This window comes from Drosophila sechellia, chromosome X, assembly GCF_004382195.2.
Source record: "Drosophila sechellia strain sech25 chromosome X, ASM438219v1, whole genome shotgun sequence".
Classification (NCBI taxonomy): Eukaryota; Metazoa; Arthropoda; class Insecta; order Diptera; family Drosophilidae; genus Drosophila; species Drosophila sechellia.
The window spans coordinates 19,215,167-19,456,657 of NC_045954.1; the positions used below are offsets into that span (position 1 = coordinate 19,215,167).

General features: G+C 44.8%; 37 protein-coding genes, 2 long non-coding RNA genes and 3 pseudogenes across 53 annotated transcripts; 18 read left to right on the plus strand and 24 right to left on the minus strand.

Annotated features, from left to right (window-relative positions):
* Positions 1–32,387: 32,387 nt before the first annotated feature.
* On the minus strand, positions 32,388–33,243 carry LOC116802073 (NADH-cytochrome b5 reductase-like). The gene is made up of 2 exons (XM_032725139.1): positions 33,239–33,243; positions 32,388–33,089 (listed from the first exon to the last, which is right to left on the minus strand). Exons 1-2 carry the CDS (start codon positions 33,241–33,243, stop codon positions 32,438–32,440), a joined length of 657 nt encoding a protein of 218 aa, XP_032581030.1. The 3' UTR covers positions 32,388–32,437.
* A 377-nt stretch (positions 33,244–33,620) lies between these two features.
* Positions 33,621–34,600, plus strand: LOC116802074 (annotated as a pseudogene).
* A 140-nt stretch (positions 34,601–34,740) lies between these two features.
* On the plus strand, positions 34,741–35,782 carry LOC116802171 (glutamic acid-rich protein-like). Its single transcript, XM_032725612.1, is given in 2 exon segments — positions 34,741–35,538; positions 35,541–35,782. Coding segments are annotated over 2 exon segments (864 nt in total). The 5' UTR covers positions 34,741–34,763; the 3' UTR covers positions 35,630–35,782.
* Positions 35,783–37,432: 1,650 nt separating this feature from the next.
* LOC6614943 (NADH-cytochrome b5 reductase-like) lies at positions 37,433–38,209 on the minus strand. The gene is given in 3 exon segments (XM_032725141.1): positions 37,433–37,547; positions 37,549–38,055; positions 38,205–38,209. Coding segments are annotated over 3 exon segments (627 nt in total).
* A 389-nt stretch (positions 38,210–38,598) lies between these two features.
* LOC6614944 (erythrocyte band 7 integral membrane protein) lies at positions 38,599–39,528 on the plus strand. Its single transcript, XM_032725613.1, has 3 exons — positions 38,599–39,104; positions 39,188–39,353; positions 39,421–39,528. Exons 1-3 carry the CDS (start codon positions 38,614–38,616, stop codon positions 39,517–39,519), a joined length of 756 nt encoding a protein of 251 aa, XP_032581504.1. The 5' UTR covers positions 38,599–38,613; the 3' UTR covers positions 39,520–39,528.
* A 201-nt stretch (positions 39,529–39,729) lies between these two features.
* Positions 39,730–40,509, plus strand: LOC6614945. The gene is made up of 2 exons (XM_002039326.2): positions 39,730–40,052; positions 40,374–40,509. Exons 1-2 carry the CDS (start codon positions 39,730–39,732, stop codon positions 40,507–40,509), a joined length of 459 nt encoding a protein of 152 aa, XP_002039362.2.
* A 3,480-nt stretch (positions 40,510–43,989) lies between these two features.
* Positions 43,990–44,816, minus strand: LOC116802075 (annotated as a pseudogene).
* A 377-nt stretch (positions 44,817–45,193) lies between these two features.
* On the plus strand, positions 45,194–46,046 carry LOC116802076 (annotated as a pseudogene).
* A 146-nt stretch (positions 46,047–46,192) lies between these two features.
* LOC6621756 (cilia- and flagella-associated protein 251) lies at positions 46,193–49,891 on the plus strand. Its single transcript, XM_032725142.1, has 2 exons — positions 46,193–46,666; positions 49,858–49,891. The coding sequence occupies exons 1-2, from the start codon at positions 46,257–46,259 to the stop codon at positions 49,889–49,891; spliced, it is 444 nt and encodes a 147-aa protein (XP_032581033.1). The 5' UTR covers positions 46,193–46,256.
* Positions 49,892–49,985: 94 nt separating this feature from the next.
* LOC6614946 lies at positions 49,986–50,694 on the minus strand. The gene is made up of 2 exons (XM_002039327.2): positions 50,608–50,694; positions 49,986–50,542 (listed from the first exon to the last, which is right to left on the minus strand). Exon 2 carries the CDS (start codon positions 50,498–50,500, stop codon positions 50,102–50,104), a length of 399 nt encoding a protein of 132 aa, XP_002039363.1. The 5' UTR covers positions 50,501–50,542; positions 50,608–50,694; the 3' UTR covers positions 49,986–50,101.
* Positions 50,695–53,031: 2,337 nt separating this feature from the next.
* On the minus strand, positions 53,032–54,825 carry LOC6614948 (glycoprotein-N-acetylgalactosamine 3-beta-galactosyltransferase 1). Its single transcript, XM_002039329.2, has 4 exons — positions 54,281–54,825; positions 53,902–54,010; positions 53,555–53,836; positions 53,032–53,409 (listed from the first exon to the last, which is right to left on the minus strand). The coding sequence occupies exons 1-4, from the start codon at positions 54,823–54,825 to the stop codon at positions 53,224–53,226; spliced, it is 1,122 nt and encodes a 373-aa protein (XP_002039365.1). The 3' UTR covers positions 53,032–53,223.
* Positions 54,826–62,879: 8,054 nt separating this feature from the next.
* On the minus strand, positions 62,880–63,427 carry LOC116802172. Its single transcript, XM_032725617.1, is given in 2 exon segments — positions 62,880–63,282; positions 63,284–63,427. Coding segments are annotated over 2 exon segments (405 nt in total). The 5' UTR covers positions 63,349–63,427; the 3' UTR covers positions 62,880–62,942.
* A 183-nt stretch (positions 63,428–63,610) lies between these two features.
* LOC6614950 (rho GTPase-activating protein 15) lies at positions 63,611–87,534 on the minus strand. Of its 3 annotated transcripts, none has more exons than XM_032725615.1 (6): positions 73,613–75,529; positions 71,404–72,585; positions 66,514–66,688; positions 65,071–65,098; positions 64,513–65,004; positions 63,611–64,279 (listed from the first exon to the last, which is right to left on the minus strand). In XM_032725615.1, exons 1-6 carry the CDS (start codon positions 75,527–75,529, stop codon positions 64,096–64,098), a joined length of 3,978 nt encoding a protein of 1,325 aa, XP_032581506.1. In that variant the 3' UTR covers positions 63,611–64,095. The 3 variants fall into 3 exon arrangements, with proteins under 3 accessions (XP_032581506.1, XP_002039367.2, XP_032581507.1); XM_002039331.2 differs by lacking the exons at positions 71,404–72,585; positions 73,613–75,529 and adding exons at positions 84,645–85,368; positions 87,316–87,534 and having other exon boundaries at positions 64,096–64,279; XM_032725616.1 differs by lacking the exons at positions 71,404–72,585; positions 73,613–75,529 and adding exons at positions 84,645–85,368; positions 85,679–85,799 and having other exon boundaries at positions 64,096–64,279.
* A 1,649-nt stretch (positions 87,535–89,183) lies between these two features.
* On the minus strand, positions 89,184–95,620 carry LOC6614954 (innexin inx5). Its single transcript, XM_032725618.1, has 3 exons — positions 95,295–95,620; positions 90,273–91,707; positions 89,184–89,924 (listed from the first exon to the last, which is right to left on the minus strand). Exons 2-3 carry the CDS (start codon positions 91,005–91,007, stop codon positions 89,400–89,402), a joined length of 1,260 nt encoding a protein of 419 aa, XP_032581509.1. The 5' UTR covers positions 91,008–91,707; positions 95,295–95,620; the 3' UTR covers positions 89,184–89,399.
* Positions 95,621–97,653: 2,033 nt separating this feature from the next.
* On the minus strand, positions 97,654–100,497 carry LOC6614955 (uncharacterized protein F54F2.9). The gene is made up of 3 exons (XM_002039336.2): positions 99,713–100,497; positions 98,698–98,905; positions 97,654–98,620 (listed from the first exon to the last, which is right to left on the minus strand). The coding sequence occupies exons 1-3, from the start codon at positions 100,387–100,389 to the stop codon at positions 97,940–97,942; spliced, it is 1,566 nt and encodes a 521-aa protein (XP_002039372.1). The 5' UTR covers positions 100,390–100,497; the 3' UTR covers positions 97,654–97,939.
* A 438-nt stretch (positions 100,498–100,935) lies between these two features.
* LOC6614956 (chitinase 3) lies at positions 100,936–102,756 on the plus strand. The gene has a single exon (XM_032725619.1). It carries the CDS (start codon positions 101,019–101,021, stop codon positions 101,928–101,930), a length of 912 nt encoding a protein of 303 aa, XP_032581510.1. The 5' UTR covers positions 100,936–101,018; the 3' UTR covers positions 101,931–102,756.
* Positions 102,757–104,270: 1,514 nt separating this feature from the next.
* On the plus strand, positions 104,271–107,972 carry LOC6614957 (band 7 protein AGAP004871). Of its 2 annotated transcripts, none has more exons than XM_002039338.2 (4): positions 104,271–104,451; positions 106,345–106,861; positions 106,931–107,096; positions 107,179–107,972. In XM_002039338.2, exons 1-4 carry the CDS (start codon positions 104,271–104,273, stop codon positions 107,404–107,406), a joined length of 1,092 nt encoding a protein of 363 aa, XP_002039374.1. In that variant the 3' UTR covers positions 107,407–107,972. The 2 variants fall into 2 exon arrangements, with proteins under 2 accessions (XP_002039374.1, XP_032581511.1); XM_032725620.1 differs by lacking the exon at positions 104,271–104,451 and adding an exon at positions 105,160–105,994 and having other exon boundaries at positions 107,179–107,406.
* Positions 107,973–108,613: 641 nt separating this feature from the next.
* Positions 108,614–110,468, plus strand: LOC6614958 (band 7 protein CG42540). Its single transcript, XM_032725623.1, is given in 4 exon segments — positions 108,614–108,871; positions 109,693–109,998; positions 110,001–110,101; positions 110,169–110,468. Coding segments are annotated over 4 exon segments (780 nt in total). The 5' UTR covers positions 108,614–108,702; the 3' UTR covers positions 110,373–110,468.
* A 70-nt stretch (positions 110,469–110,538) lies between these two features.
* Positions 110,539–111,577, plus strand: LOC6621434 (glutamic acid-rich protein). Its single transcript, XM_032725621.1, is given in 3 exon segments — positions 110,539–110,815; positions 110,926–111,328; positions 111,331–111,577. Coding segments are annotated over 3 exon segments (753 nt in total). The 5' UTR covers positions 110,539–110,554; the 3' UTR covers positions 111,420–111,577.
* A 1,602-nt stretch (positions 111,578–113,179) lies between these two features.
* LOC6614960 (NADH-cytochrome b5 reductase-like) lies at positions 113,180–114,213 on the minus strand. Its single transcript, XM_002039341.2, has one exon. It carries the CDS (start codon positions 114,181–114,183, stop codon positions 113,230–113,232), a length of 954 nt encoding a protein of 317 aa, XP_002039377.2. The 5' UTR covers positions 114,184–114,213; the 3' UTR covers positions 113,180–113,229.
* A 66-nt stretch (positions 114,214–114,279) lies between these two features.
* Positions 114,280–116,752, plus strand: LOC6614961 (transmembrane protein 185B). Of its 2 annotated transcripts, XR_004362694.1 has the most exons (5): positions 114,280–114,611; positions 114,690–114,760; positions 115,176–115,750; positions 115,811–116,330; positions 116,387–116,752. XR_004362694.1 is itself a non-coding variant. In XM_002039342.2 (4 exons), the coding sequence occupies exons 1-4, from the start codon at positions 114,574–114,576 to the stop codon at positions 116,201–116,203; spliced, it is 1,077 nt and encodes a 358-aa protein (XP_002039378.1). In that variant the 5' UTR covers positions 114,280–114,573; the 3' UTR covers positions 116,204–116,752. The 2 variants fall into 2 exon arrangements, 1 of the variants encoding a protein (XP_002039378.1); XM_002039342.2 differs by having other exon boundaries at positions 115,811–116,752.
* A 33-nt stretch (positions 116,753–116,785) lies between these two features.
* LOC6614962 (post-GPI attachment to proteins factor 2-like) lies at positions 116,786–122,706 on the minus strand. Of its 4 annotated transcripts, XM_032726636.1 has the most exons (6): positions 121,863–121,927; positions 120,625–120,682; positions 120,097–120,288; positions 119,156–119,420; positions 118,882–119,100; positions 116,786–118,795 (listed from the first exon to the last, which is right to left on the minus strand). In XM_032726636.1, exons 1-6 carry the CDS (start codon positions 121,910–121,912, stop codon positions 118,635–118,637), a joined length of 945 nt encoding a protein of 314 aa, XP_032582527.1. In that variant the 5' UTR covers positions 121,913–121,927; the 3' UTR covers positions 116,786–118,634. The 4 variants fall into 4 exon arrangements, with proteins under 4 accessions (XP_032582527.1, XP_032582525.1, XP_032582526.1 ...); XM_032726634.1 differs by lacking the exons at positions 120,625–120,682; positions 121,863–121,927 and adding an exon at positions 122,362–122,706; XM_032726635.1 differs by lacking the exons at positions 120,625–120,682; positions 121,863–121,927 and adding an exon at positions 122,063–122,351.
* Positions 122,707–123,039: 333 nt separating this feature from the next.
* LOC6614964 lies at positions 123,040–129,355 on the minus strand. The gene is made up of 6 exons (XM_032726633.1): positions 129,235–129,355; positions 126,019–128,993; positions 124,979–125,854; positions 124,727–124,906; positions 124,464–124,665; positions 123,040–124,394 (listed from the first exon to the last, which is right to left on the minus strand). The coding sequence occupies exons 2-6, from the start codon at positions 128,958–128,960 to the stop codon at positions 123,780–123,782; spliced, it is 4,815 nt and encodes a 1,604-aa protein (XP_032582524.1). The 5' UTR covers positions 128,961–128,993; positions 129,235–129,355; the 3' UTR covers positions 123,040–123,779.
* A 487-nt stretch (positions 129,356–129,842) lies between these two features.
* Positions 129,843–132,726, minus strand: LOC6614965. The gene is made up of 5 exons (XM_002039346.2): positions 132,286–132,726; positions 131,922–132,231; positions 130,736–131,463; positions 130,315–130,663; positions 129,843–130,244 (listed from the first exon to the last, which is right to left on the minus strand). Exons 1-5 carry the CDS (start codon positions 132,439–132,441, stop codon positions 129,937–129,939), a joined length of 1,851 nt encoding a protein of 616 aa, XP_002039382.2. The 5' UTR covers positions 132,442–132,726; the 3' UTR covers positions 129,843–129,936.
* A 1,455-nt stretch (positions 132,727–134,181) lies between these two features.
* LOC6614966 (flocculation protein FLO11) lies at positions 134,182–135,792 on the plus strand. The gene is made up of 2 exons (XM_032725481.1): positions 134,182–134,333; positions 134,404–135,792. The coding sequence occupies exons 1-2, from the start codon at positions 134,220–134,222 to the stop codon at positions 135,652–135,654; spliced, it is 1,365 nt and encodes a 454-aa protein (XP_032581372.1). The 5' UTR covers positions 134,182–134,219; the 3' UTR covers positions 135,655–135,792.
* Positions 135,793–136,449: 657 nt separating this feature from the next.
* LOC6614967 (mucin-13) lies at positions 136,450–137,384 on the plus strand. Its single transcript, XM_002039348.2, has one exon. It carries the CDS (start codon positions 136,499–136,501, stop codon positions 137,282–137,284), a length of 786 nt encoding a protein of 261 aa, XP_002039384.1. The 5' UTR covers positions 136,450–136,498; the 3' UTR covers positions 137,285–137,384.
* Positions 137,385–140,746: 3,362 nt separating this feature from the next.
* LOC6614969 (chromatin modification-related protein eaf-1) lies at positions 140,747–155,666 on the plus strand. Of its 3 annotated transcripts, none has more exons than XM_032725287.1 (4): positions 140,747–141,154; positions 152,053–154,636; positions 154,783–154,916; positions 155,096–155,666. In XM_032725287.1, the coding sequence occupies exons 1-4, from the start codon at positions 141,116–141,118 to the stop codon at positions 155,180–155,182; spliced, it is 2,844 nt and encodes a 947-aa protein (XP_032581178.1). In that variant the 5' UTR covers positions 140,747–141,115; the 3' UTR covers positions 155,183–155,666. The 3 variants fall into 3 exon arrangements, with proteins under 3 accessions (XP_032581178.1, XP_032581179.1, XP_002039386.1); XM_032725288.1 differs by having other exon boundaries at positions 154,786–154,916; XM_002039350.2 differs by having other exon boundaries at positions 154,783–155,167.
* A 171-nt stretch (positions 155,667–155,837) lies between these two features.
* LOC6614970 lies at positions 155,838–161,629 on the minus strand. 2 transcript variants are annotated; one of them, XM_002039351.2, is made up of 5 exons: positions 161,081–161,629; positions 158,104–158,268; positions 157,752–158,022; positions 156,307–157,542; positions 155,838–156,123 (listed from the first exon to the last, which is right to left on the minus strand). In XM_002039351.2, the coding sequence occupies exons 2-5, from the start codon at positions 158,260–158,262 to the stop codon at positions 155,987–155,989; spliced, it is 1,803 nt and encodes a 600-aa protein (XP_002039387.1). In that variant the 5' UTR covers positions 158,263–158,268; positions 161,081–161,629; the 3' UTR covers positions 155,838–155,986. The 2 variants fall into 2 exon arrangements, with proteins under 2 accessions (XP_002039387.1, XP_032581180.1); XM_032725289.1 differs by lacking the exon at positions 161,081–161,629 and having other exon boundaries at positions 158,100–158,181.
* A 1,674-nt stretch (positions 161,630–163,303) lies between these two features.
* Positions 163,304–164,551, plus strand: LOC6614971 (protein-lysine N-methyltransferase EFM3). The gene is made up of 3 exons (XM_032725558.1): positions 163,304–163,478; positions 163,541–164,321; positions 164,383–164,551. The coding sequence occupies exons 1-3, from the start codon at positions 163,407–163,409 to the stop codon at positions 164,487–164,489; spliced, it is 960 nt and encodes a 319-aa protein (XP_032581449.1). The 5' UTR covers positions 163,304–163,406; the 3' UTR covers positions 164,490–164,551.
* A 274-nt stretch (positions 164,552–164,825) lies between these two features.
* On the minus strand, positions 164,826–167,124 carry LOC6614972. Its single transcript, XM_002039353.2, has 3 exons — positions 166,922–167,124; positions 166,605–166,862; positions 164,826–166,079 (listed from the first exon to the last, which is right to left on the minus strand). The coding sequence occupies exons 1-3, from the start codon at positions 166,980–166,982 to the stop codon at positions 164,956–164,958; spliced, it is 1,443 nt and encodes a 480-aa protein (XP_002039389.2). The 5' UTR covers positions 166,983–167,124; the 3' UTR covers positions 164,826–164,955.
* A 1,325-nt stretch (positions 167,125–168,449) lies between these two features.
* Positions 168,450–171,862, plus strand: LOC6614973 (heparan sulfate glucosamine 3-O-sulfotransferase 6). Of its 2 annotated transcripts, none has more exons than XM_032724869.1 (4): positions 168,450–169,155; positions 169,522–169,988; positions 170,548–171,068; positions 171,264–171,862. In XM_032724869.1, the coding sequence occupies exons 1-3, from the start codon at positions 168,973–168,975 to the stop codon at positions 171,053–171,055; spliced, it is 1,158 nt and encodes a 385-aa protein (XP_032580760.1). In that variant the 5' UTR covers positions 168,450–168,972; the 3' UTR covers positions 171,056–171,068; positions 171,264–171,862. The 2 variants fall into 2 exon arrangements, with proteins under 2 accessions (XP_032580760.1, XP_002039390.1); XM_002039354.2 differs by having other exon boundaries at positions 168,469–169,155; positions 171,267–171,862.
* A 62-nt stretch (positions 171,863–171,924) lies between these two features.
* On the minus strand, positions 171,925–181,048 carry LOC6614975 (rapamycin-insensitive companion of mTOR). Its single transcript, XM_032724868.1, has 12 exons — positions 180,782–181,048; positions 179,206–179,416; positions 178,597–179,142; positions 178,013–178,166; positions 177,091–177,954; positions 176,853–177,029; positions 176,581–176,789; positions 175,627–176,415; positions 175,389–175,513; positions 174,406–175,324; positions 173,614–174,334; positions 171,925–173,556 (listed from the first exon to the last, which is right to left on the minus strand). Exons 1-12 carry the CDS (start codon positions 180,843–180,845, stop codon positions 172,516–172,518), a joined length of 5,820 nt encoding a protein of 1,939 aa, XP_032580759.1. The 5' UTR covers positions 180,846–181,048; the 3' UTR covers positions 171,925–172,515.
* Positions 181,049–181,594: 546 nt separating this feature from the next.
* On the plus strand, positions 181,595–192,847 carry LOC6614976 (protein vav). Of its 3 annotated transcripts, XM_032724189.1 has the most exons (11): positions 181,595–182,358; positions 182,868–183,049; positions 183,552–183,626; positions 184,307–184,930; positions 188,906–189,014; positions 189,133–189,300; positions 189,369–190,192; positions 190,260–190,637; positions 190,703–190,855; positions 190,916–191,087; positions 191,150–192,847. In XM_032724189.1, the coding sequence occupies exons 1-11, from the start codon at positions 182,104–182,106 to the stop codon at positions 191,207–191,209; spliced, it is 3,000 nt and encodes a 999-aa protein (XP_032580080.1). In that variant the 5' UTR covers positions 181,595–182,103; the 3' UTR covers positions 191,210–192,847. The 3 variants fall into 3 exon arrangements, with proteins under 3 accessions (XP_032580080.1, XP_002039393.2, XP_032580079.1); XM_002039357.2 differs by lacking the exon at positions 184,307–184,930 and having other exon boundaries at positions 181,600–182,358; positions 191,150–192,183; XM_032724188.1 differs by lacking the exons at positions 181,595–182,358; positions 182,868–183,049; positions 183,552–183,626 and having other exon boundaries at positions 184,445–184,928; positions 191,150–192,183.
* Positions 183,043–183,634, minus strand: LOC116801953. Its single transcript, XR_004362329.1, has 3 exons — positions 183,544–183,634; positions 183,297–183,391; positions 183,043–183,192 (listed from the first exon to the last, which is right to left on the minus strand). It is a non-coding gene; the product is annotated as an uncharacterized LOC116801953 (long non-coding RNA).
* LOC6614977 lies at positions 186,244–188,531 on the minus strand. Its single transcript, XM_002039358.2, has 4 exons — positions 188,324–188,531; positions 188,142–188,235; positions 186,924–187,667; positions 186,244–186,861 (listed from the first exon to the last, which is right to left on the minus strand). Exons 1-4 carry the CDS (start codon positions 188,361–188,363, stop codon positions 186,588–186,590), a joined length of 1,152 nt encoding a protein of 383 aa, XP_002039394.1. The 5' UTR covers positions 188,364–188,531; the 3' UTR covers positions 186,244–186,587.
* Positions 192,848–193,225: 378 nt separating the features above from the next.
* On the minus strand, positions 193,226–194,467 carry LOC6614978. The gene has a single exon (XM_002039359.2). It carries the CDS (start codon positions 194,380–194,382, stop codon positions 193,330–193,332), a length of 1,053 nt encoding a protein of 350 aa, XP_002039395.1. The 5' UTR covers positions 194,383–194,467; the 3' UTR covers positions 193,226–193,329.
* Positions 194,468–194,556: 89 nt separating this feature from the next.
* Positions 194,557–196,570, minus strand: LOC6614979 (receptor-binding cancer antigen expressed on SiSo cells). The gene is made up of 3 exons (XM_002039360.2): positions 196,139–196,570; positions 194,945–195,073; positions 194,557–194,884 (listed from the first exon to the last, which is right to left on the minus strand). Exons 1-3 carry the CDS (start codon positions 196,484–196,486, stop codon positions 194,702–194,704), a joined length of 660 nt encoding a protein of 219 aa, XP_002039396.1. The 5' UTR covers positions 196,487–196,570; the 3' UTR covers positions 194,557–194,701.
* A 227-nt stretch (positions 196,571–196,797) lies between these two features.
* On the minus strand, positions 196,798–200,290 carry LOC6614980 (monocarboxylate transporter 7). The gene is made up of 5 exons (XM_002039361.2): positions 200,174–200,290; positions 198,921–199,934; positions 197,445–197,589; positions 197,256–197,376; positions 196,798–197,192 (listed from the first exon to the last, which is right to left on the minus strand). Exons 1-5 carry the CDS (start codon positions 200,255–200,257, stop codon positions 196,931–196,933), a joined length of 1,626 nt encoding a protein of 541 aa, XP_002039397.2. The 5' UTR covers positions 200,258–200,290; the 3' UTR covers positions 196,798–196,930.
* Positions 200,291–201,105: 815 nt separating this feature from the next.
* Positions 201,106–217,287, minus strand: LOC6614981. Its single transcript, XM_002039362.2, has 4 exons — positions 216,275–217,287; positions 203,184–204,636; positions 202,838–203,029; positions 201,106–202,773 (listed from the first exon to the last, which is right to left on the minus strand). Exons 1-4 carry the CDS (start codon positions 216,353–216,355, stop codon positions 202,580–202,582), a joined length of 1,920 nt encoding a protein of 639 aa, XP_002039398.1. The 5' UTR covers positions 216,356–217,287; the 3' UTR covers positions 201,106–202,579.
* Positions 217,288–220,377: 3,090 nt separating this feature from the next.
* On the minus strand, positions 220,378–226,702 carry LOC6614982 (monocarboxylate transporter 7). 2 transcript variants are annotated; one of them, XM_032725426.1, is made up of 5 exons: positions 226,663–226,702; positions 222,714–223,173; positions 222,492–222,618; positions 220,856–222,148; positions 220,378–220,777 (listed from the first exon to the last, which is right to left on the minus strand). In XM_032725426.1, exons 2-5 carry the CDS (start codon positions 223,002–223,004, stop codon positions 220,635–220,637), a joined length of 1,854 nt encoding a protein of 617 aa, XP_032581317.1. In that variant the 5' UTR covers positions 223,005–223,173; positions 226,663–226,702; the 3' UTR covers positions 220,378–220,634. The 2 variants fall into 2 exon arrangements, with proteins under 2 accessions (XP_032581317.1, XP_032581318.1); XM_032725427.1 differs by lacking the exon at positions 226,663–226,702 and adding an exon at positions 224,382–224,478.
* Positions 226,703–229,380: 2,678 nt separating this feature from the next.
* LOC6614983 lies at positions 229,381–240,783 on the minus strand. The gene is made up of 5 exons (XM_002039364.2): positions 240,361–240,783; positions 232,283–232,464; positions 232,075–232,201; positions 230,475–232,007; positions 229,381–230,412 (listed from the first exon to the last, which is right to left on the minus strand). The coding sequence occupies exons 2-5, from the start codon at positions 232,445–232,447 to the stop codon at positions 230,273–230,275; spliced, it is 1,965 nt and encodes a 654-aa protein (XP_002039400.2). The 5' UTR covers positions 232,448–232,464; positions 240,361–240,783; the 3' UTR covers positions 229,381–230,272.
* LOC116802067 lies at positions 234,425–235,340 on the plus strand. Its single transcript, XR_004362460.1, has 2 exons — positions 234,425–234,704; positions 234,863–235,340. It is a non-coding gene; the product is annotated as an uncharacterized LOC116802067 (long non-coding RNA).
* Positions 240,784–241,491: the final 708 nt, after the last annotated feature.

Consider the following 241,491-nt stretch of genomic DNA (forward strand, 5'->3'; position numbering starts at 1 on the left):
GGAAGTGAAGACAACTCATAACTAAATAACCCATATCGATATCAAGTAGAATGCACTTCCAGTACAATCCCTTCCGTGCAAGGATAATGGGTATCCCCGGGATCGCCAGGTGAGTCCCGTCCACCTGCTTACACATTATGCTGTGCCACTCTGTTTCTGCGAAGGCGGAGCGATAATCCAGGAGCATCTGTAGCCAGGTAACCATCCCCATCAAGCGGGAGGATCTCCTTCCCCGGCAGAAGGTCGTTTGGGGGGAGGTGGTGCTGCTTGCCGCTGGCCAAAAGCTTAATCCTAGTGCAGGAATAGCGTTACGCAGCCAGAGTTGCCACAGTTGCCGCAGTTCTTTTTGCTTCTGGTCGGGCTTGTTGTTTGGCTTTGTTTTATTTTGTCTTTCCTAAGCTGCCGCATTGTTGTTGCTGCTGTTTAGTTAACTCAATAAACGCAAGTGGCCAAGTGGACGATGGGCGTTGGTGGGGGTTGGGGAGTGGAAAATAATCTTTTGCAAACCATCCTACAACCCGCCCCCACCCCTTGCCACTGGAAAAGTGCTGACATTTGCGGCAAATTTCCTCATGCTCATTTACTTGTTTACGTTATTTCTCATCGTCGCTGGACTGCTTGTTGTGTTTGTTGTAGCCGGTTGTTGCTTTTGCCCGGTTGTTGTTGTTGTTGCTGCTGTTGCCGTTGACAATTACACAAAAAACTGTTAGCATTTACCACAAACATACGGCCACAGTCAGCAGCAACAACAACCACAATAACGATGGCCGACCAAGGTTTGAATAGATGGAAATCACCAAAGATGCGGAGAACTCCATTCACACTGAGAGAAATTCGCCAACAGCAAGTCCACACGATTATGATTATTTTACATAATGTAAAGTGAACCCTGTGCAACATAGCGTTAGGTACAATTATAGAGTATTTTCAAATACCTTTTTACTTTATAGCACTAAACTAAGTGCACAGAAACGTATTTTATAAAAGCCTGCATCGTGAATTTTTATATATATACATATATAAATATATAAATATATATTTTTTTAATTTTTTTATTTTAATATATTTACTCAATATTCTAAGTAGGTTTTACTATTTATTTATTATAATATTTAAAAAGAACAGCAGATATATGTACTATATCTCTACTTAATCAAATATACTTAATTTATATAGCTCCCACATACAAATCATACAAATTACTACGAATATTGCTTCAAGTTAGTTTTGTTTTGCCAACTTGACTCAGTATTATATGCTTGAAATTAAAGTCATTAATTACTTACATGATGCAATATTGTTTCTCTCAGTGCAGCGACTATGGCAGGCGACAGTTTCATGTCAACAGAAACAGGAACAGCAACTGTTCGCTCGGTCACGAAGAGAAAATGGCCAGTAGTCAGCACTTTTTGGCCATAAAAGCTGAGCTCCAAATTGTGCGGGGGTGAGCCCCATAACCTACCATGCCCCATTCCCCGTCCCCGACGAAGGCCGCCTATCCATTAAAACGTTAAAAGCTTCTTGAGAACGCGTAAAAACTATTTGGCTATCTGGCTCTACCACTTTCCATGCCTCCAGCTACTACGACCACCGATTCCCAAACCCACGATTTGGTCCTCCGATCCGGTCTGCTCTTCTTCCTCCTCCTGCTCTTGTTCTTGGACTGCGTAACATCATTAAAACTTGAATAATCAGCTATCCGTCTCTTTCGCCGGCAAAGAGGAGGAACAACAACAAAGTAATTCACTTTTCAGTTCGCAATTCGGTGCGATTTTTCGGGGAAAGGGGCTAGTTTTATTTGGTTTGTGTCTGGGCCAAGGAAACAAGTCGGGAATTGGGTTAGGAAACGCGGAGGGGTGGAGAAGACTCACAGGGGGGTCCATGGATGTACCCCGCACAATTGAATATTAAAGCAACATCCGAATGCCAATGGGAAAAACTTGGAAAATAAACAGCGCTGTTAAAAATTTAAATAGCATAAATTGCTGTTTCACTTTTTCCATTATTCGCTCCGAATGAATAAAATGGAATTCGCATTTGAAGCAATTGTTAAACAAATGGAAAAGAAAAATAATTAAATAGGAGTGCGAGTCCATTAAAATGTTGTGAAAATATTGTATATTTTAAGGGAGCATTTTTGATGGCAAACCAAAAATGCGGGATTTTTTTAAATTCAAGTTTAGAATATGTTTGAACATGCTGCCAGCCAGAGTTGTTTAATATTCCGAATATTCCGTATTCAACGAAACCCAACGAAAAATTCAATAATCGAATAATTACCAGTAGTGAGTGAACCTAAAACTTAAATAACATAACCAAATTCGATTGTGAATATTCATCAATGCAAATAGCAGAGTTGCCCCCATCCAAACATTCAAATAGCCGAGAGTATCCGAGCAAGAAGCACCAAATAAGGCTAAAGCACACTTTTCACCAAATTTCCGATCGAATGCATTTGAATGTCCGACAAGCGGGGACCGCAAAAAGCGTAATGTGGGCGGCAATGAATATTCATGGCATTGAAAATGAAATTTAAAAAACAATAATCGCGGGTGCCGCCCCCTCGTTTTGCCGCCCATCGATTGGCCATCGATAAAGATTTGTGCCCCTTTCGGGACGGAAATGATTGCCGAATGGCAAGTAAACAAAATAATTTATCATTTTGCCGGAAGTCCTTGCCTGCAGATGTCTAAAGGGAAATGCGCCTGCCGGGCCCACAGCGCCGTGGAAAACCCCCAAAAAAAGAACCCAGAGACCCAAAAAATAAGAGTAAGCAAGGGAAGCCAAACTTTGGCGCAAACAAAATTAACGGTAATAACTTGGACTTGGCCAAGCGAGAAAAACCCCCGAAAAAAAAAACAGCGAGCAAAATGTTCCGCTGCATTTGCATGTGTGTGTGTGTGAAGCAGGGTTGCCACGTTCTGCGTTGAGCAAATAACCATAATGAAGTTTGCAAAGTTTTTTGACACATGCAACACCCCAGGAAGCCGAAGAAAAATATATGGAAAAAACATGGGGGAGGGGCTCAATGCACAGGAAACAAAAACTTACATTCTGTGGTGTTTATAGCATTTGAGTTTCATTCGAAATATCAGTTTTCTTTTAGACACTGTTATTAACAATTTGATAAGTTTTTTCATTTACCCCTCACGTTAAAGTATTCAAGGGCTTTTGGATCTGGAAAAACATAGTAGCTTAGTACATAAAGGCGATTTAAAGTCCACAGGCAGCGCATGCTGTGAAGTTATTTTTCCAGTGTAGTCGCATGTCCTGCAGGTCCTCGGCCTTTTGCCTCCTTGCTTTTTGGCCACGGCCAAAAGTGTTTTGCGCGACTAGCAAATATTTGCAAAGTGGCAAACAGAACTTGGACCAAGGACTGCCGATTCAGGACGCGGGATGGGAGCTTTCGGCACCCTGCTGAGCTCAACGATTTGCCAGGGCGACTCCGCTCCATCCTGCGAAAGGTCCTTGTTTTTTACTCCAGCAAAATATTATTTTTATTAATGCTCGTCTGGACTTTGCTCTCGCCTGCGAAGACGATGAGGACAATGATGATGGCGTCGTCATCTGGGGTGAAAATGTGTTTTATATTTGTCAAATAAACGCAGCCGATGCCGAAGACAAAAAAAACACAGAAAAAAGTGAAAGAGCGAAAAGTATTGGGTGCAGAGTTTTCCGTTCGTTATTCCGCTTTTTCGTATGGTTTTTCCCCCTGGTTTTTCTCGGGACGTCGCCACAGGAAGCGGAAATCGTGCGTGTAATTGAACGGACATTGAACGAAACTTTCGGCGCAAGGTTGCGACGCCTTGGAAATTCGGGGTCGCAGGGCGATGGATGCAGGACGAAGGACTCGGCGGGGGAGGGTGCCCATTTGCGGTCAATTTTACGGGCGCTGTAAAAACAAAACAGCATCGAAGAGCATCGGCAAATGGCCAGCGAATACAAATAAATATTGAGATAGGCGAATACATTTTGTATTTTTCTGCTGCCCATATTTTTTACGACCCATGGGATTTCCGGGGGCGGAGGTCCTTCCAAGTGGTTTTAGTGCCCTGCAGCTGGGTCCTTGAGCGGCCGCCATATCGCAACTTTGCAGATCGTTTCGGGCCAATCGACGGCGGCCCATATAAAACAACATTTTCGCAATCTACTATATACCTAGCATCATCTTGAAGGAATTGTGCCACGAATCAAACCCAAGTATCCCATTGAAGTGATACCAAATGGTGTCCAAAAGTAACCACTATTGGTTAAGTATGACATATTCATTTCGAACGATGGAGTCACATTGATACTGCCCCCTTTTGATCACCTTTTTAATTGAAAACAAGTAAGCTTTAATCGTTTGCCCTTAATTCTTAAGACAACCGATATGTTTAACATTTGCAGCGACTAATGTAATGACATCAAAACTAGTGCTTTCCAAAAGTATGAAACAATGTTGCTTAAGTACAACGATTTCCTTTCACAAGTCGAAGCAACTATATAATTTAAGTGAACATTAAATCATGTTGTATCTATCATTAAGCCACTCAGAAACAGGCGGACTTTAAGTCAATTTCCATTTTTACTACTGCCTAATCCGTTTTGTAGGCCAAGTAAAATTCGGAGAAATTTCCGAGCAATAGTTGACGCAATTTCCATAATGCCCGCCACTCCGAAATTCGTGGGCAGAACGGCTGAAGCCAGTCGTCGCTGCAATCCGTCAGTTGTTTTTCGCCGTGGGCGGCACTGCTCAATTAACAAAATGACAGCGGCAGTGGGGAGTGGGGGCGTGGCAGGGAGGCGCCTCCGGGGGCCTTTAACTTAGGGAACCGGCAAACGGCACGGCAAATGTCAGAAGTGTTTTCTAATTTGCGCAACACTCGAAATGAGTGAAAGAGGCGGGGCGGGGGAGATGACAACAAAGGCAACAAATAAAGCCAAAATGTATTTAACAAAGTGACAAAAAATTCGGGGAAATCCGCACCCCCCCTGACCACTCTAGCCAGCACGAAATGTTCAGCTTCTAAGCTTGGCGACTGTACAAAAATGTTTAATTTATCAAATGTCAACGCCTAAAAGACGGCAACATTTGTCGTCGTCAATGACAATGATGATGGCGATGGCGATGACGATGACTACGGCCCCCCATCTGCCACCCAAAGCGGGGAAGCCTCCCCGACTTGCGGCAATGTTGTTTTGAAAAATGAGCGCGGAGGTCCCCATACGGCATTATTTATTGCAGACATCTTCGCAAAAGTCGAGCGCCATACATTTGTATAATGAATTTGACAAGTGAACTGTCCCGACAGATGGGTTTTCCATAATTGCGGTTAAGAGAATGGTCGAGAGGAGGGGAAACGGCTAAGGAAATGGCCAAGCTCCTCAACGAAATTGGGGTTACCACTTAGAAGAAGGTGGCCAATAGTGACGAATGCATCTGCAATTAACCTTTGTACTTGTAGTACTTATAAAGGAATGGGTGATTTATGGTTACAGCTGGCCAAAAGAATAGCAACAATTCGAATTTTCATATTTTCATACATATTTCTACTTATTAAAACATTTAAATGTACAATTTAAGAGCGACCCACAAACACACGTAACAAAGCGCCCCTTTTGCCCCCTTTTCGCATCGAATAAATTGGAATTCCCATAAGTTTAGAGTCCTCGGCTTCATTGATTCCAATTGCTTTATGGAGGAGGCGATATAGATATGGATATGCAATTTTCGTGGGGCAGTTCGGGAATTATAAATGGTCAGCGAGGCACTCAGCGACGACCGCTTAATGCCCAGCTGGGTATCATAAATAGTGCAAATATCGCCGTCTCCATTTCCCAGCTGGATTGCAAGTGCCCCGCAGCCACGCCCCCTCAGCAACCCTGCCCTTTTGGCATCCGTGACCCCCCAGAAACCCTCTCGAAAAACCCAACTCCTCTTGTCCAGCACTTATTCGAGCAATTAAGCGGCCCTTTCAAAACAAATTGAAATGCAAACGCGCAGCAAATTGACTGACTCCCAGTTCCCAATCAAATGAACGTGGCTAACACACACATACCTGAGCACACACACACAAGAACACTCGCACACAGGTAATTCAGGTGGCTAACAATTGGGAAAAGCCGGCCGTTCGAATAAATGTCCGAAAAATGATGCACTTGCTGATTGCTTAAAGCCAATGCAATTGCCACTCGCCGCTGCACAGTGGAAAACAAATCTAAAATCAAAATCGATATGAGTGGAAAAATAGAAGCAAGGCCAACCAGGCATTCATAGTAATGGTTTCAAGAACATAAACTGATTTTTATTGGAATGGAATTCATGGTTGAAACTGAGTTTGATTTTTGCTTGTTCAATTTGTCATTTAATATTGTAGGAGGAACATTTCCTGATGAGATGATGTTGTGACTTTTCTTCCAGTGGGCCTCATTACGGAGCCCCATTTATGGGCCCAGAGAGACAGGGAGACGGACGATGGCCAAATGGAGGCCAGGCCAGCAGAATAAATCGGATTAATAATTAGAAGCAAACAAAGACAGCACAACCACTGGAGTTTGCTTAGGCGGAGCGCCACTAAATTAAAAATGTCCCTGGGGCAATTCATCTTGGCCAAGTCGGAAAATACTCAAGCAAAAAAAGAAAAAAGCCCCACTGAAAAACAAAAAAGAGAGTCCCCAACAGGCGATGATCAATGCCCCATTGTTGGTAGATGGCTACGAAAGTTAGACCGGACCTGGCCTTAACCCATTAGGCACTGGTTTTATGCCATCTATTTTTGGGTCACTCTAATACAAATACTAGAATCTATAAGATTGATTTTAATTGTTATACACATAGCAATTAGAATGAATCTTATAGATTCTAACATGCGTTTAAATACAGTTAGGTAGGCCAATGAAATATAGAAAGATGTTCACAATAATAAATAAATTATGACAGTAAGCTTATGAATATATTTATAAAAATATTTATTAATAAATATGGTTAATATATCGGATTTTATCTTTATTACGTTTACTCTATGCATCTATATACATTTTATCTTTTTAAAATGTTGTATTTTTCAAACTTGCCACTGGCCATAAATGGGTTAGCCGATGGGGCATTGTGGAGCCCAGAGAAGGAGCGAGTCTGGTAAATAAATCCTTGAGCATATTAAAACCCCAAAAGCCTCGAAATGAGTTGGTATGCAGGGGGAAGTGCGGGAAAAGCGAAAATCATTCGCCATTCTTTGCTTTGTACGGCACGCAGCTGGTAAGGCTCAAACGAATCAAAGCCTTCGTGAATGGTCTTAGGACAACATTAAATATGACAGTGGCTGTGCCAGCGGAAAATGGGCGGTAATCGGGTGGGAAAATGGGGGCGGGGCAGTGCAAACGAATTTATATTGGAACATGTTGGCCGGCGAACATGTTGCATGCCGCGAGCTAAAATCGAACATGAAGATGGAAAACGAGGCATTTCCTTCTGACAAACACGAAATTTGGCCGATTGAAAAATCGAAACGAAGAGCTTAGCATTTTTAAATTCTTTGATCGCTCAGGCGAGGCCAAAGTACTGAGTCTTTGCCTTTATTGGTTTCAGCTTTCAGAGCAAGTTTTCTTCAATAAACTTGAACAAAATAAACATTTTCCTTCGACTTCCTGGCTTTTCCGGAAAATATTTCAATTAAAATGGAATTTCCATGCATATTCCTGTATTTCTTTTAGAAACGAAAAGGTTAGTTTCGTAGATTCGTTTTTGCAACAAGCTTTATTAAAATAATATTTTTATTTGGTAACTGTGGCTTTTGAAACTGAAATTGGCTTATGAACACACATCTCCATGCTTATGCCCGTACTTTATTAAATATGTAAGCTCTCATTTGAAAGTGAACATTGGCCTTTATTGATCTAGCAGTTCCATAAGCCAACATTACACAAGAGACTAATATGTGGACGAAAAAGCAATGAAATGCTTAAGACTAGGCCCACATATGTATGTATGTGTACATATGTTTGACAAATGCCTCATTGCTCAACGCAAACTTGTGCGGAATTATGCAGCCCCGACTGTGAGCCTGAATCCACTTTGGATTCACGGACTAATCAGATTCAGTAATGTCTATTTGCCTGTGGAAGACCCACATACAATAGTTCCCTCGGAGCGGCCTGATGAGCCGGCCAACAATCTGATTACCTTATAAGCTGGGCCAACGCTATCGACTCCTGTTTGCTGGGCAAAGAAACTGGATTTTCCTGCAGGACTTGTGGCGCTGGCAGGATTGACATACGCATACGCATTCACATTCAGATGCGGATTCGGATTCGGCAAATGGAAACTGGGAGCGTTTGCTGTTCTGCGGTCCATGTCGAGTGTCAGGGCCACGTTTGTACTGCCGGATGCGACAATATAAATTGTAATTAATAAATCAAAACAGCAGCAGCAGCAGGCAGCCAGTGATGATACTCGCACAGCCAGGCCAAATACAAATATGCCACTTTATAGCCGGCAATCAAAGTCAACAAAACGGCGAGCGAGACAGATATCACAGTTGGACAGAGATGGAGCGACAAAGTTTGCGTTGGCCAACAGTTTGGCCCAATAGAAATTATGGCATGGCCGAACTTTTGGTTTATTTTCCAACCAAGGCATACCGCTCACTTTGTGTTTCCCTATTCCGCAACTAAATGAAATCGCTTTAAAATTTGGCTAAAACCCCTTGGGCCAACACATATTCCAGAGCATCAGTTCACACAGGCAGAACATAAGTACATATCATCAAATTTATATTCCCACAAATCATTAGATTAGTTAGCATAAGTATATTCGATTGGAATTGAATCGTAGTTCAATTGCATCACTGAAATAATTAACACCTTAATGCAGCTCGATGGCAGTGCACGCAGCTGCACTTATTTTGCCAACAATTGTCGTTGTTATCACTCATTTCTCGCTGTGCACATATGCACATTTACGGTATCTGCGTGACATGCAGTCAAAGTTTTCCTTTGCTCCCTCATTAACGCCCCCAAAGTTTTTCCAGCTGCCAGCGCGTGGGAGTGGCGCAAATCAAACGGAAATTAAAAGCAAACTCAGCAAACCGCTTGACACGCCCCCTCACCTCACCACGACTTAACCCACCCCACGTAACCCCACATCCCAGCAAGGACCCATCCCCAGAAAACGCATCCAGGGCTAAGCTGTCTGAGCATAACGCATCATTACGTTGACAAAAATGGGCAACCGGCACCCGACAAAAGGCAGAATAAAAGTACACAAGGGATGATGTCAGTGGCTGAGGTGGGTGGTGAAAAGCGGGCGGAAAAGTGGGCGGGAGGACATCAGAATTTGAATTTCCATGCAGGCAAGGAAAAGCGAAAGGAAGCGACACGAGCGAAGCAGCCAAAATTGCTAAATGCCGGCATAAAAATGCCATGCACATCTGATCTGTCGTTTTGAATATTTTCATGGGAAAGACAATATTAAGGGATGCTGTTTGCTATTCCCATTCATAAGGAAGAAAAGATTTTACCATCTTCTAGAATTTACAAACATTATCCACGAAACCCAACAGAGACTTGACTTACTAGGTTGGAACATATTGGCCAACAGAAGTTATATAAAGAGCTAAGAAAAATGAAAGTGATCTAAGAGATAGATGACTTGGATCCGATTAATTTTAATTACTTTTTACTGATAAGTGAAATAATATACTCGCTATAAATATACTCGCTATAAATATATAATATAAGTTAAATATTTTATAACCTGAGCATTTAATTATTCCATGGTCAATACTGACAGCAAAATAAGATTATTTTCGATCTGCAATTAAGATTTAGACGTATGTATGCACACGACTGGTACTCATCACTGGCTCAGGGATAAAGGACACGGACGTGGCCAGGAGTGCCAACGAGGACGAGGAGTGGCTGAGCTGGTCATGAGCCAAATGCGCTGCCAGACATAGGGCGTCTATGGCAACAAAGGAACTTGCCAGCCAAAGTCGCCTGCTGGGCCCCAGGACGACGAGGATGCCTATGCCACGAAGGACATGAAGGCACCTAGTTGGTAGCTGAAATTACGGAATATTAGTTGCTCCACTTGGCCTCTCGCCTGCCACTGCCACTGATGTGAAGCGTTTAGAAACCTCGCCCCGAGGCGAGAGCTTCCAGAAAGATTTCATGGCATCCACAACACGAAGGTGATGGCAGGGCACAAACGGGTGTCCTTATAGAGGTATTCAGATATGTAAGTTCTTTCCACTTAGCTTATAACTAAAGTTATCACAAAAAAAAGAATAGAATAGATTAAAGATATTTTAAAGCGACCATATACCATCATTACAGTTTCAGAACTCTGCCTGGGTTGGTAGATCATTTGACAGTCGTCCCTGCTGGCTCTCGAGGATATCCATTCTGTCTGCTCTGTGTTTTTTTAGTCCTATGTAAGCTCCTTCTTGCAGCTTGTTTTTCTTACGACAAGCGACGATGTTGACGATGACGACCATTTTGCTGCTCTGCCTTGTGAGTTTTTATCACTTGTCCTTCTTTTCGTCCTGCGCCCTTTTTGCAAACAGAGAAAAACAAGCAATTTGTCTGCATTTTTAGGTGCACAAGTTATTCGCTTTATAATTCGCATCATATAATGCAAATAGTGTGGATTAGTTCCATAAAAATAAGCTTACAATCAATTGAATTGATTTTGTCATTTTTACGGTATCGCCAGTATTGGAAAACTTGTTATTTTAATTCACCCATTCTTTTCTCCCTGTGTATTTGCCCCTCCTTAGCTGGCCCAATGTTATGTAGTTAATGTGGCGTTCTAAAACGCAGTAGCTGCCCTGCCTTCTATTCCGGCCATAATATATGTAAACACTCAACCGCACACACACACACCCCCAACTTGGACGCACACACTCGCACTCGCACTTACACTCGCACTTACACTCACACCGACAGGCAGGAAGCGCACATCGCATATTTGTATAGCATACTTTTTTGCGTAGTTTGTCGTTGTTTTCGCATTTGTTTGCCAAAAAAGTGGCTGTCGTCTGCGAAACTTGTGGATTGAGGGCTTGTTGGGGGTGTGTAGTATGTGTTAGCAACTTCATTTATTCGCTGTCTGTTCGAGAGTGTGTTGCTGTGTGTGCATGTGTGTGTGTTTGGGCTCCAACAAGTTCCTGCCTAGTTGGCAGACTAATGTAAATGTTTGTCTTCCGCACAGCGACGCTTTCGAATCTCGAATCCGAAGAATTGCCGCTGCTGCAGGACTCTTCGCCCACCATCGCTCGCCCCAACCAACCATCCACTCACCACTTTCATTCCATTCGCGATTGGCCACAGAGAAAAAAAGCCTCTTGCATATAAGTTGATCAATTTTTAAGAGAACAGTAGTCGGCATCACCACAGATACATAGTTGTAGCAGCAAAAATAAGTTATCAACATAAGTCGCTTAACTAAATATTATCTTTTTGTACACTTCAGTGTCCCATGCTGTTCCAGACTTAAAGTTCCGAGGTCCTTTAACCGTTGGGGGTGCTTAAAAAAATATTTCAACCACAAAGCACGTGCATATATTTCGCAGACTTTCGCCACCCCCTCCCCGATTTCAGTTGCTGCTTTTGACAGTTTTGTGTACTGTCAATTTAAGGCAGCGGTGTGTGTGTGAGCGTTTGAGTGTGTGTGTGGCTTCTTATATTGTTCCCACCCCTTGACCCTCCGACCTCTGTCCGCCTGGAAAAACACCACCCCCTGTCTGCCAATATGGCCTGTGTACCGGCTTTAAAAACATCTTCAATTTTTCTTGGTTCCATTTTTTCACATTGCTTTTTTGCGCTCGAGAGTCGGCTGCAATGGTGGGCAAAGGGGCGGCGACGGGAGGGTGTGCGTCCGAGAAAGGGGGCGTGGGCTTTGGGCCACGCCAGAAACTTGTATTTGACAGACCCTTGTCTTCATATGTGCCACAACTATCGTCGTTGCTCGGTTGTTGGTTGTTCAGTTGTTTGGTTGTCCTGCTTCAGCCCCACCCCCCATCCACCGCAAGTCCCACTCCTTGATTCCCATGCACTGGAAAACAACAAAGGAGCTGGCATTTCTAGTCAGGTGAATAAATCTATTTTGGCATATGTCATTAATATAAGCAGTTTACATTTGTAATAGAAACTTTCACATGATTCTGTAATTACAAATAACCAGGTAATCAGAATTAATACCTCATATTTCAAGGGTATATCGATTATGTTACCGAACGCATCTAAGCAAATCAGATCGAATGGTATGTTGTAATGGAATTATGTAATATTTCTTTCAGTGCAGCTTCTTTTTAGCTGCTGCTCGTTATTACACTCAGTTGTATAAAAATACATACATATATATTTATATATATATATATCATTATATGCGCCTTCGTACCCCGCATAAATTGTCGCTGCGGGTTGGATGTGCAGGACATAAAGACGATGTGCCCCGCCCTCCGAGCCGCCGCCCCTTTCGGTGTCATCACATTTGCACTGCATGATTGATCGTTTACGAATAAGCAGAGTTTTCCTTCGCCGCCTACTTAGCAGCTCAGAGTACAAAAAGGACGAAGGACCTCTATGCACTCCCAAACAACCCACCACACCACCTCCCCACCTAGGATCCTGACAGGCGGGGGCTGTGAAAATGATATCTGGCTAATTTAAACAGGATAAGGGATTGGGACTCAATGGAGTTGGCAGGAGTTTTGAAAGCCACTTGCTGGGACGTCAAAAAAGGACCTAATTGGACGAGACTCATGTAGTCTAACTGTGAATTATGAATGCATGCGAAAGGTACATATCTATAATGGCATATCACAGTTTTTACATCTCATTATTTGGTGGAATAAGCAGCAACTGATGTTTCAATTTGTCCCCCAGCCACTCCACTCCGGGCCCGGAAATCCCCGGAGAAGAATTAAAACTTTCAGCCCCAGCCGAGTGACTCAGAGAAAAACTTTGGTTACATCGGATGTCTTCATCTACATCCGCAGGATACGCACACAGCGAGGGGTGTGAAGAAGAATGTCGGGCTTAAAATAATTAAATTGTCAGTGGCAACGGGCGCAGAGATGCGGGCAGGAGGGCTGACGAGGACCAACACTCATTAGATGTCTATGAGGGAACTGGAACCCTTTGCTCCCCCGACTCACACACACACTCGCACGCACACACACATGTGGAATGGCGCCATCAAAATAAATGCCTGTCATTAAACAAATTGTCGCAATAAATCTGCGCATTTCAAAGTCAGTGGAAAGTAAAAGCCAAAGGAACTGAAACAAAGAGCCCCGAAAGGAAAGCATTTCTTTATTCATTTTCTGTTTTCTTTTTTTTGGGTGGTAAACCGTGGATATGAAGGAGTTCTTAAGTGGATGTGGGGTTGTGCGATCATTAGCGCTACTCAAAGTCATCCGTAATCCGGATGGAGCAGCAAATATGTGCCCGTCCCTTCCTCTGGCGCCGCAAAATTCACCCCATTGAGAGCAGAGAAAAACCTTTTTTTGCGGCCGGCGCTGTTAAGGCAATTTTCTAATCACAATAAATAAACAAAAGTCAATCAGACAGCAAAAGCAATTAGAAAATGGTAGCCAAGTTAATTAAGCGCCATAAAAACGACATTTTCCCCCACTCGCCTTTCTCTTTCCCGGCATTTTGCCCGGTTGTCCTTAAGTAGAATGTTGTCTCAATCTCAACAGATAGAAATCAACGTTGGCCGGGGCATATAAAAAAGAGGACAGAGCCGAGCATAAATTAAAATACATAAAGGAAAGGCTAAAAAACAAGGCCATCGTGAAAAGCGAAGGGGAGGGGCCGGGAAAAGCAGGAAAAGCGGGAAAAGCCCCAAAGCAAACCAAGGCAAATACATCAACCGAGCTGAGAAAGTAGAAGAGCAAGAAGAAGCCGAGCCAGATAAGATGACATTACAATAAAAAAGGAGAACTGGAAAAATACAGCAGAATTTTCCTCCGAGTTGGTAGAGAGAAAAAATGTAATAGCTTTCGGCCTAGATATACCCTGTAAAGTTCGTAGTTACCTCTTAAATGCGTGTAGATTAGTTGGAAGTTGTAAAACTCATATATAAAAGTAATAAAGCTTTTAACAGTAAGCTATTCAAACTGTAAAAGTGATAAAGCATACAAATACGATATAATCTACCATATGGTTTATTCCTAAAATAATGGAAACAGAACAATATCATTAATTATTGAGTTATAACATGAATTCAAGTGGACATGACACAATATGCGATATTATGCGGATTAACCAAAATAAGTCAGTTTACCTAACAATCTTGGAATATTTCAAGCCACACGTTGATAAAGGATTCTTGCTACAATTATAGGGATCCATATATCCACTTTACATGCAATTTGTTGGCTATAAAGAGCAGTTTCTTTAATCTCTGCCTGCCGCATGGCCAACTTCTCGAACTGTAGGGTACAAAAGTAAGTTGCCAGGACATGAAGCAAAACCAACAAGGACAACAAGGACAACGAGCAGCGACAACTCTCAAGGCAGTCTGACCATCATTGGAGCTCGGTGGGCAGCGAGGGGGGTTGAGAGGGGGCTGCCGGCAAGTTGGCAACAAATTTATGAGCAAATTAATTGAGATTGGAAACGCTGGGAGGAAAAGCCACGAAAAAAACGGAGAAGAAAACAAAAACAACGGCGCAGAGACAACGGGCAGGAAAAGGACACGGCTACGCAATGTCATCCGACATTTTTCCCCGCCTGCGTGTGTGTGAGTGTGTGTGTGCGATGGCTTGTTAGTGTGCGGTCGGTGGGTGTTTCTAACTTAATTGAGAGACAAGTCAATAAACAGGAAGCGAGTGCCGGGCTAAAAGTCAAAGCAGCCAAACGGCAGGAGGGAAAAGCACGGCGAGCGGAAAAGAAATGAAAACAAGAGGAAGAACCGGAAGTGGAGGTCGACGGAATGCCCTGCATATCTGTGTATGTATGTGTGTGTGTGTATGTGCGGCAGAATGCTTTATAGTAGAAACATGTGTCCTTGGCGAAAAACAAGTATTGTGATTGGCTTTTCATCTTGAAAATCAGAAATAAAAGATTATAGGACTCTACTTCATATATTTTGCATTTTACACAAGTACAATATATTCAATTATTATTTTATAATTTCACATACATATGAGTAAAATGGATTTTACTATTTCAACACTTATATTTTCTAGTTTTTCCTTATATACATTCAGTTCTGCATCACAATGGCAGCCACTGCATTGCAGGTCATTCGAAGTTCCCTTTGATCTGTTCGATTTTCTAGTTTCATCTCTTGAGGGGGCTATTATCTGCCCGCCCCAATCCACTCCCCTTCCACCCCCTTCCGCCGTCCTTTTCCCTTGCCGTCCATTGCGCATTTTGAGTCGCATCGCGATGTCCGCATAAAAAATAACACTAACACAGAGGGACACATAGAAAGGGGGGCCATGAACAAATAAAGCCATAAATCTTTGCCACTCGCGAAACGGAATCTGCGGGTGGGGGAGGGGTGTAGTAGGGGAATCTGTGAATGGGGTTGGTTGGTGGGGAGCACTTGGTCAGATCGCTGCTGCAAACAAAACAAATCTCGTTGTCTACACACCGGGAGCCAGTGTCATGCATGACAATGTTTGCCGCTCAGCTAGTCCAAATGCCCCCTCCACACCCCCTTCCACCCCCCTCCTTTTGGTGGAGCCACTGACCCACTGCCACCCACCGCCGCAGAGCCCGCCCACCAATCTTTCCGCTCGAGTCCTGCATCTTGGCCTTCGTCTTCGAGTTGCGCTGCTACTGCTGCCTGCACTGCGGGAAACAAATGGCCACTTTACATATTTTTCCAATCATTATTTATAGCTTGTCTCCCTCTCGCATCTTACGTTCTTGGTGTAAGTTTTGTTTTCATTTTTCCACAAGGTTATGTAAAATAGTTTTTGAGTAAGGCTTTATGATTTTAAAGGCTGGCTCTTTGGGAACCTACACACATATATTTTTGACTTTAATCTCAAGTTTCTTCCTAAGTCACAGGTTTTAGTTTTCTAGGACTAATAGTTCCTATGTAGATATTTTTATCTTTCTTAAAATATTTTATAAAATTTCCCTGTTATCTTTGCCGACCTTTAATTTGTTTTTCCACTCAACCCGAAGTTCTCCAAATAATAATCATGAATTTTTTTTCAGTGCCCCTTCTTTGGTCTGTTGCAATTTGTGGTGTCGCTTGTTGTTTGCCTGCCGCCTCCACTTGATCCATTATCCTTTCAGCCAGGATATGGGCGAAGGGCTGGCGAGGGAGGGGGCGGGCAACTCTTGTTCTGTTCTGTTGTTGTCATTAAAATTCAAGGCATACAAAGTCATTAAATTATACGCGACATCTTTTGTATAGATGCGTTCGGGTTGGTGTGTCTGTGTGTGTGTGTTTTGTGGGAGTTGGTAGGGGGGGGGATGGGTGGTTGCAAAAGTGTTAGGATGGGGCATGGCGTCGGGAAATGGCAGTGAGCTGATTTCGCAACGACGGCATCGTGATGCGATTAAGCAATCAACCAAATTGTCAGCCCGACACCAAACTTGAAAGGAAATTACACGTTCCACGGCGGCGAGGGGCGTTGGGGGGCTGGAAAATGAGGGGGCGGCGGTGGAAAATAAGTGGGCGGGGATGGGCATGGGTGCTACGTGGCAGAGATAGAAGATATTAGCAGAGATATATGGAAGCCAAGGCACTCATTGCTTAAGTAAGCAAACAACAAAGTCAACTTAACCGCAGAGCGAAAGAGAAGGACGGTATCAGCAAGAAAGAGAGGTCAACAATGGGGAAAGGAGAGGGATATATATCAGAGTAGAGACGGTGAGCGGGCCAGCTAATAAAAGTAATTACAAATCTCCTGTAATGATCGTAAAAATGCCATCTATGTTGCAGCTACTATATGTTTTTGTTAATATCTAAGTTTATGAGTGCTAACTAAAGAAATATTTAAAAATTAACTGAAAATTTTATGATGGGTACAAGGCCATTTCCCCAATATTGGAAACTAACTGCAAACTCCCGCCGCAACGCGTGGTACATCCCACATAAACCCATCAAAAGTGTCGGCGAAGAAGTCGCAATTGCTTTGGCCAACTGAAACTAACAAAAACCAGCAAGCTGCCAATTTGCGTATGTAATGTGGAGACACATTGGCGTGGGAAAAGGGGGCCAAGGGCTAGATGCCGGCGGCTGCGAGGCGAGGTGATGTCTCAAATTCATGGCCAAAAGCCGGAGACGAGAGGAAAGCCATACACATGACATTGCCGCCGCTGGAGCGCTTGGGGAAAACTCCACTTTGGCCGGGAGAATTCCAGCAGGACGAAGCGGAAACCCGGGAAAGCGTGAGAAAAACAACAATTTGGCGTAAGACGAGAGCGAAAGAGATGGCGGTACAGGGAGTGCGACGGAGACGCAGCTGTGCGAAAGGGAGATGTGTTTTGGCTACACTTGGAGAAATTCATAGATACAAATTGTTTTGCAATTCACACTAAAGAAGTAGAATCTAACCATTTAAGCATTTACACTTAGTATTTCTTTATTATCTAAAAACTGTAATTTAAAGGACTGGCATATCAATTAGCGCTAGAGTATGTTTAAGTTAAACAAGCTCTCAATCTTTTGGTTAACATGGATAATTTCCTCATTACTTTTTTACCAATTCAATTGAATAGTCAAAATGCACTGCCAGTTTTCTCTCAGTGTGGCTAGAAGTGACTGCGCCACACGCCAAGACAAATTATGCTGTTGATAAGCGCGACAATGGCGGAAGCGCAGACACAACTAAACCGGAGTCACGGGGTGCGGGAGGGGTAAGGGATGGGGATGGAGATGGTGATGGGGCAGGGAGTGTGTGCAGTGGGAGTGGCTGGGCGGGGGCGGGAACGGAGACTTTGTAACTGACGCTGACACGCGCGCAAGTGGCTGTCCCTCTCCCCCCGTCGCCGACCATGTCTCTTGTCTCTTTTGTTGCGAGCCAACGACCCGGCATCGCATTGAGATTACTCATAAAAGGTTATTTAACCCATTAGAAAAATCGTCTAGAAAGTGCGCGCAAACAACCCCATTTTATGGGTTTTCCGATAAACCCCTCTTAAAAACTTGATCACTTCCGATACTCAACTTTCATTCAGCTCCAACAAAAGCTCATGGAAATGAGCTAGGCTTATACCCAATCAGTTTCTATTTAGTGGGGAATTCGATTCTATTTGGAATTGCGCTTGGAATATTTTAAGCATTGTAATTAATATGAAAATTAATGTAAACTCTAGTACAGATTCGATATTTGGATCAATCTTACTTTATTCGAGCTTTCTGTTGAAGTTCCCGCCATCGAATGCCGCGTGTAGCGTATTCTTATTTTCTTATGCTCTGTATGATATATATAGATATATACATATATCTTATTGCTTAATGCTAGCTTATAAGTAACACCTAGATATAAATGTTATTTTTATATCTACCGTAAACTATGCTACTACATGGCGAGTCTTCTGGGGGCGCAGCTAAATTCTTTTGACATTTCTAAACATAGTTACATACATATATTTCACATTTGACTAAAGGTTCGGTCGGCTTTTCTACATTTAAGTAATTGCATTTCATAATTTTCTTTAAAAATTGATCAATCTTTTAATTGATTCGTTATCAATGCTAAAGATTTCTCTAATGGTTTCTTTATAACTGGGCGTAACTGCAGCATACAATTTTTGACTAATTGCGGAATCCTTTGTTATGCTGCCTGTTTCGATAATCGTTTTAGTAGTTGCACTAACCGATTCACTAACTGTTTCACTGACTGTTGCACTAACTGTTTCACTGACCTTTTCACTAACTGTTTTACTAACTATTACACTAACTGTTTCAGTAACTGGTTTACTATCAATAGAACTGACTGTTTCACTCTTTGCTTTTCTATCTCTTTTACTATCTAATAGTTTAACCGTGACCCTTCCCAAAGCATCTGGATTCAGTTTCAACTGGCACGCTTCCATTAAATCTCGTCCGAGAACTACATTGGTGGCTCTGGCGCCATTGACTGCCACCTTGGAGACGCAGCTACATCCATTTCCTCCACTGATCCGTTGTAAAGGTATAAAGATCAGGGCACAAAAATGAAAAACAGACCATGAGATGATCAAAAATGCATAAACAAACCTAATTAAAAGTCTGGAAGTTAGTTTAAAATGGCCAGTACACTGGCAGAATCAGCTGATGCTCTTTTCACATTTTTCCAATTTAACTAGTGGCAAAAAAATAAATTTTTATTATGTTAATTTAATTAAATTGCAAAAGCTGATAAATTTACAGTGGCGCCATCTATCGTAATTTCTGGTAAGAAACATTAAGGACTAATCCATTTGACCTGTACTGTGTTAATTTTCCGACTTTAAATGTTTTTTTGGTCAAGAAAGTGTAATTTCCCGCAGTGAGCCGTTAGCAGCTTTTGGCCATCTCTGATCTGGTGCTAAGGGAGGAGAAGGAGGAGCCGGGCGAAAAAGGGACGGCCACTCGCTCGACCGACATAAATCATCGAGCCAAATAAATCACAGCAAAACGAGGGGGAAATGGCCGAGGACGGTGGGAAATAGAAATAGAAAATCTTTGGCGCAACTTTGAAGATCTAAAAAATTATTAATAATGCAGGAGACGCCTTCTCGAGGGGCCGCTTGGACTTGGAATCCGAAATCTGGGACGCGGGACTAGCGACAATCAAATATTAAGGTTTGGGTCCATTTTCATTTTGGGTCGCCAAAACTGAAAGTCGATTAAAGTGAGCAAAGAAAGGAGACTCATTTTACGCACAATATGAATAATTTGACTTAAAAAATTGTAGATTCAATTTAAATTAAATGGTAGCAGACCAAAATACTAAATGACATATAATAAAAAGTATTATTATAATATTACGCATACGCAGTGTTGCCACTCATTGCATTTTAATTGTATTTATGGCTTATTAATTGTTGCAAATACTTTTTTAATACTTCTTTTAAAAACAAACAAATCAAGAAAGTTGTCACATTTATTGATACACCCGAAATAATCGATATCAAGTCGGGACATTTAAATTGCCAGCAAGGACTCTCTGCGAACTCCACCTCATATATCATCCCATTGTGGGGCAGGCTTGACCAAAGATAACGGCCCCACTCCCCCCAATTTCGCTCCACCCTTCATCGCAACTACGCCACCCCTTAACCCTCGCCAAATAGAAAAGACTTCAGAAGGACAGCGGCAATGAGGGCAGCGATAAGACGACAACGCGGACGCCCAGCGAACCGCGGAAAACTCTGGGCTCTTCCGGGGCCCTTTTAAACTTGCCCATCTCTGTGGGAGTGGGGGCAGTGGAAGAGGGCGTCCTGCCAGTGAAACATGCAAATGAATCCCATCGTGCCTGCTCCGCGGGACGGCTTAAAGGCGAGCACTTTTTCAAGGACTGGCCGCGGCGACTTTCTGTTGTGCTAAATTTATGCAACAGGCTTTTGGCCCATTTGTAAAATATGCGCTGTCATAAACCAGCGGGCGAGAGCTACAGCTTGGAGTTGTCCTGCGAGTCCTGCGAGTACTGCGAGTCCTCGAAGCCCAAGGCCCAAAGCTCCACCAATTCGCAACATTATTGGGCCTGGCCTGGCCTAGCCTGGCTGGGCACTGTCTGAATCGGTTTTCCCGCTGCACGTACAGGCATATAATTTTTGCCAAATCAGAATATTTATGCGTCTAGCCGCACACAACACACAGCCAGTGGCGGCAGGGGGCAATTCGGGGAGGGGGGCCTGGAGATTCACTGAGCTCGACGAGGGGACATAAAAAAATTACAGCACGCTTGAAAAAACGCGACAAAAACACGCAATGTATATGACTTTTATACAAAGCTTTCGCTACAGACTCCCGGCCCATTTACTCTCCCCGTGAAAAAAACCCTTTTCAGTTGCAGTGCTACACTGAGACAAAATAATTGCGATAGTATGTTTCCCCGCATTTACAGATGCCATCCTATTTGGGAGGGTTCTTTACAATAATTCAAAGTAAAATAAAATCGAGGAATAATAAAAATAGTATTATCTTATTTATATTTCACACATTTTAACTATAATTAAATAAAAATAATATTTAAATAATTATTTAATAATAAAAATAAAAGGAAAGTATCATATAAATTCGATATTTAATAATATATTTGTATCTTTTCAATACAGTTTTGAATGATTTTGCGCCTTAATTGTATTTCTTTTTAAAATAACATTAGTTCTTATGCATATTTGGTTTAAACTTAACCAACTTAGTCATATCTTTTTCTCTCAGTGCAGGATCCACAGCCAGGACATGGCCGGTCGATGGCGTTGGCTGCTGGTGCTCATTGAAACGCATTTGCAGTGCAGCCGGTGCAAGTGCGTTCACCGACACACTCACACACACACACACACCAGTCCACTCAGGCACACACCAGCTTACTCACACACACACACGTCCACTCACATTACGCACACAACTGCACGCGACTGGGAAGTAAAGTGTACTGGAGGCGGATGTATCGATTATTCGATTATTTCTGACCTCCCCTTCAAAAGCAAAAACAAAAACACAAGGCCTGGCGAAAAAGTTGGAAAACTGAAAGGATGTTGCATATAAAAATATCACGTATACGCCACGGGTTCTTAATGCTTAGGAATTTAATCCAATGTTCAACTTTCAAACTGTTGAGAAGGTCAATTGCTTGCAGAGAATACAATAATACATAAATGAAAGGAATAATATAAAAAATTTATAAGAATACGATAATAGTCAATGGTGAAATTTTCGTTAATTTTTCTTAAGCTTGACTAACACTAATATTATGAGTTATACATAAGTATAGTGATTCCACGATCTAACTACATACTACATAGTGGTACGAACATTTCAAAGATATTATATATTAATATATTAATAATGATGACCATTGTTATTTGTTGATAGGAGGCCTTTATTCTTATTGGGTTTCGGTTTTGATTTATGTATTACTGTATAAGAAAAAAAGGTCACGACCAAGTCCACATGCAAACATATTTTTATGCCGCACAAATGTTATTAAATTAAATCACGTTTTAAGACCATTTCTGTATGTATGTATTTATATATGTATATATTGCAGCGATATTTATTTCGCAGCGGGTCAACCCACCGAGGGGGCGTGGCTGATGGTGGGATGGGAAAAAAGACAAAAACCAATTGCTTTCGCAGTTTTTTGTCGCCTGCCGCCAGTGAGTTCGTTCAATAAACAAAATAAAGAAACATGCTCAGGGGTTTGGTGTGTAAGTGGGCGGTAGGGGGCGGGACGGAGTCAGTGGGGCGTGGCGGTTGTTCAACGAGTGGCAACAATTTTGTTGCATTCAGCTGGCGTTGCTGCTGTTATTGTTGCCTGCAAACGTTTTTGGGACTTTTTGGTTTTTGTGGCCAATTTGAAGAGTCGCGCCGAACCGGAAGGCGTACAGCCGAGCCGCAGGGCGTGGCATGGTCAGCCGAGAGACACACACACCGGCGCACAACTAACCAACCAACACACACACACACACACACTGACACTCAAGCGGAGACAACCGTGTGCGAATCCATGTGGCAATTTTTGCGGTTGCGAAAAGTTGAAAACTTTCCACGGCTCCAGTTAATGGCGGCACCCCAGAAAACCCCGCTGCCTCCACCCATGCCACCGATTTCCATTGCCTCGCACACAATATTTTAGTTTTCGAAAATATTTTCAGCACTCTAAAATAGCCGCAGCTGAGGTCGATTTTACTTAACTAACCATAAAGTACAAGAATACTATACTTTCATTAACATTTGTTAAATTGGCAGGCCAGTAACATATTGAAATATTAATATTCAAATTAAAAAATAAAAAAGTTAAGGTAACAGCTCCCTTATTTTAAGTATTAACGCAAGAACACATTTAAATTTGCAATAGTAGTACACGAAAACTATACGAGTATTAGTTTAGGAACATTACGCATACGCAGTGTTGCACACATGATGTATTTATTTATTCCGTTAAAAAACGCAAATAAATTTCTCAAGTTTCAATAAAAACCAAAAACTCAATGCTTGGATAAGGTAACTTGCATTTCATAATTAAAATAATATATTACTTAATACATATTATTTTCAGAAAGTAAAAGTGTTTTTCTTCAGCAGCAGAACTTATTAAAAGCACATTTAAAATTGTGGCAAGCTGCAACTTAAAATTTTGGTATATTTCACGTGCATTTTTTGCAGCTTTCTAGTTTTTATATCCCATCGAGGAAACTCATGGCACCCAGACCTTTTCACTTTTTGTTTTCATCCCGTCAATTTCTCCTTTTTGGACTCTGCCGCTCCGGTTATTGTTTGCAGTGGCCGGCGAGAGTTTTTGATTTATATTTAATTCAATTTTTATTGTGCTTAAAAAATGGATAAAATATTGCACGGCATTCACAGGCGACGGATTCAGGGGTCAAGGGTTGCCTTGTTGGCCCATTCATAAATTGGCAGTCGCCTGGCTGCGTTTGACAGCAGCCAATGCAAATTGCGGTTAGAGTGGGTGGTTGCCTGCCAGGGGGATGGGTGCAGCACTGTCCAAGTGGAAGGGGGCTAGTGGGTGGGGAACCCAAGTGTGGGGTGCTGCTGGCTACGTGTCGCCGTTGGCCGCAAGATGTTGACAATGACAATGAACGTGGCACGAAGCCGTTGGGCCAAGTCACACATGGTCAACACAAGTGCAGTCGACGCGCTAGATTTGGTTAGGATCTGGGAAAGTTGGCAGTCGGGAGCCGGAAAGTGGGAAATGGGGCAGAGGAGAAGCATCTTTGTACGTGGCAGCCAACTGTAGAGGTTGTGGGTGTGTGGGTCAAACGACGCGAGCGTGACACGACAAATCGTGATAAACGAGATTAGTTATAGAGCAAACCAAGCAAACTGTCTCATAGTCATGCTGCTTTTCCCACTTTCCACCACTTTCCACCGCTTTCCACAAACTTGAGCAACAGCTGCGTGTGTCAAGCCGAAAAGTGTGCAATGAAAATTGTGTGAAAGTTGTGCAGACAAAGTGGAGTTGGAAAATCGGCACAGAGATGACAAAATTATAACTGAAATTTATGCAAAAAAGCTGTAATATTTGCAATTATATTCGGGTATTTAAAAAATGTATTTGAATTGTACATGAATTGTAACGCCAACTTTAATTGTAATATGAAAGTAACACATGATTTAGATGTAGTGACCTATGCACTTAATTGTGGTATATAATTACTCATTTAATTCTAAATATTATTTTTTATTGCAAAAATGTGTATATATTTCACGATATCATCGCAATAAGTCACGTCCTCATTGGAATTTGATTACAATTAGTTTTTATTTCAATGCTTCTTTGTTTGAAATCACCTTTGCCCTCGTCACGTGCCCATCTCTTTTACAATTTCCTCGTCGAATCTATGTTTGTGGGAACACAGCTGTGGCCATTTGAATAGCATTTAAAATATTAAAGTTATGCATTTGAATAGAGCGGCACATGCCGAAAGATACACTTGACTTTAATAATTGGCATTCGTTTAGATAGCAGCTTTTTCAGTAGTATCTTATAATACCCCACTTTAATATATATTATATTTAATTATTAATATATATACATATTTAATATGTATTTGATGTATGATAAGCAAGATAAGATATCCACAAATATCCATAAAATTCCTATTAATGTGACCCCCGTTGTTTAGATTTCTAAGTATAATATTCCTTTTTTTTGTTTGCATAAGCTGTCGAGCGGCTCTTCCATTCATTACGTAATGTGGCGAGGGTTTTATATCTTGGCCCGGCGACTGACAAAAGGGGCGGGTCGGAGCGGTGGTGGGGGCGTGGCACGGCCAAAGGGGACGGCATACCGCAAAATGGCAGCGGCGCCATGGCATTTAAGTCACGTAGCCATGTTGAGTAATGCGACACGTTGCTATTGATGGCCCGTTGACGATGAAGTGCAAGCTGGAAAATAGAAATAGAAATGGCAACAGCACAAGTGGGCGGCATGTGGGTGGTGCTCGGTGTTGGGTGTCCTTCATCACCCACTCCACACCAGCACCCACCCTCCTCCCCCACCGGCGGTTGCCATTGTGACCGGCTGAGGGCAAAAGCCAAGTGGCAGCCACGTTTGCTTGGATTTTGGCCGCATTGATTAGCCGTGGAGCCAGGCGCTAAAAAATGCTGGAGCCAGCTCAAAGTTTGCATATTTATTATGCACTCAAAGCTCAAACATTGCGGCAGCGCGACTCAAAGAACGGCCAAAGAACCACAGAAGGAAAGTGAAAAGCGCCGGGAAAACTTTGGTGGTGCATCGGTGGAAAGTGATGCAGCTACTGCGGTGGCTGTCAACTGCTAAGAGAACGTAGAACCACCTGGCTGTGCATCAATAACTCGACTCTTTTTATGGCCTACGCAGCGAAACAATGCAGCTGGAAAAGCCAGTGTGACACACGTGGAAAAACTTACTACGTGGGAAATGGAAATTCGAAGTCATTTCATCCACGTTGATATAAAACATATATTTTAAGAAAACACAACTAGAAACTTAAACTAGAAAGTTCTTTTCATGACTTAAACATAAACCGAAATGCCAGTCTTATTTCGCTGAGTGTGGCGATGCACCTGGATTGAGTCCTCTAATCTTCAGCTGCCAGGAGTCGAACTTAACAAGGAAACAGTGCCGGCCATAAGTGGATGGCTCTGGCACTGGGGGCATCCTTTAAAAGCCAGTTGACTTCATAATCGCAACCGTGCAATATGGCTACATTTCAAAAGAGATTTTCCAGACATGCTGAGGGGTTTTCATGTGGCTACATGGAACACAGACAGAAAAGTATTATTTTTGAGCCGAGTCTAGGTTGAACTTTGCTTTAAACTAGGGTACTTTGCCATTACTCATTAAATATTTCTAAGTAAATTGGAAAAAAAAATCTATATAATTTTCAATATAACAATATAAAATATCTTTTTTTTTCAAAACTACATACTTACTTGGGTAAATTCTTGTTTACTTTGTGACTTAGACTTTTGTATGCTTTTTGTTTTTGCTAGAGTGTGAATAAAATTTGCAAAGCTTGAATGCGAAACCATGGAAGTTCCGTAATTGGAGACACCAGTTGGATCCATTCCGTACTTATCAGCATCATCCCAGGCTTCAGGAGCTCCCGGTCCACTCCAGAAATCGGAGTGACTTTGGAGGGCAGTCAAGTGGATGATGATGGCCCCACTGTAGTCTACCTTCCGCCCATTCAGCCGATGTGTTTAATTAAATGCTGTGACAGACAAAAGAGGGAAATTAAAGAGTGGCTTTTCCGTTGTTTCGGGTGTCCAATGGACAACCCGTCGCCGTGTCCTTTGTGACCGGGCAACTTAAAGCGGGGAAAAACAATAATTGAGCGAGATGTCATGGCAGCCGCTGGCCACTTTGTAGACACGTAAAAATCTTATCACAAACAAAAGACTTACCGCACCGCCAGCCCCCCACTGCCATTTGCAACGACAGAGGGGCAGCGGGTGGTTCCCGGTTCCTGGTCCCCAAAAGACCCCTCCCCCCTTGCCACCTAAAGCCACCAAGTCCCCACCCCTTCACCATGGCAGCGATAAGCCGTGCACGTTGTCGTCATTCCGCTCGCATTTGTCGTCATCAAGAGAAACACAGAAGCCGAAACCAGAGACACAAATGCAGAGCAAACCAGAAAATGGCAACTGAGGAGTACCGACTACTCAATTCCCAATAATATTCCAATAAAGTAATGGATCCTTCGCAAGGGAAAGGATTTCCATACTTAAATACAATAACTTTGTGTGTCAGCAAGCATGCAGCAAAGTTGTGTAAGTCAAAGATGGAGAAAATTGACGTTAAATATATTTTAGAATACTTATTTTAAAACTTAGTTCCTCTTTAGGCATCTTATTTGTTAACTATTGTTCGCCTCTTGCCATCGAAGACTTCACAGGATTAGGCCATCGATTGGAGCTGCGCTCCCAACATCGATCCCTATTTCCTGCAGGGTACTGAAAAGGGGGACCCCATTCCCCATGAAAACCAGCGGAAGTGGAAGTGCTAGCAGGCGGCTCACGTACGGCATATAAATAACATTTCGATTTGGCTGTGTGACAAGCCCGAGCCCCAAATGACGCAGAATTATGCCAACTTCAAGCCGAAGATTGGAATTAAATAAATAAAGAAGAGCTAGTTGGGTAAAGAGTTTACAACTCGGGCTTGCATCCCAGTGCGCGATAAATAGAAGTGAGCGAGGGTGTGGAAAAACGAAGTTGCTAAATGAGCCCACAAAAGGTTCACTTAATGGAAAATGTCATCCGAGTCGGAGGAATTGTCCGGATGCCCAAATAGAATAAACAGAACAAGGCAAATGAATTGCGAATGCCAATCGCAAAATTGAACAGGACACAAAAGGCGGAGCCAAGGAGTCCTTATTTCACTCCCTCTGTTTGGAATAGAATATACTCTATATATATATATATATATACATATATACTTCTGGCAGAGTACTCAATTATCAGTCATAGTTTGTCAAATTGACAAATTGCACAAGATGGAGCACTCTGCCCATCGAAACGGAATGAAATAAAATCGGACTGAAGGCATTAAAAGAATGGAAGCCAAAGGCAAACAATTTACTTTCCAGTGGGAAGCGAGCAGTTTTAGATATCTCGGTATCTGCTTTATTTATCATAAGGCTCGGATTTATTTTACAAGCTGCACATAAATGCTGCCATTAATTTTGCGGCTCTAATGTTTTATTTCATTCATTCATTTGGCGCAGCACAGAAAGCATATTTCCTCTAGCACTGCCAACTCCATGTCTCCTTCTTGAGAAGGACTTCAGCCAGGCGAATACCTTTGAGCTTGAAGAGTCCTTTGTCGGACTGCTCGGGAACCCTTTTGCCGTCTGCATCGCCCTAAAAAAGGCAACTTAAGCTTCAATTTCGACTCTATTAGGTCGCATAGTGTGTGTGCTCTTTTGCTGCTGAAATCGGCTTGCATGCCAATGGGGAGCATGGAGAAGGGTCTCCGTTCTCCCTATGGCATCCCCTTTTACCTTGACTGCAACTCTGGGACAGGACACGGGCATCTGCACAGTGAGAAATTGTTCGGACTTAGAGATTATGTGACAGGTGTCTAAGAGTATGCAGCAATCTATTTCAATGTCAATTTTATGGCAGTTATCTAGTATCTATTATCTATCTCTATGAAATAGTGCCTTTGGTAATCTGGCTAGCTTGAGATCCTTGCTCGCTTAGAACTGGTCAGCGTTTGTTTCAGTGCATCCTCTTGTAAGCTACTTGAAGGAAATGTGTTGCATAGTTTAAGGCTGCCGCACACAAAGAGCAGAAGCAGGAACAGCAACTGAAACTGAGGCAAAAACAGCAGCCAGAGCAGCGGGACTGACTATCAACTATCGTCGAGGAAATTACTTTCAACATTTCGAATGCCGTCTCCGGGAAAGCGCCCCCCCCCCCTGTCCAATGCCCACGCAGCCACGTCCTCTTCGTCTTCAAGACAGCACAAAGTGTGTATTTATATTTAAGAAAAATGTAAAAGAAATAAAATAAGAAGTGAGCAGCCGGCGTGGAAGTGGGAGGACGAATGAAAAACAGGAAAATTATTTGATTTTTATGCATTTCACTTAAGCAACAAAAAGGCCACCAGAGACGAAGGATGGAGCACAGCAGGATGGCTGGGTGGCGGGAAAATCGGAGAGAGACAGAGGGAGAGAGAGATGGGAGGAAGGACATGCATGCATTATAGATGAACTTGCCGGCAACGAAATAAAGCAAATAAATGCAATCAGGAATAATAATTTCAGGCCAAGACAGCCGGGGATAACTTGATTTCCACCACCCCATCGCCATTTTCCGCCCGCAAACGCATAAACAACAATTTCACAGGGCCTGAAGGTTCTGGATAAAGTCATGCACTTGGCTCGTAAATAAAGCCAAAAGCCTATCTTCAAGGCCCTGCCCACAACGGGCTCAAAGTCGACCGGAAGAGCTGGGAAATCGGGCTGGAATCGGGGAAAATCGGGCAAAAACAGAGGGGCCAAGTCAACGCCCAGCCAGTTTTTCACTTGGAAAAACTTAATTATGCATGGTTAACACGAAAACTCAATAAATTTTCAAATAAATTCACATGGGCCGAGCCGAAAGAAGAGAAATCGAAAAAAGTCCGCCTGGCCTTTTGGTCTATGTAAATTTTATTTGCCAAAGGATTTTTCACCAAGTTTCCTGGCTCTGTTGCATTTAGATTTATTCGCAACGTGTGTGCTATGTAAAACCTATTAGGAGCCACTCCAGACCACAGTCCATTCCCCGCCAGCCCACTCCATCCACTCCATCCACTTCAGCCGCACAACCCACTCCACCCACTCAACTGTTGCGCAAGCAAGGACTCGAATCCCAGGACTCGGCACTCGGCAGAGAGTCCCGGCACCTTCGCAAACTAATCGCCTGTTGAAAATGCGCCGCACTGTGCGAGTTAGAATTTATTGAGTTCTCATATTGAGCAATGCTATAAAAATAATGAAGCCAGGACCGAAAGGTAGGTGGCCAGGATGCCGGGATGCCAGAATTCAGAGGAGGTCCTGCTAACTGCTCTACACACGGGCGCAGGATCAAGCCAGATAAGATTGCAGAAACTTCAGAGCTCAGGTGAGCAACTCAGGTGTCAACTTAGATGAGAAAAATGTATTTCATTGCGAAAATATCTAAATACTTTTTACTGCAGCAAGAGCTAAAAATATATCGATATGAGACACAGGATTTAAGTGAATTGAACTATATTTCAACAGAATAATTTATTTGGAAAAATGCTTAAGTCTGAACTTATTGCAATTAACCTATAAATCATTCTATGTTTTGTTAAAGCTGAACAATATGAGCATATGTATGTATATGTACATATATATATATTAATTTTGACAAACTGAGATCCTACACCGAAACTCCCGATCCTCAACCGTAGGGGCCACGTTTTGTCGTCGACAGTTGGCTTAGTTGGAAGCCAAAAGCCCACGCAGCTTAGTGTGTCCTGCGAAGGACAACCACCCAGGGGGGTGGTGAAGCTGAAAGGGGGCTGAAAGCAGGACGGGTGGGGCTCTACGACTGCTGTGAATACTTGGGCAGAAGTGGCAGGAGCAGCGGCAAAAAGTGAAATGAAGCCGAAAGGCAAATAGAGCATAAATTACGCAAATCCAACACGACACTTTACAGCGTCGACTGCGGCAGAGGCAGCATCCTGTCTGTGTGTGGGTGTTGGTGAGCACATGTGTGGGTCTGTGCATCAGTGTGTGTGTGTGGCAACAACTACAACAAGAACTGCAACAATAATAACAGTAACAGCAACAGGAAGAGCAACAAATAAGTTAAGTCAAAGTCGAAAAAGCAAACAAACATTGCACACGACGGAGATGGCAGCACTTACACACACACACACCGAAAGACACCCATTGCAGTTTTCTCACTTCCGCACACTGAAAAGTACACTGGCAGAAAAATAACTAATTAATGCATTACTAGGAACTTTATCTTCTGAGGCTAACAAACATTTACGTTGTTCTTGGATCTGAACTATTATTTATGATGTTCGGTACATCAGTCTGCAAAAATGTAAATATAATTGTTGATGGCTTTTCCATCACCTCCCCTTGATTTCTCTCAGTGCAGAGTGCAACTCGCACTGGGCAGGAGTGTGGCATGCAATCAGGCGCCAAATGCTCATGTGTCTCATTGTCAGCATGTTGCATGTGCAGCAGGGGGCTGGCGGCGGTGGCGGGGGGACTGGAGACGAGTAGCCGGTTAAAATAAAGTAAAATGAACAGCAGCAGCAAAAATGTTAAAGCAAGTAAATAAACATTGTACGCCATTATCAGGCACTGTCAGCAGCAACAGCAGCAACAGTGGCAACAATCAACAGCACCAGGCAACATAATTTGCAGTTGCAACTGAGAACTTTTCAATGGTTTGAAGCTGAAAAAGCTGACAGGACCTCCTGCCCCCCAGCAGAAAGAAATAAATGGGGGAAAACCAGAAGCAGCAGTGCATGGCAGGCACAGTGGGGATAGCTATTGCCTACTTTTGGGAGGCATCAAATGGTCAGTAGAGTCAAAAGAGGATTTCTTAAAATCAAATACCATTTCGACCTGAATTGATACTGAGCTTATTGGATTTTAATCAAATGAATCTAGATTTCACTCCGTAACACTTCATTCTTTTTAGACGCATTAGCGTCTTTTTAGTACGCATTAGCCTTTGCTTTATTGCCTTCGAAACTCAAAACTATCGTAGCATTTTTAAAAAGATTTCCGTGTTCATTTCTTTGGCTGCGGATGTTTTCATTTTTTATTTTTTACTTCAGCATACTTCTTCCACTGTCCGAGTAAAAGTCCATTGCCTGGCATAAAGCCCGGATATGCCGGCGAACTCGATACTGCTCTTGTATGTGTGTGTGGGCCTGAAAATGTGTGTCTGCATGCCTGTATGCAGCTGCATGGTTGAACAGTCAATGGCGGTGTAGCTGAAAAGGCCGGAAGTGCAGTCGAGCAACAACGATTGCATGCATGTACATACATACATGTGTGTGTGTGCGTGTCCCAGCTCGTTTGCGAGTGTGTGTGGGTGTAGGTGCGAATGCAAGTGTGTGGGTAGCGTTTGTGTACGTGTGAGTCGGCTAAACAAAAGTGGCACAACAAGCTGAACTTGTGAGCAGAATGGGAGTGCTGAAAAAACGAAAAGAAAAGGCAACACAAGTTGACATAGAAATTGTACAAACTGAAAATGATTTGTGTGCCCCTTTGCCACACACACACACACTCGAAAGTGCAGGCATATGTATATTTGCACAACGGTGGGTCGATTTATAGGAAAAATCAAAAAAAAAAAAATAATAAACCAAGCCCGACTATCAGATACCCTTTACTCAGCTATTGTGAATGCGAACGCGAAATTTCATCAAAACTGCGTGGCAGTTAACATAGAATAACATAATTATTAAAAAATAGCCATCAATTTTTGAAATATGTGAGCCTGGTAGTTTTGTGCGGTTTGTGGGCGTTAGAGTGGGCGTGACAACATGGGTCAACAAACTTGCGCTGCGTGTTTGTCATAGAATCTGTATGCTGAATCTCAGAGTTCTAACTTTTATAGTTCCAGACGGACATGGTCAGATCGACTCGGCTATTGATCCAGATCAAGAATATATATACTTTATACGATCGGAAACGCTTCCTTTTGCCTGTTACATATTTTACAACGAATCTAGTTTACCCTTTTACTCTACGAGTAGCGGGTATAAAAAATATAAAACTCTCGGTAAAACTTGTACGATCACAAATTCATAAACAATATCAAATATTTATAAGCATCTACAGTTTCTCCCGGCAATTACAACATATAAATGTTTGCCGGATCTACGTCCAATGATTGTGTTCCTATTTGGGCGATGATCTTTTGAAAACTTGAATCTCCAGCCACGATGAGGACGCGCTGTCCGGGAATCGCGGGATTGAGGTGGGTTGCTAGTTCGGCGGCATCTAATCGGGACACCTTTGCCGTCTCCTTGTAGCGTAGATTGTCCCGGAGCTGAGGGCACTGCTGGGCACAGTGGCCCGCCTCCTGGCAAGCGGAGGAGTCACACTGCTGATGCGGCAGGTGGAGGCAGCTCCTGTAGTTCCAGAACTGGGCGAACTCAAGCATCTCCTCGCGAAAGTAGACATGCTGCAGGTCACGAGCGCACACCAAATGCCACAGGCGACTCATATCTTCCTCGTTGTCCAGCACCTGCCGAACCAGCGGCAGAGTGGGTGCAATAGCAACTCCCTGGGCGATAATATAGATGCACTTGGCCGGCTGTGGATCGTGTACGTATTGCCCGATGGGACCACGGAATTCCAGCAGATCGTCGGGCTGTACAGCTTGCAGGTGCCGAGACATTGGTCCCTCCGGCTGCAGCTTCACCAGGATGCGGAACTCTTTGGCCACAAAGTCGCTCCAATACGGCGAATACGGACGCAGCAGGCAGCCGACGCGCGGAGTTCTAAAAATTCGAAACTTAAGTTCTAAAAATACAAACATAATGAATGAATCTGTCGCTTTATCAGACTAGATAGTCGTTTCAAGTCGTTTTCACTTACCGTACTAGCAATTAGATTGCCATCGTAATCTCATATAATCGTCAATTCCTACGACATTCTAGTTGTATTAGCGCATATATATCACATCAGTCTATATAAGTTGCATTTGCCATTCGAATCGATGTTTTAATCGTAGGAATTTCTATTGACCTCCAAGATAAGGGGCTGATTGGTGTTTATCCGGAGCCTTTTTTGTTTGAGGCCTTGAGGCCCCATCATTTGTGTGGTGGCTGTTGTTTTTCACAGCTTTCTCTTTTTCAAGTTGTCACATAGTCCATCATCTGTTTTAGTTAATGATGAAAAAGAAGGTACTTAGAGATACTAGGGTTTCTTCTTGGCCATCGAATTGGAGTGGCCTTATCCACGTTTTTCTTTCGCCTGAAATGTCCAGTTTGTAGATGAATATTTCATATTTATATTCCTAACATCTCTTTGCAGCGGAGAACGAGCCCAAGGGCTGCATGGAGTGGGTGGTCACCCTGTTCTCCGTGCTGATCTTCATCATCACATCGCCCATCGCCATCTTCATATGCTTCAAGGTGGTGGCGGAGTACGAGCGGGCGATCATCTTCCGGCTGGGCAGACTGAGCGTCGGAGCTCGTGGTCCCGGCATGTTCTTCATCCTGCCGTGCATCGATGAGTACCGCAAGGTGGACCTGCGCACGGTTACCTTCAATGTGCCGCAGCAGGAGATGCTGACGAAGGATTCCGTGACGGTCACCGTGGACGCGGTGGTCTACTATCGCATCAGTGATCCCCTTTACGCGGTCATCCAGGTCGAGGACTACAGCATGTCCACCCGCCTCCTGGCGGCCACCACGCTCCGAAACATCGTCGGCACTCGCAACCTGTCCGAGCTGCTAACCAAGCGCGAATCCCTGGCCCACAACATGCAGGCCACCTTAGACGAGGCCACCGAGCCCTGGGGGGTCATGGTGGAGCGCGTTGAGATGTAAGTAGCCTGACATTTGCCATCCCAGATCAGATCAGTATTTCTTCACATGTGTACGTTGTATGCTCTTCATCCGCTGGCAGCAAGGACGTCTCCCTGCCCGTATCCATGCAGCGCGCCATGGCCGCCGAGGCGGAGGCCGCTCGTGATGCTCGTGCCAAGGTGATTGCCGCCGAGGGTGACAAAAAGTCCGCCACAGCGCTCAAGGAGGCCTCCGACGTCATCTCCGCCAGTCCATCGGCCTTGCAGGTGGGTGTTGTCCTAGAAAAATCAACCGTTGAGCACTGATTACCATTCGAATTCCCTGTCACCACAGCTGCGCTACTTGCAAACCCTGAGCAGCATCTCCGCCGAGAAGAACTCCACCATCATCTTCCCTCTGCCCATGGAGCTGCTGACTCCGTACCGCCACTAAAACTTAAGCAATCGCCGGAGAAGTCCGATAACTTAGTTTTAGACTAATGATTTGAATCTATGGCGCTGCCAGAGTTTGAAAATATTAATGTCTTATTTTTTTAATAAACGTAATCCACACGAGTTGGCAGCACCTGCCGCCATTTTACATTTTACGATTGCACGTGAATTTTTTTGGCTTACTTTTTCTAAAAAACTTTATTGCTAAACGATGTCGGAGAAAGAAAACATCCTCAACAACACCGCAGGTGGTTCCCCCGCGGAAGAGGACAAGCAGGAGGAGAAAGAGCAGGAGAAGGAAAAGCAGGAAGAGCCGGCAAAGAAAAAATCTGAGGAGGCCGGTTCTTCACCGCCACCAAAGCGCATGCGAGTCGACGATCCGGCCTGCGGAGAGCTGGTTCGGCTGCTCGTCGAGTTGGATGTACAACAGGCAGAGCTGGAATTCAGCGCTAGTGGCTGCGACTCAGGGAATCTTGGTGGCGCTGGCGGCAACAATTCCAATAAGACCCAACTGGAGTCCCAAGAGTTGGATGTACAACAGGCAGAGCTGGAATTGAGCGCTAGTGGCTGCGACTCAGGGAATCTTGGTGGCGCTGGCGGCAGCAATTCCAATAAGACCCAACTGGAGTCCCAAGAGAAAGAGCAGGATCAGGAAAAGCAGGAGGAGGATGAAAAAGAGCAGGAGCGGGAAGAGCAGAAGGATGAAGAGCAGCAGGAGGACGAGATGGAGGAGGAAGAGCAGGAGGAGGAAGAGGAGGAGGATGAAGAGCAGGAAGAAGAAGAGGAGGAGGATGAAGAGCAGGAAGAAGAAGAGCACGACGAGGATGACCAGGAGGAGGGAGAGCCGACAAAGAAAAAACCCGAGGAGGCCGGTTCGACGCCGTCACCAAAGCACATGGGTGCCGCCTAGGAATGGTCGGTTGGTCCGCTGTACAGCTACATGTTTGGTGACACGGTTTACTTCATCGTCACCTGGAAGGGATCCCAGTTGGGGAAGCCGTGCCTGTTGAGCAGATCAAACATGTGCACGACAAGCTACTCATTGACTTCATTACGAGCTTGAAGCTACAGGACTAAAAAACTCCGAAGCCCAAAAATTTATAAAATAACTAGAGCGATCTCCCAGCCATCATTAAAATACTTTGAATCAGATCACAATATATAACTCAGATTACTTCTTTTTTTTTGTATTTGTCTTGTAACACAAAGCTTGCTTCAAAATAAAACTGAATTCGCTGGTATACAGTTTCTTATTGTTTGTAAGTAATTTAAATTATTTTATATTAATTCGTCATGGGGGAAACAATCAAAAAGCTCTTCACCAATTAGGGCCCAGGATCAGGCACCGAATATATTGAATATAAACTAGCCAGTGAAATGTTAAGGCACGGACACATTTGTTTCTCGAAATCAAGGTACAGGGTATGCACTAGTCCGCACCACACTTGCGCCTTCTTAGTTTGGTGTTCAGATTACTACAACTGGGAATGGGGTGATTCCTGAAAATATCATCCACTTGGGATGACTTGAATGGGTCACTAATAGTCAAATGGAATCATAACCATGTCATGGACAAAAGAGCTCAAATAGGATGTTGACAATGTTCCTTTCGATACAAACCACCCAGAATCCAGTGACCAGACGGTCAATTGTATTAATTACTGCGGAAACCTACGATCCAGTCGGCTTTTTAAAGGCAATTTAATCCGCATCGATACTTTTGGTATCAAAGTAAATGGAACAAAGTAAATGATTGGCCGACAGCGACATGGCTTCAAGATCCAAGTATTCGGTCATTAGAGGTACCTGGATGGCCAAAACCATAGATATTTATTCGGTAGCGACAAGTACAGATTCCCTGTAACTTGCCAATTAATAGTAGCTAGCAGAACCTTAAGTGCTTGAGCGAATTTCATCTTAGAACAAATTGTTTAAAGTAGTTGGAGTTATTCGGATTACTTATGCTGGAAAAGAAGAAGTGAACTGGGCCTCGTTTATAGAAGCACCCAATAATCCCTTTCCAGTACACTCAGATACTTAGTTGGAAGTATATAAAACAAGTATAACTTACAGATAACAACAAGAGAGAATGCTTAAGTCGAGTTCCCCGACTATCAGATACCCTTTACTCAGCTATTGTGAATGCGAACGCGAAACTTCATCATTTTCCTGGGATATCGATCGATATTGGGGAATAAAATAAGAAAAATTTAAGAATTGTTCAAAAGTGTGTGCTTTTTCTTTTTTTTTTCAGTTATTTATTTTAAATTTATTAATTGGAATTAAACAAGCTTACTGCTACCTATGTGGCAGCTTTTCCAGATTTTACATAAAATTTCAAAGCAAGGGCATACCAATATATACATACATTACTTTACAAAAAGTGTGGGCGTGGTAGTTTTAGGCGTTTTTTTTGGTGAAAGGATGGGCGTGGTCACAGCGTTTTTGGTATACAGATACTGTAAATTCGCAAGACAAACAATAAAACGAAGAAAAATCTAAACAATTTTCAAAAGTGTGGTCGTGACAGTTTTGTGCGGTTTGTGGGCGTTAGAGTGGGCGTGACAACATGGGTCAACAAACTTGCGCTGCGTGTTTGTCATAGAATCTGTATGCTGAATCTCAGAGTTCTAACTTTTATAGTTCCAGACGGACATGGTCAGATCGACTCGGCTATTGATCCAGATCAAGAATATATATACTTTATACGATCGGAAACGCTTCCTTTTGCCTGTTACATATTTTACAACGAATCTAGTTTACCCTTTTACTCTACGAGTAGCGGGTATAAAAAATATAAAACTCTCGGTAAAACTTGTACGATCACAAATTCATAAACAATATCAAATATTTATAAGCATCTACAGTTTCTCCCGGAAATTACAACATATAAATGTTTGCCGGATCTACGTCCAATGATTGTGTTCCTATTTGAGCGATGATCTTTTGAAAACTTGAATCTCCAGCCACGATGAGGACGCGCTGTCCGGGAATCGGCATCTAATCGGGACACCTTTGCCGTCTCCTTGTTGCGCAGATTGTCCCGGAGCTGAGGGCACTGCTGGGCACAGTGGCGCGCCTCCTGGCAAGCGGAGGAGTCACACTGCTGATGCGGCAGGTGGAGGCAGCTCCTGTAGTTCCAGAACTGGGCGAACTCAAGCATCTCCTCGCGAAAGTAGACATGCTGCAGGTCACGAGCGCACACCAAATGCCACAGGCGACTCATATCTTCCTCGTTGTCCAGCACCTGCCGAACCAGCGGCAGAGTGGGTGCAATAGCAACTCCCTGGGCGATAATATAGATGCACTTGGCCGGCTGTGGATCGTGTACGTATTGCCCGATGGGACCACGGAATTCCAGCAGATCGTCGGGCTGCACAGCTTGCAGGTGCCGAGACATTGGTCCCTCCGGCTGCAGCTTCACCAGGATGCGGAACTCTTTGGCCACAAAGTCGCTCCAATACGGCGAATACGGACGCAGCAGGCAGCCGACGCGCGGAGTTCTAAAAATTCGAAACTTAAGTTCTAAAAATACAAACATAATGAATGAATCTGTCGCTTTATCAGACTAGATAGTCGTTTCAAGTCGTTTTCACTTACCGTACTAGCAATTAGATTGCCATCGTAATCTCATATAATCGTCAATTCCTACGACATTCTAGTTGTATTAGCGCATATATATCACATCAGTCTATATAAGTTGCATTTGCCATTCGAATCGATGTTTTAATCGTAGGAATTTCTATTGACCTCCAAGATAAGGGGCTGATTGGTGTTTATCCGGAGCCTTTTTTGTTTGAGGCCTTGAGGCCCCATCATTTGTGTGGTGGCTGTTGTTTTTCACAGCTTTCTCTTTTTCAAGTTGTCACATAGTCCATCATCTGTTTTAGTTAATGATGAAAAAGAAGGTACTTAGAGATACTAGGGTTTCTTCTTGGCCATCGAATTGGAGTGGCCTTATCCACGTTTTTCTTTCGCCTGAAATGTCCAGTTTGTAGATGAATATTTCATATTTATATTCCTAACATCTCTTTGCAGCGGAGAACGAGCCCAAGGGCTGCATGGAGTGGGTGGTCACCATGTTCTCCGTGCTGATCTTCATCATCACATCGCCCATCGCCATCTTCATATGCTTCAAGGTGGTGGCGGAGTACGAGCGGGCGATCATCTTCCGGCTGGGCAGACTGAGCGTCGGAGCTCGTGGTCCCGGCATGTTCTTCATCCTGCCGTGCATCGATGAGTACCGCAAGGTGGACCTGCGCACGGTTACCTTCAATTTGCCGCAGCAGGAGATGCTGACGAAGGATTCCGTGACGGTCACCGTGGACGCGGTGGTCTACTATCGCATCAGTGATCCCCTTTACGCGGTCATCCAGGTCGAGGACTACAGCATGTCCACCCGCCTCCTGGCGGCCACCACGCTCCGAAACATCGTCGGCACTCGCAACCTGTCCGAGCTGCTAACCAAGCGCGAATCCCTGGCCCACAACATGCAGGCCACCTTAGACGAGGCCACCGAGCCCTGGGGGGTCATGGTGGAGCGCGTTGAGATGTAAGTAGCCTGACATTTGCCATCCCAGATCAGATCAGTATTTCTTCACATGTGTACGTTGTATGCTCTTCATCCGCTGGCAGCAAGGACGTCTCCCTGCCCGTATCCATGCAGCGCGCCATGGCCGCCGAGGCGGAGGCCGCTCGTGATGCTCGTGCCAAGGTGATTGCCGCCGAGGGTGAGAAAAAGTCCGCCACAGCGCTCAAGGAGGCCTCCGACGTCATCTCCGCCAGTCCATCGGCCTTGCAGGTGGGTGTTGTCCTAGAAAAATCAACCGTTGAGCACTGATTACCATTCGAATTCCCTGTCACCACAGCTGCGCTACTTGCAAACCCTGAGCAGCATCTCCGCCGAGAAGAACTCCACCATCATCTTCCCTCTGCCCATGGAGCTGCTGACTCCGTACCGTCACTAAAACTTAAGCAATCGCCGGAGAAGTCCGATAACTTAGTTTTAGACTAATGATTTGAATCTATGGCGCTGCCAGAGTTTGAAAATATTAATGTCTTATTTTTTTAATAAACGTAATCCACACGAGTTGGCAGCACCTGCCGCCATTTTACATTTTACGATTGCACGTGAATTTTTTTGGCTTACTTTTTCTAGAAAACTTTATTGCTAAACGATGTCGGAGAAAGAAAACATTCTCAACAACACCGCAGGTGGTTCCCCCGCGGAAGAGGACAAGCAGGAGGAGAAAGAGCAGGAGAAGGAAAAGCAGGAAAAGCCGGCAAAGAAAAAATCTGAGGAGGCCGGTTCTTCACCGCCACCAAAGCGCATGCGAGTCGACGATCCGGACTGCGGAGAGCTGGTTCGGCTGCTCGTCGAGTTGGATGTACAACAGGCAGAGCTGGAATTGAGCGCTAGTGGCTGCGACTCAGGGAATCTTGGTGGCGCTGGCGGCAGCAATTCCAATAAGACCCAACTGGAGTCCCAAGAGAAAGAGCAGTATCAGGAAAAGCAGGAGGAGGATGAAAAAGAGCAGGAGCGGGAAGAGCAGAAGGATGAAGAGCAGCAGGAGGACGAGATGGAGGAGGAAGAGCAGGAGGAGGAAGAGGAGGAGGATGAAGAGCAGGAAGAAGAAGAGGAGGAGGATGAAGAGCAGGAAGAAGAAGAGGAGGAGGATGAAGAGCAGGAAGAAGAAGAGCACGACGAGGATGACCAGGAGGAGGGAGAGCCGACAAAGAAAAAACCCGAGGAGGCCGGTTCGACGCCGTCACCAAAGCACATGGGTGCCGCCTAGGAATGCTCGGTTGGTCCGCTGTACAGCTACATGTTTGGTGACACGGTTTACTTCATCGTCACCTGGAAGGGATCCCAGTTGGGGAAGCCGTGCCTGTTGATCAAACATGTGCACGACAAGCTACTCATTGACTTCATTACGAGCTTGAAGCTACAGGACTAAAAAACTCCGAAGCCCAAAAATTTATAAAATAACTAGAGCGATCTCCCAGCCATCATTAAAATACTTTAAATCAGATCACAATATATAACTCAGATTACTTCTTTTTTTTTGTATTTGTCTTGTAACACAAAGCTTGCTTCAAAATAAAACTGAATTCGCTGGTATACAGTTCCTTATTGTTTGTAAGTAATTTAAATTATTTTATATTAATTCGTCATGGGGGAAACAATCAAAAAGCTCTTCACCAATTAGGGCCCAGGATCAGGCACCGAATATATTGAATATAAACAAGCCAGTGAAATGTTAAGGCACGGACACATTTGTTTCTCGAAATCAAGGTACAGGGTATGCACTAGTCCGCACCACACTTGCGCCTTCTTAGTTTGGTGTTCAGATTACTACAACTGGGAATGGGGTGATTCCTGAAAATATCATCCACTTGGGATGACTTGAATGGGTCACTAATAGTCAAATGGAATCATAACCATGTCATGGACAAAAGAGCTCAAATAGGATGTTGACAATGTTCCTTTCGATACAAACCACCCAGAATCCAGTGACCAGACGGTCAATTGTATTAATTACTGCGGAAACCTACGATCCAGTCGGCTTTTTAAAGGCAATTTAATCCGCATCGATACTTTTGGTATCAAAGTAAATGGAACAAAGTAAATGATTGGCCGACAGCGACATGGCTTCAAGATCCAAGTATTCGGTCATTAGAGGTACCTGGATGGCCAAAACCATAGATATTTATTCGGTAGCGACAAGTACAGATTCCCTGTAACTTGCCAATTAATAGTAGCTAGCAGAACCTTAAGTGCTTGAGCGAATTTCATCTTAGAACAAATTGTTTAAAGTAGTTGGAGTTATTCGGATTACTTATGCTGGAAAAGAAGAAGTGAACTGGGCCTCGTTTATAGAAGCACCCAATAATCCCTTTCCAGTACACTCAGATACTTAGTTGGAAGTATATAAAACAAGTATAACTTACAGATAACAACAAGAGAGAATGCTTAAGTCGAGTTCCCCGACTATCAGATACCCTTTACTCAGCTATTGTGAATGCGAACGCGAAACTTCATCATTTTCCTGGGATATCGATCGATATTGGGGAATAAAATAAGAAAAATTTAAGAATTGTTCAAAAGTGTGTGCTTTTTCTTTTTTTTTCAGTTATTTATTTTTAAATTTATTAATTGGAATTAAACAAGCTTACTGCTACCTATGTGGCAGCTTTTCCAGATTTTACATAAAATTTCAAAGCATAGGCATACCAATATACAGAGGTGGTCAAAAGTATTTTCACAACGCACAATATTTGCAAACTTCAACTTCTTTTTGTTATATTTCTTCTTGTTGTTGTCCGATTTGCCTGAAATAGTTCTTATCGCTTAGCTTGATCTATGCAGAAGGTAGTCGAAAAGAAATACGAAAGATAACGGTTCATAGCACAAAGCTTAAAGCAAAAGAAAATATGCATGCAAGTTGTCAATAGTATTTTCACATGTTTATTGCGCTTCAAAAGTATTTTCACTCAACTTAATTTAGTAAATTTCAGCTTAACATCTAATTTCAACATAAGAATTTCTTTATTTTATATAAATACAATACTAATATTTTGTAACACCACCTTTGGCATCAATAACTGCTTGAAGTCTTTTTGGTATTGACCTTACCAAAGTTTGTGCAAATTCTAATGTCAATTTGGACCAAATCTTCGCTATTTCAATGATGGCTCCCTCTCGTTTTCTATTTTTATCAATAGTTCGTTGGTTTTTAATAAAAGCCCAAACGTTTTCAATGATATTAAGGTCTGGGCTTTGGGGGGGCCACGGAAGAGCCGCCTGATTAAGGTCGTTTAAAAATTTTGTTGGTATCCTACCCTTATGGCATGGAGCATTGTCCTGCTGAAGAATCCATTCAGTAGTTGGAAAAAGTCTATTTCCGACGTAAAAGCATGGTTGTTTAAGATAAGAAGGTATCTGTTCTGATTTAAAGTTCCTTCTATCGGTACCAAGTCTCCGAATCCATAATAGGAAAGACACCCCCAAAACATGACTGTGCCCCCACCAAATCTATTGGTTGGCTGGGCTGCCAAATGCTTTTGATTATTTTTCAAATGCATAAAATGCTTGCTTTATGACCCCTGGTACTGAAATGCAGACTCATCAGTCCATAAAATATTAAACCAAAAGTCAAGAGGCTTCTTAACATATTCCAACGCAAATCGAAGACGTTTTGTTTTGTTGGTTGGTGTGATCTCAATCGTTTTGCGAACAACGTATGTCTTAAAATCAGCTTCTTTTAGCCTGCGACGAATTGTAGAACTACTAACTTGTTTGCCAATTGTATTTTTTGATTCTAAGGCAATTTTTACCGGACTGGCACTAGGATTCTTCGCCACAACTCCAAGTATTTGCCTGCATTGCCTTTGGTCCAGCACAGGTTTTCGGCCTGTTCTTTTTTTATTTTTTAATGTGCCAACTGTATCAAACTTTTTTATTAAGTAGTAGACAGTTCTACGCGAAATTTGATATATTTCAGCTATTTTGGCCGCAGGTGTACCGGCTTTAAACCTAGCAACAATACCAGCCCGGGCCTCAACTGTTAACTCTTTTGTTTTGGGCATTTTATTTAATAACTGTAATAGGAAAATGATTAAATCTAATTTTTATTCAATAATTTAAATGTATTTAAGCAAACAAACCGGCACTTGTCACTCTAAACCAATCACTGAAGAAGAAATTGCGTTGTGAAAATAATTGTGATGCGACGAAACCGTGTGCAAATACTTCTGACAACTGATAAAGATCTCTTCATTTGCCTCTTCCTTGCGCATAGGAACAGTTATTTTTTCAATTCTTCTTTCATCTGACTCTGCATAGGTTTGAATTTGCAAAAGCAAAAGTTTTTTTGCATTTCACCTCCCCCCACTTGCTGCACAAGCAACTGTTTGTGACCCATGCACAAAAATGCACTTTGTGAAAATAATTTTGACCATGACTGTATACATACATTACTTTACAAAAAGTGTGGGCGTGGTAGTTTTAGGCGTTTTTTTTGGTGAAAGGATGGGCGTGGTCACAGCGTTTTTGGTATACAGATACTGTAAATTCGCAAGACAAACAATAAAACGAAGAAAAATCTAAACAATTTTCAAAAGTGTGGTCGTGACAGTTTTGTGCGGTTTGTGGGCGTTAGAGTGGGCGTGACAACATGGGTCAACAAACTTGCGCTGCGTGTTTGTCATAGAATCTGTATGCTGAATCTCAGAGTTCTAACTTTTATAGTTCCAGACGGACATGGTCAGATCGACTCGGCTATTGATCCAGATCAAGAATATATATACTTTATACGATCGGAAACGCTTCCTTTTGCCTGTTACATATTTTACAACGAATCTAGTTTACCCTTTTACTCTACGAGTAGCGGGTATAAAAAATATAAAACTCTCGGTAAAACTTGTACGATCACAAATTCATAAACAATATCAAATATTTATAAGCATCTACAGTTTCTCCCGGCAATTACAACATATAAATGTTTGCCGGATCTACGTCCAATGATTGTGTTCCTATTTGAGCGATGATCTTTTGAAAACTTGAATCTCCAGCCACGATGAGGACGCGCTGTCCGGGAATCGGCATCTAATCGGGACACCTTTGCCGTCTCCTTGTAGCGTAGATTGTCCCGGAGCTGAGGGCACTGCTGGGCACAGTGGCCCGCCTCCTGGCAAGCGGAGGAGTCACACTGCTGATGCGGCAGGTGGAGGCAGCTCCTGTAGTTCCAGAACTGGGCGAACTCAAGCATCTCCTCGCGAAAGTAGACATGCTGCAGGTCACGAGCGCACACCAAATGCCACAGGCGACTCATATCTTCCTCGTTGTCCAGCACCTGCCGAACCAGCGGCAGAGTGGGTGCAATAGCAACTCCCTGGGCGATAATATAGATGCACTTGGCCGGCTGTGGATCGTGTACGTATTGCCCGATGGGACCACGGAATTCCAGCAGATCGTCGGGCTGCACAGCTTGCAGGTGCCGAGACATTGGTCCCTCCGGCTGCAGCTTCACCAGGATGCGGAACTCTTTGGCCACAAAGTCGCTCCAATACGGCGAATACGGACGCAGCAGGCAGCCGACGCGCGGAGTTCTAAAAATTCGAAACTTAAGTTCTAAAAATACAAACATAATGAATGAATCTGTCGCTTTATCAGACTAGATAGTCGTTTCAAGTCGTTTTCACTTACCGTACTAGCAATTAGATTGCCATCGTAATCTCATATAATCGTCAATTCCTACGACATTCTAGTTGTATTAGCGCATATATATCACATCAGTCTATATAAGTTGCATTTGCCATTCGAATCGATGTTTTAATCGTAGGAATTTCTATTGACCTCCAAGATAAGGGGCTGATTGGTGTTTATCCGGAGCCTTTTTTGTTTGAGGCCTTGAGGCCCCATCATTTGTGTGGTGGCTGTTGTTTTTCACAGCTTTCTCTTTTTCAAGTTGTCACATAGTCCATCATCTGTTTTAGTTAATGATGAAAAAGACGGTACTTAGAGATACTAGGGTTTCTTCTTGGCCATCGAATTGGAGTGGCCTTATCCACGTTTTTCTTTCGCCTGAAATGTCCAGTTTGTAGATGAATATTTCATATTTATATTCCTAACATCTCTTTGCAGCGGAGAACGAGCCCAAGGGCTGCATGGAGTGGGTGGTCACCCTGTTCTCCGTGCTGATCTTCATCATCACATCGCCCATCGCCATCTTCATATGCTTCAAGGTGGTGGCGGAGTACGAGCGGGCGATCATCTTCCGGCTGGGCAGACTGAGCGGCGGAGCTCGTGGTCCCGGCATGTTCTTCATCCTGCCGTGCATCGATGAGTACCGCAAGGTGGACCTGCGCACGGTTACCTTCAATGTGCCGCAGCAGGAGATGCTGACGAAGGATTCCGTGACGGTCACCGTGGACGCGGTGGTCTACTATCGCATCAGTGATCCCCTTTACGCGGTCATCCAGGTCGAGGACTACAGCATGTCCACCCGCCTCCTGGCGGCCACCACGCTCCGAAACATCGTCGGCACTCGCAACCTGTCCGAGCTGCTAACCAAGCGCGAATCCCTGGCCCACAACATGCAGGCCACCTTAGACGAGGCCACCGAGCCCTGGGGGGTCATGGTGGAGCGCGTTGAGATGTAAGTAGCCTGACATTTGCCATCCCAGATCAGATCAGTATTTCTTCACATGTGTACGTTGTATGCTCTTCATCCGCTGGCAGCAAGGACGTCTCCCTGCCCGTTTCCATGCAGCGCGCCATGGCCGCCGAGGCGGAGGCCGCTCGTGATGCTCGTGCCAAGGTGATTGCCGCTTGTTGTCCTAGAAAAATCAACCGTTGAGCACTGATTACCATTCGAATTCCCTGTCACCACAGCTGCGCTACTTGCAAACCCTGAGCAGCATCTCCGCCGAGAAGAACTCCACCATCATCTTCCCTCTGCCCATGGAGCTGCTGACTCCGTACCGCCACTAAAACTTAAGCAATCGCCGGAGAAGTCCGATAACTTAGTTTTAGACTAATGATTTGAATCTATGGCGCTGCCAGAGTTTGAAAATATTAATGTCTTATTTTTTTAATAAACGTAATCCACACGAGTTGGCAGCACCTGCCGCCATTTTACATTTTACGATTGCACGTGAATTTTTTTGGCTTACTTTTTCTAGAAAACTTTATTGCTAAACGATGTCGGAGAAAGAAAACATTCTCAACAACACCGCAGGTGGTTCCCCCGCGGAAGAGGACAAGCAGGAGGAGAAAGAGCAGGAGAAGGAAAAGCAGGAAAAGCCGGCAAAGAAAAAATCTGAGGAGGCCGGTTCTTCACCGCCACCAAAGCGCATGCGAGTCGACGATCCGGCCTGCGGAGAGCTGGTTCGGCTGCTCGTCGAGTTGGATGTACAACAGGCAGAGCTGGAATTGAGCGCTAGTGGCTGCGACTCAGGGAATCTTGGTGGCGCTGGCGGCAGCAATTCCAATAAGACCCAACTGGAGTCCCAAGAGAAAGAGCAGGATCAGGAAAAGCAGGAGGAGGATGAAAAAGAGCAGGAGCGGGAAGAACAGAAGGATGAAGAGCAGCAGGAGGACGAGATGGAGGAGGAAGAGCAGGAGGAGGAAGAGGAGGAGGATGAAGAGCAGGAAGAAGAAGAGGAGGATGAAGAGCAGGAAGAAGAAGAGGAGGAGGATGAAGAGCAGGAAGAAGAAGAGCACGACGAGGATGACCAGGAGGAGGGAGAGCCGACAAAGAAAAAACCCGAGCAGGCCGGTTCGACGCCGTCACCAAAGCACATGGGTGCCGCCTAGGAATGCTCGGTTGGTCCGCTGTACAGCTACATGTTTGGTGACACGGTTTACTTCATCGTCACCTGGAAGGGATCCCAGTTGGGGAAGCCGTGCCTGTTGAGCAGATCAAACATGTGCACGACAAGCTACTCATTGACTTCATTACGAGCTTGAAGCTACAGGACTAAAAAACTCCGAAGCCCAAAAATTTATAAAATAACTAGAGCGATCTCCCAGCCATCATTAAAATACTTTGAATCAGATCACAATATATAACTCAGATTACTTCTTTTTTTTTGTATTTGTCTTGTAACACAAAGCTTGCTTCAAAATAAAACTGAATTCGCTGGTATACAGTTTCTTATTGTTTGTAAGTAATTTAAATTATTTTATATTAATTCGTCATGGGGGAAACAATCAAAAAGCTCTTCACCAATTAGGGCCCAGGATCAGGCACCGAATATATTGAATATAAACTAGCCAGTGAAATGTTAAGGCATTAACATTTGTTTCTCGAAATCAATGTACAGGGTATGCACTAGTCCGCACCACACTTGCGCCTTCTTAGTTTGGTGTTCAGATTACTACAACTGGGAATGGGGTGATTCCTGAAAATATCATCCACTTGGGATGACTTGAATGGGTCACTAATAGTCAAATGGAATCATAACCATGTCATGGACAAAAGAGCTCAAATAGGATGTTGACAATGTTCCTTTCGATACAAACCACCCAGAATCCAGTGACCAGACGGTCAATTGTATTAATTACTGCGGAAACCTACGATCCAGTCGGCTTTTTAAAGGCAATTTAATCCGCATCGATACTTTTGGTATCAAAGTAAATGGAACAAAGTAAATGATTGGCCGACAGCGACATGGCTTCAAGATCCAAGTATTCGGTCATTAGAGGTACCTGGATGGCCAAAACCATAGATATTTATTCGGTAGCGACAAGTACAGATTCCCTGTAACTTGCCAATTAATAGTAGCTAGCAGAACCTTAAGTGCTTGAGCGAATTTCATCTTAGAACAAATTGTTTAAAGTAGTTGGAGTTATTCGGATTACTTATGCTGGAAAAGAAGAAGTGAACTGGGCCTCGTTTATAGAAGCACCCAATAATCCCTTTCCAGTACACTCAGATACTTAGTTGGAAGTATATAAAACAAGTATAACTTACAGATAACAACAAGAGAGAATGCTTAAGTCGAGTTCCCCGACTATCAGATACCCTTTACTCAGCTATTGTGAATGCGAACGCGAAACTTCATCATTTTCCTGGGATATCGATCGATATTGGGGAATAAAATAAGAAAAATTTAAGAATTGTTCAAAAGTGTGTGCTTTTTCTTTTTTTTTCAGTTATTTATTTTTAAATTTATTAATTGGAATTAAACAAGCTTACTGCTACCTATGTGGCAGCTTTTCCAGATTTTACATAAAATTTCAAAGCAAGGGCATACCAATATATACATACATTACTTTACAAAAAGTGTGGGCGTGGTAGTTTTAGGCGTTTTTTTTGGTGAAAGGATGGGCGTGGTCACAGCGTTTTTGGTATACAGATACTGTAAATTCGCAAGACAAACAATAAAACGAAGAAAAATCTAAACAATTTTCAAAAGTGTGGTCGTGACAGTTTTGTGCGGTTTGTGGGCGTTAGAGTGGGCGTGACAACGTGGTTTAACAAAGTTGCGCTGCGTCTTTGGCTCTAGAATCTGTATGCTGAATCTCAGCCTTCTAGCTTTTATAGTTCCCAAGATCTCGACGTTCATAGGAAGAGCCGGACATGTCCAAATCGATGCTGATCAAAAATATATAGCTTCCTTCTGCCTGTTACATACGTTTCAACGAAGCTAGCATACCCTTTTACTATACGAGTAATGGGTATAACAGGAGAGAAGGAAGGACATACATATAATAAATAACAAATGGACTCCTTTTAGCAACGTTCGACTCTTCAGTACGAAAATTCTAAGCCTGAAATGGTTAACTACTTAAGGATATTATTTTTTAAGTATAACTCTATAAATCTACTTTCATTTTGGAAACTAATTTGTAATTTTTAGGTACTTCCCCATTGAACACATCCGATTGATTCGAACCTTAAACCATAAACCTAGTGGGTAGCCAAAATGCGTCCGATTTCAAAGTTAAACCGCTGTGCTCCGGTCCCCAGCCACTGTGTGGGAAGTGGAGGTGGTGGATGCCGCAGGTCCAGGACCCGATCCTGCCAACCAATGAGCCACAAGCGAGACAGACAGCCTGCCGCAGGGCAGCCAGGGGGCGTGGCAGGTGGACAGGCATCGGCGAGGGGAGTCGGGGAATAGGAGGCGTTGGCAGACAGTTGAAATTGCAAATTATGCTTATGGGAGGAACAGGGTGCGAAGGGTAGGAGACGGAGGAGCCACTGAATCGGCGGCGGGGAGTCCACTGTCTGCGCTCTAATTATGCAAACTACCTGCTGTTACTCAATTAATCTTGATTACGTTTGTGTTATCCAAATACAATTATTTTGGTATTAATTACAGTGGCCAGGAGCCACCAACCACCAGCCACTGGGCGAAATGGCAAGACCAGGCGGAGGACCACTTTTACGAGCGGAAATTGTCTGGGTCGCCGGGTGAAGCAATGTGGAGCACCGCCCATCGCCAGATTGCCTTGCAAAATGCACACCGCGCATTACGGCAAGTGTTTTGGTCCAATTTTTGTCGGCATTTTAGGGAAAATTCGCATTTCCATTCTGATTTCCATCCTGATTCCACTGCCATTCGTATGCGATTCGCATTTGACGCGGCTTTTCCAAGAAGCACAAAATGTCGGGCGGTAGGTGGTCTAATTTCCTAATTAGCCCGGGGAACTAACTATTGGAATGCCAGTGTTTCACCCAAATTTTTTGGGGTGAGCCGCAGGGAGCGATGGCCTTAATTACCTGCCTGCGAGAATGAGACTTACGTGCACTGAAGTGGACTTATGGGATAAGCCAATGAAAAATTCCACTGAACAGAAGTGGCTCCTCAGACGGCTCCTCCAGCAGTTAATAAATTTAAAAGCATCAGCTTTAGACCAAATTTGAGCCCAGGATACCCCAAATACGATCAAAACTAGCTGAATCTCCAAGTAATATAGTATGAATATAGTGATGAACCTCGTTCTATAGAACAAGGCGAGTGTTTGCATGTTTTATTTATACAGGTGCAAAGGGAGTAGCCAATCCTATATTCAGCAGTTAAATTTACATAGTAGCTTTCTTATTCGTGATGGTTGAGAATAGATTCGGAGTACAGGTGTGCACGATGCGCCGCGAGGCCCATGATCACTCTCCTCACATCTCTGCGCTTCAACTTGGGTGCCCTACGGGATGGGATCATGGTGGACACTACCCCGAGTTTCTTCTTCTTCAGGAGAGGTTTTGGTATCTCCAGCATCATGATCATTTTTTCCAACAATTTTTCCAACTGTACGTTGATGACCTCCACGATCTGTGCCGCAGAGTCCCTCCTCTCCTCTAGGGTTAGAGATTCGGGATCATTGGGCGCTTTGGGCGCTTTGGGTACCACTGCCGCAGGTGGTGGATCTTCCTTCGAAACAGATTGGCCCTCGAGGCCCTTTTCCTCTCCGGCAATGTCGGCTTCATTCGGGGTAGCCATTTTAGAAAGTGTGTCCGACTGAGTCTTCCCTTTAGGCGTTTCCTTAGTATTCAATATACCCAGCAGATTGGTAGGAAAAAATGTAAATTAATTTTGCAATAGCTCACTTAATACGTGTAGAAGGAGTCAGGTCTTGTTCGGTGAGAGCTTGATGATAAAGTGAAAATCATTCAACGAACAGCTGATTAACTGGATCTAAAAGTCTGGGCATACTTAGATACCAAATAATGTGCCCGCTTGTGTAAAAAAATTCGAATAGGACCTGAGCTTTTGCAAAAAACACTTGATTGAACTCAATACCATGCTAAAATAATTTCAAAAATTAAAAGCATTCTTTTATTAATAATATTCTTTAAGATCATTTTTAATTCCAATATTAATTCCAATAAAAAAAGAATGATTAACATTCGAAATCCCTGTCACCACAGCTGCGCTACTTGCAAGCCCTGAGCAGCATCTCCGCCGAGAAGAACTCCACCATCATCTTCCCTCTGCCCATGGAGCTGCTGACTCCGTACCGCCACTAGAACTTAAGCAATCGCCGGAGAAGTCCGATAACTTAGTTTTAGACTAATGATTTGAATCTAAGGCGCTGCCAGAGTTTGAAAATATTAATGTCTTATCTTTTTAATAAACGTAATCCACACGAGTTGGCAGCAACTGCCGCCATTTTACATTTTACGATTGCACGTGAATTTTTTTGGCTTACTTTTTCTAGAAAACTTTATTGCTAAACGATGTCGGAGAAAGAAAACATCCTCAACAACACCGCAGGTGGTTCCCCCGCGGAAGAGGACAAGCAGGAGGAGAAAGAGCAGGAGAAGGAAAAGCAGGAAGAGCCGGCAAAGAAAAAATCTGAGGAGGCCGGTTCTTCACCGCCACCAAAGCGCATGCGAGTCGACGATCCGGCCTGCGGAGAGCTGGTTCGGCTGCTCGTCGAGTTGGATGTACAACAGGCAGAGCTGGAATTGAGCGCTAGTGGCTGCGACTCAGGGAATCTTGGTGGCGCTGGCGGCAGCAATTCCAATAAGACCCAACTGGAGTCCCAAGAGAAAGAGCAGGATCAGGAAAAGCAGGAGGAGGATGAAAAAGAACAGGAGCGGGACGAGCAGAAGGATGAAGAGCAGCAGGAGGACGAGATGGAGGAGGAAGAGCAGGAGGAGGAAGAGGAGGAGGATGAAGAGCAGGAAGAAGAAGAGGAGGAGGATGAAGAGCAGGAAGAAGAAGAGGAGGAGGATGAAGAGCAGGAAGAAGAAGAGCACGACGAGGATGACCAGGAGGAGGGAGAGCCGACAAAGAAAAAACCCGAGGAGGCCGGTTCGACGCCGTCACCAAAGCACATGGGTGCCGCCTAGGAATGCTCGGTTGGTCCGCTGTACAGCTACATGTTTGGTGACACGGTTTACTTCATCGTCACCTGGAAGGGATCCCAGTTGGGGAAGCCGTGCCTGTTGAGCTGATCAAACATGTGCACGACAAGCTACTCATTGACTTCATTACGAGCTTGAAGCTACAGGACTAAAAAACTCCGAAGCCCAAAAATTTATAAAATAACTAGAGCGATCTCCCAGCCATCATTAAAATACTTTGAATCAGATCACAATATATAACTCAGATTACTTCTTTTTTTTTGTATTTGTCTTGTAACACAAAGCTTGCTTCAAAATAAAAACTGAATTCGCTGGTATACAGTATATTTCTTATTGTTTGTAAGTAATTTAAAATATTTTATATTAATTAGTCATGGGGGAAACAATCAAAAAGCTCTTCACCAATTAGGGCCCAGGATCAGGCACCGAATATATTGAATATAAACTAGCCAACTGAGCTTTTGCAAAAAACACTTGATTGAACTCAATACCATGCTAAAATAATTTCAAAAATTACAAGCATTCTTTTATTAATAATATTCTTTATGATCATTTTTAATTCCAATAAAAAAAGTTAAGCCATTCGATCTTGCGAATCGAGTGTTTTATGTAATAGTATCCATATATTTAGTGTCATCAGTAGTAAAATCACTCTTATGATCAGTTGTCTTAAAATAAAAATAGATACTATACCAATATCAAATATGTACTGGCGTTTCGTTTTATAGATCTAGTGCTGCACAATGCCATTAAAAAGTGTTACCAGGGCTTGAAAAAAGTTGCGGTAAGTTAAGCCACTTAACGCCACGTTGCCATTGTTGATAGTTGAAAACTGTACAAGAAGTACAGTCATTTAATAGTCATTTAGAGAATAATGTTATATTATGGCATTGTCAGAGTTCAATGCATTAAGCTGGCAACTCTAATTTGTACCATTCAACAGATCAGAGATTGCAGTCAATTCGTAAGTACCCTTACAATTTGAATAGTGCAGACATACCATTATAGTTGCGACCAATTCGGTTTTATAGATATGCAATTTTTTGAAATCCTCATTGGAAATCAAGAGTAAAGGTCCACCCAGTAGCCCTCCATTGTCCTTTTGATGCCTTCGTGTGGCCCGTCTGCCACGAGCTGCTCAATAATAAATACATGAATGGATAAACTAGGACGTGGATCGGGCAAGGACGAGGAGTCGCAACAGGACAGCATCTGGCAGCCTTGGCACGTTCGCCTTGTGCCCATAATATATTAAATATACGATAAGCACGCAAAAAAAAAAGGATGGAAAAGATGGGGATATGGACTTGAGATTGCTGCTGCTGGACTGGCAGAAGGGCTGGCGGCTCCTGCCTAGGACACCGGATTGTCGCTCTCGGGGATGACCAGCTCCTCCTCCCGGATCTTCTTGGGCAGCCGTTCCGCCACCTGCGCCCTTCCGGAGCGCTGGAACTGGTAGTTGAAGTAGTCATACACGTACAGCTGCTTGCTGTTCACATAGTGGAAGGCCACCGGGTACTCCGACAGGCAGTCCATGCACTGCAAGGATACGGAGATAGTTTCAAGATGATTACCGTCGACTAGATATGAGTGCTTGGCAAAATAAGACGTTGTCTTTGTGACACTTGAGTTTATTTAGCTGGATACATACATATATTAACTTGCTAAATGCATCCAAACTCACCGATCTCGGATTGTAGTAGGCGTACTTGTACAACCAGAAGTCCATGCCGACGTTGCCCGAGAGAAGGGCTGAATAAGGAGATACGGGATAGAAGCGGTTGCGCAGCTGCTCGTCCCTGGAATCACCCGCCTTCACGCCCAGATTGAAAAGGCACTTGCCCATCTCGACGTCCTCGGCGTGATCGTCCTCCTGGCGGCACTTGGTGGTGTCGTTAAGGCCCTCGGCGAAGATCCTAAGAGCCTCGCGGCTTAGCACGTAGCCACTGCCGCCGGACATGTATGACTATTGAATCGGATTCATATTCACTGGGCTTGTAATGTAATCCGAACCGCAGAAGTTAGCCTCACCTCGTTCTTCTGGTGAGTGCCGACCATCTTGTAATTAAACCCAAAATAAATAGGTGTCTCCGGAGAATACGGGTAGAGCATGTAGCGCAGATTTTCCAAAAAGAGGTAGCTATTGATAGGAGCACATTGAAAGTTCAGTCAAGCAATGCTATCTTTTCTTTATCGGTTCCTAATTATTCTTGATTTAACTTCTGGCTGTGGCCATAATTTTGAGATACCATCAGTAGTACTACCACTACAAACGTAAAACAGAATGATAAAAATGTGCATACATATGTATGAACGTCTGTGGTGACGGGAACAAGCATCCATCCATTTATCAATTCGTGGAATAAAATGGCACTCTTTCCCAATTTTAGAATCGGAAGCTTTTACATACGTGTCGTCGTCCGCCTTTATGAACCAATCCGCCTCGTGGCGCATCTGCTCGTGGATGTGGACAAAGGCCTCTTTGGTCTTGCCCCACAGCACCTCGTATCGGTCCGGCTTGGTCAGCACAACGGTGGGCAGCTCGTCGTCCGGCTCTGAGGTCATGAAGTAGATCTTGTTGCAGCGCTTGCCCCAGGTTCGCAAAACGTGAATGGCCCGGGTCTTGTGGTATTTGGGTGTGGTGAGCACCCAGCACAGGACTCTCACCTCCCGATGCATCTTCTCGGCCAGAGTTTCGTTGCGCAGCCCAGACTCCATGTAGTCAATGGAGCTAGTGCCTCTGGGCAGTGGCAGTGTGCCGGCGGTGAGCACCATTACATCCCAGTAGGCATACAGCCCGATCACCGTGGTGCTCACCAGCAGGATCAGCAGGACCAGGCGATCGGTGGATATGCGCTGGGCGGAGCGGTACTGGCCGTTCGCCAATCCGTTGGAACTGGAATGGAAGCCCGTATAAGTCGACGGGTTCTCCAGTGTGATATATTCCCCGGCCATTGAAACTCTGACTTGCGGCGTCGTGAGCACTGTCTATACCAATCGAAAATGGTCTTATCGCCGGGAAACTGCGGCCCAGATTAGACAAGGTGGCCACCAGAACCTATACCTAGACGAGCAGGTGCGCTCCATTAGTCTTATCACTAGGCTGACAGAGCGGGGAGCAAGATGCACAGAACAGGGCTATAGTGAGTGAGTGGAAGTTACACCAAAACTCTAGAAATAGAAAGGCAATTCACTAATTGCTATGGTTTCTGTACATGATTGGAAATCTTTCTTTTAAAAAACATATGCTTGTAGATATAAACTCTAAACAATTAATGTTATTAATTGCAGGTATTTCATGGTCTACAAACATAAATGTTATATACATAGGCATATACCCTTTAGAGAATCCTCTAGAGAAATTAGATTGCCATTCCCTTGAGTAACAGTTGGCTGCTTAGAGAGCTACCAAAAAACCTTAAAAACTTTAAAGACAGCGTTTCCGTTAGTGGTCCCAACTAATTGCTCGCCAGCTTAATGTAAAATAGCTTGGATTGTACCAAGAAAATTGTTTAAATTTCGCTCAGCATAGTTCATTAATCAAAACACTTTGGACAAACAAACACAGAGCAACAAGCACCTCGAAAGTAAAAATATAGAAATAATAAAAAAGGTTGTTCCGAGGGGTTGGGGTGGGTGAGCGCAAAACCCGAAAACAGTTGAAGTTGAGAGAATCTTTCAATTAATCATGAGCGACATGTGGTCGTCGCTGGACGCTTTGCAGTGGCGGTGCCAGGGGGAGGGGCTAAGGGGTGGGCGTGGCACGCTGGCAAGGACCGCCAGCAGCGCGGGAAAAATAATATAGCGCATACGCCCTGTGGGGCACTCCAGCACTCCGGCACTCGGATGCTCGCGTGCAAACAAATGGCTGCCATAATAGCGACGAGGTGGCATCCTGGTCGCATCCTGGACGCATCCTACACCCCGTGTCCCAATCCGCCTGTGCTGGCAAACAAATTCCCATTAATAAAATAAAATGCAGCCAGCGGCGGCGAGGAGTAGCGGCTAAGAATGAAAACTATTTGGCATTGTGGGCGTGTGACCCCGCTGCGATTTGCCAGCCACCAGCGAGCAGAAACCAGCTAGCGTTTCCCATTGCCCATTGCCCATTGCCCATTGCCCATTGCCCAAACAAATACAAATTTTTCCAATAAAAGCGGCGGCTTTGCTCGCGCATTTTTTCTCTTCGAATGTCAAAATTAGTTTTGGCCAGGGCAAACAGTTCAGCATGAAATGCAAATAGGAGTGGGTGCCAAGTGGGCCTGATAAATGCCTTTGACCTTTCCGATGACGTGACCCACATGGTGCCACCGACCAGGGGCGGTGGTCAGGGGTGGGAACTCCATTACTTCGCCGGTACAACTTACTTTAAATGTATGTAGGAACCACTTAACGCGTTCTCCCATTGTTTAATGTTGGTTCAACTATTTTGGCCCTCCAACTTCGGTGGCAATTCAATTTAAAGGACAAAGGAAGCTGAATCCAGTCTCCTGACCTATCCCTTTTCCCATTTCCTCCGCCCTTTCAATCCCTTCTTTTCGGCCGACACTGGACTCACAATCAACAGTTCCTTTCCATCTGGTTCCCGCAGCCTCAATACAATAAAAACCCAGCCAACCAGGCAGTCCTGCGATGGTCGGTCGGTCGGTCGGTTGGTTGGTCAACTGCAAACTGGGCAAATCACAAAAATAAACCAAAGTCAAATGTATAACTGCAGATTTTTTGTAATAATGTTAGCTTTTGGATTTTACAAGCGCGCCAAGGCAAACGCCATTTGTCTCGCTGCCTGAATGTACTTCTCCCCGTCTCATTCGCTCCTTTCCATCTCTTTCTTTCGTTACTTTTTTTTTTGCTCGTTCTGTATGTAAATATGAGTGTGTGCTTGAGCAGCATTGTTTGCCATGGAGATGACCGCGTGAAAAGATTCATCTGGGATAAATTGAAGTGTTCAGACAACTGAAATAGCACGTTTTTGAAAAACACTGCATACTTTTAGGCGCATAGGTTATGTTTGACCATAAACTATGTTTATTAAGAAAAATGAATGATAATGATAGATGAGATGCATACATAGATATTTTGTGAAATCAATCTAAAATTTTATAAAATCCAGATCGCTCGTTCTCTCTCACTCCCACCACCACTACCAATGCATGTGTCTGCGCCACACTCACACACACACACGCAGTGAGACATCAAACGTGCAAACATTTGCCATATTTTTGTAATCAAAGTAAACAATCCACTTAACCCAAACATGCAAAACGACTGGCAGCTGGCTATCCACCCGTCCCGCTCGGAACCTCTACCCATCTCACTTCCGCCACTGGGAAACGTCTTTCGCAATTTCGATTCGATTTTTTTTTTGTGGGTTTGGAGGCCAACGACACCAGTGCTGCACTCCACCCACTTAACCCACTCAACTGGGTGGCTCTGCGAACCACACTCATATTTTGTACTATTTTGGTACTTAACTGAATAAAGAAGAACTAATAAGCACTATTATTATTCATATTGTTTGCTGGAATTTAATAAATCCTTTTGCCATCTGTGCAAGTAGTTTTTAAGTAAATATTACCACTTTAGACAGTAATGGATATGGTGGATATGGTAAATTCTTATTGCATAGCCTAATATATATATTAGTTCCTGGAAACATATTTTCTCATAGAGAACGAATGAAATATATTATAAATACCATTCTATATTGGGTATATTATAATTTTTAAGATGATTTTTTCGCGTGCATCCACTGCTCGTTCATATATCGCTGTCGGCATCCGTTTGTTGCTATTGTCACTACTGAATTCCAGCAGATTTTTGGCCCCACATTCCACTGGGATGGAGCGAGGAGCAGCCGACTCCTGGACACGTGATGCCTTTCGATGTCTTGGCTCGTTTTTTATGCAAACAGCATTTGAATTTGAAATGAAAACGCTGACGGGCGCCGCCAATGCCAATGCACATGGAACTGGGACTCCGGATCCGTTGGCCGGGACTTGGGACCTGGGACCTGGGACCTGCGAACTCCTCCTCCTCCTTCCTGCTGTTGAAGTCCTTCGCTGCAGGGGGGAGGCCAATGCCATTGCATACTTGTGAGCGCCGTGCGGTTCCTTTTAGCTCACTGATATGACAACGGTCCACCCAAAACACACGTAAGGAAGTAGGGTGGCTCATTTTATGAGGCAGATTTGAAATACGCTTTGCATAGCTAAACATTGCACATCCATCAGGCAGTGTCTAAAAGTATGCAGCATGCATATTTCATAAGCATATGATAAGGATTAGATCTAAATGGCCAAATAGAACACCTTTTTAATTGATTTTACATATATTTTCTGTCCGTTTTTGTGCGCTTCTTTGAATTGCCTGAATTGCGAGCAATCGAGCCACCCTTCCTTCCGTGGGCGCATTGTGTCCATTGGCATTTTGTTGGCAAACACAAGAGTCATGGCCGGGGTGGATGGGGTTCCAAGGGGGTTGGGCCAATAGTTTTTACTGCACACACAAACACAAAACGCAATGACAAAAAAGGGCATAAAAAGCAGCGCCGCCAACTTTGTTATTACATTTTTATACCGGCCACACCCACACACACTCACACATGTGCAAACCGTTTTTATTGGCATAAAGAAGCAAGTGGAACACCTGTTCCAAGCTCCACCGACATCACGCTGTCGCGGATTCATTTGCATTTGCATTATTTCCCTGTTTGCTCGGCAACCCTTTCGCCCATTTTTCTCTATTTTCCCCCACTTTCCACCCGCCTGCGGACCAGACTTTTATTATTTTTTGTTAGTTTTGCTGCATTACAAAATGTGTTGACATGTTATGATTTCGATTTTAATTTCAGCAGCTGCAGGCGGAACAAAAAGGACACTCTGGCTGCGGATGTTGGAGCGTCGAGCATTCACCAAAGTCAAGAATCAGAACTGGAGCCGGAGCACAGCTGGGATTTGGAGCACATTGGAGTTCGGTCCAAACGGGAAGAACATTGCTAAACTGGCAATGTGTTAACGAAAGTTCAGGATTAACCCATGGAATGGCAGGTATGGCTTACCATATTCTTATAATGGCGTTCCATTCCCTTTCCGGTTTGCACATTAAGTGCCATCATTTTGTTATTATCTCAACGACAGCCATCAATTTCAGCGGCACTTTCGCTCGCCTCGTTAAATTGCGTTAGCAGAGCTTAGGATATTATGATTACCCATCGAAGGGCTCCGAGCTCGTCATTATCGGTAACAAGTACTCAAACAGATCGATTACCGGATCCCCCGTTCGATGTTTGCTCCACAGGCAAAAGGACACGGTAAACAACTTAACGCAAGGATATGCCAGCTGCATAGGAGTCTCGATTACTTATATATGTTATTACTACTATTATTTTGCAGATGCCCCGAGTTCAGTTTGCCTGAAAAGCCACTTGGCAGTTCACTTAGCGTATTGATTTCATTCCATGTATATTCAGCTCTCGACGTCCTTAGACATTAATTACGAAAGGGATTACCTATCAAATGCATTATCCTTTGGCCAGTAGCCCTGCACTTTTGAATCTGAATCTGAAGATGATAAGCTCGACTATTTAATCCTTGTTGTAATTTTTGTGTGACTCCTGGCCGAATTTGTTTACTGCTCCGCTCATCATTGTTGTTCAAGCCATCTCCTTCAGATCCCGCTTGGTGGTGAGTCATCTTTCAGCTGATCCCTCTGTCATTTGTCAGCTGTTTGCCTTGGCTTTTAATTAAATATGTTGCCAGGATTTCAGCCACATCCTCGGGAGCTGGCTCACAAGTGTCTGAAGACTGTGACAGGACATGGACATAGTTGGGCCTCCTCCGCTCCACGCTCGCCACCGGACGGCACAAAAGTTGTCACTCGGGTGTCAGCCGGGGAGGATAAATAAATAAGCTGTAGGCCAGCGCGTTAGGCAAGTTGTGCTGTTATCCTTGCGGCTCCTGCCACTGCCACAGCTCCTATACTCCACATATTTATGCCTTTGCCATTGTCCTGTTGTTGTCACGCGAGCCGGGTGCGCATTTCCAATAATAATCTCTTGTCCCGGGCATAAATGTCGCATTAAAATGTCACGCACTTGTGGCTTAATCACGCCAAAGGATAACGGCATGCCCACTGGCCCTAGACAACACTGAAAAAAAAACAAATTGTTTACAAATATTTCTATTTCTTTCTTTAGAAAGACGTCTGTTAGACATCTAAAGTTGCCCACCAAACTGTCTAGGATATCAGCATTAGTCCGGTAAAGTTTGCTATAAAAAACATATGATCGCATGATTCCGTCACTGAATTAAGGATAATAAGGATATTTTCTTGAATGCCAAGGATGTCGATTTTATTATTTGAAAACTCTAGTATTTAGTAAAGGGTAAGTAAGAGCACCATGGATATTTTCTCAAATTAAGCTAAAATGCAATAGTTGCCTATTTCGCTGTTGCCTTTTCAGCTGCTTTTCAAAACATCCTTCAACATTATCCAACACTTTTTCTTCAGGTGCAGGACCTTAGGACGAAATGTGGAACACCAGAGGAGCGCTCTGACAACAGCACTTGAGTAGTGCGCGTCTCCCCGCGCCACCAATCTCCTCCTCGTCGGCCCGCTGCTGTTATCTCAGCTTGGACTTGGTCCAAGGACACTGGATCCGCAGGACTCCGGACTGGCAGACGGAGTCGTTTGGTTTGAGCACTGCGGTTCGTAGGCATTACTTGTTTGCGGTTTTTATTATATCATGCTCGTGTCAAACGGGCTCAGCATTGTCACATCCTTAGCCGCCGCTGACGATGATGATGCTGCTGCTCTGCCAGCTCAGCGTCCTGTCATTCCAGCTCTCACCCATTGCCGCCACCCCCATCCACATCCACATCGGCTCCGCCCGCTCTTCAATGCCCAATCTCCAATCCCCATCTAAGTCGCACGGCTCGCTCTTGTCCTTCATCTCAAGCTGCCAGTTATTACATATTGCCAGCGTCTTAATGTCGGGATTCTCGGACGGGGACTTCAAGCAGCATTTTCTGGTGATGGGGCAGTTGGAGCCGGGCAGCTCCACCCGAGTGCTGCGCCCAAACTCGCCAACAGGTGGCGGGCCTCGCTCAAGTGGCTGTGTGGAAAGCGATGGGCTTGGGGATGCCGAAAATGCAGAGCGAGAGATGAGATGTCCTTTGGGCTCTGGCATACCATTCGAATGCTCTTTTAATCTATGCACTTCCTTGCATCAAAGTACTTTGAAAATAGCTGATCGTAAATCGCATTTAAATGAATTTAAATTAGCCTAGTATCTTTCCGGCCCACTAAGGCTTTCGAAAATTAGTTTCAAGCAAAGCTAATATTTAGATACGAAATAAAATGAGTCATTAGAAAAGCTGCCTATGAATCCAAGTTGTCAACTGTAGTTGCAGCTGGCGAGTCCTTTGATTTAGCCAGAAGAATTAAGAATTCTTTTAAAATCGGAAGGATTTCTCGAGAGTATTGCAGCTTCGTTTTTGGCCAGGCCAGGAGATGTGAGTCACTTAGGCTGGTTGCAATTGGCAGCAGTGGGCAACATTTTATAAGTTAAGGCACGTTCCAGTGGTTAGGTCCACTCAACGGCCTGGTCTGGCCAGGACCGCAGGACGAGAGGGTCCTGTGGTCAGGAGTGAACTGCAGTCGACTGTCGCCGCAATGAGAACGCAAAGTTTATTTGCTGAGCCCGGGCTAAAAAAAGGCCAACCATGACCATGACCATAACCGAACCGAATCCGAATCCCAGTCCGAATCCGCACCCCGCTTTCTCTTCGGCGCTGCAAGTCAGGAATTGAATTATGGAGAGAAGAGAATGCAAAGGACGCTTTCTGCGGGCTAATTCGATTAGACAGCTACAAATGCTGATTCAATTTGCATTGTCAATTAAATCGCTATCCTGGTTGCACTGGCACCCATAATTGCATTACAGCATATTTGCCTGTCATCAACATGTTTTGCCCACAAATTTTCCACTGACTTCAGCACTTTGCGCAACGCCCCCTTTTTCCTTTTCCGGCTGGTCAAAATAACTCCTAATTTGGGTGGGCCGTTGCTTATTGCCAACTTATAAGCAGTATAACCAGTAACCAGTAACTCGGCGGCTTTCTTGATGATTGGCTAGCAAAAAGTTTTTGTGGCAGCCGCAATGTCGCCCAAGGAGTTCGTGTGCCATGTCCTGCGTCCTGCGTCTTTCGTCCTCAGTCCTTCGTCCTCAGTCCTTCGTCCTGTGTACTATGTACTGTGTCCTTTGCACTCGACTGCGCTGAGTCGAGTTAATGAAAGGCCAAGTCAAATGCCTCACTGATTGCATTGACATCCTTCTGGCCCTTTTTGGCCCTTTTGGCCCTCTTGGCCCAAAATGTATTTGGCCAAACTTTACGTATGATTTGCTGGGAAAATTGAAATTTGCCCTGCATCCTGTGGGCTCGACTGGGATTCATTATAACGTCCACACATCCGCCCCATCGAGTCGGTTCTGCAGTTCACAGTCTGCGATTTGCATTTCAATTATGTTCAAATTGCATCTTCTATATCTGCCATTTCAAATATTATTCAAGCAGAGGGTAAATTTTGTGTTTGGCTTCCCCAGTCCATCCATATATGTATGTACATATGTACATGCATACATATACATATTTGGTCAGCAAACTTAAATTTTCTGATATTTATTTTGCCACGTTTCTTGCGCATTTTCTGAAAATAAAGACTCTGATTGACTTATTATTGCATTATTTCCACCAGTTCAACGTTACTTCGGATAAAACAAATCAATAAAAAGCAGCCGAGTTTGAAACAATGAATGTCTGCTATTTTGCTCTAATACAATTATTAATCAGTGTATACAGTGTATATAATGAAAATCACACTTATACTAAGCACAATCGTGTGAAATTGCCATCGCAGGGCGTTTGATCTGATTAGGAAACTCGACAATAAACTGTGATGAATCCCATTGTGTCTGTTATGTGTGTATGTATGTTTTAGTGTATATATACTTTATTTTTATTTTTATTAATTATTTATTAATTTTTATTATAATTTTATTAATTGGTAAATTACGAGGCGATAGTTCCGCTCTGCTTGCCCTTAAAATAACACTGGAGAATCAGGTATGGATAGTCGCACGTGTCCAGATTGGTGACGTCATCGAACTGCCGCTTGCACTGGGACAAAATCACAAGGTCCTCTTCAGATCCTCACTTTCCCACCTTCTGCAGATCGATTTTGCCATCGTCGCCGAAATAATCCTGGATCAGACACCTGCTGTAGCACTTAACGGCCACTGGAACCTCCGCAACGGGAGTGGATGGAGCCACTGCCTCCACTTGGGCACTGGTCAGGTTGTGGTGCTTCAAGCAACCCTCTGCGTTAACGTGGCCAGCTGACTGCCACTGGAACAACAATGCTGCACACAACCTTCATGGCGTAAATCTGTCTCCCAACTAACAATGACCGCATCATCACCGCTCTATATAACCCATCGATATTCTAATTCAGCTAAAAAGTAGACAGGAGACGCCACACACCAACAAATAAAGTATATAATTTCAATTTTAAGCGCAGTTCTCGATTATGAGGTACACATGTCGTATACGCGATATCTGCATTGCAATGGCCAATAGTAAATTACCAACATGGTTTTCTCAATATTTATTAAGATAGAAAACATACAATTTTTGGCTTTCATACTCAAAGCACCTCTAAAGTTAAAAACAAAAAAACATATGTGTAGCCTATCTACTGTATTGGACTTTATTCGTATATTTTATATGGTTCATTAATATAGGTATAAAGACAAATTATATTCACGCTGTGCAGTTTGCAGCGAATATCACATCTTATATACGATGTAAAAAAAATAATATTTCGTCATGTTGTTAGGTTGGCCGCAGGCAGTGCTCACTGTACCGCCACAATGTATATCGTTTTGCGTTTTTTTGTTTTGTTTTCTTGCGGTTCCCCCAATTATCTTTAGTATAAACTTAGTCTACTGTCTTTTTGGTAAGTATTTTCGTGATGGGCTCGTCGATGCGAGTTCCCATTTCCAATGAATAAATAAAGTAATTAGACAACAAACAAAAAAAAGTATTCTTATGTTAAACATAGGGTGAGAGGGGTGATGTTTGAGGCACTTGTATATCGATGCTGCTCGATCTTGTGATGTGCGGAGAAGGGGGCGTGGCAGCGGAGGGCGGGTAGCCTGCATCTCTAGCAAACTAGACGCTCATTGTCCGGATGAAAGATGCGATCATAGTTCTCGATCAGCACCTGGGCCAGCATGTTCATGCGTCTGATGTTCAGCCTTATCTGATTGGCACTCAGCAGACAAGGACCCCAAACGATGGCCAAATTGGTGGACGGCATGCGATTCGAAGCGCTGGCAGCGGCAACTCTGAAAAGCATAAATAAACATTAGTTACAATCACTATTACAATATATGCAAACACCACAGAAAGAGGGGATAAACCAAATTACTTGCTACGTGATTCATATCAGCGTACATTGTTTCTGCTTACATGTTATTCATGTATTTAAGATCACTGCTCCTAGTAGTGATCGAATCGTTGGAACTCTCTTTCTCTGGCTGTTTTTCAACGTAACACTGAGTTGTATATGCCCACTAACCTGGTCAAGTGCCTTATGAGGAAGCGCAGCGTGGAGCGATTCGGCTCCGGCATGTCGTCAAAGGCCAAGCTCATCCGCTCGATGATGGCGTCGTCGTTGAGGCTCTTGTCCAGGCGCTCGTAGGCCTCCTGTGTGATGAGCGGAGAGGTGAGCTCCCGGAAGAACTGCTTGTGCAGACTGGTCAGCGTGTGGATGTCGTCCGTCTTCAGCCAGCGGGGATCGTACACGTGGGTCAGCTTCTTGCGCAGCTCGTCCACCAGAACCTTGTTGCCCGATGCGCGGTACAGTCCGTCCTGCTCGATGCACTCCGGCTGTTCGATGTAGGTGCAAACGTCGACCACAAAGCGTGGAACATTCGGATGATCGGTCATGTTGAGCTCCAGTGCGCTGAGCTCAGCGGCGAAGAGCGGATACTTCTGCTCGTCCAGGTACAAACTGTTCACCTGGCCTCGCCGTGAACGCGACTTCTTCTCGCTCTTCGGGGAACGGTTGCTGAAAGTGTGCGAATCTATCAGATACATTCTTCTATGATATATTTGGCTGGACTTCAATACTTACATGCGAAACACATTGCTGTTGACGGCGACTGCATTGATTTCGTCATCACGCACCCAAACATGGAAGAAGAAATTATTAAAAATTATTGCTCGACTTTCGACTGAATTATGAGGTTACATTGCGACAAGCGCCTGTCGAGGACGAGGGAATTCTTCGACATTCCGCTGCGGAAGGCGATCAGGAATCGAGCCACTCCCGACTGAGAGACAACTGCGAAATGCGTATGACTTCGCTTGCCCGAGCAAAATATCTCAGTTACTCAAGCATTCCTCGCCTTACGGAGATCATGATTCATTGACGACTCATTTGCATTATCCGAATACAGCAGCAGCCCAGCCAAAGCTATGCAAAATTCCCGCGTCCGGCAAAAATTGAAACCCGCTTTCATTAACGAAAATCCCCCCGAGAGAGACTCTACTATTCGTCTTCGCAATGAATGGGAACTCGATGTCCGTAGATACATAGATACCCCTACATAGAAGTCAGACCGACGCTGTGTGGGCCGCAACGACCTTAAAAGGCCAGCCCGCGTCGAGCTCGAGCCTCAAATGCACTTGAAAAAATGAAGTGAAGTGATATATAAATATCGAGATTTAGCATAACTAGCTGTATCGGTAAGGATCTGGTAAATTACAATGTTTGATCATTGATTGCCTTATCCGTATAATTAAATGATATTCCATTAAAGAAATATGCTATTTTCTTAGTGCAACAAATGAAATATGGAAAATATCTCATTGAGAGCAAAATCAAATTACTAGTACTCAGTACTAAAGATAATAAAACATCACATCGTTAAGTCAAAGAATGCTGCAATCGTAGCTTAAAGATATTTTTCAAAGCGCATTTGTTTGAGTGCACAGCTAATGGGTTTTCCAATCGCGTTGGTGGCTTCTACTTGGAATCGGAGCTCCAAGAGCAGCTCCATCTTCGCAGACAGTGGGGCGCCCTCTTCTAACCGGTTGGCACTGAATTCCCCCGAAGGAAAGTCATCGATGGCACAAGAAGTGGTAGACACTTTCGGATGCTGACTAAAGGCTGTCAAGCGGACATAAATTATTGCAACTTCTTGCATCACCAACGAAACAAACTAATTATTTGAAAATGGTGAATGCAAATGCCTGTTACATATATATCTACAATTTAGATCCTCTTTCAGCCATAGTTATACCCCATATATGATTTCCTCCTGCCAAATTGTATATATATTTACCGGCGATCTCGCCACTTATATACAAATAATAATCAAACACAGGTTAGTTTCAATTTCAATTCATCAAAACTGGTGCCTTAGGTACGTGTCTACGGTAATTTTCAATAATTAACACAATGTGCATCATATTACAACGGGCAACCGATTAATGATTCGACTTGAATATTGCAAAAGCCCATTCCTTTTCTTTTCATAGCCCATTTGAAAAATCCCAGACTGAATGTACTTACACTTCATTCGCATGCGATTCTTGATGGACTTCTTGTCATCCTCGCCGGGCAGATCGAGCAGGTTGCCAATGGAGACGCTCTTGTAGCGCTGGAGACTCGTGGTCTGCTGCGTCTGCTGCACCTCATTGTCCTCCTGGATCTGCTGCGCCCGCAGAATGTCAGTCACTGGCACAATCTGGAAAATGGCAAATGGGGACCCACCAGAGGGGCGTCAGAGTCACGCAGTGCATAAATATTCAAGTTCGGTTCGGGAAAGTCGGTGGTGGGGGAGGAAGAGGGGCTATCTAGTCCAGAAGCTCTGAGAGCGTACAATTGAGATACACAATCCGACAATCCAAGTAACGTCTGCAAATTAATTGCAGCTTTTCGTGCCGTTGTCGATGTTTATTCCCTTGCCATTTTTTTTCTTTTCGCTTTAATACCTCTTATTTGAGCTGCAAGGGGGCGTTATGTTTAGGCAAAGAATTAATCTTAATCTTAATCACAGAAACTAAAACAATTATTAAGTTCCAACTTAAATAAAACAAATTGTGCATACAAAACTGATAAAAACACAATACCTTCTGGTTGTTTTTTTAATAAGTTATTATATTGATTTTACGAGGTATTTGGCAGTCGACACCTGGCCAGAAATTGGTGTTTTCTTGTTCATACCGTAACTGCCATTAGTTCGGGTCAAGTTCTTTCTGTTTAGTGGGTTTCTTTTCGGTTCCACCCAGCGCTCACCGTTGTTTGCCTTCGCTTGGGATTCAATCTGCCCTCCATGTCTTATCGCTGTCTCTAGCTCTCTCTCTCTCACTCTCTCTGCTTATACACTGCACACCCACTACAGCTATGCGCTATCTCTTTCCCCGTGGACAGTGGAGCGGGCGGAAAGCGGAACACAAACACCGATACAGAAAGCAATTCCGATAAGAAATTGATTTCGACTTGTAAGAAATCGCGCAACGCGCCACTGAAAATAAATGCAAGCGTCCAAGATAACGGCTAATCGAACAGTGCCGCTCCAAGGTGCCGCTGCCAATGCATTTATCGCCTTCGCCACGCCCAACCGGCCAGCCGCCCACGGCCCCCAGTCCGCCCACCAGCACCCACGGATCGGCTGCCACCCCCCTGCGGCCACCCAACCGATCTGTTGTTTACGGCAGCATAAACAATTTCCTCAGGTTATCGGCGACATATGTATGAATGTAAAAAACAATTCATGAAGCAGGGGGAGTTATTCTAAAACCCATATGGCATACATACATACATACATCAGTTCTAGCGGGCAAACTATTCGATGCAATTCAGAATGTATCTGTATCTTCAAAAATCATAGATAAACTATAGCCACTAGCTCAAAAGTAGCCCAAATATCTTTTAAAATATCGTATCTTTCAGAATAATTCCTCATTTATATATATTTTTAATCAATTTCTAACAGATTTGCCTTTTAAAACGATTAAGACTATCTCAGAAATAATTCCAGTGGGGAATCCCCCGAACTTAGACTGTCACCTGGAGTTTTCCGGAAATGCTCATGGCTCCACATTTGGTTGGCTTCCCAAAGAGCTTCACAAATCTAAGAGAATTCCTTCTTAATTCTTAATTCTTAAGTTTAATGTAACTTATTAAAGACATAGTCAGTGTAATTATGTGTTAACCCAGCAGTAAGATAAACAATACATATCTTATCCACAATGGAAAACCATATAACATGTTTTGGGCTATTGTTTTGATAGTAATATTGATAGATAACCTTTAGCACCGAAATCTTTTGAACCACATCAGATTTCGATGATGACAATGTACTCTTTCCATCTTTTTGGTTTCGAAAACCCCGATCTATTGCCGGAAAAACCATTTAGATATTGATTTGGCCGCATTACATGTGTACAGTTCCTCCAAGTTGAGTTTGTTTTGTCTGCTTTTTTTTTTAATATCAACAAATAAATCAATTAATATCAATTAAATAAACAGAACCTAAAATTCCTCTTCAAAATCGATCGAATAAATATCGGATATTCGAATATTCAGATATTCGCGTTCAGTTCAAACCCAATTAGCTATTGATAATTCCGGCAATTGAGATTCGAGCCGCGGCATTCGAACTGATTAGACTCAATTTGTTTTGGCTAATTTGCTTTCTGTTTTCGTCTATAGTATTTTAAATTATTTTTGCGAGCGTAAACAAAAGCGCAAATATGGCGTAGTTTCGGTGTTTTTTTCTTTTTTTGCCGCTGCTGCCTTACACAAAATGGAAATTTATGTGCGCCCAAACAGTACGTACATAACTATAAAGCCCGAAAAAAAAATAGGAAGGTAAGGCGATTTAATTGATACGACCTCGAATAATACTAGTATTGCTGGTGGTACATGTGTTTGCATTGCTTTATTTTTGGCTTATTCGCGCGCCCGCATATACAGTATCTGTGTCCATATCTAAATACATATGTATCGCCCCATTCGCCACATGATTCACTGAAAAAAGCCACGCCAAGCCGAAAAAAACTGAAATAAAACCCGATACGAACCGCGGGAAATAAACAAATGATACGAGAGCCAAACAAAGTCGACTCAGGCTAAGTTGACCTTTTTGTTTTGGTCGATTTTTTGTGGTTTTTTGGGGCTTTCAGTTTGGATTTCAAGAAGAGGAGCTGCCTTGAAGCCCCAGGCCCCTCCTTTCCCAACAGCTCCAATACCAAATCTTTGGACTGCGTGGGCAATCCACTCATAGAAATCTTTGAGTTCGGCTCATCTCTGAAGATCTCTGAAGACCCATTGAGATCGTGTTTCCCAAGTGAGCCTATTTCCAGAGTGTTGACAAACTAAATAAATTTACTTTGCCACTTCAGTTTGACACAACATATGAGGCCACTTGAAGAGTCGCTTCTTTTGCAGTTCGAGAAACAATAGAATTCGCTGGGGATGTTATGTACAAAGATACCGAATTAAACAAACATCCAGTTAAATGCCATCGAAATGAGGGGGATAAAATAGCTTCCAGCGAATTTAATCTTTTGCATATGCCCACGTAAGCATATCCGTACACATATCGCCCAGTCTTATTTATGGAACACTCAAGTTCCGTTATGATTTTTACAGTCGCAGCGATAAAATTTGGTGGCCCAGTCGAGAAGGTTCAGTTTCCGAGAAGGAACACAGAGGAAAAGCATTCAAGGCGGTTTTACACAACGACGAAGAGTTACAAACATATTTGACTAATGATTAACCAATTAAGTGTTGATAAATGCCATGAACACAGCTTCGAGGCAGGAAATTACACATAAGAAAAGGCAAATAAAACCATAAAAAAGCGAAAAAAACACGACACAAAAATGCCCCATAAAATGTGCAAATTGAACATTCATTGCAATGAATATTTGTATAATGTGGCAAACAAGTTCACTCATTTCGCACACTCAAATCATTTTATCATTCATATTACATTTTGGGTATTAAATGAAAGCAATTTATAGATTTAAAGGGTATACGAAATTCAACGAAAGTTCTATTCTCAAGCGGGAAACCGGTTTGCCAAAGTTTATAACAAAAATCAAAAAATTAACTTTGGACACATACTAGCAAATAACGATACACATACAAATGTACATATGTATGTACATATATTACCGCAGAATATATGCATGCCAAAAAACAAAAAGAGGAAAATAAATACGGCAAAATAAATAAATAATTGTCGTTCGCGAAATGTGAATCAACATGTTGGGGCCCTCGCGTCCAGGGGCGGGGTATCAAAGGGGTCGAAAGGGGGCCGAAAAGGGGGGATGAACTCTCCCTGTGAATTTCTATGGAATTTCACATGCAGCGGCAAGTGCAGCAAACTGAAAACAACAAACGTGAGAGGCAAATAAATAAAAATACATTATGCAGAAAGCAGCACACGTCCCTATCTACAGATGTATGTACAAATGTACACATACTATGTATTTACTATACATATGTACACACCTACAGACGTATGCGTTATAAACAAATTGCAATCAAAAGCCAAGTTTGAGAAACCAAAAGATACACTTTCGGTCGACTCAAAGATGCCCTAGACAAAAGAAGTTGCGACACAAAAAAAGTAGACAAAAATGTATCTTGAAAAAATGTATCTTTATCTTTGTAGCACAAATTACTTATATACACTTGGCTATGAATTGAAAAAGTCAAATCAAATCATGCTAATTTGTTAATGCAACAAAAGTTCAGTCGCAATATGCGATTGATTCGTGACCAGAGTTATATATGAATCGAATCAGTAACAAAGCATATTAGTATCTTTCCCAAAGCGACTTATAGTCATGACCTCCCAGTGCGAACAGGGTACTTTAGCACAACTTTTGGCTCCCCAAACGGAAGGTTGGGTAACTTTTTTAGCCCTCGGAGAAGGGGTTCGCCGACTACAGATCAGGCGAAACAATCGCATGAGCCGTGGATACGGAGATACCTAGATACTAAGCTACAGATACATTTGCGGACTTTAATTGATGTGACAAGTAACAAGTGGCGAAACAATGGCCAACCGAAGACGAAGATACCGAGAGAACGTACATGGCAAATTGCAAGTGACAGTGGTACACTCGGAAAACCAACTAAAGTCATTAGCTTGTCTAAAATAATATGAACAATGAAATCAATCTTTCTCATTCTCTTAATTAAGCTTAATGAAATATAAGTCACGACTTTAAGCTCGATTCAACGTTGATACGAAATGACTTTCCCACTATTTATAGATTATTTAAAGATCGTTGGGCGGAAATTCCAAAATCTGGATTGGATGTATGAATAATACGTAGACTAAGATTTAAATTCTGTTGTCTGTAAGCTGATGGCAATGGAATAAACGGATTACTATATGCTTTTCATTTCATCTATTGAGACTTTTCCCCACCCACTCACCATGTCCTCCTCGTCCTCGCAGCAGTGTACATCCTGCAGCGTATCCCGCCACGCCAGCACGGAGTCCGTGAGCAGCAGCCTCGCCTTGGAGCGGACGCGCAGCTTGCGTCCCGCCCGCGGAGCCACGCCCCTCTTGCCGGCCACCGCCCCCGCGGCGAGCAAGGCCCGCTCCCACTCCTCCTTCAAGGGCTTCGGAATGGCCGGCGTGGGGTTGTGCTGGTGGGGATCCGAATCCTCCGCCTCGCAACTGCAGCCACTGTCATCGCTGCGTGGTGCCACACTCGTGGTGTTCGAGATGGCCACCTGGGCGGGTGGCGGTGGTGCCGGTCGGCGGATGCGGGTCATGAACTGCTGGTGGACCAGCGAACGATGGTAGTCGTAGAATATAGCGCTGTACTTCTTCGGATCTTTTTGGCTGTAGAAAATGCAAATGTTCCTCAGGATCGGATGCACCAGAGGCACGATCTCCGCCAGCTTCGTAGGCGCCACGGCAGGTGGCTGCTGATCCGCTGGCACATCCTTTGGCGTATCCTTTGGCTGCCCGGTGACGCTGCTGCCAGTGCTGCTGATGGAGCCCAAGGTCGCTGTGCTGTTCGTCACCGTACTGCCCAGGCTTAGCGTTTCATCCACCTCCTCCTTGCTCTCTCGCGAGTACATGAACTCCTTGTCCGTCTCCCACGCTCCGTGGTCCATGGAGGCGGTGGGCGAGGGCAGGGGCGTCGGCATCATCATTTTGGAACGCTTGGTCAGCGTCGATGTGGACAACTTGTGGCGCACTCCCGCAGCAAAGACCGCCGCCGCCTGGAGAGCCATCACATCCGCATCAGCATCGGATGGCAGGGACTCGTCGTATTCCCCCAGATCCTCCTCCTCGTCATCCACGACGTCGTCTTCCTCGTCCTCGTCCTCCTCATCGTCGCCCTCGACGGGAAGGACTTCAATTATCTCCTGATCGACGGGTTCCATTGTCTTGAACTGCCAAATGGGTTGGTAAATAGACTCCTCCTCCTGCTCCTCTAGGCTGGCATTCTCTGCGGCAAAGGAGTTGCCTCTCAGGTTATCCTTTTCCCCTCCGTTCGGCTTCGCCTGCTCCTCTTCAGCTTGGCGGGGATTGCTCAAAGATGTGTTGGGATTTCGAACGGGTACTTTTGGCGCCGGTCGTCGAACTTTAATAACGCAATTCTAAAAGTTGAGGTGGAAACATACTATATTGTCAAAACGAAAATAATATCCTGTTTCGACTGCCTTGTTTCACTAACTTCAATAATTGACGTACAGTGGGATATCGTTTTGATTTCATTTCGTTTCAATTATAATAAAAACATTTAAAGACACCCAAGCTTTGAATTTAGGGTTACTTCTCACGGGAAAAAAATTGTAAACTGATAAACTTAGTTAATTAGTTATGTAATTACGTAAAATAACAAAAGCGGAGACGGATTTCCCGACCAGCTTTTAATGGAAATTATCATTAATATGTCGCCTGCGAAAGCAATAAATTACTCCATTAATAAGTTCACAATATTGAACTTTTTATGCCGTTGTGATGGCAACTTTAATGTTTTTTACACAAATTTTGCAATCAGTAAAAAAATATTCAAAAAAATAGAGTGAAAAAATGACGTTAATTAAACGCTGATTATTTTATAGTTATCTTGTGTTTTCATTGCAAACTTGTTTCATTACTGCACATTTTTTGCATTGTTCAATGGTTGTTTTTAATTAGATAAGTTTGTTTATTTATTTTTTTCGTTTCGCTCGCCAATCGAATGTTGGCATCCCTTTCGCACCGTGAACCGTTAGTCAATTTTGAACTGCAGTGAAACGTAACAAAAGCAAGTACACAGAGAGAAAAGTATAATTGCATCACAAAATTAACGTATTGCTCTCAAACTGAAAAAAAAGTTTGGACCAATATTAATCGATATTGATTTATGTTAAACTGACTTGACGGGTCGCATTTGGTAATTATAAATTTTATTTTTATTTATGTGCACTATTTGTATTACTTTGATTTACGAACCAATTATAGTTAATAAAAATTAATTTCTGAAATTCAACCGTGTCAATTTCACATCATTGATCGATTTTTCAATAATAATTTTTTCTAGAGGCACTCGTACCGCCCCAACCTTTTCTCTCTGTGTATTTTAATTTTGCCTTTGATTGATGCGGCTTTTGTTTTTGCTTTTTATTAATGAGTGTTGACCTGTGTGATTGGCTGCTGTTGTTGTTGTTGCTGTTGTTCATTGACATTGCAATTGGCGTTGCTATCGTTATTGTTGTTGTTGTTGTTAATGCCGCTTTCAGTGTCAACTGTGTGATGGTTGTTGTTGTTGTTGCTGCTGCAGTTGATGTTGTTGTTGTTGCTGGTTGTTGAGGGGCGCTCTGCCTCGCCATTTGGCTTAGGCGCTGCCATCAAAGCACCGCTGTTGTTGTTGTTGCTGTTGTTACTGTTATTATTATTGTTTTTCTTGGTGTTGTTACTGCTGGTGGAGCACTCGCCCCCGCGCACACCCTCTTCACTGACTACCGCTGTCCCTCTTCGCTTCGTAGTTCGATTCGCGCGACGTCGCGACGCAGCAGCTGCACACACGTCTACGCTCTCTGAAATCGCTGGCGAAACTGAAACCGAAGCCGAGGCCAGCGAACGATCGTTGCTGTCGGCGGAGGAGATGGCGAAGAGAGGCAGGCGCCGTCGCCAATCCCCCACAACGCCAACAACTGAGTCACGCGCTCTCCTTCGCCGATAACCGTTGATCGGTGGTTGTTGTCGCTGTTGTTGTTGCTGGTGCCACAGCCACAAGCTGAACGATTTGTCATAGGCGGTGAGAAAGCCACGCACACACACGTGCAAGCCGGCCGAAAGAGCGAGGCTCTGCATCAAGCGCAAGAGAGATACAGAGACTTGGGGCTGAATTGCGATTGCCACGACTGCGACGTTCTCTTCGATTGCGGCCACCTGTTGCGGTTGCACTGCCTCTTTCTCTTCGCCCAGTGCGCTCAGATAGTCATTCACAAAGTTGGCCGTGATGGCGCAGCGTCTTTGCTCTCTATCCGGCTCCACGTTCTGCGCTCTCTTCAGCTGAAGCTTTCGCTTAAAGTCCTTGACCAACTTCGCCTGCTCGTCCGCACACTTTGCACTCTCCTCCGTGCTTCTCCGCAGTGTCACCGTGCTCTCCTCGGCGGAGGATGAAGGATCGCGCGCTGGCACGCTCTTTGGCTGCTGCCACGGCCCCTCGTCGTAGTGGTGCACCTGCCTCCTCAGGGAGGTCATCCACTGGCAGATGCTCTCGTTGAGATACAATGATGAGGATCCTGATGCATCCGCTGTGCTTTCGTCCTGCAGCAGGCGAATGCGAGAGACGCGCGGCTTCTTGCGCACTCTCTTGTGGCTCTGGCTCTCTTCGCCTGGCTCTCTTACGCGGCCGTAGATGTGCTGATCGCTTTGGCTGCCCTTCAATTGCTGCTGCTCCAGCTTCAGTTCGCAAATGCGCTGGAGGTCGAAGGTCTCCTGGGTGCGGAACACCTCGTCCACGTTGTGGATGATTTCCAGGGAGCCAGCGCTGCCACTGCCATTCGTGGGAGTCCTCGGGAATATCCTGCGCTGCAGCGACGACGAACGGTTCAGCTGCTTAAGAGAGCCGAAGAGACGGGTCAAGGTCGCCGCACTGGACTTGGAGTAGCCCAAGAGCGACCGCGACTTGACCTTGGTGGGTGGCGTCGGCGGTGTGGGTGGTGTGGGCGAAGCGGGCGCTTTGCCAGGCGTCTCTGACCTTTGACACCGGCACCGCTCGTTGTCGCTGTAAATGCCGCGGCACAAATCGCAGATGTTCTCATAGATGTTGCTGCTCTCGCCGGAAATCGGCGAAAGTGGCGGTGGCGGTGTACTCACCACGCCCCCGCTCACGATGCACTGGCAGAAATGGCAGTAGCGTCCTTGGGCGGCAAACACGCCGTAGCCGCAACCCCGACAAAGATTCTCGTAGATCGCCTCGCGCGGAAAATACTTGCGCAGCTCCGCGTTCAGTTGACCTTTGGGGGTGGAGGTCAGGCCCGGCAGATTCTCGTAGATGTGCGCCTCCATGCCGACGTTATCGTTGATGTCCTTCGCCTGCTGTGGCATCTCTCTTCTGTATTTCCTCTTCTGCCTCCCTACTTTCTCTTATCGCCGCTGCGTCACATCGTAATTCATTATTAAGTGAGAAAATAATCGGCGCGCGGAGCAACCGGAGAGATAGTGAGTGAGAGCACTGTCATCGAGAGAGTTTCATGCACCGCAAAAGAAATGTCGCGAAAGTCTTTCATTTACATAAATTCGATTTGGAAATGCTCAAATGGCTCTTCTTAAATTTCTCACTCGCGTGAATTGAATAACTTGTAATCTTCGATTACTCATTATTATTTGTACAAGAGCATTCCAAAAACGAACTTAGTTCTCGCAGTGTAAACACTGAGAAAAGTCAATGGGCTTGAACTCTTTAAGTGAAGCCACTACCCCCATTTTGTTTTGTTTCTGTCTCTTTCCCTCCCGCTTCCGACTGCAATCGGAGATATTCATTATCTCAGCCAAAGTCGCTGCACTCTGCACTCAGTTTTCCTCCAAACCATCGGATTTGCTTTTAAAATACTATTCTTTGACTTTTTTTAAAACTGGGATTTTAAGAATGGATTTTTCTAATTCAATTGCATACAGCTTCTAAAAAGTGAGTAATAATATGACCCTGTTGTCATGGTTTTCTTTACCATTTCTTCTAATATTTACATAGATAAGCTTTTTTAATAAAATATTATTGAAACCCAATGCTGTATTCAAAATATGTATAACTAGACCCAATATCTCTGCATATTTCACGCCCAAAAAGATCGAACGCACTTATCACCAATCACTTTGGAGCTCTAAAATTAATAATTTCTTTGCCCTAAATCAATTAATGCTTAAATGCAATTAATGTTTAAAGTAAAATACCTCCAAATGCATTCCATCTGCCTAGAATTAAACAGTTCTGCTTTTGGGCTTTGTTTTTCGTTGATATACGGAGATGAGTCACTAAAACAGGTTGGCGGCCAGTCGAGAATTGTGTAACGATCGTCGACTTCCTCACCTACGCCTCACAGGTGCCGCCAGGTAGATGGAATGTGGAACATGGTGTGTGGAATATGGAATGTGCTCGGTCCACACTGGCAAAAAATACTAGCAACTGAGTTTGGGAATTTCAAATATAATATATTTCAAATATAAATTCCACAATTCCTTCTTTCTCAAAAACCAAAACCATTTCTGCAAATTTTCATTTTACATTTATTATTATATTCTATCTTCTTGGTCACCTTTTCTTCGAGTGCACAGTTATCCCGAACGGAAGGCGAGAGTGAGCCTAATGGAGTTAAGGTGCCAAGAAACGAGGCTTCGTGCATTAATCTCTTGATCGGCGTAAGTGGGGAAATCATGTTTATCTCGATGCTACATCTTGAAATCTTCGTCGGGGGCTTCGTATTATTCGTAATTCTTTGATCTAGGATCGCCGCCATTAATCATAATCGGCTTGGGGCGCAAAGGGGGGAAACCGGTTGGGTTTAGGTGCTTAAAACATGTTTCGCATTCTCCACCACCACCAATTGTTACAGCGTCATTTAAATAAAACCGATTCAATTCCAGTCGAGAGAAGCCTACCAAACATATTTCAAAATACAACAGATTTGGATCGTTAGGTAACACAAATGTTGGTAGCTAAAAGCGTTTTCACGGTGTTAATCATACTTTGCTCTAGAATCAGGGTCAATGGTCAATGGTCAAGGGTAGCCTATTTTGCCTGCACAAAACCGATCTTATTAATTTTCAATTCTTCAAAATCGTGATTAGTTATCCCTTAAAAGATCATTTTACAGAACATTCTATAAGTTATGTATTAATTGCATCTCTCTAATATGGCAAATATTTAACCTAATTTATTAAGTTATTAGGAAACTTGCAGCCCTAAATATGTATTGTTTTAACTAGTAAAGTATTATGTTTTTTTTGGGTTTGGTACCCCGCTCAATTATTTCGCTTCTATAGTTTAGTGCAACACACAAATTATACACAAATCGATTTATTTAAATAGAAAATCTTGATTTTAACAGCACTGATTTATAATTATTTGCATGATATATTAACAACCCACGAACTAATTTAACAAAGAGCAGTGCACTTAATTTTTGCAAACTATTTGAATTTTAATAGCAATCGAAAGGCATGTAGAATTCTTCATAACTTATAGCATATCTGGGTTATCACTAATATATGTAATTGTTGTGGTTTCTTTAGGAGCATTTCTCTCAACTAATTGGTTTTCTACAATATTAACTGCATGATTCTTAAATTGAATCCATAGGGTCTGAAGGTTCTGAAACATTGTTATCAATAAATAAATGAATAAACTAATTAGAAGCCAGACATCACTGAACTTCCTGTTTTGAAGTGCTCATTTTGGAAATTTTGAAAGTATATATTTCAAATCCTTCTTAAAATTTCATTAATAAAATGTCTTTATGTACTGATACGAATCACCAAAATGCAGCAATAGCATAGAAAAAAAAACTGATACCGAATTCATATACTTCTTTAAAATGCTCATCCAGAAAATCAGTTTCGTTATAAATATCTATAAAAAAAGCTGTAGCACATTGATACTCAACCAATTGAATATTATATTTTTTTAAATGATTATGATATAAATTTGTTCAACCCAATTAACTAACTTTAACTAGTAACTTCAAACACTGGCAAAATATACAGTTTATAGTTTGATTCCTCAAATACAAAAAAAACCGCAAAACTTTGGTTTTCCGGGCGCCTTAGTGATGGACTTGCATACTTTTGGGCATTCGATCGAGACCTTCTTGACCCCGTCAATAAAACCTGTCCAAATTGTGCAGCCCCAAGGGGACAACCATGCAATCAGCGTGGATTGTGGGTAATCCGCGGATTTGCCTATGCCGCTGATTCATCGCCGTTCATTTTCAGATGGCGACAAGTGAATGAATGACGATGAATTGCATACAATGTACTGTAATTCACAAGAAACACATGAGCACACACACCCATACATATATGGGCGAAAAGAAAGAACAAATAAAACCGTTTTCTCGCAGCGCTTATCTCACTTTCTCTCCAATTTCCCCAAATGCTCTGTTTTATTTATTTTATTTTTTTGACAAGATCTGTGCGTAAAACTATTGTAGATCGATCGAGGCACTTGGGCTTCAAACCCGAAACTCGAGCACCAAAACAAAAAGCACCGATTTTGGCCAGCACTGATAAGCCGAGCTTTAAATGGGAGCATTACGAAATTGGGCTTGAGGTGGGGCTCTCCATCAAATCGGGAGCTGAAGGCGCGACGCGTTCGCGAATTTAACAGAATATCAACTGAAATTGAACTCAAGATGCCGCCGAGAATTTTCTTGGGTGGCGGTCCGCCTCGTAAGCGATTGACGTCGCAGTCGCCGTCGCAGTCGCAGTCGACGTCGACGCCACGAGTCGGTGGCGGTGGCTATGGCTATGGCGATGCCGACCTCCGGTCACCCAGGGAACTCGAGCACACCACACTAGTCAGCAAAAGTGGGCACCAACCCCAAAGAACGCACCAAAATTGGGTTGCTTTCGATGAAAAAGCAAGTTGGTAATTATAAGCGGGAATCAATTAAATCAATTAAATATAATACATATATTACAGGATATATCAGTATTTTCAAAAACTATAAAAAAAAGTTGGCAAAATAAATGAAATAATTTAGATGCTAACTATGTTTGCCATCATCACTAAGTTTCTTTACAATATAATTTTTTTAAATAAATTAAGATTCAAAAGAAATTCTTGCTTTGTCTCATATATTTTTTATAGTTATTTATTTTTATAGGCAAACTCGATGGATCAAACAATCCCATTATGAGCTGTGTTTCGATGAATCAACCGGCTGTTGAAGCTCATCATCATCGGGTAAAGTATGACTCATGCCAACCGAGCTTGAAACTATCCTTCGTCCCAATTCCATGCTGACCAGTGTGGGCCAGAGATCAGTGATGGGGAGCCAAAAGCCCAGAACAGAACAGAGCAGAGCAGAGCAGAACAAACCTAAAACTGAACTGAAACCGAACCACATGTGTGTAATGGAACATGGGCAACATGTGTGGCTCTGTCTGGCTGTGCGCCACCACATGCACGAGTGTGCGTGTGTGTGTGCGATTGTGTGTGCAAGGGTTGGGGGTGGCATGGGCCGATGAGGGGGTGGGGGTAAGGGTGGGGCGTGGCAGCGACAAAAGACGCTTTTTATACTCAACGCCCGTTGCCTAATTAAGCATATAGAGTGCGGTCCGTGGAGAGTTGGGAGTTTGTTTTCAGTTCGGCTGGGTTGGGAGGTAGGGGTAGGGGGTGCGAAAAAAATGAGGGTGGGGGTTGGGGTCGGTTCTGGGACCGCGGAGGGGGCGGGGCTGGGAGGGCGGATCGAGCTGGGTAAGTAACCATGATGAATGCTAAACACTGTTCAAGTTATGCACAACAGTTGCGTAAACCGATTACGATATGCATATATGTACTTTTGCTCAACACTTTATTGCAAGCAATTTCGATATGAAAATGAGAACTGCACTTTGAGCACGAACCCAGCCTAGAGAAATACGATCCTAAGATCCGTAAGCTCTCTTATTGAATTTTGAAACCAATCCAAATAATCCTGTTCCATGGATTTAAGATCCATATAGTACTCGACCGATATTACTGGGCAAATATCGGAATCCATATAAAACAGAACCGGGAGCCAATAGAGAAAAGAAAAGATGAGGATGCATCTTCGGGGAAAAACAACAATTCCGGGGGAGAGACTTTAAAAACGCGAATGAGAGTGAGACTGGGAATGGAAATGAAAATAAAAATGAAATAAAAATGAAAATGAAAATGAGCAGAGGCCGGCGAAGAATCGCATTGCAGGCGATGTTCAGCAATATGGTCGCTTGATCTTTGAACTAAATTAATTAAGCACAATGAACACAATTGTTGTTGTTGGCTTCGCTGCCGACGGCATCAAATGTATCCACCAGATACGAACGAATACAAATACCAATACAGATGCGGATACACAACAACAAATACGCACACACACCGAAATAAAGAAATGCATTCAGGCTGTGACCAACATTGCAATCAACTGTTTGCTATCGACTACCCTACATTCATATGTACATACAGTACATATGCAGGGATATACCCATAAATCATAGGGTTTTCTAGGGTTGACTTTGAGTAGATTCTATTTTAAAGATTTAATATCCATCTTAAAGCACGCCAGTACATGTATTATAAGTTTTAAGTGCATAAATTGAAACTCAAATATATTTAATATATTTATTTGCACTTGGCTAATAAATTATGAAATCGGGTTTAACATCTTATAACTCGGAGAAGGGCATTTATCATTCGCAGTGCTGTGTAAATTAATTCCTGAAGAACATATTTCTCATGTTTTCGCTTTTAGTTTCCGTCTTTTTTTGTTCCCCGACTCATATTTGGTTTGGCTTTTCTGCGGGTCTTCCTCGGCCGCCTTCTTTTCCCGAAAAAAAAACACGAAGAATTAAAAGGGGTGGCCCACGGCTCATGGCCCGTGGATGATGGTTGATGGCTGATGGCCCTGTCCAAGACCCGTCCGTGTCCCAACCAAATCCACAGCCCCATCCCCACATCCACATCCACATCCCTGACCAGAACCAGACTCGCGTCTTTGGCAGCATTATGTTTCTGTCGGTAATGAGTTGGCAGCGACTGCCACTCAGTGTTGTCGAGATGCGACAGTAAAAACCGATGGATTTGAGTAAATATAATATTATATTAAATTATTATTAATTTTAAGCCTCAAATTGCGAAAAGATTCTATAAAATGGAATCTAAACTTAAAAGTGTGGTATAACCTAAATGTATAATTATTTCTAAAAGTGTGGATAAATAAGTCGGTACGACAGTTCAAAATTGTGTAGGATACACCTTTTTTTTAAGTATTTCCATAATTTTGAATATTTTCAGTTGGTTTCTGAAAATGCAGAAAACTTCATTCTCATATAATTTGCATAAGATTGAAAAATGCCATTTGCTGACTAGCAATTAAATAGTTGGAGTGGCAACTCTATTTCTGCGTTGAATGCTGCATGTGGTTGTATTGGTGTTTACTCCCCCTCCCCAAGCCATTCATCCCCTTCCCCCTTCCCCCTTCACCCCTTCTCCTCTGAGTTCTCTTTATGATTATTATTGTTGGACGGCGGTCTTCTCCTTTTTTAATGAATTTTATTAAGCGCGACAGCAGCAACAGATAGATCGAGTTGAAAAGAGTGTGGGGAGTGGCTGTGTGTGAGTGTGTGTGTGTGTTGGGTGACCGAAGCCAGCAGCTTTTGTCAACGCCTCAAGTTAAAGTATAGAGCTGCTGGTAAAATAATACAAAAAACTGACTTAATTGGTATTTCTTATTGACCATCGCCTGTGACTTATTCGATGTTTTATATCATTCAAGCATGAAATCTAATCCGTTGAATTAGTCAATAATTGATAAAAGGGAAAAACAATTTGCGTGAAATGGTGTGGAGTATGCGATAAAAGTGCACTACATTTGTAAGTGTTTTACGCCTCTTAATTAATAGCATTTAAACGATTGTTAGACACATTAATGAGAAAAGTGTGAACTAGAGAGGGCCTGTTAAATATTATGAAATTGGTTTTCTTTTTAAAACGCAATAAACCTTATATACACAGAACCTTGTAAATTTTAAGAAATAGTTGCATTACTGTGTAAACTATTCCCGATTTTAACCATATTTCCTATAATTTGCTGGGTAAAAGAATTAAACTGAAAGATATCAGTTTTCGAAACGTGTATCTATGTATTTTGCAATCATTCGTGTTATTATCAAGAATAAGTAATCAAAACTTAATAGAGTATATGTAAATGAATATTTTTTCATACATAATTTTGTTTTTTCTACTTATAAGTTACACCAATTAGGGAGTGAGCCCGCTTCTGTATAGCTCATCTCCAGACTTTCCTATCAGTAACATGATGTCGAAGGGCCCCCGAAACTTGACTCATAGAACAATTTGAGATAAAAGCTGTGAGATACAAATTGTGAGAATTCAATGACACATGCGATGGGGCAGGCAGGAAGATAACGGAAGCTGAAATTGGAATTGGAATTGGAATCAGAATACGTAAACGAGTACGAATCCGAATTGAAATGAGAATGTCAGCTCAAGTGTCAATCAGACGACGACAATTCTACTTGGCGCGCTGCATTAACAAAGAAAAAATAAAATTAAAAGAGAAATTTCGAGGCAGAAGTGCGGGGCAAATCAGAGCGAGAAAATGAAATGCATAAATAAAGCCAAATGGAAATAATGCACGCAGAGTATCTATGTGACCGACTGGGTACGTGTATTTGTGCCCGTTGACTGATGACAAAATTGTTGCACTCGTCAGTCGACGAACCAAGTGATAAACCTCTGCACAGCAAAAAACAAAAGGCATTCAGGTGCTAAAGCATTACAATTTCACATAGAAAATTTCGTTACATAAGATGCATTCGGTGTGTGAAAGTATGCAGCAATATATTTCTAAGCCGAAAGATAGATTCCTTCTAGCTGTAGATACTCCTTTTTTTATTAATTTATGAAATTTTTAATGTGCTAAAGATATGGCATGTATTTTCTCCCAGTGCATGATGTCCTTTATGTTCCCTCATTCGCATCAGAGAAATTCGTTTGCCAATTGCTTGCTAATGAGACCCAGCTTATAATGGTTATATTCTATTTTTCCTGGTTTCATTTCTTCCCCCATTTCGCAATGCAAAAATCGCTGGGAAAACGCGCCCGAATCTCTGCCAAGTCGCGCGCAACACGCATGCGCAGCTGCACTCGCAATTAGTCGCTAAGTTGAGCGAGCGGCACAATGGAAATGAAAACGAAAACGAAGACGAAGATGGACTCGAAGATGATAAAGCAGGCGAAGGCGAACGGCAAAACACGCAACGGAAAACGAAACAGACAAAAGCTCGAAATAAGACCATGCGCAATGCATTTTGCCATTGCATCAGTGGGAGAACCGCATGGGTTAAGGGGTTTTGGGGGGTTAAGACGCTTTTCGGATGGCACAATGTGCCATTGCAATCGCCATCCCAAACGATATTCACACAAGCCCATGTTACTAACAGTGATTTATGGTAGTTATCAAATAATGTATAAATTCATTTTGTAAAATTATGTGAAAATGTGCACTGGGTGTTTGCCCGGAAACAGTTTTCCTTCAGCAACAAAATCGTTTATATATTTTATCCCATGAAAATGGGTCACTAAACTTGCCCATGTCGACTACAAAGTAATCACCAAGGTTAAGGTTACGAAATATGTACATATGTCCATATCTTTATCGCATTCTTCGCACAAACGGAAATTTAAAAACTGATGTACATATGTATGTACATGATGTGTTTTTGATATAAATGAACTTGCTTGTATGCCCATGACAAGTATGATTTATTGGGTAATTGACCAATGGTTTTTATGGATTTCACAGTTGTTCACGTGGGTCATTTTGGTTTAATGATACAGTTTCAAGCAAGGTTCACATTAATATGAAAACCCGTGTATTAAAACAAATTGGTTATCAAAATGAGTTGATCTTCAAGCTAAGCGATCTGAAGGACGCCGAGATGCGCCAGTGGAAAATGGCTTTTCACTTTCGGACCCAACGGAACTCTTTCGGAACCCGTTCCGGTCTCACTTTCACTGGGAATGCAAATTTCATTCCGAACCCTCCAATGAATGACTGCTAACGGACCGTAAACGGGTTTAAATCGGCGGCCCAGTGAAATTCATGGGCCAGGGAAATCCTATGGATCACCGATAAATAAAGCTGATACGGCTTATCAGTCGAAGATCAGTAGTTGCAGCTTTTCGAGGAATTCGGAGTCTCGGCTCCATTAGGGCCTGCCCATTCACATGTTTTTAGCATTTTTGGATCTCTCTAAGGCATATAAATGCATTACGAAAATCATCATACATCATACATCATAGAGGCTTAGAAGTTAAAGATTCATTCAAACTAGGATGGACTTTCTTTGCTGATTCCCCTTTGATGGATGTCTTGACGGATGGGTCTGGTTAATGCCATTTGAAAGGCGGTTGCTAATCCCCACAAATTGATGCATGTTTCTAGGTGATAGCACTTACCCTCAAGGCGTTCTGATGGCGATGGTTGGAGGTCAGATCCAGCATGGAACTGGCCCTTAGCTTCTGGTTTTGATCCGCACAGGCAGCTGGAACCGGCACTGCTGGAACTGCTGGCCGTAGGTCAACATTTGCCGGCACTTCGGGAGTCAGTGCTTGACCTTTTGCCGACTCATGGCCATGATACGGATCTGGGTTTCCACACTCGCTGCAGGATATATTCTCCGCCGATCGCGCCGATCTGCTGGCCAGTGGCGACGAGGATGCGGTGGATGATCCCGCCGATGCGGACGCAGTTCTGCACGTGGAGATTGTGGGCGATGTCGACGTCCATGTGGCTGTGGGTGGTGTTATGCTGGTGAGCGTGACTGTTAGTCGGCCGATTCCCTCGTTGTTGTTCTCGATGGTGTTGTTGTTGTAGCTGATGATGTTGTTTTTGTTGTTGCTGCTACTGTTCGTATTACTCGAGTTTTTGGCATTGGCGTAGAACACCTGGGATATGCTGCGAAATATGGTGCGATAGCCCCTTTTGTTCTCCGCATCGCCGGCCATGATCACACTGTGCAAAAAAACTTAAAAAAAAAGAAACAGATATCACACACTCCAAATCTGCACGATTCTGCTCTTTCCTAATTCTTCACTCTTTCACTTTACACTCATTGGTTTATGGTTGCGTTTTGTTAACTCTTTTGTTTTTATGGCTTTTCTGTTGTGTGGGAGGGATTCACTGAAAAGAAATTGGGTTGGTTGTGGGCGTCACGTTTTTGGGTTTGTGCAAATTAGGTTTTTTTTTTTTAATTTTTAGTGGAACAAATCGTTTATAGGTAAGTCTCGTCACAGTTTATTTCCTATTCATGTAGGCTCCAATTGTTTCTCGAAAGATTGCACTTTTTTGCTCAGTGCACTTAAACGAAACGTGAAAACGTCGGAAGAAAGCCAACGCATCCACTTCTTATCACTTTTCTGCGAGCGGCAGCATTTCTGGGGCCACACAAATCAATAATTAATCGTAACACCCTGGGAAATATCATAATTACACGAGGCCAGTGCAAATGGACATTTGAATGGCATGGAATGGGGACTAGACCATGGCGACCATTCGTATCGAAAACTGACAATTGAAGCACGGGAGACGCGTTCGGGCAGCGGCGGCCAACTAAATCGCTTCGCAGCGTTACCGCCTTCAAGCGCCACCGTTACCTTACCGCCAACGCCGACGCCGACTGCGACGGCGACCGAAGCAGCAGCGGCTGTTGGCGTAATCGTTTTTCTTGCCGCTTTGTCTGTTGCTTCTTTTTGCAGACTTCGTTGGTCTTTTTCGGTTTTTGTTTTGTTTATGGGGCTCTTCTAGGCGCACAGTGGTTGTGAATCCATTTTATGGCCGAAAAGGCTGAGTACAGTGGAGCTCATGACTGGTGTACAAAACAATTAGATAGAGCGATTAATCGTATGAGCAGCCAAAGAGAAACTAAAGCTTTTTACGTCCATATATGGTCCTTCGGGCCGGATTAAAAAAAAATCACCATTTGTAGGCAATTAATTCCTTTCATTTTTTTGTACAGTTCTTGATGTTTTTATGCTAATTATACTATCGAACACGTTATTTATATTTATGGTAATTAATTTTCCCCACATACCACGCATTTCGTATGAAACTAGTTTTAGGTAAGCTATTAAAGGTTATAGAAATTGTAATTTATTGATTTGTCCCCGAACATGTTTTCAAAACATCAGAACCCCTGACTTAGCAGTGGAATATGGATTTTTCCAGCGACCACTGTGCCTTTTTTTATATTTATTTACGCCGCATCGAGAGCTTTCTTCGCCTAGTCCGCATGCAAATCGAAAAACAACAATGTGCAGCATTTTGTATAGATCGAAAACCCGAATCCAGATGCCACATGGAGAACAATAGTGACACAAATTGGACAACAAAACAACAACAAAATAAAAAATGTACAGAAATGGGGGCTTATCAATCACAACTTTCACCGAAAATAGCCATTCGGAAACAAATAAGGCAATAATCCGCGGCCAGATGAAGCAATTCCACTGTGCGCTTAAATGTTTTACACACTTGTCGCGGAGTGTTTATCACTGCCCACCGTTGTGTTGTTGCTTTTATTGCCATGGTTGTTTTCGCTGTCGCTTATCACGCGCTAAAATTTGTGTGTGCGGTGTGTGTGTGTGTGTGTCGCACAACACGCACAGTTGCAGTCAAAATAATAGTGTTGAGCACTTCGAGCAGTGATAATGCAACTGCTCTGGTTTTCTTCTGCTTAGCAGCTCTGATTAAAGTGAAATAAAGATAGTGTTTGTATATACTATGTAATTCTTAATACCACATATTAAATCGCAAATATTTGGCTATCAGATAATTCATGCACTTAACAAGTACGCGATAAGTTATTTTGAAAATCGCAACGTGCGAAAAAATATTTAATTAGCTTGAACTCTTCTTTCTATTATTATTTGGAAACCTATTGAGGCAGAGCAATATTTCAAGAATTGATATTAATATGACTTGGAAGTTACAGTTAGTTAATATGTATTTTATCAGCGTTACAACTTTTCTCAGATATTTTTTGGGAAATCCCAAAACTCTACCCACTGTGGCAACTGTTTGCTCTTGATTTTGTATCTCAGCAGAGCCAATTACGAGTGCGTTACTCACTGGCCAGCAGCAGGTGCATTGGCGATTCCAATAGCTGGCCACTGATAGCCGACTATTGATATGGATGCAGTGCCGAAGATGCAACAGCAAGCGCAGATGCAATCGTCACGTACGCGGCTCAATTAAATGCATCGCCTCACATTAAAACCAACTCAAAATCAGCTCAGAATCAACAGCAAATCAACGAAACCGAGTGGGCAAATCGAAAGGGACGGCGGTTGACAGGCGACTAAAAGCCAAATCACCGAGCACAAACTACGGAGCGACTGACTAACTGTGGCCAAGTGGCACACTGACAGCCCAGAAACACGGCAACTGCAAATAAACAAAAAATCAGAAACCAAAAACCGAAAAAACCGAAAACCGAAAACCAAAAACCGAAAAGCCAAAGCAAAACAACAGCGGCGCAAAACAATACCGAATGTGCTATAGATATGGAAATAAAATACATATAGTACATAGATGTAACCAAAAGCTGAAGAAACCGAAACACCGGCCGCACCTCTGCCGCAGTCGACGTCGGCGTCAGCTGAGGCAGCGGCAGCGGCAGAGGCGTCGACAGCCCACGCAAACGTCAAACGGAAAGGGAGAGACCGCACAAAAAGAGGCGGAGAATCGGGGGGAGCGTTAGGAAGCGGAGCACCGACGTCTTGATGCCCTCTAATATACTGGGAACATGCTATGGGTTATACTATGGTCATACTACCCTTTGCCACCGTATTCGAAAATATATCCTATGTTTTCGGCATCCTTATGAACCCATTTGTTCAAAATACCCGAAATATTTTTAGTTACCTATTAATAATTTAAAAAATGATATTATTGTCTTAATAGATTTTAATTAATTTTATAATAAAATTTATAAAATAATCTCTATATAGCTATATCTATTATATACTCAAGTGATTTTTCTGACTTATCTTAAGGTTTCTTCTTTCTGAAAACTCTTCTGTAAATTTCCTTCCTTAAGAACTTATCAACATGTTACGTCACATTTACAAAAGTAACCAACGTGTTGACACAAATATTAACAAAAATTGCTAATTAAGTCAAATATTTATCAGTCTTTCATTGTCTGCACCAATTCAAAATTCATATGCAGTCGCAATCACCATCTTTATCAGTTTCGAGCGCTAGAAATTGATAGGGAATCTTGTGCGATAATGAGGAGTGTCTCATTCAAACTATGTTAGGATCGTCATTTTCTTTACTAATGCAGCAAAAGAATCAGTTCTGCAGAATTCTTTTATCAGCTGGTGAGTCACGGCAAGCGGGTTCTCCAGCTGATATGCCCCACGTGAGTGCGGGGCATATTAAACGCCACACGAATGGCTTTTGAATAATATTTACATTCATTCAGCTGAACGAGTGCCAGTGTGAGTGCGAGTGAGTAAGTTGCGTGGCGTGGCGAAGGCGGCCAAATGCGAGCGAGTTGCGTTGTTAATGTGCGCAAAACAATGCTGAAACCACGACGATCGAGGGAATCTGGGGGCTTGGAGCTTGGAGCTTGGGGATCGTCCCAGCAAAATATAAATGACGAAATTATGGCAGCAACTAGTTATAAACAATGCACATTAAATGCCAGCAACAAAGATAGCAAAAGTAGAAGCGGCGGCTCATCACAAAGTTAATTCGTATATAGAAGCAAACTTAAAATGCCAGAAGAGTATTGCTTAAGATTTCAAATAACATAGTATTAGAACTATATAAAAGTATGCAAAATATGTGTTTTACGATATATTATGATAGTACTCATTGTATACATTTAACCATTTAAAAAAATATAAATGAGCTGAAGCCGAAAATGCACGGGTTTCTCCCTTCCGCCAAGCATATTTGCGTATTTTACAATATTTTACAAAATAGCGTGACTTAAAATAGATTTTTACTCGCTTATTGTCTTAAAACATAGAAGTACAGAATTTTTAAAGGAATTGAGAGGAATTATATGTAATATACAGATTTAGGCATGTGATAAGGGCACGAATTAACGAACGACGGCAACGTCAATTGGTAGTGGGCAGTCGGAGGACGAGGCGAACTGGGGATCCTAATCCTTTCCGTGGTCCTGGTCACTAGCTATCCTAGACGGGACTCTCCAGGGTGCTGCCCGATTCGGAGGTGCGCAGCTCGCAAAGTTCCTGCATTAGGTCCCGGAAGAGCATGGGATTCACGTTGACGCTGACCTTCATCATCAGGAACCAGTCGCCGATGGTCAGGTCACGCAGGGCACGCTTCACATGCCGCTTGGTCATGAAACGCAGCTGGCTGCGTATCATCTGCTCTCGGAGATACCTGCTGCAGATCATGGCCAGCCGGCACAGAAGGTTCAAGCCGGACATCAGGGCCATGAGCAGGAACCACGCCCACAGGAAGACGAAGATCTTCTCGTTCAGGATGTTCAGCGGCAGGATGCACAGGTTGTCCATCACGTTCGCCGTGCCGCTCCCCCCGAACTTGAGCACCTCGCACTTGGCGATCTTGGGAAAGACGCTCGAGGACACGCGGTTCCAGCGATCCCAGTCGTAGAACGGAATGGTGGCCAGCGCGCGCAGGTACTTCGACCAGAATCCGTTCAGGAACACTTCCAGCACGATTATGTTCACCACCTGCGGATTGGATGCCATAAGTTGGATTAAAATTGTGGCAAAAATAGTAACCATATCTTGTGATATATTAGTTTTTCGATAACAAAAAACTACCATACAAAATCCAAAAGTTTAGATGTCCTATAGACTATTATGCTTTATAAGAAAGTCCTAATGTTAGTCATTATGTATATTTTAAGAAAACCCACGGAAAGTGTTCATAAAAGTTTAAAGTCATATATGTTATAAGATTCTGTAAGTTTTTTCCTCGTCATATTCCCTAACTTAAAAAAAAAAACATCAAAATTGAAGTTCCCGCTGAACTCCATTGGTGTATTTGACTCAAACTTGACCGCAAACCCTACTCACACTGATGAGGAAATTGAGGACCTCGCAGAAGACGTACTTGGCCATGTAACAGAAGTGCATGTCCTCGTAGTCGGTGGTGAAGTACTTGACCAGCATGCGTAGCCGGGTGTTGTAGGTCTCCTCCGAGAGGAGCGCCTCGCCGACCTCCGAGCAGAGCTGCTTCAGCCGCCGGCCCTCCCACACCTTCCACAGGCATGAGGGGAAGTAGAAGATGAACGACTGGAAGAGCAGCAGGATGATGACCCACTGGTAGTAGCGCAGGTACTGCCGCTCCGTCTGGCCACGGACCTCGGGGCCCACTCCCTCGGCTATCGACAGGGACCGCGCGTAGGCCTCGTTGTACTCGCCAATCCTGCGCAGATTCGATGTGAAGTGGGTTCTGGAGCGGACTCTCGACGATGACTGCGGTGCGTTGGTTGTGGCGGATGAGAAGAAGGCAGAGTTAGGGGAGACTTGCTGGCTTGAGGAAACCAGCGCCTGCTCCTGATCGCCGAAGGTGTCCTGCTTGAGGATGTAGGTGCCCATGGTCCAGCAGTAGGACTGTATGTACTCGATGTTCTTCTCCTCGCTGATGCACTGGATCGGATCCCCGAAGTACTGGCGCGCGGACAGGAGAAGCGAGCAGGTGAGCAGGATGACCACGGTGCACCTGGAGTGGATGGTGAAGACGGAGTCGTAGATGCGTATTGACTTGAACTGGAGATACTTGGAGAGCGGCTTCACCGCCGAAAACATTTCTTCTGCCTCCGGGAAGAGTTCCTCGAGGACAGCTTCCAACTCTCACCGCTCCGCTTCTCTTCGCCTCGCGGTGCTACCTGTTTATGTTCCCGTTCCCGTTCCTCTTCCCGATTCCGATCCTCCTGTGTCCTGGTTTTCGTCCGGGTTTTAGCCCTATCTATGCTGCCCCTCGGATAACTTCGATCTTCGATCTTCGATGGATGACAATGAATGCAATCGAATTGCCGACCGAGGATGCTAGCCAGTTCACAGATCAGATCGTCGCTTGGTTTTACATATTTTTTTGTCCGTGCCGTCATTATTACCTACTTGTTTTTTTCCCCATTTCTCTCTGGAACTTGGCAGTATGTCAGTTGGGTCCTGTCACTGCCGACCAGTGTTGTACATTCGATTGAATATTCGATTACCCAAATTATTTTACAGCCCAAAGGCTGCAAAGTCCATTGCCGACTTTCGGGCATTTCCTACTTAAACACAAGAACCCAATAGCTTTGCTCACATTGCTGGTTTATTTAAGCGTTTGTTGTTAGCCGTAAGATTATGACAGATTTCTAGCTATAATTCTCATGATTCAGCACTTCAGCCTTGGCTCTCTAGGTCAGCTGGTCAGCTCATCGAATTCGGGGTAAAAGGGGGGCCAAAGTCATCCAATTGTCGCCAGTCAGTCCAAGTTCAGGAATCCAATTATCGAGGGTATCTGCAATTAGGCAAGGTGCACGCAGCTAATTACCATAAATCAAATAAACTTGTAAAGTCCGCTGACGATGACCTTCAAGGTCCAAGAAATATGTATCACCTTCTTCTTTCTGAAGTTACAAGCGACAAAAAGAGCAAACACAATGAACCCATCTAATATAAATCGTGCATGAAATAATAAGCAGCGACATTCGAAATGGGTCTGGGTGATAATAATTTATGTTATATATTATATGCAGTGAGGAAAAGATGGGACTTAGCTCATTATATTGATAAATATATGATATATATTACATATTACATATTTTGAAACCTATGTGCATAGTGATGAAAAGTAGATTCCTCTATGGAAAATACCCTTAAATATTTATTATCGTATACAACACTACGAGTGTGTTCGTTTTTGGAAATCCCAAACCAAAAAACAAATCGGCAAAAGTGATAAAGAGCTAGTGGAGCAATTGCCAAAGTTAATTGTCATATTTAAATATAATTTACATATTTAGCTGACAAGACACCAAGTTCACTGAACTTGCTGTTCCGGTAGCATTAATATAATTACAAACCAAATCCAATGTTAAGGTTTCTGAAAACGTGCCTACTTTTGTGCCTTCTCCAAATATGAATCAATCAAATTTTTAAATTAACTACATCTGAGTTTAACAGGCATTATAAAAATCAATAATCAGGAAGAAAATTTAAACTTGAAGAGCATTTAACTCAGCTGAACAATATTGTATTTTCCCGAATTTAACTTCGAACAAGAACCCAATTATCTCGAATTCGAAAACGGCAAATTGAATTTGGTATAGAATATCATCACTTCCTGGCACTTTGGAAATCGCATTCAAACAACTCGCGTCAAGCGCCATTGTCAAAGTATCTAAATACTTGAGCAATCAGATACTTTGGCACCTCCGCCTGCAATCCGAATCGTTGAGCTTCGGCACAGCAGAAGATGGAAAAAAAACCATAAACTGGTGTTCCCTGAACTTGACCTCCAATGGCATTCGAAACCAACAGAACAACTTGTTTGTGGAGGGGATGGCGAAGGGGTCTCGTCACGATCCACCGATCGAGCTCCAAAGCGCCAAATTGAGCGTTAAGAGCTTCTCGTTCGGCTGCCATTTGTAACTTCAATACTTTATTGTTATTAATTTATTTGGGCGCGATGAGTGGGCATTTTTTTTTTGTTGTCCGAATTTGAAATTCAAAATGAAATATGCGGAAGTTCTGGCAGATGTGTGGTTTGGTTCTTTGTTCTGCTCGCTGCTTGGCGTATTAAGTGGATTTAATATTTTTTTTACAAGAAAGAATTACGTAGATGGTAGGTACTTGACTACGTAGGAAAATCACCAATTAATTTAATGTTCTTTTTATAGCAATTTCATAGTTTTGTGATGAAATCACAGGTATAAATGTACTCATATGCTTGATCACTACATTTTAGATAGTTTCTATGATAGTAAGAAGTTGAGATAGCATCTGACGCCAAGTTCGCTTCTGACTACTGTTTTTGATTATATTTCTGATTCGTTTTCGGAACTCCAGTACCCACTCCCTTGGACATCGGCGTTCCGCAACGCTGAGCGCAGTAACAATTAAGATACTGGAGCGCAAAGGCACAGATACTTACGTCGAGATACTCGTGCTGGCACTCGAGTGCCAAAAGAGCTGGCTAGAAAAATCGACTGTCATCATATTCCTGAGCCAGCCAGTTGGCTAGGTAGCATTATGGCTATAGATACACTTAACTGGGCAGCAGTCGCCACAAGCGCAGTTCGTGTATCTGTATCTCTTGGTCGCAAAAACAATTGTTTATTATTTACGAGCATGGAAGGAGGCGTTCCGCGCAGGCCCATATCTCAATGTCCCCTTCTGCATATGGCCAGAATTAATTTCGTGGGCCTGGTCAAGTCGTTTAGGTAGATGCACTGCGACCAAAGTCGTGCACATCATACGAAGAAAGCCATAAGTATCGCAAACAAATGCTAAAGGTTTTATAGCATATACTATTATTTTAGTATTTAATTGAATTAAGCCCTTAGTCGCAAGTGAACGCAAGTATTTTTCTCAGTGTTCGGCTGGATTGCAACATTTGCCAGGTGTTTTTGTCCACAATTGGCGGAAGGAAAGTGAAAGATCTCGGATACTTTATTAGATCGCCGACATAATCAGAGATCAGCTTACCCCAATTAACCTCAAGAAGTAGTAGTTCAATTTGTTAGCTCTTTAGTTGTTTATTATTGTTATGACTTTTTTGGGGCTTCATTCACAAAACAGTGCAGCCTCCTTCATTTGCTGATCGCTAATGGAGCTAAGCGTCTGAATAAAAAAACTAATTTAGATGACAGATGCTGCTAATTGCCAGAACACTTCTTTTTAATAATCAATTTCGTTGTTCTGTTTTCGTGTGATCTTGGACTATTTGTTTAAGGTTGGGGCACCTTTTCCAAAGCCAAAACGCAGTTCAAAAGTTTCTCTCAAGGTTTAGGTTTGGTTTTTGGGGAATAGAGCGGTGAACTCACCTTGACTAACCTTTCATTCACGAAATGCATTCGCAGTTCACTCACTCCAGTCGATTCAAATTCCCTCGTATTTGGATTTATAATTATGTACATACGAGTATACCTGGCCAATTAGCAAACGAGTGGCGATGTTGTAACCACAAATTAATGGGAAACACTGGGAGGCCCAATAAAATAGGCCCTTTGCCAACTGGTTTGGCAGCGGATTCTACTTCCGCGCCACCAAAATGGATTTCCTAGCTAACCATTCGCTATTCAAAACGAATTATATTGTCTTCGGCTCCAAAGCCTTGACCGTGCCCCACAAGCTCGGCTTTTTTTGGAAATAACTAACCTCTCAGCGAATTAGCAATCCCACAGATCAATGCTAACTTCATCTATTCGGATGCTCTGCATGTGGTGATTAGCAAATTTCCGCTAAACTATAAGCACCAGCTGTGTGGGGAATGAATAGACCATGGAGTACCTCTTTTTAAAATGTTGTATACTTTTTTAAAATCTAAAATAAAGTACAATAATAGTACTAAGTAAAGTAAGTAAAGTACATACAAAAATAAAAAAAAAACAAAAATGCTAACTTGAATGTGGCTGTATTAAATCAATTATTTTTGATAAATTATTAACAACAAATATTTCTCTACGGAAATGGTATATATTCAATGAATATTCACTCCACTCGTTACTTTTAGTGCTCATATACCCTAGAATGTTTGGTTTACATAGCAACAAACTTCATAACTTGAATGTGGCTGTATTAAATCAATTATTTTTGATAAATTATTAACAACAAATATTTCTCTACAGAAATGGTATATATTCAATGAATATTCACTCCACTCGTTACTTTTAGTGCTCATATACCCTAGAATGTTTGGTTTACATAGCAACAAAAGGAGAAATAGTTTTGTAAACAGACGCATTTATCACTTGAATCCTAGCCTAATCCATATGGATTACACTCTCCATAATGTACACTCTAGAACACAGATGACCGTATTTCCAGAACCAATTGCTTACTGCTAATTGCTAGCTTTGATTCACAATCTCGTCGAGCGCTCACCTTGGTGATAATATCATCCTCCGGCTGCTCTTGGGGCGGTGCCATGGCTGCTCCTCCTCGGAAGGGGGACTCTTCAGATGGCTAGTTACAAACGATTATGATCTGCACCAACAGCCCATAGATTGTCATTTCTCTTCTGGGTGAAAAACTCGCGAACTCAAACAACAAAAAAAAGATGTTTTATATGGGGATTAAAACAAAAAAAAGTGATGTTGTTTCTAGGTCCGCGCTTGATCTAACAAGTAAGTTGAATGCTAGCTAAGTGGCAATCAGTGAACCGCCTCGTCTGACACTCCGTTTTCGACTGAGTGAGTTCGACTCACCATATCGATATAGTCGCCAGGTTTTTAAAGTCGGCAAACCGAGAAACGCGAGCAAAACGCGCGGCTTATGGCCAAAAACTGGTTATTATCGTTCTGGGTTCTGGGCTCTGGGTTCTCATCTCTGGTCTACAGTCTCTATTCTGCTCGGGGTCTGGTCTTCGGGTTTTCCCTCGTTCGCAGAAGAATCTGAATGCGAGTCCGAGACATGATCAGAATTGGACCCACCTGTGGGTACGTGACGTCAGGTGAACTTGCCGCTTGAACTTAAAGTTGAAGGCCAAGCTGCGTCAGCTGGGAAATGGCGATTGCCGCCAAATGGAAAATGCAAAATGCAAAATGCGAAATGGAAATTCAATGGAAATGAAGTGCTCAAATGGCAGCTGCAGTCAGCCACTGGCATTGGACATAATAAGTAGAGATACGTAGATACGAACGTACGCACATGCACATGCAACCGAGCTGAGCTGCGACTAAAATCGCCCTTGAAACGCTGACAAACCGCTCGAAATGGTTTTTCACTTTTATTGTTTTTTCTCGCTGCACTTTGGCGAGCGTATTAGTTAGTTTGAATTGCAACGGGGAGCAGTTGGTCGTCGGTCTGGTTATGCCATAAAAACAAATTTTTATACATATGACCTATCAAAGTAATCGCAATGGAGAGCCAATAAAAAACTGGAAACCAACGAATTTCCAGTAGCATCAGTTCAAAAGGATTAATTAAAAAGTAACTCCAAGTATAACTCAATGAAAGTAATTAAAACAACCCTTAATTAACCGTGGAAAATTAAAAAAATATTTTGTAATTGTTAAGAAATAAGATATATCCATATTTATTTGATGTTTATTTAGATATTTATTATATCTCTATGCAAGCCACATGAAAATATAATTACAACATTATTATATACATATATGTTGTCTATTAATTCTATTTTTCTACTTTATGTACATTCAAACACTTATCCAAAGAAAGATAAGATTTATATTGTAAGCTAATTATTTTCAATAAATCTAAAAAAGAGCATTTGTATTGTGTGAAAAATTCGTGTTATTAGTTATATCCTGAGACTTAAATCAAACTTTTAAGGGGCCTCCTGAAAGTTCCTTCGTCCACAAAGCAAAGAGCATTCAGCTCGAAGTTCGATTCGCAATGGGTTTCCAGTTGTCATCCAAGCGACTTTAACCAGCTGTGGTGGACAGTTTGACGAGCTCTGCTGCGCCTACACTTGAGTGCGGAGCTCTAGAGCTTGGATTCTTGGGCTTCGAGTCTTGGATCTTGGTAGTGGGTCTGGTTGTCGCAGTCTGGTGACTCTAGTGCACGAGAGTTTTAAGTTCAATGCAAACTCGATGGGTGACCAAGTTGGCAGGAGGCAGCGCATCGAGTTGGCCATAAGCAACCCAACCGGACCGGCCAACCAAAAGCGAGGAGTTGCCGGCGTTCAGAGTCACAGTCATAGTCCAATAATCATCAAATGTAAGCCGAGCGCAATTAAAAGCCAAACGTTCCAAGGTTATCCACACACACAGCCCCACAATAATCCGCCTGCCAGCCACATTAATAATGAATTGGTATCTTTGATTAGTCGCGGACTGGGGCTAAGACTCCCAAAAATCGGCAAGAACCGCCGAAAGTGCTTAACTTAATTTTGATGAATAATAAATCTGAAAGGGAAACTCCTCTTTCATGGCTGACAGGTTCCAGCCAACTGGGAATTATAATTGGTTAGTGCTTGACTTTGATGGCTTTAAAGCCGCAATTGACATAAAAGATAAGTTTGCAAATGACGGCTTAAAAAGGCAATAATAATAATTAAATATTCGCGTTTGTGTACATAATAATTTGATTTAATATTGTATGTATGTCTTTAATGCTTTTATGATTTATGTATATGTAGTGATTATGCTGCCGCACCTACTAACTTTGTCAACTTCTGATAGTTTTGATTATTATTTTATTAGTTACTAACCTCGAAGTCCCACCTATCTATCATCGATGGCTTTATCCCTGCAAGAACCCATCAAAAACTCTCTCCCTATTCACTTCCTTTCACATTTCGTTTACTTAGCAAAGGAATTAATCGACATTTAGATGTTTACAATATAGAATTATGTACAAAACATAAGATAAGCGCTATACATGGTGATGGAAACCGAAGGAAAGGAAGGGGCAGGGGATCGGGCCGCGGATTAGGATTGGCAAGGTCTAAAATGCTATGCCAGAGAGTCTTTAATGCAAAGTATAAAAAAATTCAATTACATCTAGGTTTGAGCCACGCGAGGAGCTGCCGCAGCAGGAGGACAGAGCGGGAGCCGGGTTTCCGACTAACTGATCTCGTACTGATATGCATCGTCCGAGTCCTCGCCGCTGGATAAGTCCCGCTTACGGCGCCGCTGCTCCCGCTTGCTGAGCTTCTTGGCGGCTGGCGCCACTTCCGGTTCTGGCGGCGCAAGGGGCTCCTCTCCGGGGAGCTCTTCCTCGATGGCGGCCGCATCCTCGTCCGGCTCGTTGGCCTCCTCCTCGGCACGCTTTTGCGTCTTGACCAGCTCGCAGAGATACTTGTAGCGCACCAGGCACTCTTCCTTGGTCTTCTCCGGCACACTGTTGGCGATCTTCTGCCAACGGTCTCCGCCGGCCGTCTTCCGGTACTTCACTATCGCCGCCTCCAGGGCGCGCTGCTGCTCTTGCGTCCAGTTGGTCTCCGGAATGAGCATGCTCTTCTCGGCTGAAGCGCCTGCATTTGCGGCTGCCTTCTTTACTTTTTCCTTACGCTGCGCCTGCTGGGACTCCTGGACGAGAGCCTCGGCCACGCTGTCGGTTTGGCCGGGAATGCGGTAGCCGTTCTCCTTCATCTTGGCCGCCATGAAGGTCACCTCCTGAACGCTGCGGTTCATCGACTCGGCGATAGTGTTCCAGCGGCTGCCAGCTCCGCCCGGATACTTCTTCACCAAGCGAATCAGTTCGGTAAGATCCTCGTCAGTCCAGAAGCCGCCGCTCACTGTGCTCTAAAAGTAAAAGCATGCAGTTAGTTGGGTTTCTAATATACTAGGGAACAGGGAACTCTATAGGGCCGGCTTTATACCTTCTGGGAAGCTGGACGAACTGCATCGTCATCGGTCAATTCACGAGTCTGAATCTGCGAATAGCCGCGCAATTCTTCCTCGGTCTTCTCTGGAGCCTTGCTGTTCTGCTTGCGCTTGCGCAGATTCTCCTTGTGCTCCTTGCGCAGGCGCGCCTGCTCCTCGGCCTCCCGCTCCAGTTGCTCCTGACGACGGGCGGCCTCCAGCTCCCTGTGGTTGCAAAGAGGATGAATCAATTAGTTTCTTACTACAGCAAAGGTTTTGGGTACACTTCCCACACGATTTTTGTTAGCTTGTTAGCTCTCTACGCTAATCGAATTTGAGTACCTTATCTGTGGTCATATCAAGATACAGAATGCTCAGTTTCATTTGATTATCTTGCGACACAAAGACTGACAGTATTCCTTCTTCGGAACCTATCAAATGGTGCCAGTCATCCTAAGGTGCACTCATGAGCACCTTTTTTGGAAAGCATAAAATGTGTTTGCATGGTGAAATATCGTTTTGTTCCTTTGTTTATTAATTGAATTGCCTATATATTTAGGAGAATTTTTCTAGCTTGTGAATATGAAATGCTAACTAAAGGCTATGGCCAAAATCTCAACTTAAATAAGAAACTACTCAACTTTTAATACTAAATGATATCACTCTGCATGCAATGAACTTACAGAAACCACAGCGAAAGAACGATAAGAGTGGCAATGTAAGTAGTCAAAATCTGATGCAATACAAAACTAGAATTAGATTCTGTTTTTACCCTATATACTAAGATATTGAAGACTAAAGTAAGAGAGGTCCGTCAAACTCCTAGCACAAGGTCGTCTTAAATACATCGCAAAATATATACTTATACTTTCCCTGCCTGGACCTTTCGATATAGAAGCTTAATGAAATAACAAAATCGTACAACCCGAAGATAACTACAATGGAATAAGACTAATTGTAAAACACGCATGCATGTTTTGGCCCTATAATAACGCAAAAACGTAAGGTAACCAGTAGAACCCTGCCACTTACTGCCTGCGCTTCTCCAGGGCCAGTTCCTTCAGTTCGTTGGCCTTGCTGAATCCGTTCTTGATGGTGCGCGGCAGGTTCCACAGGGCCAAGGGGATCTGGATGGGCAGGGTGTTCAGGAGCGAGGGCATCGGTATCTCGCTAAGGATTACGTCCATGTCGATGTTCTTGTTCTTCTTCTGCAGCTTCTTCAGCTTGGTGCCAAAGACCTGTTCGGCGGTGTACTTCTTTTCGAGGTATGCCGCCCAGGCGAATAGATACTGGCCCACGGTGGTAATCAGGAACAAGATGAAGGCGCCCTCGTAGAGCCCGATCTTGCGCATACGTCGGTAATAGTAGAGGGCAGACTTCCAGTTGGGCATGCCCTCCTTCAGCACCCGGTCGTACTTCTCTCGGCGCGACGGATCCTTGAGAACCTCGTAGATGGAAACGAGATTGCGGAACTGGATGTTGGCATCCTCGGCCGGATTCTTGTCCGGATGCAGGACAATGGACAGGGTGCGGAAGGCGCGCTTCACCTCGGCGCCCGTTGCCGTTTGGTTGATGCCCATGAACTCGTAGAAGTTGCGGTTTACCTCCTCGACCAAGTCAAAGATCTCCAGTTCCTCCGAGTGCCAGGCGCTGGCGCCAGTGGCGCAGAGCAGCAGGAGGCCGGCCAGCGTCAGGTCCAGTCGCATCATCGTCGTGGTCCGAGTTCCGAATCCAGGTCAGGTCCAAATCGGAGTAAAATCCAAATTTAATGCGCCAGACCCACGCACGCACCACAAATACACACACACGCAAGCAAACACGGATGGGCTCAGCTGGAAAGTGGCAACGTCAGCAGCCGTCACACCAGCGTTGCCACCACTCGGTAAGGTTTGTGTACCCATCTGGGTATCTATCTAGATATTTGCAAAATTTGTCATTTTTTTACGAATTTCTGATATTTTGCGAATATAATTTACTTTACCAATTCTATAACTAGATAAATGTAAACTATATATATTTTTTTTTTGGCTCAATAATTAATAATTATTTGTTTTCAAATAGTTTATGTAATATATCTAACAATCTAACTAACGAGAAACTGATTTCGGCTCTTTTTTCATAACATTTGTCAAGTGCTTCCTAAAAAACATTAATATAAATTCTCTTTCTGTACCCAATTTTGTTTTCACTAGATACACGTTTTTCACCTGTTTCTAGCCAAAACGCACAACACTGTCGACGGTTATCGATAAACTCTCTATGGTGCATCACTTGTGCAACTAAATGAATATAAGCGACGCGACGTTTCACTCTTATAAGAATAAGAAATCAGACGACAATGAAGCTGCTCCATGTGCTGTGGCTGCTGGGCATCCTGGTCCTGGTCTCGGGCCAGCAGAAGCCGACAGCTAACTCCGCCACCAAGGACGCCCCAGTGGTGGCCAATGCGACGAACGTGCTGCAGGCCAAAGTTATTGCAGGATCGAAATTGGAATCTGGATCTCCGGGAGCTGCCAGCCAGCTGGTGCCGGGTAAGGGTGCAGCTGTGTTTCAACACGACAAGAACTTGAATAAAACGGCCACAGCAGAAAATGCAGGCAAAGCCAAAAATCTAACAAACACCGATACAAGAGTGCCCACCATGCCTTTGGTCACTTCCAAGCCGGCTGTGGAGCAAAAGGCGGCCAAGGAGGCGACCAGTACGACCTCCACTACAACTTCTTCCACCACGACCACCACCACGGCGAAGCCAGCTGCAGGATCAGCCATAGTCACCGAGGGCCAGTCCATGAAGGATGTCACCAAGCCGAACAACTCGTCCACCAACGGTGGGGCAATATCCCCGACCAACAGCACCCACACCGCCACAGCCACCACCAAAGCTGTCAATTCAACCATCATCGCAACCACGCCAAAGCCGATGAAGCCCCCGCTAGTCTTCAGCACCGATATACACCAGGAGGGGGAGGATATGGTGGAGCTGGAGAAGGGTCAGGATAAGCCAGGTACAAAGGGCGCTCCCACCCAGCCATTGGCCACGCCCCCAGAGCCATTGGTGCAGGGTCTTACTGGAAGTAATCTTGCCGATCACGGGGAGAACGGGTATGTGGTACCCATTGTTACCGTGCTGCTGACCGTTCCTCTGGCCATCGGCGTGGTGACCATCATGTACCGCCGCTTCCGCGACATGTGGAGCACCAGGCACTACCGTCGCATGGACTTCCTGGTGGACGGCATGTACAACGACTGACGAAGGCGCGGACGACAGGCTGGCGGCAAGGGCGGCCACTTCTCCGGGTGCTCCAACGCCTCCTCCGGCGCACTCGGATGATTATTAGTTGTTTAAGTTATACACGACTGGACGTGCTTGCATTCAATGCAAGGTCTCCGGATCGAAAGCAGAGTGAGAGAAGCGGAGAGCAGAGGAGGCGGCAGGAGGACGAAACAAAACTATGATATTGCTCAGTCAATTAGAAGAGGAGGAGAAAGGGATTCGCTTTGCAGCGTGGCTAGGATACCCTTCCGAGCGGCCAAATTGAATTTAAAACCAACTGATTTTCAACACTAAATTCGAGTGGACTCTTAAGTTTAAGCATTTGGATTATTGTCAAGCATTTGTTAGCAATCAAATTGATACCGACACTTTTATGTACCCATATATACATATATCTACTTAGGCTGCTGTACATCGAAGGCTGCGACCAATCGCATCGAACTCTCCACCATCAACATCAGCATCAGCATCAGTGCAATTAGCAACCACTCATTGCATCCACAATCTAGCCGTAATGTGCCTTACGAACCAGCTCTATATACACCTTTACACATGATATTCTCCATCGCCGAGGCTTCGAGGTGATTTATTCGCATTTACTTTACGCAACCAAGCAGCAGCACTCACTCAAAAAAATCAGCAGAAACCAAAAACACAATCAATCGGCCTGAAACAAGCAAGATTATTGCACACCATGTGTATATACATAAATATGAATATATATATATATACATATTTCTTATTGTTATCAATATAACAACTACAATAAAGCAACACGGCTAAAAAATGATATACTTGGAAATGGAGTTTATTTATTAAGAGCCGCGGGCACTACTTGTGCCTCTATGATATCATTTTTCCTTTTCAAAAGAAAACTAATAGTTTATTCTGTAAAATGCAAACAACCGCAGTCTTGAAAGTCACGTTAACTATAATAATAATTCGTTAAAATGATAGCAACCAATTAAAAGGAAATTAGATAAAAACAGATATTTATGTGATATTTTTAAGAACTAATAATACAGGGATGTGATTAAAATCTTTAGTATATATCTTAGTAGTTAGGAGCATAGAATCCAAATTTAATTTCTGCCTTTATAATTTTTGTCCAAACTCATTTTGGTAGTGTAAATCATGATTTATGCTTGCCAGCCCCGTGTATTCAAATCTCTTGCACTAAATCTTCCGGTTAACCCATTAATGTCTTCATTTATGCTTTATGGATGGGAACACGCAATCGCCTCCGTTCCACTGGCCAGATTCCCCTGGAGATTCGAGGGCACCAATTGTTGTGCGTCCGGAGCTGTGACCTTTGGTGATAATAGATCACCAGCGCCTGTTCCTCGCGTCTTGATTTAGACAAATGGGAGACGAGGAGCCTCCGTGCAGCCACCCACCTCCACATGGGCAACGCACAACGAAGTTACGAAATAATGGAAGACGAGCGAGGAGCTGCCGAATGCTCTCGATGAAGTGGTTTATAAATGATCTCCATCTGCGAAGTTGTTCGTGGCTCGTTTCAATAATTTAAACAAAAAGAACTAAACTGCCAACAAAACGATCCAGTCCGCGTGCGTTAGTGTATGCCGGAAAATTCGGAAAAGCGGGAAAATCGTTCGGCCACGAGAATGTGTGAAATGAGCCGAACGATTGCCGCTGCCAGTGTTTTCACCTCTGTCTAGGATACAGTTTATGATACCCAATAAAATGTGGGATCCAGCGGGTATAATGAATTTATGAAACATTCGTTTACTATTTGGTAATATATCAAAGATTTGAGAAGTTTTAGCTGCAATTAATTAAAAATTTATACACGTTAGGAAATTATTCATATTAAACTTTCAAATAATCTATTGATCACATAATAAATAGTTAATCAATGAACTTTCATTCTATATATAATAATTAGTGTGCCATTGTGAATTGAATGTTCTTGTTAAAACAAATTTAGGAATATAGATTATTTTTGTTATACGATTTTGGTATTTTCGGAAACTTAAAAGAGAATTGTTCCATTTCGAAGTTCAATATTTTGGGATTCTCTTTTACGTATCTTTGCATAAAATATACAAATCCAAATTAAAGTTAATTTGTATATGGTATCTGCTAGTCGGGACACCGATTGGTATTTGGAATAGTTTGATACTTCCTGTCTTTGCCTCTGCGTTTGGCTTTGTGTTCGTTCTTGGCGTGCTCATTTTGAAACGTGCGCTGGACGCGTGCAGTTCTCCAGTTCGACCAGTTTCCGTCCGATATCCGTGGAGTGGAAATCGATTCCCTCCGATCCAATCCGATCCGAGAACGTGTCCTGCCGCAATGCATCCTGCCTCGCCGCATCAGCACCGCGCCCGCCTGCACGTCGGCTCGCCAGGATCGGGTGGCATACAGGCCTCCTCCTCCACGGAGACCTTCCCGCTCACTCCGCAGCACCAGTCCTCGCAGCATGCGGTCCACATCCCGCCGCCCCCCTCCCTGCCCTACCAGGGACTCAAGACCTGTAAGCATGGCGAAGAAGTGTTAAGAACCTAACCCCATGTGGGACATTCCATTTAACATTGATCGGATTAACTTCTTAAAAATCATTCACATTTTGTGTTGCGCCTTGTTAAAAACGAACTAAAAGTGATATAGCCAAATAAACAATGGTATAATTAATGTTCATCCAAAAACCAAAAACAAAAAGCGAGGTATTCGGAAAATATACAAAACTTGAGCACTTTTATTCGAAAGTTTTTATGACCTTAATCAAGATACGCATAAGAAAAACCATTTACGTAACGATTTACTTTAAATAAACAGACTAGTTATTATTTTTTTTTTTAATTATTATTTATTAAGTGAAGAATCCGTAGATCATAATATTGTATCTTAACATCACAGGATGGAGAAATATTCTTAGGAATTAACAAACACTATATTAAAATAAGTGAAGTACGAGACTAGTTATTGAATTAAGTTTAATTGTTTCAATAGCAGTATTATAAACAAAAGCACAAGCATTTTATTAATTTTACTACTAGGTAACTTTTAATGATATATGAACTATATCTATCTGCTGAAAGGCTGAATGAAGCGATTATGAGAATCTTACTATTGATTACTTTAATTCATTCATTCAATTAACATTCTAATGCCAAAACATTTGGGCCAAACAATGAAGTACTTGTAGCCTGATTAAAAAGCGAATGAAATAATGATCGCAGATGGCCAAGACTTCCTTGATATTTGGACCGGATTTCCAGATGCATATAGCCAAATAATTCGCTCGGCGATTTGTTTAGCCCATAAAAATACACGCACATTGACTGCCAGATACAAATAGTTTTTCACATTTTCCCACCGCACACATGACCTCACCCACCCCACAGAACCCTAGTGCTCCCGAATAATTCATAATGCATAGTTCATAAATCGGCCAAATGTGCGATTAATGCGATTGCGATACGAAACCATAATCAAGGCGCGAGGTGAGTCAGTGAATCACCAGTGAATCGAAGTGAATCGTTGAATCGTATCCATCGACCGATCGATCGATCGATCGTCGCGACCACCTATGAAGTATGCAATATAAACTGTGCGCCGACATATGAAAATAAATAGAGATGATCGGTGCGGACCGGTACGGATGAGCGGCACGGATCGGATCGGATCGAACGGTCGAAACTCGAGAGATAAACAGAGCGGCGGCATGGGCAACAGCCAGGCACGGGCGTAAACATGGCCAGTTGTGGAGATGTGGAAATCAGAGATCATATTCAATGTCTGGTCCATAGCCATAAACAAAAATGCCCAGCCATGTACATAGTTAGTCGAGCATAAAAAGCCAAGACAGCCCGTTGCTGGGTATTTATGGAACTCCTGGCATTCGTACTAGATCAAAAGCAATTTGTACAAGTTAATTGCCCCAAAAACAAAAACAAAAAAAAACAGAACCAACCGTGGAATATGCTGGCGCAATCGAAACAATCAGGCCGATCACCGAAGCCACTTTTCATTGTAAACAAACAAACAGCGGCCATTTCGAAAGGATCATAAAATAGGTAATTGGAAAGCACATTATTGGGTCAGTCACTGCTCGCCTTTCCGTGGGAAGATCCCAACGATTTGCCAAACCCAACTGCAACTTTTTTAGTTTGGCCAGCAGTTGTAAAGATACATATGTAGTTTTCATCTGGAAATACACAACACTACGCGCATTCTTCAGAAAGTTAATAATATTTATATATATATATATATGGTATGTAGTATTAAATATTACAATGTTGGGAGAGCTGAATGTCCTAAGCAGAAGTTTCAAAACAATCATACCAGCTAATCATCATACTAACCAATCAATGCTCCATGATGATGTCGAATCTATGTCGAATTACTTTTTTTTTAAATCTTGCAGCTGAAAACGATGACATGGGCTGCGTGGAGATCCTGGCCACAGTGGTGTCCGTGCTGATCATGGTGCTGACCTTCCCCATCTCGGTGTTCATCTGCTTCAAGGTGGTCTCCGAGTACGAGCGAGCGGTGATCTTTCGGATGGGGCGTCTGCGCAGCGGCGGAGCCCGTGGTCCCGGGGTCTTCTTTGTGCTGCCCTGCGTGGACGACTACTATCCGGTGGATCTGCGCACCGTCTCCTTTGACGTGCCGCCGCAGGAGGTGCTCTCCAAGGATTCGGTCACTGTGACGGTGGACGCGGTGGTCTACTACCGCATCAGCGATCCCCTGAAGGCGGTCATCCAGGTGTACAATTACAGCCATTCGACGAGTCTCCTGGCGGCCACCACGCTGCGCAATGTGCTCGGCACCAGGAATCTCTCCGAGCTGCTGACCGAACGCGAGACCATCTCGCACACCATGCAAATGTCCCTGGACGAGGCCACCGATCCCTGGGGCGTTAAGGTGGAGCGCGTGGAGATGTGAGTAGCCCCACTGCCAGAAGTCATGACATCATGACATGATCCTCTCTATCCATGATCCGCTTGCAGCAAGGACGTATCCTTGCCAACTGCCCTCCAGCGGGCGATGGCCGCCGAGGCGGAGGCAGCGAGGGAGGCGCGGGCCAAGGTCATTGCCGCCGAGGGCGAGATGAAATCGTCGAGGGCTCTCCGCGAGGCCTCCGAGATCATCTCGGCCAGTCCATCCGCCCTGCAGGTGAGCCTCCATCAGAATCCATCCATCGGACATTTGGAACTGGCCCAAATGGTTTCATTTGTTCCTTCTCTTCTCCACTTAGTTGCGATACCTGCAAACACTGAGCAGCATTTCAACCGAGAAGAACTCGACCATCATCTTCCCGCTGCCCATGGAGCTGCTCACGCCCTTCCTGAACACCCACGCACACTCGCAGCAGCTGCAACTGCAACACCAGCAGCAGCTCCAACAGCAGCAGCATCAGCAACAACAACTTCCAGCAGCCCCTGGCACGCCACTCCATCGGCACCAGCACCAACACCACCAGTGACGCTCGATGTCGGTGCTGCAACCATATCTGGAGGCACTGCATCGCTGCGAGCTGCAGCGGCAGCAGAAGCAACAGCGGAGCGGAGCGGCTGCAGCGGGAGCGGCGGATGACGATGACGACATCGTGGGTTTCTTGCTCTAGTGGAACGGCGGCAGCAGCGACAGAAAGCGGAACTGGCTGGAAAACCCCGGAAAATGAGTCACCAAAGAACTCGAATGGCATTGGGCTGCTTTAAAGCCATCGAACCAATGAAAGTGCCATGGCATTCTCAAGATTCTGTAGAGATTCTAACTTGGTTTGGACTTTAAAAATGATTTTTTTTTAGAATTTATTCTAATTTGTCGAATTAAGTATGCAATATTATCTGAGGCTTTTCCAAGCATCATGCCTCGAAATATTTGTTGTTTTTCTTGTCGTTCTTTCTTCATTCACAGTCGTTTTAAGTAGAGACGTTATATTTAAAATAACCCATAATTTTGTGTTGTATCTTAAGAATTGATAATAATAGTTATCTACACACCTGGGTAAAAGCTAACCATTTAAATAAACCGAATGATTGAAACACACATTTTTTTCACTTCTGACCCTTTTTTGAAACACCAAAATTTACATTTATATGTAAATTTATGTATGTACATAAATACTTGCTCTTCGCTTATCTAAACAACTCAGATTTGCATGCCACTTCAGCGAGTGTGGCAGATAAGCTCTTCGGCGCTAATGTGACACAGACCAGAGTTGAGTCACCAACGGGTGGCTCCAAGCCATGTCTGGAGTAGCCTACCCCCGTGACCCCAAAGCGGAGCTGCGCCTCTGTGCTCTCCAGCTGAGATAGCTGGACGCTCTTGGGCCTGATGTGGAATAATCTGGAAGTACGCCTCCAGTTGTCAATTCTTTCGGCGCAGTGCAGTGCAGTGAGTCATCCGGGGTGACCCATGGCTCTCGACTTACAGAGCGGCTCTTGGTGCTTCCCCGGGCGTAGATACACTGAACGAAAACTTGTTTGTTGTAGAGGATGTACAACTAGAGATCGCCTCTTTCAGGCGGCTGAGGTGGTTTGTGGTTTGCAGCGCTTCTTTTCTCTCACTGTGCCCTCGCATTTGAGCCGCTCGGCAGCTCAGCGGAGCGATAATGCCAATGCGATACTTCGTATCTGGGAGAACAGTGCGCTCTTATCACGTGAGAACGCTTTTGGGCATTCAGTTTGGCCTTAGCGACGCTGGCCGCTGGCGACAGTTTCGCGTCCATAGCTGACCGGAGAGCAACGAACGGAGGCCAGCCAGCACAGAACCAGCAATGGAGCCGCACCAGGATTCGCCCGTGTACGCCAACTACGAGGATATGCGCAACTCCGGCCCGACCAGCTCCACGGCCTACATGGTCAACATGGGCTCCGCCGGCTTGGCGCCCGAGCCGGCTCTTCGAGTGCCCGGCACCACTCAGCAGTACCGTGGATTCAAAACTTGTAAGCGGGCGGAATCGGCGTAACCTTAGATACATACTATAGATGCAGCAAGATGATGACCCATCCTTTCTGAAAATGCAAATATTAGGAGAATTATTATTATTAAAGAATTACGTTGTCGCAACGATTTAAACTTTACTTACTGTCAAGCGCTAATCACTTGGGATCGATTGAGATACGAGTTCTTGGAATTGCTGGTTTAGATAAGATTGCAACAGCATTTTGATCGCGTGAGAAGTTTGTTTTTGGCTTAAAAAATTCTATAATATTTCAGACATGCAAAACCGATTGATTCTGTTATTAGTATTTACTAGATAGGAGTTCTAAAAATACGAAACTTACGTTCTAAAAATACAAACATAATGAATGAAAATAATGAATCTGTCGCTTTATCAGACTAGATAGCCGTATTTCCATATAATCGTCAATTCCTACGACATTCTAGTTGTATTAGCGCATATATATCACATCAGTCTATATAAGTTGCATTTGCCATTCGAATCGATGTTTTAATCGTAGGAATTTCTATTGACCTCCAAGATAAGGGGCTGATTGGTGTTTATCCGGAGCCTTTTTTGTTTGAGGCCTTGAGGCCCCATCATTTGTGTGGTGGCTGTTGTTTTTCACAGCTTTCTCTTTTTCAAGTTGTCACATAGTCCATCATCTGTTTTAGTTAATGATGAAAAAGAAGGTACTTAGAGATACTAGGGTTTCTTCTTGGCCATCGAATTGGAGTGGCCTTATCCACGTTTTTCTTTCGCCTGAAATGTCCAGTTTGTAGATGAATATTTCATATTTATATTCCTAACATCTCTTTGCAGCGGAGAACGAGCCCAAGGGCTGCATGGAGTGGGTGGTCACCCTGTTCTCCGTGCTGATCTTCATCATCACATCGCCCATCGCCATCTTCATATGCTTCAAGGTGGTGGCGGAGTACGAGCGGGCGATCATCTTCCGGCTGGGCAGACTGAGCGGCGGAGCTCGTGGTCCCGGCATGTTCTTCATCCTGCCGTGCATCGATGAGTACCGCAAGGTGGACCTGCGCACGGTTACCTTCAATGTGCCGCAGAAGGAGATGCTGACGAAGGATTCCGTGACGGTCACCGTGGACGCGGTGGTCTACTATCGCATCCCCTTTACGCGGTCATCCAGGTCGAGGACTACAGCATGTCCGCCACAGCGCTCAAGGAGGCCTCCGACGTCATCTCCGCCAGTCCATCGGCCTTGCAGGTGGGTGTTGTCCTAGAAAAATCAACCGTTGAGCACTGATTACCATTCGAATTCCCTGTCACCACAGCTGCGCTACTTGCAAACCCTGAGCAGTATCTCCGCCGAGAAGAACTCCACCATCATCTTCCCTCTGCCCATGGAGCTGCTGACTCCGTACCTGGCCAAGTACGCCCACTTGATGGGACCGCCACCAGAACTTAAGCAATCGCCGGAGAAGTCCGATAACTTAGTTTTAGACGCACATGCCGCTTGGCCAAAGACCAACCTATGATTTGAATCTAAGGACTGCCAGAGTTTGAAAATATAATGTCTTATTGCTTTTTAATAAACGTAATCCACACGAGTTGGCAGCACCTGCTATAGGAAACTTGTCATTTCGGCTGTCATTTTCATTTTACGATTGCACGTGAATTTATTTGGCTTACTTTTTCAAGAGAACTTTATTGCTAAACGATGTCGGAGAAAGAACACAGCCTCAACAACACCGCAGGTGGTTACCCCGCGGAAGAGGACAAGCAGGAGGAGAAAGAGCAGGAGAAGGAAAAGCAGGAAGAGCCGGCAAAGAAAAAATCTGAGGAGGCCGGTTCTTCACCGCCACCAAAGCGCATGCGAGTCGACGATCCGGCCTGCGGAGAGCTGGTTCGGCTGCTCGTCGAGTTGGATGTACAACAGGCAGAGCTGGAATTCAGCGCTAGTGGCTGCGACTCAGGGAATCTTGGTGGCGCTGGCGGCAACAATTCCAATAAGACCCAACTGGAGTCCCAGAGTTGGATGTACAACAGGCAGAGCTGGAATTGAGCGCTAGTGGCTGCGACTCAGGGAATCTTGGTGGCGCTGGCGGCAGCAATTCCAATAAGACCCAACTGGAGTCCCAAGAGAAAGAGCAGGATCAGGAAAAGCAGGAGGAGGATGAAAAAGAGCAGGAGCAGGAAGAGCAGAAGGATGAAGAGCAGCAGGAGGACGAGATGGAGGAGGAAGAGCAGGAGGAGGAAGAGGAGGAGGATGAAGAGCAGGAAGAAGAAGAGGAGGAGGATGAAGAGCAGGAAGAAGAAGAGCACGACGAGGATGACCAGGAGGAGGGAGAGCCGACAAAGAAAAAACCCGAGGAGGCCGGTTCGACGCCGTCACCAAAGCACATGGGTGCCGCCTAGGAATGCTCGGTTGGTCCGCTGTACAGCTACATGTTTGGTGACACGGTTTACTTCATCGTCACCTGGAAGGGATCCCAGTTGGGGAAGCCGTGCCTGTTGAGCTGATCAAACATGTGCACGACAAGCTACTCATTGACTTCATTACGAGCTTGAAGCTACAGGACTAAAAAACTCCGAAGCCCAAAAATTTATAAAATAACTAGAGCGATCTCCCAGCCATCATTAAAATACTTTGAATCAGATCACAATATATAACCCAGATTACTTCTTTTTTTTTGTATTTGTCTTGTAACACAAAGCTTGCTTCAAAATAAAACTGAATTCGCTGGTATACAGTTTCTTATTGTTTGTAAGTAATTTAAATTATTTTATATTAATTCGTCATGGGGGAAACAATCAAAAAGCTCTTCACCAATTAGGGCCCAGGATCAGGCACCGAATATATTGAATATAAACAAGCCAGTGAAATGTTAAGGCACGGACACATTTGTTTCTCGAAATCAAGGTACAGGGTATGCACTAGTCCGCACCACACTTGCGCCTTCTTAGTTTGGTGTTCAGATTACTACAACTGGGAATGGGGTGATTCCTGAAAATATCATCCACTTGGGATGACTTGAATGAGATTGGGTCACTAATAGTCAAATGGAATCATAACCATGTCATGGACAAAGGAGGTCAAATAAGATGTTGACAATGTTCCTTTCGATACAAACCACCCAGAATCCAGTGACCAGACGGTCAATTGTATTAATTACTGCGGAAACCTACGATCCAGTCGGCTTTTTAAAGGCAATTTAATCCGCATCGATACTTTTGGTATCAAAGTAAATGGAACAAAGTAAATGATTGGCCGACAGCGACATGGCTTCAAGATCCAAGTATTCGGTCATTAGAGGTACCTGGATGGCCAAAACCATAGATATTTATTCGGTAGCGACAAGTACAGATTCCCTGTAACTTGCCAATTAATAGTAGCTAGCAGAACCTTAAGTGCTTGAGCGAATTTCATCTTAGAACAAATTGTTTAAAGTAGTTGGAGTTATTCGGATTACTTATGCTGGAAAAGAAGAAGTGAACTGGGCCTCGTTTATAGAAGCACCCAATAATCCCTTTCCAGTACACTCAGATACTTAGTTGGAAGTATATAAAACAAGTATAACTTACAGATAACAACAAGAGAGAATGCTTAAGTCGAGTTCCCCGACTATCAGATACCCTTTACTCAGCTATTGTGAATGCGAACGCGAAACTTCATCATTTTCCTGGGATATCGATCGATATTGGGGAATAAAATAAGAAAAATTTAAGAATTGTTCAAAAGTGTGTGCTTTTTCTTTTTTTTTCAGTTATTTATTTTTAAATTTATTAATTGGAATTAAACAAGCTTACTGCTACCTATGTGGCAGCTTTTCCAGATTTTACATAAAATTTCAAAGCATAGGCATACCAATATATACATACATTACTTTACAAAAAGTGTGGGCGTGGTAGTTTTAGGCGTTTTTTTTGGTGAAAGGATGGGCGTGGTCACAGCGTTTTTGGTATACAGATACTGTAAATTCGCAAGACAAACAATAAAACGAAGAAAAATCTAAACAATTTTCAAAAGTGTGGTCGTGACAGTTTTGTGCGGTTTGTGGGCGTTAGAGTGGGCGTGACAACATGGGTCAACAAACTTGCGCTGCGTGTTTGTCTATAAATTCTGTATGCTGAATCTCAGAGTTCTAACTTTTATAGTTCCAGACGGACATGGTCAGATCGACTCGGCTTTTGATCCAGATCAAGAATATATATACTTTATACGATCGGAAACGCTTCCTTTTGCCTGTTACATATTTTACAACGAATCTAGTTTACCCTTTTACTCTACGAGTAGCGGGTATAAAAACTATAAAACTCTCGGTAAAACTTGTACGATCACAAATTCATAAACAATATCAAATATTTATAAGCATCTACAGTTTCTCCCGGCAATTACAACATATAAATGTTTGCCGGATCTACGTCCAATGATTGTGTTCCTATTTGGGCGATGATCTTTTGAAAACTTGAATCTCCAGCCACGATGAGGACGCGCTGTCCGGGAATCGCGGGATTGAGGTGGGTGGCCAGTTCGGCGGCATCTAATCGGGACACCTTTGCCGTCTCCTTGTAGCGTAGATTGTCCCGGAGCTGAGGGCACTGCTGGGCACAGTGGCCCGCCTCCTGACAAGCGGAGGAGTCACACTGCTGATGCGGCAGGTAGAGGCAGCTCCTGTAGTTCCAGAACTGGGCGAACTCAAGCATCTCCTCGCGAAAGTAGACATGCTGCAGGTCACGAGCGCACACCAAATGCCACAGGCGACTCATATCCTCCTCGTTGTCCAGCACCTGCCGAACCAGCGGCAGAGTGGGTGCAATAGCAACTCCCTGGGCGATAATATAGATGCACTTGGCCGGCTGTGGATCGTGTACGTATTGCCCGATGGGACCACGGAATTCCAGCAGATCGTCGGGCTGTACAGCTTGCAGGTGCCGAGACATTGGTCCCTCCGGCTGCAGCTTCACCAGGATGCGGAACTCTTTGGCCACAAAGTCGCTCCAATACGGCGAATACGGACGCAGCAGGCAGCCGACGCGGAGCATCACATGGTGGCCGGGCGGGATGTCAAGCACCGTGTCCCCCGGTCTCTCGCCATCCTCCTCGTCTGCTGCGTGAGCAAAGTGCAAGAGCAGCAGCTGTCCATTGGGTCCGGACCCCAGCTCTTCCCGCCCCAACAGGCGGAACTTCGTGTAGCTCAGGATCACGTTCCGCTTGCCCGCCAGCAGGACGCGGTTGCTTGGCCGTGGCTTGTTGTCGAGGATGCAATTGGTGCAGCCATTGCCGCAGCAGTCTGAATCCTGGAGCGGTTCCTCGTTTTCCTTCAAATCTTCCAAAAAAGATAACATTTCCTGTGCCTATCGAAGCTATCGATACCAGGCTAGCGTAGTCCGAAATCTGGCGACTTTTAGCCAGACATCTGTCTAGTCGTTGTCAGACCAATCGCCAGAGCAGGCAGGAGTTATCGTTATCGAATCTCGGGACAGAAATGCCAGTCAAAAAAGTGTGTAAATAAAACAAAGAACAGAATATCTGCTGGGAAAGGGGTGAAAGATCGGCACCAGGCGTAGAGTACTAACTGCCCCCCCACTCCATCATAACACACAGCCTCGTTCGGGCGAAGATCGCTGCCAGGAGCGGACGCAGTGCGGCGGGTGCCCACGAGCAACTAGTGTCCAGGTACCAAGTGTCCAGTGTCGCGCTCGCCATTGACACAGCTCTATGGTGTCCCCAGCAACATGAATCTGGAATCTTTGTTCCGCGACTTCAATCCCTGGTGAGAAGCCTCCGACTGCGGACACCCAGATCGCATTGGTTCCCAATCGAAAACATAATCGACCATGTTCTCTTTTAGCAAGTTCATCGTACACTGCAGCCTGTTCATCTTTGTCACGCTCTTCGCCTTGCGCCTGGACAACTTCATAGGTGGGTACTTTTCTGTGACAGTTCTGGAATACACAACGTCACCCAGAATTAAAATAGCACGGGGATGCAAGAAAATACAATCATACCACAACCATATACGACCCATAGACAAATATGTGGACGCTGCACCATTGCTTCTTCTAGAGAAAGAGCAACCAATTAGAATAGTCCAGATTTATATTATAGAAGGGTTACCAAGCAGATCTGAGATTGGACAAAGCAATGTAACAGAAATCGTCTGACCATAGAGGGTTATCCAAATTTGGTACCTTAACGAGGATATCAGTTCTCCCGCTATTTTAATAACTAATCTAAGCTAAATATTTTGATTTTTAATTACTGAGCTAGATTTGTTGTAGGGCATTAACCCTATTATTGGCCTAGTAGCCTCGTCTAATCGAATACCTTATCCCAGATTGGCCCTACTGGGCAATTTTCACACCGCTGTGGATATGGAAATGCACCGCCATCCTGGGCGCAATCGTGGGAGCCATTGTGTGGTGTCGGTATCCGCATTATCGGCTCGAGGGCGATGCCTACACCCAGTTCAAAGCGATGCTCATCTCGCTGGCCCTGCACCTGATCCTGCTGATGTTTGAGCTGCTGGCCTGCGATAAGCTGACCTCGGACCGTCACTTGTGGGTGCTGGTCTTCATTCCGCTGATCTTCGGTTCGGTGGTGAGTGTGGGCGCCTGTGTGTGGGCCGTCAAGCACGATCGCTCCTTCGAGCTGGAGCTCTTCCTGGCGGTCAACGCGCTTCAGTTTGTCTCACTGCCGCTAAAGCTGGATCGCTTTGTCTACTGGAACTGGGACGTAGTGTTTGTGCCCATGTGGATCGTCATATGCCTGAGCCTGGTCAGCGTATTGTACAACATCATTTTCTGTGGCATCATGATGCGTACGCCGGAGGTCTCGCTGCAGCAGAAGAAGGCGGCATTAAACGCAGCGGTGGGCAACATCTGCACGGTGCTCCCACTGCTCTGCTTTCAGGTGAGACCTCATCTAGTCCCTTCAAAAAATAGTGCATGGCTAACCCATCTATTCCGCCAGGTGGTCATCTGCGACAAGCTGGACGGCGAGCTAAAGTTCCCGTACATCGTGGTCTTTTCACCGCTGCTCGTCTCTATTCTGGCGCTAATAGTTCTCAGCTCCTCGGCAAAGGGCGGCAACATGTGGTGGTTCGGCATCCGCAAGTCTTTCAGCCAGTTCCTGTTGTCCGCGATGCCGTTCCTGCAGGAGTACGGCAACATCAGCTACCACCCGGAAACCCACAGCAATGCCGCACAGTCCATGCCGCTGGACGCAGCGTCCTCCTCGACGAGCACGGCGGCCAGCGAGCAGCTGCACGAGTTCCACAAGCACGACAAAAAGAGCAAGAAGGGGGCCAAAAATGACATTCTCAAGCCGGTGGTTCCGTTCGTCAGCATCGATCTGCCGGACTAGATATAGATGGCCACTACAGCACAGTACAGGAGCAACAGCAACATCAACAATAAATCGCAAGAACCGCGTAGACTTAAGGACAGCCTCTTTGCACGCGCACACGGAGATGCCGCACACCTTTGTCCAGGTTAGGCATTGTTAAGCATACCCATACCCACTTACACACTCACGCATCGGTCGTAGCTTTTAGACTCGTACTGAATTTTAATTGTAAGCCAAATGCTAACACCGCCCACGAATCACGTCCAATCAACCAAGCAAGCACATCGCCCCCACCTGCTCCCTTCCACGCATCCGCCTGCATATGATAGCACATACAAACATACAGGACCTGACCACACGCTTTTGTCCAGACCCGAATCGGACTCCACCTTGACCACAAATCGGACATCGCCGCATTCGGAATTTTGACTCGTGTGCTAGTATTATATGTAACATCTCTCACACTTCGAGAAGCCCCACTTATGTGTAATGCCCTACTATAAAGTGTAAATAATTAACAGAGTACGTGAAAACGAGAAATATACTTAAGTGCTTCCACAATGAAAACTTACTCTCTCCTGAAATGGTTCGAGATTCGTGTGAGTTGTATTAATCTTTATTCAAATTAGGAAGCTACAAAGTTTACATATGTATTTCATAGTTAAGTTTTGCATTTCATTTTTAATTAATTCTCTTACGTTGTGTCGCCTAAAAAGTTATGCAAAGGTAAAAAGTGACCATCCATCTGCCGGATCAAATAATTGAAGATTAGCCGATGAGCAGTATATATAAAGCGCATATATATATGAATAATAGTACGCAACCGGATCGGATCAGATCGGATGCGACTGGAAGTACTATCCTTGGGGGCGTGGGAAAGAGAGAGAGGCACATAATCGGAAATGGGAAATCGAAACGGAGCGGGACAGAGCTATAAGTATAGATATAGTTAATGTGGGATAAACGCAGGCCGTGTAAGCATTAACAATAATTCAAATTCAATATATATATATTCTGATCGATCGCGAGGTGCAACTGGCAACTCAACTATTGCATAACATATCGCATGAGTGGGCGTGAGCTAGCTCGAGTTGTTAATCTGTATAACTTTTTTTAGTGAGTATCCGTTGGTATTTGGTTTTTGTGTGAGAATTAACAATTGTTTCATTGGTTTAGCTATACGGGGTAATTATCTAAAAGGTCGATCTCCCGCAAATACAATGCTCAATCGCAATCATAACTAAGGGTAGCAATCGTACGTACTACTTATCGAATAAAACCTTCCGCCTGACTCTGCTGTGTACATATGGCACAAAGTTGGCCAAGTAGCGATATCAATTTGAACTCTTCTCGATTTACACTAAGTACTCTTGTATAGAGGAAAAAAAAAACACCTACGCATCTCCTTTGCTGCAAAATATATTGATCCTAATCTGGTTTGCAAATTGGTTACCTATGGGCCTCTAGTTTTCACCGGATTGCTCCGTCCTTCGAATTTCATTTCACTATTAAAGTTGGCTAAGAACAATTGTTTACTTGGCTACATTTACTTATGCCACCGACCTTCTGACCCCGTGAGCACCAGAAGCCGCACCTCCACACCCATTCGGATTACTCGATCCGATCCACGATCAGTGACGGATTCTAAAACTATGTGCATGAGTAGCTATCAACTATCCGGGAAATACCATTTGCCATCACTGCGCGGATGGAATCTGTGGAGGTCCCCTGGTTCGTTGCCCGCAGTAAAGTCGCACACTTAATGTCTATTGTCTGATTACCGTCTATTAGAATCGTGTCCTTGTTCTTTTGGATGGGGGCCAATAGGGCCTGTCCCAAGGAGGCTATTTCCCGCTGCTCGTTATCATCTTGTATAAACGATATGTACTAAGTGGTAAGTAATGCGACTTCTATTTATTTTACTTTACTTTACTGCCTAACAAATGAAACTACTCGCCCCTGGCTGGCTCCTAGCATTCGATTCGAAATTGACATGAGATCTGGCGAGCTGCGATCCATTTGGTTTGGTTTTGGTTTCGGTTTTGGTTTTGTTTTGGGTGCACTTAATCCCTAGGTAACTTATTTCACGTATTTAGAATGTGTACATAGAACGGTATGCCCTCTAATCTGGCAAAATTCTTTACATACTTGTTGTTAAATTCAATAGCTATATTAATCATGGAACTATGGAACATTTTGGTTTCGTATCGTATTGCGTTCCTTATCTCTGGATTTTGGTTTGGTTTCGCTTTCGGCTTAGATTGATAAGTGTAAGTGTAAAGAGAATCGAAGAAATAGAAGAAGGCTAAGTTTGCTATGGTTGATCGGCATGGAAGCGCTTAGTTTTAAAGTTGAAGAAGTTCGTTAATTGTACGTTTCGCACGGGAATCGCACGCACTGTTCACTGGAGGAGATGTGGCGCGCTGGGAGCATCTAGTCCGTGTCGAATCTAGTCCAGCTTCGGCCGGCTGCTCAAATACTGGGCGAGATTCTCGCGGGGTCCCTGCACGATCATCATGAACTGCGAGGGGAAGTCCCAGATGATGGTGAAGTGGAACAGCATGTTGGCGATGGCGATCAAGTACTCGAAGAACGCGAACCAACTGAATGCTGTCAAGAGAAGTGGGAGTAGAGAGAGGGAGATTCATTATCTGTATCGGGGGGATAAACGTGACATTAAGAGATTTGAAACCCACCCAAGTCGTGACAGTAGAAGCGATGTTTGGCAAAGAACACCAGCAGGCCGACGGTGCTCAGGATGGAGACGGCGAAGAGGATCTTCTTCCACTTGATGGAGAGGAGCTGCTTTTCGCTCAGCGCCTGTCCGGCATTGAGGATGCTGTTCAGCTTGATGGTGGCCAGCATGTAGCACAGCGAGCAGACCATGAACGTGATGAATATGCGCTCGTGAACGGCTGGAAGAGGGATACTCAGATCAGATGTGCGGTAAGGGGTCTGGGCAGGACCTACGGTAGTTCTCGCGATTCGATATATAGGTGACGCCGCCCAGGGACGCGATCTCGATGCAGTTGAGCACCAGGATCAGCGTGATGAGCAGGCTCGTCTGAGGCACCTGGGCGGGACTGATCCGACGCAGCTGCGAGCGGTAGTAGTTCTTGTAGACGAAGGCGATGGGGATTCGCGGTCCGATGTGGAGCGCGATGCTGAAGCGCCAGAAGTAGCGCTGCGGACTGACGCCGGTAATTGCACTTATCGAGGGTATAATGTTGTAGACCTGGTAACGAATGCCATAATTACTGAATGTGATTAATATGCAGACTGAAGGTATGGTTTGAGATACTCTTGAATACGAACGGGTTCCCCTTGAAGTGAATACTCTCAATTACTTGCAAGGAAAATGAATCATGGCCACTGATAATCGAAATATATATTAATAACACAAAAAAATCATATACAAATTTATTTGCGTTAACGCATTGCAGTGAAATCTAATGATAAATAATAATCAAACATAAAATGTACTAAATATGTGCATTTGAACAATGAACATATCCTTTTCACAGCAAACGATGCCAGATATAGCCAACTGGGAATATATTTCACTGGTGAAATTTCTTGTTATTAAAATAAAATATACAAATATTCAAACCATTTCTTGAATGATTCACAATTCAGAGTACATCTGCCACAAACAAACATTCATCCAATGACCGCTGGGGAAAATAAAAACCGCCATGCGTGGAGCGATGTCAGCGAATCGTTTGGAAAAGCGGATTTGCGTGTCTCCAATCTCGGCGGGATTCCCGCGGGGATGACAGTGATTTGTTGGCCACGGGACTAACTGGATTTGGAGCAGTTAGACGCGCCGCGCCCTGCCCAAAGCATTCATCACCATCACCATCACCCTGTCCACTGAATACCCTTGGATCCCCCGGAGCCCATTTACTCACGCGGCAATGTGTCTCGTGGACATCGTCGTACTGGAAGACGTAGGCGGTCACGAAGCACGTGAAGAGCGTCACCAGCGGCAGCAGGGCGGTCACCACGCACAGCTCATGGAAGCTAGCCAAGTAGTGGATGGCCACCTGCTCCTCCTGCGGCTCCCTCGCGTCCGCCTGCTTGGAGCTAATCGTTGTGTTGATCTGCAAGGAGTTGCAAGGAGTGGGGGCCATTAGGATCGAGCAGAGTACAAGCAAAACCACTGCGCACTATACTTGGGATATGCGAAATGCCACATAATAACACGTGATGGGAGTATTTGGATAATGTATCTTTTGGCTATTAATTAAGTAAATTCATAAATATTGAATTGATAGTTAAAATCGATTCTTCCATTCTTTGAGTTATTACTTATTGGTTTTTTGAGTTATCATTGAAACTAAGTATTTTGCTTATGTGACTTCGTTCCAGCCCAGGACCACAGTGGTTTCGCCTCTTAAATGGAGGAGTGTAGGATGGAATGGGATGGCAGCCCTTACCTGGCCATAGTTGGTGGTCGAGTGTTCGGTTTGGTTAATGCACAACAACGATAAAGCGCTAAAAAATAAAGGTAAAAATAGAAATGAAAACCAAACAGAAGGCGTGTGAATAAATCAATAAACAAAAGACGAACGATGTGGCGCAGCGAATTAAGGCGGAAACTATGCGATCCGGCTGAATAGCGAATGCGGTTCGCCTGGCATCCCGAACTGGAGGAGCCGGAGTTATAAATAAACAAGTCCTTGAGTTCTTGGGCAGACATGGGTAGCGCGGGGGGCAGGAGATGAATGATAACCTGGGGGGGTGGCAAGGACACTCTCTCCCTCTCTCTCTCTCTCTTCCTCTCTTTATCGCTCTCTGGCGCTGCGAAGCAGCAAAGTATTAAGGACCAAAAATAGACGAGCCTCGCCTGACGTAACCATTATTACCAACGGCAGCTGGCCAAAATTAATTAGCTCAAGTTAATGGGAAATTGGCCGGGCGTCAGAAATGAAATTAAATATGTGCTGCGATTGAATCGGGACACCGGAAGCGAGCAGCTCGAGCTCGCCAAGGAACTGGGCCAAAGGTGGGTGGATGGCTGGCTGGGTGGTTGGCTCCGCAAGGACATGGCGAAATCGAATAAATGATTAAAACGAGAAGCAAACAAACAAGCGCCGCTGTGTAAATACACGCATTTCGAAAATAAGGGAGAAAAACTAAATAAATACGAAAACGTGTAGCAGAAGTGCACGGAGAATATTTTTCATCAGCTCAATATTTTCCAAACTTGCAACACTTAGCTGGAACTTGGTTCATAAATCAAGTATCTGCATTTCAAAAAGATTCATCCGTTGTTTCATGCAGTTAGCGATACATTTAGAGGGATTTTTAAAATATTAATAATTCTATTCCTATATTCTATATATTTATTGCTAATCCAATAAACTTTGGGGTTTCGGCAAGTTATCCATTTTTTGAACACTCTATTCCTGTTAGTGGTACAAAATCATGCTTAAAATGGATTTTCGACTTTAAAGAGAGGGTTGTGGCTTCGAAAGGAATATTATTAGCTTGATTACCAAATCAAACCTTACAGAATAACTAGTGCAGTAAAAATATGAACTTGTGATTTTTTAAAATCCTTTTTTTTTTTTTTTTTTAAAGGGAACTAATTCTATTTATTATGGTTTCAAAAGGAATCGTTCAGTAATTCCTCTGTACATAACCTAATGTGTGATAAAGATAAATGAGATACCATTTTAAAATCCACTGATTCTGCGTGTTTAAATTTATGGTTTTTAGCATTTCAGCATTTTGGCGATTTCTGGACCAATTCGAAAATATTTTCGGTGTGAAAAGTGTGCTGGGAGGGGGGGGGGGGGCATGCGCGCTGGCTGCGGAAAATTACAACAAACGAGACGAGGAGGAGCATGGAAAATAAAACGTCGCACTCACACACACATATACACACGGACGGACGCACACACACACACCCGCACGGTTGTTGTGCGCGTTTACAACGCTTTTTGCAGAGCAGCGCGGCGAAATGGGTGATAGTGGAGGAGGAGAAGTAGGAGGAGGGTTGGGGGTGTCACTAAGCGTGCGCTGGCTCCGCTTAAAGTTATATAATTTTTGGGCAGGCCAAACAAACCGTAAATACACACACTGGCTCGCACGAACACTTAAAAAAAAACAAAAGAACAAGAAGGGAAAAGCAACAAATTTGGGCAACTTCATGGAAAAACGCCTCTCACCGCTGCTGGGTCGCTGGATCCTCCGGAGCAGCTGTTCCCGCCACCTCCCCCGCCGTCGCCACCGCACCTGGACACCAGGTCCGTCGCCCCCATCCCGCTATCTGCTGCGGATGACGTCGCCGCTCCGGTGCTCTGCTGCATTCGGTGCTCGGTTGTCGTCGTTGACGCTGGCGATGGTTTTGGCTGTGGCGTTGCTGCTGCTGCTTCTCGTGCTCGTGCTCCTGTCGATGGTGCTATTTGGCATAATTTGCATGCCCCAATCGCTGCCGTCGCCCAGTTGTGACCGCGCGCGCGCCTCTCTCGCAACTGCTGCTCCTCCGCGGTCCGTGTTCCCAGTGGCTGCTTTCCTGCGCGGTCTGGTCCCACTGGCCAGCTGGGGTGGCAAGTCCACGCTGGCCATATACCGTTAGCTTTCGTTTTTACCATTATGCTTTGTGTGACAGGGTCACACTGCACGCTCGACCATAGCGGGCATCTGCACATCTGTTTCGAAATTAGCCATACAAGACGGAAAAAGCTAAGCAACCAAGTCGTTGAAACAAGAGTTTGCCGGCCGTTTAAACTCATTTATTTTCGGTTTTTGCGAGATTTGAATGAACAACTTAAATTGTCACACCTTTGGCCCCTTTTGCATCCTTCTCCCTGTGGAAGGATTTAAAGCATCATAGAATTAGCATATATTTTTTGTTTAATATATATTTGTTTAGTTCGCTCTGCAAAAATAAATTATATTACATTATGTACCTTTCCCTTTCGTTATGAAAGGCTTACTACTTCCGAAGGGTTAGAGAAAATCTTTACAAAAACAAAACATACAATTAACCCATATTTACCTATAAACAGTAGTATTTGCTTGAATAAGCTACATTTTTAAATATACTGAATTAAGATTGATTCCTTATCAATATTATCTAATTTATAGGAATATAGCGACATTTTCTAAAAAAAAGAGCGATAGTATGTAATTCCAAAAATGAAGTGGAGTATTAGCATGATTTTCAATTATCGACGGCCCTGACTAAACGATATGAAACAGAAAAGACAATGTAAAAAATATTAAATCGAGTAATTCCTAGTTTAGTGTTAGGTTTAGAATAGTACATTACATTACATTAGTACATATTCTTAGCTTGCTCTATTCTAAATATTAATTATAAACTCAAAGATATTCGGCGATTAATACATCCTTATTCGCAGCGCTTTTACTTGGTGACATTTTATTGAAGAAATAGATTCTCTGTTACAATCAGATATGAGAACAAGTTAATGCACCAGCAGGGGTCTCAGCCATCTCGATTCTATCTAATAAACGAGTTCGTTAGATGGCTAAGTACTTGTTGCGAATTCATGCTTGGAGTGTGTACGTAAAATTTTTTAAAAATAACTAAAGAATTGTTCTTAGCTGTGTGATTGGTGGCCTACTGCCACAACTCTCCGCCGGCGATTTCCAAAGCCATCTTCTTGCGGAAGTAAGGCATTTCCGCCTGAGAGAAGGTAATCGGAACATTACGCGTTATATACTCGGCGAACATGCAGCTGAAGACTCCGCAATCGCTGCTATTTCCTTGACGTGGTATATTCTGTGCGTGCTCGACAACGAAACCGGTGATATTCAACGGCTTATGGCGCTTGTCTAGTGACTCTGCTTGCAAATAGTGTACTAGAGCATCAAGCACCGGTTGGTTTGGCCTTCCCATTGAGTCATAATAGTGTATTGTCTTTTTCGGCAAGTTTATGATGGCCATGCACCAGTGGACGTTGCCACAGTGCACTGGCACTGGAATTATGTCCTTGCTGAACAAGTCCACTTTGCGAGTCCAGCGCTTAACGCCTGAATACCCAGCTTGCAGGAGACGGGGCATGAAGAATGTGTTCATGGCGTAAACGGCGGGAAGTTCGCCAGCTCGCTTCTCCGAGCGTTCTGTCAGCATGGACATGTAAAAGTTGATGATCGCGTCGTTAAGCCATTCCCCATCAGCAAACGTGAACGTGTCGTCGGTAGTTATTTGTAGGTTATATTTGAAAATTACGTTCTGAAATAAGATTTTAAAGCGCAAGCATTAAATGGGTACGAGGACACATCAATATATTCGTTTGCCTACCTTCGTAATGGGAGAAGTTGTCAGTTCGCGAAAGCGAACGTACTGCTCCTGTGTTAGCGGAATGAGCTTGGTCTCATTCTTCTCATCTGGCTGGTCCAGTGGCCCGATTTCAAAAAAGGGCCGGTGTGGGGTACCAGACCGGAACATGATTTCCCGTAGTTTCTTTTCATAAGCAATCCGTTCATCTGTGCTGACATTAGCTCTGAAATTGAAAAAAAAAGGCTCCTGGAACTGGGCATAATTATAGCGTTACAAATATTTACTGTTTTTCGGCTATGTCCAGCAGATGCATGGATGCCCCTTGTCGGCGAATCGCTCGTGCTTTGAAATTTTCCTCAAAGTCATCCCGTAGGAACACACAGTTGGCAAAACGCTGTTGCAATGAGCCTATTTTGGTGAGTCTGGTTGGTGGTTGAGGTTTTGGTTGAGGTTGAGGTGTCTCACTATTGGGTGATAAAATCAGAATTTTGCATTATTGCTAATGACTCACGTTTGGATATAAAGCATTAATTTACATTTTCATGGTTACGTTGGTTTCATTGGTTTTGTTGGTTTCGTTGGCTTCCTTGGCTTCCTTGACCTCCGAGCTATCTTTAACCAACTTTGGCTCAGAGTCAGAAGAAGTAGAGCAAATTGAACAAGTGCTGCAGGAAGATCCGCTGCTGGAAGTAGTGGACGAGTGGCTGGCAGAGCTATTGCTAGCGTTTCGCTTTGGCTGTTGTGGTGTTGGAGCCCTGTTCTCGTCCTGGCGGCTGATCAATTTGGCGTACTCCGTTAGCTCACGGTTCGCATGTCCATGTGACGGCGGATGCGAATTCCTTATATTTGATTGGTTGTCATGCAGTAAGTAATAACCGCTCCCGGTTGCCGACTGAGCTTTAGCCCGCTGAAACGTCGGCGGGGTACCCGGTTTGACGCAGCGACTGCCCATGGAATTACTTTGGGCTGCGGTACGGATAAGATCGGTATACTGCTCTTGATTCTTGCGCTTCATCTCGTGCAGCAGAATGCTTCCCTGCACCCGAGCCGATGCGCTGCGCACCGAATGGCTGGAGTGCCCATTTACGCGCGACTCGGCGATGCCATTCTGGCCTAGACGCACCGCATCCGAGTAAGTCATGGGCCTGGATGATGGCCCGGCGTTAGCAAATCTCTGTGACGACTCCTCATCGTCAAATGGGGTGGGTATGTAGGGGGCTTCATTGCGCACCCGGTGCTGCGTGTATACCGGCGGATTAAATATTGACAGCCGCTTTGAGCTCTGTGGCTTATCCCGCTCGGCCATGGAGTTGTTGGGAATCAGGTCCTCGGCCGTCTCGTTCGTTATCAAGCGGGGAAAGCTGTTGTCCACACGGCGGTACTTGACTAGACGAGGATTCTCTTCTTGGTTACTGAAAGTAGAGAAAAATCATTAGTGGAATTCTCTACATACGAGTAGCAATGATTATGTCTAAAATTTGTGATATCAAATTGTCAAATTTAATTCTTTCTCCTAAGCGCGCAGGTTTAGTTAGATTTAGAAAAAAAATAACAAAATGAGACTTTTAATGCTTACCGTCTTTTCTGCGATAAATAACTATTTTCCGGTTGGCGGCCGGCACCACGACCTTTTCCGTTTTGAGCCTGGAATCCCGTTCCGGTCTCCCTGGAGTCAGTTTCGCTTTCTCTTGAAGTATACCAACCGGATAACATACCACGGATCTTTTTCAATATTTCTAAGCCCATCGAAATTTCTTTTTGGAACTCGGTATCCTTCGTGGGGCGTTGGGGGCGTGGTCTTAATTCCTTAGTTTGCTCAAGAATCTCTCTCAGAATGATGATGCACTGATCGGAGGCCCGGCCGTGTATAGCTTCGGTTAGAACCTTATGGCTCACATCGGCCAGCTTCTTGCGCAGAAGGTAAAGTGACAGCCGGTGGTTTGCGGCTTCGGGTTGCTCTGGATCGGCCACCAGACTATCAGAGATCTCTCGAATTAGTTGGAAGGTATTGCGAATACAAATGGTGTTCAGGTTGAATGACTCTATCGGCTCTCCATGCTCAAGTGAAACGGAGTCTGATATATCTTCTGGAGTAGGTCCTGGTTGAGCTTCAGCGTGCGGTAATGGTGTCGCACCCTCAACAACAAAGTTCTGATGCTGGCGGCCTGGGTAAATATTCAGTTCTCCGTCCCGTTGGAATTCGTTTACCTCGTTTGCTGGTTGGACCTCAAAACTGTTGTTCTCCTGCGGAGGCGCAGTTTGTATAGTTTGTATATACTGGACCTTAGAATAAACCTGGTTAGAGTGGATGTTGAATTCCTGCTGAATTATCTGCCTATTTTCGATATGATCAGATAGTTGCTGACCTTTCTGCTGGTATTCAGAAAAGGGCTGCAACTTCTTCTTTTTGACCTTAGATTCGAACTGGTGGCTTTGCTTCTGGATCTCTGGCACACTCAGCTGATCTTGCTGCTGGAGCTTGAATGGAAATTGTTGGTTCCCCTTCCGAAACTGAGATGCCAGCTTTTGTTTGTCCCCTTCGAATTCAGATGCAAGCTGTGCACTTTGCTCTTGGATCTCTGGAAAATTCAGGTAATGTTGCTCTTCTTGTTGGTCTTCAGCTGTTATCTGCTGGTTTTGCTCCGGGATGTATTTTGCGAGCTGTAGTTTTTGGGCGTGCTCCTGGATGTCAGTTACAAATTGAACATTTTCTCTCGAAAGCTCGTGAATTTCGGTTACAGTCTGCACTTCTTGGTCTTGATTATCAGATGCGAACTGCGCATTTTCCTGGATTTCTATAACTACGGTCGGCTGATCTGCTTTCTGTGCATCAGACGTTAACCGGAAACTTTCCTCCTGGATCTCGGTTACATTTTGATGATTTTGTTTGTGAGTGTCAGTAACAATCTGCAGATCTCGCTTCTCGATTTCAGAATCGAACTGGAGACCTTCCTTTTGGAGCTCGGCTGTTTGTTGATTGTGCTCGGGGATATCAGGAGCAAGGTGGAGAATTTTCTCCGAGAATTCGTTGGCAATCTGTTGTTTTTTCTCCTCGGTTTCAGGTATAGTGTGCAGATGCTGCTCCAGATTATTAGATGCCAGTTTCAAATCTTCAATATCTTCATCATCGATCTCGATTACGAACTGAGGACTTTGTTGTATTTTCTCGTGGATTTCAGATATAGTGTACAGATGTTGCTCCTGATCACCAGATGCAAACTTTAAATCTTCATCATCTTCATCATCGATCTCGATTACGCACTGAGGACTTTGTACGTGTATATCAGTAACAACAGGAGATGCAAGCTTCGTAACTTCGGTTACGATATTATCCTGGTCTTGTTCCTGAATCTCAGCAGGATTTGGGAGATTTTCCCATTGGATTTCGGAGACAATCGGGTAATCCTCCTGGATCTCGGTTATAGTTTGATGATTTTGTTCCTCAGTTACAAACTGTCGATTTTGCTCTTGAATATCAGATGAGATCTCGAAAATTTTCACCTGGATTTCGGGGGCAGTCTGGTGTACTTCCTCCTGGATCTTTGTTACAGATTGGTGATTTTGCTCCTGGATCCCTATTACATCCTGAGGACTCTGTACCTGTATATCAGTAATGACAGGAGATGCAAGCTGAAGACATTTCTCTGGGATCTCGGTTAATGTCTGTTGGTTTTGATCCTGAGCTTCAGTTACAATCGGATGGTTTCGTTCCGGGGTGCCATTTTCAAGTTTCTGGTCTTGCTCCTGGATATTATTGATTTGTATTTCGGGGACAATCTGGTTGGTTTGCTCCTGGCTCTCAGTTATAATCTGAGGATTGTGCTCCACGATATGTAATACAATCGGTTGATTATCCTCAGGTGCCTGATAGTATACATGGAATCCCGATCCTATGTTTTCTTGATATAGAACTGGCTCATTGTTGTACTGCTGGATATAATATATGACCTGCTGGTTTTGGTCAAGGTCGATCAGTGCATCAACTAAACGGTTGATGCTCGGTGTTCGTACCTCCTTGGGCGAGGGAAATGGCAGTCTTAGCGGCGAATCTATCAATGGACAGTTTTGCAGCTCATGGAGTTGGTGTATTGGCGATCCAGATGGAGAGTAACGCTGATTCGGAACTGGGACACACCGCGGCAGCAGCGGCGAGTAGTTCTGGTTCGGGAACGTAAATCGTGAATCCCCTGGTGGCGAGGAGTACGCATTGGTGTTCAATGTCTCGAAAGTCGGTTCAGTTGGCAATAAGTGCGATGTCGCGAGGCCTTGATTCTCCGCCCACAGGAGTTGTGCCGCTGCGGCGTTGGGTGCTGCTTCTTCCGATCTACTCGGCGCAACTGGCGAGTTTTCCCAACTTGGAATCTCAATCACGTTCGGATGAGCTTTTGGCGACGGCGAAAATCGCTGTCCTACTGCCGAACCGACTACTCGGACTGCCGATACATTGCTCCCGATTTGGAGTGCGTATTCGTGTGCGGAATTAGTGGACAAATCGGTGTCCTCGGGAGGTAGCGACATGCGTATGTTCGCTACAGCTCTCACAACGTTTAGCTGCAATCAAATTGAAATTTAATCAGAAACTGCTTTTCCACACGCGTTTGCTTCCAAGAATCGCAAGAAGAAGAAGCAAAAAGGAAAACGAACCGGCAAAGAGCAAGCCCGATTTTGCGCATTTTTCGCTGTTTTTCGCCGTCTTTGCTTGTTGCCGCTTCCGCGGCCGCCGGAAAATGCCGACGCTGCTATTGCACCGCACTGATTGCCCCACCACAAGCTCATTGCAACAAACACTTACCGCTTGGCCCGTTTTTAATAATTTACACTTCTAACTGTCACTTGAGAAAAATTTGCAACTCGGCTCTATGAAAATTGTAGAAAGAAAGAAAATTTCAGAGTTTCTTTGGCCTACTGGTGCCTTAGTATGACCGTACAAGGGATTGCTCTATAGTACCAAGCTAATCGATATCGATATCTGCCAACAGTGTTGGTAAAGGCAGCCAAATCGTAGCAGGCCGCTTTTGTCACGCAGTGAATGTAATTACCTACGAATATCTGAAGAAGTAACGGCAATTGGTTTTACTGTAAAAATACGAAAATTCCGGAGAAAAAGGAACATTTTTCGACAATATTTTCTTGATTTTCTTACACACCGAATTGTGTAAGAACATACAATTTTTTTTAGTGTGCGATAGATATCTAAAAAAAATTAAATCAAGTTATTTTAATCGAAAAAAAAACGCTTTACAATAAAGGCTTCTGTAAAAAGATCATTAGGGATATTTTATAGGCCAGCATTCCATTCTTTTTTCGAATTGATAGTACTTTTATCGATAGCTTATTAGATTTAAGTTTAAATTTATGTTGCTTGCTTATAGTTTATATATTTATTTATTAATATCACTGCACAAATACAACAACAACGTCAGCCACAGCAGCAGGACACACACACACACACACGATGCCTTGTTGTGTGAAAGTGCGCGAATTCTTCAGTCCCTCAATCCTTTCTCTGGCAGCAGAAGAAGAGAAAGTTCCAAAGCAGCGTGGTAGCTCCGTAGAGCGCGCCAGCCAGTCCCACGGTGGCCTGGAAGGAGTACCGCTCCACCACCCAGTGGGCCAGCGCGCCCCAGAGAAGAACCAGCAGGCCGTTGGTGAAGTGCACCGGACGGCGGATGGCCGTCCAGTTGGCCCGCGTCATGCCCATCTGGAAGACCAGCTCCTGCAGAAAGGCGGTCACCACCTGGCCGAATCCCAGCAGCACGGCGGACACACTGAGCAGCAGCTTGGAGTTGGAGAAGCTGATGACTGGGGGCGAAACAAAAGAAGGATCTATTGATGGCCAGGGAAAGCTTGAAATGCGTATCACATGACTCACAAATCAGCGCGAGGCACTTGCAGGTGCTGCCCAGCGTGTGCCACTGGAGCTTCCGCTTATAGAGGCTCGTGCCGAAGCGGGGAGTCATCAGCGAGAAGCACATCCATGGGAAGGCCAGCAGCGAGAAGAGGAACGGGATCTCGGCGTTCTTCAGCGCATGGTGGCTGACCGCCAGTCCGGGCAGCACCGTCAGGCACATCACGTAGCTGAAGATGTCCGCCGAGAGGAGCAGCGTGGTGGCATACAGCTGCGGCACCAGCAGCGCCTGCTGCAGCGGCATGGCGATCTTGTCCAGCAGATTCCACCACAGGTGCGTGGTCACCGCACGCGACATCCGCCGGATGCGACGCTGAAAATGAGGAGCATACGGAAAGGTTTCAGATCCGGTCACCATATTGCACAAAGCCTGCGGACTACTCACCAGGTTGGCATAGTCGGGAGGTAGGGGTGAGGAGCTACCTGTACCAGTTCCAGTTCCCGTTCCCGTGCCCACAGGATGCTGGGGCGTCAGTGGATAGAGACGTCCATTGGACAGGGACTTGTGCGACATCTGCGAGGCGGACATGGCGTAATTGTCGATGGTCGCATTACTCGACCGCATCATGGACACCGTCTCGTCCTCCTCGGGTATGATCTCCATGATCTCGACCCCATTGGGATTCACATACGTCACGTACGCCTCATCGGTGGCCAGCATGTAGTTGCTGTGCGTGTCCACCACCACAGCGGCGGCGACGGCACCACTGGGCGTGGCCATTTCGGTGGTGGCCGGATTCCGCCAGGAGAGCGTGTCCAATCCGTCCAGCTGGTCAGCCACCAAGTTGGCCGCCAGTGCGGCTCGCAGCGGCAGTGCAGCAAATCCCGTCTCCGCCTTGATCACCGATATCCGCTTCGTGGTGAAGGCATCCTCGCGATGCTTGGTAATGATCAGGCTCAGCGGAATGAGGTTCACCAGCAGGGCGGACATCAGCACGATGGACTGGGCGGTGCCGTACAGGGTGCGCAGGCTGGTGAACACGAACGAGAGGAACAGCTGGCAGAAGGCCTCGCCGCACAGGTGGATCGTCTTGCGGACGTACTTGTCCTCCCGCGGACGCACTGCCTCCAGGATGACGTGCGTCTTCCACAGGTACAAGCTGGAACCGATACCTTGGACGAGGGGATAGAATGTAAGTGTTTAATTTTGCGATTTTCCGATTTCAAAATCGAACTTAACTTTAACTTAAGTTTAACATCATTGAATCTTTAACAGGGTGTGCTAATCTTGCGGCATAAAACTATGAAATTATTGAATTCCTTATATTTGTATACATAAACAAAATCGGACTGATAAGGCGAGCAGTGTAATAATGACGCCCACCAATATACATACGTGATAGATACGTGATATATTGGGTATACGATAAGCGAATTATTATCACAGCGAAGCTGTCGTTTTATTTTAATAAGTTTGAAAAATATCCAAAACTTTCTCTTAAAAGTGCACACACAACTATGTTTATAAGCACAACTGTACGAAAGGCTTCCCGCCTTTTTGGACTTGAGATTGCGGATGACAGATGATTAGGCAAAACTGGTTACGGATGTCTGAATCCCAGGTAACTTACCTGCAAAGAATCCGTAGAAGACAATAGCCACCACCTGTGTGGTGGTGGTGACCACGATCCAGGCGGAGGAGAACAGGATCCCGCTGACCATCAGCGATACGCAGGCGATGAGCGTGGCCAGGAGGAAGACCCGTCGGTACTGGGTCGTCTCCCTCGATCTGCCACTGTACTCTGTGTCCAAGTGCTCCATGATCGAGCGGCAGAGCTCGCCGGTGGCCTGGTAAACGATCGCCGGCCAGATCCTCAACACCAGATCCTTGTCGGACTCCACCACGTTCCCGTACAGATAGGCGGGAGTGGCCAGGAAAGCCTAGATCTCAACGGAGTTAGAGAGACATAATGATGGCATATACCATGTATTTACGTGTATGGCGAAGCCGCAGAGCATGTACTTCTGCTGGATGTGCTTCTTGACCACCCTGCGTCTCTGGATTCCGGCGGTGGCTCTGGCGGTGGGTCGTCGCACTGGACCGGAGGCAGCCACGCCCACGCCCGCCCCGCCGATCGCTGAGGTTGCCATCTAGCTGGCTGTACCAATGTGCGGCTACGCGGACTCTGCTCGATGTGGACTAGATGGACGACTAGATGGCTAACTCGGGGAGCTTGATCCGTATCCGTTCGCTGGGCGCTTGGAATTTTTGTGTGCGCTCCGTCTAGCCGCTGGCATTCATCATTCACCAAACCCCAAAAACCGTTTAGATAATGGGCGCTAGCACACACATATGGAGCACACACGAGCGGTACGGACCAGTACCAGTACCAGTGCCCATACCCGGAGAATCGGAGAACCGGAGAGGCAGGCTGATAACATCGGGCCTCGTATCACGACGATATACCAGATATACCACAGAGATATCTCTGTCCACACACTGCACAAGTGTATCTGCGCAGCTGCGTATCTACGTATCCGTGTATCCATAAAGCCGTGTATCCGTGAGATTAACGTCAGATATGTAAAACGTTTGCCTGCAATTCAGTCAGCGCGCAGCGGCATCAGCGCCGGATTATGTATATGGCCGCCAGTTGGAGCAGATAAATGGGTACTGGGCTGGACATACATAGACAGACACCTGGTGGGTGGTGGTCACCCAGAACGGCTAACAAGCTCACCAGGCTTCCAATTGACCCCATATCGCTTACGAATCGTGCTTTTTATGGAATATACATATATAACTCCAACGTAGATATGCGCCTATCGGTTCCAAAATATCCACTAGATGGCGCTAGATAGGTGACCCAAAACTGCATACTATATATATATTCCACTGTTCATCACGTATTATATTAATCGTTTATATTCCTCCATACTAATTACCTTCGCGCATATTTGGATTTGCCAATCCAAAGATTCCATCTTTCATATTATGATGGGCAAATCTTGGTACTTCGGCTTGTTGTTTAAGAGCAAAATGACTCAGAAGGGGGATATGGATAAATATAGATAAGGTGTCAGCATGCGATTAAGTTGTACATCACGGAGTTTCTTTGGGTGCTAGCTCATAATGACGACAAAGTTCCAGTTTCTTTAAATAGAGACCAGTACTTCAGGCAATAATATGTATGTACAAACCATGTTTCGTTCATTTTTATCAATGGAAATAGTCCTGTAAAGATAACTTTTACAGTGGATCATAAGTTATGATAATCATTTAAGCCTGCAATTTTATACTGCGCTTATTTTGTAAACAATAAAAGAAAAGCTACCAAATAATTTGAGTTATAAACGATTATGAACTCAGACTCCAAATGATCCTTCTTAACGAAAAACCTGTTAAGCTGCGCAGCAATCGAATGTCACCATGGTTCGCAGATTTGGGATGCGTCACTACCATTGCTATGGTTCTGCTCCGGGAAAGATCGGCAGCAAAAAACAGTAGCGGCGAAGGGAGGAAGACCGGACAAACGACCGGAAGACTGGTTTAGCTGCCATGACGCCCACTTGACCTCCCCCCAGATTTAAACGACTTATCTTTACACACTTCCGTTTCAGATCCGCGGGGGCATGTGGTGCGGGTTTACAACTGTATTTTGCAACCCCAAGAACCCTCCGGCGACGTCAGAGCGGGGTGAAAAACAGCCAGATATTTTATTTGCACCATATACCAAACGTATCTGGCTGCCTGTCTATCTGCCAGATACAGATACGGACACCGGCACAGTTAACGGGGAGGTGCGAGGTGCTAAGCCCGATAAGGCCCGCCACCACAGCATCCCCGACGGATCGGCCAGCTATATAATCGCCCGTATTCTCGGCTAGCAGCTCACACAACGATCGACCGACGTTAGCCACTGGCAACGATGACAACGACCACATCACCTAGAGAAACCACACAGACCACGTTTACGGTTCGCAAGATGACGGGCCGGCGAATGTCTAAGCTATCCACAGTCCTGCTGTTCTGCGCCGCCTTGGTAAGTTTCACCGGAGGACCCGAGTTAGGCCGAGGATTAGGCCGATACCTGACCATTTGCTAACTTGCAGCTGCTGACCAAGTCCTGCGGCATCCTGGCGCTCAGCGGCGACGGCTTGCCCCAATCCCAGGATGTGGGCCAGGCGGAGCTCTGGAGCGACGCCACCACCACCATCATTTCGCCCAGCGAGGAGAGCAGCGGATCCGGTGGCTGGGAACTGACCACGGAGGCGGACACCAGCATACCGAGTGAGGAAACTACTGCTGGCAATGAGGAAACCACCGTTTCCGAAGAAGAGACCTCCACGGACGCCTCTGAAGATGTAGAGACCACCACTGCTGCGCCGGAAACTTCACCAGCTGACCAGGAGAGCTCTTCCGCTCCCGAGGAGACCACTTCCGTTCCCGAAGAGACCACATCCGCTCCCGAGGAGAGCTCTTCCGCTCCCGAGGAGAGCTCTTCCGCTCCCGAGGCCACCTCTTCTGCACCCGAGACCACTGCCGCTCCTGAAGATACCTCCTCCGCTCCTGACCAGACATCATCTGCTCCCGAGGAAAGCTCTGCTGCTCCCGAGGAAACCTCATCCGCACCCGAGCAGACATCTTCCGCTCCCGAAGAAACACCTTCCGCTCCTGCAGAGCCAGAGAGTTCTAGCTCTTCCTCTTCAGCCAGTCCTTCCACGCCGGCAGGTACCACCATTGCACCCACCCCCCCCACTTTCAAATGCCAAACGGCAGGACTGTTTCCGCACATCAGTGGCGATTGCAGCCGTTACCACAACTGCCTGTTGAATCCTGTGCTGCGACAGCTGCAGGACATCGAGCTCACGTGCCCGGAACTGACCGTCTTCTCGCCGAGCCTGGGCAGATGCGTGAGGGACTTGGCCGAGTGCCAGGCGGAGAGCTTCCCGTGCCTGTCCGTGGGCAGATTTGCCGGACTCGATGAGACCTACTACTACAGCTGCGTGGCCAGTTTGCAGGGCGGCTTCCACAAGTTCATTGTGCGCTGCTCCAGTGGCCAGAGGTTCGAGCCCCTGATCGGAGGTTGCTGGCGCTACGACTGGACGCAGATCGTGCCCGGACAGGAGGCGACCGAGATCAGCGACCTGGCTGCCATCAAGCGGGAGCTGAAGCTGTACAAGGCCGAGGCCAAGCTGCGCCTCAAGGCCCAGAAGGAGCAAGAGAAGCTGGCCAAGAAGCAGCAGAAGTTGGAGGAGAAGGCCGCCAAGAAGGCCGCCAAGGAGCAGGCCAAGCAGCAGGCGAAGGCCGAGAAGGACAAGGCCAAGGGCGAGTCCATCGAGAGCGTTGAGTCCGCGGAGTAACTGCCTCCAAATTGCGAGCTCCACGCTCCTTTTCTTCAGATAAGCCCTTCCATCTATGTTGGTCCCTTGCTCTAGTCTAGCGAAATTATCTTTCCTTATTTTTTTTTGCTTTGTGGCGTAAATAAATATTTAAAAATATGCGTTTGTTGTTAAAATTTGTTTATTGTTATTATTATATAGAAAAGCTTAACCATCTTATAAGGTTAAAGTGTGAAATCTTTTAAGATTTGTGTAGTTATGATAACCTTTTTCTCCAGAGAGTTAGTAACTTAGTCTAACTTTCTTTATCTCAACTAAGCAAATTAATGGTTTTGTTTTTCAGAAGCTTAAGCTTTTTATAAGTAGAGAGGAAACGTGGTAAGGTGAAAATATTCCAGCCTACCGTTATATGTATGTATATGCAAGATGTTTAAATACATTTCTAAAATACACAGTAGCAAATAAGGAAATAATTGTTTATATAACAAGAACTAGTCGCTGTGTAAATCTTAGGAAGTTACTATTTAGTTTTAGGGGATTTCCACACTTTATTTATGGACTAAAAGCGTTTGAAAGGAGCTCAAACATGGCAATTTCCACTACGGAAGAGATACGTCTCCTCGAGGGCAAGGAGATATGACCGGGCTGACATTTATAATGATCCCTTATCTGAAGCTTAGTCACCGGGCCAGACTTTCGGCCACCACTATCGACATGCCCACGAATTCTGTCTTTATCAGCTAATCGTTGGCCATCTAGAAGATTGCCACCGCCGCTCTTTGGCCCCGGCTATAAAAGAGCCGGGCCGATTGTCCGGCCAGTTAGTCCGTCGAACCAAGTGCCGAAAAGCGAAACCCCAAACGAAATGTTCAAGCTAACGATGCTGATGGGCCTGGCCCTCATGCTGGCCCCTTCAGCGATCCAGGCCAAGTCCCTGTGCCGCAGCAGCGGCTACTTCGCCCTAGTGGAAAACACACCCGACTTCTATGCCTGCCAGTCCACCGCCTACGGTGGCTACTCCATGCGCTTCCTGCGCTGCCCCGCTGGTCTGGTCTTCAGCTCCTCGATGGCCCAGTGCGTCCAGTCCATTGATGCTTTCGAGGCTCGTGATGGCAGCAACATCGAGAACCCCACCATTCCGCCGAGCAACCTGGATGAGAGCACCACCGAGAAACCAGCCACTGAGGCACCTGGCACCACTGAGAAACCAGAAACTGAGGCACCTGAAACCACTGAGAAACCAGTTACGGAGGCTCCTGGAACCACTGAAAAGCCCGCCACCGATGCTCCCGGCTCCACGCAAAAACCAACCACGGATGCACCTGGAACCACAGAGAATCCAGAAACTACTGATGCTCCCACTACCGACGAGCCGTCGACCGCTGAGACCAGTACCGATGAGCCCAACACCGAGACCACTGCAAGCGGCGACGAGACGACCACCAGCGACGGCGGGGTAACCACCCCCGAGGACAATGTGTGCGCCACCACCGGACTGTTCCCGACGGGCAGCTGCACGCAGTTCATCGTCTGCAGCTACGCCGACGGGGACGAGCTGAAGGCCTACACGAAGAAGTGTCCCGGCGAGATGCAGTTCGATCCCTTCAACAGCGTTTGCTCCGCGTATTACGACTGCACCGCAAGAAACTAAGTTTGGGATGCCAGAGGGAATCGAGAATGGACGACGGTGTGTCCATTGAGTCGGCTGCAAACGAAGCGGAGTAATAAAAGCAGTCCAAACCCAAATTTAATCGAGCTCTAGCTTTTATTTACTTCATAACTTTACTGTTTTGTTCCTCACGAGTGATTACCTTTTTTTCTTTTTTTTTTATTGAAGTGAATAAATTCTAGTTTAATTATTATTAATTTATTGGAAATCATATCTGGCATCTTGATGGGTTGTCAAGTGGTGGCGAGTGACGCCAATTTCGAGTTCAATTCCATTCGCATTATCCATCGGGGCGATAAGAAGGCATCCTATTGGGCCTCCACTATCTAATCGCCAGTCATTAATCATTCCAGCTTGACCAATTCTCGAGTGACAAATTAGCCTCGCAGAGATGTCGCCAAATCGATTTCGTGATCACAAGTCACAAATCACAAATCGCAAATCAAGTGTCGAACTTCAAGTCACACCATCCATCAAGGAAATACTTCTTACATTTCGGCCAAGTGAGTTGTTTTCGTTTTTGGGGCATCATCCATTGAACTTCAGCATGGCAATTTTCGTGAAAATTATCTAATCTCTGCTTCTTTCATTCATCTTTCTCAGAAGACTCTCTTCGCCGACTGGCATTTGTAGATTTAATGCAGGGATTTACCAGTGAGCCGAGTCTAGTCTTTTCTGAAATGAAATTGAGTAACTTTTGTAAAATTTAGCCATTCCATAATTTTTTATTTTAGCTCTCATAATTGAAACTGTAGCGACTGTAGCTCGGTCAGTGGTTTCTTTGGCTTCTGGTCAGTGGGTGGTGGTCCGGCGAATGGCCAATAAACTTCCGCATGGTGGAGCACGGGTCAAGAGCTGATGATGAGAGCTGCAGGGGATTGGGATCTGCAATGAATGCGATAAATGCGCAGGTTACCGCCGCAAAACCGATGGACGCAGATTTTCAAATGAGTGAAAGTCTCTCCACCGGGCGCCATCGCAATCGCCGTGGCATTGGAGCTCGGATCGTTCCGCTGCCCGGAGCAGTTGCATAAAAAGTGGCGGATAGACGTGGAGCATCGGCGACGCCGCTTGGTTGGACAATTGCGCATGCGCGTAGCTCGTTAAAATGCCTTCTTTCGGCGGCGACAATTAAAGCGGGCCAGAGTTTGGCCAAATTTGCTGGCCGGAGGCAGTAGTCCGGGCACGTACGACTGCGGCCACTCCCCGCCGTGATCCTCGGCCCTAGCCTCAACCTCATGCTCATCCCCATCCAAATACCCAACCGCCTTCCACCAAATCGCAATCATAAAACCCTGGATACGTGCATAGTGCCATTTGGCACACAAGCTGTTGCCATTTGGCCCTAAACGATCGTAGGCAATTGGATAGTTAACTGAGTTTGCGAACACGGAAAGAAAAGCTGATGCTTCACATAACGTTAGCGAACACTACTTTATAGGCTTCCAAGAATATGTAGATAAATATTGCGCTTTTAAGCCTCATCTTCAACAAACTACTGCTTAGATATTTGCCTTAATGGTGAATAATAAACTTGGGAACTCTGGCGAGAATTTAGAAAAGCATACACAGAACTAGCAAATTATAGCTAGTGTATCATGGGTCACCTTGTGTTCGACTCGATGGTGAATAGTGAAATGAATAGGCTCCTAAAGATATTTAGCTTATAAGCTTGTAAATATTATATGCGAAATCGCAGCTGTTTTCCTTGCCTCTCGGTTCGCTTTGCGCAATTGAACACCGCAAATATTGACTAGCTGCACTCTTACTTTTCGCAGTGTAGATAGGGGTATTGTATCGGGGTCACCACCAAGTATCTGTTACCCATCCTGCATCTCGAACAGTGGAACGCTCTTGTTGACCACTTTCATTTGTGCAAACTCGAGGAACAATCGTCGCACCGCCGACAAACATTTGCGTGCGAACATTTGTGTTTCGTTTTTTTTTTTTTTGCTGACGATTTGGGGTTTTGGGTGGGGACACCCGAGATAAATGGCCAGATACAATTGTATCTTTATTTGAATGCCAGCGCAGACGCGTACTCGTTATGTCATTTGCACATTTACACGTTTTATGCGTTTTTTTTTTTGTCGGTGCTATTATATCTCTTATCTCATTTTGGCCAGCGTCTCTGCCAGTCAAGATCAACATTTAAATGTTGTACAATTATGCGAGCTTCTCTGGACCGCAGGCCCATTAAGATTATGTGTGGCAGCAGCTTCCTAGTCAAAGCCCATCCAAAGCCGAGCTGCAGTTGAGTAACTGTCATGAGCGTAATCATGATTTGGAAATTAAGAAAATTGTCAACTCTCAAGCGAATGTAAGCGATGTAAGCGACTGGTCATTTCTACCAATCCATCGATCTGCTAATGTTGCAAAACCCTCCGTAATTGAGGAAATCTTCGGAAAACTTTCCAGATGAGGTGGGAACATGGAATTGACACACTTAAGGTAGCCGTTTGAGCAATCAGATTGGCTGGCCAGGTGTCATAATCATCAGTAAGTAACATGCCAATTTTAGGGTATTCAGTTACTAAAAAGCCCTGCTCCTTGACTTTCATGGTTCAAGTGCAGCTTGTGTGTTTCTAAAATTGAATATGAAAAAAAGGGGTCACCGACTGAATATGCCCATTATTAAACTCATTTGACGTAACTGAAACTTTTAGAGACTCGAGCTATGATGCGAAAGCACATTTGGCCCTATTTTCATTTCCTTGAACCTTGGTTGTTTTGTTTTATTAAAGCTTATTTCAAATTTCTGGTACCGAGTTTTTCTATTTTCGTAAATTCTTAACGTAATTTAATTTTGAATTTAATTTTTAACATATAATATATACATTATATTGTAGTAACACACTTAGTAACACTGTTAAATAACTATTTTCCAACTCTGAAATACTTTGACAGAAGTTTAAATGTTACTTCCTACTTAATATTCTATGAAATATTCGATTTTCCAATCAATGGAATTTATATTTGCAGTTTGACACAAGAAAACCATGGACTTATCTACAAATTAAAAAACTCAAATGATCCCAGATATTTTGGGGCTATGATAATTGCAATCTATTGCAGACTTTTGTTCGCATTTTGTTGCAAGAAAGCCGTGCCCCCAAGCCCGCGATGAATGCCCGAGCCGCGTTCCATTGGGCACAGACCCAGAGCTCAGATGGTGACCCCACTGCCTCCAGTCGGCGAAGTGCCTCCTCTGCTGTCCGTCGTTGTCACAGATATTTGCAACATTTTGCATGTGCCGCTCACGTACGCTCCGCGCAGTCGCAGTCGCAGTATGTCTACGTCACGATCCCGCTCTCTCCCGCCAAATCTCGTTCGAATCTCTCTTTCCGGAGCGCGCTCTCTCTTCTCTCTCTCTCTCTCTCTCAGTTGGCAGTGGTTGGCCTTACCTGCCGCATTTTCCACGGCCAGCGCTCAGTTAGTGGGCGCCTGCGCGCATGTGCAGTTCGAGTTTTCAGTTACAAGATACTCAGATAGTCAGATACTCTGCGTTCGTTCGTCGGCGGTGTTTTTGAATCGAGATCCAGTCGGCGATATTAAATATATACATATACATGCGTACAGCATCCCTGGCGATTCGGTGATAAAAGTGAAATTTGAGTGCCCAAAAAGTTGCCAAAATCACAATCAAATTTTTTGTTTCGTTTTTGTTCGAGTGCCGAGTGTTTAGTTAACCAATCTCAAGCGAAATTCAAAGGAATTTCAGGTAGCCAGCGGGTTTACCTGATCTCGCCGGGGATCACATCGAGATCAATCGCCGGAGAGGAGTTCGACCTTCAGCGAGTAGGAGATTGATCTATGTTCCACATGTTCCCGAGAAATCAACTGTCAGTAATGGTAAGTGCAACCGGCGAGAATCGAGAATACAGAATGCTAAGTAAGCCGGCGTGAAAATTACCAAGAACTCTTCACATGGAACCGTGCAGAATCGGGTTTACGATCGTCGAATTAGAAGAAGAAGAAGAAAGAGAAAGAGAAGAAGAAGAAGAAGGGGTCTCGTAGGTCAGGATTTTAGCGAGGGAACCAGAGCGATTCTCGCTCCCCGGTGACTTTTAGGGTTTTTATGACCACTTAAGAGATGGAGATTGTGCGATATTTGGGCTATAGAATATCTAGAATATCACTTTCGATGGGAGAGAGAAGACAATGGAAAGGGAAATCAGCCTAGAAATTTCTGGGAACATCTATAAACCCCACCTAGTTTATTCATTTGATTCGGCGTTGTTGCTTTACAGTTTAATGTGAATATAAAGAACTTCTATTGTTTAAATCGCTTGAAATCTTTCGAGAGAGCATTTCACTAAGATATTGCTTATAGATGTAGGGTTCAAACACCCATAGGATTTTAATGAGTTCAGAATTGAGAGATTTTAGTGACTAGTTTGTTAGGAAATTGAGTTCTGACTAAAATGGAGCATAAATAAATGGAATATACTTTGCTTATTTCAGTATATGATTCTACTTTATGAAAACTACAAATAATTCTCGTTAAACTTAGTTTAACAATGCAGAAGTAATGGGTGCTTTATTACCTCAGAAACTGGGCCAGCTTCTTGTTTGAGATACTTCAACGATTTCCATAACAACATCCAAGTTTTGGTAATAAACACATATGTATATTACTTATTTCAATAATCATAGAATGAGATAATATACACATTAGTATCCATTAGTCAATGAGCATTATGAATTCAATTGTCGGGTTAAAGGCTGCAAATTGATCAATGATTGCAACAAAGTAGCCAATTAATCAATCTGCTCGCTTTTGAACTTCGGCCAGATCATGGAGTTGAGTTGCCAAATTGATCGTGCTGCCGGTGCTCCAATAAAATCCCGACTCATTGCGCGCTGCCCTTTCCCATGGCCCCCAGATCAGATCAGATCGAATCAGTTCGAATTGGGTATCTTTTAGCGCCCGGGGTGATCCATGATCATTACGCACCTTATCGTCCGACGATCTGATGGATCGCGGGAACTCTGAAATGCCGATCACGGATGGCAAATCGGTTGCGCAAGAGCCAGAAAATAGTATGTCTAAGTGTATGTATTACACACATCCAATTGGGTGGCTCAGTTCAGTTAACTCAGTTCGGTACAGGTAACACGCGTAACAGGTGCGTCGAGTGCATTTCAATTGTAATTGTGGTGTTCGCATTGTAATTGAAATCGAAAATCGAAAGAGAGTGTTTCGCTTTTGTCTTTCGTTATATGTTTTCTGTATTTTTTTGGACGGCAGGGGAAACCACGCGAGATGCATGACGAATATGGGTATTATTGCCATATATCTATGTAGTTAGGGTACTGAGCACTTGCGTATGCCACGTAATTGTAACACAGCCCCGAATTTCTGTGCAGAAATGGTATTGTCTTTAGGCACCCAAATATATCATAGCACTGGCCATCACCAAAACGCATTGTACATACCAAAAAGGCCGTGGCAATTCCCATTGTGTAATTGTTGAATTGCACTTTATGAGGCGGCACACACGCTTTATTCCTGGATTTATGTCTCTTTGGATATTTTGCATTTTTTTTTGTTTTTTGGGCCCTTTATCGCTGTGCTCTGTGCCGTGCATCGTAAAAACCAATAGGCAATCACCAGCCATGGAGTTGGTGTGATCACCGGACCACTTGAACCACTTGGACCACTTGAAACACTTGGACCACTGGAGGGTTAAGGTGTCAATGACTGGTTAAAGCGCTTGCTGTCCATTACATAATCGCCTGCGATGATGGCACCTTAATTCACCGAAGCCAACTGTCAACGCTTTAAGTAGATCGAAAAGGCAACAGTTAGCGGGGCGTGAAAAACTAATTCACATAATTGCTGAATTCACGGCAAGTGCATATCTCGCCCTCAAGGAGGGCCAATAAAAAACACATTCGTAAAACACCTCAATTTGCACTCAACAAACCTCTAATTTACCGGCTGTCGTGTTAAGTACAGGGTATTGTTGCACGGTTGCATCTCGATTAATTGTGCGTCGATTTTATGTTTGAAGTGCCATTGAAATGAAGTATGGATCTTCAAATATGAAATGTACATAAGTCCCAGTATTCAAGCTAACAAAATGGCATCCTTATTATTATATGTATCCATTTTGGTGTGAAGGACATTTATTAGATAGATCATCTTTTGCCATTTGGAAATATACTTCTATGTATGTTGTTGCTTACGATTTCTACGATTTTATATAACTCACCACTTTGTTAGTCATTTCAGATCATTCCGTTTATCGTTAGAAGTTATATATTTCAATCACATCGCATTGAAGAGTTTGCTTTCCTTTTTCCGCCCAGTCAGTTTAGCATTTTAGCAACTCACTCGCTTCCGTTTCGATTTGGGAAAGTACATATCTTGGTCTTTCTGGGCGGAAGACAATAGAAATTGAAACCTTTCTATGCAAATCGTAATAAATCAGAAATCTACGTTTCCCAAAGACAGATTTCCGATCCCACACCGCCCGCTTAATTGTATAATAGATGGACAAACGAGAGCAGTTATGAGAAATGCACATATATATATATATATATATGTATATGCGAGATACATGATTAGCAGATTACGCATACGCCGTGTGTTACATGCGCAGCACAGTGGGCCAATTAAGGCAATGGCTGGCAATTAACGAGCCGAACCAAACAATAAAATAACTGGCGCGACCATCGCTTTTGCAGCCACACTTAATTATAATTAAAATATCATATCTGTGTGTTTTGTGGGGCAGGGGAAAATCTGGAAACTAAAATCTGAAATCCCAAAGTTAATAAAAGAGGAATACACATAGCTACAGTTTTAAACAATCAGTTGCAATTTCACTTCAATCTTCGCAGCCCACAAAGAGTGGGCCAGATTATTTATGTGACACGGTCTCAGCCTCCAACTTTCATAATTGGAAGCTGTCGGTTTGTTATATTACCATTTGGGCTTTTCTTTCCCACAGCAGTTGGCATGTCCAGATTTTCCCCTTGGCGGCCCATTTGCAGAACTTGCATAACGAGAAGCGAGAAAAGCTAGTGGGAGAAAACGCACGCCTAAAGTAATAATAGTACTAAGTATGAAACACGACCTCTTTTTGCCCCCCATCTCCAACTACCAACAACTTCAAACTCCAACTGACCAACGTAACTTAATTGGCGTCACTTAGGCCGGCGAACGATCTTAATTACCGCATGGATCAAGAAAATGCAGGTGTGTGCGTGTGTGTGTGGGGGGGAGGGGGGGGGGGGTGATGTTGGACAGGTGCTCGACTTTTTATGACCTTACCCCGCCCCTCCCCGCACTCCACACTAACCCTTTCTAAAGAAAAGAAAATAAAGAGCAAAGAAAAGCCAGCGCTCAACACGCAGCTGAAAAACAAAGGAAAATGCCTAGAAACAAAAGTGAACTTCAAGTCTACGACAACAATGAGAGCAACAACAACCACTTTTACTTTTGTTTTCTTTCGAGCTAGTTGTTTTTTACAAGTTTATGCCGCCGACTTCTTTCTTATTTGGGATTTTCAACAGCCAAGTTCAACGTTGCACAGTGGGACGATTTCCATGAAAATCTCTTTCAACAAATATTAAAAAAAATATATGTATTCACTGAACTCTTATTGAATTTGCTTGCAATTAATCTTCAAGTTTGCATTCCACAAATATAGCTGAAATGGGAGTTCTTTTAATAAGAATAATAAGAATTTTAATGTTATAACACAATAAGCCATTTGGAAAACAATTATTTTTAAAGCTCAGCATTTAAGATCAAATCAAGCCGGCCGTTTAGATGAATATTTATAATATTTGATTAATTTTTTAAAAGGTTTCCAAAATGATAGGAAAAACAAATACTTTTGTTCATTTTTTCATATTGCATAAAACCACTTTTGGTTTATTTCCAACTTATTTATTTTTCATTAAATGCATTTATTTAGTAAGTTAAATTGACTTAAATATAGAACAAGCTATGTGTACTTAAACATAAGTACAAGCCATGTTGATTTGAAATATCTGACTTAAATGTTAACTATACTTGCCCCACTGTGCCTCAGTAACCCACAAGGCAGGTCGCCGGAATAACGGCCATCTCCACTCGGGGTATCCCCCGCTCTCCGCCGGAACCGTGCAAAAAGTAAAGCAAACGACTAGCCGGTCGAGCGGGCGGTCCACAAAATTGGGGGGCAGACCGGGGGCAGACCGGACCGGTTCTATGGGATGGGGAAAAAAGGTTTCCAGGCGGAGTCAAGCTCACGTTGTCACACGACAATTACACGCAAGTGTTGAGAGTGAAGCGGCAAGCCCCCTTTCCCCCTCTCCACCCCTCCCACGGACCGACCGAAACTTGGAGCGCGTGTGAAAAGCGCATAATTTTTGGACGCGGACAAATTTTCACTTTTTTCCCGAGCATCTCGCCAGCGATTCAAGCTTTTCTCTGCTCTGCTCCGCTCTTCTTGCTCCGTCCGCTTTTCTTATTGTTTGAAATGATCACACCGCCTCGGAGGAGCTCCAGCCCCACATTGGTGGAGTAGCTCGGGTTGGGGCCAAGCCTGTGGGTGAGTGGAGCGACAATGGAAAGAGGGAGCAATAAAGTCCACAATGCGCCGATTATGTTAGCAATCTTGGGAATTGGTATTGTTGCCATTATTTTATTATTACTATTATGCCCGGCTCCCTATGGCTCCCTATGGCTTTTTGCTCCATTTTATCATGGATCCAAATATGTGGGGGCTGTATGTATGTATGTATGTGTGTGTGTGTGTGTGGCTTTTTAAGGTAACTATATCACCGGCACCTTTGGACAATTATGGTTTCGCCTTGCCTTCATTTTCTACCGCTATGCTGCTTGATTTGAGATTTGATTGGATAATTGATGAGTAATTTGTCATCTATCTTTCATCATTCGCACTTTTTACAGTGCGTACTGTTCTCAAATAAAAAACATTGTTAAGGAGTACGTATAACTTACTTAACTTAATTATAATTATTATTATCCCACATGATGTGGTACATATTATTAAGCATTTAAGTTAGCCTTAAATGCTGAGCCCTTGTATATTTTAAATTATTTTGTAGAAACATATCCCAGCCCACAAATTTCTCTTTCATCCTTCCTTGTCTTGCTCACATACCTATATGTACATACATATGTATCTTTATCTATCCTATAGCCGTGGGACATTGTGCGTAACCCAGGGAGCAGAAAGTCAGAAAGCGGTAATCGATCCCAACAGACGAGCAAGACACCACAATCGACATCGCCTGCGGTCTTCCGGGACTCGAGATCGGGATTTGGATTGGGACTGGGATTGGCTAGACCCATAGATATAAGTATAGTATTATGCAAAGTGGGTTGCATTGCACTGCGATCGATTGTTCGATTGATCGCACAACAGCCAGCATGACAGCCAGATGGCAAACAATGCACTAATTTGTTTATAATGACTGGCGAATGTGGAGCCATCGGGTTACGCGACAAATGCTGAGTGGAAACTTGTTAATTGCTCGCGTGCTGTCACAATTGCGATTCCGCATTGCGTCGAATATATATATACATATATGTAGAGGGGTATATGAACGTACATCATCATTATGATCATCAGCGCAGTTGCGCATTGCTCGTCGCACAATTATGTACCATATGTACCATATGCAAGTAGTCACCAGCCATGACAGACATTTCGAAAATGTTTGTGGCATTTTTGGTCTTCAGATCAGCCACTTCCACATCCCAAAATCCAACCCGATCAGCAACTCCAGCTGAAACTGAGCGTGGCGGGCAGAGCTAATCAAATTAGCCAGCTCCATGGATTGTCCACATTCGAGTGAATCTCTGAGGTCGTGACAAGGCCAATGGCCACTTGGACACTTGGCCACTTTGTTTTCCGTCTAGGTGAGATTTATTTTTCGGCAGCGAATCTGCGTGTGCAATTTTCACGTCACCCGGGATAGAGTCATCATACTTTTCGCCGAATTAATGAATGCCTGCAAAATGTGATTAGCGTGATTTACTGCAGGAAATTTACTTGGAAAAATACTTGGTATTAAGCCATGACAATCGAGAATCTTCTTCAACTTCTGCCAAGCTTTTTTAACCAATAGGCAAATCGGGCTATTGAAAGAATCATGAATTTCATTAAATAAGTAATTAGTCCATTGGATATAAGTAATAAATATGAATTAATGTTAATAAGTTTAAATTTATACTCCAAAGTGCTCAACCGATTTTCATATTATAGAGGTACAACTAAGTTCGTAATACCGCATCCATATCAATTTCCTGCCCAGCGTCAACAAAAACGAATCAGGCTATTTAATATATATAACTTCGCATTATTCGCCGGCCATCGGAGATAGCATTCGTATAATATTCGACAGACACCTGTCGGCCAATGAAATTGCGCACAGACTAAAGGCGAGATAAATCGATCATCGATAAAAGTCACTTCGAAAGTATGCGTAAATATAATTTGAGTTGTAAGTGGCCCACGGTGGAAGACCATAAAGGCCTGAGGTCGATAACGAATATTGGTGAAATTAATTATTGATTGTCACTCGTCATTTCACTCGCTTGGCTTCATTCGCCTCAGTTGTCCCACATTCGGCGAACGGCGATCATTTTGCATGCATTTTGTGCCGTCTCATTTGGAAAAAGTGTTGTCGCCAAGAAGCGGGGAGATCTCAGGCCCCACCTGTCGCCGGTCCAAGCGACACCAACCACAACAGACGTTTCCGCCACGAAGACCCATGCCCATATGATGAGTGGGCCAACGTAAATACGGAAAACGTTTCTCAATTGCCTGGAAAAGCAAAGAAAGACGGCTGCCACTGATCAGCAAAACGAAGCGAAAGTGATGGCCCCACGTTGGGCGCCATTTGCTGGTTCAGATAGTCCCACGTTGGGCGCCACCTAATGGACCAGATAAATGGATCGATAGGAGGCCAAGGCGTTGCCTGCGGAGCAGGGTGTCACGATCCGGCCGATTGGGAAAACAATAGAATTGCAGTGTGCAATCACTGCATTTGGATCTGTCTCAAGACATGTCGCACATGACAGTCAACGTGTGTCAGCTGCTACCACCACTTTATGTCAAGCCAGCAGCAAACGTCAAATGGAATGACCGCGTGTAAAACTAAGTAGCAGTTACGAAACTGTTAATGTATATATTGGAAAATTGTGCGTCTTAAATAGGCCCACCAAATTGTACATATATACAGTAAATAAGAACTAAGTTTTTGGTATGATCAAAGAATTTGTACATAACACTTGGTTTGTTGTTTGTTAAGAACTTGAAATCGCTGCTATTTAAAGCAAGTTAAGCCTTCCAAAAATAGAACTCGACTATCAAGTACCTCTTACTCAGATAGTGGGAGTGCGAGAAAGATTTTCGAAATGCAACCTTCTAGCTTTTATAGTTTCCGTGATTTTGAATAGTGGTGTTTCTGGGTAGGAATATATGTATATACTATAATATATATTACATACTTTTCTACACATGTAGCATACCCTTTTACTCTAAGAGTAACGAGTATAACCAGCTTTCTTTTAAGCTTAATGGTCAGCCAACTTAAAGAGTGTACAATTTGGATTATTACCCAGATTAATCATCAAATTTAAAGACATTCCTTGCCTGGGTTTTCCGGGATGGGCACATCCATTGCTTGGAAGCCCAATAAATTTGAATGGACATATTCATGGGGTCATTTCTGGGGGCATAGCTGCCATCTTCGTGGCCGCATCCATAACCATCTGCATTTCCATTGCCACGTCCGCCGGCGGTTGACGACTTTGAGGCCCATAAAATGGCATTTGTTGTTGCCATTACTTTGTTTTATTTTATTTTATATATTTTTTTTTTTTTTTGTTGTTTCTGTCCGCATGGGTTTTCTTTTCCTTTTTGCAACAATATTTTTCAACGGCGCATGCGATATGAGTATATTTTCATAATTAATTTCTTTGCCTTTTGTTGTGCGAAGTGAAATATTGCTGCCAGCACTCATGGAGCACTCCTACCACTGTTGTTGTTGTTTGTTGTTGTGGCATTTTTCCTTTAGCCTCAAATCCCCCCGCTGCCAAGTTTTATCGACAATTTCACTTTTGCGCAGCCGCAGAGGAGCGAAGATGCAGCTGAAAAGCGGGAGGTCGCCTGGTATGTCGGTCGGTTGGTCGGTTGGTCGGTGTTTCGGTCTCTCATATGCGATGACGATGGGATGCCAACAATTGCGGTTTGGTTATTTGCCTCCAAAAAGATTCCCAAGCACATTGTCGGATCGCGTGCAGTAGACCCCCCTTTTTTTCTGGGCCCCCATTTGTCAAACCCTATGGGCTCCATGGGCCCGAGTTTCCCATTTTTGCCATTTTCAAGTGCAAAGCCAAGGTTGCATGCGCCCATACAGATCCTCTCCAGCGGGAGTTGCAGAAGTTGCTTGTATTATCGACACGAAACGAGTTTTTGGGCCCTCATGCCGCCGATTCCCAGACCCAGAGCAGCGCGAGTTCCGAGAGTCGCAGTCAGACCAGATCCAGACCCAGACTCCTCCGATTGAGGCGCCTCACTTGGCGAAAAGAGTGCCGAAAAATCCGGCCCATGGATGCTAATTATATGCAAGCTTTGTTTATTTAGAGCTTTGTTTTGGAATTCCATCTTAAGATGGCATCAACTTGGCTTATAAGTACTCACCGACAAATCATCAGTTATTATTTCTAATAAACCCCTTTCTTCATTAAGTTCTATTATATATTTAATAATTTATATCCGAATAAATACATTTTTATGCAATTATTTTCTGAGTGTAGGAGCTGACTCCTCCATCTGTCAGCTGCTCGGTTGTTTGCCAACAGTTGCAGAATTTCACTTTCTTTTCAAATTGCGGCGACCTCGATTTATTGCCAACCCAGCGACATCGCCATGTGGACGCGGTGGATTCCAGCGGAGTGGGATGGCGATGGCTATGGAGATGGGGACTCGGATTGAGTGGCAGTGGCTTTGGTGGCATTAGTGGCCCCCGCGGATCTGCTTTTGTTTTGATGCCCGCACCGTCGGCGGGCATAATTGAATTACGTTGAGCCGAGCTAAGTCGCAGCTTCTGCTGCTCCATGGGCTCTACGTGGAAGTGTATCCCAAATAGGAGACGAGGCTGAATAAACACATAAAATAAAATCATAATAATTAAGGGAAAGTGAACGCCCATTGTTAGCTCTCTGCTGTCTCCGTTTTTGGCTGCTTATTGATAACTCACATTAATGAGAGCTAATTTTCACATAATTAGCTGTGTTGCCTGGCTCACTGGGTACTGGGAAACTGGGTTGGAGGTCCAAGGGTTGCTTGGGATTGGATTGTATTAAATGGGGATTGGGCCAAATGGGGGATTCCACTGATCACTTCTGGAGACAAACTCTCTTTTGAATTTATTTCTGCCCAAAATCCAACTTCTATCTAATAAAATTCATGACGAATTATGGTTTCTAATGTAGAAAGTCTAGTATCATTGGAATAAAATGGTAAGCCCCTAGTTCCCACACTCATAAATTGCTCATGACTGATTATCCGATCGCTTTCCAACGTTTCCCAGCTAACTGTTGACCTTGGAGCGACCTTGTGAGGGGGTGGCCTACGCTGCGCATCAATCGCAGCGGATCGGATGCAGTGCAGCCAGCCGGCAATAAATCAGCGGATGAAAATGATGGCCATAAATAATGGCAAATTGTCGTTTAGAGATGCACATGAGTGGGGAGGAAGTCATCAGCGGTCGAGTGTGTGTGAAAAGGAAGTTGAGGGGAATTGGCCAGTAGCTGGTTGGCCAATTGTCTTGGCTAATTATCAATTTTGGACAACTGACCACCGACCCAGCCCCAATTGACCAGCCCGACCCACCAGGAGAAAGTTGCGTCCACACATTGGTGATTGCCTTAAAGAAAATGGCTTTCTTCTAACTATTACTTAACTATTTATTTAGCATTTCGAAACGAAGGTTCTTTCGTGTGTGTAAACAACCTTAAAGGAGTTTTCACTCCACCACGCCACCTGATAATTGATAATTGAGTCTATATCTCCCCTCTAAGTGGTTTATAACTTGGTCAACTTGTTTGTGCTACCAAGAAGTACTAGGTTAATCAGTTCGTGGAAGTCTTTCCATTCAAATGCCGCTATCGTCGTCCAAATAATAATTTTTTATTGTTGTCAAAGTCTTGGCTTGGTTATAACGATGGCATCGTATTACCATTCTTAAGATATGTCGCAGAAACCCTTCCAAAATGTTCACTTGGTTTTCAAAAGCCTTCTTTCGAAGTAACTAATTTTAAAAGTATACTATTGTGAAATTCCCTTTTAAAACTTTCAGTAATATGGTTGAAAAGTTTGAAGAATATTTTCCAGAGAGAAAACACTTTCAACTTGGAAAATCAAGTAATCAAGTTGTGTTTCAACATAATTACTGTGTTTTATAAATCTATCATCTTAGTTCGTTTTTTTACTTGGTAACAAATATCTGAATTGAATGCTTAAATTTTTTCAATTAAATTGGGTTATTTATTCCGTGGGATTTCTTGATTTGCCATGTGTCAACTGCAAGTCCATGGAAACGGAACCGGATCAGCTGCTTGGCGCAGTGGCACATCTTTCATCTCTGTCCGCAACCGGATCGCCTGCTCTCTATAAATTTGGATCGTTGGCGTCTGGCTGGGATTTATGAGATGGAAAGTGAAATTTGGCATTCAATTGAACTCACCCTGTTTCTCCCGCTCTTCATTTTTGCAGGCTCTCCAACGGCAATCGGCGTCTCTGGGTCTGCTCACCTTGATGGTGGCCTCCTCGCTGGCGGCAGCCACAGCGCAGGCCTCGGTAAGATCGGGCAGATCCCCACTGCCCGCCCAACCGGCGGATCACCTGGTGCCGCCACCACTGCCCGTTCCCCAGAGACTATCGCACGCCGGGGCGGGTTCTCCAGCGCCTCCTCCATCCCCTGCACCCATTGCCGTTCCCGAAGCCGGCTTCATGACCCGCGTGGCCAGGTGGTTCGGCTTGGGCGGCGGCCAGTCGTCCAAGGATCAGCAGCTGAGTGCCACCAATTCGTTGAGCTATGCCTATCCGAAGCCAGTTTCCGGCTTCGACGCGGGTGGCAAGCCGTGCAGCCTGTGCAACAAGTATCCTTGGGTGCCCATGGTGGGCCAGCAGCAGCAGCAGCCGAATCCCCAGCAGCTGAACAACCAGCTGCAACAGCATCACCATCATGCGCAACAGCTGCAAGTGCAGCAGCAACAACTGCAGCACATCCCGCAGCAGCAGCAGCAACCTCAGCACATACCACAACAGCATATTCCGCAGCAGCAGCAGCAGCAGCAACCCGTGCCGCAGCAACACGCAACATGGCAGCTGCAGCAGCCACTGGCTCAGGCCTCGCAGCAACGTCAGCGGGCGGTGCAATTCCGTCCCAGCGCCGGACAGAGCGTCTTCCTGCCCCTGGCGGTGCCACTGCCTCCGCTGTACAATGCCCAGCCATTCCGGCCTGTGGTGCCACCGCTGGTCAAGGAGAACGTAGTGGCCCAGTCGGAAGTGAGACCCGTGCCGGTTTCCCTGCCCCTACCAACTCCTGCTCCGCCAGCCAGCACCTCCAGCTTCGAGATCGTGCAGAGCCACCAGGTGACGGACTTTGTGACGTCCGTGGAATACCCAGCCACGTTCGTGCAGTCCCATACCATCGATCTCGGCTCAAGCGGATCTGCGGCCAGCCAAAGACCAAGTCATGAGTTGGCCCTGGAGCAGGAACTGCAGGCGGATATCAGTACGGTGCGCTACCAGTTGGAGGATCTGAGCAGTGGTCAGGTGCATCAGCATTTGCCAGCCTCGCAGTTGCTAACGGAGATCGGGCATTTTGCTGAGACCACTACGCAGCCACCGCCGGCGGATAACTATCCAGCGGCCTCGTCGCAACAGCAACTGGAGCAGGAGCAAGAGCAGGAGCAGGAGCAGGAGCAATCCTTCTACTATGCGGAGCAGTTTCAGGATGAAGCCAGCACACTGTTATATAGCACCACCACGGAGCTGCCCACCACCACAGCACCACCACCGCCACCACCGGCGCCGGTTATTGAGCTGAATAACCATCTGGCTGCAGTGCATCACTCGCACCGCCAGGGAATCGGCAGGGGCAGGGAAACACCAAAGCGTCTGCTGGACTCGCCCATCAACCACGCCCCCTTGGCTGGCGCCGAAGGACGACCCTTCACCCGCGATCCAGCCGATCTCAATTTCCGAGTAAGCCAGGTGTACACGCCCACGCAGCCACCAACGCCCACGTCCACGTACGGTGCGATCGATGCCAGTGGACAGTTTGCTGGCATGTCTCCACCGAGTCCGCAGCAGGTGATCATACCCTACACCACCAAGCAGCGACCACGCCCCTTCGAGAGCTGGACGCCCTTGAAACAGCAGCCTCCACATCAACTACACCCTCAGCCGAATCACCATCACAATCACCACAACCACCAAAGCAACGACCTTGAGGAGGAGCCACACGAGCAGCAGGAGTCCAAGCTGGCTACAGCCACCGTGACGGCGCCACTAAATTCGCGACGCACCACCAAATACCTGACCAAGATCCTGGCCACCAATCTGAGGGAGTTGCTCAAGCGGGAGAGGGAAACGAAGCGGCTGCCTGGTCAGGGATTGGGTGTGGACATCTCCCGGCTGCAGAAGAACATCGATGGCTGGACGGAGCAGGAGTACAACTCGCTGTCGCATCGTCCCAGCACACCCACGATTCGAGGAAGATCCAAGCACATACCGTCCGAGTACCTGACCACCACTACCACAACTCCAGCGCCGTTATCGCAGCGCCAGTCGAAAACCACTCGGGGCGAGGGATTCGAGCTGGGTGGCGCTCCACCCACTGATGCCGGGGATCTGTCCACTTCCATCAACAATCTGGAGCAACTGCATCTGCTCGGCGAACGGGGCTCGAAGGGCTTCCAGCCCATCGAAGACAACCGCCTGCATTTCGACTACTACGATGCCCAGCAGCGACCAAGATCCACGTCGGCCATGAACACCATCAGTCCGCCCAGCACCACAACCACCACCAATGTACCGCCCATCACAACGACAACGGTGGTGACACCGCTCTACGTGCGCAGCACTCCGGCGCCCAAAGAGCTGTGGAAACAGGCCCAGGTGGCCATCCTGCCGCAGACCAACGAGAAGGTGTACGTGGTTACGCCACAGCCACGGCATCAGGAGCACCACCCGGCGGAGCATCGGGATCGGAATGTGGCCTCCGCCTCGGCGCCCAGGCCCGTTTACCAAACGCCAGCGCCGCGGTTTCCACGGATGCGACCAACTCCAGGTGAGGGTGGGGAGATTAAGGAGCTAAGAGAGTCTTACTTAACCATATAGAGTATTTGTGATCGCGGGACATATGCTTCTATTAATAGTTACTACATTTTGTTTTATTAGCCAATCAAAACTAACTACTCATTGTCCATTGTCCAGCAGGCGAAGTGAAGTCGGCCACGCCCACCAGCTCGTCGCAGCTGCGCAACTATACGCCGGACATCTTCGGGCTGATGGGACTGTCCGCCTATGTGCCCGCAGAGCCCGTGGAGATAATCGACGGAAACTCCAAAGTAAATCGCAACTCACCTCGTCTAGACATGTAATCGAGCTTCTCTCTTGTCTTCACCACACACTGAACACCATTCACCCACATTGATCCACCCACCAAATTGCACCAACACACACCACGCACAACCCATCAACCAACACGCACCACCACCCACCACCCACCATACATCGCACACCGCAGGTCAACACGATAGTGACAGCAGCGCCGACGGCGGCGGCACTTCAGCGACCCACAGCGAGGCCCACGATGTCGCCCTCGCCCAGATAGAGGTCGAAGCAAGGTCAAGGCGACCGGACCATCCTGTTGTAATATATTTCACCCCAGCCGCCCCGCCAGGCCCCCCGATCGCAAAGTGGAGCAAGGATTCGACCTAGATATAGAGCAAAGTCCTTGGAAGCGCTACGATGAGAGGAGATCCTGGATCAAAGTTAGAGTATTTTCGCATTTGGTAGCTTTATGAACACATGAGGAGGATCAGAGAACCAAAGGAGTGGAGCTGCCCGTAGTATATATATATTCGAAAAAGGATTTGTATTCACAATTCGCTTTTTTTTGTTTTTTTTTTTCTGTGTAACACCTCTGTGTTTTTTTCGTCCTGGCTCTTCCTTCGCTAGTTGTAGTTCTATGTATAAATACCTATTATATCTATTTCAATCTATCCGAAGAGTGGGTTGTCAGGCGGTTTGACAACGTTATAATCGATGTGCAACCAAAATATAGCAAATATGAACAAACAAACGATCGAATAAAATTAAACCGAGCAAAGTCATTTCAATGTACCTACTCTACCTTGTAAGTATGATTGAATAATACAAATAAATTATCATCGGATTTTTAATATATAAAGCAGCACGAATGGATTGCAAATGATGTAGTTTGTTGGCTGATTTTCAAAGCATCCCAAAAGTATACTTTTCGAAACTGAAGTTTGGCACATTTCTACGAATGTCGACTGCAAAAATGATCAGGCACATTTATTATACAAAACGTTTCCTTAAGGCTAGCAAAAAAAAAGAAGTTCTCCCTACGCTACAATGTCTTTGAGTTGGGTTCAGCCTTCCGAGGAGCTCCTCAGCTGTTCACCAGGCGCTGTTTGCGGCGATGCCGCCGGATGAGGGCCTCCAAGGACCAGGATGCCGCCGCCACAAAGGACATCATATTGAGACAGTGCAGGGTAACCGAATAGTCGTAACGGTCGCGCACCAAGCCTGAAAACAAATGGAACATTAACATAACTTCATTTGCATCCATGGATAAGATATTTAGTTATATTATCATATTCATTTAGATATAAAAATGTAACCTGTGGTATGTTCATAACCTACGACAGTATCATTTTTACATCCACATTGAATAGCAAAGGTAATGTATCAACTGCTATAGGCACTCACCGACAAATGGACCACCGATCAGGGTGAACAGTCCCGAGATCAGCAGCTGCAGGCCCGAGGCGCCTGGCAGGCGGTTCAGAGGCACATAGCCGGGTATGATCAGTGGCCAGAAGATGGTACGCACGCCCTTGCAGAGACCGATCCACACGAAGCAGCCAAGGATCAGGCTGTAGGAACGCGTGCAGGCCACCACTGTGCGGCCGAGTGCGATGCCCACCACGCCGATGAGGAAGAATACCCGGTTGTCCCACGGAATCTTCTCTGTGAGGAAGGGTACCAAGAAGCGCATGGTGATGTCCAGTCCCGCCAGCAGCGACATGGCCAGCGTTATCTGTGGAGTATCGAAGCCAAAGTCCACCAGGATGAAGGGCGTCAGTATGGAGAAGTTGAGCTCCCCAAAGTTGATGATGGTCAGTCCGGCCACCAGATTGACGAAGGTGAAGTCGCGCAGCAGGTCCAGATCGAAGAAGGTTACCACCTTGGCCAGAAAGCTCATCTGCGGATCGTGCAGTGGAGCTGCCTCCATTCCCGCCTCCTCAGCCTCGGCTTCCTTCTCCTTTCGGTTATTGTTGTGCTCCTCCCGCTTGGCCGCACACTGGCAACACAGCTTGACCTCCAGGTTGGACTCCACCCGCTCCCTGCGAAAGTTATTGGGCCGCAGGAACTCATCGCTCTCGTGGTTCTGCTCCTCGCTAATGGGACAATGCAGTCGCTGTGTCTGCTCCAGATCCTTGGAGCTCGAGATGGTGCGGAAGCGAAGGCGGCCCGAGGTCAGCGATAGCCGGGATCCATACCAGCCATCGTTGGCGCGCGAGAGCATCGGTGTGCCGGGCTCACAGATCTCGTAGCCCGGTCGCTGGGCATCGTCGTCCTGGCACAAATACTGACTGGAGAATATGCCGCCCGGCTCGCGTTTCTGCTGCCACGTGCAGTGGGCACACAGCGACTCCGCCTGCTGCTCCTGATCCGCCAGCTGCTCCTCCGGTGGCTTCACGTGGTACCGAACCGGCTGATAGATCAGGGCGCAAACGAACGAGTGCAGCGAGATGGCGGCGAAGAGCAGCGTGGTCCCCTGCACCCCGTATATGGTCAGCAAAAAGGTGACCAGGTGCGGCAGGAAGATCGGTCCCAGACCCGTTATGGTCCACGAAAACCCGGCCGCCCGACGCCGCTTCTTCTGGAAGTACGTGTTGATCGCCAGCGAGGAGGCCGACACACTAATGCCCATGCCAAAGCCTGTGGATTAAGGGAAAAGCTTTAATTGAGCAATGAATCTATACTAAACATTCAACGGGGATTGTTCAAAAGTTAGTAGACAAGCTAACAAAATTGATTTCAAAACAAAAATCTCCAATAAAGTATATAGCGACCTTAACTTTGTAATTCATTAATTATAATGCCAAAGGATAGTTTTGAATGACATCTTGAGATGCCTCTGTACTCACCAAACAACAGGGCGTAGGCCACCATGTAGCTGAGAAAGGTTTCACAGAAGGCGGTCAGTATGAGGCTCCCGGAGATAAGCAGAGATCCGGCCATGGCCACCTGCCGAAAGGTGAACCTCCGGAACATCGGTCCATTGAGCAGACCCGTGCAGGCCGATACGGCCGGATTTGCGTTGATGATGGCTGTAATCTGGGAACTGGACATGCCCAGATCGGACAGGCGCTCCCTGAACAGAAAGCCAAACTGTTGCAGGCAGGGGTAAATGGAGAGCTGTAAAGGAAGTCTATTAGAGGGCTTCCGAGTGGGAGGATTTCAATAGGAAATGGATGAAATTGGCTTGGTTTTACCTACATTGGAAACGCCAGCGGCGACGCAAACGATCCACGCCCATCCCGCGTCGGGCGCCACAAAGTCGTCGCCCAGATCGCTCTTGTCGTGCCTGTTATAGTACCGTGCACGGGGGATCCTGGGCAGCGGTCGGGTTGTGTCCTGGTAGACCTTCTTCTCCATGGCCAACTGAAAGCGAGGCAGTGGGGAATATTGTATTAAAAGGCATGCCCGTAACCCTGAAAACAAGTGCGAATAGGGAAGTGATATGGGGAAAATTTCATTGAAGGCAATGGCAGCTGGCTGAGTTCGTAAATGATTTACGGCAATTACTTGGCGCAATGCGTTAACGATCACTTGTTACAATTAACCGCATACGGGTTATAAAGATGCCTTCCCAGACGCCGCTAGCAGGCAGATCGGTGGCACAGTGTTGTTGCCATCTGCTCAGAACCCGGGTTCACGATTGGCTACCAAGAAACCAGAATCCCAAATCTGACACTCGAAATCTCCGGTTTTCCAGCGCCTCCTCACCCTCTTCCTCTCCGCCAGCGGCAGCTTTCCTTATCAGCGGCGTCATGTGACAGATTTCCACCCAGAGACCCAGACCAAAACCAAAGTAAGCGCGCAAATTGTGAATCATGTTTATGTCCTCTATGCACACAAAAAGATGCTAGATATGATGGATGCTCTTATGAGGAATGTAATATCTATGAAATATGCAGTCGATAACTTCGATTAAAAGATACAATTTATGTCAGATAGAAGCAAGTGTAACAATGGCTCATTTTGCATCATCCAAACGTATTTGAATATTAAGCATTTCTTTGGAAATTTTTTTGTGTGTGATGATTGAGCGTAGCGATTCCCCTGTCCAAGGTCAATGGTGTCTGGTCCGTAAGAAGTCCACTTATCAGTAGTTCGATGCTGTATTCCGTAGTGCTCCAGATTCGATCTACGTTTGGGGTTTTGTCGCGGGTTTCCAGCTTCAATTCAGATTCTAGATGGCTTCGAGTGTCTGCGGATTCGGTGCAAGCCACATGACTGATGGTGAAATGGGAAATGGAGTACAGTGGAATGAATGAAACAACTGAAATGGTAGATGATGGGATTAAGCCACTGTTCAAAGAAGTTCCTTACTAAAGCAATGGTTCCTTACTAAAGCAATGGCAAATAGAATGCTATAATTGACTAATGATTTAGTTTTACGAGATGCGAGAAAACGTGATAACAAACCCACTGATAGCGTCTGAGGTCAAATCAACCAGTTCGATTGGAGCTCTACTCTTCAAAACTAACCACAAATGGCTTGCAGTCAACTAGGGGGACGAGTTGATTTGCGAGCAAGTGTGATAAAAGCCCACTGATAGTGACTAAGTTCGATTAATAGAGCTTTCCAAAACTAACGAAGTTGATGGAAGATTCGATTGGCAGGTATCCAAAACAAAAACTATTCCACTGAGAACTGACTTGCGTGAGAATCGCTTCAATTAATCCAATTAGCATGCAAACTATTGAGAAAACAATCAAGAATGTCACACTATATAGTAAGTAATATCAGTGCATAATTGGGCGGCTGAACCCACACGTTTTAATAATCTACAAACAGTAGTATAAATCTATATAGTTTTTAGACTTTCGATAATTATAGCACAGCTGACCTAAAATGTTTGCACCTACGTTACAAAGTTACAGAAATATGACATTTGCACGTCGCTCGTAACTCATTTGACAATTTGTCATAACTAAGTCACGGATACACAAATCGTATATCGCATTGAAACAACATGTTTCCCATTCTCGCGTTGTTTCAGTAAACTTTAATTTTATTTCAAACCTGTATGAAATAGTTTTTGCTTTTTGGAAAGCTTTGCAAGAACGAGGCAAGTGAACTTTCGTAACATTATAAAATAGTATAACTTTTGTCTATACTTTTTACCCAACAATGTTTTGGGTAAACATCCATGTACATCCATTGCCAATAAGCCCGGAGCCGCTAAGCACTTCATTAACTGAAGTTGATGGAAAACAATGGGCCCAGGCCGAGATACAGATACAGATACAGATAGAGATAAGCAAAGCCCAGTGACTATGGATCCATCGATAAGGTGATAAGATTGCGTGGTTACATGTGGCTCTGGAGTGGAAGCCACATATTTGGCTACCAGCTGTGCCCCCAGATAGCCAATGATTCGATTCCGATGGGTTATTGACACTTTCCCGCCTTCGACTAGTTTTGGCATGCACTGAGCACAAAGTCGTGGAGTTCTGAACTTAAATCGAATTTAAAATTTCATTTAAATCGAATGAATATCACTCGACTTAGAACACTGAACACAGTTCACCCATTGAGATCTTTTCATTTCAAATGCAGTTTTGAGAAACATTGGAATTTGTTTTCAGAAATTCAGTACTTTATACGTGTATCTTATGCTTGCAAATAAAAGTAACTTACATATCAGATATATGTATGTCTAATGTACTTAATGTTTTTCACAATGCAAATTGCATTTTTTAGATTTTTTGTTTAATAATCAGAGTCTACAGATCAATACTATGTACAATGTATCAAAAGCTGATAATGTGGCTTTATTTTTATTCAAAGAATTTAATTAATTTGAGAAAAATTGTTAACATTTACTGTGTAAACCAAAAGTTATAGAGAAATTAACAAAATTGGTCGGGATCTTATCTATACGACGAGTATCTTTCAAATCGCTGTGTTCTCATTAAGACATAAATTAAGAGTTTAGCTTGCGGTTTTTTGACTGGCTTACAGAATACTTTTGGCCACTTTTCGCCCTTATGTCACTCAACTCAAACGAGGGCTATAATAATCTGAAAACCAATCAGGTGTTTTGAACATCTGCTGATTAGCAGGGCAAAAACAAAGCCGATTCCCAAAGACGTCGGATGAACTCGTGCGAGGTGTGTGACGGGAACGTGTCGCACCCATCATATCCCATCCCGATTCCAATCCGATGCGATTCCGCCCACCTACCTGTGCTCCGTACGTAGTATTCTAGTATTTGGTATTCCCAGTGGGATCCGCGTATAGTATCTCCTTGGCAAGTACGCCAATTGGCAGCACAGCGCTTCCTGCGCCAGTGGTTTATGGCTTTTATTTTGGGTGCTGGTGCTGCTGATGCTATTTATTTTTATACACCACGAGATGCACTCACTCAGAGCGGACCAACCGACCAGCCGAGTGACTGAATGACTGCAAGACCGACTGAATGGCCTGCATCTAATTGAGAGGCACTATGTGGACTACGACTGAAGTTCAAGGTTGTAGCATTGATGGTTGCCACAGAGGGCTCAAGGTTTGCCACTCCTTGGATCACTGCGAGTGCGCGTTGGAGCTCTATTCCCAAAAATGCCACAAATTCCACGATGCCCCCGATATGATCCCGAAACCAAAACCGAAACCGAAACGAAAACCAAGCTAAAATCTCATTTGACGAGGGCTCGACGTAATCGCGGCACTTCCATCGCCGCCAGCTGCGGAAATCAACTAAACCGAATCTGAACGGAACCCAATTGCTATGGGCATGAGCCGAGAAAGCGCCGATGGGAAGATCGGATCGACTAACGCCAATCGATCGGCGCTACGTCCACGTAATAGCAGTGCCCACCGCTGTTGGCTAACAGCGCTGTTCGGGTTTCGACCATCCATTGAACCATGTACATATGTATCTGTCCATCCATCTACTCATAGTAGTTCTTCCTTGGATCCGTCATCTAATAGCTACTGGCGGCTCCAAGCTATCCATCCCAAATTTCGGTTATATGCTGCGGATTTATTTCCGGTGGGGAGAACCCAAATGCCCAAAAGTGTGCAACGATATTGCCAGCCTTATCCATAAACACAATCCCATTTGATTTATTGAAAACATTTGGAGCTAATTTATGGCCAAATTATGACTGGGATTACTATAATTTGCTAATTTGAATTTTATCTACCCAGTTTATAGTATAGAATAGCTCATGATTGATGGTCCACTTGAGAAGAAAGAGTTCTCTATACGAAATATTTTGGATGTAATGTATGCATTGCTTAACTAAGTGTAATATATTTTATTTTATTATAATATTTTTTGTTGTAATATTTTAATTTGATTTTCTATTAACATGATATAGTTAAGTATTAAGTAAGTGCAAGGATATATAACTAAGTTTTTTGTAATAAAATCTTAAATAAAGGGAATCGTAAAAAAATCACCTGTCAACAACTCAAAAACTGGTGATATACATTTTTATTCAACTAAGAAAATGCAAAATCTAAAACATAAATCACGCCTTGTGAAAATATTCGAGGTGGACAAAATGTATTTAAAAGGAAATCTCTAGATTCAGGTGCTCAGAAAATGTAGCTATTTATAGCTGTTTTCTCGCTAAGCTAGCGGGCTTTTCCAAATTTTGTTGTTAAACAAAAAATATATTATATTTAAAGTTTTCCAAGCAACGTTTTGGTGCGGGAGAAAAACAAACAGACAAAAACTCTCATTTTGAAATTCTTGTTTTGAAAATATATTTTTAACGGAGGTTTAACAAGACTTATTTATTTTTGTCAGTATCAGTCATAACGCAACTGACCCATCAGCCCCAATTTTTTGTACTTTCACCGGAACCATAAAATTTTCAAAGTTTTATTCTTTAAAACTTTGCGTTACCTTTCGATTGGTGTATCACTTCTTATGGGCCAACTACAGCAGATTTTCATTTCATGTGTATTTAAATTAGTCGCCTTCGCACACTTTCCTGGTGCGCTTCGGCACTACGTGGATACCTAGATTCGCATGTAAAAGACAGAAGGATGCGTTTCCGACTTTATAACGTATATATATTCTTGATCAGGGCCAATAGCCGAGTCGATCTGCTAGTCCGAGTCCTGTCAGTCTGTCCGTGTTTCCACATGAACGTCGAGATCTCAGGATCTATAAAAGCTAGAAGGCATACAAAATCTTCCCCAAAATCTATGATATGCCATAAAAATTATTGAATTCCCCGAATGAATTTCCCCTTGCTGAGTATCTGATAGTCGCGGAAGTCGACTTTAACATTCCCTATTGTTCTGTTATTAAGCTAAGATATTTATTATAGAGTATTTGGTTTGCCGTATCAATATTATTCGTAATAGCATAGCTACATTATTAGGTACGCGCCAGAGTTGGGAATACCCCATTTGTTTTTCCGGCAGAGGGTGTATTTGGTAATTGGTCACACTGCTCCAAGTGCCGGGTACGATTCACGTTGTCAATTCGTTCGTTTGGAAGTGGGTTTTCATATCGAAGTGGCCGAGGAACTCGGAACTTGGAGCGCGGAAAATGTCCACAAAGTACGGCAAGCTGCAGCAGCAGTTCCTCTGCTGCTATCCGGTGAACAAGATGGCCTGGTCGGTGAGTAATCCATGTGATACATGACCCGGCCACCTGTTGAATCGGCTTGGTGTCCATTGCAGTCGGTCAAGCTGCCCCTCAACTGGGAGGATCAGCAGGAGCTGTTAGCGGCCACCTGTGGCCACCCGATGAACCAGTGCTATGCTGTGCGCCGCAGCTACCTGGAGGCCTTCCTCAAGCACCTGATGCACCTGCTCGGCGATCAGGAAGATCTGCACGACGATTTATACAGCAGCTTCTGCGGTCCGATGGCGGAGAACAAAGCGAGCACAGGGTCATCCACGTACGCCTACAAGCACTATCTCCTCGAACCGGGCGCCCACATCACGCTCCGTGAGTCCACCAGCTTCGTGGCCGAGGGCACAACGGGATTGTGCACCTGGGAAGCGGCTCTGGCCCTCGGTGATTACCTCCTGCAGCACCGCGACCTGGTGCGTGGCAAGAACATAGTGGAGCTGGGAGCCGGTGCCGGTCTCCTGGGAATCATGTTGAAACTACCGGCCCTGCAGTTGCAAGTGGGCCAGGTTCTGCTGACCGATGGCAGTGAGCCCTGCGTCCAGCTGATGCGCGAGAATATCAGCCTGAATTTCCCAGACACGCCCAAAGAGCAAATCCCCCAGGCGGAGCAGCTAAACTGGGCTGCGGTCAGCAAGTTCCCCTGGGATTCGTATGCTAAAACGGATCTTCTGATGGCCGCCGATGTGATCTACGATGATTCCCAGTTCGACGCACTGCTGGGTGCCATGGACTATTTGTACTCCCGACGAGGAGGTGGCCTGGAAACCCTGCTGGCCAGCACAGTGCGAAATGTGGACACGCTGCACAAGTTCATGACCCAGCTGGGTGAGTCAAGTCACGTCTCCAAAAAGAGAACGCCCCCATAAATACGCATGTCTTCCTCCAGGTGACAGTGGCTACAAGGTGACTCCATGTGCCAACGTATCGGCCTGTGCCAGCCACTTTTGTCGCGATCACACCGCCGCCGTCCAGATTATCTCCATAAGACGCTAGTTTTAGTCCTAAAATAAACCGACACCGCGTAAACAAACACCCACTATCTGGAACCCACTTAACACCTTGATTGTACCTCTACTGGGATTGTTTGGAAAATTGGAAAAGTATTTACAGCTCTTTCTTGATCATAGACATGCAACTGCAGAACCTTTTAGGCGGATCATATGAAAATGTGTATATCAGAAGTTTTGTATTTAATTTCCAAAGAATCTGACTTAAGCTGTAACGGGCCCAGACCTATATAGTTTATAGTTTATATAGTGCCATATATCAACCAGTGGAAATTGATAGCTTCTTCAACTCAGACTCCTATTCCTGTTTCTACACCAATCGTATGTGGATGAAGACTGAGAAGTCTGTTTATTTTCGATTCATTAAATACTGAGTATTTGTGATAAGATAAGAAAGTGTGTGTACAGCTCGGGGGCGTCGATACCCGAGCGACCTAAGCTCAAATTCGGGCTTACTGGTTGATGGTGGGAATGGTGCCGTCGTTCAGCCAACGGACGTTGAGCTGCTCGATCTGGTGCTTCATAAAGATGATGCCGTACACCTCGTACTGGATCTCCAGCAGCTGGGCGCGATGCGTCCGGGGCACCTTCATGCCCACCACGAGTGCCAGCAGCGAGGTGATGATGAGAAAGACGAACCCCTGGGCCATCAGAGTGCTCGAGTCGGTGGCATAGAAGTAGGAGTTCTTCGCATCCGCCACAAAGTAGAAGTACACGATGCTGGTGCAGATCAACTTGAGCACATAGGAGATGCATATGATGCATTCAGTGAAGCGCAGGTGGGTGACCTCCAGCAGGAGGATCTGCTGCTGCGAGTACGACAGGCCAAAGAGCACGAGGAGCAGCCAGAGCGACCACCTGGAGTCCGTTAAGCTGCAGAGGATCATGGCCAGCAGAGTGAAGAAGATGAGGGCCACCTGCGAGCTCACATAGGTGACCTTTACCGACAGGAACCACTGGCAGATGAGGGCCAGCAGGCTGCCCGCAAAGATCACCCAGAACATGCCGTCGATGTCGGAGAACTCTGTCAGCCGGATAGCCGGATTCAGGGCAAACCAGTAGACGAAGTACACGAACAGGGCGAACTGCACGGCCTCCGTGAAGAGGAGCAGCAGCATCATGTTCCACTGCTGGTTCTTGGTCACGTAGAAGAACTGCAGCCGCTTGATGACCTCCGATCGCTGCTCGAAGATGCTGCCATTCGAGTTGGCGATCCGCAGGTCGTTGTCCATGCTGTTCACCAGGTCGACGGTGCCCAGAAAGTGGAGCACCTTCTGGCCCACCAGAATGGCCAGCACGACGGCCGCCACACTCAAGTAGGTGCCGGCGAAGTTTACATAGATGCCATCGATCAGTTGCTCCGTGGTCACCGTCTGTCCGGCCAGCTCCTTTACATTCCGGCTGTAGGAGGACACGATCAGGCTGACGGCGGACGCCACGCCCAGCAGGTAGCAGCTGCAGCTGCCCGAGAGGAACAGCGACCTGCTGCCCTTGGAGCTGATCGTGTGCAGAAAGCTATAGCCGGCCACGAAGGTCATGCTGTGCGCCAAGTACGATATATAGGCTCCAACGTGGTCTGCAGTGAGAATAGTAGTGGGATTAAGGAATTAGAAAAACTCTCTGAAATCATACATTCGATTTAAGAATTTCGATCTTAAAATCTAGACAAGATGGAATCATGCTAAACATACTCAGATCGAGATCGAACCATTCTCAGATTGCAAATGACTCTCCCATTTTTGTAACCTCCCCCTTATGACCCTCTTTCAGAATCTTAAGCCCGAAACTGCTTTCGTCTAAAAATTGAGATTGTTTTCTTCTCGGAATCAAGAAACTTTCTTCTCCTGAGAATGATTGATGCCACTGAATACGCTGAGCACAACTGATCTCGGTTTTTTCGTTCTCAATTTTTAGCATGTTCTCACTTTGAAAAAACTAATTTTTGAAATGCATCATATCGAAGAAAGGGTTTCTTGATTGGGAGATAAATTCAAGTATTGTTAACTGAAACCTCTTTTAAAACTTATATGTAGAACGTGACCGATTATGGCATATAGAAACAGATTGATTTATTGATTAATAGCCCTTAGAAATGACTCACCAAATCCATCGGCAAAGTAGAAGCAGCTGCCTATGAGATTAAAGACCCCGGCTGCCAGGAGTAGCCATGGCTGCCAGTAGACGATGCACTTCTTCACGAACTTGACCGTCAGCATGGCCAGGGCAGTGACCACCGCCCAGCAGGCGCCCAGGATCAGGGGTCCATAGTAAATGAGTCCAGCGTTGAGGTTCCGCTCCGCAACAAAGGCGCAGATCGTATAGCCGAAGATCATGCCGCAGGGCAGGAAGCACAGGCAGACTGGAATTGAACGAGGCGTAATCTCTGGACACGGATCTTCCTTGGCTGGGGTGACTCACCCACATAGCTGGGCGCATATTTGAAGAACTTCAGCACCAGTTTGCCCCACACATTCGTCATTTTTGCGGTAGATTAGCGTTAGTTAGTCCAGCAGCAGGGATAGGAAGGTTCGCCTATCGAAGGAGCTTAGAGCATTGTAGTGAGCAGCTGGAGTGGAGGTGATGCCCACGATGCGACGCCGGACAAATGGCAAATGGGCCGGTGGAAGTCCGGCGGAGAATTCGACTGCGACGAAGGCGGCGCAGATAAGGCGATAAGATAAACCAAGCTGAAACGACCAGGTGCATGTGTGTGGTGGCCATGGATACACGGGCGGAAAAGTTGAGGATTTGGGATTATCTAGCCATTTCAGCTCGGGCTCATGAATTATGATAGCCAAAAAGAAATCCGATTAGGATGCGCATCTTGTGTAGAAATTCGTTGGTTATAGACCAAGGTTTTTTGTGTACCTAAATGTATCTTTTTTTGAGCAAGTATCTATCTAAGGCATTATTCGAAGTACTATAAATGCAAGCATTTTCACATTTTGTGTAAATATCTTTACCCCAGTTTCCTGACCCTTTTTTCGCCAGTGTATCCCAAAGTGAGTGACTAATGCCGCAATGGAGTAAGCCACTTGGACAGATAAACAGATGTCCACCGGTTGATAAGCCCCTTGGCAGTTGGCCCAACTGAGGGCCCCTACTATTTACCACGCAAATGTACAATTTTTGGCCTTTCGCATGCATAAGAAAACGATGTGGCAAAGGCCATTGGGCCATTCCAACGATAGGGCTTAAAACTAATCTGAAATGGCTAATGGTGATAGGTGTACGGGGCAATAGAACGTCCGGCGATAATGCTTGGGAAATTGATTTCAATTCAATATTAAATGCCAGCAAGTACCTTATCAGGCGCAAGTGGGGTGGTGGGTGGGTGGGTGGTTGGTTGCCAAAGTGGGTGGGGGTGGAGTTCTTGGTTAGTTTGTTTACCTTTGAGCGGAAAATTGATTGCAGCCGAGAGCAAAAAAGAGAGAGAGTTGGCAGTAAGAAAATAAAAGACCATGCGAAAAGATTATGGTCGAATACATTTTAAGATGGCATTCCCAGCCTACTTAACAAACTATACTTAATTTTTAGAAATATTAAAAATAACTAATTCTAAATGCTTAAATATCTCTTATCGATTGTGTTTTTAGAGTATTCATGTTATCATGTCATACATGACATGTATTTGTTATGAAGTTAGAAATTAACATTTTGTATAACAAATCAAACAAATAATAATATAAATATAACTTTATCAGACTTTGAAATTAGTTACTAACTTACATAAGTCAAATACTTGTTTATTAAAATTTAAATTGTGTAGAAAGCAAAGATTTCTTTAAACCCTCACAAAGCGGCAATTCTTCCGATTTTAGTATCTTTTGATTTAACTATGCCTGCTTCCTTTCTTAGAGAGATGATGTTCCTACACACATACTCCTAATTGTATTTACCTGCTACAATTAATACTAGGTAATTATTTCGGGCAGTGTACATTTGCGACGTCACACCAACACGGCGATTCCACGAGCTTGGGAGAGCGAGCAAAACGCTCAGTTGCATAAGCGTCCCGATACGAGAGAGGATGTGCCCAATGCGCCTGTGCGCTTCCCAGGCGCAACCATGACACGGCAGCCCCGCCCCCCTCCTTCCTGCCCTCCTGCACAAACGGAGCCGAACCGGCCGCCCAGGCAGCGCTTATCCGCTGGCAGGGCACCCCAATGTCTTGGCCCTGCCTTATCCCCGGCTTTCACTTCCGCAACTCGGCTGCGACGACAGCTCCGGCACTTGCAGGCCGAACTCGTACCACCCAGCAGCCACCTACCAGCAACCACCAGCAGCTACCAGCAGCTCCAGCGTTGCGAACAGACCCATTCCTTCAGTTGACTTCGCGTTGGCGGTAGCCGGCAGCCGCTGCTGCGATTGCAAATCAGAATCGGAATCCGGATGCTGCAGTCAGTGCTCCGGGGCGACTGAATGGCAATGGAATTCGACGGAGCGCTCGGCACCGATTATTCCGCCAGATGCGAGACACGGCAGCCACCAGCGCCCAGCCAGCCATGATTGTGATGAGCATCTGGTGCAGCAGCCTCAGCCTGAGCAGCCGCAGCCTGGCCATCGCCCTGGTGATCTGCGTGACTCTGGTCTACTTCTCCTACAGCTTCAACGCCTGCCTCCTGGCCAGCATCAGTCGCAGCCTGCAGCAGGTGATTATGACCACGAATCGCTGGACAATGTCCAGTCACAAATATCCAATGCATTTATGCACGAAAACAAACGGATAATTGGAAAATCGAATATAAAGTTTGGCTACAGACATGTGTAGAGTGGAGCCTATTCAAAATCAGGGGGTTGTAATAATCCCCAGCGGTTTCAAAACATTTAACAAGCTGTCCAAAAGTGTGCTGTGAAAAGTTTAAGTTTTGTCTGTCGCTGAACTTTGCTATGTTATATATGCACATTTATTGTTGCCTACTTTTCGGCATACTTACAATTTTGGGCATTTTCCTAAGCCAATATGTTGATATGTTTCGCACGATGTGTGGCATTGACCTCTGACCTCTCCCGCGCAGAGCAACTTACGCAACCTACTGGCGCTGACCTCCTCGCCCCGCAACGAGACCAATAACGCCACCAACAGCAGCAGCAGCAGCAGCAGCAGCGGCAGCAGGAACAGCTCATCCACCACCGGTGCTCCGCCGGCACAGACGGTGACCAGCAGCCTGGTTGGGGCGCCCAAGTATCAGCTGCTCCGTCAGCAGGGGCTCCAACCATCGCGCCACCTGCCCGACACGCTCATCATTGGCGTGAAGAAGAGCGGGACGCGGGCGCTGCTCGAGTTCATCCGCCTGCATCCGGACGTGCGGGCCGCCGGCTCGGAGGTGCACTTCTTCGACAGGCACTACCAGCGGGGACTGCGCTGGTACCGCCACCACATGCCGTACACCATCGAGGGCCAGATCACCATGGAGAAGACGCCCAGCTACTTCGTCACCAAGGAGGTGCCGCAGCGCGTCTACCACATGAATCCGGCCACAAAGTGAGCTTTTCTACGTCAATCCTATTGTGATCATAGTCGTAAATTGTTACTCATCAGATTTGTCTGTTTCTATAACATTTAAACTTCCTAAATTCTTAAAAAATTATATTTTTAGAATGCTGCTTTATTCACAAGACAATTGACTCATAGCATCCTTTTTAGCACCTATAATAGAAGTGTTGAAAAACGCAGAGATAATTTAAATGTGAGAGATACTTTTTAGGGCAGATTTGATATATTTTGAATATCGAAACCATACTGTGTTTTTGATTTATTTCGCAGTACTTTGAAGCTTGCATTAAATCGTAGCATACTTAAGAGCACCTATATCCTTTTAAATATGTGCTTTATACACAAGACTTTAGAACTTGTATTAGGTCTTAGCATACTTTTAAGCAGCTTAAGTATAATGGTTTCTGGAATACAACATTCGATTTGATAAACATAGAGCAGATTAACGTTAAATTCTGAATGCATTATGCGTTTTACATTAACCCCACGTATATGGACCAAACTCACTAGCATATCTTCACTTAACCTCAATTTTCTACGCCCTTAGATTGCTGATTGTGGTGCGGGATCCGGTGACGCGGGCCATCTCCGACTACACGCAGGCGGCGAGCAAGAAGGCGGACATGAAGCGCTTCGAGCAGCTGGCCTTCGTCAACGGGAGCTACTCGGTGGTGGACACCAACTGGGGGCCGGTGAAGATCGGCGTCTATGCACGCTACCTGGAGCGCTGGCTGCTCTACTTTCCGCTCTCGCAGCTGCTCTTCATCAGCGGCGAGCGGCTAATCATGGATCCCGCCTACGAGATTGGACGCGTACAGGACTTCCTCGGCCTGAAGCGCGTGGTCACCGAGAAGCACTTCTACTTCAATGCCACCAAGGGCTTCCCCTGCCTCTTCAAGTCGGAGGCCCGCTCCACGCCCCACTGTCTGGGTAAGACCAAGGGGCGCAACCATCCGCACATAGATCCCGGGGCCATCGAGCGCCTCCGGGAGTTCTATCGGCCCTTCAACAACAAGTTTTACCAGCTGACGGGCATAAACTTCGCCTGGCCATAGGATCCACGGCTGGGTGAGTAGACGGAACTGGGATACATGCAAGGCTAGTACCGAAATGGATTGGATTGGCCAGAGACTAGGGCAGAGGCTAGGCACCTTCACTGATCTGCTCAATTTACATATCACATCCATCCCCATTGGAGTATGCTTGACTATCCCTAAGCCCTAATTCCTAATCCCTAATATCTGGTATCAATTTCCGTTTCAGCAGGCGCGAAATGAATGGAGTTTGAGAATAGGAGATATTGTTGTTGCTGGCCACGGCAACGGACTGATATTGTTGATTGCATTTTTGATACATATAATTGTACTTATATATAGTATATACACACACATAAAGTTAGTGCTCAATTAATTGTAGCTTTATCTGGAGACAAATTCAACGAAGTGCGCCCCCTGAAAAGTCCGCACTCAAACAATACGGTTCCTCACTCCAATTCAAATGAAATGAAACTCAACTCACTCTTCCCACTATACTCGAAAGTCAGGCAGTTGGACGTGGAGGAGCCACGTTCGATCCGAGATGGACATGGTTCCCCCGTCCGCTGGGCACACACATTGCTATGTACTACCACTACCTAAGATCATTATACCTAAGATCATTATGTGCATTTATATACAAGAATAGTGAAAAAATAGAGCTTACTACGAAATTCCTACAGTCTCCTAAACTAAACAACATATACAAAATATTGTATGCATAGTTCCAAGAATTTCAATTGCATGACTCAACCAATACGATTGCTTAGCCAATTTCAATTAAAACACAAACTAAATAAATCGACCTTAAATCTAGCCAGCCGCTAATAAGATTGTTATCTTTCCATCCGATTTTATAGTTCAACATTAAGTAAATCGCACTGGCAGGGTTTAACTTTTTAAATTTTTATAGTTTATTGATTTCATTTCATTTTGGTTTTAAAGTGATTGTGAACGATTCACGGTATGCTTCTTGCTTTGTTTTCAACAATAATGATAATTTCTTGGTTTAAGGTTTGTGTGGTCTTGTTGCTTTCGACTGCCACTGGGTCTCTTTTAGTTTTAAGTACATTAATTAAATAAATTGCGGTGGTTTGTGGTTCTTTCTTGTTGCTTCAAGGCAATTATCCAATTTGCTTTCGATCTGCTTCTATAAAATATGTTGGTACACGCTACATTAGAAAATTATATATTATTTTTTGGGATTTTTGTCGTTTGTTGGTTTCCTGCTTACGGTTATGAATTTCTTTAAAAATAACTATGCATAAGTGGTGATCGTAAAAGTAACTATGGTAACTATACTCTTAACGAACTAGGCGAAAATAACTTAAATCCTATAGTACGGTTTGCCTTAGCCTACGTAGCTACATGTTCTTTGATTTGATATATTACATTTATCCGATTGGTTTCGGTTTAGGAAGGCGGGTGGCCAGTAAACGAGATGTAAGTGTGGGCAGTGCGTCCCCGTTGGACTACTTCAATTAATCTTCGGCCAGTGCGTCTTGGAGTTGGCGCACGGTTGTCAGTCCCACACCACCGGATGATCTTCTCGCCTTTGCCACCTCATCGAGGACCGCTTCCGACTTGGAGCTCTGCAAGCGCTTCTCGCAGTACAGACTGCCCACCGGCCTGGCCATCGATGCCGACAAGCTCTTGGTCACAGTGGAATATCTGAGGGCTGACGAGGACTCATTGCTGCCACCGGTCCGCTGCATGATTTCCGGCTCACATGTATTCACATCTCTCAGAGCCGTGCGCTGGGACTGAATTAAACTTTCGATTGGTGGCGGCGTTGGTATTCGCTGGCTGCGATTCTTGATGGGAAACTTGTTCTTGGTGCAGCTCAAATCGAGCTCCAGCGTATAGAAACGTCCGCGTGTGAATTGCCGGTTTTCGTTCTTTAGACTTGTACTGGCATTATCAGATGCGCTTGTTCCAGCATCAGCGGAGTTTGAAGTTGAAGCACCTGGCACCAGCTGGCTTGCTGTGCATGTGCCAATGCTGCTACGATTGCTGTTTCCTGTGGGCAGGGCTGTATGAGCGGTGGTCACCGAGCTGGCCTGGGTGCCAGCTCCACTGCCGTCGCAAACATCCTCACCGGAATCATTTTCGCCGTCGGTACTAGACAACGAACTCTCCGTGTCGTCAATGTGCAGCTGGTTCCGGGGCTTTGCTTTCGTTTGAGCATTGGCCGGTTGATCGCCAGGCGATGACTTGTTTATCCGTGGCGACTGGTCCATTAGCAGGTTCTCCCAACTAGTCTCATACACGCTAGCCAGTTGGGCCGCCGGCTTAGGCTTGAGAATCGTTTGCTTGAACGGCATGGCCTGCATTGCCGTGGGGGCGGTGGCCTCTGCTTTTTCCTCAGCGGAAAACTTGCGTGCCCCGATTATGAACTGAGGCTCCACGTAGAACGAGTCGAAATTAAGGTCCAGAAAGAGCTCCTGCAGGAAGCGGCGGGCTATCATCCGATAGCTACTCCGGCCCATCGTTTTGCAGGACTCCGAATAAAGGCAAATATCCTAGAGATAAAAAAGTGTTAAGTACGGACCATCATTTGGATTTCAAATGAGTCTCACCTGGAAGGCGTGCGGGTGCTTCTGCTTAAGCTCCAACAGAGCCATTTTCGACTGCTTGGCACTAACGGGATTTGCCAGACGCTGCACGTTGTACAGGATGGAGGCCGTAAGCCTGTCTGGCAGGCTATCCTCGCTCAGCATGCTCTCTGGCGAATGGAAGCTGATGTCGGGCCCAAGTGCCGCTGAAGCAGATGAGCCGCTCTTTTTAGCCAAAACTGGTCCAGCCTGGATGCCGGCTGCGACCAGAGCTGCTGCTGCACTGCTGTACAGCTCGCAGGGAGCGAGGGATGCGCCGCCTCCACCATTACTATGGCTGCCGCTGTCATTGCGCTGCTGTCGCGGGGAGCGGGCACAATGGAGACACAGACTTCGCGAATGCTTGGCGCCTTGCTGCAGTTGTCGTGGTTGTCGCCGACTCGCAGACGAGACGTCCGACAGCGATGATATAACCGATGACTCGTCGCCGCCCTCATTGGTGAGTGAGTCATTGAGACACTGTGGCCGGACCATGCTGCTCAGCAGATTTATGCCCACTATATCTTGGTCCTGGATATCCCGCGACACGTACGTTCGACTGAGGTTGCGCGTCGGAAACAGGTCCAGAACGTTCTTAGGCAAGCAGATACCCGCATAGCACGGCCCTTTCGAATCATTAGGAGGCAGAAACTTGGGAGCGTTAAGCGTAGGCAGCAGCACATTCAACTCGTCCGCGGAGAGGCGTCTATGAGCAGATTACCAAGCAACGCTATTAGTACCTATTAACGCGACTACCATCCACAAAGGATGACTCACCTATAAACATCGCTTAGCTGGCGGTCCAAGCTGCGCACTTTGAGCCGGCGATGGGAATAGGTCCAGTCGAGCTTGCGCATCTGAACCTCTGGTGTGTCCAGTATTTCCGCAAAGTCGTAGAACTCCGACGATGATTCAGAGAATACGGGTCGACTGTGCTTGCGCAGGAAGCGTAGCTGAGCATAGCCCTTCATCGCCATAGGACTGAGGGTGGAGGGCAGCATACTGGTGGCTAGGTGATGTCGACGGATCAGCTCATCGCTCTCGAGCAGATTGGACATGCTTGGAATAGGACTCAAAGGGAATTGCTGCAACTCATTGGCTGCGGCGGCATATGCAGCTGCAGTGCGTCCGGTCACCGATTCGCAGCTGCTAACGCCGGAAGTGTTTGAATCTGTGCACGAGTTGTAGCGTATTCGATGCTGATACGGCGTTGGGTAGAGAGCAGCTCCCGACATCGTGGCCACACCACTGCCCAACAAGCTGATCACATCCGTGGTCTTCGATTCGGATAGTGATCGCTGGTGCTTGCCCTGGCGCAGATTGCTGCCCTCCGGCAAAGTCTTTGATTTCGCAGCCACTCCAACCAACATTCTGGGGTGCACATCATCGGTCGTGGTGCGAACACTGTCCGAGGTCGTAATCGTTGTAATCGGATCCTGCGCTATGGGATGCATACCGACGACTGTGCCGGCTACACCCCCACCACCACCACTCGCATCGGTCTGATCGGCGAGCATGTGCCAATAGTCTGAGCCCGTTTCGTAGAATTTTTCTATATAGTCATCCATCATGGTCACATTGTCCGCCGGCACGTCCTCGTAGTAGTGCCGTACCGGTGTGTACTGGCTGGACATCCAATCTTCCGGCTGATGGACGGGCCACATTGTGTTCTTGTCATGTCGCACGCTCAGCCAGTCTGTAAAACATTGATTTTTCAATTAGGATACAATCAGTTTTTCAAACATATATGTGACACTTACTCAACTTAAAAAGGATATTGGCACCTGCCTGTGTGCCTGCGATAAGTCCTAAGGCACTAAAACAGGTAGCCCGCACGGAATATACCTCGCATTTGGTCACCAGAACAATTAGCTTCTCGTATAGCCTACAAACAACAATAAAGAACTTTGTAACATCTTGCATCTTTTGTGTTTCATTTGGTGTATACTCCTCTTTCAAATTCGTAGGGCACGATTCGAGGTTATGTAAGTCACTCACCTGGCATTCAGTTCGACAAAGTATTCAATTCCATTAGAGTGGGTTGAGGCGTGGGCCAGTGCCCAAATAGCCGCCTTCAGTTCCAGGCACTCGGCATCGTCCGTGCATTTGGCGCGTGTGAGCAGTTCCAATAGCTGCGGCAGATCTCCGTGCTTCCGCAGAGCTGTCATACCCTGGCCAGTCTTTGCCATTTGCCCGTACAGATGGGGTGCAACGTTTGGTGGTACAGTCTGTGGTCTCTGGTTGCAATTGCGACGCGAGTAGTAGCCATCCTCGTTGCGGATGTGCAGCGTCAGGCTTGAGTGGGTGTCGGCTTCCACCAGGAGCACGTAGCGCTTGTTGTACCCATTCCGCCAGTAGCGGATCTCCTCCTCGATCCGCGCCATCGTACTGTTCAGGCCGCGGGGCAGTGAGTAATAGCGGGCCATCAGCAGTCGTCCTGCATCACCACGATGCGTTAGATTCGGCCACCGACTGACAATCTCCTCCAGGTAGTACTTGTCGTGGCAGGCCTCCTCCAGTACATCCATTGCTGCCAGCCCAACGCTGCGGTCCGTATCCCGCGTTTGGTTAATAATCAATGGAATGCCCCATACCTCAAAGTGAGGCAGACGGGCACGCAGCAGCACTGCCATGAACTGGGTGCTGTACAGACGTCCGCGTGTCTTCGCCGACGTGAGCGCCTTTTCCAGCACCTGACGTGGTAGCTTCTCGTAGCTGTAGTTCAGGCCGGACACAATGAGCTTCACATAGCAGACGTGGTCCGTCACCCGCACCAAATTGATCAAGCTGAAATTAAGGAAATCTCGATTAGCGAAGGCCTTACTAGGTTTACTTAATATTGACTGAGTTAAACCCATCTCCCATCTGATTAGTCGATTCGTTTTGGTCTAACATCTTTAGATAACCCGACAAGATTTAAGTCAAATTATGTACATATCACTCAGCACTCACTATTCAAATACGGTGGTGTTTTTGAGTACTTCGATGCCTTTTACGGTTCGGCACATGCGTCCGATGTAGAGGAAATACTGCTGACACATCGTGTTATTCATATGCTGTGGACTAAACAGACAGTCGTGTGCACGATTCGATGTGGTGACGGCCGCCAGCTGTTGGCTGATGTCCGAAAAGTAGTCGGTTATAAAGCGCATACATTCAAGCTGCAAATTAACGAGTAACTTTAGGCTAGTTTTACTTATTAAGCCATCATTGAGAGAACCTACCTCATTGCTGGACAGGAGGACGTCAATTAAATCCAGTCCGGCACTGACATAGGTAGGCAGGCTCTGTCCAGGCACCAAATCCTGGTGAGAGAACCGATTGTTGCGCGGCTTGTAGAAGTCCACGAGTCGCTTCAGGAACTTTCCCTGGGTGTAGTCCAGTTTGCGGATTAAATTCGACTGCAAATGTTTAGATGAGAATCATTCTGCATATTCCAAAATATTATCTGATTTAGTTTACCCTCAGTATGGTGGTGATAACATCCCAGTCCCAAAGATGCGCGTCCGCTTGGCTCAGCACACGGGAGTCTGTCAGCAGCCGATTGAAGGCTCGGAAGTTATCAAAGAAGGCTTGCGGGAGGAACTTACGCTTCAGTCGAAAACTGGACCTCGACGAGCTCGAAGCCTGTGAGTTGGACTCGTCGCTGGAGGAGACAGAATCCAGCCGAGAACGATCGAGGGTGCCGCGAAACTGAGTGGCAGGCGGCACCGCAAAGGCCGCCGCTTCCGCCGTTTCCTGCAACTGTAGCACAGGACCCGCCTGCTCCTGCACGTTGAGGTGCCGACGAAACAATCGCGTCTGGATGAGAGCACCGCCCTGGATAATGCTGTCTAGGAATAAGCTGCACGACGCCGGCCGCTGGCGCAGCAACTTCTGGTAGTTTTGCAGAGCGGCCACCGCCGCATTGGCCTGCTGGTTCCCCAGTGTGGCATGACTCACCAGCGTGGGCAGTGCCGGACTCGTACAGCAAATATCCGGGGGCAGGTGGGTGTGCATTAGCTGCAGGATCTTGCCAATCAGCACCGTAGCCTGCACCGAGACGAACTGGTCGCTGCTCACCACAACCTCGACGAGCGCATTGAGGAGTCCAGTCTCCAGGAAACAGTACAGCATCAGCGCCAGGTGCTGCTCCACTACGCTCGGTGCACGCGCCGCCAGCGTTGGCAGAATGGAGCGCCCTTCGGCGGACACGAAGCCATTGCTCAGCAGCCACGTGTCCTGGAAGTCCGACGGATCCACAGCCTGCAACGCCACCGCATAATCATCCGTCCAGGTTGGCTGCGGCAGCGTGAGCAGCTCGTACAGCAAATCCAATATTGCTTTCTGTTCAAATCGCATGTTCAGTAAGTTCAGGTCGATACTAAAAGGGGAATGTACTCACTCTGACTTCGATCTGGTTCAAATACAGAGCGTCGACTATTGCTTTCAGGCCTGAGGGTTTGCTAGGATCACAGAATTCGAGGGTGCCCGTCCAGCTGCGCAGCACGGACAGCAGTGCCAGCCGACAGCTGGTGTAGCGAAGTTCGCGCGCATCCCTGCAAGATAGTTTTATTTATAAAAGAATGATGTAACTGATAGCGCTTATCTTTGAAGAGCGTACAACTTCTGAAAAAAACCTCAGTAGATGTTTGTGGGATAGTCTTGTTCGATTTTGCAAAAGTGTTTTGCCCGATTTAAGTACTCATTTAGAGCATGAAACGAGGTCAATGGCCATGCTGCCTTTAGTTATCTATTTTAGAATTTCATGTTTGCATCCGCTGTTTAATAATCTCAAAAGACGGCGGATGTTCGGATGTTCATTGATTATTTGATTAGAATTTAGCAGCAGATATAATTACTCTACATTGAATTACTTTCGGCGAATTGATGAGTGAAGTGAATCCGTGTTACATCTGGCTTGATAAACTGCTTTTGGTTTTGGGGAACCCAAGGAGGGATTGCTGGGACCTTTACTGGGACACTCACTTGTTCTTATCGACGATGCTCTGCCGGTAGGTGAAGTCGCAGTAAGGAGCTGCCAGGCAGTCCAGCCGCACACCGCAGATGTTCCTCGTCTGCGGCCACTCGAGAAGGTACAGAAGCACGCCGCACAGGCTCTCGGCGATGCGGGGATTGTGGCACTCCAGCACATTGCGGGTAATGGAGGTGACGCCGCCGCAGACGATCAGCAGCGCCGGATTGAGCACAGCGAACTCTGCCAAGGTGGCCAGGCAGGCACGCAACAGATTGTCGTTCTCCTCGATGCCGCTGTCCGCCAGCGAGACGAGGCAGCGCACCACCGCCGGACTGATGTCCTCCGGCGCGATGGCCAGCATCTTGCGGACCAGCTTCAGTGCCTGGACGCGCTCGTCGTCGTTCTTCAGCATTAGATCGATGGAGCGGCAGAGCAGGTGCTGCAGCTGCAGTGCATTGAACGCCTTGATGTCCTTGGGCGTGCTAATGGCATACCGGATCGTTCGCAGAGCCGCCGCTCGCACTTGGGTGAAGGTGTGCACCAGTGAAGCACTAAGGCTGCAATTAAGGGCGATCAATTAGCCATGTTAGGAACAATGGTTTCCACCACGGGCATCTTACCAGTAGAGCAGCTCCTCGGTGGTGAAGCGTATGTTGCTGTGGTGGGAGCCCTTTCGGGCCCCCAAACAGAGCGAGGCCAGCGCGTTGAGCAGGAACAGGCGCTTTGTGTCCCGCGTCTCCTCCAAGCAGAGCATCGAGTATATTTCGAAGGCATTTTCGGCGGCCGATCGCTGTGGATCCAGGCGATAGAAGTCCTCCGGATCCTGCGAAACTGCAATGGAGGAATAGTTTTATTTTCACTCTTATCAGATCTGTACACTTAAACTTAACTAAGCAAAACCACCTTTTATGAATGAATAATATGCCCACATCTATGTATGTAAATACATATGTTTAATAATATTATATAAATATTATTTACAATAGCTTTTTCAGATATGTTCAGATCATCATAGTACATGGGGTTTTTATGGGGTTTTTTTACGGTCAAGAGGAGTTGCACACATGCATGCACAAAGCGACTTGCATTAGAAAGCCATCAAAGTGAAATTGATCGTGGATCGTGGAAAGCTAATCAGCTCAGCCGCTGCCGCGGTCGCTGTCTCTGCCGACGCTGACGCAGGCTGTGCACGTGAAATGACAACAACACAGCGTCATAACAGTTTCGTTGTTGTTGTAGTTGTCGTCGTTACAGCTAACTGTACTTGCATGATGGATTTGGTTAGAAAGGGGGGGAGCGACAGAGAGAGAGACAGAAAGGAGAGAATACGGCGAACGAAGAAGAACGAAAGAGTGAAGGACACGATGAATGGAAGAAACCGAGCTGAGCATTTCGTATGTTATTGTTTTTGTCGTTCTAGTAGTGTTATTGTTGTTGTTGCTGCTGCTGTTGCTATCGCTGTTATTGTTATGGTCGATGTTTAGTGAATGTTTATGTTGTTGCTCGTGCTGCGTCATCGTTTTTGGGGGCTCTCTCTATGCTGTGGCGACCGTTCTATAAATAATCGGCCAACATGTAGTCGAAGAATTTGGTCAAATGGCAACAACAACAACAACAAAAGTAACCAAAATAAAACCAAGAAATACATAAATAAAAATAAAAACTAAATAGAAAATAGAAACGTGAAGAACAACAAATGTATAAATAACGGAGGAAACACTGAGGAGATCAGGAGAAATGCTGATCAGAATGCCATGCTGTCGATACATGCGTACATCACTGTTTCATCGCTGCTACATCGTTACCGTTATGCGCAGTGCTGCCAGTGTAAGCATACCCCCCTCCACCACATATTGTTGTTGTTGCTGCTAGTTGCCATCAATGTCAACAAAAAAAGGAACCCTATGCAACCAATTATTGGCAAAGTCCAATAAACAGAAGGCTGCTGGAGGGGTAGGTGGGGGTGGGGGTGAGGATGAGGGCGGCTCAAGATCCACAACAACAACAACAACAACAGCTGCTGCTGTAATGCTTTTGCCTCGCCGTAATGCAAAATAATGCAAACTGAATGGATTGGCGGGGGTCGGTGGGGCGAGCCATGTGAGACAAAAAGTCGAACGGAGTGATGTGATTGCGCCATTATGCCGATGCCACCGTCGCCGTGTTTGATGTCAATTAGCACATTCGTTACATTACCTTTGATGCGTAATTGTAAATTGCTCCGCTTGCCAAAACGCCAACTGGAATGTTGGGAGGCCATCGCGTTGCTTCGCCTCTTTTTCGGTTCGCCGATGGGGGCGTGGCGAGGCGGGTGCGGCGCCCTCGCCCGCTCGCCTATTAGCTGTATGTCGAACACACACCCACACACCACAACACACAGATCACACTTAAATATATTGCTTTTCAATTTCACTTGCTGCACAATTTACATTTTTTTTATTGCTCGCCGCTTCAATGTGACCGTCGTGGGCGTAGGAGAAATGACCAACTGCGGAGCGCCACCGCGGGCACGCGAATTTGGAATATTTACACGACTTCAAAGAAAAACATTTCATTTTACATTTCATGTGACATTTATATTTTACATTTACGTTGTACATTTACATTTTACATTGTAGGCTTACATTATTACAATTTTGCTTGCTTACTTCCTCTGAAAAGCTAGTCAGTAATTAAGTCAGTAATATTACTTCAGAAATTCAAGGACAGCTGAACCACACTCAGATGGGAATTCTAAACATCGTACAACTATTTTATATGCTTACAAAATCGAAATCAAAACAAATGCTGTGAGGGAAAATGTACATATTCTTCTGTAAGATTCTTTGGTGACATTTTTTATTGAAGCAATGTATGTCATGTGTGTTTGCTAATTTACATCGAATTGTTCGAGTGCATTTACAAAGTGAGGTGCACAATTAATTTTCGTCACAATGCAGCAATGCTGTTAACATGTCGCAAATACCACACAAGCAGTTGGTATTTTTTGAGGAGCAGCAAGCGGTTACACAGCCGCCCAGACTGTTATCGAAGTCGAGTATGCTCTTCCTCTTCGATAAACGCAATATTTTGCAATAAAGTAAATTAGTTTTAAAACCACAGTGGCGAGCACTTTCTGAGCAACTCGGCAGCCGCAAGCACTGTTCGCGCGTATACGGTGCACAGGGTGAGCCCTTCGCGAACGCGATACACCCCCTACGCTCGAATTGTCCCGAAATCGTTGTTTTTGTTGTGTGTAGTGTTGGCTAGTGTTGTGCTCTTCCATTGCCTTCCGTTTTTGCTCTGTGTATCTGTGCTCGGTTCACCAATCCAATCGCAACGGCCAACTGATGAGTCTCAATTGTGTCCATTAACGCGACGAGAGTAGCACCCACCCACCCTGCCCCCTTCCAACGCTTGCCCGTTGGGCCCGCGCCCCACCTCACACCTTCACCGCCAGCGCCCCGCCCGCAGCCCCTCCTCCGAATCCCAAACCAAAACCAAATCCAAATAGAAATACCCACCCCATCCACTGCGAGATGGCCAGCAGCAGTAGCAGCAACAGTTTTGGGGGCGTGGCCGGCGTGAACGGGGATCTGTGGCGCGAGTGCGTCGCCTGGCTGACCAGATGCAAGGTCATTCCGCCCGACCACAAGGCCGCCCAGCCGGACGCCGAGATCCGCATCCTGGCGATGACGCTGCGCGACGGCGTGCTGCTCTGCAACCTGGTCATCCACCTGGATCCCAGCAGCATGGATCCGCGCGAGTTCAATCGCAAGCCGCAAATGGCACAGGTGAGCGAAATGCGAGGAGCAAGTGCTGCCTTTGGTGGCAAATTGGCAAATTGTGAATGGTGGCACACTCTAAACCTTGTAAACAAGCTGCACTGAGAGAAATGGGGGCAGTATATCTGTAAAAATAAATTAAATCATTAAATCAAAGATTGGTCATACCATCATAAACTCAAAAGGAAATATAATAAGCCAAATTTATGCACGAAGTGTGAATAAATAAATAATAAACATATATATGTAATTTATTAAATGTGTTTCCAGAGAAAGATTACTGAAATAATTTAACGAATTCGATCGAATATGTTTTTAAAATGTGCCGAAATAAATTCTCAGAAATCCCATATTTTTTTCAATGTGCCAAATTTGTGTGAAATATTATTGGCCAATATGATTTATTATATTATTTTTAAGTACTTCTGTATTCTGAGTGATCTGCAATATAATATAATGCCAAATACAATAGAAACACATGTAATTAAATTGAATTGAATTTAATTGATCCATTGCAGTTCCTGTGCAGCAAGAACATCAAGTTGTTCCTGGACGTTTGCCACAACAACTTCGGGATCCGGGACGCCGATCTCTTCGAGCCGACGATGCTGTACGACCTGACCAACTTCCACCGCGTCCTCATCACGCTGTCCAAGCTGTCGCAGTGCCGCAAGGTGCAGCAACTGCATCCGGATCTTATGTGAGTGATCCGATTGACCACTTTGATACCCAGTTAACCATTCCGACTAGCAAACAAGTGGGTCTTCTGTTCATCCCATTCAGAATCGAATTGCCAGTCCGAGCAACTGGTGGTTCAAAGGGAAACTCATTGTGGAAACACAACTGTAATGAAAGAAAAGATTTCAGTTGTAGTCTTGTTTCATTTAAAAAAAATTCCAAAAATTCATAAATCAAATGATATGTGTACATATACATTTTGGAAATACCTGCACGGAATGGTTTCCAAAATTCCATGAAGTAAATCATTCCATCCAGTTTGCAAATATATACATGTTCATTTCAATGTGCTGAATCGGAATTTCTATAAAGATGTATAAGTATCATGATTATATTGTATTACAAATGCTAAAAATAGCATTTTGAACTATATTTTTAGGCAATTACGCGTTTCAATTTGTAAAAATAGATGGAATCCGATCAATAGTAACCCCAACCAACTAATCAATTGCTTACCATTTCAGTGGCTTCAATCTACAGCTTTCGCCCACGGAGCGTTCCCATTCGGACGAGGCCATCTACAAGGACCTGCATTCCACGTGAGTTGACGGGCTTGCTGGGCGGGATCCCTGTCCCTGTCCCTGTCCACTGTTCCCTTAGCCATGTTGCGTATTCCACTGCTTGATCTGCTCTCCATGAGCTGGCGATGTGCCTGCATTTCCTGCTCCACCATTGCAAACCCCTGACCCTCTCACCTTAATCCGATCTCATTATGCGCTCACATGCTGACCGGTCCCAGGTCTATAAGCCCATGACAGCCTGCTTATCGCATTTCCGAAATATTCTCTTGCTTCTTCGTTCCCTGTAAATTCCCATGAACGTCATAGAACTAACAAAAGTTCCAGCCGAAAGTAAGAAAGTATTGGAAATACACATCAAAAGTTGCCCAAATCTGGGTGGTGCATTTAGGAAATGCTACCTTAAATTGCGTTTTTAATCCAACAAAAACCGTACAAATCGCTGAACTTTTGAAGCTACTACTACTCCTGATATCTAGCCCTCGATATCGGATGGTCGCACTCGCGAGAGTTCTCTGTGCAAGGCGATGAAGTCGGTCCAAGCTATCTCCGTGTCCAACTCTATCTAACACACTGTCTCTCTCTCTTTCTCTCTGTCTCCTATCTCTGTCTAACACACTAACCCTCTATGTGAATGTGTGCGTTTGTTGCTTGGTGTGCGTGTGTGTGCGTGTGTGTTGGCATATGGGGCATGCCCCCAGCGATCTGAACATGCGGAAGACGAGCAGCATAGACGCCTCCGCCTCCTCGTCGGCGGAATACTACGACCGAACGTCGCAGAGCGGATCGCTGGACGAGAATAGCGACATTACGATCGAGAACGGCACCGAGGACATCGACGACTACATCGAGGACTCGCTCTCCAACATGTGCGACTCGACCATCGACAACGATGCGGAGGATGCGGGCGTGGAGACGCCCCTGCTGTCCGACTGCCAGGGCAGCCATGTGCGCGAGCTGTCCTTCGATCTCGCCCTGGATGTGGTTAGCTCGACGACGGATGGCGCCTCCAATGCGGTCACACCCACGCCGGAATCGTATGCCCGCCGATCGGAATCGCCGTTGGCCGCCGCAGCGCCAAGCGTTCCTGTGTCCGCTGCACCGGGGCCACCGATGGGCCGTCTGGTGTCCACCTCCTCCTCATCGTCGTCGCTTTTGGTCAGCGAGAGCCAGCGGCTGCAGCGAGCGGCCGCCGCCGTCTACAACTACCGCTCCTCGATGGCGTCCACCGAGCACGAGTATGCCTACATCTACAGCGAGGACGACGAGAAGGTCTACGAGGACCTGTGCTACGTCACCTTCCAGGCGAAGGCCAAACCCGAGGTGTGCTGTCCAACATATTAAATGTTTTTGTGTCCAGCGGGGTGGGACGCCACTACCAAACGCATCCCGAGCGTGGCCTAATCCCAACGAGACGCGCTGTAGCAACGGAGTTTCCATGCAAAGCCAAATGCTATGCATCGAAATTATCCGTTTCCACGCAGCTGTTTCCTTGTCTGGCTGTAGATGGTGTTTGAGTCCTAGGAACGGAAAGTAATCTTTAAGCCACTTACGTGTATGGGCTCAATTTAATTGGCTCCTTTCAATTTTCGCCCAATCAAAGCTACGATGTAATCTTCTTTGCTTGTGGAATGGAAACGTAACGTGAACAGAGATTACCTTCTGCTCCTCGGATTTGGTGCTAGAACTCAAACCACCCCCGTGTATCGTCATGTGTAACAGCCTCTTAGCCCAGCCTCCTGGCCTCTTCTATCCCTCAACCTCTTCTTCCTTCCGCGCCCGATCCTCGCTCTTCCTTCGAATGCCATGCCCCACCATCCCTTCGATTCCTGCCTGTAGGCCTATGCAACCCATGCCCTACACTGCTTGTCTTGCTTGCGCTTGAGCTTCATCCACCACACTGCCCGCACTCTCATCCCACTAACCATCAACCACTAACCACTGCGAACCACTAACCCGGACGCGCACCACCACCGACGTAGCCCGCATCCCCAAGCCTACAGATACTATATCGCTGCGAGCGCTCTGCTGCGGCTGCGGCATTCCCATTCTGATTCCGCCAGGCGGTTCCTACAAGGCCGCCACCAGATCCATAACGGGAATGTATCGGAGCAGCGGTGGCGCTGGGTTATCGAACCCAACTTGACACCGATCGAAGGCCGGGCCAAACATAGCCACCGGATGTGGAAGTGCCGGCCGCCCAGCACCGCCTTTCGTTATTTACACAACCACCGAGTTTCTGCGCTGCGCGAAAGTGATGCGGTACAGTCATCGGAGCGCGTGGATGGCGATGGTGGGGTGGGGGGGAAAGCCACACCGATCCATAACCGAGAGCTTCTGCTTGTCAGCCGGGGATGCGGTGCGATAAGGTCGATACACGGAACACGGAATACGGAGCACGGCCGATTGAAAGCCAGATCCCATTAAACAACATGCTCCACTATCTCGTCCGTCCGGTGGCAGTTGTTCTGGTTTTACCAATAATTATATCCCGATTCCTTTATGTTGATTATGCCGCCTTGATTTCTGTTTACGTTCGTACGTCATTTTTATAGCGCAGGCTGCTAGTTGCGCGTTAGTTAAGTTAAATGACTAGTGACTAAGACGCCCATTGAGCCCATTGAGTTTCCACATTGCGTTTCTTACATACATTGCCATACGTATTGTATTTGGTTTGCTTTCTGGTTTATCTAATGCTTTTACATTCGTTCTTTCGATCAACGTATTATGCTTTCGTTATCACTGAACGATCGTACGTGTCTATCTATGCGGCGCTGTTCGCGCCCTATTCTTTAGCGGGAAATCACTGTGGACGGGGACGGTTGTCCGCGCAGTGACGACGCAGCGCTTTGGGAGTCATTTGAGATGGCATTTGAGAGCCCACACGATATTGTTTGTTGATTGTGAAGCAACACAGCTAGGAACTTGCACTTGAACCCTGAAACAAGCAGGCGACCAGAGAAGCACTCGCGATGCGTTCGCTCAGACTCTGAGTGTCATGGCATCGGCCTCGACTCCCAGCTTCTGCTGCTGCTGCTCCTGCTGGAGCTCTTGCTCCTCCTCCGGCTCCTCCAGAACCTCGCTCCTCTCCTCGTCACTGCTGCTTGGCGCCGGCGAGCTGAGCGTCACATCGCTGCCCAGGGCCAACAGTGGCTGGACATCCATGTCGGGCGCAAACTGCTTCAGCAGGTGTCCTACCACGGTGCACAGTCCCATCAGACGCTTCTCCATTCGCTGCTCGTAGCGACGGCGGTGCCTGCAAAAGGAATTTTTCGATTAATCTCTAGCAGCACACGGGATTCACCGAGTAGCACACACCTGTAATACTTCTCCTTTTCGCTGAGCCCTTTGCGATGGTGTTTCCTTAACAATTTACGCGCCTTCGGGCTGGGCTCCTCCGGCTTCTCGCTCTTCACAACCGTTGCCGTGGGCACTGTCGCCTCCTCGAAGTCGTTGTACCTGCTGTTGGATAGCGACACCTCGCCGCCAATCATCACCGGGCCGCACTCCATTTCCTGGCAGCTGGTGTTGCTTAGCATGCACACATCCTCGCCGTCGCCAACTGCCGCATCCTTGCGCGCCGTCGCCTCGGCCAGCAGCCTGTCCAGCTCATCGTTGTTGCTGTGGACGTGGTCCTTGTTGCTGGGGCCAGTGTTCCCGTGGCAGGGCGACGTGTTGGACTCGTCCATGTCATCGGCCTCGCATCCGTTGGGCGGCGAGCGTTCGCCAAAGTTGTGGTCATTGAGCACGCCCAGCATGAGCGGCGAGAGCTGCGCCTCGTCGCAGGAGTAGACACTGGCGATGGCCAGGTTGTGGTTCGGCTGCTCCACATTCGGCTCCTTGAGCGCGTACGAGTGCAGGTCGGCGGTCTTCTGGTTCATGTAGGCGTGGATGAGGCCGAAGAACTCCCATTCCTTGTTCAGCTCCTCGATGCTCTGCTTGTTGAGTGGGGCGCCCAGTGTGTTGGCCTTGTGGATGCGGTACCGCTGCACCATGGAGAACCACTGCTTGCGTAGCGCAATCTCGCTGAAATCGCCGATCTTGGCCATTTCCTTGAATTTTCTGTTCGTCATTGGAATTGGGTTAGTTTTAATAGCATTCGAATAAGAATAATTTGCTACATTTAAATTTTGAGGTAGTGAATCTGAATCAAGTACATGCCAATTGTTACTTTTTCTTAGTTTTAAAGTTTAAATTGGTGAAACTAGTTGGGAATTTGTAAGTTGGGAATTTCAAGAGTGCCTAATTAATGCTAAAACAATTGAAGAATGAGTTCTATGAGCTTCTAGTCTTGACTATATAAACGGATTGGGTTTCGAAAATAGTTATAATTTCAATCAAAAGGATGTTGGTGATAATCACAATGAAACCTACTTTATGCTTATAACCAAGCTTTTAACCTAATATCTGATCTGGACATTGTGGCACCTTCTTTTGACGCTCAATTGAAAGCAATACAAACAGTCTTCGAAGGCCAAAATTTCCGGAGTTGGCCGCGATCTCCTCGTGGATTTGATAACCAAGAAACCAACTCACTTCCATGGCTCCGCGTGCTTCGGCGAGTAGCGGGAGAAGAGCTCGTCCGCCGCGATCCGCTGCACCACCAGGTCGCGCTTCTCCTCCGCGGACCCTGCAAAAGTCCACAAAAGTGCAAAAGTGCAAGAATGCAATAATTGTTGCAGTTGGAGCTGCGAGCACGTGCTGTAGTTGTTGCTTACACTTCTTGGATCCGCTCTTGGCGTACGTGTGGTGGTCCATGTTGCGAGCACTGGAGTCGCAGGTGGCCAGGCGGTGCGGGCAGGCCAAGTCGCTGAATTCGGAGGGGGGAAGTTGGCAGATGAAATTCCGAAAATACACAGCGACTATTTTTCTTTTTTTTATTTGTTCTGCCACAGATGTTCTAGATGGCGATGCAGCCCTGGCTGCACTGGCACTGGTAAGCCAGGGCTGCTGTTGGGGTGGGCCTGTTGGGCGTAACAGCGCTCTGTTGGCCAACAGTGGGGGAAATCGATTACGGAGTTCACTGCCTATCGGCCTATCGAGTTTCAATATGTGGCGCACTCTGTAGAAACTTTAAACTTGCAAAAAAGTGTTTTCTGTTCCTCCTTAAAATTCTATAATTTATAGTTATAGTTCGTCGATCAAAATTGCTAAGTAGTAAAGATGGGGGGAAATAACTTAAAAACAACTGTTGAATATCGTTTTGCTACTCATTTATTGTTTTACCTCTGCTCGAATGTCCATTATGATTTTGCATTATTTATTTTATGATTTCTGGCCTTTGTTTCGTTTTCGTTTAGTACCACCGACAATATTGCATGCAATGGAACCGGTTACGACCACACCAACACAAAAGAGGAGGAGGTGTACCAAGACCTGTGCGCCCTGCACAGGACGAGTAGAAGCCAGGTAGAATTGCGTACCGAATCGCCTGTCCATGCATGAGACACTTCGGTGGCCCCGTCACTTGGGTCGGAATCCTGACCGCACTAACTCCCGGCTCTCCACGTTCTTCCTTCCCCTCTAGACCGCCTCGTCGACGAGCTTCGAGCAGCGCGACTACGTCATCCGCGAGCTGATCGACACGGAGTCCAATTACCTGGACGTGCTCACTGCGCTGAAGACCAAGTTCATGGGTCCGCTGGAGCGGCATCTCAACCAGGACGAGCTGCGTCTCATATTCCCGCGCATCAGAGTGAGTTGCAGCTGCCTGTGATTTTTTCTGTCCAGCTTTAAAGTCGATGAATCCATATTGCGCTTCAGGAGCTGGCCGACATCCACACAAAGTTCTTGGACAAACTTAGGGAATCGCTGACGCCCAACGCCAAAGTGAAGATGGCCCAGGTGTTTCTCGACTTCCGCGAACCATTCCTCATCTACGGCGAGTTCTGCTCCCTCCTGCTGGGCGCCATCGACTATCTGGCGGATGTGTGCAAGAAGAACCAGATCATCGACCAGCTGGTGCAGAAGTGCGAGCGGGACTACAATGTGGGCAAGCTGCAGCTGCGCGACATACTCTCAGTGCCGATGCAGCGCATTCTCAAGTACCATCTGCTGCTGGACAAGCTGGTGAAGGAGACATCGCCGCTGCACGACGATTACCGGTCGTTGGAGAGGGCCAAGGAGGCGATGATAGACGTGTCGCAGTATATCAACGAGGTGAAACGCGACTCCGACCACCTGGTCATCATACAGAAGGTGAAGGACAGCATTTTCGATCTCAATCTGAATGGCAACGGCAGCGATCTGCTGCAGTACGGCCGCCTGCTTCTCGACGGCGAGCTGCACATTAAGGCGCACGAGGACCAGAAGACCAAGCTGCGCTACGCCTTCGTCTTCGACAAGATCCTCATCATGGTGAAGGCGCTGCATGTCAAGACGGGCGACATGCAGTACACCTACCGCGACTCCCACAACCTGGCCGACTATCGCGTGGAGCAGAGCCATTCGCGACGCACTCTTGGCCGCGATTCGCGCTTCAAGTACCAGCTCCTCCTGGCCCGCAAGTCGGGCAAGACAGCCTTCACTCTGTACCTGAAATCGGAGCACGAGCGAGACAAGTGGCGCAAGGCGCTCACCGAGGCCATGTAAGTGTGATGATTGTGTAGCGTGATCGAAATGCACTACTTAACCGATTCCGAAAACGATGCACAGGGAAAGCCTGGAACCGCCTGGCTGCCAAAGCACAGACCACAAAATGGAGATCTACACGTTCGACGCCCCGACCACGTGCCGCCACTGCTCCAAGTTCCTCAAGGGCCGCATCCACCAGGGCTATCGATGCAAGGTGTGCCAGATCAGCGTGCACAAGGGCTGCATCTCGTCGACGGGTCGCTGCAAACAGAATCCGGTGAGTGTGCCGCCACCCGTCTGCGATCGTCAGTTGTCCGAGTTCAATTGGTTTGCGGGCAACATGGATCGGGAGACGGCGGCCCACCGGCTGGAGAACCGGCGCATTGGCACCTACCTGCTGCGAGTTCGTCCCCAGGGCCCATCCACTGCCCACGAGACGATGTATGCGCTTAGCTTAAAGTGAGTAGCTAACTCTATTTGGCCAGATCTGCATTGGAATCATCGTCTTTTTTGCCTTCCAACAGGACCGATGATCATGTGATCAAGCACATGAAAATCAACCAGGAGAACTCTGGCGACTCCATGCTGTACTGCTTGTCCTCGCGAAGGCATTTCAAGACCATTGTCGAGCTGGTCTCCTACTACGAACGCAACGATCTGGGCGAGAACTTTGCGGGGTAAGTAAATAGCACATTAGGAAGAGCTATTCGATTGACCACGACTCTCTCGGCTTGCAGGCTCAATCAGTCACTGCAGTGGCCCTACAAGGAGGTGATCGCCACCGCTCTCTACGACTACGAACCAAAGGCGGGCAGCAATCAGCTGCAGCTGCGCACTGACTGCCAGGTGCTGGTCATTGGCAAGGATGGGGACAGCAAGGGCTGGTGGCGCGGCAAAATCGGCGATACGGTGAGCTGAGCACACAGTGCAATCCAACTGAGACAGGTTGTAACTGAAGCGTTGCGTTGCAGGTGGGCTACTTTCCCAAGGAGTATGTGCAGGAGCAGAAATTGGCCAGCGAAGAGCTTTGATATTACAACTACGAGGTTTACTTTGCACCCAAGGCCATTACGCCCACAGCGGCAGCCATTGCTGAATTGCCAGGAGCAGGAAATGGAGCTGCAACTGGAAGTGGAACTGGAACTGGAGAAGCTGTAGCTGCAGGTGGAGCCCATCGACGAGCCGCCAGCGAGGAGGCCGTGGCCAACGTCGCCAGCTAGATCGTAGCCTAGTTAAATGTATACCTTAAAATGCAACTTGTTTTTATTCGTGATTAAGCCTATTTTGTTTGCCTTCCTTTTATTTTCTATTTCTTTACTTTTTTTTATTGCGTCGTCTGCTTGAAACTTTTGTGCCAATCACCGGAAAATTACAAAATCCTCAGCAAGCAGCAATGTTTGTCTGGGAATGTTTACCTTTAGCGTTTCAATTGTTTACAACTATATATTGCAAATATATAAATCTGAGTGTACATGCTTACATTTCTAAGAAACCTTAGCCACTTAAGTTGTATATGTGCGTTTCTTTTGTTTGTTCTACTTTATTTTATTGTTTTGTTCTTAACTTGTACTTGTAAACGTCCCACGTCGAGTGAGGGTTGTGCGAATGAAATGAAATGGAAGGGAATGCGTATTTCCATAGAAACAAAGCTTTAAGATTTATATTCATATTATTGTACTTGTACTGGTAGATATTTAACCCTAGTTGAAACGCAAATGTTAACATAACGAAAGCAACGCAGCCACAAAATGTTCGAACACTGAGAAGTAACGACGATAAGGAAGTAAAAGCTTTAGCAATAACGATAGCCGTCATATTTACACGATGATCAACATTTTAGGCCAGCCAATTTATAGATATCTATACCTATAACTATAACTATACCTAATAAAAACGACTAACTATAATGTACCTATTTATATAGCCAACGAATCACTTTGCGAAAATGTGTAGTTAGCAAACGCAACGATGTTCTTGAAAATACAACAAAAGATACGAAAGTTTATTCCGCAAATATCAGTCATGATGATCAGTCCCATCGCCACTAAATCAAACTTTGGATTCGAACTAGTATTATTTATTGCTTATTCCTAAGCTTTTGAATGTCATATTAGCCGCATTAATTGTGTTAATCAAAAACGAAGCCGCGCTTGAGTGAAAGTTGAGGAACGGTGGCAATTGCTAGTTAAACTATTTCTAACTATTTCGCACAGCACTAGAAATATGCAATGTCATTTTTTATGCGCACCAAGCACCGGAGCAACAATAGACTTAAAATGCATTCTAGAATGCTAGGCTAGAATGTCGGTTTCAAAATCCTTTCATGTGCTAAGTGTTCAAGTTGTGTTGTGTGTTTGAGTTGAGGTTTCAAACTGAAGACACTGCGATTTCAATCGTCGAAATTCGAATGTCGAATCGAATAGTTAACGTTAGCGATTCCCAAAGCCAAAGCTATAGCCGCATTTATCACCGGCTGCTATAGCCGTCTCTTTCGCCGCTCGCCTGCTGTCCCTTTCCCTTTCGCATCGGCAGCTCCAAAATTATTGTTAAGTAAATGTTGTTCGTTTCAATTGCAAATTGTCGCATCCAGTTTAATGCCAATGTAAAGATGTTTGTGGTTTTACAAATAAATGAAATGGTTGGGAAATCGACGAGTGACCCCCTCAATACACGATTTTTGTTCAATTGAAATGAATTCAGCGGATCTCACTTGCTTATTAATTAATTATTAACATTGAATGATGGTTTTATTTTGCATATATCCTTGTTGTTCACATGTCTTACAATTGTTCATACTTTGCCATTGCGAAGAACATGGATTTTCATTTAACAATTACACTTCATATCAAATTTTATAATGAAAAAACAAAACAAACTCAAAAGCAAGCAAATATTTCGAAATACCCTTGCTAATATTAGAATTTTATAAAAATCCACAAGAGTGCATCATATTTCGGAACTTCAGAACTTCTTTTTTTTGTGATAAGAAACCGTTTTCTAGCTAATCTTGATGATCTCTTCTAGCTGATTAGCCCACAAGTATGCAATGTGTTCTTACAGAATGGTTTATTGTAACAAAATAAATGTGTGGTAATCAATCTAAGCTAATGAGTGGGGTATACATTGAGTCATGCGAAAGAAAACACGATTATTATTGCACTTTAGCCGGTCCGCGCCGACGCGTAATCTTCACCAGCCGCCGGCGACGCTGGCGTGGCACTGGCAGCTCCGTTGTCCCGCCGGGCGGCTGCTCCTGCACCTGCCCCTGCTGATCCGTGCCCTGGGCATAGCTGTAGCTAATGGTGCGCTTGTAGATGCGCTGCTCCTGCTCCGACTGCTGCGACTGCTGGGAGCGCGGCTTACGTTTGTGGGCGGAGCTGGACGGATGACGGCTGGAGGAGGCCTTCGTCTTTCGGGTCTTGGCCTTGCGGGCCTGCACATCGTAGCAGCGTTCGATCTTCTGGCCCTTGCTGTCCTTGCACTCGTAGCAGACGCTGTTCTTCTGTTGACGGCGCAGGCACAGGCTGCTGGGGGCCACCGGCTCAGCCTGCTCCTGCTCCCGCTCCGTCTTCTGTGCGGGATCGTCGCGGTAACGCTTGTACTGGCTGCCGCTGCCATAGGCGTACTGCTGCGGCTGGTCGTCGTGCGAGTAGCTGCACGTTTCGGACACCTCGTTGTTCTTCAACTGGCGACAGATCTCGCACAGCTGGCCATCCTTCCGCTTGACCTGCCGGCAGCGCTGATCCCTGACACTGGTGGCCTCCGCCTGGGTTTCCTCCTCCTCCACCTCCTCCAGGCCTTCGCCGTCGTCGTGATCATCGTCGCCGGCAGCCCGATCGAAGTACTCCTTGACGAACTGCTCGTAGTTGCGCTCGTAGTTGTCCTCGCCGGAGTATCCCTCGTGGCTGGTCTCCGCACTGAGGCTGTCCACATCATCAACGGCCGCCGCCTCTGCATCTGTCTCGACATCCAGGTCCACGTCCTCATCCACCTTGGCCTGCGCTTGGTTGTTGGCTGGCAGGATGGGCTGCATCAGCTGCGGCAGCTTGACCACCTTCGATTGGTCCACATCCGTGACGGTGAGAGCGTCCAGGCGCTGGAGCAGCTTGCCCGGCGCAAAGGCCTCCCAGTAGTTGACGCTTCGGTCGTAGCTATCCGCCAGGGAGACGGCCAAGCCGAGTAGCAGCAGCTCCGGCAGCAGCATCGCATAGAAATCTGCGACTTCCGTCGCCTGCCGTTGCTTTTATGGACTCGACACTTGGCCTGACTCGACTCCACGCCACTCCACTTCACTGCAGATGGAAGCGGGTCCAATGGAGCGCGTCCAAACCGCAGAGCCATCAGGAAGTGTGGCCCAACTAATCGGCGAGGAGGGAAGTGCGAGTGAAAGGCAAGATTTATTTCGTGTGGCCAATCAACTAAATCGAACAAAAGAAAGGGGTAACAGAATGCAGGTGGTCGGTTGTGGAATGGTCAGAGTGGGTGAGGCTGGTGAGGTTGGCTAGGGGCTGGAGCAGCGACAACTACGCCGCTCGCTGTCCGGAGGTCAGCCGCTGAGCGCCCACGGTGGGCGGGGCCGGGCGGACGGGCGGCTGTCGCTGATGGCGCAACTCGCGACGCTTCTCTCGCAGAATCTGCTTGGTCTGGGAGGTGTCCAGCTCCTCCCAGCCGCCGGCATTATCATCCACCCAGTCCTCGAGATCGGCCTGCCGAGTAAGACACATTAGTTCGTTTCAGGCATTCCATTCGGGCAATCACTGGCTCACATTTATGCTAATGGGCACCAAATCCTGGGCCTGCAGTCTTGAAAAGTCACTTTGTTGGCTGGTCGCCGCACTCGCGGATGGATCCTCCAGGTAGAACTTCATCTGCGGCTTGATGGTGGGCGTCAGCTCCTAAAAGAAGGTTGCATTTTAGACAAATCGTTCAGGATATGAACCACGGATATCTTAAATACTAAAGGATTTCGAATTTTACTTAATTTTTTTTACTGGATCATTTGTTAAAGATAATATATATAGTCATATATAGAATATATATATATATATTATTCTATATATATATTCTATATATATCACAGATGATCGTATTGTAGGTATATTTACAATTTTTGTTATTTGCTTGATTGTTTTTTACTTTTGTAGGTATTAACTAAGTTTTTTTTTAGCTTCATGGTGATTTATTTATTTTTTACTTAAATCAACGCCTGTTGCGTAGGTATACGGAGTTTTTGTTCATAAAACAGATACCTCAATATGAACAATTAGCAAACTCAAACAGCTGTTCATTAACAAATATTATTCAACGTTGTAAGCACTCACTTTTTAGTTTACTATGGTTTTTTTTTATGGTACTATGGTTTTTATATTTTATAGCTTTTAAAATCATAGGGCACAAATTTGGCCATTGCATTTGTCAAATCTGCAACTATCTATCAACAAATAATGGGTTCAAGTACGCTCTTTAATTATTCCTGGTTCAAATTTTTCAAAAACAATTAAAATATTTACATATTATCATAGTAATAAGCTAAATATTCATATTTTTTAAGTAAATATCTTAAATATTCAACTATTAATAGTCGAGTTAACACATTAAGACCAATACTTTCAAATATTTAGATAAAACACAACTAGAAATTAGTCGTAATTTGAAAGAAATGTTTGGGAATAGTTTCGAAAATCATTTCTTTCTAGATTTTTATACCTGTCGTTTTCTACGGCTGTTAATCTTTATGGCGTGATTATGGCCCACATACAAACATGTGCTGATGATAGGGTAAAGGGTAATCAAGCCGAAGTTACCTAGATACGTGTACAGGTGGGGATGTCCCCATTTTGCCCAACATAGCCCACCACCCATCAGCGCGCGCGAATGCCCCTACAATTGGGCTATGACTATGAGCCGGGCAAGCGGCACAATCCGCGTAGTCCGCGCCCATTGCCTAGTTGCCAACTCACACTGAAGAAGTCCGGTTCGGGTTCCTCCTTGGGCGGCGTAGGTGGCTGGGCCATACGCTGGCGGTACTGTTCGATGTGCTCCTCCACGGTGCGCGGACTGTCGTCCCAGGAGTTCCAGTCCCGCTCGCGCGCACCCGCCGTCCTGCCACCGCCGGCCTGGCCAGCGGATGAGGCGCCGGTGGCCGAGAAGTCGCCCCACTCCACGATCACGTTGACCGCCTGCAGTTGGTCGGCGGCTCCGGAGGCGGAGCCGCTGTGGCTGAGCTTGCGGCGCCTGGAGAAGCAGCACAAGGCACGCCGGCACAGCGTGATGATGCCCAGCACCAGCATCTTGATTTGCTGCAGCATTGTCGCCTGTTTAACTATCCTATTCTATGTTATTTACTAAAATTCAGTTTCTTGGCCCCGTTAGTGTGACCGCCGCGTGGAGAGCGGCAAATACCAAATGGTTGTACCAAATTTGCTGATGACTTCTTCATTTGTAAATACCAAAAACTGTGACATTACCGTTAAGTATTAAACAGTTTAGCTGTGATTTTTGAATTTATGTTCTTTCCTTTTCTGAAAATTTCTACATTACTTTACTATTTGCAAACTAATGTAACCCATTTATATATATATATGTTTTATTATCAAATTTCCACTTTAAGAACAACCAGTTTTTTTATATATATCAGCTAAAAACATGTTTTTGGCTTTATTTGTTTAATACTTTTGGTAATTGTACCTCAATTACCTCAACAATTCAGGATATGTGTTTTTAAAAAAAGGTGTGGGGGAAGGGAAGTCTTTTCAATGGACCATTGCACTACGTTCCTGGTTATCCACATCCTCGTGATCAACGTTGTTGCGTTCGATTTTGTTGCGCCTCCGAAACTTGACGATCAGCACTTCGAGGACCCAAGGAGCGGCGCACAGAATCATGAAGCCGTTCAGGATGTGAAAGACGAAAATGTAGTCCTTGGTCTTGTCCCGAATAAACCCAACAATGGGACCGATGAGGAACATGGCATTGCCTTGGATGAACATGAACAAGCCATAGCCAGTGGCGAACCTAAAGGAGATGGAAATACATGTGGAATATTTTATAATTATGTGATAGATGCTAAGAACCTACCTTTCCTTGGGCAAGTAGTCGGCAAAGACCAGAGGCAGTGGAACGTGGAGCCAGGTGCGCAGAAATCCAATGACCGCCGTGATGCAGGCCATGCCCACAAACTCCGTGATTCCGTTGAAGGCTGTTGGAAAATGAGTGAGATTAGTGGGAGGGAAGGAGTTCTTGGAGCCCAAGGAAGAGTTCGCCTACCGAATCTCGCAAAGACCGTGAGGACGGCTCCGGCCAAATAAATGTATCTCGACGGAACTTGGATGCACACGGCGGTGATGGCCAGGAAAATACGGGATGCCAAATCTGCGGCCGCTCCAATGGCGATAATGGTGGCCGTGTCGGGCTGAAAAATAAACAATATTATTTATGGGATGTAGAAGCCACTGAAAGATCCGGAAATAACTTGGTAATCGCAATATTCAGACTGGGAAAACCACTTTTTTATGTTTCTTTTTAGATGGTTTTTAATATCTTGAAATCGGTGAAATGCTGTTTCCGATTACCCCACATTATCGTAGAAGGCTCATCTCTAGCCATTTTGTAACGGCGAAAGCGGCCAAAGTGAATTCGAATAATTCAAAATAGCGCCGCGTCCGTTTCTGCCTTTCTTGCGATCGTTTTGTGATGTTTCAGGTAGCTTATAAATCGCATTTAACTTAATTTTTGGTAACGATTAAAGATTTACCAGTTGCTTATATGATTGCTCAAAGTGTTAAGATGACATTAATATTGTTTGGTGTGCGTTAAAAGTTATTAATTATTATTGAAACTGCGTTTTCACGAGTGGATTTTGGCATTTTGTGTACTTAAAAGAAATCTATTTGTATATAATTCACAACTACTTATATATGTGTGCATGCATTTATATATGTACAAGGACAAGTATGTACATAACTATGTATATAGTTTTTACAAAATCACTTTTGGCGCTCCTTCGAAAGCGCCGTTATGATGTTACTAATTAAATGGGCTGCTTTTAATAACGTACATTATGTTTGTATGTATGTACATATGTATGTGTTATATAATGTCAATTTACTTGTTAGGAAAATGCATTACAGTATGCATATTTATTAAAAGAAAGTTTACATTTCTATTTAATTCATTCATGCATAAGCCTGTAAATATATATGTACATAGATACGATACATACATATATGTATGTTTCTATCTAAAACATTTAGAAGGCGGGAAAAGTACAAAAATTCAATTAAATCCGCAACGTGAGTCGGGAGATACCCCTTATTTTGCGAGATATAATATGATTTAGATATTGCTTGGCAAGTAGTAAACTGCTTGGCAAGCAGCAATTCGAGTGCTTTAGAGATTGTTCAAGGTGACTTTAGAAATACGATCTTAACCACGTGATATATTTGAACTAGTTTCTCAAACAAAATTCTCAAAAAATAAGGTTATCAAGATTAGGGATACGATTAAGGATAGGAAAAGTAATAAGTACATAAGTATGTATTGGAAATATTGCGATTTATGTAAACTATGCATAAATATGGTATGTATTTTATCTTGTTGTGTAATTTTCCAATCAACCCACCTTATTTACAAACATTTTCTTTCAGCTAACTTTCCATTTGAATCGAGCTACCAAGTTTAGTGTAAATTATGGTAAGCCTACTGCTCCAGCCCTACACTGTGGATATTGTGGTAATGACTCACCCTGTTGTATCCCAGCTCAAATAGGTAGACCGGCTGCATGGTGAAGAAGGTGATGTCGGAGTAGAGGGCGAAGGTGATGCCCAGCACGATGTTGACGAAGATGGGCTTCTTCAGCAGCGTGAGGTCGAGGAAGTCGACGATGGTGCGCACCCAGCTCTTGTTGGCAGCGTGGACTGGAGCTACTGCACCTGGTGCACCGGCCATCGTGCTCGGACGCCGAGAGGCCTGCAGGCTGTGCATCATCTGGGGCGAGGCGTCACTGACCACCACGGGTCCGGACCAATTGCCCAGGCTGGTGATGCTCGAGGCCCGACTGCAGAGAACCTTCAGCATGTGCTCGTCGGCGTGGGAGAGCTTGCGCGCTCCTGGATCAGCGGTATGGAAGGTGGGCTCCTCTCTGGGAGCCTTGAGCGGTGTTTCCGGCTGCACTCTAACCACCACCGTTGGGCTCAGCTCCTTGAGTTCCTCCTGCTCCTCGGGCTGGATGGGCACGCGACGCATGTGCCACTCCACTGGGTGCATGACCAGCATCCCGAACACCGCATGGGCATTCAGTCCCGTGAGGATGAGCAGGCAGCCCCGGAAGCCGTACCATGACATCAACTTCTGCATGACAATCGGATAGAGCATGGAGCCCAAGCCAATCAGAGTCTGGGCAAAGCTCATCCACATCACCCGGTTCTTGACGAAATAATGGTTGAATGTCGTGTAGCAGGTGGGCACCATCAGCCCGAAGGCGAATCCCTGCACCACGCTAAAGGCCATGAGCAGGTGCAGCGTGGAGGTGGCGAACAGCTGCATACCAGTGCCCAGGAAGTACAAGATGCCGCCAGTGACGCCCACCTGCCGCATCCCAAAGCGCTGGAACAGGGAGCCGGAGAACAGGCCGGCGAAGCTCATCGAGGAGAAGAAGGCACTCGTTATGATGGCCATGGCACTCGTCTCCGCTCCGATGCTCTTCAGGAACTCGCCGAAGACCAGGCCAAACGATGGCAAAGCCGCAAGCGCGCTCGTCTGTAAGTAATCGGTTGAATTTATGCTACTTGGGTTCTTTACTTATGCCATTATATCTCTAGAGATTTTGTGTCGCATAACTATTGCGTCAAATGCTTTGACCATCATTTAACCTAGTACCTAGTACTTCTCAAAAACGAAAAAAAAACTGAACTTTTAACTATTTTCCGTTCACTTAAAAATAACTGACGACTGACTATGCTTTTTTAGCCAATTGAGTTCCCTGCGTTAGCACTTACAAAGGGCAGGGCCATGCCAATGCAGACGAGGATTCCCCAGCCGCCATCGGGGGCCTCCAGTGTGTAGGATTTCGACTTCTTCATCTGGTATGCTGGGCGCGACTGGAGTCGGTGCTCGGTCGTCACCCAGACGTCTGAGGCATCCGTCCGTGTGCGTATATCAATCCCATCGTATAAGTCGGCGCTACCAGTAGCAGCCTCCTCGATTACCCCGCTTATCGCACCTCGGGTCTTTATGGCCAAGCTAAGCTTCTTATGACGAAGGTTCATAATATGGCTTTCCCGATAAGATTAGCCCGGACACTCGCACATAGTTTTCAAATGCCGGCCCCCGTCGTGATTTTCGAGCATTTCCGCAAGTCTAAAGATACGAAACCGTGTGGGTGAGTGTTCTACTACCACGCCCCCGAATTCCAAATTCCGTGTTGTAATTGTAATGGTACATTTGCGAATAACAAAACGATGTTCGAGCATCATTTGGGCCATTATCATCGCCCTCCGTCGAGAACAAGTTGGTCCGACTCCAACGCTGATAAGAGTCTCCAGAGCTAGTGCTTCGGACAGGTTTGTCACTAGATTTACAACAGTCCTCGTGGGTCGTCGCATTCCACACCCTCCTGCGAGATTGCTACTGCTTAATTTATACAAACTTAAATTTATTCTTCACGCATTACATTTGTTTACACGCAGACGGTGAGTTTTGCTCAACTCGATTCCATAAACGCATAAACATCGCACTTAATGATGGCGATTATGGTTGAGGTGTAACCCAACCGGATGTTTGAGTTCCTAGATGAATTGGATAGACCTTTGCTAGAAACCTTGCCCTCTTGCTTCAGTCAGTTACTCATCTATATCCAATGAGTGCTATTTGAAGAAGGCCAAACCGCACACGCCTTCTTTATTTTTAAGATGAAAACTTTTCTCGCCTGTGCAGTTCCAGGAAATATTATTCATTTCATCGCTTTATTTTACCAATTTAATGTACACACATATTCATATTCACTGATACAATATATTATTTAGCAAGGCTACAATATCGGGCAATACATTTCCAAAAGTTCGCTTCAAACGCTTGTATCAAAAACGCTCCTTACTGTGTTACTAATTCGACAAAAATATATATATATCTATATATACTCCATGATAAATTTAAGTACCCAAAATATACTTAATCTAGTAGTAATTTGTGTATATAGTATATCCGAATGTCGTCATCTGGGCATCGGCTAGTTTAGTTCTCAGTGTAGCATTCCGCGCCGAGCCCAAAAGTTTGCTACATTGAGTTCACTTGGTCTTTTTCCACGGCTTGTCGTGGATTCGTTTGCATTTATTGCTTATCGGTTGGGCTTAGTTGCAATTTGTTTAAACAATGTGATAGATCTTACAGGCTTAATATGTTTGGACTAAATCATCGCTTCATTTCGATTTCGACTTTGTTTAGTGCTATCCAAGTATTCTTCTCCAGTTGTAAATATATATATTGTGGCATTTCGTTGAATAGAATAGAAACGGAGTCTCGTCGCCTTTAAAATTGAGGAAAAGCTCCTCTGGCGGGCTGTTCTTCTAGATTTCGTCAGTTCATTTAACGCACTTTGTTAGCATGCCAAAGTAGTTTTCGTATTGAACGTAGGATAAATGATATATAGTGTTTTATTTATATTTGTATAGTTTAATTGTTTTGTCGCTGCTTAACTTCGCTCCTTAGGTACATTTTAAAGCCGATCAATTTTCAACACTCCTTCCTCATCTTCTTGCCGCATCGATGTATCTTCAGATGCAGATGCAGATATCAGTATTTTTATAAGTAGTGATTAACTTCTAAATTAAAAACTATCTTTGAACTATCACATACAAGTTCACTAAGAAGCAAATCGGAGAACAATTCAAGGCGAAACGCTTGGGGAAGAGAACGGCTCGAATAATAATAATAATTAGAAAGTTGGGAACTTAACTGAATCAATTTGCGATTCCTTGATTCTAACATGAAAATGTAAACGCACTTTGTTGTGGTCTTTGCGGGGCTTCTGCGTGGGCCCCACACCCACTGGGTTGGTTACACTTAAGAGATGTGTTCATACAACTAAAACTGACAAAAATTCTTCGTAATCATATAGGTATAGTTATGGTTACACGTTGGGTATGGAGTGTGTGTGATTATGTCTCTCCAAGATCTTAAGTCTCACTAAGCATATTGCAAAAAAAAAGAGCACAAACGAAAAAAATGACTTAACTATGTTGAGTTTTAATACATTTTGGGGTATTAGGCCTCCACACTCGAGGATCAAACGTAGTCCAGCACTCGTACTCGCTGGAGGAAACCCTCCGTTTCGCCGCGACGCTGTCTTCCTTAAAGTAGATCTCTCTGGTCCATCTCATCCCGTGTCCATTGCTCCGGCCTCCGGCTTACAGCTTCACATCGTTCTGGCCCGACGTCGCTACATCTTGGGTTGGCAACTGGGCGGCATCGGCGGTGCGACGTCGCGACTGAATGTACTCCACCAGATACTCGATGCCCCAGGCAGTGGCGCAAATCATTATGCAAACGCTCTGGGTGTGTATGCAAATCGGATAGCTGTCGGTCAAATCCCGAATGAGACCTGAAATGGGCAATTGTCTGTGTTAGCTGGGTATTCTGGGCCAAAGATCGTTAGATTTCCATACCAATGAGCGGTCCAAATGTGATCACAAATAGGGCTTTGCCCACCAGATGCCAGCCGAATGCAGAGGGCAGCTTCTCCAGCGAGCAGTATTCGGATACGGTTAGGGTGAAGTTGCTCAGAGCGGATCCACGGAAGAAACCGCAGATCGAAAGCCAAATCATCAACTGGGTCCACTCCGTTTGCTCAGCCATAACTGCAAAGCAAAATGGTGTGTTAGGAATTTGTATCAACATCATCAAGCATCAATCAGCTGTTATCTGAATTAAATTGAACATTTTTTCTAATACTCAAGTAGCTTCGACTGGTGCCACTTGAATACTTCTACTCCCAATGAGGTAACTACTCACTTGAACGGGTCAGGGCAACAAAGATGATGGAAACGAGGAAAATGGTGCGCTTCTTGATTGTGGTGCGATCGAATATTGGCGGCAGGACAATGCGAGCGGCGATATCCGTAATGGCCGTGATCGAGAGGCAAAAGGCGACGTCCGTCTTCTGGTAGCCCAGATTGGCAAAGAAGAACGGCGTGACCATCTTGAAGTTCATCTCGGCCACATAGAAGATGGACAGACCGAAGAGCAGATTGAGGAACATCTTGTCCTTGAGCATATCGATGTCCAGAAGATCGGCAAAGCGGCGCCAGAAGCCCGGCTTCTTGGCCTTCTTCTTGGCCTCCTCGTCTAGGGCGGCGGCTGCCTCGGCCTGCTTGTCCAGCTCGGTGGGCTTCATTTTGATGAAGCTATCGCGATGACCGCCGAGGACAATGCTGCCCGTGGCGGTGCCAACACGTCGCAGTTCGCGATCGTTCTGCTCGAACTCATCGTCGCCGGTGTTGAGATGCACCTGGAGAATGGAGCCGGTGAAGTCCATGTAGGAGAGGTTCGAGGTGACCGAGGCCTTGCGGCAGCGCAGCTGCGTGGCGTTGACCTCCGCCTGCGAAGTATAGCCGCCCGAATCTCCATGGGCGGCGGACTGGACTCCGGCCAGGGACATGATTCGCGGAAAGGTTGGCCTCTTCGGAATACCCAGCCGAGAGCCGTTCATCGTGTTCATGGCCATTTCGGAATAATTCTTGCGCATCGAGTGCTGGTGGGGATGGGGCTTATGGAACAGCAGCGTGTTCATCTCGGGCAATGCGTCCTCCTCGTTGCCATCCTCCTTGATCACCTTGAACACGGGCGCTCCAGCTGATGCCGCGCCACCTGCTCCGCCCACCGTCAGCTGTGGCTGCGGGGTGGGCAGGGCTGAGATGCACATGAGCTCCTCGTCGTCGAACTCCTCCTTCATGTGCCACTTCACCGGCTGCAGCAGCACCGATCCGACCGTGGCATTGAGGGCCACGCCAGCCAGCAGCAGCACCGCCCCCCGGAAGTCGTACGCTTCCAGCAGGATCCGCACCAGCTGCGGCATTATCAGCATGCCCATGGCGGTGCCAGCCATCGATAGACCCACCGCCTGCCCACGCTTGTACTTAAAGTAGTGATTGAGGGCCACGAAGGCCGCCGATGTGGAGAGGCCCACGCCGATGCCGTTGATCACCGAGTACGTGCTCAGGATGTGGGCCATGCTCGTCGCCGGCGATGTGAGCGCCAGGCCCAGGCCGCACAGCAGAGATCCGGCGATGGCCACCTTGCGGTAGGAGAACTCCTTCAGCAGCGGCCCCACAAATAGTCCAGAGAAGTTCATGCACACGTCCAGCGCACTGATGATAACCGCTGCTCCCGTCGTGCCCACATTCAGCTCCTTCAGAGTGTCGCCAAAGAGCAGTCCAAACGACGGTTCGATGGAGCGGGTGGCCAGCTATGAGAAGGGATAGAGAATTCGGATGAGTATCAAGTGGTTAACTGGAATATGATGAGGCTCATCTCATCGTGAACTGTTCTTAAAATTAATATGCAAGGTCAAATTTTCCTTATAATTGAAGAAGTCTTTAATCAATTTGTTTTGGTCAAAATGAACGATGTTACTTTGTTCGCTTGTTCTAAACAATTTTCTATAGCTAACACAAAAAAGAATAATTGATATTGGGCATAAAGTGTTCGTCAAAATGTTTGAGAAACTTTTGAAAATAGGTTTCAACTTCAACATACATCGAGATCAAATTTCTTAGTTGGCAAAAGTAAAAACTAAAATATAGATTTATTTGTTGAGCTTGATTAACTTATTCATTGGAGTTTCGTTCCACTCGTCAATGTTTTTCAAGGCTTTCACGTTATACATCCATCAGATTATCGACGAGCTTTCATTGCAATTCTTCGATTTGCGCCCCATAAATTATACACTCGATTCGCGAACTTGGCATTACTTTTATTCTATTTGTATTTTTATGTGGGCCAATTTGTGCTAGCTAATCTGCCGTTCAGAGGCCGCGTGATTTATCGGCTCCGGGGGCAGAGGGCCTGCATAGAATTACGTGTAGGGAGCGAGGATGGCTATGAGCCATAACCATAACCATAACCGTCTGATAATTCTTGGGGGATTGGTGGAATGTGGGGGGCAGGAAGAAACGTCATCACACGGATAACCGTATCGCAAAAATACCCCTTATCGCTTTTCGCTGGGACAAGCGACAGCAGAACCCTTTGACGCGGGCAAGTGGTCAAGAGGAGGCCCAAAGTCAGCACTACAGCACCCGTATCGATGCACTTGAGATGATGGTGGTCCCCTGATGGTGGCGGTTCGCCTTATCGATTTTGCAATTCAACTGGACGGGCAGCCTTATCATCGCGTCCAGGGTCTTCGGATTCAGCTCTGACCAGCGTTCTTTTCCATTCATGATCGGTTTGATTGATGCGTTCGATTGCGTTGCTGTTTCCTTGTGGACTTCCTTCTGGTCGCCAGCTATAACTGGCCATATCTGCAACTGTCATGACACAGTCCCAACGCGAGCATGTCCAATTTGTATGCGCAATTGGTTTGGTTTGGCCCAAAAAGAGCTGGACTGCTGCGAATTCGTTATTAGATGATATAGTGCGAGTCACTACTGCTCATGAAATTCAGTTACTTTGTACAACTTAGAGGTCAATCAAACGAAATCAATCAATGCTAAACCGATTGAGTTCTCAATAGAAGAAAGCCGCGATTCAAGCTGCTAAGTTATAAATTTGAGGCATATAGTCGTATGTATGTACATATGTAAATAGTGGCTCGAATTACTCGATTTGCTGTCTTGCAATCAGAAACATGATCCAGAGCATATTCCAGTTGCTGATATCATACGATATCAGCCTACGTACACGATTGATCGGCTTTCTTAAAGTGTTTTATTTATTTGCGACGGGGCTGCGATTATTATTGATTGCGCCTCTCTGGTGTTTTGTAGATTTTCGAATTTCTTAATTGCGGCGCTATATGTACTTTTATGGGGCGTTTCAGTCAGAGCCTTAATTGCCTGATAATTCAATTATCAGAACTCATAATTGCAGGAGGGAAAACATTTGCGGCATCGAACACGCACTCACAAGGTGTTCGCAGCCAAAATGGCCTGGCATGGTTCAATCATTCGGGATCGTGGGTGGTATATATCGATATCGGGGCATCCATAATTCACTTTTAGTTCCCACACTTTGATTGAAAATCGCCGAGTTTCGGCTGATTGTTCCAATCAAATGGTTTTATCATGGCTGCTAACTATTTTCTTGGATCGAACCTTTAGACTTCTTAACTTACTTAAGTTCGCAGTAGCTTAAGTTGGCTAATAAGAAGAGAAATCGAAGTGCTAAGCTATCAATAATTTATCTTATTCCAACATTTCTGATTTACATCTGTTCTGGATTGCAAAGCATTCCGAACTTCCGCTAAAACAAGGAAATCTCAATCAACGCGTGTTTTTCAATTCCGCAACATTTTTCAACACTAACAGTTTTCATTTGAAATTTGCACATTTTCAGATGAGATGAGATGGATGGCCTATTGTAATATGTAAATATGTACACACATTTTCTGTTTCCTATTGCCCGCCGATGGGAATTATTTATTGACAATCTTATTTGGCTTCAATCGCTCGACAATTTTAGCGAAAAACAGCCAAGTATAAACAGCAAACGCGATAACAACCGAGTGATCTGTTTGTTGGATTTGGATATTGCTCCAAATCAGCTTATTGATTTATGCGCCGCTGGCTATAATTTACACAATTAGCCGCTAACTTATTTTTAAACATTTCGTGCAATATTTTCGATTCCAATTCACAAGTGGATGCTCCGTTGCCGCCGCCTGCGTGAAATTAACGTGACACTTGAGTGATACATATGAACTTGTATACTATATAGGAGTGTATCGTTACTATTCCCTATGCATATATGTATATGATATATATATAACCTAACCCAGTCGAAGTGCAAACCATTAAAGAAAAGGTTTATGGCATGGAGAGCACTTTATTACTTGGAATGTGATTTATTGTTTTTTTTGTTGCCACCATTTGAACAACTCATAAATAACACTTCCGAATCGGAAGCCATACGTTCCATAAATGCAACTTGCTGTCATAGCCATAGTAAAGACTTTATTCACATTCATTATTGAATATTGAATAACACCCATTCAGTTGTGAAATCAGTTAAAGAGGCTCTAATTTGATGGGACTTGAAATGACATTCCAAATACTCATTGCAAGACGAAGATTCGCTAAATATCTAAATGATCTATTTGCAGCACCTCGATCAAGACCCAAGTCGATTTCACAATTTGTGAATATGACACGCCTGGGAACCGGGATACGAAAAGTTCCACTGTTTATCTGAAAAGATATTGGATTGGGACACTTGGGAGCCACTTGGCGGCGCGTGTTTCACTGGCTTCGAATTTCACTTTGTGTTATCAATTTTCAAGTCCAAAGTCCGTGTTTTTTTCCTGCGTGGGAACGTATGGATGGATGGGTGGATGGTTGGATGGAGGGGATATAACCCATATAGTTATGCCATCACAATGTGTCACCCTTATGTCAACGATGACGTTGTCGAGCCGAGGACGTCACCGGATTCAGCGTTCCCATTCCAGAAAGCTCTTGACCACCATCGTAAATCAAGTCGATTCCATTCTATCGATTTACCATTTTGCGTGTTTTGCGTGTCATTTTTTATGCTTCCTCCAACTTGATATTTCATGATTCTAGTGCTGAGCCCTTGTCCTTCACAATTTGAACTTTATACATTTTTTGTAATTGGTATCTGGATGTCTGACCACTTTTAAGTCCGATAAGGAGTGAATAGTTGAGCCACAGGCTAGTTTCCGGGTCCGTCTTGTCCAACTGGGCAGTGCAGTAATTGGCCTCAGAAGTTAGTAGCTCATTTTCAGTTAGCCAGAGTCGCTCAATTATGGGTAATCGTCTAGAGAAATTGTAAAATTGTACTACTGTACAATTCCGAATGTAATTTAGAGTGGGAATGCCTAATGAATTTATTTTCGGCACCAACACACGCAGTTTTCAACTCGCAGTGCGGAAAATTGCGTTTTATTGTAACTTAATATGGCCGTAATTGCGTGCGAATCATGCAAAGCTTGGTTATATATTCAATTTGCTCTGCGCTTAGCTTTATAATTAAACCATCACGAATTTAATACCTTTGGCAAATCTACGGTAACAGCTAGATATCGAAATAATTGAATTGCAGTTTATTGTTCGATTTAGCTTTAAGTTCAGTTCAATGGAATGGGGTGACTTGTTAACCCGTTTAGTTGAATGCGTTTAATTCAGATTCGGTTACCCCCCCCAATCCCTTTGATTTAATCAAGAGTACATTTGCATATTGAAATTTAACGTACAGCTGCATATTTTTAATTATATATATTTTTTTGTAACTTTAACGAGAGCCTTGAACTTGAGATGAACTTGAGTCTGTCTGTCAGCAGGAAAAATGTTTCCTCTCGGCGGAGAACTTGCAGGAGAAACAGAGAAACGATCCGCGGAGAATTAATTTGTTTGAATTGAAATCGAATTGCCGCTGTTGCTGGGCCCTTGTGGCAATTGAAGCAATTAATTGTGAAGTACATTTCACTACCGAACCAGCAAAGCCGAGCGAATTGCAACTCAACTCGACTCGATTCAACTCGACCAAACTGAACTGAACTTAACTGACGGGGTATTCGGCCGCTGCCAAACATTTCAATTAAAAGCAACAACAGAGCAGCGGAAAAATAATAATAATAATGGAAACGAAAAACGCAACAAAAAAAAGCGAAACAATGACAAAAAGTTGACTCGACTTTGTAGCCATAAAACAAAAGCCGTCACCAAGCTGAACTCGAAATTGAATCGAACGGAATCGAATCGAAGCCAAGCCAATCGAATCGTACTGCAGCACAGTGGGCACTGCCTATGGCGGAACTAATCATTTCACTTACGATTATATTGTTTTGGGAATAGCATTGAGAGCTGTAGTTGCAGCAACAAGTTAATATTCAATATTCATTATCAACGGTTCGTGCCAGCGAGGCTCCACTGTTAATGGGGCAGCAAATGGAGCGGCTGGGGGCTTAATGTTGGGTCTGGGCTGCTGGAGATGATGGTGATGCGGCTTATAGCTGTCTTGCACATGATCGCAATCATGTGATTTACTCCGTGTACAGTGGACATTCTCGTGCACAGAAACAAAAAATGGTGTTATAAATGAATAATTTGAATTACTTTGTATAGACATTATATATAGAAGGTTATCTATGGGAAGGAATATTATGAAATCAATTACGGTGAGGTTGCGCAATTGTTGTTCAGTTAAAATGTTTCATTTGCTTTACATACTTGTTCTATTCAGCTTCTACGAGCTATTCTCTTTCTTAATTAATTATTTTCTCAATTGTATTGCAGTGTAAATATGTAAATGTATTTTTTGCTTTTCTGGTATTCAGTAATTCGAAAATATCAATTTATATCCATGTATCTTTGTGATTGCTTGTATCCAATGGATGGCCAGCCGCTTTTTTATCAGTGCAGATACTGAGATATCTGGCTGAGATACAGATTCAGATACAGATACAGAAACAGTTACGAGACCAGCTGTTCGCTGTTGCCTGTAAGCGGCAAACGAGTTTGGCTTAGCTCGATTCCATTTTCTCGAGCGGCACGAAGGCGGTCAGGGCAGGAAGCTGCAGCTCGACGGTGCCACTTGCAACGCAGTCACGTGATCGCGCGACAAGCATCAGCTGCTGGCCTTTGTTGTGGCCAAACCGGATTTGTGCCCCAAGACGGCGTCAGTGGCGCACATTTGACTATTGACATTGAGCCGTTGGGGAGCCGTTGCTGCTGGGGCTGCTGCAGATCGTATTGGGGCTCGTTCATATTCTGCTGCCTTGGCCTTGATCACGTGACGTCGCTGAGGCCAATGATAAACTAAATTGGGTATAAAAGAAAGTTTACTTCATTCCGTTCCGTTGCCTTGTGGCAAAAACGTTTTGGCTTTCGTCCGAGGGTTTGTTAAGCTAGTATTGTACATGCAATGGTCATCTGCAGTATTAGCTATTCAATCTAATGGTCTAAATCACAAACTTCATTTTAAGTACAGCATGCATCTACAGCTTTGCCTTGCATGTATCTGTGCATGTTTTCAAGATCAAACAGGTGTATCATTATGCATTGTTGCGAAATCGGCTGATCTGCAGGCATAGCACGCCTGAAAATCACATTGTTGGACATTAACACCCGCATCCTAAATTGATAGCCCATCCAGGGATCCGAATCTACCTACATATGCAGAATAGATCAATTCTTCGCCAGCTCGCTTTTAGCAGTTGTTAGAATCTATTTTAATTAACATTCGCATATAGCCGCACGCTTTTCGATCGCCCAGAGATTCAGCGATGTGATATAGTTTGGTTTTAGCATTCACTTGCGAATGCTCATTGTGCAGCTTCTTCGTGCGAAGTGTGTTTGCTCAGCTAAAGGGGCTCTGCGATATGTGGGATAATATATATTATATTATACATATGTTTCAAGCGATTACTGTGCTCTATTTAAATTCTATTTATTGTTTCGCTCGCGCCCGCCACTCGGAATTTGTCAAAGAAATTAGCTCGCATTTGCGAAAACAGAGGCCAATCCACACACAGATCCATTCGCCAATTGTGCAAAGAAGCTGAACGTCACAATTAACCAGCAACCCATTCGAATTACTCGGAATTCGTTAGCGGGAATTAAGGGGCAACATATCTACAAATTTTCATACAAACAAATTGGGCAGCACATATGTACATATAGAAAGTACTTCCTATAAAACATTCGATGGAATAATGCTTATTATTATTGACTTTCTAAATGGCAACAATATCTCAATGGCATTTGACCGTCAGCTAATCGAACCATAATAAATCAAGCAATTATAATGTTTTCGAGAAACCTGAAAGCATTACTTTGCCGGTTTGTCGGTTTTTTGACCCCAAGGTGTCAGGCCTAAAGAGTCGTTTTTTCCAAAAGTCAGCGCTACTGGAAACCCCCAACAGCCAGCTGATTCGAAAGACGTTAACTTATCTGAAACACCATTCGGAGATGTTCTAATTGGCTTGCGAAGTGCGGCATGTCCAGATATAGATAGATTGTTCGACTCGAGTGAAGCATGCCGGATACTTTTATGACGTATTGAGTGAGCATGCGTTAGTCGAATGCTAAACGGTCGCCGGATCGGTCAAACACAGGGTGATTACACCCCACAGCTTCTTTGGATTCCGGCGGGCACTACAGCTCGGTCTCTCACGCCCGCCTTACATGTCCAGCCAGCCAGCCAGTCATCCGCTAATCAAAATCCGCATATTCTAATTATCAATTAAGCCAATGTGCTAACTTTGAAGTCTGGTAACATCTTGAGCACCCTGAACCAATGTGTTAATCGCACCTGATAATGATGATAACACAGACTGAATAGCGGAGACCGACCGATACAAGAACGGAATCGCAACTAGTGACGACTTTTCCTTTGTGTTTTTAATTACTTGTTTTGCTCTTTTTTCGTTTTCGAACGTTAGGCTTCAAATGGAAAACAAAAGGCTTAGACAACAAAATTCGCTATGGCTAACAGATACCCTGCTTTTAAGTTTATGATTATGTGGGTATCGAATTCGAATCCAAACCATTTTATAGAAATGAGAGGGCATTATCATATCAAAGTTCATAAAGATATAGCACGAGTATGCATACACCGATGGCACAATATACCCCGAGCTAATGGGAAACTGAAAAAAAGAGCACCCGCAACATGAACTTGGTATTCAATTTTGCACTGACACTGAATACACAAAGGCGAAAACACCATATATAATTTATAGGTAAACAGAAACAACAAATCAGACGACGTTCTCGGCAAAACAAAAAATAAAAAAAGGTGTACAGAAAACGAACCGATGAAAATAAAAAAAAAAAAAAATTGGAAACAGATTCGTCGCATGCTCAAAGTCAGTGGAGCAAAGTCCACAGTTGTTCCGCCGAAGAAATCTTCGATCTGTCTGTTTTCAATTGTTTTGCAAATTTCATCATCGGTCAACCAAAGAGCCACCTCGTCGTTCCCACTCGCCACTAATATCTACGGAATACACTTCATTTGCCGTTTCCAGTGTTTGAACAAGAAAGAACACAACACGGTTGCAAATCAATCACAATCAAATCAAAATTGACGAGTTGCGAAGTCAATCGATTGACCCCCATGGATTTCAGATAACTTTCGACGGTTGCTTCCTTTGGCTTTTCAGTGATTTTCATGACTAAATATGGAGACTAATCTGAATTATCTGAGTTTCAAGGGATTTAATTGGGCAGTTATGTATGTGTTTGATTCAGATACATTTGATTGTATGATTGATTGAAATATGCATTTACAGCGTTGAATAATCGAAGGGATAGGGTATGAATACCCATGTGAAATCGTTCTGAATTGAATATCAATTGTACTTCGATTAAAAATAAACCATATACGCACACATTTCGCATATATCTGCATATGCACATATCTCAGCTTTTATAGCCCCATTCCGCTATCGGTGACGTGCTTTTGCCATTCCCAATGGATTTCTTTGTTTTGGGGTCTTACGTAAACACTCTCCTCCAGCCAATTTCCAATTGGATTGCGCGGATATTTGACTACGGCTATATGGCCAGCCGTTCTTTATCATTTCCTCGGGCCTTGCAGACAGACAGACGACGCGGTTTTTTATTCTTTGGCTACCTGATAAGGTATTTAAACAATGTAGACGCTCTACATATATGTACATATGTGCACAAAGTTTGTAAAAAAAACTCTAGTTAATCTCCAGAAATTTAGTTTTAATCGCTATATCGGGCGATAGAAAAGTAGTACTAATCTCTCTAATTTGTATCCAAACAACTGGATTTTTTGGGCATTGTTGCATCTTGATTAATTGCCTATTGTCAGCATTACTCAAAGTATTCTTAACAATTTCGTAAAGTTTTACGGTCACGTTTCCGGCTAGATTGTGTGGAAAATGAAAAATAGGTTTTTTTCAGGGGTCCAGCGGCTTGGCAACACCTGTATATTTATAGGGTTCCTTTGTTCGCTTCTAGTAAGACTCATGTTGTTTTTGAGCAGCTTCAAAACGGCACGGTTTATGGTCCACATATTTCTCTTCAATTGGTTTGCCGTGTTGTATAAGGTTCAAGTGCTAATTTGCCTCGTAAATGATTTAAAAGCGATTAAACGTGTGCCTGGTCGAAGATAGTGGCACAATAACTGAGCGAAAACAAACAAAAGTCGCGATTGCGATTAGTAATCGTTCGAACTTAACCTATAATCGAAGCGGACACATAACCGAGTGATTGGCATATCAGGCCATCTAACCCCAATATTCCTGCTCCCCTTTCGAGGATGATCGATTTTGTTTTCGCCAAAATGCACCTCACATTATATTGTGCTCTAAATTTGTGGGACAAGCGAACTACTCGAGATTTCGGAGTAGTAGTCTCTCTGGCAAGTTGGTCGTGTGACCATGTGGGTCAGCAACCAATATCTTATCTATCTTGTTTCCATGGGATACATTTGCAGGGTCAGTTTTAATCGACTGACTGGCAGATGACTAAAGACAAAGTTATGTTTCTTTTGCCTGAAATTATTGGAAGGTCGTGTGAACTGTGCCCTCCCGTTGTCATTGAAGTTTCAAGGATGCGGCACACTCATGGCGAAATATTTTGGGAAATCCCATGTTCTGTTCAGCCTGTATTTCAGCCTAAAGCCCCAACCCAAAGTGTCATGAATTTGGGCTTTCTCTTCACAAGTACATATTGAATGCGACCGAATACAAAAGGCAAATTCCGTGGCAAACACTCGATTTGTTTTGCAAATGGCGCATTTCTGATGGGTGCTATTTTTTTCTGGTGTTTTGCTTTTGTTGCAACACATGTTGGGTGGGGATTGACTGGAAGAGGCCATCGTGGGTTGACCGATTAGTAACCAGAAAGATCGATCGGCCCGACTTTTAGCTTGACAAGGAAAGTGTTCAAGATATATAGATATATATTGCAAGTATTGTAAGGTTTTAACACTACAAGTACAAGTCGTGATCAAATTACTTCTTACAGCTTATATCTATGATACTTTACTTGTTAGCTTGCTTTTGTGTGTAATGTTGAGACATTGAAACCATTAAAACCGCCCTCGCGCAAACTTGTCACAACGCATTTGGCTTCAATGGCCGAGCCATTGGCACTCAATGTGTGCTCACATCCTAACCATATCCCCCCCATCTGTGCCGTGTTGATTATTTTCATAGTCGGCGGCGGCACCCAGATGATATAAGCATCTATAATGCTCATATCATTGCCTTCACACTGAGCACGCATAATCATTGCATGGGACATGGACTTGGACTGGTAATGGTACTGGTACTGGGACCATTGCTGTCAATGCTCGAGATCTTCGCTTGGCCACACACAAATTAGCATTTGTAATTGCACATCGTCTCGACTCATTTAGAAAGTCGCTTTGTTATCGCTAATATGGCAAGAAGGTAATTTCAGGACCATCACATAATTGACATGATCTGATTTCGTGTCGTTTACTTCAAGTTCGCCATGAGTCATGCCATAGATAGTGGACATTCGACAGGTAAAGCGCCTTTCAAGAGTCGCGATTGTGAAATGAATTATCTCTATTCGCATTGTCAGTGAATTTGTCTTCTCAAATCATAGCATGAAAAAACATATATTGATAAAGATATATAACTTCCTTGTTCCTTGAATGCATATGGAATACAAGAAATAAACGATTGGATCTCAATTGCAATGAAAGAAGCAAAACACGACGCTCAGTTAATGATGATCTCACCATCAAGCACACAAATATGTGTCAAGGTGAGTGTTTTCTTTGGGAGTATTCCAAAAATCTTTTCAAAATTCGTACATATAAAATCTAAGGAAGTGTGTCAATTGATTCTTTATTCTGCCACCACCTTCCACACTTCACAGCCAGATTTGTGCAACAAGGGGCACAGAATAAAACAAACTGAATGAACAACAATGTAGCACGTAGGCATATAAGGAGTCCACCACAGCCAAATACATAAATTGTGGAAAAAAAACCACCACGCATTTTCGAGATCACGCGGCGGGTGCGTGACCGCCAGCCAGATGCCGATCCGTGTACCCACAGCAAACTCTTTGGCCATGATCGGGGTCTCCTTTTTCTCTACTCCACACACACGGCGGTTCTCTGTCAGCTCCTTTTCAAATTGGAAGCTGCAGCTGTTGGCCAAAGAGGCGTTTTGTGGCAGTGCACAGTTGCACAAACGCATGTTTGTGGTAAAAGGCAATGCACATATTCGTTATGCAATATTCCGCGAAAATGCTCCTAATTAGTAAAAACCTAGAACTAAAGATATTAGTGCTGTGATTGATTGACTCAAAGCACAGCGGTCTAAACGTGTCTGTCAATAAATCACGATCTACTTCATTTAAGTTTTATTACAAGCTCAGTACTGCGAGCATTTTGATGGCCAGATATGCAGTGATTTTTAAGGGCGTTTGATAAATTGGATAAACAACGACATCGCCCTTGCAATAACCTCTTCCCTTTTTGCTGCCCAAAACACGTCCATTTGGGTATTTATTATTAATGAAAATGGTCTAAATGCCAACATCAATCCCCCCCCCATCACCAAACACACGAATATTACAGGTAGCCACCATAAATCCGTGTACAAACATGTGAAAATGCGGGTAGGACCAGAAGCATATTGAGTTTCGTCATATTTCATTTGAATCTTATCGTCGATGTGAAAACACGTTTACCACGAGCCATATAAAAATACAACTATGAAATGCCATGGGCTTTTGGAACTAACCTATCCTAAGTGCCAATGGGGAAAGTAAGTGAGATGGGGCCAGGGAATTGCTGGATAAAAGGTTAGCCAATACGTATTAGCTAATTGGCATTGGAACGTTGTGTCGCGGGGTGAATCTAGTCTAGTATTAATCAGTGACTAAGAACTGGAAACTTGAACTTACGTTGACCAAACTAACGCCAAAGCAGGCGACCCATCCCCATCCACCGTCGGGCGCCACTTTTCTGGGCTGTTTGCTTGCCATTTCTGCTTTGTTGTGCTGTGCTGAGTTCTCCTCGGTTGTCTGCTTTTCCTGGATTTGCTTTGTTTTTGTTTTGGTCTTATTTTATGTCTCTATATATGAGGTGTAGCACACATATAGATTTATGGATACTTTTTTACGTTGTGGCTTTGTGTTTTTCGATTTTCTTAATTTATGCCCGCCGTCTCTGTGGGGTTTGTTGTTTCTGATGTTCTAATTATATTTTTCCATTTCTTTGATTTTTAGACAACACACTTACGAAAAAATTCAAAAAAAAAAAGAACAGACGCGAACTCTTGTTTGCTAGGTTTTTATTATTATTTCAGCTTTATCACATCGGAATTTGTTATTTAAATTCATTTGAATCGGTGTTTGTTTGTTATGTTTTTCCTGTTTTTTTTTTTTTTCTTTTAAGGCACTTGGGGGAGAAACGCGTGGTGGTTTGTTGGTTTTTTCGTATTAACTTTTCATTATAATTCCCTTTGGTCAGTCGCTAATTTTGACATTTGTTTTGTCAGCCTGTTTTGTTTTCTGGTTTCTTGTTCCAGCTGTTTCACTGTTCTCCCTTTCGTTCGGGGGGGTGTTGTTGACTGCGGGTGTGTGTGTGTTTGTGTGTGATAGTGTTGTTGCAATAGTTCTTCCTGTTCTGTTGTGTCTATCGCAGGGGGAGGGGGGCGGGCCTTTGTGGCCTGCGTTGCGTCGCTCTCAGCGGACTTTTGCCGTTTGGTAGTGTGGTCGCTTCGCACAGCGCTATTTATTACAAAAGAGGGGGCGGCAGGCGCTCAATGTCTCCTTCTCCTTCTCGGTCTCCGTCTTGGTCTCCCTTTCCCTGCTGTCGCTGTCTCTGTCTGGTCGCCTGTCCGTTTCGCTCGCTCTCTTGTCGCGTCTCTTCCTTCCTCGATTTCGATGAGCTACGCGCGGCTGTTCAATCGATACTGAATACTGAACACTGACTGCCGTCGCCGTTTGCCGTCCCGTCGCTGCCGCTGCCTCAGTCGCCGTTACCGTCGTCGCACAGTGGGCCAAATAAATGAACTAGTTAACTAACTAGCAATGGGTATTTGTGATCCAGATTTCTAGAGCTTTGATCACCCTTTCTGTAAAGAACGCGAAAAATTTCAAGGCTGCAAGGTGAGAATTATTAATTATTATTAACTTATGAATTACTTTCGGTTTTTTTTTTTACTGGATCTGTCTGTTCATTCGTATACTTAGTCTGCCGATCGCTTACTAAACACAATCGAGCTTGAGCAACGAAAATCGGAACTGGTTCAAAGGAAATTTGAATAGAGTGCTTCCATTTGGGCCCACTGTGCCACAGTTTCGTTCCATTCGGAGAGAGTCACCATGTCCATGTGTGGGTGTGTGTGTCTGTCGGTGTTGCAGTATTTCAAGATCGCGTTCTAATGCCGATCGAAAGAGAAATAAAATGTGGAGTGAGAGAAGTCGCTTACTTCGCTTGCCAAAATCCACAAACAATGCGCCTTACTTCTTTGTTTACATTCGTTCTTTGTCTGCAGTTGTTGCGCTGCATTCGCAGGCTCTTCCTCTCCTCGCGTTCTCCTCTTTGCGTTCTTCACTTGGCCTTTTGACGCTGCTGCAGTTGCGCAAATGAGCCAGCTCTCTCTTCCGCTCTTCGCTCTTCTCTCTCGCTCCCTCTTTTCTCTTCTGTTAACTTGTTGCGTCTTTGTGAAAGAGTGATAACAGGGCGCTCGTAAATGAGATCATGAGATTTGAAATATTGTATCTGGCTTTTAATTGTTGGTTCTTTCTGTTTGCAAATTGTATTAATGCATCAAATAGAAATATTTTGAGAATTGTTTACCCAACATTGGTACTGAACTGTATTTATAATTAATTAAGAAAATTAAACTATATATCTAAGGTCACAGCGCTGTCCCAAAAGATTGACAAATAATCGATAATTGCTGGAGTTTCTGGGTGGATAGGGGGGAAGTGGGGCAATGACACCGCACACAACCACGTGGCATTTGCATGCGAGTACCTGAAGCTGAAACTGCCGGCAACAGATTGTTGATTTGCTGTACGATGTTGCCACTAAACCACCCCCATTGGTTACACACCTGCTAATAGTCAATTGACCCGATCTCAAACAAACTAGGCAGTTCTGACGCCACACGTCCCTACAGTGAGTTTTTTTGTTAGGACTTGCAAAATAAACTTGAATTCTTGAAAACGTTTCTGGAAAACGTATAGATGATTCTTAATATATTAATATATATATGATTCTTATTAATATATATATGATTCTTAATATATTAATATATATATGTTTCTTAATATATTAATATAAATATGATTCTTAAAACAGGCCCCTTTTCTATAATTGGCAAAAATATCCTTAATAACTAATTTCGCACAATTTTCGGGTCAAACTAGACAATCACACAATTAATTATTGAATTATAAAAAAATATTAATTTAAAAAACATTTTTGGGAAAGTTTCTTATGGATAAGCGCTTTATATGTAGAAAAGAATCGTATTGAAATTGTAGCTATAAAAAGGCTACATGGGCAGTCCAGCTGCTGAGTCCTGTTTCCTGTTTCCACTTGTTGCTCAGTTGGTTACGCCACCCACTCTCTGTGGGTGGGATGCCCACAAGTGGGTGGCTTTATATGTGTGCCTTCGTTTATCTGTGATGAAAAGAGGATTTAGTAGGGCGAAGGTTCAGTCAAAGACACTAGAATAACAAGATGCGTAACGGCGTAAGTTAAACTTTTTGGAATATTGAATTTGAATTGAATGTGTTTTTTGGCAAATTGGATTTTTAAAAATGAAAGTAGCGGGCCATGAGTGTTCGGTATGCCCAAGCTGGTCGATTTGGTTTGATTCACTCTGCTTTTTTTTTCCATTTAGTTCCGCTGATGGCGACATTACTCGTGGTTATAAAAACCGACTGCGACCAATTTATTTGTCATTGACTTGGTAGAGACAGAGAACTTGGCCATAGCTTCCTGCCCGATTTTGGCATATGTTTTCAGTATGTTTCCTCTCGATTTATTTGATAAGCACCGCGGTGTATTGAACCTGATCGCCTCGTTATGAGATTGTTTTAAACACTATTTTTTAACCCTGTAACTTTCCGCTGGCGGAGTTACATATCATTTTTATTCCCGGTTCTTAACCCATTCATTGTTGTCATCGACCAAACTGGTTTGTTCTTTAGCACGCCAAATTTGCACATTTAATTTTTGGGTCAACGGGCTGATACCACAATTCTACACTTCCCTCGATCCGGTGTCGGTGTTTTGCATTGATAACAGTTTCAATCAAATCGAATATGTTTTAAAGGCTTTAGTTAACCTTTCACGCCGTTATATCTGGATTCTATGACCCAACACTTTAGATCATACATATAGTTTAGATCATATAGTTCGATTTGCTTTTCGCAAATCTCTATCACCCCCGCTTCAACTTAGTAACGGGTATCTAATAGTCGAGGTTCTAAATTTTCATGCGAATTACACATTGTATTATACAATACTCAGAGTTGCATGAAGTCAAAATAAAAAAAGTTCTCAGTAGTCAACTTGCCACCAGTGTTTGTTCAATTTTTCCGCATTAATTCTCAGTGTCATTGATCATTGATCATTGAATGTTGTGATGAGTAGGCTCGTGATATTCACGTGCTCCTTCCAATTAAGTTGGACTTTCTTCCGCAGTGTCATAAGATTTTTGTTAGATGTTGAACTTTGGATTCTGTCAGACGGATGGACAGACAACTTTTGATTCGACTTTATTGCTGCATCACCAGAAATCGGATCAAATAATGAAGAGACTGATCGCTTACCAGGGCACATAGTAACGAAACGCACCACAAAAAAAATTTAAAGTCTGTGATTGTCCGTTTATATCAAGTGATACGCCAATCGAAAGGTTTGAATTACAATAAAATGGTTTAGAATAATTCGAACTCTTCCATTATTAAATACTACTTATAAAATGTCGCGTAGATCTACTAACTTTAGGTATAACATTCGAACAGCTTCAATGAAACGCTAGTTTTAAAGTTTAAGTATTGGCAGCTTACGCATATTATTTAACAATTATCAATGTTTAATACAATTAATCTGCTACACTCGAAAAGTATATACACAATGTACACGCTGAATATAGTTTACATAAACATACAGATAAAAAAAAAGCACTGGGCAAATGCGATAACAAGAATAACATTTTGCTAAAGTTAGGATGGATGGGGGAACGGTGTTGGTCCTGGAAATGCTGGCACTGGGTAAAACTACGCCATCGTATGTTGATCAGTTGATTGACTTGACGGGTGGCGATTTCCGGCTGCGGGCGCGGATGAAGTCTTCCAGATACCAGCCGGCAAAGGCCATCACGCAAAGGGCATTCAGCAGGTTGAGGGTCACCGCATAGCTGGTGTGATCCCGGATTAGGCCTGGATGAGCGTTGGGTTACACAATTAGAAGATTAGAAATTGCAATTATATAGAGGTATGAGTATATCTATTGCTCACCAATCAGCGGTCCGAAGATCATCGAAAAGGTGCCGGACATCAGCAGCTGCAGCCCAGCAGCCGCCGGCAATCTCTTCAGGGGCACATAACTGGGAATGATCAGGGACCAGAAGACCGTGCGGAAGGCCTTGTTGAGGCCCAACCACAGGAAGATGGCCATCATGACGTAGAAATTGGAGGTCATCGAGAGGAACATGCGGCCAATGCACATGCCCAAAATGCCCACAACGAAGAAGGTACGGTTGCTGAGATTGATCTTGGCCGTGATCAGGGGTATGAGGAATCGAACCACCAGATCGAAGAATCCCAGCGTGGACATGGCCAGGGCAATCTGATCCTTATTGAAACCCAGATCGCTTAGGATGAAGGGTGTCAGGATGGCGAAGTTGATCTCCACAAAGTTGATCAGGGTGATGCCCACTGCCAGGTTGACATACGTGATATCCCTCAGCAGATCCATGTCAAAGAAGATCACCACTTTCATGTAGAATGGCAGCTTCTTGCGGCGCTGGCGCTCCTCCTCATCCTCCAGCTCTTGCTTCTCCTTCTCCGTTAGCTCGGTGTGGTGCACTTCGTGGTCAGAATTGTAGCCAGTGGCCTCCTCCTCCTTAATGCTGTGACTCACGGATATGCTGCGCAGCTGGCGCCCAGGATTCGAGTCCTTACTGCTCAGCCTCTTCAGCTCCACGTGGCCATTGCTGTCCGATTTCTCCCAGGTGTTCAGTCGATTACGAGTGCCCACGCTGTTCAACGAGGCCCGCGAGCCAAACCAACCGTCATTGGCACGTGGCAGCACCGGGGTTTCCGGCTCCACAACATTCTTGATAATATCCTCGTCCTGATCCTCGCGCTCTGCCAGTGGTTGGACCTGCTGCAGTGCCTCCGCATCGCGATCCCGCTTCACCACGTGCCACTTAACTGGCTGGTAGATCAGCGAGCAGGCGATCGTGTGCAATGAGGCACCGGCGAAGAGTAGTGTCGTCCCCTGGACACCGAACTCGTACAGCATGTAGGTGGCAAAGTAGGGGCACACAATTGGTCCCAGGCCGGCTACTCCGAACTGGAAGGCTGTGGCAGTGCGTCGCTTCACCTTGAAGTATGTATTGACCGCCAGCGAGGAAGCGGATACCGTCAGTCCTCGTCCGAATCCGTACAGGATCGAGAAGCTCATTATGTAGACGGCGAAGGTGTCGGCGAAAACCATCCAGAAGAGTCCCAGGAAGGTCAGCACGGATCCCACCAGGGCCACCACTCGATATGTGTAGCGTCGGAAAAGCGGGCCGTTCAGCAGACCTGTGATTAAGAAATCGAATTTAATTGTTGTCTTGTAGTTTAAATGTGGAACTTAATGGCATGTGAAGAAGTAGTACTTTGGCTTCATAACTCGAACTATTAAAATGCTTCAAGTTCTTTAATATTTAAAAATCACTCAATACAGAATCCTATCGATTTTTCATCAGAGAATCGCAAACAACTTGTGATATGGCGCGATATTATAAATCTTATTGTCTCGTTGCGATTCGTCACTACGTGGACTACATACAAATGAGAGTTACGGCTGCTCATGACTTTGAATATCTCTCTATAACTATCACTCTATAATACTATCTCATATATATTGTTTTCACCATCTCACCTGTAAATGCGGACACAGCAATCTGTGTGTTGATAATGGTGGTCAGTTCGGAGCTGGAGATTCCTAGACCAGCCATGCGATCGCGGAACAGGATGCCAAACTGCTGGGCCAATGCGAACGTCACCAGCTGGAGTGGAGATTGGGAATAGGAATGGGAATGGAGAAAGAGGCAAGAGTGAATATGTATGTCCAGACAGGCGAGTAAATGCGATGGCCACTCACAATGTTGACGCCACTGGCGACGGACACCAGCCAGCCCCATCCGCCGTCGGGCGCCACAAAATCTTCACCCAGATCGCTTTTGTCCCGCTTCTTTTTCGCTGGTACCTTCTGTGGTTGCGACGCGGCGGCTATGGAATGAGTATGCGTAGGAGGCGCTATCTTGGTCTGGCCGGCTGATCCATTCTTGGGCAGCAGCTGCTCTGCCTGCTCTTCCGGTAGCCTCAGTCTGAGTGCCTCATCGTTGTTGTTATTGTTGTTGTTGTTGTTCTGACTGTTCCCATTATCGGTCATCTTGGAACTGTGGATACGCCGGGCGTCCTGGACTAGGATTAGGTGGGTTGGGAGCTTGGAGCGTGGGGCTTGGAATGGTTTAGCGCTGCGGGCTCTTGACCGGTTGTTGCATTACTGCTCGAATCGGATTGATGGGTGCGATCAAATGCTGGAACCAGTGATTGCAATTCTGTGCATTGAAAAGCGGGAAGATTGCAAACTTCGTTAGTGCAACTCAAATAGAATGTTTTTGCATTAAGCATCACTTTATTTATTTCGGCATGCTGAGTTGACTTTCATTTTGCACATTCATTGCTTATTCATTTAAAGAGTTCTCTCACAATAAAATATTCCAAATGTAATTTTATCATAACTAGTACCGATAAGCAAACACTAAAATTAAAAACAAACCAATAATTGAACTTAAAAACCGCTTTTTACCCAGGCTAAACAGCCGTTTACAGCTCAATTGATGGACTTTTATTATTATTATTTTTATTTATTGGCGAGGCGGCGGGACGAAAGCCACAAGCTCGACTGACTGATCAATCAGGCTGCGTAATATTTTGGGCAACTCTCACTCATCTTGTGCTAAACGATTTGATATTTTTGGGTTTTTCGAGGGCGGGCGGGTGAAATTTTCGAGGCCTGGAAACGTGACTGCCTTAAAAGCGACAGGTATGTAAATAGCATCGATTTAGCACCCATTATATAAAAACGGTAACACCAGCCAACAACGGCTCATCAAAACGTCAATGGGTTCGATTGTCGGTTATGATGATTATGATGATGATCGTTTGTTCGGTTAGTCAGTTTAGTCAGTTTGGTTGGTTGGTCGGCGGGAGAGCGCCGCCTTATCGCGCCCGCCTGCGATTTCATTTCTGAGAGCAAAAGTTACGAACTTTATTTGCTTTTTTTCTCGAATTCGGAACCCGTATCCGAGAGTTTGCTGACCAGAAGTAAGTGTCCAGCGTAAATACTTGAGGCGACTTGGGCGACAAAGGCACCGAAACATCGAGATATATGAATGTACATGCATACATTCATGACATGTATCAGGGCCTGTCGGCATGTGGGGTTTTAAATGAGATCATATGGTAATGGTGGAAAGGGGGAGGGGGTGAGAGGAGGGGGTACCATGTGATAAGGCGAACTCCTTAGCGCGCCGATATCGTCTAATTAGATTGTAGCACCTCGGTTATATCCGGCACACAGGGGTTTTCACAACCAATCAATCGCCGGAATCACTGCACTGCAAGAAAAGTCGCTTCTTTGCGCCTATTACCGATTAAATTTGTTATAAACTATATATTTAATCATCACTCCGCTCATCGTTGCAACAAACAATGCTTATGGAACTGTGTTCGAGTTCCTCGGAGCACCCACTGTCCCACTTACTCACTGCTCTATCGCACTCCGAATGGCCACCAGTGGTCTGGCAACTGCTCCAGCAGCTGAACCGAACCGAACCCCAGCCGAACCGAACCCCAGCCGAACCGAACCCAAACGAACCGATCCGCGCGAATGACCACTGCAAAAATATATGGGGGCAAGTGATAAGACTCGCTGGCAAAGTTCGCCCCATACTCGTAGGCGATACACTAAGAAAGCGGTAAGCGGCGTGTACTAAAGGTCGCGCCGCACGGAACAAGTTAGTTGGCCAGTAAAACGCTGTTCAAATACCAATTTTACAGTGCTTTAATTGCCAGGCAATCAGCAACATACACATTTCCATGCATGCTAAACACACACACAGTGGGTAGGATCAGACTTTTGACTCTTCGACGAGTGCTTATCTAACGAATTGTGATTCCGTTACTCGATATAACCGCATATAATGGGCCTAATTGACCTCAGTTTTAGTTTTCAGTTTTCAATTTTCAGTCCAACTGAATCAGCTCGTTGCGTTATCGAAGGCGCCTGGCAAGAGTGGATACCATTATGACCACAACTGTGGAATTTTTCAATGCCAATCATCCATCAGCAGAGGCACATGGCAGAAATTGGCCATAACGGCAAGACAAGACACACGTGATAAGGTTCTGCACCAAAGAAAGGCAAAGAACGCAGAGAAAAGAACGGACTTTAAGATGCATATTTAAGTGCCTTCTTGTGTTGCGATTAAGCATGCATAACTGAATGTGCTAAGTTAATTATCATAATTCGAAACTGGTTCTTGTTGCGGGATTCGTTGGGGAATCCAGTGAAATTCGTTTATCAGATTAACCAATCAGATTATTCCAATTGTATCTTTTTTGTTGTGCCCACGTAATCCAATTAAGTCTATCTTCATCTGAATAATTACATTTGTTGCACAATGACTGAAAAGGCTACAGAGATGAAACAGATATATTTAGTTGACACACATCAAATATAATCGAATGATCAGCTGCTACTCGTTGTTTTTCAAACAATTAATAACCAAATAATAAGACTTTAAACCACTGTAATGCTTTTGCGTAATGAAATCATACAGTTTTTATAATCAGCTAATTGTGAGTCGATTCGATGTGTAAACTTTGACCGCAAATAAACTGTCGTTTCCTGATTCTATCACTTCCCACAAAGAATTGCTTGGGTTATTCGCAAATACATCAGTTTCAAGATTCAAGATTAGCGCTTCGGCAAAGCCATCTAAGTACTCCACCAAAAATATACACACTATTGGCCTCAAGTGCTTAATTAACACGCGTCGTTTAAGGCGATCAAGAGCCGTCTAAAGCCAAACACAAACATTTGTATAATTAGAGCTTTCCGCATTATATGACTGCCCCTCCCCGCCCATTCACTTCCCACCAAGCAAGGGTATGATGATTGTTAACACACCATAAAGGAGTATTTGCATTGGCCTAACAAAGATGTCGGAATGGAGATGATGCCGTAAAAAACATTTACGGCCGGTAGACTACTGCCTTTTGGTAGCCACTGTTTGCCACGGTTTGTGGTTCTACATACATACATACATCCATATGTATCTATGAGGCGAAATCGCTCCGTTTGAGAGGAGTAGTTACTTTAATTGATATTCGGATTGATTGATTGATTGGCGGGAGAACAGCACAGCACGTATGCACCGATATCGAAATGATACGTAACTCTCAAAATTATCTCATCCCAATTCGTCGACATTTCACAATACACCGACTATTTGTAAAATATATCTGAATATATAACAATGAAGTGGTGAAATTGCTTCACCTTCATTACAAATGATCTATCTATTGCACCATAGGTATCTGATTTATGTTAATCATAAACTTGACTTTTTCGCAGACTTTGATAAGACACAAGAAATGCGCTGGGGAATTCCAAGAATATTTGCCTATCTGGTTCCACCAATAAAAGTGTTGTTATTACCGGTAATGTCGTGGTTATTACCGGTAATGTCACCGATAGAAGTGATTTTGGTGAGTTGTAATCACATTGGCGCAGGCACATACATTTCGAAAAAGTATCTTTCAGATACTTACGTTACATACGCCCCACATATTATTCAATATGGCGCACGTGTCTCGCGAAAAGCGCGCGCTTCGGTTAAAAAAAATATCATTTAGTTTGCTGCTCTAGTGCTAATTGCTACTAAACTTAAATACAAATGCTAACGCTCACACACACTATATATATATATATATATATATATATATATATATGTACTTATATTTATGTATTTGGGCCGTACGTTTTATTTTTGTAAATGTTTTCCCCTCTCCTCCGTCGGCTGTTGTTGTTTTGCTGCAGTAAAGTTGAGATACAAAACAATAACAAAAACAAAAGCACAAAAAAAAAAAAAAGAAGAAGATGAAGATTTCAAAACGCAACGAGCGGCGGCGGCGGCAATTCAAGTAAATAGAATATATATGTGTATCAAAACATATATAGATGTGTATATTCAACAGGCGACGACTTTTCCGTTACGTTCACCAGCGCGAACTGAACTGAACAATTTTGTGAATTATAGTATTAAACGGCCAAACACAACGCACACACTGGCACACATCAATGCAATGGCGCGCTCGCTGTTTCCACTTCTCCCGTTTGTCGTTGTGTGCGTGTTATTTTGGTCTTTAGCATTACCTTTACCGTTGCTCCTGCTCGCTCCGCCTCACCTCTTCCTCTCCTTCTCCTGCCTTCTATATTTTTTTTGCCTGTGTTTGCATTTGTTCTTGCGCCGCCTTGCCGCGTTTTTTGATAAGGGCATTATTCCGTGTTACCACTGTATTTGCTTTACTGTTGTTGTAATTAGTTTTGTCGTCGCAGACCCGATTATCAGCGGCAAATATGGGCAGACATATGTGCATACATATATGCACACATGCTGACATACATACATAGGCACACACACCCACGGACATCGGTGCACACAGATAACTCCGTACTGAGCGCATTACGTATACGCACGGTACGCGAGAACCAAAAACGAATAACACAACTCATAAATACATTATGATAGCGTCGACGATTAGAATTTGATTTTGCCATCGACCGCCAACGCCACCCTGGGGCAAAGTGTGATTTCATTAATTGGAAAACGCAATTGGTCTATGAATACGGTTTCTGGGCCAATTAGAATGGCTTTTTTGTGATCTTGAACTACTGCTATATGTTTTCTAGCCTTGGCTTCGAATAAAACGTTTAGCTCTAGGTCAAATCAATAAAAAAAATCTTAACTTCATCCCACTCGTTACTTACATGAGGCAACTCCTTTTCAATTCAAACTGTTGTTTGAGATATGAGATGAATGTTTTGAATATCACGAACAAATTGAACAGGATATAATTACAGTGCCTTTTCACCAGCACACAGCCCACTGTGCGTCTTGCGTCTCCCAGCAGACTTTGCCTACAGGAAGTGCGCATAGTTGGCCGGCAAGTGACAGGCGTGTTAAGTCCTTGGTTTTGGCCCGAAGCTGACAGGTTGTCACTGTAACTGGAACTGGAACGGAGACCAGGCTCTGACCACGAGCAGTTTGCATTTGACTTCAAGGCCGTTGGAGCCCGTGACGCATGACGGTGATGACCAGACCGCGCTAAGTGAAAGGTTCTGTTCGGATTGGGATTATTTCGTCGGGGTATCTGGGCTCTTCTGCTCTGACATCTGTCCGATTATCAGTGTCAAGTGCTAAAAATAGACTGGCGAACTAATTCATATTTTTCTGTCCGATGATCTTAGGGATAACCTACCGTACCCTGCAGGAGCATCGAATGATTAACTTGTGATATTGACTGGAAAACTACGAAATGGCTTCGATATATCGATATCGATATTTGTGCCAATAAAGATTGGGGGGCGTCTACAACCTTTGCTCCTCGTCCATCTGGAGTGGTCAGAATGCGAATTGGTTCGTTTGTGCCATTTACAATTCGCCGATAGCTTGAATACCTGGAATTTGGCATTCTCCATTTTTCATTTCGATACTTGCCACCGGGGTACAAAGACCAAGGTGGGTGTGTCGACCCGCAAATAAAACAGCGGCAACAGCAGTTACTTGTCGTCCAAGTGACGATGTCCACGACATGGCCATATAATCGGGGAATATATTTGTAGTATTTGAGACCTGCCCCCGCCGCCAGAGATAAGCTCCGTATTCGAATTTTAGAATCGACGGACTGGCGGATGTCGCAGAACTTATAAAATGCTGCGCACAGTGAAGCTTCGAATGGCGGAAAACAGGCAAACTCACATAAGGTTAAGAAGATTGTTAACGATTTTAGAAGATTTTTAACGAATTAAAGACATTTATCGCAATAAACCAAATGTAAAATTTGACAAATTACGCAACTAAGTGTAATTATTTGCTTGCGAAATATTCAAAATTCAATGGAAAAGCACTTTTAGTTCTAATTGCGCAACTAAAATTCTAAAAATCTAGCAAATGCATCTTTCCGAACGTCATTAAATGTATAAATAAAACGTTGATTCTAAAAAAGAAACCCCAAAAGATGATTTACTTTATACTCGCCTTTTTTGTAACCCTAAAAACGGATATGATTTTAAGATGTCCTCTTTCCCATCAAAAATATATAATTTATAGTTTATGCCAAGTGTGTTTCAGTGAAATTTAAAGTGAAGTCTTGAGTTTAAAAGGTGTTAAATATATAAATAATTGTTGCTAATGGTGCAAAACATGGCAAGCTAAAAATTTTCAAGCCTACTTTTAGGGGAAATTTCAAAGTTGCCCTCTGCGTAGCAATAAAATTATTTAACCTCGTTTCGCCTAATAAATGAATTGGTAACAAATAAAGTCAAGCGAATATGCTTGCATTTATTTCGTATTTCAACAACAATAACATACATTTTAAATATTCAATGCCGAACCAGAAACGTACACAATATATTTACTTATCTATTTATTGGTTTATTGTTACGCTTTATATGCAAATAAAAATGTTTACACATATTCTACCAACGGGCAAATGAATTTTATTAACTTAATTAAATCGTTATCATGTGGAAAACATCGACTACAACTATTTATATACTACTATTTATATTTATAGTTTCTCATAGTTTTTACATTTACATACACAAAGATTGTAAGTAATCTTAGTAAGCAAGTTCAACAAGCTGCATTGGCACATATAGAACAAAACCAACTTGAGATTTTATTTATATATTAATTAAAGCCTTGACGAATATGGAACAAGCCTTCGAACATCTGATAAATATTTATTTCTTCTAAGTAATCTTTGAGTAAAATGCATACTAAATTTAGTATGAACTCTTTAAAATCATCCCCAAACGTTCAGATATGCCTTAATAATGCCCTTAATCCTACCCTCTAATCACTACATTTATGCATAAACAAAGTACACAAAAAGTAGTTTAACTTCCCATTTTATAAATATGCTGACTCACATGTTCAAACCATGGTGTATTTCAATTTAGTCACTTAACCAATAGTGTAACCAAACTTTTGCACAATTTCGATACTTTTTCTAACTAATATACATATATATATATTTCTTTATCAACTGCGGAACAATATTATTACACTTATAACGTATCACTAAGTACATTCAATTATTCTAGTACGAGTATCAAAAGCTAAAAAAAAATGGACCGTAAATTTATGTAGCGATGGGTGATTATGAGCTAGTTAAGAGATATGTTTCTCAAGTAATACTATTCGCACACATCGCCCGGGAATTATGGACTAGGTTATGTCTACAGCTCCAAGTTAGCCATGATCTCGCACACTGGGATGGACATATGCAAGTAGTTCAGTTCCGACGAAGGTTTTGAGCTCCCACTCGTCGCAATTTCAATTCGGATTAGTATGAATGCGGCTTCTATTGGCCCAATCCTTGCGAGGGTTTGCCCAAAATGCGGCGCACCACGGACTCAGTTAGCCAAAGGAGTAAAGCCAAGAGGGTGAGTGCATTGATGGTATGGATGGTGGCTGCATAACCGTACGCCTCCGTCAAGATGCCTTTAAGGAAAATAGAAATGATTATTACGTTTCAGACACAATATAACCACCATTAAACTCACCAAGAATTGGGCCCATGCCAAACGAGAATATGGTGTTGAAGATGAGCTGCAGACCAGATGCAGCTGGCAAGCGGTTGAGCGGAACGTAACTGGGTATTATCAGAGGTGAGAAGATGGTGCGGAATGCCTTGCCGAAGCCGATCAGCAGGAAGACGCCGATCATGACCTCGTACGAGTCGGTAAAGGCCACCACCACGCGGCCCACGGCGATGCACAGGATGCCGAAGGCAAACAGCACACGGTTATCCAGCTTCACCTTCTCCAAGGCGAGCGGAGCGAGGAACCTCACCGATATATCCATGCAGGCCAGCAGCGACATCACCAGCGAGATCTGTGTATCCGTGTACCCAAAGCTGTTCAGGATGAATGGGGTCAGCACCGAGAAGTTCATCTCGCCGAACATCATGATGCTCATGCCGACGGCCAGGTTGACAAATGTGAAGTCCCGCAGAAGATCCAGATCGAAGAACTTGCTCACCTTCTGGAAGAAGGTCATGCGCTTCTTGGCCTCCTCCTCGGCAACGTCGTCGGCCAAATTATTGAGCAGGTCCACGTGAAGCGACTCGGCGGTCTTTTGCAGCAGTGCCTTGTCCTCTGCACAGGTGCAGCGCAGGAGCTCATCCTGACCAGGCCGAGAATACACGCTCGTCTTGCTGGCATAGCGATCGAGGTCCTCGCGCTCGCGATTGAAGTAGTTTGGCTTGTACAAGGGCGCAGCGGATGGAGTGTCTGGAGCCTGGTCATGGCGATTTTGTTCCAGTCTATCGAGATTCTCACGACTTCTGGATGAAACCTGACGCATCAGAGCTTGACGAGTGCGAGAGCGAGCTCCGCCCGCGCTCTCCGAGGTCAGGGAGAGCTTCGATCCAAACCAACCGTCATTGGCACGGGCCAACATGGGAGTTCCTGGCTCGGTGATTTCGTACCCAGGCCTCTCGGGATCATCGACATTGAAGAGGTATTGGGACGAGAAAAGGCCTCGCTTAGAACGTTTCTGGTACTGACAGTACTTGCACTCGTAATCCTTCCACGGATCATTGCTGGGCGACAACAGATTGCCATTGGCCTCCAAAAGTTCTGGTTGCAACTTCTCCGTCTCGGGAATCCCTTCGATTATACTGGGAACTGTTTTTTCGGGCTTCTTCACATGCCAAAGCACGGGTTGCAAGGTCAAAGCGCAGAGAATGGCATTCATGGCGATTCCAGCGTAGATCAGAATAGTGCCCTGGGCTCCATAGTAGCCCAGCAGGATGGTGGACAGCTGCGGAAAGAATATGGGTCCCAGGCCAGTGATCGTCCACGAGAAACCCGTGGCACGACGCCGCTTCAGCTTGAAGTACGTATTGACCGCCAGAGAGGTGGCGGCCATGGCAAGACCCAAGCCGATACCAAATATCGCCGACAAACAAATGATATACTGCCAGAAGGTGGTGCAAAAGGCCGACAAGAAGATGCCCAGGAAGGCCAGAATGGTGCCGGTCAGGGCCACCTGACGGAATGTGAACCGCCGGAACATGGCGCCATTGACAATGCCTATGGAGAAGAGATGTATATATCAGCAAATGCATAATCGATGGAGCGTTGGCCAGGTGAAACTCACCCACTAGCGAGGAGATTGCCATCACCACGTTCACAATGGTCGTGGTTTGCTTGGCATCGAAGCCCAGGGATTGCATCCGCACCCTGTAGATCAGGCCATATTGCTGCAGAGCCGGGAAAAGGAAGAACTGTGCGGGAATGGGAGGATAGGGAGATTATTATGCCATCCCATCCAGACTGCTCCAACTCGGCCACGCTATATCACTCACGTTATTGAAACCGGCTGCCAGACAGACCACCCAGCCCCATCCCCCGTCGGGCGCCACAAAATCCGGACCCAGATCGCTCTTGTCGCGACGCTTGGGCTTCTTTGGCTTCGTTGTGTCATTGTACACTTGGGTGTGATTCTTCTCCGTTAAGCTGGATTTTTCCATTGTGGCGAGATGTGATCCTGAAAGCGCAAAGACGTTGATTAATGGCACTGCCTGTGTCGTTTCTTTTTTTAGTTCAGGCCTTTTTGTCGCTCAAGGCAGAACATACAGGGCCTACTATTCACTGATTTTTAGCATTTAAGGAGTAGGAATATTGCGCTGTAGACAACCTCCTATAATGCGACTAATGACCTACTCGATAGTGTGCTAATTAGATACGTACATACAAGGCTAAATGATAAGCAAATGTCACATTTTTAGAGGAAATTAGTTGGTGCTCTCATCAAAACAGCAGAAATTAGCAACTTTGCAGGTTAAACCCATATCCAAACTTGCATGGCATTTAACTAATTACAACTTTTAAGCTCTTTATGTACTTAATTTGTGGTACTTGAGAACTTAAAGAACGTGAGGAATCTTAGTGTTTGACTTCGATTTCCCACCACTTTAAAGTGCCAAGTGCTGAGTAAATCGTGTAAATTAAAAGCACATCCACACTTTTCATTAGGTAACACCTATTTTTCCCGAGAGCTCTGTCACAAGTTCTAAGCAGGCGTTAAATGCTCAACCCATACCAATGCCATATAATATCTAACGAACCTACAAATGCACATCACTTGGGACAACATATGCCATCCGGGGATTTTCCAAATTACAAGGTATCAGACTCCATCGGCAATATCAGTTGAATCGGCGACACACCTTCAACGACTCTTTGCCGTGGTAACGGGTGGCGGGGGAGATAATGCTCTAATTGCTAATTGGGATCGCAGGAGATAGCTGAATTGCCGGAGTCATTATTATATGACAGTCATAGGCATTTATGAACGGGGCGGGGTCGATAGACCACTCGATCGTGTGGGGCTCCATCGTATAGATAGTTCTATTTTTTTGATTTGCCATCATCATGGGTGCGACACACAGCATGGAGCTTGGTTATGCAAGGCACGCTCTACCTGTCCCGCTAAAAACTGATGCAATTTGGTGATCTTGAAGGGAAATCACTTAGCGGGTGTGTGTGCTTTGCATTGGCGCAATGATTGCAGATGGGAGATCGGAGATTGCTGATTGGAGCGGAGTGCGAAAGCCGCCAGACCGGACCATCAAAATGCGGCAATGCGAGACACCATCGTTGTCATCGTTCGGTTCTTGCGATAATCAAAGGACAAGTTGTAAAAATAAAAGCAGAGCTCGTGTGGATCGCACAACCTCGGCATCTCGTTTATTTATGCATCGATAATGCGGGGACGAGTACAGCTGGTGCACTGGGGATATGTCTTCATTCAGACAGTGCTCCCCCGGAAGACCCGTCCCATCAGCATCGCCATCATCAGCCATGGAACTTCATGGAAGCGTGCCATAAATTGACGCCCGCCCGCTGACGCAGTCAGTCGGAAACCAGGTCGGGGATCGAGGGATCGAGGGGTAGAACCAGAAGTACAAAACCCCCGACGATGGCACTTAGCAGACTTTACGTTCCAAGCCATCGATCAACTGAGAAAAGCTGGATGAGAGTCTGGCCATCTACACAGGATGGGGTAAGGAATATGCTTAAGTTAAGAGGTATTAATTGTGTTATCATTTCTACGGAAGTTAATATATAAGCAATCCAGTTTCTGAACAAAGTTTAAAGGAATTATCTATTTACACAAATAACTTCATTACCATGTGCTGGCATAAGGAAGATTTGCAAACTAACTCTTAGGTATTCGGAATAAAAATCTAACTTCTAAAATTTTTACTTGATTTAGTAGTAAAAATATCTAATAAAGAAAAGATGTTGCCTACTTTTAGACACCTTTTAGACAAACTGGCAATGCGTTAGATGCGTTAGCAAGATTTTCAATGCGATAACATTGATATTAAACCACTACATTATTAACCTATCGACTAGAAGTGACTAGAAACAAACACTCGACTAGTTTGCTACACTGTACTTGCAAACTCATCGCATGACATTCCATATTCCATATTCCTCGTGAGAGCATTGGGGGGCGATACTTTCGCTCTGAGTTGTCGGAATATCGAGCAAGTCGGAGCGATCGAGCGATCGGACGATCCAGCGATCCATCGATCCATCGATCCACCGACTCACCATATTCCGGTTTTTGGGTCTTCGGGATCGGTGGGGCATGTGCCGAGTGCTTTCCGCAATTTGTCGTCAATTTTTTCCTATACATGACATTGTATTTTGCGCCGTCATGCCGCATGGGCAAAAATTTTGTGTGGAAAAACAAATACTCATGCTATGATAAAGTTGGTAAGTGCTGGCTGTTTGGTTGGTTAGTTGGGGACAATTGGTTATTTCACCGTTATTTTTTTTTATTTTATTTATTTTTTTTTTTAATACCCCCTTCCCCACTTCGATTTGTCAACATGCAATAAAATACAAATCACAATTTGACTGGATGGTTGAAGCCTATTTTTGGATAACCCGTTCATCGATAAAACGCTTGTGCCTATAATTTTGCATTTTAATGAGGAGCCGGTGAAGAAGAAGAAGAAGTCAATAAACAAGGGATTCGCTGGGCCTATTGCCGTCGAATGGCGTTATCTTTTGTACGATAAGACCGGACCCCAACGAATGGAAAGCCGAGTATTCCCTTAGGCGATCAGACAAAGGAACCGAATGCGCCCAAGGATTGGCAAATACTTTTCGCATTGGCCAGATAAGACTCGATGCGGATACCAGTGCCTGTAGGTGCCTGTAGGTGCCTGTGATAAGCGCAGCCGAAAAGCACGTGCTATTTACCACGAATCTGACTGTCTAGGGACTTGCATGCGAACACGTTGAAAAATTGAAAAAATTGGTAGTTCTACGACCATGCTATTATGTGATAAGATAACGCAAAAATTGGCAGATTAAAGCATAAAAAACGCAGTTCGAAAACCCGAATAATCTTCGTTTCAAGTCCGAATCGGTAAATGGGGTTTTCCGAAGATTCCAAATCCGCCATGATGTGATCTGAGATCAAAGATTAATTTAGGCCTCAAGTGAAGAGCTGTGCACCAATGACTTCATTTCTCTCTGTGCACCAATTAACGGGCCTACCAAACTATAAGCCTTATCGCAGCCGAATGGCGAACGGTCGGCCCTATGGATGAGTCATTCGCTCGGCAAGATAGAAAGATAGATAGATAGGGCCCTGATGGCGGCACTATTGATTAGGCCGATCGCCGGTTATCTCTGGGCGGGACGAAGCGGAGCCGGAGAACAAATGGTGGAAACACTTGTACTTTCTCAAGTTCACGACATGCCCACCACTCAGGCACACAGACGGAACAAAAAATACAAGGAGCGAGCGTGTAGAACAGGTGCAGCTAATGGGCGAACAACTATCCAACAAGCTACCCACGGATACACTCAGAGAAAGAGATATCATTGTGTTATCAGGAGCATATAACATGGGTATCTTAAGGATGTCATTAATACAATCATTTATTTATATATATAAATACGAGATATTATATTATAGAAGAGATGTAGAATATGTAGAGATATATTAGTTGAAGTGTGAATGGATTCACACCATTACGATCACTTATTCGAACTAGATTTTCTCCCAGTGCTTCCACACGCAACGGAAGTTTTCTCCAGCATTTTCGCTCAGCCAATTGGCCCCTAATTGAGATTAATCGGTTTGCTTTGTGGTGTAATAAACGGAATCGAATCGTATATACAACACATGAGTATATGAGTATATGAGTATTCATTCACAAGATATAGTATGGGTATGTGAATACATGAGAGGCGTCAACGAATTGGCGCTTAGATCGTTTTATTTCACAAGCAAACGCTTCAATTAAATTGTGTCAATGAGAATTGATTAAAGCCCAGCGATACGCGCGTAATTGATTCGCTGCTAATGAGAAAAGTAAGAGAACGCCCAACTTTCAGCTGATCAAATAAGAGAACAAACAAATATATGTATGTATGTACAATCTGGTTGGAGGGAGGTGAACTTAAAGTTTGTGGAGGGGGAAAGGGAGGGAATCTTGGTCGTAAATAGTATTATTATAATCACCCACTGGTATAGATGGATATACTATATAGAGATATCATCCATCCATCTCTCAATGGGATTGCTGCCCGAAGAGCTTAGCTCTTTTCAGAAGATTACAATGGAAACGGATTCCGCTTTGATCTGATTGGGGAACATTATTAAATGATTTAGTATTCGAGGGAGGCGAAAGCAAATAATTCCACAATGCTTTCAAGTTGAGTGTCTAGTCTAGAAAATGTGTAAGAGGAAATATTAAGTTTTTTATATCGACGCAGTAGGAATGCTATCAAAACAATAGAGTTCCATAGAATACTTTTTATTTAATTATTTGTTTCGGAAGTCATTTCTTTGTTGGCTGAGAATATTCATGTGATCTGTAGTTAAATATACGTATTATCAGGTTCCTGGCGTGATTAACTAAAATAGTTCCTCGTTCAAAACGGTTATTTGTAGGCACAAATATAGTATGTCAAACTCTCGTTTTTAGGGGCGTACTCGGTGTTTGACGCTATAATGACGCTGAAATCATTGTTTAGAGGAAGTGATTTGTATTTGTATGCATATAAGGCTGAAACCGGTTTTTTAGAGATCAACGTCGATGGGAGGAAAGTCTGGCACAAATGCGTGCCGCCTTTTGCTGCATCAAGTTGTCCAATTAGGGTTTATTTCGGTAATATAAACGCATCGAATCGTAAACTGCAATAAAGACCCCCTGGTTGCGTTCCACAGAATCTGTGGTCTTCCTTCCGATCCCCGAGTGGTTGGCGCCTGCTACTTTCGTGGCACTCTTGTGGTGTAAAACAAACTGCAGAATCCATAAGACCCAAGCCCAGCTGAGTGGGAAGCAATCTCGGGCAGCAAGCCATACAGTTGAACTTCGCTAACTCGAACAAATGGTTGGGTGTCGGTTTTGGGTGGGCTTTGCTGTGCTAGTAAAAGTTCCCGCTGCTAATTAGTGCAACAAGTGGAAATGGTGGCGGTGTTGCTTGGTTGGTTGGTTGGTTGCTTGGTTGGGGGTGTTGATGTGTTTGCAAATGCAAAACATAACTTAAAGCATTGACACCTGGTGGCGACAGCCAACTGAAGTTGGAATGTGGCTTAGACGCTTTTTCGGCTTTGTTGTTGGTGGTTGTGCAGGGTCGGGCGATGATGGTCGGGCAATGGCAGGAGGAGCTCAATGGGGCTGCTGGTTGGCATGGCAGCGGGCGTCATGCTCGCTTTCAATAGGGACTAGAAATGGCTATTAATACTCCAGTGGGCCTGGACAAAGTTATCATTCATGTGCTGGCTGCCAGCACTCAATTGCATCGGAGATTATGAGCAACGTGTTCGGTGCTTGGGTGCTTGCTATTTTAAGGCGCATTTCGAATGATTGTTATTGCCCGAAGGCCTGAAGCGAAGACCCCTCACCCGGCCACAAAATAATCCCAACACCCGGCACATTCTCACATGTGTGTTTTGTGTGTGTTCTCTGCGATTCTCGAAGTGAAAATGGTATAGTAGGGATAGGGAATGGGATTGGGTTAGGGAATGGGAAATGGTAATAGGAGTGGGTAGCCCAATGGAATAGGAATAGGAGCGGGAACGGGAATGGGAATGGGAATGTCAATCTCCGGCGCAATCCCCATACCATGTCCATGTCGCTTTCCTATGCAAAGCGTTTAATGCACATTTCAGACCATTCCTAGGCACCTCTCCCCTCCGCTCCTCTCCTTCACTTCACTTCTTTTATTTTATTATATTTTTTGTTTAATTTTGTTTTTTGTTTTGCGGTCTTGAGTGTGTGTGTGTTGTTCGAGTCTCTGATTTTTGTGTTCAGCCAAATAAACTCACGTACTTCAACCCGACTCCCACCAAGTGGTGCCTTCCGTGAACTGAAGTGCTCCGAGGGCCCGAGAGAAGTGCACTGCGGTGCAGTGGAGAAACCCAAAACCAATCCTAGAAATTCTCTTGGGCAAACTGGCCAATGGTTCCAGTTTCAATCCCCAAATGCTAATGCCACTTGGGTGTGCTGTCAAACAAGACAAGTGGCTGACACACGATCTACGAGGAGGAGGAGGAGGCGGTTTACTAAGATAAAAAATGACAATTCAATAATGCAAATGCATGGTTATAAACCAATTGGCCTTGCTTTTGGCGGCAAGAAATTAGTGCACACACCTGAATGTTGATAAACAAACTGTTCATAATCATATTGCTTTGTTAATTCTTCTTTTCTGAATATTCATTGTGAAGAAGGCAAAGTAACATTTCAAAGCTTTTCATTGAAATAACCCTCCAACTATCTACGAATATCTGGCATATAACAGTCTGCCTTTTTGGATTGGCTTATCACCGCTTGAGATTCTGGACTAATAGACCTTTGCACCGCCTCCTTGACCATTGCAAATTTTGCGGAGGGTGGATAGACCATTATTATACATTATACATCATGCCGGTAATCATCATCATCATCATCATCATCGCACAAGCAGCAGGCTTAGAAACTGTTGATTCAATTGAGAATCAAACTAAATGCGAAATTTACCATCAATTTTCCAGATGAATGCGCTCGAATGTGCTCCTTTGTTTACCCCATTGCAAAATGCAACAGGTTATCTATCTGGTGGGGAGTTAAGTCGGAATTTCAGACAGCATTTCGCCAGCTGGCTTGTGAGCCAACTGCAAATTCTATGGAAACCTTGGCAACCAACAATGGTTATCATCAGCGGCCAACAATATTCGGTTGCTCTTGAATGCGTTCGGATGCCTTTTAATCAAATAATCGGTCATTATAAGCCAGGCCTCGAGTTAAATCGGGATACTTTCATAATTAGCCGTTTATGTTGGCTTTTGCATTCATGCTCATTTGGGCGTAGACCAAAGGATCTACAAAGTATTTTTACCAAACAGTTGCAGTAAGCAGTGCTACTCGTGATTACAAAACAGATTATAGATTATTATACTACTATAATTATATTTAATATTTGTATTTAATGCAGCACTTACATATTGAAATGTGACCTACAGTGTGTGAAAAATACAGTTTGCCTTGATTCCAGAATATGCAAGTTCTTTCTAATTCATCAAAAAAAGGCGCTGCTAAAGCTTTCGATTACTTTCAAAAATTAACCTAATTTACTGGTCCACCCTAATGGCGGCGCCATAAATGCATTCCCGCTCTCCAAAACGTGGACTCCTTCCATTCCGGCTTCGGCACCCGGACACCCGGACACCCGGATTTCCAGATTCAGGACAGCACCTGAGGCCTGACAGGCGGCGGTGGGGAAGGGGGGAGGAGGAAGGGGGCAGAGCAAGGCACCAGCACATCATAAAAATGTGTAATTCAATTTGGTAAACATTTTCTGCTCCCCGTCGATGGTTAGATGAAAAAAATGCACATGAAAAATGCTGAAACCTTTGGCAAAACTCAATTTGGTTCCGGGATCAGATCAGACTGGGCAGAGGATTATGGATTGGACTAGACGGATCCCACCCAACTGGATGGTACATACATATGTGCATATGTACATACATATGTACCATGGAAACTACAGCTAATTCATAAACTCAATTTGGGTTCTCTCACTCCAGAGAGAGGAAGAGAACAATCCTATAGGGTTTAATTCACGAATTTTCAAATCACACGTTTTTAATGCCTTCTAATTACGGTTTATGGCCAAAGACAAAGCTTCTGAAAATCCCCTACACCCAGAACAGTGGGCTACATTTGTTGCGGGCATAGTTCAAAAATTTCACAAAATCACCTTATATTGAATCACAAATAACAGTTACACATCACGTAAATTAATAGTAGGGTTGCTTTCTTGGAACTCGTTTTTATCGGAATATATTAGCAAATTCAATAACTTCTTGTTCGGTTCTATTGGCACTTAACTAACATCTTCACTTGTTGATCGACACGAGACTTACGGTGGTAACTTGTTGCCAATTTGCCTTCGGGTGTGTTGGAAATCACAGGTTAGCAGATGTCTTGATGATCTGCTAATTCTAACACTTTTCCCTGTGCACTGAGTGCAGCACAGAGAATTCAAAAATATGTGCACAGTAACAAAAAGAGAGTTCAAATACGACGACGACACACGACGGCTACGGATAACTAACAGCAAGTGCCGCAGAACGGGACAGCGTTAAAAAACAGCGTGTGGCTCAGCTGTTCTCTTCGGACGGCACACAATATTTGTACTGCTGCTGCTGCTGCAGCGCTGGTGCTTCTAACAGACAATAACTCTTTCGTGGTAGCTCGATTCCATGGAACTGCCACCTTCTTTCGCTCCGTGTACGTCCGCTCGTCGGTGTGTTTACTGTTACGCGGCCAGCAGTCGACTTGCTGCTGTTCCAAGGCTGCGGTCTCCTTTATAGCATTCTACGCCAAAGCAAAGCACAGCAAAGCCACTGGCAAAGCAAAACGGCGGAGCGAGAGCGAGATGGTCGGAGAGAGCTGGCCGTACACTGAGAGAAATTCGCATTGGGCAAGCAAGAAAGACTGAAAAGCTCTTGACCATGGATCACATACACATCGCATACTTGGCATGCGGACAATAAATTTATAATTAACTTTTTTTGAAATATATTATAAATCTACGTGAAACAAATTCTCCATTTTATTTATTTTTTTTTATATAATTACCTTGTAAAGCATTAGCATACATTTATAAAACTATAACTACTATTTATAGAAGCTAACTCATTCTTCTAATATCGTATTTTTAATTCTCAACTCACTATTTATTGTTCGTAGTAAGCTATGAATATTTCTGTTCTGAAATTCCTTAGCTTTAGGTCCCTGCTACAAACTTTTAATTAATCGAAAGTAATCAAATTTTTTCGCCGTGTACCGCCAGCGGAAGGCGGGAAGAGTGTGAACTTCTCTCTTCGTGCGTGGGCAGCGCCAGGATAGACGACGATGCACCGTAAGTGCAGCAGGAATCGTGGCAGAGGATGCAATGCAGCATTTAGCCATCCCAATTAGCAGTTGCCGGGCAATAGCCTCTCTCTCCACCTCTCTCTTTCTCTGTCTCTCTGTCTTGGCCAGGCCGACCC

Excerpts from the sequence above, each read along its gene's own strand:
- LOC6614944 (XM_032725613.1), top strand. The coding sequence starts at position 38,614 with ATGGAGTGGGTGGTCACCATGTTCTCCGTGCTGATCTTCATCATCACA. Across the intron at positions 39,105-39,187 it reads ATGGTGGAGCGCGTTGAGAT|CAAGGACGTCTCCCTGCCCG; the intron begins GTAAGTAGCCTG and ends ATCCGCTGGCAG. Across the intron at positions 39,354-39,420 it reads CCAGTCCATCGGCCTTGCAG|CTGCGCTACTTGCAAACCCT; the intron begins GTGGGTGTTGTC and ends CTGTCACCACAG.
- LOC6614945 (XM_002039326.2), top strand. The coding sequence starts at position 39,730 with ATGTCGGAGAAAGAAAACATTCTCAACAACACCGCAGGTGGTTCCCCC. Across the intron at positions 40,053-40,373 it reads GAGTCCCAAGAGAAAGAGCA|CTACATGTTTGGTGACACGG; the intron begins GTATCAGGAAAA and ends TCCGCTGTACAG.
- LOC6621756 (XM_032725142.1), top strand. The coding sequence starts at position 46,257 with ATGTCGGAGAAAGAAAACATTCTCAACAACACCGCAGGTGGTTCCCCC. Across the intron at positions 46,667-49,857 it reads CAGGAGGACGAGATGGAGGA|AAGTGGCTCCTCAGACGGCT; the intron begins GGAAGAGCAGGA and ends TCCACTGAACAG.
- LOC6614946 (XM_002039327.2), bottom strand. The coding sequence starts at position 50,500 with ATGGCTACCCCGAATGAAGCCGACATTGCCGGAGAGGAAAAGGGCCTC.
- LOC6614948 (XM_002039329.2), bottom strand. The coding sequence starts at position 54,825 with ATGGCCGGGGAATATATCACACTGGAGAACCCGTCGACTTATACGGGC. Across the intron at positions 54,011-54,280 it reads ATAAAGGCGGACGACGACAC|CTACCTCTTTTTGGAAAATC; the intron begins GTATGTAAAAGC and ends TCCTATCAATAG. Across the intron at positions 53,837-53,901 it reads GCACTCACCAGAAGAACGAG|TCATACATGTCCGGCGGCAG; the intron begins GTGAGGCTAACT and ends CCGATTCAATAG.
- LOC6614950 (XM_032725615.1), bottom strand. The coding sequence starts at position 75,529 with ATGCCACAGCAGGCGAAGGACATCAACGATAACGTCGGCATGGAGGCG. Across the intron at positions 66,689-71,403 it reads GCGAGGACGAGGAGGACATG|ATTGTGCCAGTGACTGACAT; the intron begins GTGAGTGGGTGG and ends GCCATTTTCCAG. Across the intron at positions 64,280-64,512 it reads CTCATAAGGCACTTGACCAG|AGTTGCCGCTGCCAGCGCTT; the intron begins GTTAGTGGGCAT and ends TATGCTTTTCAG.
- LOC6614954 (XM_032725618.1), bottom strand. The coding sequence starts at position 91,007 with ATGTTTTCGGCGGTGAAGCCGCTCTCCAAGTATCTCCAGTTCAAGTCA. Across the intron at positions 89,925-90,272 it reads TCCTCAATTTCCTCATCAGT|GTGGTGAACATAATCGTGCT; the intron begins GTGAGTAGGGTT and ends TCCAATCCGCAG.
- LOC6614955 (XM_002039336.2), bottom strand. The coding sequence starts at position 100,389 with ATGATGCGACTGGACCTGACGCTGGCCGGCCTCCTGCTGCTCTGCGCC. Across the intron at positions 98,906-99,712 it reads GCCCTGGAGAAGCGCAGGCA|GGAGCTGGAGGCCGCCCGTC; the intron begins GTAAGTGGCAGG and ends TTGCAACCACAG. Across the intron at positions 98,621-98,697 it reads TTCGTCCAGCTTCCCAGAAG|AGCACAGTGAGCGGCGGCTT; the intron begins GTATAAAGCCGG and ends TTTTACTTTTAG.
- LOC6614956 (XM_032725619.1), top strand. The coding sequence starts at position 101,019 with ATGAAGCTGCTCCATGTGCTGTGGCTGCTGGGCATCCTGGTCCTGGTC.
- LOC6614957 (XM_002039338.2), top strand. The coding sequence starts at position 104,271 with ATGCATCCTGCCTCGCCGCATCAGCACCGCGCCCGCCTGCACGTCGGC. Across the intron at positions 104,452-106,344 it reads CTACCAGGGACTCAAGACCT|CTGAAAACGATGACATGGGC; the intron begins GTAAGCATGGCG and ends TAAATCTTGCAG. Across the intron at positions 106,862-106,930 it reads AAGGTGGAGCGCGTGGAGAT|CAAGGACGTATCCTTGCCAA; the intron begins GTGAGTAGCCCC and ends ATCCGCTTGCAG.
- LOC6614960 (XM_002039341.2), bottom strand. The coding sequence starts at position 114,183 with ATGTTATCTTTTTTGGAAGATTTGAAGGAAAACGAGGAACCGCTCCAG.
- LOC6614961 (XM_002039342.2), top strand. The coding sequence starts at position 114,574 with ATGAATCTGGAATCTTTGTTCCGCGACTTCAATCCCTG. Across the intron at positions 114,612-114,689 it reads TTCCGCGACTTCAATCCCTG|CAAGTTCATCGTACACTGCA; the intron begins GTGAGAAGCCTC and ends GTTCTCTTTTAG. Across the intron at positions 115,751-115,810 it reads TCCCACTGCTCTGCTTTCAG|GTGGTCATCTGCGACAAGCT; the intron begins GTGAGACCTCAT and ends CTATTCCGCCAG.
- LOC6614962 (XM_032726635.1), bottom strand. The coding sequence starts at position 122,344 with ATGAAGTTGCCCAAATTTGTTGCTTTTCCCTTCTTGTTCTTTTGTTTT. Across the intron at positions 120,289-122,062 it reads GTCCGTGTGTATATGTGTGT|ATCAACACAACGATTAGCTC; the intron begins GTGAGTGCGACG and ends AACTCCTTGCAG. Across the intron at positions 118,796-118,881 it reads CTTCTACTGTCACGACTTGG|CATTCAGTTGGTTCGCGTTC; the intron begins GTGGGTTTCAAA and ends TTCTCTTGACAG.
- LOC6614964 (XM_032726633.1), bottom strand. The coding sequence starts at position 128,960 with ATGTCGCTACCTCCCGAGGACACCGATTTGTCCACTAATTCCGCACAC. Across the intron at positions 125,855-126,018 it reads TATTTATCGCAGAAAAGACG|TAACCAAGAAGAGAATCCTC; the intron begins GTAAGCATTAAA and ends CTCTACTTTCAG. Across the intron at positions 124,395-124,463 it reads CAACTTCTCCCATTACGAAG|AACGTAATTTTCAAATATAA; the intron begins GTAGGCAAACGA and ends ATCTTATTTCAG.
- LOC6614965 (XM_002039346.2), bottom strand. The coding sequence starts at position 132,441 with ATGGCAACCTCAGCGATCGGCGGGGCGGGCGTGGGCGTGGCTGCCTCC. Across the intron at positions 132,232-132,285 it reads TCTGCGGCTTCGCCATACAC|GCTTTCCTGGCCACTCCCGC; the intron begins GTAAATACATGG and ends GTTGAGATCTAG. Across the intron at positions 130,245-130,314 it reads CAAGTGCCTCGCGCTGATTT|TCATCAGCTTCTCCAACTCC; the intron begins GTGAGTCATGTG and ends TTTCGCCCCCAG.
- LOC6614966 (XM_032725481.1), top strand. The coding sequence starts at position 134,220 with ATGACAACGACCACATCACCTAGAGAAACCACACAGACCACGTTTACG. Across the intron at positions 134,334-134,403 it reads TGCTGTTCTGCGCCGCCTTG|CTGCTGACCAAGTCCTGCGG; the intron begins GTAAGTTTCACC and ends GCTAACTTGCAG.
- LOC6614967 (XM_002039348.2), top strand. The coding sequence starts at position 136,499 with ATGTTCAAGCTAACGATGCTGATGGGCCTGGCCCTCATGCTGGCCCCT.
- LOC6614969 (XM_032725287.1), top strand. The coding sequence starts at position 141,116 with ATGTTCCACATGTTCCCGAGAAATCAACTGTCAGTAATG. Across the intron at positions 141,155-152,052 it reads GAAATCAACTGTCAGTAATG|GCTCTCCAACGGCAATCGGC; the intron begins GTAAGTGCAACC and ends TCATTTTTGCAG. Across the intron at positions 154,917-155,095 it reads TAATCGACGGAAACTCCAAA|GTCAACACGATAGTGACAGC; the intron begins GTAAATCGCAAC and ends CGCACACCGCAG.
- LOC6614970 (XM_002039351.2), bottom strand. The coding sequence starts at position 158,262 with ATGGAGAAGAAGGTCTACCAGGACACAACCCGACCGCTGCCCAGGATC. Across the intron at positions 158,023-158,103 it reads TCGCCGCTGGCGTTTCCAAT|CTCTCCATTTACCCCTGCCT; the intron begins GTAGGTAAAACC and ends CTTCCTTTACAG. Across the intron at positions 157,543-157,751 it reads GGCCTACGCCCTGTTGTTTG|GCTTTGGCATGGGCATTAGT; the intron begins GTGAGTACAGAG and ends CTTAATCCACAG.
- LOC6614971 (XM_032725558.1), top strand. The coding sequence starts at position 163,407 with ATGTCCACAAAGTACGGCAAGCTGCAGCAGCAGTTCCTCTGCTGCTAT. Across the intron at positions 163,479-163,540 it reads TGAACAAGATGGCCTGGTCG|TCGGTCAAGCTGCCCCTCAA; the intron begins GTGAGTAATCCA and ends TGTCCATTGCAG. Across the intron at positions 164,322-164,382 it reads CAAGTTCATGACCCAGCTGG|GTGACAGTGGCTACAAGGTG; the intron begins GTGAGTCAAGTC and ends GTCTTCCTCCAG.
- LOC6614972 (XM_002039353.2), bottom strand. The coding sequence starts at position 166,982 with ATGACGAATGTGTGGGGCAAACTGGTGCTGAAGTTCTTCAAATATGCG. Across the intron at positions 166,863-166,921 it reads ATATGCGCCCAGCTATGTGG|TCTGCCTGTGCTTCCTGCCC; the intron begins GTGAGTCACCCC and ends GTTCAATTCCAG. Across the intron at positions 166,080-166,604 it reads CTACTTTGCCGATGGATTTG|ACCACGTTGGAGCCTATATA; the intron begins GTGAGTCATTTC and ends TTCTCACTGCAG.
- LOC6614973 (XM_032724869.1), top strand. The coding sequence starts at position 168,973 with ATGCGAGACACGGCAGCCACCAGCGCCCAGCCAGCCATGATTGTGATG. Across the intron at positions 169,156-169,521 it reads TCAGTCGCAGCCTGCAGCAG|AGCAACTTACGCAACCTACT; the intron begins GTGATTATGACC and ends TCTCCCGCGCAG. Across the intron at positions 169,989-170,547 it reads CACATGAATCCGGCCACAAA|ATTGCTGATTGTGGTGCGGG; the intron begins GTGAGCTTTTCT and ends CTACGCCCTTAG.
- LOC6614975 (XM_032724868.1), bottom strand. The coding sequence starts at position 180,845 with ATGGCCTCCCAACATTCCAGTTGGCGTTTTGGCAAGCGGAGCAATTTA. Across the intron at positions 177,955-178,012 it reads TGAACCAGATCGAAGTCAGA|AAAGCAATATTGGATTTGCT; the intron begins GTGAGTACATTC and ends CGATTTGAACAG. Across the intron at positions 175,514-175,626 it reads TTTGTCGAACTGAATGCCAG|GCTATACGAGAAGCTAATTG; the intron begins GTGAGTGACTTA and ends TGTTGTTTGTAG.
- LOC6614976 (XM_032724189.1), top strand. The coding sequence starts at position 182,104 with ATGGCCAGCAGCAGTAGCAGCAACAGTTTTGGGGGCGTGGCCGGCGTG. Across the intron at positions 182,359-182,867 it reads GCAAGCCGCAAATGGCACAG|TTCCTGTGCAGCAAGAACAT; the intron begins GTGAGCGAAATG and ends GATCCATTGCAG. Across the intron at positions 189,301-189,368 it reads TCATATTCCCGCGCATCAGA|GAGCTGGCCGACATCCACAC; the intron begins GTGAGTTGCAGC and ends ATTGCGCTTCAG.
- LOC6614977 (XM_002039358.2), bottom strand. The coding sequence starts at position 188,363 with ATGGACCACCACACGTACGCCAAGAGCGGATCCAAGAAGT. Across the intron at positions 187,668-188,141 it reads AAGCACGCGGAGCCATGGAA|AAAATTCAAGGAAATGGCCA; the intron begins GTGAGTTGGTTT and ends AATGACGAACAG. Across the intron at positions 186,862-186,923 it reads GAAAAGGAGAAGTATTACAG|GCACCGCCGTCGCTACGAGC; the intron begins GTGTGTGCTACT and ends TTCCTTTTGCAG.
- LOC6614978 (XM_002039359.2), bottom strand. The coding sequence starts at position 194,382 with ATGCTGCTGCCGGAGCTGCTGCTACTCGGCTTGGCCGTCTCCCTGGCG.
- LOC6614979 (XM_002039360.2), bottom strand. The coding sequence starts at position 196,486 with ATGCTGCAGCAAATCAAGATGCTGGTGCTGGGCATCATCACGCTGTGC. Across the intron at positions 195,074-196,138 it reads CCGAACCGGACTTCTTCAGT|GAGCTGACGCCCACCATCAA; the intron begins GTGAGTTGGCAA and ends ACCTTCTTTTAG. Across the intron at positions 194,885-194,944 it reads TGGTGCCCATTAGCATAAAT|GCCGATCTCGAGGACTGGGT; the intron begins GTGAGCCAGTGA and ends CTTACTCGGCAG.
- LOC6614980 (XM_002039361.2), bottom strand. The coding sequence starts at position 200,257 with ATGAAGAAGTCGAAATCCTACACACTGGAGGCCCCCGATGGCGGCTGG. Across the intron at positions 199,935-200,173 it reads TTGGCATGGCCCTGCCCTTT|ACGAGCGCGCTTGCGGCTTT; the intron begins GTAAGTGCTAAC and ends GATTACTTACAG. Across the intron at positions 197,590-198,920 it reads TTGAGCTGGGATACAACAGG|CCCGACACGGCCACCATTAT; the intron begins GTGAGTCATTAC and ends TTTATTTTTCAG.
- LOC6614981 (XM_002039362.2), bottom strand. The coding sequence starts at position 216,355 with ATGGCAAGCAAACAGCCCAGAAAAGTGGCGCCCGACGGTGGATGGGGA. Across the intron at positions 203,030-203,183 it reads TGTTGCCCTGACCCGTTCAA|TTATGGCTGAGCAAACGGAG; the intron begins GTGAGTAGTTAC and ends TTTGCTTTGCAG. Across the intron at positions 202,774-202,837 it reads CACATTTGGACCGCTCATTG|GTCTCATTCGGGATTTGACC; the intron begins GTATGGAAATCT and ends TGCCCATTTCAG.
- LOC6614982 (XM_032725426.1), bottom strand. The coding sequence starts at position 223,004 with ATGACCGATAATGGGAACAGTCAGAACAACAACAACAACAATAACAAC. Across the intron at positions 222,149-222,491 it reads TGCTGTGTCCGCATTTACAG|GTCTGCTGAACGGCCCGCTT; the intron begins GTGAGATGGTGA and ends TCTTAATCACAG. Across the intron at positions 220,778-220,855 it reads GATCTTCGGACCGCTGATTG|GCCTAATCCGGGATCACACC; the intron begins GTGAGCAATAGA and ends ACGCTCATCCAG.
- LOC6614983 (XM_002039364.2), bottom strand. The coding sequence starts at position 232,447 with ATGGAAAAATCCAGCTTAACGGAGAAGAATCACACCCAAGTGTACAAT. Across the intron at positions 232,202-232,282 it reads TGGCAGCCGGTTTCAATAAC|TTCTTCCTTTTCCCGGCTCT; the intron begins GTGAGTGATATA and ends ATTCCCGCACAG. Across the intron at positions 230,413-230,474 it reads TGGCATGGGCCCAATTCTTG|GCATCTTGACGGAGGCGTAC; the intron begins GTGAGTTTAATG and ends TTTTCCTTAAAG.